This window comes from Pelecanus crispus, chromosome 17 (assembly GCF_030463565.1).
Source record: "Pelecanus crispus isolate bPelCri1 chromosome 17, bPelCri1.pri, whole genome shotgun sequence".
In the NCBI taxonomy this organism is placed as follows: Eukaryota; Metazoa; Chordata; class Aves; order Pelecaniformes; family Pelecanidae; genus Pelecanus; species Pelecanus crispus.
In genome coordinates this window covers 8,709,750-8,985,480 of record NC_134659.1, presented here as the reverse complement: position 1 = coordinate 8,985,480, position 275,731 = coordinate 8,709,750, and the positions used below count along the sequence as shown (strand labels likewise).

Below are 275,731 nucleotides of genomic sequence, written 5' to 3'. Positions count from 1 at the left end.
GACATCATATAACAGGGTCTCCCATGCTAAGACAGACTCCCAGCCAGAGCCTAGCTCTGCTTCCCTTCTGTTCACATGAGCCCTGTAGCCTTATCTCAAGAAGAAAAACTTGAGATATCAGCAGGAAATCAGAGCAATGAGATCCAAAGATTAGAGAAGAGGATGGGAACCCCAAATTTAGTTACAAAATCCAAAGCTCTGCTGTCCAGTCTGGTGGGAACTATGAAAAAGTAAGCCCTGTTATAATACCTGAATCCTGCTCCAGAATTCTGATATCCTACAGATGCTCAAAGTTAGTTCTCATGCTTGGCTTATTAAAAACACTGAGCCATTTTGTTCTGTTTCCTTAGGGCTGCTCATGTGCACATGACTGGGAAAGACTCATATCTAGTTTGATTTGCAGAAATAAAATGCTCCTTCAGAAGCTGGGTTATACATCTCCAGCATAAATTCAAATTCCCCAGCATGTAACCTAACTCCATAAGGAAATCCCTAATTTTAAGACACCCCAAAATAAGCGCCACTGACATTGACACAGTGAGCATCATTACAACTCACAGACCAACTGCAACACTCGCTTGCCTGAAATCCCCTGCACTGCACTGCTGCCAGGATTATTCATGCCATGCTAGCAGGCATTAAGGTACCCAGACAAATATTTGACAGACAGCTGTCCCCAATGGATGGTGCACATTAGCTCTCCATGGGCACTGGGCCATCAGGGGACAGTCACACAACATCATGGTAGCAGGAGCTGAGCAGTACTCAGGACAACAAAAGCAGGATGCTGCATGGTCAGTGTAGCAGAAATTGAGTCCCTAGTTTTCCCAGCTGGTAGATAGGGTTCCCAAAATATATGGATGTTAGTGTGCATAGCACACTTCCTACACACACATCAGTGTGCGTGGACAGGCTGCCATGGCTGGAGAGACTGTGGTGTAGAGCCAACAGCTTCCTCTTGGGATTACATGAATTACAGCCCTCATCCAACCTGCCTGTCCCCTATACAGTCTCAGCCTAGCTGATCACATCCTGCTGTGATGTTGTCATAGGTGTCTCTGGTGGCAGACCAACTAGCAAACAGCGTTACAGACATCCTTCTTGGTACTGAACACAGAGGAACAGGTGAGTCTGAGTTCAAGACTGGTAGGAGTCTGGCACACCCAGCTTTCCAGGGCTCATGCTCATCACCTGTGGAGCTGGCTGAAGAGGAGGAAGAGCATCTGAGAGTGCCCAGCCGAGGAAGAGCCTGAGATAATGACAGGGCTGATGCAGGCATAGGCATTGTCCCTCCCAAGAGCAATACATTTCCCTGGGAAGTGGTGGAAAACTTCGCTGCAGGGCTGGGTAAAAGCCCTCCAGAGCATGTGGGCCCCTAGTAGTCAGTGTGGGACTTCCCACCCCCTCCCTCACAGATGAAGCAATGGCCAGCAGCCCTGCTGGTCCTGTCTGTGCTAGAGCACAGCACAGCACAGCACAGCACAGTCCAGCTGAGCCCTACAGCACCTCGCTCCATCCCTCAGGGCATCCACAGTAGATGCTGTCCATATATGTCCTGATCATTGCTCTCTGCTCACCCATAATCCCTGCATGATGCGCCAGCCAGCACCCTCTTTTCTACCCTGCAGAGCCAGCTCTCATCAGGCTCAGAGCCCTTCCTCATGGTACTTCTGCAAAGGCCAGTCTCCCTGCTTAACTGAGTATAAGCTTGTCGTGAACCAGGGATGAGACCTGTTGCCTCTGCTTCCCCAGGGCCACAAGGAGACCCTCAGAGCCCATTTAGAGCAAATGCACCCTGAAGCCCTCTCTGAGCTGTGGTCCTGGCAAGATTACTAAGAGGGAAGGAGGGAGCATAAACACAGACCATGTTCTGTCCTGGCCCACAGAGGTGCCTGAGAAACAGTGAGAGCTTATGGATCTGCAGAGGTGCAGGAAACAGAAATCAGCATCCTCCCCTCTGCTATTGCAGGCCATAAATACAGAGTTTGAATGCTCTGGCAAATGCTCATTAAAGTGCCTTTCATCACATCTCTAACAGTGTACACATGGCTTTCGACCCTACCAAACGCTAAATTCAGTAAGTATCAAAACAAAAAGTAAAAGCAATCCTACACCACTCCATCTCCCTTCTTAGGAGCTGGTTTGGCCCTTACTCATGCCAGACTGACCATATTCAGGCAGCTCAGCCCTCTGCCAGTCATTAGGTAACTGAGGGTAACCCTGCTGCTTCACAGGCAACACAACCAGCCTGGATTACCCAGTCCCATGGGCAATCAGGAGTCAGCTTGGACTATGTAAACCACTGCTGGTCAGCAAACAGAGGTGTGAAATGACTTCAGCAAGCTCAGAACAAAGGGAAGTTCTTCCTCCCCATCCTCCACCAGCAAGAACTCATGAGGCTGCTCTTCTGCCTCCTGGACTAAGCTTTGGCAGTGAGATGCCACACTGTCTGGATACCTCCCTTCCAGATGATCTTCTTCAAGGCCACCAAATGTTAGCATAGGCCTCCCAAAAGCAACCAGAGGTCCTTGAGGCATCATGAGCTCTTTTCATTGGAGACAGGGCTCCCCTGAACTCCAGCCTTTGGAAGGGGATGTATGCAACTAAGAGAGCGAGAGAGAAGTTGGTCTGCCTCCCCTCCCTGTACCATGACTGCTCCTGGTTGGAAGAGGTCTGGCTGCCAAACAGCCCCAGACCAGCAGCCAGTGAGTTGCACCTCATGGTTGGATAAATGGAGCTGGGCTGTGAGTCCCAATGCAATAAGGCTACAGCTCTGTCAGTGTGATAGACTGGGTTGGCAATCCCCACTCAGCTGGTGGTCCTGGGTCCCCTCTGACACACCAGAGCTTTCCAGGAGCTGATGGTGGCACACTTTGCAGGCACTGCCTGCAACAGCCAGAGTGAGCAAGAGGGAAAAGAAGTGGTGGGACATGTTGAAAGTGAGGAGAACAAGGCCACACAGCCTTGTGGGCTGATGTGGCTGATGTGGCATATTCCAGGCAGAGGCCCTCAGGGTAGCTGGATGACATGAGGAGCTGCTCTGGAAGCCATTGTCAGGGCTGGGCACCTTTGAGGTTTCCCCTGCACGTCAGCAAGGCACTGTCAGGACACCCTGAAGGGGAGACAGCATGTTTCAGGGAGGATTTTGGCCCTGAGGGACCCGGAAGCATTGTCTAACAGGACAATGTAGAGACAGTTTGTAGGCACTCTCAGATGTCAATTTTTCACTTGTCCAGCCCTCACGGCTGTAGATGTGCAACTCCTCTGAAAAAAAGTCAGTGAAGCAAGCACCCTACGGTATTATTTTTTCAATCTTATTGTTTTTTCAACCAACATTGTGTTTTCTGGAACCCTGGGCCATGATTTGGAATGCTTGGGATGGCAGCACTGCCATGGCCATGGGAATGCAAATGATGAGAGGCAAGCTCTGCATGGGATTGCAATATCTGGTACTAGCCTCCTTGGAGGCCAAAGAAAAACAGAGATATTTTGGAGAATTCAAACCCATCCTCAGGACTGAGACAGACTGCATGTCAGGTCTGGCAGCTGACCTCAGCAGTTTCAGGTTATATGCTGAGCTACCAAAGGGTTAGTGCCTTTTCCCTACACAAAACCATATTCACATTTTCAGACAATCTCTTCCAAACATGCCCCAAGAACCATTACTCTTCAAGACCTGATTGGGAACTTCCAGGCTCTCTCATTCACACAAAGTTTGCTGGTTTGAGCTCCTGGAAGCAAAACTGAGGCATTTCATCTCAACTTTTTTCTGTAATATTTTTTAGCTGTAATTCCTGCTGGGATATTTCCCCTGCCATCCAGACCCAACATTTCTCCATATGACCACTGTGGTCCCAGTCCGGAATCCCCATGCACCTCTTCCTTCAATCACAGACCCCAGGAAGGGGGTGCTGGCTGGTGTAGGCACAGACAGTCCAGAGCAGGATCATCAAGAAGACCAAACATATTGGCTTTTGTTCTCAAAGTGAAAGACATTGTGTTCTTCCATCTCCACTGGCCATGGTGTAGGTTTCCCTTCTATCTGCTGCTTTCTATGGTCAGAGTTTTGGGATGGAACAGTCAAAGAAGATGGGCCAACTGGCACAGAAAAAGGTGAGATCTGATGGATAACCTCACAGAGGACTCTCAGCTACAAGATACGCTGGGTTTGACCCCAAATGGAGCATGGAGCCAGGGCAGAGCATGGAGCAACCGCCTTGTGGCATCCTGTGCTACCAAGGACATGGAATAGCACACTTCACTCCTTCTCTGCTGGGTAAAGGCCACACTGCTTTCACACAGCAGAGAGCTGGCTGTCCTACGCACTTAGAGCCTTCGGGCACGAGTCTGGTAACTGGGTGTTCCTACAAATGCAGTCAAAGCCACAGATGTGTCTGAAATCTACCTTGCTTCCAGCTGCATGCTTCCCACACCCAGAGGAGAGAGGCACCACTTTGAAAGGTGATAGGCAGGAACATGGAGCAGAGGAGGCACGCTTGCAAGGGGTTGAAGAGTTAACAGCTTGTTCTGATTCCTCTGGCCAGTACACTCTCCCACTACTACGCTGGGAAGTATTCTGCTGGGAAGCAGAAGTATTCTGGGAAGTATTCTGCTAGGAGATTTCTTAAACCTTGGATGAAAGTGAAGTACGTGCAAAATCTCTCCAGCTATGTTTCAAGGTATACCAGCAAACTCAAGATCATTGTCTTCTCTTCAGATGTATCTACAATGTCATTGTACAAGCAACTGTGAAGTTGACCCTTGGGAAAAATCACAGGAAAAGCTGAGTTCCCGATGTGAAAAGCCAACCTGGAAAAAAAAAGCTCCAGCTTCCTGAATGCCTCAAAACTGGAGTAACTTCCTCGCAATTAGTGAGGAAGAAGAATCCCACTCAAATACTGGCCAGTCATAAACTGGGTCAAACACCTTGACCTCTTCTTTGGCACCTCCACCGAGACCCACAGGGCTTAAAGAATTAAGGGTTGGCTGTGGCAGAGGGTCATTAAGTAATGGTCACTATCTCCAATCCTAAAGGGCTCCCAGGGGACAGATATTAACAATGCACAGGTGCTTAAAGATGCAGAAAGACATGTTTTCTGTAGCACTGTCACGAATGGAGGTTTGGTAATCCTGTTGATTATGTCAATTTATTGCAAATGAGTGACTTTACACAGGTTGATTTAGTAACAGTTAGAATTTACTTGTAGCAAATTGCAGAATTTGATTGTAATATTTTTAATAGCACTCAATCATCAATGATTAATAAAGTGATTAGACAAAATCGATCAAAACAGTGACTTAATTACAGATTCGAAGATGGCAAGGTTCACTCTATTACTACATGGAAGCACATAAAGGAAAACTGAATTACACTGAGTTGGAATGATTCACAGAGGGATTGCGTATGTAGGGGATAAGGAGGACCCTCCCGTTGAGTCACAAGGTTCAGAATGGACCCCCTTGCTTTCTAAACTCCTTCTCAGAGAGGAGTCTAGGTGCGGCTAGGCCCACTCTTAGTCTCAGACTTGGTCAACAGGTTATAAGAATAATGCTGTAAGAATAATGCAGCAGTATAAGATGCTCTTTGAAATTAAATCGTACATCTACAGACTACTTAAATTGATTCACGCATGCATACACACAAACATGAATGCATACATAAAAATGGTATACATGTTAAAAATTCCCCTCGAGTTCAGTGAAATACTCACGTCTAATGCCTTGGCATTTCTCAGAGGGTGAGGGTTTTGCCTCGAGGAGTGAAGGGTTTCAGCCCAGGCTCCACTGTCAGTCTTCGGCAATGGATTTCTGGTTGTAGCAAACTTTCAGAGTTTGCTAGCTCTGAGAGGCGTCTTGCTCAGAGGGAGATGCTGGTGCAGCCCGCAGCAGTCCAGGAGAGCTCAAAGGGTCTCACTTAGGACTGCTGTTTATAGGATTGTGAGATGATTGACTTTAATCACCAGTAAATTTCCACCCAAGCCACAGTTTGGATCGGTAGTTGCTGGAATTCCAGTAACGATGACACCACTCTGTTTCAAGGCTGTCAGGGGTAGCTGTTTGTTCTTGCCCCCCTCGTTAGCCATAATATGAAGATTTTGATAAGGACAGGGCTGCTCTCTGCTTCAGACATGTGGGAGTTTCTAGTACAATTAAGGGACGCTTAATTGACTAACTCGCTACACAAAAGCAGCGGCCTGGAATTCCTGAGATCGTAAAGCCATTGAAGAGAAAAAGGAATGGAGGGGGGAGGATGCAGCACCACAAGCACTTTGGTATTTACTTATGATTGGAAACAAACATCTAGGATTTGTAAGACTGCTAGTAAGGCCTCAATGTGGAGTGAATGATGGACGGAGTTGGGGAATGCTGCAACTGGCTCTTTTCTTTCCCTGATATTCACTGGGATATGCCATTTCTGCAGCTCCATCAGGCAGCTGTCCCCATTTGGGATTGAGGTTCCTTTTGTTCACTCAAGACAGTAGGTGTGTATGTAAGAATGTGGACAGCACCATAATACCAGAACTGCTCCAGCTAGGGCACTCTGCCCTTTAAATACTGGATGCAGGTGGATGCAGCTTGTGCTGCATCCACACTCGGGACACGGAGCGAGTAGTATGTCCCTGCACATGGGCTAGCCAGCTTCCCCATGCCAGAGTCACAGAGCTCTTGAAATGCTCTTGAAATGCTGGTCACTTGATGGTTGTTAGGATCAAGTGCATCCCTGAGAGTTCCCACCTCAGCCTTCATCTGTTTCTCAGGCACAAGGATGCAGAGAGTGCATTGCATTAGTTACCTGTGGCAAGTATTGCTCAGAAGCAGCAGATGATGTCTCGTTCCCTCCAGAGGTGATGAACAGCAGTTCAGGTGCTTCCTTGAACAGCCTGAAGGGAAGAGCAAAGCACTGATCTCCTGACTGACCCCAGCAAGAGCCAGGACTATACACTGTGCTGAACTGTAAGCTAGGGGAACATTTTTATCCTCCTTTCTCAGCTTCCAGTGCCATAAACTATTCATGAGAGTAAATCTATCTGAGTGAGATTAATTAGCATGTCTTACACTTCTCCATTGCATCTCATCACAAGAGGGTATCTGTATTCAAATGCACCCACAAACTTTTGTATGAATTTGCCTTTCTTGGCAAGTACTTCAAAATCATCATCGCCTCTCCCTCTTTATACACCAGATAAGCTTATTCTGCCTGTCAGATTTTTAACAACTCCTTGGATGGAGACTCAACAATCCCTCTGGACAATCTATTTGAGTGGTTGACCACCCTCACAGTTTACCCACTTCTTTTAAGAAGTGGGTTTTTCATGTTTGCATGGAATTTTCTGTGCTTCAAATTGTGCCCATCGCTTCTTGCCCTGACAGGAGTTACCACTGACAGGAGTCTGACTCTCTCTTCTTCATTCCTTCCCATCAGGTGTTTACACACATTGACAAGACCCCCCTTAGCCTGCTGTTCTCCAGGCTAAACATCCCACCTCTTTGAGCTTCTTTTCATATGAGAGACGCTCCAGGCCTTTAACCATTTTTGCGGCCCTTCACTGGACTCTCTCCAGTAAGTTCATGCCTTTCTTGTACTGGGGAGTCCAGAAATGGAGAAGATACACCAGATGTGGCCTCACCAGTGCTGAGTAGAGGGGAAGGATCAGCTCCCACCATCTGCTTGCAAGGCTCTTCCGAATGCAGCCCACGATGCTAGTGGCTTTCCTTGCCACAAGGGTGCATTGCTGGTTCATGGTCAGCTTGTTGTCCACGCAGACCCCCAGGTCCTTGTCTGCAGAACTGCTTCCCAGCCAGTCAGCCTCCAGCTTGTACTGATGTGTGGCATTATTTCTGTTCCTGTGTAAGCCTATGCATGGTCAAGAAAAGACTCTACATGGGCTGCTCTGTCTTTCTATACTCTGCAAATGTTATCGTATGTGTATTTGATTTCAGGCATGTGTACGCACACACACACACACAAATATCCAGTAACCATGAATATGTGCACATTATTCACTTATTTTTATATAAAATCACCTTGCCTCACCCCAAAGTTCTGCAACTGCCATCCTAAACTGCTTTGTGCATCATCCTGAGAAAGGAAGAAAATTATTCTCTGCTGCAGTGTGTAGCGCTGGTCTTATTCACAGCCTTAGAGCAGAGCAGTAAACAAGCCTTCTCAGCACAGAACGAGGGGATTAGGGATTTCTCTACAGCATCCAACACTGTCTGCTAGAGAGAGGACACAAAACTGGATTAGCATGGCAATCTTCTGTTCTTTCCAGAGCTGTGGTTCTCACCTCCCAGGTCAACCCATAACATGTGTCTTTCTTTTGCCAGAATGTTGGACTTTTTCTGGCATCCACAGCAGATCAACAGGCCCAGTTCCACTTGCCATAACTGATATCTCAGCACTGCTGCGAAGTATCAAAATACAATGATGGCAATCCCATTTACAAGTATGCTTTAGCTTGTAAAGGGAGCTATACTGGTGGAACTTCAATGTTAGGAAACCATAAAAAAACAAGAAATAGAACAGCTTACTTCAAATTACAGCACCCTGTCCTGATTCACCTGAAAGCATTTTGTCCATAGCCCTCACCCATTTTTTTTTATTTGAGACTCAAGAGAGCCATAGGTACTCTTGCATTCAGTGTTCAAAGTGAGATCTGATGTTTCTGGAGGAGCACATGATAAGCTGAGGAACATGTAAAGCTTAAGTTAACAGCTGAAAGGTGCCAGTTCTGCTGCAAGAACACTAAAAGGAATCAATTCTATGGCAAGAAGTCTCCTTCTGGGCTCTCCTGGGACTTAATAGCAAGCAATAAAGACATTTACTCAACATGCTGAAATAATCTTCTTTGGATTTACAACTTCATTATTGATTGAGCGGTGTGGCAATGGCTGGGTAAAGGCTGGGACACAGCAGTGCTCTTCCTGTATATCATGCAATGAATGTCACCTACTTGGAACTATTGCTAATATCATATAAGGTCATAACTCCAAGAAGGGAAACAAGGCATGCTCTAGACAGGCATATTGGTGTCCAAAACATGGAGAGTAATGGGACATCTTTTCCCCACAAAAAAATCAAACATGCTCTTTCATTACTCATTGCAGTTTCCATCACCCAAAAATAAAAGGGCAGAAATGCCAGGCTGCCAAAGTACTTCCTTTGACAGTATTAACCAACTGCTCATTCACTTATGAGTATCATCACAAATGGATGGCAACAATCAGGACAATCAGAATCCATTTTTTTATTTATTCCTTTTCAAAGTGTTCTAAAATAAAATAAAATATAAAATAAAATATAAAATAAAATAAAAAGCAAGACACACCAGGGGACATGGGGGACACATTCTTCATAAGGAATAAAGCACTGTGTTTGAAGGTAATGACTAACACCACATCAAAGATAACAACCTAAAGACAGAAGAGGTTGGCCAACCAGTCAACATCACACATAAACATTATAAGATCTATTTCTTTAAACCTATTAGCTGATTTTCCTGAAGTGTAAATCAAGTTGACAGCAAAGCCATCTACAAACTAAACATGCATTTTGCCCTCTTCCTGATGACAGCATTTTCTTTGCTTGGGGAGAGACTGGATTCTTTGTGGTATTGTCTCCCTTCCTTATCCAGCAGCCTGGGATGGCCTTAGAGACAAAGAAAACTTCTAGCCTGTAGGACACAACCCATGGTCCTGATTCTCCCATTGTCCAGCTCAGGGACCTCCTTATGCACCACAGCACGCTCCCAGCCTGCATGTCCAGGTTTTCCTATCACACTGCAGAGGGACAGGAGGGAAGCAGGGGGAGATGCACAGTTGGTCTCATCCTAACATAACACTTGACCAGAAACATTGGTGGGCCTGTTGTTTGCATGATACCAAACATATTTTTTAAAACGTATTACTATAGCTTTCCCAGCCAAGATGTAGGAGAGAGCAAAGGGCCAGGAACTTTGTGAGTAGAGGAAAAACTAGCTCCTCCTCTCAAAAACATCATCCTACATCCATGTTTACACCATGGTGTGTGGGAAGAAGTGATCCTGAATTGCTGCCAGTCTAGGGATAAAACCCAGCAGCTGCTCCGCACCACCTAGGAACTGTTCGAGGTTAATTCTGAACAACAACAACAACAAAAACAAAGGCTACTTTCATTATGGATAATTTCCTGGAGCGGGGGAAGAGAGGAGGATGGAGCCAGATGAGTTGTTTTGCTGGCAAAGCTAACTTTTCCTAGCATCATCTGTTCAGGAAACTACAGACTTCAGCAACATAGCTAAAGTGACCCTAATCCTCAAGGAAAAAGCAGGTGCAAAGTTGGGTCCAAATTTGCCATTGAGGTTAAAGGGATGCCCAAAAGGAGTCCTTGCTCCTACACAGTGCTTCACAGCTGGGCTCTTCCTCTCCTTTGCTTTGCTGCCCCACAATAACAGGGCCAGTTAACAAACAGAAAAATATTTGCACCAAAAATTCTGCACTTGTTTTGGCTCCAAGCCCTCAGGAAAAAAAGCCTTTTATGCTTTTAATTTTTTGGTTTTCTTCTGCATTTTTTGCCAATTGAATCAATCAATTAAAATAACTAGATTATTTTCCTCTCCCACCTCCTCTAAACCACCTCTTCTCTTCCTTCTCCCACTCTCACATTTAGATCTTTATTTTTCCTCTTTTTTTTTTTTTTTTAACTTCTGGTTTGGAAAGTTACATAGCCAGAGTTTCACATTTCCTTTTGCTACCACATTGAAGACATTTGAGGAACATAGTGAAGTGAATTTCACTCTGGACACACACATGTTCAGTTACTTTAGGAGCAAATGGGAAAAGGCCAAGAAGGCAAAGCAGTTTCCCATCCAGTTTCTATGGCTTGGCTGGCCTTTCTCTGCCTTGCTGTGACTGGCTGCTTGTTCCAATCCTTCACCCACCTCCATCTCTCTATCTCCACTTCACTGCACCACTTCTCTTCCTGTTTCATCTCAATCTTGTTTCTGTTAACCGATTCTTACTACATACACCTCTTCATCACCCCATGCAAAATAAAATAAGTTATAAGAAAACAGAAATAAAACTGTGCTGCAGATCTGAAGCTGCCAGGTGTAAGTCAAGTGAGCAAAGCTTTGAAGAGTCCAATACTCTCTTCTCACAAATGCTGGTGAATAAGGAACATCCCAGAGCCCCTGAGGCTTGCGGGGGACAAAGGTCTTGATCTGACTGTGAGGTCTGTCCTGCCAGAGCCTGTCTGAGACAGAAGCATTAGTGGAACAGGCTGAGGACATCCATGCTATAAGGGCAGACAGGCTGAGGCCCTGCATGCATTCCAGAAAGCACGAGCAATGGTGGGGAAATGCTGACAAGGCTGCATCTTGGCCAATGTGAAGAGAACCTGTGATTCCCAGGGGAGCACATGCCTGTCAAACAGAGGCTGAGACGGTCCCATCACTTGCAGTGCTGACTGTTCCTGCAGTGAAGCAGAGCAATGGTCCTTTGGCTTTTACTCCCATCACATAATGGACAGCAGGAGCCCTCATCTGTCCCCCCAGATCTCCGCTGAACCAGTGCATTGAGGCTGGGATTTCTGGAGAGCCCCTTCTCCCTCGGGTTTATCTGAAAATCCCAGTCTTCAAAGAACAGCAAAACACAAAGGCGAGAAGTCACAGTCAGATATTGGCACATGCTGCACCACCGCTTTCTTCATACTCCCACATGAGCAAGAAACAGTAGAAAGATTTTGCATCAGGGAAGTTGTACTGCGCAGACAGTTGGCAATTCAGTATCTCCTAATCTTCCTTATCTGCAGACAGCCTACAGATATCTTTAGCAGTCAGTTTCAGGAGAGGGGGGCAGAGAGCAAAGCCACGGAAGTCTGGAGAGGTACCTCGTAGGAAGGGGTGTTTGAGAAGCAGAACTCGTGGAGATCTGTGTTCCAGCACAAGTGACGGATACTAAATCCTGCCCCCAGGTCACTCACAGAATCTTACCTCCCTCTACACAGCAGCTCTGGCAGGAGGTATTTCCACCTCTAACTTAACTAAAGCCACTGACTTACCTCCCCCAAATGCCTGCAGTTAGCTTCTGAGATTTCACATCATCAGACATCTTTTTGCCAGTACTTAGCAGCAGCTTCCTCTGCCTGAAATATCTGGTATGCCATTGTCTCAGCTGTGATCAGGAGTAAAGATACATCCTCAAAGCTCCTTTTCCTCCTTTACAGCAGTCCTTAATGACTGCTGTTAACAAAGCCTTGGGGAGTTTATAGTGAAGTGAATTGTATCAACCAAGTGACAAAGAGGAAAAAAATCAGCATATAAAGTTCTTCATCCTAAACTGATGGTTTGTGTTCCAAACACTGTCCAGGGAACCAACCCTCACCTCTCAGTGCCTCCCACATGGTTAAAAGGAAGGCAGAAATTACAGCTGTCTCACCATGAGCATACCATAGGGTGAGATGTAATTGACCTTCCAGAAACAAATCCTTCCAAGCTGAAAATGCCCTTTTTCACATGACATTTTTGCTCCAGTGAAAATTTCTTAAAGGGGGGAAAAAAATATAGATCCTACTAGATGTTAGAGCTCAGTCAGAAACAGGGAAAGAAGAGGTTAAATAATGGCTGCTGAGCTGGATGAGATTCATCTTACCAGCCTTAGTTCATCTGGGCCTTTTCAGTGCAGGCTGGAGAGTTTCCAGATTTGAAAGGGAAAGAAAAAAAAAAAAATCGGACCTCAGCTAACTCAAAGCACCCAGGTAGCTCCTGCTGGGTGCACACACTCTTCCCAGCAAGTTTGGTGCATCTACTCTCTGTCCTCTCCAGTGTGGTTCTGCCTCTCCTCAACCAGAAAACCCTCAAATCGCACCACAGGTCCACTGCTAGTCAAGTCCTGTGCCCCAGATTGTCCAGCCTCCCAGCAGAAATATTTCTTGCATCCAGCACAGTTGATATGACTGCGAAGCATGTTGCATGACCCTTCCCAGATTACTCTGCCATCTTTTATGGATCACTTCGAAGTTTAGGGCCACAGTGACACCCACGAGCACAGGTAACTTTCAAGGTAACAATAACCTTTCTGGAAGGAGTCTGAGCCTCCTGCAGCTTTTCTTACTACCTTGCATCAGACAGGAGAGGTTCAGACCTGCAGGCCAACCCCACAAGCAAGACAGCCATTAAGGACAGGCATGTTCAACCTGTCTGGCAAAGCTTTGTGGGGCCTCTGGGTGCACACATACATGTGATGGACCTTAAGGACTAAAAAAAAACCAGAAAATAAATTCCATTACATTTCAGTCATATTGGGGAACTTTCATTTCCTCTTCAGCATGATCTCCTATTTACCAGAACTTCAGGAACATGATTATGGCTTATAGAAACACAGCTCCATAAAATTTTAAAGCACATGATGGCAGCAATCTTTCCTGCATGAAAGGCCTCCTATCCATTTCCCACCCCAACTACCACATCTCTCAAAGTACATCAACAGCCCCATTGCATTATTACAGTAAAAAGAAAAAGACTTATGGCTGTCATATTTAAACCTATACTAGAGATAGGTGGGTATTACCTTTTCATTCTAGAGGAAACAGGTGTCCAGAATGCAATATCAACAAAGAAGTCTTTACAGAAAAATGTTGCAGATATCTAGGCAAGATTCTCAAAGCATCAGCGTTTTCACCAGTGTATAGGCACGGAGACATCTGCCTTTTCAGTTTTCCTTCACTTTCATCTAGGCCTTTTGGTTAACAAATGAATAAAAGGTGAACTGACATAGTTCCATATGCCCTGGACCTTGTTATCTAACATCAAAACACAGACTGGTTTAGAAACAACATTGTAAAGCATTCCGAGTTGCAAAACACAGCTAAAGGAAGTTTCACCTTGGTCTGGTGAACTACATAAAGATTCTGGAGCACTAACCCTACACAAAAAAGCCTGTAAGCAAAACACGAAGACATGTTAGTAAACACAACACCACCAAGCAGAAAATCTCTTAATGTCAATTTATGATTTTGAAATAATTTATACTATTCCAGTTGCTGTTGTAACAGCAACCAACCTGTCCACAAGATCTTGGAGAGTTTCTAGACAAAGACTTAAATATAAAAAAACCCCTATAATATAACATACAAAAATTAAAAATAAATGCTGGAGCCTTTATGATCTTCAATAGGATGTTTAGATTAAACTGGAATACAGCCCTGTATGCAGACAGATGAAAGAAACCTGAAATAATTTTGGTCAGACCAGCCCTCTGGAAGGCTCCAGTCTAACTCCCTACACAAAGCAGGACTAACCCCAAAGCAAGATCAGGTTGCTCAGCACCTTGTCCAGTTAAGTTCTGAAACCCATCAAGGATGAGGATCCCACCAGCTCCCTGGTACCTGTCCCAGGGCTGCACCACTCAAACGGGGACAAATTTTGCAGCAGAATTTCCCTTGCTGAAATTTGTGTCCACGACCTCTTGCCTTTTCAATGTGCACATCTGACATGGCCACACATTAGGTAGTTGCAGACAGCAAGCTCTCCCCTTCACCTTCTCTCCTCCAAGCTGAAACCCAGCTCTATCAGCCCCTCCTCATGTGTCTTGTGCTTCAGTCCCTGACCACCTCATCTGGACTCTCCAATATGTCTATGTCTTTCTTATGCTGGGGGACCCCAAAATGGATACAGTACTTCAGGTGTGACCTCTTAAGTACCAAATAGAGATGAACAAACACTTCCCTCCACATGCTAGCTGCATTTTACTAATGCAGCCCAGTATGTGGTTGACCTTCATTGCAGCAGCGTCGCTACAAGTATGTATGGGAAACTGTGTCAGAAACCCTGCAAAAGCCAGGGGAAACAGCACACACTAATCCTCCACCCACACAGCCAGTCATCTCACTGTCGAAGTTAATTGGGAAGATTTACCTTTAGTAAAGCCACACCGACTGTTCCCAGTTACCTTCTTGTCCTTTGTGCTCTTTCATGTCCCTGGACATGGTTTCAAGGATGATCTGCTCCAGAACTTTCCCAGGGACTGAGATGAGACTGATCAGCCTGTCATTTCCTGGATCTTCTTTCTTGCCCTTTTTGAACATGGGTGTGACACTTGCTTTTATTATGGCAGTCATCAGGATCCTTCCCCAGTGGCCAAGAGTTTTCAAAGGTGATGTAGAATGGCCTTGCAATGACATCAGCCACCTCCCTCAGTGCCCTCAGGTATATCCTGTCTGGTCTCACAGGATCACGTATGTCCAGTTTCCTTAAATGACCTATAATTTTATCTTCTTCTCTCTCCCAAAATCTGCCACTAGGCATGGAGACCAGGGAGGCCATACTAGGAAAGCCTGGGGCCTTTTCTATGTCCTTTGTCAATAGGACACCCAACCCATTCAGCAGTGGGCCGTTTCCTAACTCCACCCCTGCACATTCAAGCAATGTTTCTATGTTCCTTCTGGGCAGCCCAACCCTGCTTTCACTTTCTGTGCACTTCATTTTTTTTTAATTTGAGCTTAGTCATGAGTTCACTGTTCATCCACGCTGGCCTCCTGCCATGCTTGCTTGACTTCGTGCAGATCACACTGGGCCTTTCTTCTATTTAGGGAGGTCATCCTTGAAAATTTAGCAGCTTTCCAGGGTGGCTTTGCCATCTGAGGGCAGTCTCCATTGCAATCTCACCTAACCCCTGAATATGCTCAAAGTCCAATTTCCTGGTGTCAGAGTTGTTACTCTGCTGCTTGCCTTTCTCACTTCTCTCAAATCCACCAAGTCATGATTCCAGCAGCCAAAGCTGCCATCAACCATCACATCCACAAACAGTTCTTCCTTATGCATAACTAGTAGATCCATCACCTCCCCTAGCTGGCCTGCCCAGCACTTTCATCAAAAATGAATTGACAACTAGACCTCATGGTGAGGCTCTTTCTGCTTTTTCCCCTCATCTTCTGGCCTATGAAATCCCTCTCTGAAGCCTCACAAAATCATGGGACCTCTGCATCACTGCACCAGGGCCCTCATCACACTGGCTAACCTTAATACCAGAAGAATGAAACTCAGTTGCAGGGGAAGGGGGACAAAAAGCTCACCACAACTGCAGGATCTAGTTCTTTTCTGTGTGTCATCCTATCTAGGGACAGAGAACTCCTGGGCAGCATGCACCAGACCCCTCTAAGGAGTGCTGGGCAAGCTGGGGATGTTCTGTGCACCACCTCCACTCTGGTCCTCTTGTTTTAGCCTTTTGGGTACACTGTTGTCCTTCTCATTTCATTACTTGTCCCATGTCACCACTTGAACTCCTGAGTCTTGCACTCCAGCCCTTCCCACCAGCAAGGGACATGCAAGGGAAAGAGTACAGGCTACACACGTCATGGTATTCTAGGGAAGAGGTAAAGACTGAAGGTTGTGTGTGAAACTGAAGGTCTTGATTTGGGTGAAAACCGACTCTATAAAGATGAAGGCAAGAGAGAGGCAGAGACATGTTGGGCCCCACAGTCACTTCCTCACAAGCCATCAAGGGCATGTTCTCCACTCAGTGTCCAGCCACCAGTAGTGCAGATGTGAGTAGATGTCCCTAATGTACAATTGCATGGCCATTGGGAACAAAGTCAGGTAAAATGGGTTATGAAACAGGAACAGGGGTTAAATGTGTGGCAGAAGGTGAAGAGAGACTGGTCCCAGTGGCAGCAACTCCAGCATATGCTATGACAGCCAGCAGGTGGGCTCCACAGTGAGCAGCAAGAGCACCACATCAAGCCCTAGGCACAGGAACAGTTTCCAGATCCTGTGTCCACAAGTACAGCTTGGTGCTGCTGGGGGATCGCCACTCCCTCATGATGTGCAGACTTTCTAGTGCTGATGCCTGGGAATTCATCCCTGTGGAACAGATCAGGGACACAGGACTCTCACAGCACACCCTGCTATACAGCAGAAAGGACATGCTTCCACAGCCATCCCACTCAGTGGATGGTAGAGCTTATGTGCCATACATGCTCCCGTGTACAGATGTCAAAACAGTGACACTTCCTTTGACGTTTCAGATCCAGACTGGATAAAGTGCTGAGTAACCTTGTATTGGACACAACATGACCATACTCCAGTATTGCCCTGCCTGGATGGCTGGTAAGCTAAGAGGGACCATTACCTCCTGCCTGGGTGCTTCAGAAGATATACCAGGGGTCTTTCCAGCCACTGTCACATACACACACACACATACACCGAATTTATATAGTTCTTAAAACACTGATGCTGGGAAAATCCTTTCTTTGTAGAGCTGCTAAAGCAGACTTGGAGCTACTCTGCCCTCACGTGGTGTGTGGACATTTCTGCAGTAATGCATCTCGCTGCATCTTTATGGCTATCACTATATCACGTCCTTATAACTTATCACTATAACATACTTATCAATGTCTGTAGAAGATGCCCTATTCCTTTGCACATGGGCTCACGGACCATTCTGAAAGTACGAACAACGCTACAGGCTTGGGGAAGAGTGGCTGGAAAGCTGCCTGGCTGAAAAGGACCTGGGGGTGCTGGTCGACAGCCAGCTGAACATGAGCCAGCAGTGTGCCCAGGCGGCCAAGGCGGCCAACAGCATCCTGACTTGTGTCAGGAATACTGTGGCCAGCAGGAGCAGGGAGGTGATTGTCCCCCTGGACTCAGCACTGGTGAGGCTGCACCTTGAATACTGTGTCCAGTTTTGGACCCCTCAATACAAGAAAGACATTGAGGTGCTGGAACGTGTTCAGAGAAGGGCAAGGAAGCTGGTGAAGGGTCTGGAGCACAGGGCTGATGGGGAGCGGCTGAGGGAACTGGGGTTGTTTAGTCTGCAGAAGAGGAGGCTGAGGGGAGACCTTATTGCTCTCTACAACTCCCTGAAAGGAGGTTGTAGTGAGGTGGGTGTTGGTCTCTTCTCCCAAATAGCTAGTGATAGGATGAGAGGAAATGGGCTCAAGCTGCACCAAGGGAGGTTTAGGTTGGATATTAGGAAAAATTTCTTCACGGAAGGAGCGGTCAAGCATTGGAACAGGGTGCCCAGAGAGGTGGTGGAGTCCCCATCCCTGGAGGTGTTCAAAAAACGGGTAGTCATGGCACTTTGGGACATGATTTAGTAGGTGTGGGGGTGTTGGGTTGATGGTTGGACTGATGATCTTCGAGATCCTTTCCAACCTTAATGATTCCTAGTTTTACTTTCATTAAAAAATAATCCAGCCACCAAGCCAGGAAACATGAAATTAATTATTATTCTACCCTTAATGGGATTAATGGTGGACTTGGTAGTGTTAGGTTAATGGTTGGACTGGATGATCTTAAGGGTCTTTTCCAATCTAAATGATTCTATGATTCTACTTGACAGATCATATCCAACAAACATCACACCCCAGAGACACATGCCATTTTGAAGATGAGCCTAAGATGTCATCAGATGCTTTTTAAAGCACTTCTCAGATTACACTTGTGAGACATTTGTTACAATATTCCTGAAGACACTCTCCAACGCTGGAACCTTGATATCCCAAAGTCCTTTTAAATTGTCCCAAAGACCTCAGCTAAGGGACAGAGCCAAGAAGAATTTGAAAAATCATCCAAAGTGCCAGCCCAGGAACTATTCTGTGACTCCTCTGAAAGCTGGAAAAAATTCTGAACTACAGATCCAGCACAACAGAAACCACAGCCAAAGGCAATTTTGAAAATATATAGACCTATGGCCCCACCAAAGCAATCTATCAAACATCTCAGTGATCCCGTCGAAGAGACACTTAAAAAATGCCCATAGGGCATTACTGATGAAACAATTGTGAAAACTGTCAAGGCATTACTGATGAAACAATTGTGAAAATTGTCAAGGCAGTGGTGAAGCTGCCCTAGAGTCAAACCATATGGATTCACTGTGAACATCCTGGTGATTCTAAAATTGCCCCAAATAACACCACATAGAAGCCATTTTGGAAGTGATCTGTAATGTCAAAGCAATAGCCATAAACACCCCATTAAAAGGACCATAAATAAAAAACAACCAAAAAAATCCCACAAAGTATCCAGTATTAAAAATCTTTTATGTGATTTTTGGAAGCATTTTCATGGGGGCCTTTTGAAGGGATTTATACAATGAGTCCTCAATTTTTTATGGTCCTATTTACAATGGCTCCTTTGTGGGGATTTAGGCTTGCTCTCGATAGCTCCTTGGCAGTATTTTGGTCTCTTCAGTGTGTTTTCACAATAGCTCCATGATGGAGGTGGGGTATTTTTACAAGAAGCATTTCATAGATTTTTTTGAGGCAGTTTACATAATGGTTATGTAATGGTGTTTTGGGGGAGGATCAGAGATTTGATTTAAACTCTCTGAGTGATGTTGGATTTGCAAGTATTTTCCCTGTTAAGTCTGCATTCATTGGACTACAGACCCATTTTATGCCATGAAGAGCAAAGAGAAGACAATCATAATCACCGGATTACCACTGCCGACTCCAGTTGCAGGGGAAGGGCTAGAACAGCCACACTGTAGACAGCTGAAGATAACACCACCCTGCAGTTCACAGAGGAAAAAAATTGAATCTGCTATGAATCTTTCCACATTTACAGACTGCAACAATCCAAAACTGATCATCTGTTATGGTCCATCACTGAGCCAGGCCAACAGTGACCCCCTGCCAGCTATCAGTCCCCTACAGAAAAAGTTGTCAGCAAAGGAAGATGTTTGGGTTAGCCCTAGAAGACAGACAGGCTTGATGGGTCAGCTGCAGCTTCTCCTGGAGGCACACCTGATCATGACCCAGCAAAGCAGCCAAGGCCCTGCATGTGATGCATCTTGTTGCTAAACTGAAACTCTAGCCAGTCTTGTGTGGTTGCTTCTTCTAAAAGGAGAAGTGTCCCTGACATAAGCCTTGCCCAGAATTGTTCTCTGACCAGAGAAGGCAAAGCTCTGAGATGACAGTGTGGGGATCTCTGCCCAGTCAGGGGACATGCATCCTTCTGACTCCTTCTGTGGGCTGCAGACAGTGACCACCACCTCCAACAGCATACCTGCCCTAGACTGAGTCATGTTTCCTTGCCCTCTGCCCTCCCTGTTCATGCTGTTAGTGCCCACACACACATGACCTCTCATCCCAGACATGAGCATGTCCTTATGGATGTTTGAAACATTCAGATCATGGAAATCATCCTAGCCTTGATAAAGGCCTTCTGTCTGGCTAGGAGGAGGGGCCCTGTTTGTCTCCCAAGTCTAAAGCACCAATGACTTTTAAGGCCTATGCCTGAGGTTCTTCCTTACCCCCTCTAAGGCTGTCCTGGATCTACATTTATGAAATATCACCAGAGGCTCATTGGAAGTCTCCCTTCTACAGATTTCACATAGCAGTCATGAAAAGACATGCTGCCCCAGAAGGACAGTTGCAGTCTTGTTACTAACCTTTCTGAGTTGGGATTATTATTATTATTATTATTATTATTATTATTATTATTATTATTATTATTATTATTATTATTATTATTATTTACATTGCCCTCAGGTGTATCCAGCCTGGCCAATAACCAGGGAAGTGACCTTGTGCTGCTGTACTGATATGTTACCAGCTGGATGGCTGCCAGCTCTCTTCACAGCTCCAGCAAGAGTCTTCCAGACATGAGAAACTGTCACAAAACTGCTTCCCTGCAAAGAAGAAAAGCAGAGGGGGCTTGTCCTGGTTTCAGCTGGGATAGAGTTAATTTTCTTCCTAGTAGCAGGCACAGTGCTGTGTTTTGGATTTAGTAGGAGAAGAATGTTGATAACACACTGATGGTTTAGTTGTTGCTCAGCACTGCTTATGCCAGTCAAGGACTTTTCAGCTTCCCATGCTCTGCCAGGTACACAAGAAGCTGGGAGGGGGCACAGCCAGAATAGTTGACCCAAACTGACCAAAGGGCTATTCCATACCATGTGACGTCATGCTCAGTATATAAACTGGGGGGAGTTGGCCAGGGAGCAGCGATCGCTGCTCGGGAACTGGCTGGGCATCGGCCAGTGGGTGGTGAGCAATTGCATTGTGCATCACTTGCTTTGTATATTATTAGAATTATCATTATTGTATTGTTATTATTATCCTTACTATTTTACTTTATTTCAATTATTAAACTGTTTTTATCTCAGCCCAGGAGTTTTTCTCACTCTTACTCCTCCGATTCTCTCCCCCATCCCACCGGGGTAGGGGGATTGAGCAAGTGGCTGCGTGGTGCTTAGTTGCTGGCTGGGGCTGAACCACGACAAGGGTTGTCATGTTTTCTTCACAGACTTTTGTAGACAGATATTGAAACAGAGAGAGCATAGAAGAGTGGAAGCTATTGGGGAATATTTTGGGAGTGCTATGGGTGAATACGGACTACAACAGTGACAGTCACAACCCTGCTACCTCTTGAGGACAGAGACCAGCCTGGTTCCCTTTTCCACCACTCCCCTGACAGTGACCGTGGGTTTCCCACCCAGGGATCCAGTTGGCTTGCTCCACAGTAAAGCAAGATTGTAAATGAACATGTAAGAAGTGAAGGATCAAAGAGCCTGGGTTCTTCCATGATCACAGCCACAATAATCTTGCCCATCCCAAACTGGTAAACCATTGCTGAAGAAGAATCTGGAGTGGCCTGCTTCTGCTCCAGACTTGAAGGAGAGCTTGAGTGCCCAAACACTTGCCTGTTTTTCCAGGAATGTCAGTTGCTCTGATATAAGAAATCACCTCTTCCTGCAAACCTTGCCCGGTTTTCAGCTGAAGAAATCCATCAGGCAGCTGGACTGGAAAAGAATAAAGACATTTCTTAACCCAGGGCTTGTAACAAGTGCTGAAGTGCAGTAACTGACTTTTTCTCCTAGAAACTGCAGCACAAGAACTGAAAACAGACTCATATCTCCTCAGATGAGCAGCTCAGTGCAATGCCTAGCTGAAGCCAGCAGGCATTTCGAGTGCCTCTAGCTGGTAGAGGATTATCCTCTAGAGCATAAACATCTACAGGATAAGCATCCTCTAGAGGATGTTCCCAAATCTGGTGGTGACTTTTGTCAGTTTTGACCTAAGTGACTCACAGTCAACCCAGTTCCAATCTTTCTTGCTTTGCTTCCCCAAACCATTCCTCCTCCCATAACAACAAAACAATTCTGTGTGCCCAGCAAGCACAACGAATTTGCCCAGTGCAGGACCAAAGGTACGAGAGCCCAGAAAAAAAATGAAGCTCTTAAGAACAAAAATGTTGCATTTGGGGGATTGTTTCTTTTTTTAAGATCTGGTATGCAAAACTGGAGAGGGTGTGGGGAATCAAAAGAACATTTAACATAAAATATTTCTCTCAGAATAAACAATGAAAGACATCAGTCTAATGTTTAACAGTGCATTAGCTCTGTTGTGTTTAAGCCTCCAAAAGACTTTTATAACTTAAGCATTTCAAATAAGATCAGTTTGCTCACAAATCAAAATTGATTTGTAATGTTTTTGCCTGTACTTAGGCTAAAGCTCTTATTGTCCTGGGCACATCTATTTGGTCTCTAGAGTGCTTGCACATCTTTGATCCTCTGGCACCACAGACGAGGGCCTGCAACTCACGCTGACACTGAGAGCTCTTGGGGTATATGAAGGCAGACAAGTCTGGCCTGGCTCTGTCCTATCAGTCTTTGATGCACTCTCAGCTCTTCCAAAATCCATTTATCAGTTCCCTGAAATCCTAGTGCCTCCCTATGATAGAGTGATGCTCATCTCAGCCACATCAGTCATTTTCCAATGTGGAAGTATCGCATTTCTCAGATTACTCCGATGGCCAATGACAGCTCTGAAAACTTTTATTGCTGTGGTGTACATGACAGTAAGGAAAGGACAGGAGAGATTTCAACCATGATCCACAAGAAACACTAAATGCAAACTGTCTCAGGCTGGGAATTTGTGCTCTGCACTGTTGGACCCAAGTGAAATGGCCTGACTTGCCTTTCTAAGGAGAAAGGCTGAGTACGTTTGAGAGAAGAAGGGCTGGAGTACGGCTGGAGATGTTGGGCTTCATGGCAATCTCATCTCAGCGTACTTAGCCTACGTGACCTGGAGACACAGTCTCTGTATATAAATTCTGGTGCAAACTAGATTTGATTTGCAGCACGAGTGGCAGTGTAACAGCATCTTTCCCAGCATGGCTGCTGCAGGAGATACTGAGCTAGGACATATTGCAGCACTGGTGAGCCAAGTCTGTGCACCTGCAGGGTAACTGCTTCCCTGACACCCTAGCACAGGGGTGGGAGAACACCCCAGTCACCATGAGTGCTGTGTGTCAGGCCATTCTGCAGGGTAGTCCTGGGGACAGAAGGAGCCAGGCCCTGGCTGGCCTGAACAGATCTGCCGCACGTGGGATTCAGTACCACCTACCCCAAAAGTCATGCCACGCAGACCACCAACACTACTTCAGTGTCAGGCCCCCTCCCAGCACATCCCAACTGCCTCTTCGATGCCACAACACAGGCATCTCCTCCTACCTACTGGGCTGGCACTGTCCCAGTGGCAAGAGATCTCTAAGTTTGAGCCAGCCTGAGGGAGCAACCCAAAAGGAAGCCTATGGATAAGGTTCTCCCAAGTTTCTTCCCCATACTGTACTAGCTGGGACCTTATTATGCAATCCCAGAGGACACTCCAAGGATAGGACAACAAGTCGTATCAAGTCAAGGAATTTAGCTCTGTGCACACTGACATAGACTCAAAGCACAATTTAGATTGAGGTCGAGACCTCCAGAGGTCCCTAGTCCCACCCCACTCAAAGCAGAGGCAACACCAGCATTACATTCGGTTGCTCAGAGCCTTGTCCAGGTACACTGTGGGTGTCTGTGACAGCACGGTGCATTCTTACAGCGTGTTCTAGATAGCATCACCACGGTGGGATGGAACCACATTCTCACACACAGGGATGACATGTTTGTTTTCCAAGCCTCTGCTCTACAGATATTAGCTTATTCTGAAACAGTGTTACTGTGAAGTTTATTTGTACGTTATTTGTGAGCCCTATGATGTGCCTTGCTCTTGTTTACACACTTACAAAGTTGATGGTTTTTATTTTCTCTGTTTTAATTCCTTTTTCCTATTTTAAAATACTTATTTAAAAGGGAAAAATATATGAAGAACATTAATGTGGAAAGCAACTCAATATATCTGTCAACATTCAAAAACTAAGAATGTGTATGTAATTCATAAACATACAGTATAACAGTACTTTCTGTGCAATATTTTTCATCCTTTGTGATATAAAGTTTAATTTCAATGTGCAGTTTTTACTATGGCTACCTTAGTTTTCCAGGATGTTAAAGAACATCTTGAAAAAAATAAAGGGAGTCATGGATTTTTTTTAAACAGGTCTTCAATACTGCAGAGATTTCATATATATCCTTGGAAAATCAACACAAGGTGGATGCAGACACTGATTTGATGTGTCTGTTGGGAAATGACGAGTGTGTAGCATGAAGGTAAGCACTGTGCAGGCATATGCTGACTTTTTATCTCCATTACTCCAGGCTGCATCTCTCATGGACTGACAATCTGTTCTGACACGCTGGTCAAACATCCCTCCTGATTTTAAGCTCCGAGAGGACCGTATGATGATGCATTTCACTTACTGGTACCTGCCTCCAGCACAGTAATTTCTGCTTGAACTGGATCTAGAGAAAGAGACGCTGCATGCTGATTTAAAGATCTTATGTGGCAGAGCATCTGCAAGCTCTAAAGGTAGTGGTTAACCGCCCTCCTGGCTAAACACTGATTTCTCATCTCTAGCTGCTGGATCTTGCCAATCCTTTGCTTGCAATATTAGTACAACCAAGGTCTAACAAATCCTCCAAACTCCTGTTCCACACGCAGCCTCAAAACAGACTGATCCTAGCTCTCTGAGGAGGAAGTTTATGAATTAATAATCAGCCTCCAGGCCAGGATAATACTTAACCTCCATGTACAGCCTTCTTAATTCATAATTTGTTCTACATTTAGCTGAGAATTCATCTCGGGTCACTAACAATGACTCTATACCGATTACCTGACTATATGTATAGCTTCAGGTTTTAAAATGCATCCCCAGCCACCTGGCAGGATGGCAACGAGCTTGAGGGCAAGGGGAGAGTGGAGGCGGCAGCCACCGTGAGCTCAGGGTTGTCAGCTGGAGGCGATCTGCTGGAGACGTTGAGTTGTGTGTGTGGGAAGAGCTCAAAAATAGCAATCCTTTAAAAATCCTGGGATTCTAAAGCAGTCTTCTGGGGCCTCACTCCTGGTTCGGCTCCGGCAGTCCCGGCAGGGCCAGTTCCAGGGTGTTCGCCCTCGAGGAGTGACAAAATGGGGAGGCAGAGCGTGACCCGTGTCCGGCACTTTGCGGGGGATCTGCCCACGCCTCCAGGCCCATCCCCACCAAGACACGGGCAATTAAGCTGTGGTACTTCACTCCAACCTCCCCAGACCTGAGCAAGCCCAAGCCACTCCCGCCGCTGCGGGCCCGGGCACCGGCCCCGCCGGGCTCACGCTCGGCACCGCTTCCTCCCGCTTCTGTGCGGGAGGCTCCGGGCCCCGGGCCCCGGGCCCCGGTCGAGCGGCGGTGCCGCGGTGTCGGGGGCCGGGCCGAGTCGGGCCGGGCCGGGCGGCGGCAGGAGCCCGTTGCCTGGCAACCGCGAGGCACCCGGGGCGGGGTGCCGCAGCACCTCGGCGCGGCGCAATGACGCCATCAGAGCGCGCCGCGCGGGGAGAGGGAAGGGCGGGGGGGAGGCGAGGTGTGCGGACCGGGACCTCTCCCCGCGGCGGTGAGTGCGGCCGGGCCGCCCCGGGCAGGCGGGCACCGCGTTTCGGCGGGGAAGCCGCGGGGCTGCGGGCGGCCTGGGGCCTGTGGCCGCCGGCGCGGCGCAGGGCGGGGGCGACCCGGGCGGGGCAGGGAGGGATAGAGGGAGGGAGGGGCGGGGCGGGGCGGCGCGGCGCGGCGGGAGGGCGCCCCCTGGCGGCGCGGCGGGCGGGCCGTGACATGTGGCCGTGCTGGCTGTGCCCGCAGGTGCCGGGCGCCATGGCCCCCCCCAAGGACATCATGACCAACTCGCACGCCAAGTCCATCCTCAACGCCATGAACGCCCTGCGGAAGAGCAACACGCTCTGCGACGTCACCCTCCGTGTGGAGCACAAGGACTTCCCAGCCCACCGCATCGTCCTGGCCGCCTGCAGCGACTACTTCTGCGCCATGTTCACCAGCGAGGTCGGTGCGCCGCGGGAGCGTGGGCTGCCGCCGGCCCTGGGTGCTCTGTGGGTGGAGGAGGCAGGGCTGCCCAGTGCTTGGGCTGCTCTCTGTCAAGCTGCTCAGCAGTGGGGCCTGGAGCCCCTCACGGTGATCCTGGAGCCTTCTGGATCCCCCGTGGTGGCCCTGGATCCCCCCCGTGGTGGCCCTGGGTCTCTCTGGAGCCCCTCATGGTGGCCCAGGATACCCTCATGGTGGGCATGGAGCCCTCTGGATCCTACCGTGGTGGCCCAGGATCCCCTCGCGGTGATTCTAGGTCTCCTCGTGGTAGCCCCAGAGCCCTTTATCGTGGCATGGTGGGAGTCAGAGGCTGCAGTTGGGACTGTGGTCGTGAATCATTGTCTACTGCGTGACCAACCTGTGCACCAGAGAGCTGCCAGGCTGTGTTGGCAAACTGGAAGGCTCTCATACATTTACTGATTTTTTTAGTGGTGGTTTATGGTCTTGATGCTTCTGGGCATCTTTATTGCCAAGGGTACCAGCCCTAGTGCAAAGCTGTGCGAGCCGTGGTATGTGCCTTGGACCGGGTGGTGAATTCAGGCAGCCCTTTAAAACTGAAATGGAGGGCGTTTAACTCATGTTCTGGTCCCTGTGTCACACTGGCTGATCGTTGGGTACAGTTGGGTTGCGCTGTTGCTCTTGTGAACAGGATGTAACCTCTAGCTCTGGGGTTGAGGAGGGAGGCTGTAGGTCCCAGTTGCTGTACTCAGCAATCTCACTTGTGAGGACATTTGCTCTCACAGTACTTACTGTATTGACTTGCACTACCTGCGTGCTGTTTTTTCAAAATCACCGAAAGGTAATTGAGCTAAAGCTAGCACTCATTCATATTGTTAAATATACGATGCTTTGCCTGGCTTTGTCTTTTATAAGTTTGAATCAATCTTCGTGGCTTTTTCTTACAGAAGATCCTTTCCTTATCCTAGCAACTCCCCCATTAGCAGGGAGAAAAATTACTAAGTAGCTCAAAGGTCCTAAAGACCTCCCTGCTAGCCCAGTAGTCTTTGCAGGAGAGAATCATTTTGTTCTTTGTTTTATCCAGCAATGAACACTGTTGGCAGAGCTGTCTGTGTGCCTGCTTCTCTTTCTTTCAGTGCTGTGTCGGGTGAGCAGGTGCCTTAGTTTTTGTAGTCCTGTGCAAACAACCAAAAAAAAGATGTAGGTGGACTGACCACATACCAATATATTTTCTGTCCATGTCTTCATGAAATTTGTAAATTTGTCAGGTTCATGCTCTTTCTCTGTATAAAGGAAATGTAATTTTAAAAAAAATGCACAAAGCAAATTCAGTCCCTGGAGACTGAAGTTCTCTGTTTACCGATAGCTTCAACGTACACAGCCGTATAGCAGACTGTCTCTGCTTCTTTGTGTTTGCCTCTATGTTCCTGTCAATGCTTTTGACTTCCTGGACTTTATCTAGGCAGTCTGTAGCGATCCAATCACTCTGTGTGCTACAGAACGTTCTTTGTGGCTGGTAACAAAGGCTGAGGATTGGTATACTTTGGATCTAAGCTGAGATCGTCTCTCCTTCCTTCTTTATACTCTCATTTTAACTGTAACATTGTAGTGACCTTAATTCATAGATGTAATTCTTCTTAGAAAAATAAGTGCACCCAGTGCCCAGTGGGCATGATTGCTCAACCTCTCACGCTCCCAAATTGCTGCTGCCTTAAGGGTTTTACTTCTTTTGCATAGTTTGTATTTCTTCCAAATTTGCTTTTTCGTATGGAAACCCCAAAATGACAAACCTGCCGAGTTGCACATGCAGTTACTGAGTGTTTGTGGGAGAGCGTTCTTTCCAGGAAATGACAGCTTGGTAAGCCTCAAAGTGGACCCGCTTCCCATGTGTGTCAATGACAAGTACGTTGGTGAGCGTAAGGGGACAGTGTTTGGTTGCTCTCCAAACACTTGTGGGTACAGAGTGTTTTCGCCATGGCTGTAACTTGAGGAAACTCAAAATGCTGGATTGCATAATGGACTAGCAGTCTCTGCAAGGGTTTCCTTTGCGTTTCATCACTCGCCTCCTGCGAATTTGGGGACTGCTTGACTGGCTGTAATGTGTGGCTTTTCTCAGACTTGGGCTACACAAGGCTTTGTTCAGAACTGATTCCTGGGTTATGCATGCCCAGTCATTCATGTTACATCTGTGCATGGCCAGTGTAGCACCAAGACTGTCATCGGAGATTATCATCATAAAGAACTGCGTTTGCCAATCCCTGTGTCTCTAGTTTCCTTCCTTCTCTCACTTCTGACTTTCACATTTACTTTAAAAAGTTCTCAGTCTTACTTAGCATTAATTTCTTGCCATTTTCTGCTCCCATTTTCCAGAATGAGGAGAAGCCACTGATCACCTGTTGAATCCCTGTCTGAGTAGTGTGGGAAAACTGGAACACCTGTCAGTTCTACCGACAGGGTTCTTCCTTGTAGTGAAAACTGAAGAGCAGTTTTAGCAAATGCTCCCCTGGATCCTAGTTTTGCACTGGCATTTCTGTCTTTCTTTGGACAAGTTAGCCTAACTCAGGATGTGTTAAGAGCTGATCGTTGGCTTCACCTCGGAAAGAAATTAGTCTGTTTTCTCTTGGAGGGTATGTTCTAGAAATTGAAGGTTTTTTCCCCTAGAACATGGAGAAATATTCTTCTATTCTGAAAATAAACAACTTCTATTTCCAGGTTCTTACATGGTTACCTGTACTGTGAACACCTTCCAGAATGCAGTAAGCCACGTATTAGCACTGTCATGCCACCATTTCTTTTCCCCTATATGTGAGAAGAAATTGGAGGCCTTTATTACAATATGGTTTTGTGTATCTGCATTAGCAAAAGCAAAACCAAGAAGTGGCCTTGGATAAGAAAGTGTTTCCAAAATTTTAGGCCCATTCTCCTGCAGAGTGAGTTGCATGATTTATGGATGGAATAGGAGACAGCAACATTATGTTTCACAACAGAGCTATGACCTGCAACCCCTGTCTTAAGGCTTTCAGCAGCTTGGGCATCCTGGGGTAAAATTGATGTCTCCAAGTGACTCTCTTTAACTATGGGAATGTGTTTTCTTGGATGCTCCAGTTGATTTCTGGATCTGTACTGCTGCATACTTTTTATGATGCGTTAGAAACGTGCTTCTATCAGGGAGCATCAATCCCCTATTGCTTTACTTCCTGCTGGCTAGTACAACAACAACAACAAAGGGGAAAAATAACCTGAAATTCTAACAGCAGAGCTGCAGAGATCTGTCTCATACTACTAAACAGCTGTGAAAGGAAAGCTGCTTGTACTGTGATTTGATTAGCATTGTATGACCATCATCTTGCATTGCTTCTGAGTCCAAGTATGTTGCTGTATTGATAAAAGAGGGACTCTCTCTGTCCCAACAGCGCAGCGCTAAGCACTGTGTACGGTTCTCTAACACGGCATATTCAGTCTGGAACTACAGCTCAGTCTTCATGGGATGTTAAGCATCAAGTTGTCTCCACTCTGAGATCCTTCTTTAAGGTATGATGCTAGGATCCCAAGTTATTCTGCATCATGTACATTGTGTGAAATTATCTGAAATGTTTTCTTCCTTCCAAGCAATCTTAGCACTTGAGTAAACTGTGAGCCAAATAACAACCAAGTAGTGGAGTGCAGCAGAAGTGCAAGGGAAGCAGAAGGTGATCGTCTTTATAGTATTAGTTTTGTCCCCATGGTTTGCGTTTTGGTCAACAGTATAAAGAGAGTATGTTCATGGCTGATTATTGAATATTGGTTGTGGGGACAGGAGCTTCTTTAGCAGCTCCAGCCCACTCTGTGAAGAACAGATGTCTACAGCTTCTACCTGATGCAGTGTAACACATTACCAGGAGGTCTGGTGCCCTTGTAACCTCCTGTCAGTAGGTGTTTGTAACATCTTATCCTCTTTCTTCTAAGTGTGTATGGTGTGCATCTCCATTTGCTTGTTGGAATCATATGAACATCTTGCCTGATCAGTTCTGACCTTCGGTGACATCTGTGTCCTTTATCTGTTGTTCCAGACAGCTTAGTCTTGTTCTGGGAATGTTTTGTCTAGCCCAAGTTAGGAACTCATTTTAGCTTCTAAATGCAATGCATGGCCCGTCATACAGCAGGTCAGACAAGGTAATTTGCTGTTCCTTTCTGACTCTGGATGCCATAAAGTTTGTTCACTGTGTCAACAGACTTGAAAGGCCTCTTCCCTTAAATTACTTCAGGTATCACCATTACCTCCCGTGTTTCTCTTCTCTACTGTGAAGTGTATCTCTCTGCATCACAGAAATGGCTCAGTCTCAGCAGAGACGTTTCTTCCCTTCTGCTGCTGTGTCATTGAATGCCTCTGCAGGAGTATCCTTGACTGCTCTTGTTTTCTCTGCTTCTGTGTTACCTCCTTTTTCCCCAACTGTGGCAGATTCTAAGCCAAGTGATCGTGCTTTGATCATGCTTTCTGTTCACTGAGTCCCTGCTCAATCTATCTGTAACCAACTTCAGGCTCACACTTGGCAAGAAAAGTCATGGGCTTTCATCTGAATTGTGCTTGCACTGATACTGACTACTTCTTCAAAAGTCATGGAAAAAAGGTTGGTTTTGCAGCGTGCTGCATGGAGGCATCCTTCTATTGAGGTCCATTCATGCTGATGAGCTTGCAGCTATGTGCAGGATGTGATTAGTGAGCCCACCTGCTAGCCCATTGCTCATGAATCATCAGATGCTGTGCCAGCAGCTTCATGATGGATGATGCATTGAACCACAAAGCTGATGCTTTGTGAAATCTGTTTTGTACCTACAGAGGTGCAAATTTGGTGGATTCGCAGAATCTGCTGTTTCCAGAGATTGACTGATAAGACGGTAACATTCCTTGGAAAAAATAATTTTTCCGAAGTTATGTATCTTAGAGGTGATAAAATGGTCAGGGGACAAAGGATTGTGTAAGTATTGTCACTGTATGTACTATCGTTTTACTTTCAAATGTTTAAGTTAAACCTACATTTAACCTGTAACTCTGAACTTTCTGGCCATTCTTTTTAGGAACCTTCACCATAAGTTTGCAGAATGGATCAGGAATTGAACAGTTAGGAAATATTTTTATTTGGTTTGATTTTAGAGCAGAGTGGTGAGGTGGCTACTCCATGTAAACTGCAGCATGTCATATACATCCAGCCCAGGGAGGAATCCCCCTGGACTGTTCCTTGTAGTAAAGCTTGGAGTTGCTGCATGGAGGAGAGATTTTAGTTGTCTCGCACAAATGACACACATAATTTCTGCTATCTCTAATCTCAGCTTGCTCATTTTACAATGCAGTTTGATTGTCCTCCCGATCCATAATGAACTTGTCTTTTACTCACTCTGTAAGTGAATTCTGTAGGGAAACTCCCTACTTCCACTTATTCTTTCAGTGAGCACAAGAAGAGAAAGGACAAATCTCTGTTGAAACCTCTCTGACAGATCACATTTTAAAAAACTGCTGAGCGTTGTTGGCTTTTTGATCACATTACTGAAAAATAAACCTTTGTCTCCCTTCTAATTTACAGCTCTCAGAGAAAGATAAACCCTATGTAGATATCCAGGGACTGACAGCCTCCACCATGGAAATCCTGCTAGACTTTGTATATACAGAAACTGTTCATGTGACAGTAGAAAACGTCCAAGAATTGCTCCCAGCGGCATGTCTGCTTCAGCTGAAAGGTAATTGCTGAGTATCAGCACAAACTGCTGTTCAGAGATTTGGTTTGTCTGACCTTCTGCAAATGGAAGACAGATTGTGGGAGGCATGATATTTATAAGTACTTATGTCAAACTTCCTCTGTTGTCTTGTGCGCTGTGGTGTCATTGGTAGAGGAACTGCCTTGGGTTGAAAAAAAGATGATAAACCAGGTTATTGTTCCATGCTTTGGGCTACTGTATTTCTGCGTGAGAATTCCCAGGAGGAATTGTGGGCTGTATAGCACATAAATGTTATAGCTCAACTTATAATACTAAGCAAATCCGTGATGTCATTTGACCTGCCATCATAGTATGTCTGGGTCATAACAAATGTTGATGTCATTGCATGTGCACCTATGGAGCTATCACAGGCAATTATCCCAAATCCCAGGCAACTATCAAAAAGACATTGGAAAAAACCTAGAAATCTGGTAGCCATATCCACTACCATATATGTTTTTTGTTTATAATCCATCAAGCTGAGTACAAATCATATTTGAGTCTTACCAGATTTATTTTTGCATTAAATAGAATAGCCAGAGATCAAACCAGCCCAAACACATGGCCTACTGCTTAGTGTTTTCACATCCCTCCAAAGAAATATTTGCATGTGTGTGTTTCTGTAGTATTTTTAAGCTTGTTATTTGAGTTGGATTTTCATTACTCTTTAGAACTTTCTTTTCTGAAGCCCTTTCCAAAGCAGTGGATTCATAGTAAGCATGCAGTGCTCATTCACCCCTCCAATTTTCCATAGGTGTGAAACAAGCTTGCTGTGAGTTTCTAGAAAGCCAGCTGGATCCATCAAATTGTTTGGGCATTCGGGATTTTGCTGAGACACACAATTGTGTTGATCTAATGCAAGCTGCAGAGGTCTTCAGCCAGAAACATTTTCCAGAGGTGGTTCAGCATGAAGAGTTTATCCTCTTAAATCAAGAAGAGGTTGAAAAGCTCATCAAGTGTGATGAAATTCAGGTAAAACCTGAAAAGTACCATTAATGTGCAAAGCATTGAAGTAAAACGTTGAAACCAGTCAGAAGTTAGTCCATAGTCCTAGGGTGGACTTCTCACATAGTTCCTGAATTTGGAGTTTAATTTTCAAGAAGCTTCTTCTAATTTTCTAGCCACATAATCTGAAATTGATCAGTAACGTGTAGCTTCTATGTAAGAATTTGTTGTCACACAAGTGTTTCTTGCAAGAAAGGCAATCACAGTTAGTTACCTCTGCAGAGTTCTTGTTCTCTTGTCTCCTCCTTTCCCTGGAGGAGTTTTCAGAGGTTACAAAGACAAGTTGTCTCAATGCCTACGTTTCAGAAATACCCCCGAGACTTTAATTTCTATTTGTAGACCTTCGCATGCTACTCAGCAGCACAAGAATGCATGTGTCATCCCAGCCATTTGGGTGTCCTCTACTTCTACAAGCAGCAGAATGCATGATGGTGCAGGCTAGTCTGACTTTTCAGGGAGTTATATGCAGATTTTGTTCCCTTAAGGTTGCTTTCTGGAGGATTTACTATTTGGCTGCAACCTGTCAAATACTTTTTTCCAAATTTTCTATGAATATGTATGTTCTTGAGAACTGAAATAAGTTGAATATTCCTTGATAATGGGGGGAGACGTGTTTTTTTTTATTGAGATGGACTTCATTGAGAGTTGATGTTTGCTTCTGTTCTAAAAGAAGTGATTGAAGCAATCACTATTCAGAGTTCACAGTAACATGAACTCTTAGAAGCAAACTAATGTAAGTGATATCTGTGGTGGAATTCCTGAAAAGCCAATATAGGGGTAGCCAGAGGAGAATTCTTGATGTATGCCTTGAAAGTCTGCCATGAAAGTGGCCTTCAGCCAAGCTGACCTCCTCTTGTTAATAAGTCTGCTTGACAAAGAGCATGCAAGACAGCAGTGAAAGACCCTGGCACAGGCTGAGATCAGCAGTGGAGAAAGGCTGAGCTGGTTTAGTGTTTAACAAGCTGCAGCTTTAATGCTGTGAGGGTTTGATCTTATGCGGGTTGTGGCAAGTACTGACATAACTCTTCTGGACAGTGAAGAGGAAATAATGAGGAACTTGAGAACGACCCAGCCAAACTAATCAGATGATCCACACAGGCGAAGTAAAATTCATTGTGGATTGGGAGGGCTGATTCAGGCCTTGCAGACACACAGTGGGGTGTGCATTCGTTGTAATACCTTAAGAAGGTGGAATGAAGCAAATCCAGCTGTTGCTGTGCCAGTGCAGACGTGATGTGCTGTATCAGAGGGTACTGAGGGAGCACCCTTGGAAAATCCCCTGGCTGTTGGAGAAGTATAACGGCAGGTTCTCACTGTGGTGCTGTGTTTAGCGTTACTCATCGTTTATCAGAAAACAGAAGTGATTTCACGAACAACAAAACTGTTAAATATGTCAGAGGACACTCAGTTCAGGAGGGGATAAAATTATGTGGGATTATTGCATTTGAGGAAGAGGTGGGGAAAATTGGAGACAATAAAGTACTCTGCTCTCCTTTTGTGAGCTCTAATTGTCCTTTCCCTGTAATTCACATAGAAAGAGGCCATTTCAAATTACACTGTAACAAATATAAATCAATGGCTTGGAAGAATTACCTCACATAATTAACCTCTGTGGCTCCCTGCTTCAGAACATTCTGCAATAGACAGCTTCAAACTGAACTTCAAAGTGTACCGGTCATATATTGGTGGGAAGGCTCAATCCTCTTATTATAGTATCTCCTTTTATCTTCATATTTAATAGCAGTTAACAGATCTCATGACAATAAATTCATGTCTGATTTGCTTTTACGTTGGATGATCTGAACACATACAAAAAGAAAACCAAGCCTAAATAATACATTATAGGGCTTTCTACAATTATTTTGCTTTTGGTAGTCATAGATGTCCAAAGTACGTGAGGTTCTCTAAAAGTATCAAATTTAGACGGTTTAGTCAGTATAATCTCTGGAAGTGGTGTAAGCACAAGCATGTGCTGGTCCTCCATGGAGAGAGAAATAAACTAGTCAGAACGTTCATGCCCTGGGGTTCTCCGCTCTGAAATCCAGTTGTTTATAGTTTCTTAAATACGGATTGAAATAAAAAACCCCTTAAACGTACCTGGTATGACTCGCGTGTTAAAGGGACAGTACGTGGGCACAGGGCTGCAGGAGGTTAAGTGAGTCACTGCTCTGTAAAAAGGAAACATGATTCTGATCATCTTTATGGTGGTACTTTGCATTTTGCAGGACTGTAACTCCTGCTCCGCTGAGAAGTCAGGGGAGCTGCCCTGCGAGTTACAGCCTGTCTCCGGGCTCTCTCAAAAGTGGTGGCTCCCAGCTTCTGGCTCTGCTGTGTACCATAAAGCTTACTTTTCTGGTGCTCATACTGCCAATTGTTGATCTCAGCTGTAAGGAAAAAACAAATGCAGTTTTAAGAAAAAGAAAATGAGGGCATTTCTTAGTGCTTGTAAATACAGCTCATGGGAATTTCCATAACAAACTCTTGCTTGAAATGTCCTGCTCTCTCGCTAGCTGTGAAGTAGTGTCAACAGCCTGGAAGTTGCCTGTTCCACAGCGACTGCTGAAATGTTATCCTGCAGTCTGATCAGTGTGTGTCTCCTCTTTCCAGGTGGACTCTGAAGAGCCCGTGTTTGAGGCAGTTATAAACTGGGTGAAGCACTCAAAAAAAGAACGGGAAGCATCACTGCCAGAACTGCTGCAGTACGTGCGCATGCCGCTTCTCACCCCCCGCTACATCACCGACGTCATTGACACCGAGGTATCAGCAGCCCGGGGCCATGGACACAGAACAGCTGGGAGCCAGTATCTGTGTGTGATGCCATGTTCTCTGGTTAGGCTCCTGCTGTCCTAACAGAACATGTGAAAAGCTGCTTTCTCTGCTGATGCTTTTTGATGCTGACACTACGGAGTTGTCCCCGTTGAGCTGGAGTGCCCACTGTTTTACTCAGAAGCAGTTTGCTGTGCCAGCAGTTACAGCATCCTACTTTTCAGCTGGAAGGGCACCCCATCCAGAGCAATTAGTCAGTTGTCTCCTGATATATGTAGCACCATTCTGATGTCATCTGTTACAGTTTTCTAACAAGTACCTTTCATTCATAAGTGCTAGCAGGTCTCTCTTTAGGCTGAAGGCTGCTGGCATGCGATCCTAGGGAGGAAATGGCTCCTCAGAAATTGTTTCAGGTGCAGATGGCAAGCAGGTACCTTTTGAGTGAGAAGGACAGCAGCTGTGTAGGTCCAGGGTGAACACACAAGTTGGAGCCATATCTAATGCTGCTGCTTTGTGTGGCTGGGGTATTGCAGAGGCAAACCAAAATGTGGACGATGATAAGAGATAATTAAGCTTTTGCAATAGAACTTCAGTTCCAAACAAGAAGTGATGCTGACCCCATGCAAGGTTTGACAGGAAGGCACAGAGAAGTTCAAACCAGAATTCTGGTTTGATGGCGATGTAAGGTAATGAGTAGTGACTAGCCCTTGTCACCTGACAGGTGCTGAATGTTGAATGACAGACTTCTCTCCATAGAGAAATGGCTGATTTAGCAACATTCATCTCTAATGTGATATAGCTGCCTTTAATGGATGTTCTTAAATAAGGGCAGCTAACAGACAGTTAAGTTGTGCCAGAGCTAAAATGTGTTTAGTCAGATTGTTATAGTCCGCTTTAAATTGAAATTGAAGCTAACATGAAAGGGACTGGTACCAAAATAATTAGATCTGTTCCAAAACCAGCCTAAGATAGTGTGTATACAGGGCCTCAGCTTTCTTACTGCACAGGGTGGCCTCTCCAGACTGGAGGTGACACACTCTGGTGGGATGTCGTTATCTTGGGACAGCATGGAGAGTAGAGTGTTGGCCCTGTGTGGCATCATCTGCTCTGAACACCCTGGTCTTCTTGTGCAAGCACCAAGAACTTGTAAAAATAAATCTTAACTTATTGCAGCAGCATATAGCACCAAACACCCAAAGGGAACTGAACACTGAGCATTCGCAGGGGTTGGCTCAGGGCCTCAGCCAGTGAGGGTAATTACACGGCATTATGCAAGGAGGAGATGAGACTGTCCTTGGGCTGCAGTGTCCCCCGCTTCTTTTAAAGAAGACCTTGCTACTTGTGTAGTCTTTTCATAGCTCCATGTCCCATGTGCACAGGGATCAAGCTGACAGATCTGACAAAACTGCTTCGTTGTGCTGTGCTCCTTGTTTCTTCTTTGATGGCAGGTGCATGCTGAGAGTTGATTACGTGGGGCAGATCCAGCCAAACTGATTTCAAGTGTAGTTTCACTGCCAGTCCCCCTTCTCAGACATACCTCTGCTGGCTTAAATATAGCAGAAGTGGCTTTTCCTTAGTTTTCCAATATAGTTATTTTCATTACGGAACCTGCAGTGCCAGACTTGGTGTGAGAGCTGAGCCATATCTTTTCAGATGCAGTCCAGTCTTAAGTTGTCTTTGCATTTCCTTGTGTGCAGTATTTCCACCATGACACTACTAGCCACAGCCTGCACACAAGTCATTTTAATGCTGTCTGAACCAATGGGAGTTGGCTTTAGGACAGTACTTATAAGGGATCTTAAAATACATTGCATGTACCAGTGACTCATGTTTTCCCTCAGCCTTTTATACGATGCAGTCTGCAGTGCAGAGACCTCGTAGATGAAGCAAAGAAATTTCATCTTCGGCCCGAGCTCCGGAGTCAGATGCAAGGACCCAGGACAAGAGCACGTCTAGGTGAGCAGCAAAGGAAAGGACACTGAGAAGGTCTGGGGCATTGGCAGGTATTGTATTATACACCATGTCTAGTGCCTTGTAATTGCACTGACGTGCTTCACAGCAGTAACTTGTCCATCCACAGTCCCCAGTGGTACAGAAAGGGGACTGGAGCAAAGGACAGAGGTACATTTTTTTCAGAGCACAATTGCTTAGTGGCAATGTGGGGACTAAGTGGTTGCCTTTAATCCCAGGCCTCTGCTGTAACCATAAAACCAGTTTCCTGAGTTGTTGGTGCCTCCAGATATGTTTGTCTCAGCATGCAGCTCTCCAAGCAGTGTGGGAAGAGTTTCTTCCTGTCTCAAAGGGCAGGTATCAGTGTCAGAAACAAAAAGAGCTGTGGGGTGAGAGACAGCTGTGTTACAGTGAAGATAAGTTTTCAGCAGGGAATCTCAGAGGGGAGGGCACAAGGAGGGAGACAGAGAGGTCCCTCTTTCCTTTCAGAGGTACTTCCCCCCCCCCCAGTCTTGTTAAGGCAAAGAAATTATAATTTCTTTCTCTATTTCAGTAACTCCTACCAGGCACAGTCACTGAATTGTTGGGGAAATGCTTGGCTTAGGGCTGTAAGCACTTGAGAGCAACATAAACAGTAGGAATGACCTGCAGAAGAAGGAAAAGTATTTTACTGGCTTCTTCATGACTGTGGCCATTCCTCACCTGATGCTCCTTCTCTTATCTTCAGACTCACTCTCTGGACTGTCTCTGCCATGCCTTTAACCCCAGGCACACTCACAGGGCACTGCCATCGGTGCCAGCACTGACTGCTCTTCCTGCAAGCAAACCTCGCTGCATGTTCTCCAGTGCTGCTGCTTGTGTAGCGGAGAGGGACCCTGAAAAACCCTTCATGGCCATTTCCTGTTATTAACACTGTTTTAAGGGACTGAATGCAGTTTATGCAGTAAAGGAGGAGGGCAAATTAGGTTTGTCAGAGACACACATTGATTAGATTTTTTGGCCTGAAGGGAATGTTGTTATGATGTGGTTTGACCTCCAGCATAGTCGAGGCCACAGCATGTCTCCTGTTTTTCTTGGAACATCCTACATCAGTTCAATGACATGCAGTTCAGCTCAACCTGTCATTTTAGAAAGACAGATTTCATTTTGTTCTTAGTTGAAATGCTTCACCCAATAAAGGAGACATCACAAAACGGTTTCATTGTTTAATTATACAGGGAAAAACTGCACCTTACTGCTGAGGTTCATCTTCTGGATTCAGCCCCACCTTTTTTAGCTGATTTGATATCATCTGCTATCAGCAATGCTCTTATCATGTGTCACTATAAACTGTGATCAAGTTGTGTATTAACTTTCTATGGGATAAACTGAAATGATTGCACTTTTAGCTGTCACACTGTACAGCAGGCTTTCAAAGTTGTTGTTGGAGCTTTTTTGTGAATCCTTCCCAGTTATATTTTGTATTATTCTCCTTCATCTGAGGTGGCAGCTGTTTCGCTTTGTGATAGACAAGGTCTTGTTAAATCTTTGTTGCTCAGTGTTCAGTCCTTCTGCAATGAAAAGCTGGAGAGTTCTAAACTCTAGTAAAACTCCCTGTTGCAGAAAGGGCCCAAGGGATTCTGGGGATGCTCATCGATTTTTAAAACTATGATAAAAACCTACCACTAACACAATCATTACAAGGGAATTTAAAACTCTCCAGGACACGAGTCTTATTTAACTCTCAGGGAGAAAATAAGAAAAATTCATGGACAATCTCAGTCAAAAGAAAGTAGAGGGAACGCAACTTTGAAATAAAATACATAAGACTTAAGAGGCAATTCCTCTGAAAATATTTCATTAATTTTTCAGGCTTCAGTCAGCCTGACTTGTTTCTCAGTGAAATGGTGAACAAAGGTGCCGTCTGGATGTCATTTGCAGACAAGGGGAGAAGGCCCTGTTTTGTGAGGAGGCTCCAGGGAAACAGCCATCCTCCTTCAGCTTTCATAGGGTTTGAAAAAAAAATCATGGAAAGAATACAAAAGAAGATATTATCGAGCAACTTCAGCACCTAACTTAGCCAGCTTGTCTTCTCAGAGTCCCTCTGACATGAGGAGGAACAGCCCTCCAGCAGACAGCTCCTACACCTGAGTTAGTCTTACTGCCACGCACCCTGGAAGAGTTTGTCTTTCTTCCTCCCCACTGGGGATAGAGGGAGTCCAGGTGACTGTACCCAGGTTAGGTGCCAGCGTCAGAGTACTGATGAAAACAGGGATTTAGAGGTGACTAAGGAAGCACCAAGGAGGGCTCAGAGATTCTTCTGGTGATTGCCTTGAGCTGACCCTTTGGTTGTGAAGGGATTAACTTGACTTTGCTCTCCCTCTTTGCTCTAGGAGCTAATGAAGTCCTGCTTGTGATTGGCGGCTTTGGCAGTCAGCAGTCGCCTATTGATGTTGTGGAGAAATACGACCCGAAGACTCAGGAGTGGAGTTTCTTGCCAGTAAGGGATCGTTTTTGACCACCACTGGGTTGAACAGGCTGTGATCAAACACTGATCCTGTAGCGTCAGCTATATAACATTCCTTTTCAGGCTATCCTTTGCATTCTGCTTAGAATTTCTGCCATAAATTCTTTAGAGTTGCTGAGGTTTACATAGCAAATGCTGAAACTGCTTCACATTTGCAGATTTGCTAAGTAAGCTTTGTATAAGAGGTGGTTGTCATATTTCTAATCAGATGAGCCTACAGAGACCCACATCTTTGTTGTGGGAGTGAGAGCTATCATGTTTCTCATTGAAGGGGTGTTAAACTTTAAGGTTAGTGATGATAATTGAAATGTCAATAGGAATAGTATAGTCAGTCCTGCTTTCAGGCAGGCTGCATGATCTCTCTGGTTTCATTGTTTCTGAGCACAACAGGAGATAGTAAAGAAGAGAGAATTCCTGCACTGAGGACTATTTCTACCCAAATTTAAAATCACCTTTATTTGTGTGAAATGGTGGAGATCTGCCTCCTCTTTAATATCGCTAATCACAGAAGACCCTGTATCACGTGGTGTCCCAAAATTCTGTTCTTTTTTGGAGGCTAAAAGCTTCAGGTATTTTCATCAAATATTCCAAGTCTCCACATTTTCCCATTAACAGTCTCTGCAGGGAGCCAGTGGGAGGCACACAAACCCCCGAGATGCATCAGAGATTCAGTAGCAGCATAAGATAAATGACATTTAATGCAAAATATTTTACTGCAAAGAGGCCTGGCCATGAGAAGAGAGCATGGCAGAGACAGAGTACAGGCAGAGGAAGGCAGACACAGTCATTAGAGCATTTTAGCCAGGGCTGTATCCTTTAAACCCACAGTGCTGTTTGCCTCTGTGGTAGTGGGCCATTTTCCAAAAGAGCAGCAAAAGAGGATGGAAGAACAGTGGTTGGTCTCCATGCATCAGTGTTATTTCCTCTCCTTGACCTTTTTATTCTTTTACTGTTTTAGAGCATCACCCGTAAGAGACGCTATGTTGCTACAGTGTCCCTGCATGATCGGATCTATGTGATTGGGGGGTATGATGGTCGCTCTCGTCTCAGTTCAGTGGAGTGCTTGGATTATACATCGGATGAGGATGGTATCTGGTACTCCGTGGCTCCGATGAACGTTCGGCGAGGCCTGGCAGGAGCCACGACCCTTGGAGGTATGTCCTGGTCACTGTACTGACAGGGCAGTACAGCCTGTTCAGTTCTCGTCCTGAAATGCCCTGAGCTGGTATGTGCAGAGTGGGATGGCTCCGAGGGAGTTGGTGAGTCTGAAATTGTGGCTTCTCATCATTTGGATGTAGAAATGGAAAACTTGCCCACATATCCTGAGAGGAGCTCTGCCTCCGCTTCATTCTTATGGCATGTGTCTGTGCATCAAGGGAGAGGAACTCTGTGAGGGATTATGGAGTGGGAAGCTCTCGGGGTGGTGACGGTGTCGCATATTACTGAGTACAGGACAGCAAGTACAGCAATAACCATCCAGCACTGGAGAGAGGCTGAAACCAGAGCATGTGCAGAGGAGGATCCTTACGACAGACTTGGAAGAAGAAAACTACTTTACTGAGCAAACCAGAACACTTCAGCTTGCTTATGCTGGCAAAGCAAAGGCCAAGAGGGGATATGAATTGCTCTCTATGAGTATAACTTGGCATAAGAAGGAAATGGGCACTATAAGAATTGAATAAGAACAAATGGTTATAAACAGGCCAGGGAAACGTTGGTGTGGAAATGAGAGGAAGTTTTTTAGCCATTAAAATAGCAGTTACTCTAATGAATATTCTGTGCTTTAATGCTTATATTAGAATATCTCATAATAATTATTATTGATTAAATATTATTTATTTAGATTGTTAAGAATCTATTCTAATGAAAATTCTCTTAAAAATGCAGCTGCTTTGAAGATGACAGATTTATGGAAGTGTTGCATGAATTGGGTTATCCAGTATAAGGGACTGACCTTGATGATCCAGATACGTCTTTTGGATCTTTTTTCCTTTTGCTACCTGTGTGTTTACTACCTTGTAAGCATTTACTTTGGGGAGGTGCTGGCAGGATGCTAGTGACAGGCAGGGTTTGGGCATGGCAGTTTTTCAGTAGGTTCTGCGGCATGAAAAAAATAACTGGAGTGTGCATGTTCTCTTTCATCCATCGGCAAGAAGCAGATTTAAAGGCCAGATGGGTTTTATGTTTGTTTAGTTTGTTGGGTCTGTGAGCAGGCTGATGCAGTGAGCTAGGGTGAGGAGGCCGGGTTTGTCTTAGCTTCAAATGTGTCAAGGTCTGTAGTTGTTCCTGTATTTTGCAGTCCATGCTGTAGGCTTGCTCCATCGGCGAGGGCCTTCTTGCTCCATGTGCATGCTTGATACTTGACTTGCTGAGTCCAGCCTCTGTCTGACGTTGCAGATATGATCTATGTTTCCGGCGGGTTTGATGGAAGCCGACGTCACACCAGTATGGAACGATACGACCCGAACATCGATCAGTGGAGTATGCTGGGAGACATGCAGACAGCACGGGAAGGAGCAGGGCTTGTTGTAGCTAATGGAGTTATCTACTGCCTCGGTAGGTACCCTGAGGACCTGTAGGCATTCTGCAAATACTTGCTTTTTACAGAAATGACAGTGCAGATGCTGTCTGTGGGAGCACCAATTATGTCATGTCCAGGTTAGAAGAGAAGATTTAACTTCACTGCACTGAGAACTGCACAGCTCTGTCAGCAAACATAGCCCGTTCTCTCCACTACCATCGCAATGGCTTAGACTGGAGCTGCCATATAATGACAGTTAATGCTGTCAGAAGCAAATGGGACACAATCAGCCTACATTTGAGGGACGGCTGAAGTGTGGGGGATGAGCAGTGCCAGCTGAGGTTTGCAGGGCTAGGCAGTGGCTAAGATGCCCTAGAGATGAAGCAGATAGCCACAGGACAGAGGGTACATCTGCTCCACACAAAGCAATGTTGGCTGTAGTGCTCCAGAAATGCATCCTGAGCTGTATGTGTTCCAGCTCCTTTCTGTAGTACTCGTTTCATTTTCAGAGACCCATGGCAGCTGTGAATACGGTGAGAGTGCTAGAGGGCAAATCACTCTGAAGACTTTAGTAGGCTTGTTCTGTAGATACACCTTCTGGGCCGCAGAAAAGGCAGGCCCAGCACTGTACCCACATTGGTTGCATTCCTGTTCCTGGGGAGTCACAGATATTGGACACTGGTTTATGGGTTTCACTTCCCTCTCCCAAATCCCTCTTCCTCACGCTGATCCCCCAAGGCAGATGCCAGCACGCCGCTCCTTTGCTGAAGCTGCACAATGAGATTTCTTGGTATCCTCTTGTGATAAGCAGCTCTTTGAGACATCCCAGCCTCCACCATGTAGCCTCATAGTGTCAGCTGCCGGCTGCAGCACGCAGACCCTGAGCCAGCACCAGGTCTGGAAGCTGTACATCTGCTTTAGCAGGATGGCGTCAACATTGGCATCAGCATGCTCAGAGGCAGCTTTGGGCAGTGTGGTGCTAACCTGGTTGTACTGGTTTGGAGAGGTGCTGCTGTCTCCCAGCACGGCCCTGTGCAGTGCAGGGGCAGAGCTTGCTCTGAGCTGGCCCCAGTCTGGCATTGCAAGCTGCAGAGATCCTCTTTGTTCTGCCAGCCTGGTGTGCTGTGGGTTGTGCTGATTGCAGTGCAACACTGTACTAAGGATGAACCAAGCATGTTACTGCTCTCTACACAGAAAACATTTTCCAGAAGTCTATGGTTTGCCCCTGTATTTTGTTTCAGGTGGCTATGATGGGCTGAACATACTGAATTCTGTAGAGAGGTATGATCCCCACACTGGACACTGGACAAATGTCACCCCGATGGCCACTAAGCGCTCAGGTAAGAGCCCACAGCGCCTTGAGGTCAAAATGTTTTGTGCTGCGCTGAGTAAGCAGTCACTGCTGGCTTGTCCTGCTGCCCTGGCAGATGTTGACTGGCCCCAGTGGGTGGTTTGGCTTTGAGAAGGGATGATTTTAGGACACGCTGACCTAATTCCCCAAGAGAAAGATTAATTTTCACATGCCTGATGTCTCCATCCCATGCTAAGGTGTGTATAGAGGAATGGCCAGGGGTGGGGGTTATAGGTTACAGGGAGGGAGGGGAAGTCTTGTGTGGCTTCCATAACTAGGAACAGTGCATGGCTTGGTGAAAAGCTAGCAATGAACAAACTACAGACCGTAGTGCAAGATAATGGGACAGTTTGCTAAGTCAGTGCTCGTCAGCTTCACAGGACACAGTGAAGGCAGGAGTGCTCTGGCAGGCCCTCCTTCACCTGCAGCACTGCGCTTTGTGAAATGCTGGGCCTCAGCTCCTGGGGCAGCAGTAACGCACAGAGCAGCACTGCCAGAGCAGTGTCATGCTGCAACAGTCTTACGCTAATGACTTGAAATGTGGTGCAGTCACACATCGATTATCCCCCACCAATTCTTAGTTTGTCTTTCCTGCTTGGCGCCCTATCTGAACTTTTGACAGCTGTATCTAGGAGGAAAATACAGTTTAAATCCTACTTTTGGAGTAACTTTCTGTCTCAGCTTTCCTTCATTTCTCAGAGGAGTTCCTGTGAGGCTCATGCAGCTCCTCTGTGCTCAAGTGTTGGCCCTCTGCTATTGCACTGCGCCTCAGGCCACCGGCCCCAGACCTTCATGGCCATGCTCACAAGCAGCCGTGGCCTCACTCAGCCGTGTGTGGATGGGCAGGATGCTCAGTGCCTCCACAGCTTTGCAGTTCTCAATGGAGTAGTTCTGCTGTGCTTACAGGCCCTCTTTCAAAACCCTTTTGAAGTTGCTTTTTCTCTAGTTCTTTCAATAAATGTCCTTTACAGTTAGCCTAGGTAGCATTGTTTCTGTTTGTTCTCTGCTGCAGTGTTCTTGTTTAGGGACAAGTGCTGGTTGCTCAATTAAAACTGGTCTCTCTTCTAAAAACATTTAAGCTTTCTTGTGCCTGCAGTGGAATTCACCAAAACACCGAGCTTTAAATATTTATTCCTGTGACAGGGCTATTCCTGTTAAGTGTGGGTTGGAAAGTATTTCCCATAGGCCAAGAATGGATTTGATTTAGAAGTTGGTCACTTTCCACATCTGGGAAGACCCCACATACAAACACGTGATAAAATCTGTGGGGTTTCCTACGTCAGAGGCAACATGCGAGACCTATCCACAGATCTCTAGAAAGCTTAAGGATGAGATGGCTCACCCCAGGGGGTCTGTTGTGTGCACCAGAGAAGATGGCTTCTGGCAAGACCAAAACCAAAGACTTCAAAGGAAAGCCTCTTAGAAGAAGTGTTTCCCAGGTCCATGCTAGCTTCCCACAAGACTCAGGCTTTTGGTAGCTGTGCCTCGGCCCACAGAGCAGGCTCCTCAGTGTCACAAGCGAGCAGGAATGTTGTGAGGCTCTTGACCCCAGCACTGACTCAGCCAAGTTCCTTCCTCAGTGCCGTGACCTGGACCACTGAGGTCTGCAATGGGGGTGAGCCCAAGAATATTTTTTGGCCCAGGTTTTTGTGCTGCTGTTCTGTGGTACTAACACCCTGAACTGCTAGTAGCTTAGATACCAGTTGCACTTGCAATCTCCATCCTGGTGTCAGTTCCAGTCCATCCATCCTGGTGACCTTGGACCCTGTAGGACTTCTTTTGCCCCAAGGCTTTGACGCTCTTTCTAGAGCTGTCTGCTTGCGGGTCTTTGAATTCCAAGAAAGACCAGGACTAAAAGTAATCTTGCCTTTATTCGCAGAGAGTGTCTCCTCCTTGTTTCTCTTCATCTCAGGACAGATTCTGGAGGCAGGACACCCCTCAGAAACCATGGCCATATCGCATTGCTAGACCCAGCCTCCCTGATTAGGCCTCGGTCTGGCCTCTCTTCTCAGCCGAAGTCTTCCTCACTGAAGCTATCAGAGAGGCCATTGGGGCAGCCTGGCCATTCCCAGCTGTTTTGGTGCTCTCAGCAAGGACAGACAGTGAAAGTGAGGTTGCATTTAGTGGAACAGAAAGTCTCTTATACCCTGTTTGTAGAAGAAACAGATCAGTGCCCAAGAGCTGCAGGGTAGCTGGCTTCTTTGGCTTGTTTCCTTCGGGATATTCATCAGTGCAACATGTTGATGGTAACAGCCTGACAGGGTTTACTCTGCTCTCAAGATGCAGCTTGAAACAGCAGTGGCTGTTGGCAAGAACACCTAAGGCCACTAAGCGTGTTGTTATCGTACTGCATTCTTTGGTGCTTTACCTGAAGGGGGCTGCAGATGAGGAACAGAGGCTGGCAGAGGTTTATTTTCTGCTGTTGTCATAAATTCCCAGTTGGGCCAACTGTATTATTGACTGCTTTTACTGGGGCAGGTGAGAACAGCTGTTCAGACAGACGCTTCAGCCATTTACATCTCTGTGACTGTGCAGTGGACACCAGTTTTCATCTCCCTGCCTCCCAGAAGAGCAATGTCAAAGAAATCCCTCCTCCAGCTTCACATGGAGCAGCATCATTCTCCTTGTAACAGCCAGGGGCTGGGACACCAGGGAGCCAGGGACACCAAAGAAACCTGTCTGTGGTGACAGAGTCCCAGCTGGCTACCTGCCAGCAGAGCGAGCTTGTGCTGGTCTGTTCAGGGGGTCGGGGTGTCTTTCAGCCAAGGTGAACATGTCATGTTGCTGCTGCTGCCCCGGCTGCAGTGTTGCTCAGTCCCCCTTGTGCCAGAGATTCAGCAGAATTTGGTAGAGTTACAGGTTTTCACATATTGTATTGGAGACAGCAATAACAGAAGACACTGGGTTGTGACAGCTCTTTTGTGGGAGATATAAGCATAAGAAAATGTCCTCTGAAGAGGGAGGAACTGACCTAGTTCAGCCTTGTAACAGCGAGCCCCGGGCACGGTGCTGTCAGTGTCGCTCATGGGTGTAACTGTGCTGCCTTCTCTCTCTCCAGGGGCTGGAGTGGCTTTGCTGAATGACCACATTTATGTAGTCGGGGGGTTCGACGGGACGGCACATCTCTCCTCTGTGGAAGCCTATAATATTCGCACTGATTCCTGGACAACTGTAACAAGCATGACAACCCCCCGCTGCTATGTGGGGGCCACCGTGCTGCGGGGAAGGCTGTATGCAATCGCTGGGTAAGTGGCTGCCCTGGGCTGGAGAGGGAGATGCCCTGCGTGTCTGTTTGCTGGAACAAGTGAGTTTAGGTGATGCAGCCTGCTGCTCTGTTTCAGGTGGCCTCTCCTTGCATTTACATTTCAAGCTGTATGAGAGGAGACAGCCCACAGAGTCACCGTGCCCAGCCGATATAGGCAGTGTGATGGTCTGGGGCCAAGACAGGCAGGAGAGCAGCAGCAGCAGACAGCAAAAGGGAGCATAATGCAGTGGTTTTGTCTCCGGCCATTCCTGCTGTATGCAGCTGTCCAGCCCTCCCAGGAAGGGCTCTGAATGCCTCAACCTCTTCCTTCAGCAGCATCCCTCACCTGTAACTTTCCTTGCAGATATGATGGCAACTCACTGCTGAGCAGCATTGAGTGCTATGATCCCATCATTGACAACTGGGAAGTGGTAACCTCCCTGGGGATGCAGCGCTGTGACGCTGGAGTCTGCGTCCTTCGGGAGAAGTGATCTGGAGGGAACTTACAAAGAAGAACATCCTAAAAAGTCTCGGCTGGAGGAAGAGTCCCAAGTGATTTGCAGTGACTGTTCTTGAGAGTTGTGGATGCTGTGGAAATAGGCACCAGAACAGCAGCTTTCTGTGCTGCGTTTGACTAGAGCATGTGCATAAATGTGTTATCTCAGCAGTCATTTGAAATTGGGGGCTCTGTGTGAAGCTGGAGAAGGGTGGTGAAGTAGATCAGGAGAATCTGCATTCTCTGCTGTTCCTCTGGCTAAGTCTGTCGGCAGAGCAGAGATGCCCCCAGCCTTGGCGTCAGCCAGCCTGGTGAATGTTTCCAAGGACATGTACATACAACTGGGTGGTCTCTTCAGCCACTGCAGGACCACACAGGTCCTCTGGTTGCTCTCAGCCACGTGGATGTGTGAGAGTGAATCCAGCTGCTCTTATGTTCCAGCTTCAAATCATCTTGTACATACTGAATGTTTAAACATGCTCCTCAAGCGCACATCAGTGCAGAGCCAATTTGAGTGAGTGTGTGTAAGGGAGTCCTGCACTGTAGCTGCGTCTGCAGGTTCCTCACAGGTCTGCACACAAAAGGAGTCGCAGATTAAAGCTGTCAACTACTGAGACCCAAAAGCCTGAGGCTGCAGGGGACAGAGGGTAGGGGGAAAGGTTCATTGCCTGGTGTAGAAGCAGGTCTGCAGCATTTGTGCTCTGATCAGGGGGCTTGGCAAGGTTCATCACATCGTATTTCCCTCAAAAAGCTTGACAGACCCAGCTGCAAAGCGCTGCATTTTCTGGCAACAGGAGCCTTGCTGTGATGTGGCAGTGCCTTTGCTCCCACCCCTGTGGGGAGGTCACCTTGCAGAGGCTGAGGCCCTGAAAGCAGGGACACAATTGCTACTATCCACATAGATCTTGCTGGTGAGTGACTGGGGTTTGTCCCTGGACAGACCTCTGTCCAGCGCGCCCACGTCAGCCTTTCAGTCAAGTTCGTTGTGTTGATTTTTTCCTTTTATCTAAGACTTTTCTGCTTCCAGGGCTGTTTTGGAGTGACATCCAGGATTCCGTTTCGCCCTTTGTTCTCAGCTGTTTATTCCCCTGCCTCGTAACTCCACATCCTCTTACACTAGCTATCCTTCGCCTGCCTCACGAACCCCAAGTGAGAGCTTCATCACTGGCTCACTAGAGCACTCTCTCCTCAGCATGTCTCCTGCCTTGCTGTGTTTCTGGGAGCACAGGCTCTCCTCCGCTGTCAGCTTGGCCCCCGCAGTGCCTGGGCTCTGTGTAGTGCTGCTCGTTGAGCTTGCTGCTGACTCCTTGCTTGGGGGACAGGGTGGGATCAGGGATGTGGTAGCATGACTTAATTATGCACTTTCAGCCAACGCTCTGACCTTCTGCGTTTGTTTCTATCACACAAGTGTTCTGTGGTTTTGTTTCCTATGTTTATTTTTTAATGAAAATATAAAGAATAAAATATTTCCTGAGCCAGTGGGAATTTAGCTTCTGTTCTCTACCTTCAAGGCATTTGTCTAACTACTGTATGGAGGGGATGTACAAACCCCATGTTAGACCAGGCAGCCACCTTCAGCTGTGCCTCTGCCCTGCCCACTAGCAGTGCGGTAGTGAAACACAACTGCTCCATCTGTTGAGATCCACGGCACAAAAACGTGTCAGGCCTGGAGGACTTGCTAACTGGGGGTGAATTTGTTGCAAGATCTGCTTGAGAAGAGTATGGCAGCAGAGATGAGGAAAAGACTGTGACAATACTGTTATAATAGAGCCCGCAGCTGCAAAAAAATAACAGCTCCTTTGTCCACCATGGAAATGTGGGATGAATGGAGCCCAGTATTCATTCGTCTGTCGATGGTGTAGCTACAAAATACCTCTCCAAAACCTTCTGCTGATTTCAAGGCAAACTGCAGCGTCCTGCCCCCGCAGCCTTCTATGGCTCTGAATGCTCTCCCCACTGCCTGGTCCCCCAGTAAACACCTCACCTGTTATTCTAGATTTTAAATAGCCTCTCCTGACACATCTCCCTCAGGATTAACTTCTCTGTCACTCTTTAGCCAGCGAGAAGTATGTGAGGAACCAAAAGGGTAAAAGGCCCCATTTGGGAGAGTGCAGTATTCACAAGGAAGCACTCACTGATTTCGTACCTGGATCTGTCTTGCCCTGTGCACCTCTGACACCTGCAGGGAGATGGGCACGTGGAGGGGGAGTTTCCAGGTTCCGGTACCAAACCTGGAGCTGTCAGTAGCTCCTCTTTCCCTTCCCTGACCAGCCCTGCTCTCCTGCAAAGGCCTCGGGGGGATTCAGCTCCAGAAGTGACTAGCACTGAAAAAAAAGGTGTCCGGTGCGTGGTTCTGCTGAAGCTCAGCAGAGTGAAGTGCCAGCGTCAGAACCGGGTCACAGCAGGACATTACCCCATGAGAATGGCCAGCAGACCCATCACTGCCTTTCCAGGACAAGATGTACTGAAGGGTTTGAAGAGGAACTGCAATTTCCAGCTAGATAATGAACAATATAAATCTTCAAAATGGTTTGCACTTGTGCATAGCTGGAAATGAGAAAACTTACAGGCTATTGTTGAAGGTGAAACAAAGCATCAAAATGTTCTGCTTGGAAAGAAGCTGGTATTGATTCTCACAGACCAGTAAGAGTGAAGCTCTGCTCTATGAATAATCTAGGAGAAAATGCTAAAATGCAGAATTTTTGACACCAGACAGCTCCCACCCAAGAATGTTAAGAATTGGCTGAAGATCCCTTTGGGTTGGTAGGTTTTTCTTTCTTTCTTGAGAAGTTCCAGAGGACTGGAACAAAGACAAGCCCCACACCAGAAACTGGCCCTGAACAAACTGCCCAGCTCAGCACAGCCTTGCCCAGCAGCAGTCGCAGGCTGGGGGGCGGCAGCGTAGTGTTGTGGCACTCAGCAGGGTTCTATGGGTAACAGATCTTGCCAAGAAAGCTTCATCTCAAGTTCATTTGGCTAGCAGGTGGTGTCAAGGAAGGTGTTGATGCAACCCTGTTAACTTTTGACTTGCAACCTGAAAGGACTTCACCTGGGCTAGGCAGAGGGCTTACTTTCCCCGCATCTGGCCAGGGTCTCGCTCCCTCCTTACTGTGTCATTACCATCTAAATTAGTATGTGCAGACTTAATACAATCAAGCTGAAGCCCTACAAATGTGTTACTTCATGGCATGCTACAATCAGATCAGGGAGGCAAGGGCCTTTGTTTCATGCCCTCTCCACTGGAACCTCCTGCACGCAGCAAATGTGTGGGTAGGAGCAGCGCTTCCTTCAGCTGGTCATGGAAGGCAGAATTGACCCATCCGGAGGCTCTGAAGTTCTAGAGGGGGTAACTGAAACTGAACTCTCACTGCACAGGTGCACAGCGCACTGCCTGAGCAGGAATGGAGCCAGGGCTCCCAGGCACATTCACTCTGGGTCATTTTTGTAAAAGTGAGGTTTGCAGTTACAAAGAAGAAATCACAGAAACAAAGAAGAATTGCAGTTGGGAGAGGCAATCTGGTGGGCTGTAATCCTGCCTGGAGGAGATCCAGTTTGGATCGGGTTTCTCAGGACCTTGTTTCATTGAGTCCAGAGTATCTCCAAGCATGGGGTCCTGTGACTTCTCTGAGCCCCTGAGTTGCTCTGGCTGCAGAGCAGATCTGAGTGCCTGCCACCAGCTGCTGTTGGGCACCGTCTGGTTCTGCAGGAAACTCCTGCACTGTGGTAGCAGGGAACTGCTGAGCTGCAGGAAACCCTCCCTCTGGTGCCACAGGCACCAAACCCTGTGGGAGGAGAACACATCTCGGGCGAGGGAGGATGCAGAAACTTGACAGCACAACCTCCTCTACGGACAGACCTGCTGCCTGTGCCTCATGTTCCACAGTGGCAGAGGAAAGCTGAACAAAGTTGCTCAGGGTGGGAATTGGAGGTGGCAGAACTTCCACACAGAAATGTCCTCTTCGCTCCCTGCAGTGTTCCAGCACAGCCCAGCCAAGCCCCCTCTGTCGCCGCTCTTTAGCGGAAGTCACTGTACCGTAGTGAGGACAGGACCAAGTCTCAGCCCTTTCAGCTCACCGGAGCTGTCGCCGAGTTGCATGACTGTGCCAGTCAGTGCTGAACTGCTGCGGGTGCAGAGTCCCCACCTCAGCGCAGTCCCTCAGCAAATGGAGACACCCTGGCTCCCACTCAGCCACCAGCCAAATTTGTTGCCTCTTTCAGGCAAATCAAGACCCTTCTGTGTTTGGTTTGCATGACTGGCTTTTGAGCCACAGGCACCCCAGGGCTGCTTGTGGTGGGTGTTGCTGAGCTTCACACCACCCTTTTTGCATCTGCTCCCCTCTCAGCTCTGCAAGCCCCGCTCTGGCTCCCTAGCATGCACCCAGAGATGGCTCAGGAGTTCCCATGCCCCGGATGCTGTTCCTGCCTTACAGACACTGACCTGCTTCACAGGACTGTGGGGTTTGTGCCCAGCAGCCATGCTGCAAGGCAGCTTGTGGCAGGGAGCATTGCTGAGGCTGGCAATGCCGCATTCAAGACTGTGATTGCCCAGGCTAGAGCCTGAGGTGAGCAGCTGGATTGCTGATGAAATCCTGTACCTCTATTTAGTACCTTGAACATCAGCTCCCATTTCTGGCTTTTCCTGAGAGTTTTCAGGTGCAGCCAGTCAGGGCACAGCAAGGTAGCAGGAGGATGGTGTATATTTGCAGTAAAGGGTCTGGAAAAAGCAGGGCTCTTCTGGGATCTGTTTTACCCCCTAAAGAAGCAGTGGCTACACTCAACAGGCCTGCTTGAATCTTTCCAACAGTGCTAACAGTGGGCCACTAGCAGCAGGTCCTGAGATCAGCACAAAGCCACAGTGCCTCAAGGACGCTCAGTGCAGAGCAAGCCCAGGACTCACTTGGGCCCCAGGAGCTCATCTCCAGCGCTGCTGCCTGTAAGCACTGACACAGCCTCCTGCTTCTCCCAGGCTCTTCAGGGTCTGGCTGAACTCTGGTTTCCTCTCCTGGAAAACATTTTGTTCTGAATGTCAGCACCTTGCCCCTTTCAGTGCGCTCTTGCCCTCTTCTTCCCCATTTCTGAGGGCGCTCTCTCTGTACCAAGCAGCCAAGTGAGCTGCTGTGTGCAGCAGGAAAAAAAGCATAGCCCAGGCCCTCTGAAACGCTGATGCAAATCACTGCCTGCAAAATATGTGCAGGAGCTTCGCAGGGGGACAATTTCCTTTTGTCCGGATCAGGTGAGCTCTGCTTTGTCTGACCACTGTAACAGAAGTCAAGCGTCTCTAGGTTCCCATGCCCGGGAAGCGACTGTCCCTGACGGGCCCAACGGGCGGGCAAGCAGGCTTCTGCTGCCGGCTGCTCGCCACCCGCTTGCGGAACAGCCGCGTTTCACACAGGGACGCTCCGCTCCGCCCGCGCTGCCCTCCCGCCCGCACAGCGGGGCCGGGACGCTCTGTCAGGCCGCCTCGCTTCACCCGGCCCGCAGCAGAGGAGCCTCCACAGCGGCCCACGGGGGAGGCTGCGGCGCGCCCGAGCCGCGGGGCACCCCCACAGCCGCGGGACTCAGCTCAGGCGCCGCGGGCCTGGCAGGAGCCCCGGGGCCGCTTCAAACCCCGCTGCCTCACACGGCGGCCGAGGCCGGCGGCCCCCTGCGGGCCCGGCCCGCGGCGACGAAGGGAGGCGGGGCCGCCCCTCGGCACGGCGCATGCGCCCGGCGCCGCCGGCCGCCCCTGCCCTGGCCCCGCCCCTCGGGCACTGGCGGCCCCCAGCGCGCCTGCGCGGCCATGGCGTCGGCCTGCGCCGAGATGGAGCCGGCGGCGCCTCCTCCTTCTCCTCCCGCCGCCGCCGCCGCACCGGGCTCGGCCGAGCTGGTGTGCGCGCAGGGCCGGAACCTGAAGGCGGTGCTGTGCCAGCGCTGCGGGTCCCGGGTGCTGCTGCCCGGCGCCGCCACCTTCGCCCGCCGGGAGGTACCGGGCTGCGGGGGGCAGGGCGGGCGCTGCGGGGGGCAGGGCGGGCGCTGCGGGGGGCAGGGCGGGCGCTGCGGGAGGCGGGCGGGCGGGGCGCCCCCTGCGGGCGGGGCGGTGACGCTGTGTCTCCCGCAGCTCCTCCTGCCCGCCATGAGGAAGAAGGCGGCGGCGGCGGCGGGCGGCGGCGGGGACGTGGTGCGGGAGCACTGGCTGGTGCGCGACATGTTCTCCTTCGAGAACGTGGGCTTCACCCGCGACGTGGGCAACGTCAAGTTCCTGGTGTGCGCCGACTGCGAGGCGGGGCCCATCGGCTGGCACTGCCTCGACGACAAGGACAGCTTCTACGTGGCGCTGGAGCGCGTGGCCCACGAGTGACGCCTGGGCGGGGGACGGGGGCGACGGGCGCGGGCAGGCGCCTGGGGGGCTGGGCTCGGCCGGCGGGAACCCGCCCGCCCCGCGGCCCGGCAGCCACGGACGGAGCCAAGGCCAGCGGGCTGCCCCGGCCCGGCCGCCCCGCAGGCCCGTGATGGCTGCCCCGGCCCGGCCGCCCCGCACCCGACCGACCGCGGCCTGGCCGCCCCGCACCCGACCGACCACAGCCCGGCTGCTCGCCCCACAGCCCAGACCCACGGACTGACCAGCACCAAGAAGCGCGGCACCGGCACAGCCGGCTCCTCACCCGAGCCCGCACGGGAAGGGCGGCGTTGGTGGGAGGGTCCCCCGTGAGCTGCAGGGACAGCTCACCCTGACAATTTTGCCAAATAGCTTGATCTGCCGCTGCTGCTAGAAGCAGCCCCAGCCATCCTGGCTGCTCTGTGTCACATCTTCTTTGTGTGGCTGCAGTGTTTCAGACATGCTAAGATGTCTTTCAGGCTGATCAGTTTGTGACACAGCCATGTAAATGTGGGCACTGGCACGAGGGCAAGGGGAGGACGGGACTGCTGCGTTGAGTCATCGTGGCAGCTTAAATTGTCTGAACTACAGCCAAAGCAGTTATAGGGTTTAAGGCTGTATCTTCTGTTGATTTTCAGAAGAAATGTTCCCTGCCCCATACCCTAACATTTAGGTTCTCTAAAAGCTCACCCTACTTGACAACTGTAACCTGTAAGAGTATATGGCACCTCAAGTGCGTGTAAGGCATTTTAACTAACATTGTATGCAGTTTTATCCACTGAGTACTTGGAAATAAAATAAGATACAGGTAGAGTTTGCAGACATCATAGGGTGATAGAATGGCAAATAAAGAAAATGTGCAAGGTCATAGTATTTCCAGGCAGCAAGAATGAAGAGATTCCAACCTGCAAAGAATTTGAATCACTGGACAAGCAGTGTCCACTGACTGCGTGTCTCAGTGCTGAAGAATGTCGAAACAGCCGTGTGTGTATTAAACGGAGAGGTCGGGAAGGAATTTCTGTAAAAGCAGCAGGTAGGAGCAGTGCTGCGATATTATGCCCGGTTTTGGTCTCTGCCTTTATAAGATGGACACAAAACTGATTGAAACTTGAAGGAGGCTGCGGCAGCCATGGTTCTCACTGTATTTATCTTTTGGTAATTGTGGTCCAGTTTGCATTCCCTGTTTGCAGACCCCTGTATGAATAACACAGCAGCTTTACAGTGATCGTCTTGGGTCACAGAGGACATGCCTTACTGCAGGAGGTGTATCGGTATGCTATGCTAATAAAACACTTTTGGTACCAATCCAGCTGGAAGGATTGCGCTGTCATTGCGCTGGGATGATGAATTTGTATTTGCCACCAAAGTCAAGATCAGTTGTACTTAAAGATTAGCAATGTTGCTGCCACAAGGCTGTGGGAGAGACCTTTTCCTCGCTCCTCTACTAAAACAGTTTTGCTGGCAGGAGTCTGTAAGGCAGGCACAGCCTCAGGTAGATTTTCCAGAAAGGCATCCTGACAGCGGTGGGGGAGAAACAAGCCCTTTCTTCTTCCAGTGCTTGAGCACCTGCACTTTTAAGGTTGGCTGTTCTGGGGCTGCTCTACCAGAAGCCTCTGCTGCAGGCAGTCAAGATGTGTTAATGGGAGGGAGGGAGGCATAACTCCATAGCCTGGTGATTAAGGCTCTCGCTTGGGCGGGAGGTGAGTCTTGTGCTATGTCCTTGCTGAACGCGTCAGATGCGCGCTTGACATGAGAGAGCTGTGTTCTCCTCCTGCCCTTCTTGTCTTTTAGCCCTAAGCCCAGTAACTGCACAGATTCATCAAGGAAGCATACCTAGAAGGGCGGGAGAGCTTCATTTGGGTTCTGCGCAGGCACAGTAAAATAGTGGGATCGCGTCACTTTAATTTCATACTTTCACTTCGATTGTTGTCTATTAGGGAATGTGTTCTGACGCATAATACCTAGATTATAGTTCATGTTGCTAAAATATAAAATGTGCTGTACAATAGTTTCATTTTGAACTGTGCAGAACAGGCTTGTGGATATTGGCTTGATTAATGCTGAGTAAATTACACTTCTCCAAAAAAAGGGTACATATGGATTCCTGATATTGGGGAGTAGTTGGTGGGTGGCACAGGGATGGAGTTGAGGTGGCAGCGGCAGCTTTTCCCAGTCAGTAGAACACTTCCTGGAGAGATGGGAGACCTCGCATCAAAGGCCGCCTTCACATCAGCACTGCAGCGATTTGAATCTGCTTCAGTGTGGTATTGCTCCGTGATGGTGAGTAATGAAAGCTCCTCCTGCCCTTCAGTGTGAGAGATGTGCTGAATGGATATATCCTCCACGGGCTCCAGGTTTGGTTCCTGCTGACTTTTAAATATGAAGTAGGATCACACAGATTGTGGAAATGCTAAGAAGAAATATACAGTCTGTTAGGAATTCACAGGAGGAAGCTTTTGTACCATGAGATCTTGCAAAAGAAAAGAAGGATAGACAAGACACAGCCTTCAGGTACAGGTAGCACTTACACAAGACCTGTTAACGCTCACCTTGCAGCCTGTCTTTCTTTATCGTCATCAACAAGACAGAGCACGAACCCGTACTTCCACATGCAGGTCACTTTTAAATTAATTTAAAAATAGATTCTTCTACATAAATAGCTGCATAGACTTTACTTGTAAGACCCATTCTGCGTTAAGCTGTAGCACTGCCAAGAGAGGGAATACTAACAAACCTGCTCCCTTGCACCGGCCAATCCCACCAGGGAGGTGGGCGAGGGTTGTGCATGGCAGGACACAAAACCTCCAGCACTTGGGGCCTTGCTTCAGTGCTGCTTTTGGGTGGGGGCAAATAATTGCTTCCTAATCTGAATTTAAAGCGTGCCTGTTTGTACTGGTTAGGTGTTCATATACCATAAATATGAATGTTTTTACAATGGATAAAAACAAATCTTGCTCCACTCTGACTCAGGTATTGGTCTGGGCTTTGGCTGACACACCGTGTGTAACTTCACCTCTCTGCTCCCTTTCCCACCCAAACCTCTCCCTCAAGCCAGCTGCTGAACCCTTTGCTGAGACTGATCAATTTGCTAAATTAGTGTAAAGCTACCGCTTCTTTTCCTGGGCTGCTGGGTTGAAGCATGGGAGTTGGAGCTCTGCAGCCTGCATGAGAGAATCAGGAGGCAATGGCAGGGTGCAGGTCTTCCCATTTTTGGCAGCAGGAGACTGTGAGATCAGCTGAGCTGTCTTGGGTAACTGCCACAAGTCATCCCTTGATAAGAGGTCGCATTCACATTCTTCCTTCCCTAAATTAAGTACATTTCACTGAAATAGCTAAGTGGTGCTTGGAGCAGGGACTCCTGGGTCCCTCTTTCCCCAGCTCTGCAAGTCAGCAAAAAGTTCTTGGTTTCTGGGCCTGACAACACCCAAGGTCTCTCAGTGATTGCTCATCTCTTAACAGAAGAAATCTTTGGCAGAGCAGTTATGACAATATGGACTTCGAAATAATAGCTTGCAGGACTTTGCTGTTTGCCTCCCTGCTGTGTCGTGGAGCTCTGCCATTCCTGCTGGTCCTCACCGGGGCAGCCAGGAGGGCTTAAGGCAGGATCTTTGCAATATTTGCAGCTCAGTGTGTCTGCGGAACTTGCTGCCACCATATATGCAGACGAGGAGCTCAGCAGAGTTCAGAAAAGAGCTGTGGATTGACAAAAACCAGGCCAGTTTTGCTAGGAGAGGTATTCTGGGCATTACATCTCTTACATACCTTGCCTTGCTTGTTTCCCCTAAACCACCAGCACTACAGAGCAGAACTGTTACACTGTGTGAAGAGACACTGCCGTATCAGCACGGGCAGTTTCTACAATGCGTGGGTGTTTGGGAGAAGAGAGGTATCTGAAATGTATTATGAATATTCTCTGAAGGTCATTTTACATGCCTGACATTACACTCCCTGGCAGGAACAAGAAAAGTAGGAGGAAAGGAAACAATAGGGAGGAAACAGCTTCGGGGTCCTTCAGCAAATGGTGCAGGGAAATGCTTCCCTGCCTCCCGCAAAGCCAGGTTAATAAAGGCCAAACCCTAGAATCAAAGGAACACTAAACCACCAAGTATTTTGCCTAAAACCACCAAGTATTTTGCAGCTGCTGGGAGACATGGAAAGAAACCACAGCAGATGAGTGGAATTTGCCATAGAAGTGCAAAGAGAAAATGAGGGCTTTGATAAAAGCCAGCGTTATGCTCCTTTTAACCAATAATTTCTGTTATGCATTTCAGCATAAATACTTTTGTGCGGAGCTGTGAATCAGCCAGGTTCTTAAAGTGCAGCTTTCTTACACACGCAGCTGGACCTTTTTGTGTTGCTGAGGGCAGAGAAGAGGGAGATGGTAGCCTCCCTGCTGGATGGTATCCAGATGAGAGTTACTGACCTGTGGGGCTGCTCCCCCCGGATGAGTGAGAGAAGCTGTGCTGGTTTTAGCTGGGATAGAGTTAATTTTCTTCATAGTAGCTAGTATGGGGCTATGATTTGTGCTGAAAACGGTGTTGATAACACAGGGATGTTTGACTATCTTCGCAGGAGTGTGCTTCAGAGGAAGTGCACTGGCGTCTGAAAATTATCTGACCATGCAGAGTAAAAACCAAGTGCTTTGCTCCCTAAATGCAATCACTGAGGAAGAATGAGCACGTTCCTGGGTCACTGAGATAACGCTTCCACCTCCTTGAGAGGGGGAAGCAGGCTCTGGAAAAATTGTTTATTGCATCTTTCCTAAAACGTAATCCAGAATGGCACAGCCCAACCTAGGGGTTGCTGCAGTTCAGCTTTTTATGTACTGCATGTCTGAATCTGAGCGCGCTACACGGGTGGAAACAGCTTGTGGCACACGATATATCCCTTGATCATCACTTGGCCGCTTCCTAGGGGCTTCAGTTTTATCTTTGGTTAAAATATGAACTGTTCAGATACAGCTTCTGCACGGAGAAATACCGAGTTAGCCTTCCCTCCTTGGCACAATTATATCAGACGTGTAGGCTGGGGGTGGAGGGGAACAGCCCCAGGCAGGCTGTAATCTCCTAAATGCACTTGGGCCTGAAAGTGGGGCATGTCCTGACCAAAGCAGCTACCGTTCAGCCACCAGAGGAGGCCAAAGTAGTAAGAGCCAGAGCTGTTTTTTGCAGCAGCCTGCCTTCCTGGCGGGTGTTAGCCTGGCAGGACAGGTCAGAACTGCAGGCAAAGTCTGTCCTTGAAAAGTCTTTCAGGGCAATTTGTGGCGTCGATAGGAGCCACATGACCCTGGGGTGAGAAGCTGCGCTAGGGGAGTTCCCTCCATGGCCTTGTTTATCCATGCTCCTCCTCGCTGGGGAAGCAGCAGGGAGTGTGTGTATACTCAGCTGTGCTTCTGCTCCCTCTTTCATGTTCCTTATCTTCCAAGAGTCTCTGAATTCCCCTGGAGGAAGGGAGACAGTTGCTAGCCTTAATCGCTGTGCCTGCAGAGGCAGAGTGCTCTTGTGTGAGTGCTGCCAGGAGTCACCCTCTGCCATTGTTCAAACCCAGCTGGAAGAGATGCCCTGAGAGCAAGGGAAAATAAGCAAAGCCATGTCAGCACAGGTATCCTTCCCCTCCTCGAGCAGCTGGCTCTGCACGCTGCCTGGAACACTATTAACAGCGTGCTCTTTCCATGGCGAACGTCCAGACCGCAACTCATTGCAGAATCCCTGGTTAATCTGGAATCTCTGGCAATGGAGCATGAGGACGTGGCTCCAAGAACTTGCTGCCTCGTGCTTTCCTGGGAAGGGAGCAGTCTGTGACTCCTGTGCTCTAAAACAGGCAAAAGGACTCAGTTCTCTGTCAAACTGTGGCAGGTCCAAGGGGCTAGCACCAAAAAAGGGTAGGAGGAAAGAATTGCTGGGACTCAGCAAACATGGGACCCAACTCCGGAGGAGAAAAAATACTTGGGAGAAAGGTGCAGCTTCAGACTCTGGTGGGAGGAACCTCCCTTGACAAGGAATAACCAGGAGTGAGAGATGTAGCTGCGGGTGTCAGCAGCTCGATCCCTGCTGCAGCCACAGGCCCCCCCCTGTTTGGCTCTGGTACCGATGCTCCGCAAGGCCCCCACGATGCCAGCACCGCTCACAGGGATCTGGTTCCATCCCTTCCCTCCAGGGCCTTGCTGGGATTTGGGGATTTCCGTTGGAAACCCAGTATGCTAGCACCGAAAGGCAATGTTTGTGTGCAGCTGGCCTGTACCTGAGACCCAGTTCCTGATTTTGGGAGAGGTGAAGCCACAGTGCCCAGTGCTGCACGTACTCAGAGCAGCACAGCATAAGGTGCAGCTTCTGTCTACTGGGACCCTCCCACTCTAATTCTTGGCATCCCCTGCCTTCCAGGCCAGATTTATAGTGCTGCTGATCCAGCTAAACTGATGTTTAATTGGTGTTGACACAGATGTCAGTGAAGAGAGGTTGTTGCCTTGTGCAGCTGCACCAGAAGGCCAGTGCAGTGCTGAACTGGGTGCACCGGTTGCAGTGGGGGTCCTGCTGTGCACCTGCAAAGCCGTTCTGCCGTGTATACGCACCCCTCTGCAGGTTACTGTACTGCCTGGAACTCTTTGGCTGAGTCCGTATGCACTGTGCATTTAGCTCTTCAAGGCTAATGGGGAAATAAATGCTCAGCTCTTTTCCAATGTTCCTCTGCAATCGGTCAGTGTCACCACAGGTTCACTGGGGATCTCAAATCTGAGACGGTCCACAGAGCAGTTTATGTTCCTACCTGCTTTATTGGTCAACGAGCCATTGTATTCTCTTTAAAACCAGCCTGTATGCACTTAAGATAGCAAGAACTGACTGAGATCTGTGACACTTCACCCAATCCCTGCTGCCACAAGATCCTGTTTTTAATGGCCTTAAATACATTCCCTGTTTTTACATCTTACCTTATTTGTTCTTCCAACTGTTTTAATCCTGCTCCTGCAAGCATGGACTTGACTACCTGCCCTATCACAGATGGATACAGCCCTGCCAGTGGCATCTCTGCACTATGGCCATGTTGTGGTTTAACCCAGGCCAGCAACTAAGCACCACACAGCCACTTGCTCGCTCCCCTGCAGTGGGATGGGGGGGAGAATCAGAAGGGTAAAAGTGAGAAAAACTTGTCGGTTGAGATAAACACAGTTTAATAATTAAAAAGAAATTTAAAAAAAAGTAAGGGAAAAAACACAACAAAGAGAGAGGAAAAATAAAACCCAAGGAAAAAAGTGGCGCAGAAGAAAGCAATTGCTCACCACCAACTGACTGATGATGCCCAGCCAGTCCCCGAGGAACAGCAGCCCCTCCACCCTCCACCCCCTAGCTTTACATGCTGAGTGTGACATCATATGGTATGGAATATCCCTTTGGTCATCCCTGTGTTATCAACACCGTTTTCAGCACAGATCCAAAACACAGCCCCATACTAGCTGCTATGAAGAAATTTAACTCTATCCCAGCCAAAACCAGTACAGGATGCAAACTGTTTGCCACATTTGCTAACTGCACCATCAGCTGACCGGTTTCTTGGTCAAAAGAACCACGCAGTAAAGAATCAGTACAGATAGGAATGTCTAAACGCTGGAAATACAAGTTGGTAGATGGTGCTGCTGCTTGCCCAGGGGAAGAAGGTTAACTTCACAGTGAGAGAGATCTGGTTTAATGGGTCATTTTAGTTACCCACACACAAAGAGTTCAATTATTGTAGCAGAACAGGACAACGTGCATTTTCAGTATCTAAACCAAAAGTCAGTGGTGGAGAACGTAACAAAATTTGTAGGCTGGGGTCCATTTACTCCCAGGTAACAAATAGAACCCAGGCCAAGAAGTTTAACCAATACAGGCAATACAGTTAACCAAAGCCTGACATAATTTGAGATGGAGGGTACCAACCAGCACAGCAGCACGAACCTCACAATACGGAGATGGCACTGTGAATAGGTAATTCAGAAGGCTTTTTAACTGTAAAGAAAAAAGAAGCGGACTTGATGGAGAAGCTGTTTCAGCTTCGACAAATGTCAGATAGGAGGTTTGTTACTGCAGACCAGCAGCAAAGCAGGCAGGGAAGAAGTACTGTCTGCAAGTCAGGGCTGAAATAGCATTCAAAATAAGCAGGGAATGGCAGCAGCCCCTGCAATGTGGACTTGCAAAGAACAAAAAAATAGGGCAGGTAGTCAAGTCCATGCTTGCAGGAGCGGGATTAAAACAGTTGGAAGAACAAATAAGGTAAGATGTAAAAACAGGGAATGTATTTAAGGCCATTAAAAACAGGATCTTATTTAAGGATTACCGACAAGAAGCCATGCTAATAGCACATTAAGGTTACAAAGTCAAATGATCAAGGTAGAGAATGCTGATATTAAACTTGCTCATGAAATGTTAATCTCCAGTGTACGTACATTCTGCTGCAGTGCTGCTGACGATCAGGTAGGAAATCTCACAAACTGAAAGGAGAGCCCAGCCCTCAACTGGCAACTCAAGCACATCCTTCCACTTATTTTGACACTCCCTGCAGGGAGAGGGCCAGGTATAAACAGGGTGTAATCATATAATTACAGATATGCCCATTGCACATGTTCAGTGTTCAGGAGAGGAATGATTCCTTCCCTAGTACGAACTACTCTAGCTATGTCTTCTGCACTCATCATTCCCGTATCTAACAATTTCCAGCCCATCTGGAACGAGGAGTGTTTAGGTCAGAAATTAATTCAGCCCTGGCTTGTTGGATAGCTTTCAGCTCTAAGTGAAAGATATTTCTTGGCACCCAGCAAACATTCCCCAAACCCTCATGGAGAATCCATGTCCTCCCATGGAGGTTTGGCCTGAGATCAGTGGATTAAGCATTTCCAATCGTTGTACATTGTCCCACAATTGTTCTCCGTTTGCTGCGGGCAGCACTTGAGATAAAATGCATAGGTATGCATGATGGGATAAACATCTTGCAATGCAATCAAAGCCCAGCAATATGAACTGGTTTGTCACAAGGATTTGCAGTGTCCCACTCAGACCTGTGCATGCCAGGTAGCCGGGCGCACCCGCACTTGCACAGCCAGTTCCCTTGCAGGGCCCTACCCCCACAGCCCCGAGGGCAGGGCAGCGGTTGCCTCCCGTTCCGGGCAGGGCTTGTTGATACTCAACTTGCCAAGGAAATGGAAATCTGCTGTGTACAGACCTTCTGCTACAGGGTGACCCTTCTGAACCCTGGACAGGGGGGCAGGGAGAGGTCTGCAGAGGGAGCTGCAATGTTTTCCAATTTTAAACTGATCTAGCAAAACAGAGCGTTCCATTCTCGTTGTCTTCTATTGATTTGTACGATTCATTTAGTTCACATCAATACATTCAGGCAGAAAAGGACACAGTGCTGTCTGCTCATGCAGCTGTGGACTACTGACATGCGGTCCATAAGTGACATCCAGACCTGAATGGCCAGATGAGCTAGGCTAGGCAGTACCCAACCACAGCCAGTGCTAAACCAACTAAAAAAAATCTCATCACACAGCACAGGAAAGTACTGGTTTTCCTCATTCTTGCTAGCTAGGCTTTATACAACAGTTTTCCTTATCTGCCATCCCCTTCCCAGTCTACAGAGGAAAAAAAGAACAAAATCCCTGTTTCTCTTCCCCTTCCACCTCTCCAGGCTAACAAAGGTGCTGCTTTACTTCATGTCGGGAACCTTGTCTCTCTGCAGAGCTGAGAGTGTGTTTTGCGACAGCCAAAGGTTGGGGCTGTGCAACAGGAAGCCCCGTAAAAGTCTGTAGCAAGCGCCCTAGGCAGGGCATCAGGCCTGTCTTCTAGAGGAGAAGGATTAGACCAGATCAGATGATCCCAAGTGAACTGCACCCCATGTTGTAAAGGAAGATTAAACTGAAACCAAAATACATGAAGATCTCTGTCAAGACAATTTGGAAGGAATTCCTTGCCAACACTAAAAAATACCTGTTCCTGTAGCCATACAGGACCCCAAATCCAGGAGGAGACTCTGTGTTACCTTCACCGACCCTGGCAAGGCATTCAGCTACCTGTGGGGAATGGGGCAGGATAAAGCAGACAAGCAAAGCCAGGTGATAGTTTGGGATGGGAAAATACAGGTTAGTGGTTCTAGTGGAATAGTGGAATTCTCTGAGACGGGAATCTCTGAAGGTGGGGAGCCCACCCTGGGGTAGTGATGCTGTTACCCTGGCTCTCTTCTACATGCTTCCCGAGGGATTTTCTATGGGCCACTACAAACGAAGTAACACTGAGCTCAGCAGGCATATATGTCTGATCCAGTGTGACTCTTCTTACATTTACATCCTTAGCAATTTCCTCATGTGTATAATCACCCCAGGATTAAAACATATATATCTAAACCCAACCTCTCGTTCTCTGCCACACCACCAAAACAGCCAGGAGGCATTAACAATGCAAAGAGCGACCCCACACCAGCACAACGGCACAAACGTTCAGCCCAGCACTAATTGCTCCTGTGTCAGCCTGTGACAGATGCACCCAGGATCAGCAAGAACGCGGGCCCTCGCTTGCAACAACCCCCTTGTTGTGCGCATATAGAGGCGATCAATCCCTGCTTTGGAAGGCACCACCCCATCTCGGCCCCAGCAGAGAGCCCTGCAGCCTGCTGACAAATCAATAACATCCCGGCTGGCCCTGCACCAGGAAGGGAAGGGGCTGCGTTTGTGAATTATTAACTACGTTACACCTTCCCTCCCTCTGAAAGTCAGTCCTGCCCCTGACCCCAGGCATGTTGTTTTCCTGGTGCTGTTTAATCTGACCTGACCAAGAGAAAACCTGGGTGCTCATTTTGGGAAAAGCTATGAGGAAAGAATGGGAGCAAAGAATGAACATACATGGGGTAACACTGGAGTCTGGGAGCTAAGAAAGAAGGAAGAGTTTAGATGGCAAATGACACAGGGAGTCATGAGCAGGTGGCCATCAAGGCTGCAGCCGACCACAGCCGTGCCCCGCTGCAATGGGAGAGAGGTGAGAGGAGTGACCAGATCCATCCCCGCTCACCTGGGTTATGTGATTCACTGTATCAGAAGGTGAAATCCATCTTAAGGAACTGGCTACTTCCTGCTGTAAGCACGCTCCATCCCTTCACCAGCTCCCAGCCAACGTCCAGGGTCAGCTCCAGATCTTGCATCTAGAATTTAAAGTAATTACTAAAATCAATTATATTAAAGACTGGAAGAGTCATTCAGAGCCACAGCATAAAACCTGTCCCTGAGGAGCAAGGCCCTCACGCTGATTAGGTACCCACCCGACCCTGGCCTGAAATAGGCTGAAACATCTCACAGTGCAAGACTGGTGGCCATGGGGTACGACTTAAATTACAGCAGGAAAAACTGCACTGCCCAGGGGCATGCAGAGTCCCTGTCTAGTCTCACCCTGTGTCTGCCCTGTTGCTATGTAGGAATTTTGCAAACAGGCATCTGGGTTTGGTTTTCTGGGCTTCATAAAGGAGCCATTTGGGAGGGAGAGTCTCCCTACCATGAAACAGTCAGAGGGGCTGTATGCTTCTGGAAGGAGCCAGATATAAAGCTAGGGTGAAGTACACAGGATTGAGGATCGGTATTTCAAATGGAACTAATTTGCATTCAGAGGGGAGGAGGTGAACCTGAGTACTGAAAAAATGAAGTCTTGGTAAAGCATTGTCCCCGTAGCAATGAAATCTGAATATTTTATGCTAGCTATACAGATGCAGTCATCAATTCTCACACCCAGACGAGTTTCCTGTGACCTGGGAGGAGTTAAGACCTACTGAAATCTATGCAGCACATTGCTGTTGTCAATCTGAGTGCTGGAAAATGGTGCATGGAAATCCCAGGTCATCTCAAATCCAGCACAGACAGGTAGCAGGTAGACACAGGCTATCACATTTTTAGGTATTCACTGACAGAAGTGCATGTGCATGCATTATTTGTCTGACACTTCTAAAAAAGAACAGAAAGCAAGAGCTGCATAGTTGTACATTCAAAGGTTCATCCAAAACCCTTGAGAATCCCCAGACCCGCTATGCAGCTACAGAGACTTTATCACAAATACACGGCAAGTCCAGCATTTTCTGAAAGTATCATATTCACTGAGTACATGGTACGCAGCCAAAGTCTGTGCTCTGTGGGCCTTGATAGCATTACCAAACAGAGAAATCCTGGACAAATGTAAAAAATTCTCATACTGCACACAGAAATGATCTCCAGCAGGAAAAGAGAATGTGTTCAAGAAAACCTGGATACATGATAGCCCCTTGGACTTGACATTATTGTTTAGTCAGACTAAATCAAATGCATTTCAGTCCACAATAAACATTTTGCTGGGTATCCAGCAACACAAGCTTCTGTAAGACTGGGTTATTTCTTGTCAGTGCAGCTACAAAAAGGCATACTGAGGCAAATTCAGCTTGAAGTGCCAACCGTGTGGTCCCGCTGTATCGATATCCCCTTTTATGCCACGTGAGAAGCACACTGAAGCCCAGTAAATGAAGCTTTATTGCAGCTGATGCAGTACGACAGAACAGATTTCAGCTGCCCAAGTGGCTGTATGAAATCTGACAAGGTAGCATCAAAACCTGATTTTCTCACCAAAGTCTAACAAATACTTCATGCAGCTGGAGCAGTCCTGGTGAACCCAGATTAGCGGGGATAACACTGCTTTTCAGAGCATTTTAAAAGCATGAATCAAATCTTTCAAGCTCCTAAGGGTCCATCTCAATAAAACAAACAAGTGCCCTTGAGGCAGTGGTTTAAAAATCATGAGATTTAGAAAAAAATAATTGTGGGCACTTATTTTCCATACATTTTAGAGCTTAGGTCAAACTTTGCTCATAGGTTGAAGATCTCCTTAGTAATTTGGAAGGGCAGAACCAAATATATTTTTTTGAACAAATGCATGAAATTCTCACAGATTCACCTGATGCCTAAAAAAAAAGAACACTGAAATATTTGTAATACAGTCACAACATGTGGAAGAATGAAATCCAATTTGGCCTCTTTTCTCCTTTATTGCTGCAGGGAAAGGATTCCCAAAGCTGGGTTTGCAAAGGTCTGGTCAGTCATGTGGTGCTGATATTTTTGTTTCCAACTGAGAAAAGCACAACAGATGATAAGAAGAGAAAAAAAGAACATTTAACTGCGTTTTTTTCCCTCCAAAAAGGACAAAAGAAACTAAACTCTTGTAGCTATTTTCCTCCTTCATCTCCCATTAGTAATTCCTATGGTAGCTCATGATCACTTCAGGTGTGATCCCTCCCATCTGAGTATGAACACCTACAACTGCAGATTTCAGTTCTGCCTGTCGCAGACAACTAGAACTGGCCTGGTCGTCTTTACCAAACAGCTTCGCCAAGGAGACTGTCTGAGCTGAAGGCTCTTTGCAGCCAAGGTCATACCCCAGCTAAGTTAGGCTAAGCACTTAGCATAAAACAAAGATGATGAAAAAACAGACAGACAAGTTCTTTCAGGTCTCAGAGCTGACTGGCGCATATTACAAAAGGTTAGCTGGAACGGGGCTGGAGGTTATTAGAAGTCTAATGTTGATTGGACTCTTCAAATATATACCAGCTTGATAGCACTATGCAAATAGTTTGTGGTTGTTGAGGTTTAGATTACATAAAAGCAGAGAAGACTTATTTTTAGAAAACTAATTGCAAAGCTGTATGTACTCCCCTGATGTCAACTGGCCTAGCCACCCAGCTCATGGTTCAAAAAAAGGTTTCCGTTTTCATGCTCACAGTATGCTTATTGAACAGGAGCAGGAGGAGATGATAGCTCCTGCCGAATCTTGCTTCTTGATATAGGTACTTACGTGTGATCCCTCCCAACCATCCCTCAAGCCCTCGTCAACCTGCCTCTGGTGTGGAGACAGCCAAATTCTCAAATACAGCCAGCTTAGTACTCTCTTACATCTTACCTGTTTTTCAGCCACACATTACACTTGGCATCATTCTTTGGAAAAACAAGTATATCAATAATATTTCTGGTTTCTTCCCCTTCCTCCATCTCTGTCCTTCTCTCTCAATCCTCTGATCCTTGCTTTCCGGAGGACTTTTGCCTTTCTTTTCTTTCAGTCATTCTGAGCGTGCACCCACACAGGTTTCATTTCCACACCTGTGTTGAAACGATCACAATGAAATTGATAATAGCAATAGTAGCATCCTTAGCAGGCTTTAGTTACTGTGCCCTTGAGATCAGTAGGAGTGTCGGGGTTCATACTTCCCACCACTCTTTCCAGGTGACTGGAGACTCAGCCTGACTCGACTCCACCACGCTCCCTTCAGAAGTATCACTTTTGTTCGGGCTGCTCACACGAATGGAGGTCTGCACAGGAAGAGGAAAACATGATTTACTTTGTTATTTTTTAAAATTGTTTCACTACCTATCCTGCCGGCATAAGCTTAGCTCAGCGGGGGGAGAAGCAGTTTCCTGAAACGGATGCCTGTGCTTCCCTTGCGAGGACAGTGCTCCAGTTATCAAACTGTACACCACCAGCAGCCGCTTTCCACCCAAGAAGTGAGTGTGGCAATCTCATTAATATTTCTGTTAATATAACCCTTAGGACACACCACAGGGCTTTTACACTTCCCATCTAAACTCCCAACTGAAAGCGGGGCATTTAAACACTAAAGGTGCTGATTTCAGTAGGATTGACATGGCTTTCCAGATCCGGTCCTTTCCATTGTGTGGCTCTATTCCAGTAATAGTTTGTACAAGCACTGCTTTGCCTGGTGACTGCGCAATGGAGCTGTCTCCTCCCTTCTCAGAGGGAAAATACAGATTTGCCCACATCTCACTCTGCCGCCCTCAGGGATGAGCACTCCCCCAGAGCCTGCCTGCAGGACCGGGGCTCTTTGGGTGTCCACGCTGGGATCCAAGCCTTTGCCTCGCACGGCCTGGCCCTTTAACGGGACTCGGTGTGCACCGCCGGGCCCGGACCCCCTGGGGCGGAGGGCTGAGAGCAGCCCGCGGCGCAGCCTGGCTCTGGGGGCGGCTGCCGCCCGGCCAGGGCCCCCCGGTGCTGAGCCCCTCTGCCTGCCTCAGGCCTGTCCCGCCAGGGCGAGCGCTGACCACGCGGCCTGCCCGCAGCCAACAGCAGGCCCGGGCCCCTCGGGTGGGCAAAGCTGCTCTCCCCTCTCCTCCGCGCACGGCCCTGGCTCCGGGGACAGCGATCGCCCCCCCCCGGGCCGCGCCGCCCGCCCGAGGGACCAGCGAGACCCGCGGCGGAGCCGGCGAGCGCTGTCTGAGGAGGGAGGCGCTGGCCTCCGTTGGCGGGAAGACTAAGCCCCGCCTCTTCCCCGCCCCTGGTTACGAATTAACCAATAGCTAGCGCAGGAAGGTAAAATTCATACCTGCCATCCAATGGCGCACAGCCAGTCGCATTCTATGCGGCCGCCGCCCGGCTCCGATTGGGAGAGCGTACGGTCTCGACGCACAGGCACCCAATAGCGCCGCGCGGGGGTTACGCCTCCGAGTGAGGCATAGCCAATGAACAAGGCGCGGGGAGCCAAGCGCACCGCCCCTCTCCCTATATAAGGTGGCCCCGGGAAGGGCGGCCGCTCCCGAGGTGCTGCCCAGACCCGTTGCGCGTCTGCTGCTCCCAGCGCTGCTCGCTGCCGGCCCGAGCCATGGTGAGCGGGGCTCCCGGAGTGGAGGGGCTCCCGGAGTGGAGGGGCTCCCGGAGTGGAGGGGCTCCCGGAGTGGAGGGGCTCCCGGCGCCGCTCCGCACGCTGAGGCGGTGCAGGGGGGGCGGGGCGGCCCCGCCCGTGCGCGGCGGGAGGCACGGGTCCACCCCGGCCCGCGGAGGCGGCGGCGGCGGCGGAGGAGGAGGAGGAAGGGCGGGCTGCAGGGAGGGAGGGGCGGGCGGGCCCTGCGCCGGACCGTGGTCGCCGGCGGGCCTCGGGCCGCCCTGATGGGCCTTGGCGGTGCCGTGGCCCGCTGCGCGGCCTCGTCTCAAAATGGTGGCGGCTCCTCCGAGAACATGGCGGCCCGCGGCGGGGCGGCTCTCTCCGGTAGCGGCGGGACCCTCAGTCCCCGGCCGGCTCTGAGGTGACGGTTCCCTCAGAGGGGACTCCGGGCCCTCCGCAGCAGTGGGGAGCCGTGGCCCGGCCTGGGGCCGCCTCTCCGCCCCCGGGCGCGGTCAGCCCCCGGGGCCCGCCTCTCCCTGGGCACCGGAGCGGGACGTGGCGGGGCGTCCAGCCCGCACACGGCGGTGAGGGGGGCTGAGCTCTGGGGTGCTCTCACGGGTACCTGTTGAATATGAAAATGGGGGGTGGGGAAACGTCCTTGGGGTGTGCGTGGCCTGGAGGGCAGAGGCGGCCCTGGCACTGGGTGTTTCTGGAGGCGCAGCTTGCTGCTTCTCGCCGGTCCTTGCCGCGCTGGAGTCGGGTGCCAGCTGTGGTGTGAGGTGGTTTGGGGAGGCCAGGGACAGGCTGAGGGGGAGATCTCCTGAAGGGCTTTGTGAGACTGGCTGGGTAATAAAGCTGAGGTGGAATGACCTTATAAGTTAGGAGTCAGCCTTGAAGGGCTATCCGAAAGGTATGATAAAAGGGCTGGGACAACATAAAGAGGACAGAGTTCAGCTGCTGAGCTGTGCAGCACAAGTGGGAGCTGTCAGTTGGAGTCTCTGGGACAAGCATGAGGGTCCTTCTCCATGTGGGCGTTTGCCCTGTAGATCTCTTTGGAAAGAGATTGTTGATGTCAGAAGGTTACATGGATTTAAACAATGTAGCAGACTGCTTCTGTAGGGTTGTGAATGCATCAGAAATACTTGTTGAACTGAAAATGGCTAGGAGTTAGGAGAATATTGGAGGGGTGTGTTGATGTCCTTATCTTTTGCTTACCCTTCCATGGGGGGCTGTTTATGGTCACATTTTTTTAAATTAAGCCAAATCAAGAATGTGAATGCAGTCCCTCACCTCTGCAAAGGGTGTGGCTTCCCTTGAGCTTCATTCTTGGGAAGCCATGTTCCTTATTATGGTACCTTGTTGAGCTTGGTCTGAGCTGATACAGCCATTCACATTAAACTCTGCTTTCCATCAACTTCACACAGAAGGTACTACCTGAAATACTGGGGGTGGGGCTAGAGCATGATCCACAAGTCCAGATGGACAGAGCTGGGCTTCTTCAGCCTGGCAAAGAGTACAGCAAGGGGGCTATCTAGTAGCAGTCTACAACTACTGAAAGGGCAGTTACAGAAGACAAGCTAGTGCTCTTAACCTGGAGTGCATCATATGCAAAAGGAGATGGGGGTAATAGAGGCTGGAGAGGTTCAGGCTGGGCTGGGAAAATTCTCTGGGATTTTTCACTGAAACTGGTTCTGTGCTTGCAAATAGTGTATGTAAGTGTAGGAGAGCTTTTAGTGTTAATTGCTTAAGGATTCTGTGTCCTGACTTGTGGCTTGAATACAGCACTTTAACAGTATTGTCTGTAGTACATATTTAACCTTATCAACTATGAAATGTCCATCAGTGATGTGTCAAGGCCCAGAATTGTAATGAGTGTGACAGTTCTCTGCCTGTCTTTACAACTTGGAGATTATACTTTCAAAGCTCAGATTTTGTTCTGTTCTTCAGTATTCTTGGTACTGTCAGACTTCTGCTGTGAAAAGGCTATGGAGAGCAAAATGGGCAGAGTCTCTTAGTGTCTGACAAAGATTTGTGTTTCATTAAATAGCCACATACTACTTAACAGTACTTGGTAGAGTTGTAGGAAAGCAGCTGAAAGAGACCTCTCAAAGCTGGGCTAACAGTAGCACCAGGCCAGGTTTTTGTGACTGACTTTGTCTTGCCAAGTTTTGCAAACCTCTAAGGATGGAGATCCCTTCCCACCTCTCTGACCAGTTCCAGGGTTGCACCACTCTGTTGGTGAGGCTTTTCCTAACACCCAGTGCAAGTCTCCCAGCATCCTCCTAATATCTGACCTGAATCCTCTGGCAGAGCAGAGGGAAGGCTTCTTGGGGCCATGTGTCTCCTTTTGTAGCCTGGCACATTGTTTGCCTTATTGAGGATGAGAATGCCCTGTTGAGCATTCAGGATGGTTTCTGTGGTAACTCCCAGGATCTTTTCAGCAGGGCTGCTTCTCAGTGAATTGCTTCTTTGTACTGATGCAGAGAGTTACTTTTGCCTCAAGTGCTGAACTTTGTGCTTTGTCAAACTAAACATGCCAGGCTTTTAATGTGGCACCTGTAGGACCTGGTCTGTGGCTGTGTTGCCTGAGTTGTTCTTTCAAAGACTTAAATTTTCTCTTTGGAACATGAATGGTTGTTGTTGCTTTGTGTAGTTTGAAGTAGTGGTGCTAGTTCATTTGATGCTGGAAAGCTCAAATATGGTCTGATGTTTTCCATGCATTTACCTTGCTTGGGCATGCAGGTCCCTAGACACTTCCTTTCAGTGACCTTCCCCAGCTGCTTAGGACCTTCACTAACAAAGCTTGGATCACTGGTAGGATCTCAATACAGGTGAGGATCCAGACTGAAGTGGTGGTATATTTCTACTTTTTCTCTTCTCACTGTAGAAGAGCGTTGCAGGCTGTCCTCCTGCTTTCCTGAAAGGATGGTGTGGATTCATTACCATGGCCTGGCTTCTCAGCCACAATGCAGCCTTGTTGGGCTGTATTCTGAAGCTGCTTTTCCTGCTGCTCTGTATAGGTTAGCTGTCCTCTACCATTGCAGTACCTTGCCAAGCCCAGTGCTTTGGCCTGGAGAGTGATGGAGTAGTGTGGCAGCAGCTTTGAGTAAGGGTGGTTGCAGAGAGGATGTGGATTGCTATTCTGGAAGCTGTGTGTGTGTATATATATACACACATGCACAGCTTGAATGGGGAGCTGAAGAAATCAATTCTCAGCTGTTCAGTGCTGTGGTTGAGAACAGGTGATGGGTTTTTTGGCAAATATAGATGTTAATTTCTTGGGATTCCCAAGGAAATTGAAAGGACTGTGCTCCTGCTTTCCTGCATTGACTATTGATGTGGACTAGGCAGTTCCAGGTCCTGCTTATCCTGGAATTTCGGGGGACAGATTAATTGTACTGTCCAGTCATAGGGTCTGAACATAGTTAAATGTGACTGTTATTCAAAACTGTACTATATGTAGGCTCTTCTAGAATGTGTTTAACTCTGTCACTTAAAACTAGAAGTGAAATATAAAATGCCACAGATGAGCCAGGAGTTTGGAGGTGGTTCCATTGTGGTTTGGCTTTTAATATTCAAAACCCTGTGCTGAAATATTAAGGAAGCTGGGTTTTTGCTCTGGACATCAAAGGCAACTTGGGAATCCATAAATCGGTATGAATAGATCCTTTTGCTGACATGAACTGTTTTGTACATAGCTGAAATGAGGTAGGGTTTTGTCTAGAGTTAAGGAGTTTAGTATTTTGCGTACAGCAGTGTGATGTGAGGCCTGGTGTTCCATATTTATGAAGTGATACTAAGGGTTTTGTTAAGCAAAGACTTTCTTACAGAATGGCAAAGTTTCCTGAAGTGATCAGGAGAGTATTTTTTTATGATTTTATGCATATTAAACAAAATGGCCCTGGATCTTGCAGAAGGCTTTGCTCCCTCTGGTGGCTGTGCTTATGTGGCTCCTGGGGCTGGAGTTCTGGGGTGAAGTTTTTCTGGACATTTAGGCCAGTGACAGATGTAGTCATCACTTTTTCTAAATATTCTGTGTGTGTTATGAAGAGGGGAGTTGGCTGAAGGATTTGGAAGAGTTGATCAAACTCTTCCTATCTGGTTGAGGATAGGAACAACAAGGAGGAATGAGTTTGTAAAAATGACAATGCCCAAAAGGGTCTTTCTAGGTGGAGGTAGATGATGACTGAAAGAGGCTTTTGTGTTCTGCTGTATTTTGTGCCAAATGCCCCTAACACCAAGACAATAAGGCCAATGTTTTAATAGCTTTGCAGTGTGGAAGTTCAAGCTGTGTGTGCTAAATGTTTTCTAAACAAAGAAACTGTTGTTTCTGCTGAGTGATCCAATTTTTTTCTCCACACAGCGTGAGTGCATCTCAGTCCATGTTGGTCAAGCTGGTGTGCAGATCGGCAATGCATGCTGGGAGCTCTACTGCCTGGAGCATGGCATCCAGCCCAATGGTACCATGCCAAGCGATAAAACCATCGGTGGAGGTGATGATTCCTTTAACACATTCTTCAGTGAGACCAGTGCAGGAAAACATGTACCTCGAGCTGTGTTTGTGGACCTTGAACCAGCAGTAATAGGTAAATACAGTGAGCTGTGCAAGGGACTGTAGAACAGGCTGTAGGATTTGATTTAACTTGCATGTGTTTTGACTAAGGGATCCATTTCTCTAGTCCTGCAAAATGGTTTGGGGCTTTAAATTTTTACTGCATAAAGCTTGCCTACACCTTCCTAGTGATGGAAAGTACTTGGCTTTACGTTCACTTAGACTGGCAAATGCGCACTCCGGAGCTCTAAAGAATTTAAATACTACATTCTGCCAGCTTCTGGAATAAATGGGTCTTCTGAACATGCCTCATGCTTTTGCTATGCAAGGAACTAGTTATAACCTCTTGAAACAATATGGCATAATGTGTACAGCAGTCAATAGGAACCTTTTAAAAAGATGTGAAATGTATCATTAAGCAGATTTCTTTTTGTACATTGGAATGATTCCTGTGCTTTCCCCAAACAATCTTCTACTCTCTGTAGCTTGAATAGTGCTTGCAGAAATTAGTATCAATTGCTAGCCTAAATTCAGGGACTTTGAAACATGCACTTCAACTTCCTGCTGCCTTATCTTTGAATAACAATCCATTCTTATCCTGAAAATCAGTTGTATCCCAAGCTCTGGCAACACTGGCTCTTAGTGTTCAGGTGTGATCCCATGTATCAGCCACTGACCAATCCCACATTCTGTGGCATTGGCTACACTGCCAGCCTGGTGTGAGCTCCCTGGTTTTACAAGACCCTTGTTCCTTGTGTCATGAATCTGTTTTGCTCTCACCAATGTGTGTGCCTTAAGTAATTCTGCTGGAGCTGGTTTTGTGGCTGTCTTGCCTTAAGTAGTGATTTGGGGTGCTCATAGAAGAGGAGGTCTGTGTTGCCTGTGGTTGTGCAGTGACTGTGTTTATCTTTCTGCAATATATTGGAGTTGGGAAGGGGAGGTGAGTGGATAGGCTTAGGCTACTCTTGTATACCCAAACAGTGAGTCTCTTGTAACTTGTTTTCATTGTAACACCCCAAACCACCTTCTGTTGCTAATACAGTAGAATGAACTTCTGCAAGAGAGTGGAAGGCTGTTGGGCAGGTCAAGGGTTAGGAATGCTGGACTGATAACTTTAAAATGAACCAAAGCACCCTTGGCCATACACTAATCTCTCCAGGAGCTGCTGCAAGTCTGGCTTTCTGTTTTCTTGAGCCCCATGGCTCTTGCTGTTGCTTCCTCTGCTGCTGGCCAGGTGGTGGCTCTCAGCAACCAGAAAAGGCTGAGAAATGAGGTGAGGGGAGAGCAGGTGGCAAAGCTCTCACCTTGCCTCTGGGAGTGAGTGGCTGGTGAGTCTTGGGACAAATGGTGAAAGGTAGTGTTCCAGCACTTGTTAATGATGCAGATGTGGTATGGGAGATGGGCAAAAGGCTGTCTTATGAAATACCTTGTAATACTAAAAAAAGACAGGGTTTTGTCAAAGGTTATATCACGTGCCTTGCTGGGGGCTAGCCACCTTTCTTTATTCCTGCCCTGCTTATTTGAAAATTATTGATCTGGTTTCCTGGGCAGGGTGAGCATGACTCTTCCCATTCATGCAGCATGTCCCTCTGCCCTGTGTTTATGAAAAAAAAAAAATCTATTGTGCATACAGCAGCTCTGTAGCTGCCATGTGTACACACCAGGGATTTCTGGAGCTTCCAGAGCAGTGCTGGTCTTGGTGAAAGCAGCAGGACTGCTGTACATGTACACCAGCTCTGTGGATGTGGTAAAATACCATCAAACTTTCCACCAAGAAATAGGGCAGTAAAATGTCTGGGAATTCAACACAAGTATCTTTAAAAATCTAACCCAGTTAGACTTAAAAACATGAAGGATAGCATGTCCAGGGGAAAGCTTGATTTAGCTGTCCCCTAAACTCAGTTCTTTATTCCAACACACTTTCGTAGCCAATGACTGATCCTCTTAACTCTTCAAGTTTTGTTATTTCACCAGGACCATCTTGACTCATGTTGCCTCTACCAGCTATATTTTTCTTTAGGTTCTATATTTTTCCTTTTTACCCATATTTTTCCTTTATAACTTGGAGTGGTAGTGCAGAAAGTCTTAGAAACATACATATTTTGAATTGTAGCCTTCTCCAAATTGTTTTTATTTTGGTGCAGCTTGGAAATACTTTATAGAGTATTGGATTGCAAACTGCAGTGCTAGCTGCTCAGTCTAAATTGGTTCAAATAGTAACTGTATTTTTAAATCTTGGAATTCTACTTATCTTGCTCACTCTTTGGCAGATTAAAAAGAATATATGCAAACAGGCAACTTCATCTGCAGTTGATAAAGCTTTTTGCTTTCCACCTGATTTTAATTAAAGGATGCAGTACTGCATTAGCATACAACTTGAGAACGGTTTGAGCTAAACCAGAGACAAAGCTGTGATGAGCGTCTTTGTACCTTTGTGGTAGGACAGAGCTTTAGCCTGCTAGATGTAAGTGCATATTTCTGATAACTAGTGGAGGTAACTCTAAATCATTCTCCAAATCTGTAGCTGGTGGGGGATGCCGTCTGTTCACTTGCATGGTTTCTTTATAACAGCCATTCGTGCTGGAGCATACAGCTCAGTATTTGAATAACTGAACATCTCTACAAGAGCATCTCCTGTTCTTTTTGAACATTACTTTCTGCCAAGGGTAGAGAGTACAAAAAGGGGACGAGCAAGCAGTGTAAGCTCTGACTGCCTACAGCTGCAGAAGCAATAAGGCAACATCTTGGAGGGCTTGGAAAATAAGGGGGGAAAGCAGTATTTCAGATGCTGATCTGCAAAGTGGGCCTTAAGTTATCTTAAACTGTGGAAGAATGATTCTGCTGCTACAGTCCACTTTTAAATGGCTCTGTCAGGTCAAAAATTTAACCTTAGGTGAAAAATGGGCAGTTTCTTAAGCAATAACTTCATTTCTCTTAGATATTCAACATTTAGACTGTACTAAGTATTGTGTCACTTTCTGATGGGTAGAAATCAAGCTGCTTTTTATCTGTAAGGGTTTAGGTACCTTACTCTGGACACCCTTAGAAGTTTGAAAAACCTGGTCTACATGGAAAGCTAATGTCTTACAAATAATATTCATCTTGTCTCCCCAGATGAAGTTAGGAATGGGACATACAAGCAACTCTTTCATCCTGAACAACTGATATCTGGTAAAGAAGATGCTGCAAATAACTATGCTCGAGGTCATTACACAGTTGGGAAGGAGATAATTGATCTAGTTCTAGAGCGTATCAGGAAACTGGTAAGACTTTTCTTTGCTGAAGGCTCTTAAACATCTTTCCTTATCCTGTTTTACAGGGTTTGGAAATTAGGTTATCAAAAATACATGGGCCTATAAATTGTGCTTTAATTTATTCCATAGTAGGAGAATCTGTGGGCTTAGTCTGCATTTGTTCTTATTCTTAGCCAGCTGAGAATAGTTGGATTATTCCTGTCAGATAAGACTTTCAAGTGGCCTAAAATGCTGATGAGGTGCCCAAAACTTTGTAGCTTTATGTTCAACTTCAGAAAGCCAGGACTAAACTTTGATTTGCATAGCTCTGCTGGAACAGGATTGGTCTCTGGCTGGGGCTCTTGCAAGGGAGTTTAAATAGGACTGTTTGCTTCTGTGGTTTAGACTTTTGTTTGCATTTCCTGCTGTTATAATTTCTGAATTAATTTTATGATAATAACAGTAGAAGGAATAAATATCAGTAAGTTGGGATGTTTCAGGGTCCTCAGTACTTAGACATCTTCATAAATTTGCCACATGATCGGCTTAGAAGGTTTGAGTTCCCCTTTTAGGGCTGCTAAGCATGTACTTTACCAAATCTGTGTCACAAATGTAAGGAATTCTTATTACACAAAAAATCCACGTTATACCTCTGGATATATTCCATTTAATACGGAATGCTAAATGAGTCTTACTGAAATGTACACCTTTTGCAGATCAAAACTGGTACTATTCTCAACACTAGGCTGCCACTGTCTCCAAAGCTAAGATAAGTAAGTTTGCAGCAGGCTGTAGTTTGACCTGAAAAATACGGTCATAATTTCTTTTTACAAGCTGTTGGAAGTCCCTGTCAGTCCTGGGAATCAAGCTAAGCATCATGGGGCACTTTCTGAGAACAAAGCAGTCTAATTTCTTCATCTGAGAAGACTAAACTGGAGTGGCAGTGTAATACATGCTGACAGATCACTTCCCTGAACTGAGTTACCTGCTTGCAACTCTTGGAGGATTATAGCAATAGTTCTGGGACAGGGGATTGCTCCATTTTTGTGCAGGTAGAGAATGTCAAATCAGTATAAGGGATGGATGGATGGTCTCTAGTTCTTTGATTGCTTTTCTTGGTCATTGTTAATGGCCTTGGCCTGAGAGTTGGGGATAGGGGAAGTTTTGAGGTAGTAATGTGGAGAGGTTGCCCCCCCCCCCGTATGCAGGGGGCTTAAAATGGCCAAGAATACAATGCTTTTTATGGGGCAGTTCCTTGATTATCAGTGGATGAATGAAATTCAGTATTAGTTTCCTGAAGCTTGGATAGCTGGTATGTATCAGAATTCAGAGTTGCCTGACTTGAGCTTGTTTTGGGATTCTTAATGCTTACACAATTGCTTTAACACATGTATTTTCTCTTTCAGTCGGATCAATGCACTGGCTTGCAGGGTTTCCTGATTTTCCACAGCTTTGGGGGAGGCACTGGCTCAGGTTTTACTTCTCTGCTGATGGAGCGCCTGTCAGTTGACTATGGGAAAAAATCAAAATTGGAATTTGCCATCTACCCTGCACCACAGGTCTCAACAGCTGTTGTTGAGCCATACAACTCCATCCTGACTACCCACACCACTCTGGAGCATTCCGACTGTGCCTTTATGGTGGACAATGAGGCCATCTATGACATTTGCCGTAGGAATCTGGACATTGAACGCCCAACCTACACCAATCTCAATCGCCTTATTGGTCAGATAGTCTCTTCTATTACTGCTTCCCTCAGATTTGATGGTGCCTTAAATGTGGATCTTACTGAATTTCAAACTAACTTGGTGCCTTACCCACGTATCCACTTCCCGTTGGTAACATATTCCCCAATTATTTCAGCAGAGAAAGCCTATCATGAGCAACTCTCTGTGTCTGAGATAACCAATGCTTGCTTTGAGCCATCCAATCAGATGGTGAAGTGTGACCCTCGCCATGGCAAGTACATGGCCTGTTGTATGCTGTATCGTGGGGATGTTGTCCCCAAGGATGTCAATGCTGCTATTGCTGCTATCAAAACTAAGCGCACAATCCAGTTTGTGGACTGGTGCCCTACTGGTTTTAAGGCAAGTATCAGTTATATCATGATTTTTTTAATGGATGTTAAGATGTTCTGTAGGTACCTGATTTGTATTTTGAGAAACGGAGGCTTAAGTTCTTCTACAGAGCTGTTTTCTCAGGAGTGAAGCATTTTATTCAACTACTTTCTGACTTCTTTGATTATAGTCGCTCAAATGCTACAAAGAAGCTCATGGTCTCTTCTGCTTTTCATGTAGGTTGGCATCAATTACCAGCCACCGACAGTGGTTCCTGGTGGTGACCTAGCCAAAGTCCAGCGGGCGGTGTGCATGCTGAGCAACACTACAGCCATTGCTGAGGCATGGGCTCGTCTAGACCACAAGTTTGATCTGATGTATGCCAAACGTGCCTTTGTTCACTGGTATGTTGGAGAAGGGATGGAGGAGGGGGAGTTCTCAGAGGCTCGGGAAGATTTGGCTGCACTTGAGAAAGATTATGAAGAAGTGGGCACAGACTCGATGGATGGAGAAGATGAAGGTGAAGAATATTAAAGACAACAAAAGTGAATTGCAAGTCTTTGCCATTTTACTGCCTCTTCAGTAACGGTGTAAATCATGTTAAATAATCGGAATAAACTTCTTTGAGACATTTGGTAGTGTCCAAACACTATGTACATTCGTTAACTATATATGCAAGTAGTCAGTAGTCCAGGAGACAGAATTTCTTTCTGAGAAAGATAGCTGAATAAAATAATTATGCTACAATTAGATGAGTTCTTGTCCTTAAGGCATTGCTATTTGAAGAGCTAATGGTGCGTATTTTCCCCAGAATACAAGAAGACTAGAATGTGCTTGAGCTTTTGCTGGAAGATTAGTTAGCTACATTTTTTCAGGGCTCTAAAGTTGGTGTTACAAGAGGCAACATGAACTAACCTTGTATTATCCTTAAGAAAAGATGCAACACCTTTAAAACCAAAGGCTATTTGAGTTACTTTTCTCCTATAGTTAGACTTAGCATGGCCCATTAACGTAGAGATGCTGTAACCTGGAAGAGGAAGAGATGCCCAAAAAGGGTGTGCCATAGCATGAGGAACCTGCCACTTCTCTGTCAGAACCTGTGTGGTTGTTGCCCTGGTGTTGCTTTGTCCTCCCACAAAGAGAGCTGCAGTCCCTGTCTTGCAGCTTTCTGTGGAGTCAGCCTTTTGCCTGAAGCTGTCTGGAGCAAAATCTCTGGGTTAGCTGGCCAAGGTTAAACACCAGTTTTCCCTAAAACTAATTCTTTTGCAGAAGTCATTAGTCCATGGGTTCAGATATGCAGGCTACTGTCCTGCCTTCCATGTAAGCTGATGTAACAGGAGAGGATTTGGCTAATCAGGTTATCTTCAGATGTGGACAGCCTCTGTCTGAAATCTTCTACATGGTCCAAGTGGGGGCTTGGTGACACAGGGTAGTGATCCACAAACCATATAACCTGACTATTTAACTCTGTCTTGGAGCTGGGTGACTGAGGAATCTCTCCCACAGAAGTAGCAAAGGTGTGGAATAGGCAAATATGTTAAGATGACAATTGAAAACTGAATGTGATTATAGGATACCAAAGTCTGACTCCAAGACTACATTTGAGCTGGAGAATTCCTCCCTGTCCTGTTTCAACCTTATTTATATTCCTTCTGATGTAATAGTGGAACATGATTCAGGCCAAGCTGTGAAGCCTGTGTTAGTTGAAGATGTACATACCTGCTTAGCAGGAGTTTTAGCTGTGGTATGAAAAGTGCCTTAACTTCCTTCTGTATGGGAAACCTACAGTACTCAGGTAATGCTGCAGTATTTGACATCAACTCATAAAGTGGGAATCTTTCCCTAACCTCAGTTTTAACTGTGACTTGGGTGTGCTTATTCTACTAGATGGGGGTATCACTTTTAATTCATATTAACAAGCTGCTGTTGTTGATTGAAGGTCTAACAGAATAGCCTGGTCTGCAAGGGCTGGCCAGTAATTTGCTTAGGCTGAAAACCTGTTGTCCTGAATTAATGTTTGTGTTCTTGCAGCCACTGGGTTGAGTCAATCTGATCTGAAATTAATCAAGCTTGTTGGAGATGGAAGTTACCAGTTTTATATAGATGGGAAGAAAAATCCTGAGGCTTTATAACCTCAATGAGCATTTCAGACTGTCTTGTCAGCCATAGTCTTGTGCAGAATATACAGATGCTGTGTAAATCATATCTCCTGCTGTTCAGCATAGCTGAGCATGTCTGAAGTTTCAGTGAGTTTCTCATTTGCTTTGGCTTGTGTTTTTATGTTCCAGGGTAGACCTAAGTGTAGAGAATTTCAAGTCCTGTTGACTAACTTATTTTCCTACTTACTGGATGATTAAGCAAATGTGCTAGGCATAACCCAAGAGGCAGTCACATTCATTGCAAGTCAGATGGACTTCATTTCAGTGCATGCATTCAGATTTTTAATGTAGTGGCGGTGCACACAAGAGAAATATGCAAAGGCCTGTTTCATGCCTTGCAGATGTCTAGATCTTCAGTGTGAAATCTTGTACTACCAGCAGATCATGAAGAATGCTGTGTGGCCACAACTGCCAGCACCATAATTTCCTTCAAAAGTTATGTGTATTGGAGGTTGTGTAGTAGTGGATTTCTGAACTGGCCTTCCGTGTGATCTTTTAGCAATGATTTGGCTTGTCTATCTGGGATTCTTCATTTCATTATTGGAGGCTAGTATGCTCTGTTTCCAGCTGATACTGTCTTTTTTGCTGTACATGTGGATTACCCTTATTTAGAACACTGCTGCTTATGTGATGGGAATTGGTTTGCAGTGTGTCAAAATGTTTTATCCAGGCATGTACAATGATGAGTCTGTGCAGGACACAGCACTCTAGCATTCTTGTAAAAGGCTTGTGCATATTGAATGCTGAGCTCTTTGAAAAACCTGGTCTGACTAGGGAATCTCATTCAATGTAGGCATTAGATTTGAGATGCATTATACTTTTAATTTTTAAAAATAATATGTAATGCTGCTTTGAAAAGATGGTAAGCTGAAACATGGCAAGCATCCACTGGTGGAAGGTTTAAGACACTATGTTGCTTGTTAGCCATTGGACTGGTGCTGAAAATACATTATACATTCTCGGCCTACATAGTCAAATTTTCTTTGTTAGTATTAAGAAACACTGTTGCATTAGCTAGTGGGCAGTTAGCTCTCAGTGTAGGCATCTGCATAGTGAGCTACGATAAGATAGTGTTTTTCTCAGATGATGCCATGATAATTATAGCAGGAAAATCCTGCTAAAACTGCTCTTGCTTCAGCTAGTTGCAGAAATCCTTAAACATGTTACAATTACTAGCTGTATGGTTCAGTTAGCAAATAGGTGGCTCATCTGTTTCCTGAAACATAGAGGAGATCCTATACTGAATTAAAATTTGAGTGTAAAAGTGAATACCTGAAACTTGCAGAGTTTAAGATTAGCTGTCACTTAAAATAAAATGCTTTCTTTGCACTCCGAAAACCTTTCTTTAATTCTAAACTTCAAATGCATGTTTTCTTTGGTAAGAAATCCCCATACTTCTGCTTTGAAAAGTCATGTGCCTATTTGCACTGGCAGAAGTGAAGGCATTATCTGGTGGTAACTAAATATATCTTTACCTGTCTGGTGATACAGCTTTCTCCGGTATTGAGATTGGCAATTAATAGCTATCACCTGATACAGAATAACTTCTATGACTCATTAAGTGGAGGAGGAGGAAGTGAGCTGGAGCCCATGGCGGATTGTTGCGAACTTTAAATTGTTGGTCTTATCTGTAAGATCTGTTCTAAGATGGTTCTGGTGCCATTCCAGGGGAATGCAGTGCAGCAGAATCTGATTTCCACCCACTCTGCCTTCTGAATAAGCAATATGAATACCTTTTAATGTGCTAATGTCTATATTATAGATATAATTATGTACATTTCTAACTTCTATAGTAAGCATGCCACAGTGTAATTGTGTGATAAAAATCTATTGTCTATTTTAGCTTTATGGACAGTATAGGTAACATAAGCATACAACTGTGCATGCTGCTACCTTCTTCCTACAGAGCAAATTTTTCTCAAATAAAATTCAGAAAGGGCTTTTATGGCTCAGATACTTTGAACCCTGTGAGATAACATTTACCCTAGCAGCTTGTTGCTGAAAAGCATGAACTTGCTTAGGAGAGCATAGCTCTTTGGAGTTAGAAATGGCAAGTGAGATTTTTAATTGAAAGTGAGTAAGTAAAGAAACAGTAGAGTGACTCCATTATTTAGGTGGAAAAAGTAGAGGTAAGATTGCAAACTCTACTGCTCTTGACCGTTTTAGGAAAATACAAAGCATTATCTGAAAAAATGGATAATATGACTTGTTATTAAATTAAAAAAATTATCTGGCTTTACCCTTCTGCCTTTCTCCACAGTGTAATAGTGAGGAGTCAGAATGATGTCTCATGGGCAGTTTAGAGCAATTTTGTGTGAAAATTTCAAGGCCCTAGTAAAAAAGCTAAGGTAATAGTGTCAGTTCATTACTTTGTCAATATGCTGCTGTAAACATGCATGTAGGATTGCCTGGTCCCAAGCCTTCAGTCTTGTTAGGCCTTCTGTTACCATACTGCTTCCCCTCTGGCAAATTCTCTAAGACAGGAAGATGTCGTTCCATGCCTGACTGTGCTTTTCAGTCAAATCTGCATGAACATTGTAACAGTGGAGATCTTGACATCTGAAATACAATGCTGCTAATGTGCTACCCCATGCCATTCTCTTCTAATGTTTTTAAATGTCTGTATTTCTGCCAAATAAAACTTTGTTTGCCTTTGCTCAAGGTCATGTTTTCCTTTATGTAGGAGATGCTTCACAGAAGCAAAACTGCAGTTGTCACTATTAATAATGCAGAGCTATTTTAGTGCAATGGGATGGCTTTTTCTCTTTCCTTGCTGAAGTATTGTAACAACTTAAGATTCAAATTATTTTGCAGTTTTTTCAGTCAACGCGTTTGTAACTTTGAATTAATTTCATTTACAAACCTTAAAAGTCTGGGAAGAAAAATCAGCTAGGGTACTAAATGTAGAGATACCATATCTTGTGTAGGAACTGCGAATTACCAGAGGCTGGGAAAGTAGAGAGGCAGTGTAATTGAGGCTCCTGTCAGGAATAAGATACTGGATTAGGTGACTCCTGATCTCACCAGTTCTTACATTGTGTTTATAAGGAATTACTTCAAAAGAAAAGGTGTTTTTTATTTGAACTCTGAAAACAGGGACTGGGCTTATAAACAAATTTGGCAGTAAAGAACTGAAGAGCAATTTTCCATCATATTGCAGAACTCCACTAGAAGTGCTGTAGGGATTTCTGTGTGTATTGGCAAGGCGATAATGATTAATCCTGCCCTTCTATCTTGGTCTCAACTAGAGGGAGGACTAGCTATGTAACTTCCAGACTGTGCAAAGACTTTGATCTAGACTTTTCTAAAAGTTGGGCAAGAGGATTAAAGGCTTGTAGTCTCAACTGGCTGTTAATGGAGAGAAGGAATGAGAGCATGATGAAGTGGGAGAAATTAAATTGCTCTCAAGGTATTGTAGGTGCTGGCTGACAAGAGGCTGAGAAATACCAGGAGACTAAATAAAAAACAAAAAAAGGGTAAGAGACACATAAGGAGTGGTGCCTTCTGTGGAGCTTTTCAGTGAATTGAGTCAAGTTAAAACCCTGTCTCTTCCATCTTTCTGATGCCATGTGCCTGTCCATTGGCTTTCTGAAGACCCTACTTTCCATGGCCAGCTTCATGTGACATAAAACATGTTGACTTGTTTAAAGATATTCTTAGTTCTTGTGATGCTGTCCTGTTTCCTTGTTGATTTGTAAAACTTCCAGTCATTTTGCAGGAGCATGTTTCACAGTTTGTCTGCAGCATTGTTTTGGTTTCCCTGGTCTTCAAGAGCTTGGAGTACTTGGGCACAAAAAGTTAAATTCTTCTTTTCAAATGCTTAGTAGAAAACAACAGCTGTAAGTACTGTGAGGGTCTAGAAAACATTCCAGAAACATTTATGAAACACTTCTTCCTAATATTTAACATAGATCATTATCTTAAGTGAATTACTCTTCTGAGAAAGAAAGGAAGTGCATCTTAGTCCCTTTAAAATGAAGTACTCCATCCTGCTAGATGAGCTCAGTTCTGCTTTAAGGTCTACCCCAGGCTTCCTATGTGGCACCAGTAAGTGTTCTTGAGTGGTGTCCCAATTTTGGCCCAATATGTGCAACACTAATTGTGTTACATCAGCTGCATAATTGAGCAGTTTTTGAGGCTGAGGGATGAACAAGGGTTTAAGCCTTTCTTTGTGGGTTTCAAAAAGTGGGAAGGAAATTCTGATCATAGGCAGGAATATTTAAATTCACTTTATAAGACTGGGACTGGAGATCAGATGGTCATGGAGAAGCTGAAAAAATTTTCAAGACAACTTTACAGGCTTGAGTTTCTGTCCATATGGATACAATCAGAGCTCCAGAAATGCTGTCCCAAATGTGTTGCATTAATACTGGTTAGGCTTTTCTCCCACTTCAGCCTCGTTACCTTTTGGGGGTGATGGGTGATGTTTAGCTGCTATTACACTGTGTTGAGGGCCTGTTTACAACTCTTCCTAAAGAGCTGCAGCTCTTTTATCTCTAAATATTTTAGGATTGAAATGGTGAGATGCTACTGCTGGTGTGTCTGCTGTTTGCATACTGCTACTTAAACATCAGTCAGCTTTGCTACTCAGGCAGTTCATTGAACAGAGATCAGTGAAGGAGATACTTAGGCAGTTCATAACTCTCCCAAACTCTGTGCCTTATGTTTGGTGGGTAAGATTCATTGTTCCAAATGTCGTACCTGAAAATGAGTTACCTATGGGCTAAGCTAGGTGCACTAGGATTCTTTTGCAATATCAAGGGGATTAGGGGCAAGAAGATAACAGGAACAGGGGGCTTTTTCTGTCCATTGTAGGTGGCAGAGTTAGACTTAAGTGAATTTCCCAAGTGCCTGTTGAAGGCCTGAAGTGTCAAGTCCAGAACTATGCATTTAACTTCTAGAGACTTGAACAGGGACAAATTCCTCTGTCCAAAATGGCTCAAACTTTCTGAGAATCTGTTCTTGCCGTGCACTTTTAATCTGTCATTTCTGTGAATTTCTCTAAGACAATAACCTCTATGAGGTTACTGGCTGTCAGTGTTCAAGTTCCTTTTTCAGAGACGGCTGCTGTGAGTGGCTTGGTGCAGTGCTTCAAATTAGGGATGAATTCCAAGCAGCCTTCTCCAAGAAGGCTGCCAAAACCTTCAGCATCTTCATGTTACTTTTTCTTTTGTTAGAGCTCTATGGCTACAACTGTCAAATGCATTTCATAGTCTTACATCATTACCACTTGCAAAAGCTACTTTTCAGTTCGTTATACTGAGAGTAGAGATCTCTGTGGCTTTTCAGTTATTTCAAAATCCAGTTTGTAGAACCTGCCTTGGGTGAATGCTGCTGGTATGCATTGTTTCAAAGAGATGCTAATGTACCATTTTGAGCCTGGCATTGTTTTCCAGCAGTTCTGGAGTTGATCTTGTGCAATTCTGCACAAGTTCTCAAAGCTGTCCTGTGCAGAGTTACTTTCAGTTTTATGTCTGTAGCTGCAGTTAAACCAGCTTAACTGCTGGCTATTGCTATCCCAGTCCTCCCTCTTTTCTCACCCATGCAATTATGTTTTCACTCTTGCACTGCCTTTGGCATGCAGTTTTGTGTTAAATAGGCAAACTTATCCCTTTTTGGGGGAAGAAGGGCATAGTTTTCTTTTGCTGTCATGAGCTAAGGTGGCTCAGTGTGGGATCAGCTGGGTGCTGGAGTGGGGATCAGGGATGCGTGGGGTACCATGGGTCAGCTGCAGCTGAACCACATGGTTTCTGCCTTTGTTCTTCACAGCTTATATGGAGTATTTATGTGGAAGGCAAAAACATGTGCATGTATGTATGGAAGTGTCCCAGTCACGTCTCAGAGTACATTATAGAACAGTTTCTGCCATTGTCCACAAATGCTTTTGAAAATGGTGTTAATGTCTTGCAGTAAGCCCATATGGCACCCAGAAATGGAGGGTTTCCTTTTCTCTGACTTCCCTCATAATTCAGGCAATAGTTACTGGCAGTTCTATGCAAAGTACGCTTCTGTTTCTTGTTTTACTTTTTGCTGTGTGTTTAGTGTTTATCTTCCTCTCTCTGTTTTCAAATTCTGTGTGTGTTTCTTTACTTGTTCACTGCTGTTGCAGATATCAACAGTGTGTTTAAGTTCCAGCTTTGTCTATTACAGCATATGTGCACTGGCTTCATTATCTTCACTGCCTACAAGTATTTTAATGTCTAGTAAGTGTCTGCATGTGTTAGATTAGCCTGATGAGGCTGAGTGGGGCAGCTTGACTGCATATTGATTTAGACCTTGTTTACTTTTGATTAGATGTATTAAATACTCATACATGGTTATTGCAGACACTTCTCTAAAGCACCTATGTGCTGATACACCCATTTTCTTGCTAATTATAGGTGCTGGCAGATCAAGAGCAATCCTTACTGTTGTACTTGCCACTAGAAAGCTTTTCTTGTTCAGTCTTGTACTTCCTTGTGAAAGATGCTCTAAATGCTGTTGGGGATTTTGAAATTTTTACATCATCTTCATCAGATGTGTGTGGTTCCAGATATAAACACAATAAGCCAGGCTGCCTTTGCAAAAATCCCTCAGAACTTGGTGTGTTCTGAGGGCCTGATTTCTGTTTATTTGGGGAGTTTATTGACTGTAGAGCTCCTAAGTTCTTTCCATTGCCAGGTTGTTTAATCACAAGGGGAAACCTTTGAATGCCTTCTGGCTCCCCAGCTGGTTTTAAACCTGTGTGCCATCTACCAGATTCTGTATCGGTCTGCCTTGTATGACTCATGCAGTTTCTTACCACTTTTGCTTTGCTAACGCTGTCACCTTTGTCATCAGTATTGTCTGAAATATTTTCTCTGCCTCAATTCATGTAGCTCTTGCACATTCTCCAATGTACCTGAGCAATCTGCAACTATTTCTGCATGTGTAAATCCCTTCAAGAAGCAGTTTTTCCATGGCTCTTCATCAGTGAATGATAGTGGTTTAAAAAACAAACTTTGTGTTCTGACTCCTCGTATGTTCAGTCTTGGACTGTAAATTTCTAGTGTATTTTAAGTGACACAAGGACTTAGATGATTTTGTGCATGCTTGCTGTCTGATACCTGGATAGTAGCCGGAGGGGGGTGGTGGGTGGTTGGGTAGTGTCTGTGTATTTTAACTAGGCATGTAAATCCATTCTGAATGCAGCTGCAGGTTACCCAAGCACAAGGACCCCCCAAATCCTATGCTATTGCACAAGCTAATGAAGTCTCCTTATTGCCTCTTAATGTTACCCTTTATGTGTCTAAAAGCAAGTGAATCTTGCAGCATATGTCTGGGTAATCATGGGGGATTTCAGCTGTAGCAGAGGCAGGAAGCTTGACTAGGAATGAGATTTGTTAATTAAACACTTTCTGCCAAACCAGCTTCCCTGCTTGCCTGAGCCTGTGTAGTGTCACTGGGTTGTGGAGAGGAGGGCAGTGGGTTTATCTGTGGCAGTGCAGTGCGTCACCACTTAGTGATAGTGGGCTTTGCAAGGCTGGCAGAAAGTACAGTCTTCTCTGAGTGTTTTTTTTTTCAGTGCTGCTTCTACTTGCCCTGTACAGAAGCACTGAGTTCAGATACTTTTGGGGGAGCAGTTGTGATGGTAGTTTCTGTTTCCCTGCAGGCAAGGGGCTAGGGGTGGAGAAGCTGCATCTTCATTTCTGAAATAGTTTTTTTTTCCTAAGAAAAAAGATATGAGATATGCTTTGTGGTTTTATGCATCATGGCAAGTTGTATTTCCCAAGTTGCTCTGTTGTGCTGCCAGAGCTTTGTAGTGGGGTTCACCTTCCCAAGCATCGAGGTCTGGAGCTGAACTAGTCACCCAAGGCTCCCTATACAGTCAATGCAGAGAAGTAAGGGGATTTTACAGTGAGGTTACTCTGACCTATTTTAGACACCTGCCTTAAGATAATGAACCTTAAAGCCTCACCCTCAGTGACTGTCTGAGTACTCCATTGGTGACTGGTCCCTTGTCAGCCTCCACACTTTACCGGAAGAATCCTCCCACTCTCTGCACATCCTGCCTGGAAGCAGATTGTGTCCCACGCTGCTGCCATTTGCTATTAGCATGCTGAAGAGCAAGAAGGTACAACCCTAATTTGTTGAGCATGAGTCAGCAGCTGCCTGAGAGCAAAGTGAGGCGTGTGAAGCAGCACCTTAGCTCTGCCTTTCCAGCACTTCCTGCGGTTGTGGTTTTCTTATCCTTGTTCTTATGGCAGTCTGGCCAAGGATTTGGAGTAAGACTTTATTCAGCCTTTAATAGAAGCTAATGATAGGGTATAGGACTTAAAGAATTTTGTTAATAAGTAATGCTGAAGGCAGTTGCAGAACTGCAGAGGACTTTCCATATTTGAGCAGAGGTATTTTAGTCCTCCACATGCTTACCAGCTGTTTTTACCTGTCTATTGACATAGTCCCTGCTAGGAGCTGTGTGCAGCTGTGGGACTTCCGTCCTTGGCCAGCTCAGTTCTAGCCCACAAACAAGGCTCAGATTTCCTGCCTACCCCTTCAGCGTGGCCCCTCTGCATGGTTTCCTGTAGCTGACATCTTCAGCCTGCAGTCTGAAGAGTTAGGAGCTGGTGGTGCTTGTTAGGCTTCCCCAGAGCGTAGAAGGCATCACAGAGACCCGGAGCAGGCGTGTCAGCCAGCACCGAGCAGGGCAGTGGCACGGAGTGCAGCTTTGGAAGAAAGGTGAAAAAGTACTGGGGCATCTACATATTGAAACCAATGTTTCTTTTGTAGCAAAAGTTGCCAGCAAAGTACCTGATTCTCCCTCTAAGAATGCTTCTGCTGAGACTCAGTCAGACAGAACACAATGTGAGACCAACAGTCTGGGCACCTAGCATGAAAGCAAGAGTCGGTACGATGTCTATGAGCTGGAAAGCTATGCTTATAAAAATGTCTGTAGCCTGTTATATCCAGAATGCTCCATGTTTCTAACAGGGATCCTGAGATTGCAGCAGCTCTACACTAATAGTCCTTTTTCTCAAGGACTGATGTGCATCAGCATCTCTGGGAGCAGATGGTTTTCTGCAAAATGTAAAACTCTTTTCTAGCCTTGATGATGAAGCGTGGACTGCTTTGCAGGTTTGTACAGGCTTCTGGTTTGCCCAGGAAAACTGGTTTGGTTTGATCTGTCATAGATTCTGCTTACTAAATCTGTTTGTTCCCAGGAACCTATTTCCTTAAAGAGCTGAGAGGCTCAGCGTATTTCCTTCACTGCCCTGTATTGTGATCATCTAAACACATAGTATTTTAATTAGGCCAAACTCTCTGCTGATGAAATGAGTGCTTTGACTTCAATGGAGTTTCACTTATCTATGACTTATAAAAAACCTGGCTGTAAACTCCATATGTGGTGCTGATTGTCTCTGGACATGGTAGTCTAAAACTTGGACTCTCATGGGCAGGATCTCCTCCAGCTTGCTTCTAGGTAATTCTGGAGTGAAGGTTGTGTAATGTTAGCATCTTTTCTTAAGTTATAGCTAACTGCAGAGCCTCTGGGAGCAGTTTGGTTAGCTTTTTCAGTGTCCAAAGTGCAGATATCTTCTGCCTGCTTGGAGGCCAAAGGTATGATCTTTCCTAAAGCTCATCTCAGTGTTCCTGTTGTCCCAGGCCAATGCAACCAGCACTTGGTAGGTGCCAGAGGAGCTGGCTGTAGTTAGAGCTCTTGCTGTGTTACCAGATTAAACCAAACAGACTCCAGGCTGCTGGGATGAAAGGTGCCCTCTCCTGACTGAGGCCCGGCTTCTGGCTAGCAGCTCCCCTTCGCGACTGCCCGTTCTTAGCACTGGAACCAACAGCTCTGTAGCCTGTGCCTGGAAACAGATGGGATGTGATTCAAAGTTACCAAGTATCAATCTGAATCAGTGCTGACTTAACTGGAATTACTCTGTTTGAACTGGTACCCAGCCTTTGTCTGAAAAGGAAAGGTGGTCTAGGATAGCATGGGCATGTACATAAAAGGGGGGGAAGATTAACCTTTTTTTTTTTTTAGTGTCTGAGTCAGATATATCTGAACCCAAGCAAGTCAGTATAGGCTTTATGAACAAGGTGCTCAAGACAGATGATGACTAGTGCAGAAGAGTGAGGAGGAGGCTTGAGCTAGTGGGAAAGTTCACAGTATGGTTCCCAGCCAAGCAAACACAAAATAGGATTAGCTAAATATCTTTACAGGTTGATGGGACTTTGTGCAAACAAATGGTGTGTGAAGAAAGCTGTGCTGAAGCAGTATGTAAAGGGATACTGGGATGTGAAGGATTCTGTGTGGATCCTCTATACAGAGCTCACAACTAGGCACAACTGAGTGGGGATGGAGGAATTGCCAAGGAAAAATCCCTGACCCAGTGAAGAGTACTCAGCTTCCCTCAGTCAGAAGCCTTGACAGGCCTCACCTGGGCCAACCTGATCCCTCATTTCTTGATGTCTCTGCTAGGTCACTGCCAGGACAGCAGCTGCTGTGTCTCTTGTGTATAATGCTGAACTGCAGCAAATGGAGAAATTCTGCTCACTGGGAACAAATATAACAGGCTTGAAGAAAGCCTATCTAATAAAAGGTTTTAATTAATGACAGTCAACTGAACCATGAAGAAGGAATGTCTGCATTCTCATTCCAACTAAGTGAAATCTGCTTTCCTTTCTGCAGTTTGTGCTTCTGTAATACTTGGGGAATTCATCACAGAATCCAGAGCCATTGATTTCTAATCCAGACAGTACTGTGCCATGTTAATCCCCTGAATACAACAAACACTCTGCAGATGTCACAGCAGAAGGAGGATACAAGAGAAGGCAGTGTGCAAAAGTACACGTTTGTGTTGATGATGTGTTTACATTAGCAGGTAGCAAGGTGGAAGGACAAGTAGGATGCCCGATGGGGTATACAGACCCTCCAGGGCTTACTACTTACCTTAAATCTCCATCTTATCCAGACCTGAGCCACCTCACCCTCCCTTCAAGGCTCACCTCCCTGGTCTGCTCACCTTTAGGTCTTTGTAGCACGTGCTTTTCTCCTCTCTTATAACTTCCAAGGTAAAGCACCTGTGTCTCTAGTGTTTTTCCATCAGAGCCCCATAGGAGGCCTTTGTTATGTGATAGTATCAGCAGAAATGGTCCTGCTAAACATGATCCTTCCAGCTCTGATGGAACAAGTCCTCAGGGAGTCATTACCAAAAAGGCTTTATTGTACACCAGAAACCACTGCTGTTTATGCATCCTTGAAACTCTTGGGGAAACTCTCAGACCCAAAGTCACAAAAGTAGTGTGGCTTGAAGTCTTCTCTGCTGTGCCGGAGGCCCTTGAGTTTTGCATGTGATGCAGAGCATCAGGTGATTAGGCAGCTTAGTTTTCTCTCCAGAGTCTGGTATTAGATAGGTGATTTGTACTGGAGGTTCCCTTGGTGTAAAATGAAAGTATAAAACAAGTATGGTGTATTTTACGTATATGGTTTAAGATTTCTGGTATTTCTGAACTTGACACTGCTTTTGTACAAGAAGGTGGGTTCATTGACTTCTGTTGGCTGTAGATAAAACTGAGCAGAGGAAATGGCAGGAGCCCCTTCCCAGAGCTTGTGGAAATAGGAGATGCTCCCAATGGCTGCGGTCTCTCCAGGGCTCCAAGAACCTGAGTGTGGCTGTCGCCCTAAAGCCTGACGAGGGTGCAACTCCTGGGACCTGTGTGTCCCTGCAAGGGCGAGACTTTGACAAGAGCTCAGCTGTCCACGCTGACACCCGCTGCTGCTCCTTCTTGAGACGTGAGCTGAGCCAGAGCCTGGCTTGGGCCTCGCTCCTTCCCTGGCCACGCATGGCTTCTGAACCCTTGGTGCCTTGGACAGGGGCCCGTGCTTTGAGTGGGTTCCTCGTCCTCTGTGCCTTCTGCAGCACGGTGTGGCCGGGCTGGGAGGTGGCCGGTGGTCCTCCGTGTTTCAGTCCTGCTCAGCTCTGCATCGCCCACGGGTTTGTGGCCAGGAAGGCTCCAGTGACGATGGCGTGGAGTGGAGGAACCCTCCCTTTGCCTTTCTCTGCACAAATGCACTTTACAAAAGCTGCTTCCATTCCTTCCCCCCCCCCCCTATTTTTAAGTGAAGAGTAAGGCCCATAATTGCAAACTAGCAGTGACTGCTCTGTACATAATTTTTAATTTAATGACAAACAAGTTCTGGTAGTTGAGAACTTCCTCCTGCCTCTAAACATTTCATGTGGAAAGTGTTCACCTGTGGTAGGGGAACAACCGAATGATAGGGAATTGATGCAATGGAAGCCGCTTTGCGAACGCCACCAGTTTTCATTGCATTACGCTGCCTCGGCGCTTCGGGCTCCTCAGGCATCAGCTGGTTCTGGCCTTAGAAGTCTTGCGGGCGTTTGATGTTTCAGCTGCTTTATTAATAAAGTAGTGAACGCTGCTTTAAGTTTTTTTTCAAAATTTTAAGTCGGTGTGTGAAGTTTTATTAAAAATTACAACATGAGCATTGTGTGCTCGTTTTAAAAGTTGGGGAGTCCTGACGGGGCTGTAACCGCGCAGGGGTTGCTGCCGCCCAGAACCACCCCTAAGGCTGCCGAAGGCCCGTGCCAGCGGCCGCGCCGGGGCCCCGCCGCGGGAAATGGCGGCGCGGGGGGCGGGGCCGCCCGGCCACGCACGTGCGCTACGTGCGGCGCCTGCTGCTGCGGCGGGGCCGCCCCTCCCCCCCGCCCCGGGTACCGCGGGGGGATGGGGGCCCCGCCCCCCTCGGCCCGGCCCGGTGAACGGGGGAGGGGCGCTTCGTCGCGCGAGGAGGGGGGGAGCCCCGTCAACCGCCGGGGCGGGGGGGGCAGCCCCCGTACCCCAGCTAGCGGCGGGGGGAGCTCCCCGGTGCCCCCCGGGCGGCGGGAGGACAATGGGGCCGGGCCCCGCGGCGCGCGGAACAAAGGCCCGGCCCGGGCCGGCGGGGGCTCGGCGGCCGCCCGGGGCCGGCCCAGACAATGCGGCCGCGCGGAGCCGCGCGGCCCCGCCCCGCCAGTGACGCGGTCGCGGGGCGGCCAATGGCGGCGAGCGGAGAGGCTCTTTAAAAAAAGAAGCGCCGGCCGGCGGTGGCTGTCAGCTGTGGCGGATCCCTCCGCGCATGTAAACAGAGCCCGGCGGGGCCGCCGGCCCATGTGCTGCCGGCCGGGGCAGGCGCGGGGGCGGCCCCGGCTGCGCGGCGGCCGCTGGGGTCCCGCCGGCCCGTGAGGAGAGGCCGCGGGTCGGGGGCGGCCGCGCTGGGGAGCGGTGCTGCCCGGGGTGGCGGGCGCGGAGCCCGAGAGCGCGGCGCGGGGCCGAGGGGCCTCCCCGAACCAGCGGTGCTGGGGGGAGCGGCCCGAGCGGGGCCGGGCGGGTCCGGGGCTGCGCACAAAGGCGGCCTTGTGCGAGGCCGGGAGCGGGGCCGAGGCCTGGCCGGGCGGCGGTGCGCCGGGAGGGCTCCCGAGGCCCCGGTCCCTGCCGGCCCCCCAGTGCCGAGCCCGGGCAACGGCCCGCGGGGGGGGGGGGGGGCGGGGCGCTGACCAGGCCGGGCTCCGGCCCTCGGTGCGGGGAACCGCGGCCGGCTCTCCACGCCCCCTTCCCCAGCGGCCGCCGGGCAGGCCGGAGAGCGCTGCCCACCCCGGTAGCCCCGGCCCGGCCTCGCCGCCCCCTCACAAAGGCGCGTGACGGGGCGGGGCGGCCGCCGCCCCCGCCCCCCGCCCAGGCCGGGGCGGACTCTTTTTCTCTCGCGCTCTAGCTCCTTGCCCCCCCCGCCCCCCTCCCGGCGGAGGCGCACGTCCCGTTCCAGCGGAGCTCGGCGGCCCAGCGGCTGTTGCAGGATTGTTCGGAGCGGCGGCGGCGGCGAGCGGCCCCCGCCCGGGCCATGGCCGAGTTCCTGCCCCCGCCCGAGTGCCCCGTCTTCGAGCCCAGCTGGGAGGAGTTCGCCGACCCCTTCGCCTTCATCCACAAGATCCGGCCCATCGCCGAGCAGACCGGCATCTGCAAGGTGCGGCCGCCGCCGGTGAGTGCCCGCATGGCGCCGCCGGGGAACGGCCTTTGTGTGGCGGCCCGGCCCGGCCCGCACCGGCGGCCGCCCCTTTCCCCCCCCCGTGACGCCGGCGGCCGCTTCGCTCCCCTGGGGCGCGCAGGTGGCCCCGGGCAGGTGGGGCCGCCGCCGCCAAGTTTCAGCGGCTCCGGGCCGGGGGCGCGGGGCTGGAGCGCGGCCGCCCGCCCGTCCCCCCGTCCCCTCCCGCAAAGTCGCTCCCAAGTGCCGGAGTTGCCCGGCAGGGAAGCGGCCGGAGCGGGGGAGCGGCTGACCCGGCCGCGCCGCGCTCCCCGCCTGGTCGGGCTCGGCCGCCCCGCCCGCCCCCGCTGCCCGGGCCCCAAAAGTTCGGAGTTGGCCGGAGCCTCGCGGCCGGAGCGGCGGCCGGGGGCGAGCGGTCGCCGTGCCGAGCCCCGGAGGAGGCAGCTGCCTGGGTGCTGCCCTCCATGTTGGCATTGTGGTGGTGGAGGGCTGTGGAGACCGCTCCTCGCCCGCCCCGGGCTCCGCGGCGGCCTTCCCCGGCCCTGCCCCGGGCCTGGCTCGGTTTGAGCACAGGTAACTGCTTCCTCAAGTTGCACGCCGCCAAACTCCGCAGCTGTGAGTTTGGCTGGTGCCTCTGCGAGCTGAATCCTAGACAGACATGGCCACCATTTTAGAATGCAATACACAGTGGGAAGAGTAATAAGCCTTCATCTTCATCATCATCATCTCGACCGATGGGGTAGTAAGCTCAAAACTGGGGTGGAAATTCTGATTTCCTTTTGTTGGTCGACTCGATTTGCTGAGAAATAGTGTGAAGATCTCGGAACCATAGTTTGTGTAGTCACAATCGTTAGTTCGTTTAAAGGGCTAAACGACTGCACTGGTGAGGATGAAGGGCTTCTTAGAGTAAAAATCTAATTAACAGGCGTGCAAGAATCATCTTTATTTTGAGTGAATTGCTCTTTCTCTAAGTGGAGGGTGGTGCAAGTCCGGGGTGGTGCAGCTGGCTTGAGGTAGTTAACATGACGGCAACATCTAGAATGCTAAACAGCAACCGAGAGCCTTAAGTCTCATCCAGCAAGAGGCAAAGCTGGCAAAACATTTCTGCAGACTTAAGTTTTGTGAGTGAGACTTTGAGTTCAAAGAAATAATGTTCAGAAACGCATGCTCCTCAGTTTCATGTTTTGATCGTTGCCAGGACTCCTGTTGGTAACCATCCTTTTCCTTCCGAATTAAAATAGAAGTAACTCGCTGCGTTAATGTCCGAGATGACAGAAATGTTTGTAGCAGATTGGATAACGTGAATCTCATCGGAGAGGAAGATGTTTCTGTTCTCTGGAGGAAGAGTCGTGGTTTGCAGTGCTACGAACGTGCGCAAGAACGCTCTTGAATTTATATCTAGGTAGAATGTGCCAGTGCCCCTTTTCATGCAGTGTAGCCAAATGCTGACATAGTTAAGGGGGTAAGATGGTTTTCATTATACAGCCAGTGTTGAACTTGTGTAATATTTTTGAGTAGAATAATCTTCTTGGGTTGTGTATTGTCACCACTATTTCAGCAGCTGTGAGCAGAACAGAATTTTTCTGAAGGTTTTTTCCTTTTGTGATTTGTTTTAAAAAATCTCACCTATGTTTCTTGGCTGCTTGTGTAAAAAGCCAAAACCCTGTAATAAAGGCTTCTTGTAAGCTGTATTCTCTGTTAGAGAGTCATAAATGAATAGCTCTCCTAAGGAATGAATCCCTTATTACAACTGCATTTTTGGCATACTCTCATCCTCACTTACTGAAGAGCTCCTATCTGTCTGTATTTATGCTCATATGTTTTCACTGAACGTATTCAGAAGTAGGATGAAAACAGTAGGAGCTGCTGAGGGGTGAACACCTAGCAGTTGCATGGGGCCTGGCTTTCATGAGAGCTTAGCTACCATGGCTCTTATCTACCCTAGATAATTACTTGGATGACTTGTGCAAGTGCAGTTGTTCATTCACTGGCCTCGCGCATAGAGGGAGCCCTTCCAAATCTACCAGAAAAAGCCTTGAAGTTGACGTAGTTCCTGGCCTTCCTCCTGAAAATGGGAGATGCAAGGCATATTCAGTTATTGGGGTTTTTTTATGTGTAATCAAGTGGTTTATAATACCGTGAGCTACAGATTATACCAACCTTTTCAGAAAACTGAATACGTTCCAACTGCATTGTTTAGTGACGGCTGAGCTTTGAAATCTTCATGTATCCAACTGAATCTTTTGCCTGTGTTCTTTGTCCAGTTATGTGCCAGTAAGCAGGTAGGCAGCACCATGAGTTGTCAGGATCTGTGCTGGAAAAGGAGTTAAAAATTTGGTTGCTGGGCTTGCATTATTTTAGCTTAAACTCTGCTGGATCTTTATCAGCAGATGACTTTGTGCTTCAGTGTCTGAACTGCAGTATAGAATAATGTTGTGTGAGACTTGTGGTGCCCGACTGTAGCTTCATGATATGATTCATGAAGAAGTCCTTGCCCCTAAGCTAGCTTTAATGTTTCAGCACCAGACCATGAAGAGGAGAGCTCCCTGTTCTCTGAAGGACCAGGGTCACCTTTATCTCTGGTACCTTTCTGCTAGCATTAGCTGGGCACCAGGTAGGCTTGGAGAAAACTGCATCTTTGGTGGCTTCTCTTGTGTGGCAGGTTTGGAGGGCAGTGGACCGTTTTGTGAGGGGGGTATCAAGGCGTCTGATGTACTGTAGGCATCTGGGTGGAAGAGAGTCGATACTGCGTATTCGTTGCATGTTCACGGGATGAAAGAATGTCCAGGAATATAACAGGAGGTATAATTTCTGCACAGCGGTTTCCAGTTGAGCGCTGAAAAGAAGCTTTCTTCTCTTCATTCCAGTTCAGTTTGTTCCAGTCATCACTGATGACTTGGTTTTGCTCTTGCGTGGTTCTGCGATGCTGCAATGACTGTCTTACAGAGGGTGCAACAATAACCATATTCACTGATACTGTGTTGTATGACATGGGAAAGCAAAGTGAAGGCTTTTTGTCAACAGTCTTGAGCGTAAGCAGGCAGTCCATGGGCCGCAAAGTGTTCAGATGAGATACGGGGCTTTACCAGTGGTGGCTGCTTCTGGTAATTAACGCGCTGTGTAAATTGGAGATGCTTTGACTCTGCTGCTGAACTGGAGGTGGGGAGCTACATGCAGAAACGCAGATGGTGTACAACTTGTTTGCAGTCCATCGCGTGCTGTGTTGTAGTTATGAAGTGAAAACATCCTTTATTATGATTTCTTTATTTAAATCTTAATCGGGAACAGTGGTTTATTCTGAAACTTGGCACGTCAAGTGGTGGCCTTACATTCTGGAAGATTTTATGATAGCTCTGCAAATTATTGGGGGCGTTTAGAGGAATGAAATTAAGTATTGCTTGAGAATGGTAAAATTGTTATTTGAAGTTGGTAGTTAATAGTAATTAATGAAAGCAAACAGTCTTAACAAATTTGAAGTCTAGCTTCAAGAATAAAAAGTAGAACGCAGAGCATATGATACCGTTCCTGCTCCAAGTTGTTCTTGAGAATGGACTCTTCCTTCCGCTTCATTGTGTAGTTGCTTTACTGCCATGAAGAAATAGCTAATGGCAATTACTTAAGCCTTGCTAACCATGTTAGGCTGTTTCAAAATGTAGAATATTGAAACATTGCCATTTTCCCATGGCCAAACATGAAAACAGAGAAAATTCAGGCTATATTTCGTTGCTTTAAATAATGTGAGTAGGAGAAGTATGGTTAAGGCCTCCAAGTAACCTTAAGTCTGCCCTGATAAAACTAAGCATTTTAAGATTAGAACATCTGTATTAATATAGCTGAGATCTTGAAGGAACTGACACTGGCATTCTCTAAATTACTGACTTGCATTTTTCAGTAAATCCTGGAATACCAGGAAACTGTCAAGAGGACAGGAGGAATTAACTTCATTATGGGTTTAAATTCTTTATGGGTGCAGGAGTGGTTGACCGCATCTTGCTCCAGGGTAGAAGAACGGCTGATACAGTCCTGAATAGGAACTGGAAAGGTGATAGCATGAAATGTGATTGCATGAAAACTGGCGTTGCCAAATTAGTTGTATTGTTTTCTGTGAGACTATGTATTTGGTTAAGGCAGTTGTGTTGTTGTGATCTGAGATCTATAAATTAATTGAGTATGCTTCAGTATTCCAATTATAATAATTGTTATTGTCCAAAATTTATATCATGCTGAAGGAATCACAAATTATTTCAACTATTAATGAGAATTTGTAATGAAGGCTACGTTTCTAACCGTCTTTCAGAACCTCAAGCCAAGGATATCTAATTTTCATTAAAAGTCTAGAAGAACAAAAGAAATTATTCCATATAGATCTCAGGTTTACGGTGGGTAGGTCATTGTTATAGAGGGATCCCGATTGCCTAATAAACAGTGGATGTTACGAAACAGTAATCGCTTAAGTAGGACTCAATGTAAGGGTTTACATTTAGGAACAAAGGAGCGTAGGTCAGTCTTGGAGGAGGGAGGATGACAGAAAAATAACTGTGGAGCCTTGTGGAAACCAGCTTAATGCTAGAATGGGTGCTTTGGCTAAACTGGTGAATGCAGCTCTTGAGGTTCTCGGTGAAAAACAGGATGATTTTACCTCTGTGGTAGCAGGAGAGTAGAAAATACTGCATTCAGAATACTGCACTCATTTGAGAACTGTAAAAAAGATTTGACAACTAGAGAGGGTATGGAGAAGTGTTGAGAAAGTTCTGTACATGAAACAATGAATTTTGAAAAAATTAACCTTGACAAAGCTCGAGTGGTGAAACCTAAAGGCACAGGGCTTCTGAGAACTGAAGCTGGTGCTCCAGGGACATGTTTTCAGGAGCAACGTTGATTTAAACAGGGTCTGTTCAGGCTGCCCATTCAGCTGCTTGCTTGATTTATTTTCATTTTTATGGAGAAAAAGAAAACACAAAGCAAACCAAAACCCCTTCATTAAACTATGGACTAAAACCAATTCACTTTTGGAGCAACTTCGAGGGTTCTGGTGGTCTCCCGGTGCTGGGCTTGTAAACCAGACCACTGCTAAAGCAGGAATTAATGCAGAGAGTTGTTATACTGTGTCCTAACCAGGAAGTTGATCGTGATGGTCCCTCTGATTTGATAACGTACGGAGGCTCAGTCAGTTGATTTTTATCAAAAAGAAAACAGAGAGATAACTCAATTACCATAGGTAAGTGAGCTTCATAGGGAGAAAATCATAGGTACTGCGTCATTTGTCAGTCATGATGAGAAGCGCTCAGGCCGCTGGTTCCTGTTCAGCGTAAGCCAGGTTCACTTGAATTAGATAAGAGGGCATGCATTTTCAGCTGTGAGGGCCATCAGCTGTTCGGAAAAGAACGAAGGGTGGCCATGGATTTGCCCCTTTCCAGCACTTTGGGATCAAGAATGGGTGTTTTTTTGGGAAGAGGTGTTTTCGTGCTGAGGTTCCTGTTCACGTGCTGTCAAATTCTTGTGAGAAGAAAAATAGATCAGTCACTGAAGCTTATTTAGGAAATGTTTCCTTTAAATGAAGAATTTGCTGCTTTCAGTGCAGGGGTCGTACGGTGAAATTAGGTAAATTCAGAGTAGGTTATTTACTGGTCTCCTCTGACCTTTAATGATCAGGAAAATACGAAAAAGGAATATTATTTTACCAATGGCAGCTGCCACGTGCAGCACTGCTGCGGTCACCAGTGGTACGGCTTCTGCACTTCAGAAACACTGAAACATTGGAGTGTGCTTAGGGATGATGAGAATATCCTCTCCTTGACTCAGTCTCTTCCAGTGCGGGGTTTTAAACACTCACTCTGTTCAGCTCATTGAAAATTTAAGATGAAACAGTTTAGCCTGGAACTCTCTGTGTGGGGCAATGGTAGCGGCAGGTTTGGGGAGTTTTTGTAGTTTTTTGTTCATTTGTTTAACTTGAGATAAACAGTGTCAATTAGCTAAAAGCTGAAATTAGAGTTTCAAGCTAAATGCAACTCCCTTCCCTAGCATTCAAACTAAAGCTGCTAGTGAATGGAACTAATTTATGCCTGCATATCCATTAGGATGTGCTTTCGCTCAAGCCCAAATTACCGGGTTATATCTGGGAGCTGCTGGGGGGGAGCGCTGTGCGCGTATTCAGACCAGGCTGAGTGTTTTTAAAAGCCAGGGAGAACTTCTGGGGTCATACTACCTGCCACCTGTATATGCGTCTGAGTCAGTGCTCCCCCCTGGAAGTCGGTGCTTCACAAGTGCAAATGAATCTCAGCAGCTTGAGCGGAGAGCGTTGCGGAGAGCCGGAGAGCGTTGCGGAGAGCCGGGCCTGGGGCTGCCCAGGCTGTTGCTGTTGCAGCGGCGGAAGCCGCAGGGGAGTCCCCTGGGCAGGGGCAGAGCCCTGGTCCGCTGAGGCTCAGCGGCTGCTGACGGATGGAGCCAGCGGCATTGTCTGTAGCTGCTCTGCTTCTGTCCTGGGATGGCTGTTAAATTCAGATCTTTTCTTAAACTGAGTTACGTTGGGATTAAAATCCAGGTTTGCAAGCTGTGTGATGGGAGAGCTCCAGAAGCAGTCTGTGCCGCTCGCCAGTTGGACATCCTCTGGGAACGTTCTGCAGGATCAGACCAAAGGTCTGTCGTGCCGTGTCGTGAGCGACGGTGGCAGTAGCTCTGGGGCCTGGTGCTCCTGGATGCTGACAGCTGAGTCTGGCCCCAGTGCTGATGGATGCTCTGCCTCAAGGTCCAGGTCAGCGCCTCTGAAGTGAACGGGCGGTCTTGGATCCGCTGCCCCCAGTGCCCCAAGCGTCTCCAGCTGTTCGTGCGGTGCTGCTGGCACACTGCTTATTCTTGCCCAGTGCTGCCAGAGCCTCTGTATCTGTTCCTCACATGTCTCCATGGAGAGAAAACTGCTCTCTCCTGTATGTAAACCCCACTACCTATTTTGTGTTGATGTTCAAACCCTACGTTTAGTTTCCGTCCTCTGCCTTTGGGTCCCAAGGAGCAGCTGGCTCTGATGCTTGAGAATCATCTCCAGTTTACCTGAGCTTTTATTTCTCTCCAAGGTTGGAACTGGCATAGAAATGCTGGGATCTAGAGAGGTGATTCCCATTGCAAGCTCATCTTTGTAGTTCTCAGATGGGAAGGATTTCTGGTTGTGTTTGTTCTCCTTTGCTAGTCTGCAATACAGAACAGAGCCCAATTTTGTCTCCAATGAGGAATATTCCACCAAGTTTACCTTATTGAAGAGTTCTGTGTGTAAGGTATGTAACTGCACCTGGGGTCCCTTCTTAGCAAGGAGGAATTCGGTGTTAAATCACCTACACTCAAAATGACCACGCAAGGGCTGTGTCATCACAGACCAGGTTAGCTGATGATTGGAGTTACCAACTAATGCTAGCTGTTTAACAGGGTCAGAGGGGGATTAGTTCCTGTTCAAAAGGAAGCTTTGTGGATGACCCGCTGACACTGCTGGGGTGATAAATGGTGGTGCACATCAGTTTTGCATAGATTCTGCCACCTGAGTTTCTTTTGAGTGTGTTTTTAATGTAGTCATAAAACCATGAGACTAAAGGGGACCTCCTGAGTCACCGAGTCTGCTCCCTCCCTCTCAGAGGCAGCAATCATGCAGCACCTTTGCAACTGCAAGATCATAGGTCTGGGAACAAAGAATGTAGGTCACGCTCGCAGGGTGGGCATCCTGGGAAGCAGTGAATTGCTATAGTTAACTGAACGAGTGTGTGTTTCTCTGGCAAGAATTGCTAAGGTATTCTTTTGGATCTTACTATGAGATGCTGTCTAGCAAAATAATGAAGGTGACGTCTTTTTTTTGTGTCTGACAGTGGAGAGATTGCAACTAAAATGCTGCTTAAAGTTTTCAAAAGATGTTGGAAAAAAATAGGAGAGGTTTCAGAAAAAAGCCTGAGGAAAATCTTTATTTGCAGGGCTAGAAAGCTGGTCCTGTAAAGAGAAGAAAAAAGGTATTTGTTTATTGAAAAATGTCTTGAAACATTGCTTCCAGGAAGTATTCACGAGTAGGGACAGTAAGCAAACAAGATATTTGGTTAAACATGAGATGGGCATAAGGGAAAAAAGGAAAGTTGAAGCAAACTAACTTGTAGAACAGCTTACCAGTGACAGTGGTAATTTCTTCACTTGAATTCAAGGGGGTGGTGGTGGTTAAATTTTAATTAGAGAGTGAGTTTGGATGAGGTGCAAGTTTGCCAGCTGAAATTATATGAAGCCTGCCATTCCTGTAACAACAAATCCGAAAGGAGGAGCACAGAAATAGTTCTCCTGACCATTTGTAGTTTGTGTTACTACTTGAAATATTGGTGTGATTCTTAGACTATGCCTTCTGCACAGCTAGATTTGTCTATATAGTTTATAGAAAAGTTTGAAATTCTGATGTCAGTTTCTTTTTTTTTTTTCCCCATGGATTTGTATTCAGGTTTATTCTCTGTTAGGTCTGGTTAACAAATGCGTGCTAACATAGGCAAATGATTTTGTGTCTCTTGCAGGCTTCTAATGGTCATGTGTGGACAATAGAAATCAACCAAGTCATTTCAGGTGAAGAGTCCAGGCAGTGTAAAAACTCCTGATTTTTTAGGAAATTCAGGTTTTCTTGCTTTTTGTGTATCCTTAATCTTACTGTTTAGCATGGTGTTAAATTGATCTTTTAACTTTTTTTTTTTAAAAAAGGGGAAATCCAGACCAGTTGCTTTTGAGGACCTTGCAAGTGCACGTTGGATGGAAATGGCTAGTCTCACAGACTTCCCAGACACAAACTTAAGGGAAGTGGGCCTGTAGAGTTGGTTTGTGTGTGCTCTTCTCTTCCACAGCACAGCTCATCATGCGGATCAGCACATTTGCAGAATTAGCCTTGCCACATAAAAGCTCCCTCTTGTGGTGCTGCTGCATTTCCAAGGTGCATAAAGGCATTTCTTTCAAAACGCATATGTCTCTTAATACTCCTTTTAATGAACATCACATTTATCTTAGTAAATTGTGCTTCAAAATGTATGCAAGCATTTTGTTGAGTAAATAATATGCTTATTAAAGAAGGGTTGAAAGCATCTTGTTTAGGAATTGAGGAATGTGCCATACCCTGGAATATCAGACGATAAATATTATTCTCATTGGTTATATCAACTTTGAGTAGTTCAGATGCTCCCAAATGAATGTTCGTGACTTTAAAATGAATCAGTGATAGTCAGGATGGGCTGTTTACTACACCTGCTGTAATTTCTCCAAATAGTGAATGGCTCTGTATCTGTAACTGTGACTAAAGTCATATGAAACAGTCTGTGATAAATGGTATGTGCAGTAGTGTGTTCCTAAAGTCAGAAGTCTTTTTATAGTGATCTAATATGACATATAATCCATAGCATGCATTTCCCTCAGCTCTACCTGCTTAAAAATGGCAAAAGCCAGAGTAAATCCGGTGTTACCTTTCATTAAGCCAATTTACCGTATCTCAACAGAAGTTCTTGCAATGACTTTCTTGTTGCTGAAAGTTAAACACTTTTAAGGCTGTTAAATTTCTGTTTCTAGTTGATGGACCCATCTGCCTGATAGACTGAATAGCTGTCTACTGAAAGGCCTGTATTGAATGGATGGAGTTTCCAAAGCTGCTCTTTGTAAAACAGCTGACGTACCGTCAAAGTGTTCTGGTGTGCGTATTGTTCATTCGGTATCATTAAACTTAAACTGCAAGGTGTAGAAAATACCTGTTGTGGAAGCTTGTGTTGTCTGGAGTTGTGTTACTTTTTCCAATGAGCTAGATAACTAGTGCTTTGCTAGAGCAAGCGTCTTTGGCCAAAAAGGAAAGAATGTCCCAAAATGTACGCCGGTCAGTCATAAATAGGAGATGTATGGAGCTAATCAGCTAATTCTGGGGTAATATGTTTCAGTATGCCATGTTGTGAATGAGGTATTTCTGTAAGATAATGCGCATAAACTTCTTGATTTGCTTTCATCAGTGGAGGGGACAAGCTTGCTTCTTTCCTGTCTGAAGACAGGCTGCTTTCTAGCAGCGGGTTCTAAGTCTGTATCTGTCCTGGGGACCCTTGTATCTTTATTTCTTTGAGATTGAGCATGAGCTGGAACCTGTAGGAATCCTGTTCCTCCTGTTGCGCCCCAGTGGCACGCAGGCTTTCCTCGGGGCTTCTCCCCGGGGCAGCAGACGCTGTGGCAGGGGAACACTGGGCCTAACCAGAAGAGTCTCCTGCGCTCTCTTCTCCCTTCTTTGGCTTTACTGACGGTTTGCCAGTACTTCATCTGCAAGCAGTAGCCCTGAAGCACAGCGTCAGGCTCAGTAACAGCGTTAGAGGTAGTGTCCTTGCCTGTGTGAGCTGAATTCTTGCTCCTGTTCTTCTTACTCGGCAGATCCTTGTTACAGGATCCTGTTGTGGGGCAATGCATGGCCTACCTGGAGACAGCCTTGGCTTGTTACTCAGCTAAGCAGTCAGTCAGCACAGGGCTCTTTGTTTTCATTCACTCTCTCAGCCTAAGCAAAGCGCTCAGGATCTTACAGCTTTCCCTTCGGCAATTTAATTTAGTCCCCAGAATGTCCCACGGGTGTTCTGCATGCCGTTATGACTGTGTGTCCTCTCCTGGTTTGGTTGCCTGTCTTCTGTCTTCACGTACAGAGCAAACTCCAGACTTGTGTCTAATGACGTAACCGGTTGGTTCAGCTTGAAAGTCAGGTTTGCTATGTTGAAGTACAACGCTTCAAATCTTGCCCTCAATGTGCCCACTCATGTTTCTCATCTTACGCTTTGGGGACCATCAGATATCAGGTTGTTACAAAGCATGTCAAACGTTTTCTTTGTGAGACTTGCAATTTTCACGGTATTTTGGCAAACAAAAATGTGGGGTTAATTTTATCTAGTTGTTTGAGAACATCATGCCATTGGACACCAGTCTTAGTCTTGTGGTTAAAAGAACAAAAATGATTGAGAAGCATGTCCCACTGGTTGAGGTTTGACCATCCTCTTGATTTGTCATCCTGACCCCCCCCATTGTCATCTAATTTCCAGTTGAAATTTTAATTTCAACCTGGCCTTGCCTAGTTTTGATGTGCTGAAAATGCCTTGTAGGATCAGAAAACTTCTCTCTTATAACTAATTTAGAGGTCTGGATTAGTCAACGTATGTTTGATAAAGCGTGTAGATTGGCGTCCCTCTTTGCTCTTCAGGTTTTCCACGCTCTAAGTGACTCTTGCATCCCTCATTTCGTTGTGAAAATACCAGGTTCTGCCATGGGCTTGCTCTAGTGACAGGATGGGGTTGTTGTAATACAGAATTGAGCCTGGGTGTTTGTATGTAAGGTAATTGCTTTGCAAAATCTTTATGGTTGTTTTTGGCACTAGTGAGTTTAGCATGTCTGCTAAAATAACAAATATTCTGCTCCTGATGCTGATCTTATTTAAGTTGTCTTAGTCCACAGGTGTTGAGGAAAAGTTGTTTTTTCTGGTAGAAAGCTCTTGTCTTACTCCACTATCAATAGCTCTCATGCACGTTATCTTCATTCTGTAATTAGTGATAATAAGATAGCTTTATATGTAATAAATTACTGTCAAGTTTAAATAAAATCTAATTTGGTTTAGTGAAGCTGTGTATTGCCAAACCAACTACATCTGATAGATGTCAGAGATCTAAAAGATAAAGTTGCTTTATGGTTGTATTTATAAATAACACTACCAGTTGCAGGTATTTTGTCAAAGTAATAATAATCTTTTTTTAATTGGTCATATTCCAGCTGTTCCTGAATGTTTGCATACAAGGAATTAAGAAAAGAAGCTTTTTTCTGTTTTTTAGTGCAGCTGCTGTTTGCTTTGGTGACCCGCATTTATGAATGCGAACTGCTGCATTTGTCCTTCATGAGCATTTAAAGTCTCTGCTATCAAATGTTGGTCTTCCTGATCGAGGCAGGCGTTACAGTTTGGATCATGGTTTAAGAAACTTGACTTTGTTCTGTGTGTTGCATGGTAACGATACTGAATTTGCTAATAGAAGTGACATCCTATCTCAGGAGTTGTAACTGAGTTTGTTACTTCCGTTTAAAGTGCTGGGTGGGTTTGACTTGCACAGCGGCAGCACTTCCCAGGGCGTTCTGCTCTCGCTGTCCGGCAGACGCAGCCCTCGGATGTTGTACGGTTCTCCTTTGGGAATGGGCTTGGGCAGGTGGTGGTTGTCGTGAGACCGGGGCGAATGGCCTGCACCACACCTTTAGCTACCCCGCGTGGGTAGGGAGAAGGTGGACTGGCTCAGCGTGCACCTGAAGGCTTCTCTTTGAGAACAGGACCTTAGTCCCCAAATGCCATCGATTTCGTTGTTTCTGTATCTCTCTATTTTGAAGGCACAATAAAATATTTAAGGGGTGGACGATGAGATTGGCAGGAGTTAACTTGGCATATTTATTTTTTTCCTGCTTTCTAGGCTTGTTCAACATGAAGTAATTTGGAAACAGAAGTAGACCTCACCACAGCTGGAAGCGTGGTGGGGTGCGATAGCTGACAGGTTGGGGAGGTGCTGCACAGCCGCGTTGGGATCCTGCCGTGTGCTGGGGGGCACGTGCTGTGCTGCTTAGGGCTGGGGAGGGTTTGGAAACCATGGAGACCTCCTTTGGGCTTACCTGGCTTTTGACTGGCAGATAGGGAAGTTTCCTGCATTTTCCTGGTCTTTTGATGAAGCTCTTCTGTTTTTCCAGGACTGGCAGCCTCCATTTGCATGTGATGTTGATAAGCTTCACTTTACACCGAGGATCCAGAGGCTCAATGAATTAGAGGTAAGCTGTTGTCGTGGTTTAGCCCCAGCCAGCAACTCAGCACCACGCAGCCGCTCGCTCACTCCCCCTACCCCGATGGGATGGGGGAGAGAATCGGAGGAGTAAGAGTGAGAAACACTCCTGGGGTGAGATAAGAACAGTTTAATAATTGAAATAAAGTAAAATAGTAATGCTAATAGTAACAGTATAATAATGATAATAATAATAATGATATACAAAGCAAGTGATGACCAATGCAATTGCTCACCACCCGCCGACCGATGCCCAGCCAGTTCCCGAGCAGCGATCGCTGCTCCCCGGCCAACCCCCCCCAGTTTCTATACTGCCCATGACGCCGTATGGTATGGAATGGCCCTTTGGTCAGTTTGGATCAACTATGCTGGCTGTGCCCCCTCCCAGTTTCTTGTGCGCCTGGCAGAGCATGGGAAGCTGAAAAGTCCTTGACTGGCATAAGCAGTACTCAGCAACAACCAAACCATCAGTGTGTTATCAGCATTCTTGTCCCAGCCGAAACCAGGACAGCTGTGAAGCTAAATGTTGCTTCTGCTCCAAAATGTTGAAGTATTTTTTTGAGAGGTGGTGTTTTCCAGTGATTGACCATGAGCTGTGTTTGACTTGAGCTGACAGCAGTGAGGACCTCTGAATGTCAGTTTTTAATTAGCACAGAAATTCATCTGTTTGAGAACCTAGTTAAAAACATACCAAGCATAAAAAGTAAAGTTAATGCTCATTAAAGGAACATAATTCGGGCCTTTTCCACACAGAGATGCTTGTAAGTGGTTAAACTCAAATTCTCAAGTGCCGTAGATTTGTGTCTGCATTTTGCACGCATACAGCATATTTTAAAAGTAGAAGAGATGAACCATTTACAGAGTGCTTTAAAAATAACAAGCCACTTGGAAGAAACAGTTACAAAATCTGGATTCAGTTGGGGCGAAATTTGCTGTTGGCAAGCACTTTCATTCACTGCTTCCCTGAATTCAGACTGAAGGGAGCGGTGAGGGGTCCTGTTAGCTCACTGCTGGCACGGATTGGAATGACGGTGACCCTTTGCCTGATCTTTCTCATGATGCTTGCTTTCTGCAGTCCTGATGTGGTTATGCGAAGTGCCAGGGTAAGGGCTCGAACGCTGGCTTGGGATGCTAAAAAAGAAAGATTTGTGTGGATTCAACCTGGTTCAGAGTTCACTCTGGAGTTTAAGAGCAAGTTAGTCTGAATAGACACGGTCATTTTTTTACCTTAAGAATAGAAAATGTGATAACAATGAAATGTGGCAAAATTAAAGTATAAGCTACTACTGTTTTAACACAGCAACAGTCCAATTACCTTACTGTGGGAATAGCTGTGCAAACAGACTTGCTGGCTTTCCCTGCCCTGGCCAGTTTGTATCCATAAAAATGAAACAAATGCAGTTGGGAGTGAAAAGGGCTAACAAAACCCCCTCTTTTTGGTGTGGTTTGAGGGGGGGGTGTGTTGTTTGTTTGTGGCTTTTTTTTTTTAAACCAAATTGTAATAAACAATTCCATTTATTAATGTAACAAATGTAATAAATCCTAGCAATGCAGCTAGTTTAGGTAGTTTTTAGCAGTAATAACTCATTGCTTGTCTGTTCTCAGAAAGTACTTTTCTAAATGCAGTAAAAGTTAATGAAAAATTACTTGAGGAAAGACTGGTGGTATCGGTATGGAATCTTTTTGTCTGCATATGATGAGAGGGAAAAATGCAAAACAACTTGCAGAGGGAAGAGCCAGGCAGGCAACTGAGGCTGCAACATTATAAACACTGGGACACAAAAGCTTAATCTGCATTTAGTATGCAGTTCATTGGGTTTTGTTTTTTTTTTTCAGGCCCAAACTCGTGTAAAGCTGAATTTTCTGGACCAGATTGCAAAGTTTTGGGAGCTTCAAGGATGTACGCTGAAAATTCCACATGTGGAGAGGAAGATCTTGGATTTATTTCAGCTTAACAGAGTAAGACTCTGACAAGGGAGAAGCTCTTCCTAAAAAGATGCTGTGTTACCTCAGTTTCTGGGATGGTATCACAGTTGTTCAAGGGAGATTATGGGGTATATCTGAGCTGGAAAAAGTATTACTTTGTTTAACCTGCCATAGCTAATGTGACAAAATAGTAGGAAATACAGTATTGTGGGAGTTTTCATGTGAGCTAGGAGATCAAATTAAATTTCCAGCTCTTCTTTAAAGTTGAACTGAGATACAAACTGGTCAAGAATAAATTTAGGCTTAACTGAAGGAAGCTTCTGAACAATGACAGCAGTGAGAAAAACATTTTTCCATTAGAAATATGGGAGAAAAATCCAATTACTTTTAGGATGAAGCTTGTTAAACTTCTGGAGAAGTTTATTTATTCTCATAGCAAGAGATGGGATTCACTGACCCCTGAGTGTTTCTTTATGTTTAGGTAAGTTTTTATTTGGTTGATTTTGAGCCTATTTCATAGTACTTCTTCCAGTGAGACGAACTGATTGTACTGTGCTAGAAAGTAGTGTTGGAATACAAAGTAGAGGCGTGACAAATTGTAGCCAGACAAATTCTCAAAAGTAGGCTGAATTACTGTTTGGTCGCTTAATAGAGATGCTGACTTTTTTTTGTAAAGTAATTCAACAAGTTTACACTTCCTGAATAGGTTATATGTTACATGTTCCAGTTACAGCTTTTACACAACTTTCAGGTTTTGGTTTGGTTTTTTGGGGGGTTGGGTTTTTTTTAATCTATGTTTTTCTGGTTTAAAATAGCAATTGTGGTGTTGTCTTGTCTTTTCAACTAGCAGTGCTTTCCTTAAATGCTGATAATTTTAGTATTAAGTATCTGACTATTTTGTTTTCACTTTTTAGCTAGTTGCAGAAGAAGGAGGATTTGATGTAGTTTGCAAGGAAAGAAAATGGACCAAAATAGCCACTAGGATGGGATTCGCTCCTGGCAAAGCCGTGGGTTCACACATCCGTGCACATTATGAGCGCATTCTGTATCCCTACAACTTATTCCAGTCTGGAGCGAGCCTATTGGTAAGCTATATTGAAGCTAACTGAAGTCCAATTAATTTAGCGGCCAGTCTGTTATTTTTTATTTATTGATGGAACATTTCCAAAGACTGCATTTTATGCTTTATGGCATGCAAACGACAAGGTGCAATCTGTGGTGTTGATGCAAGCAATTCAGAAAGCCATAGGCAAACTTTTAATCAAAAGTAAAGTTTTTAGAATTACTTTTCAAGGTAACCTCTTGCTGACTGCTTTGAGTAGTACCTTTTTGTATTTTCTCTCTACAGTTTACAGAAGCATCATGATAATGGACATTCAGACTTCCTATAATGATTTCTTTAATACTGTTTTGTCAAATGCAAAATACTGCTTTATTCACAGATCATTACAGGTCCATCTCTCTGAAACAGGAAGAGTGCTATGGGTCTGTATCACTTGTGCATAGAGTGACTGAGGGACTATATCAAACCACGGCAGTTTTGTGGCAGTAACTCATCTCGCTTTCATTAAGGGAGTCAAGTTCAAGAATGCTTCATAGATATTGCAGTGTAGTTAACAGTATGGCTTTGGAATTCTTTCAAGCTTAAATCTTCATCCTTCCTGCTTAGATTTGGCCATTAAAACAAAATTCATGGTTGGTTGAGAGTGGAAGCAATGTAATCTATAATGAAGAACAGGGCTTTTCTTATAGTCAGTCATTTATTTGGAAAACCAAAACAGGTTGCAGTTGCCAACACTCTTACCATGATGATCTTTTAAAGAGAGGAAAATTGACCTTTTTTAAGCAGTAAAAGCCCAAATCCTGTTACAAGCATGTCTTAATCTACAGAGATCAACACTAGCCTTTCACATGAAGCTACCAAAATGAGGGAGGGATTTGACATAAGTCAAGAAAGGTTGGAAGTGAAGGCTTTTTACTTAGCTAGTGATGATCACTTTCCAGTGAAGAACAGCTAGATTCTGCAAACCCTTCAGAAAAAATAATTTAACTTGTGTAGGCTTGAGTGTTTTACAAATGGAGGATAAGAACAAAATATAGTTGAAGATAAAAATCTTCGTGCTAGGGAAACAAGTCTATCAAAAATATTTTGCCTTGCCCCAGACACATTCATGTTAAGCAGTGGAAAGCAACACCATTTTCTGAAGGCATTTCACTGAAAACTTTGCATTTTTATTAGTTCTGAAAACTCTGGATTCTCTTTTTTTTTTAAGCTAGTGTGTTTTGTGACACCTCACTTTGCTTTCATATTTTTGAGGTGCAATTGCACAGGCGAAGATCTAATTAAAAGTTGTGAAACAGTTAACATGGTACCACACTCCCCATGTGAGTGTCTGTCACGCAGTTGATGTTTACATTCATGGTTTTCTCAGTAGCAGATGCTCTTAGAAGAGAAAAGCCTTCTCAAATGAGGTCACGCTTCTTTTTAGATGTAACTTTCCAAGCTCTCTTGCAATGGGCACCTGACATTTGTTCCAAACTGATGTATTTACTGGATGCAGTTCTGGAAAAGCTATGTAGGTATGGTTAACTTAATTTTTTAACTCCTCTCCCTTCCTCCCCCCCACCTCCCCAAGCTGTTAAAATATTCCCCTCCCATATGTGGCAGAGATGGGTATTTTCAATGAACTGGGAGAATTCACAGAAATATGTTGGGTTTAGCTCACTTTTCATTCAAAAAGATTTGACTTCTTTTTTTCTTCCTGACAATGTTGTCTTCCAACTGAGTTTGTTTTGCAATACATTTTTTGAGGAAGAATCTCAGATGAGATTCTTTTTGGCTTTCTTCCATGTGTTCTCAGTAAGTGGTGCTTTCCCAGATGCTTCTTGTGTAGGTGTCCGTTTTATTGTACGTCTATTCAGTGCTTTACTGGGAGTGTAAGCATCTGTGATTTTTGTTTTTGGAGAAGATGTAGCTATTAGATTTGACAGCTGTCAGTTTGAGATGTGTGGTTCCTTCTTGCGATATTTCAACAAGCCTTTTGAGAGAAACTCTTCATGCAGCCAAGATGATCATCCATAAAAGATTAGTGCTTGCATTCACTGATTTTTTTAAATTTTTTTTTTAATTGGTAGTACTTGCAATATTCATTGACTTTTTTTCTGCAAAAGCCGAAAATACAGAATGATGTAGTTTCCACTGATGACTGTGCCATAACTTAAATCTCATCCAGATCTGTGTATAGCATTAATTGTTTATGTGTGGCTTAAATGTATGTTAAACTGGCTTCAGGAGTTATTTTGACAAATATCCCAGCTGGAGGTATTTCTATATACATAGTGAAATAGTGAAACTATCTGGAGCTGTTCAGAGATGAACAGATAGCATGTTATTATTAAAGCTTTTGTTCAGTCAAACAGCAAAAATTTCTTAAATCAGCCAGTTCCTAATAACTCAAAGCAGCTCTCCACAGGGGTGTATTTATTTTATTCTTATCTTGAAACATGGGACTAGACAGGTGTTGGGTGTTTGGCTCCAGAGTAGCTGCAGTAAATCTGTTGGTGTACTGGTTCTTACTGCCTGTGCCTCGCTTATATCCTTAGCTATAGTAACCATCAGGATGACACTGCAAGATCACACTGTATGCCCAGAGGGATATATGTCTCCCTACGTGAACTGAGGTGTCCAGAGTCTTCTGTCAATGCATCTTTGGTGATGCACTGCCCAGATGTTTGCGTGATTTAAAATGCAGTTGTAGTTTGTGGGGGCTAGAGGTGGTCTTGTGGTGGTCTGTTTTTCAGTGAATACAACGCATTCAGTAATCCTGGGTCTGGAATCTTTTCCAAACTAAGGCATTAATGTCCTAGTTGGATTCATATGTCCAAAGATTTATATGTGTATGCCTCTGATAAAGATGTTTCTGTGTGAGAGAGTTCTCTAGGACCCTTGGTTGTTACTGGAGAAAAATAAGCACCTCTGGCGTGTGATGGTTCTTACCCTCGAGCGGATACGTGACAGGGGTAGACCTGTGCAGGGAGCCTGGGTGATGACCATATGTATAAATTACTACTTTATAAAGGTCTAAACCTTTGACTCGTATCCCTGTACTTTTTTCTATCTTTTGACACCCTGGAGGCCTCGTCGACATTCCTGCTGTGTCCTTCGACTGCCTGGCGAAGGAGCCGCTGCTTAGCGGTTCCAGCTGATGGGCTTGTAACTTGCCCTCTGCTGCCATTTGGAGTTCAAGGATTACGTGTGCAACCATCTTCTCAGAATATGGGGTCATGATCACAGTGTGTAGGAAATGCTTATGGCAAATTATTGATAAAGCTTAACCTTACCAGAAAGGCTCTGCTAGTTGGGAGAGGAAAGGACTGAAGAAATAGCAGCTAGTGTCCTTGGTGAAAGACCTGTGCTTGCAGTTGATCAGGTCAGCCTGGGAGTAAAGTGGGTCCAGAGGAATTCCCATCCTTAGGACAGGACTTCTAGTTCTTCTAGGTACAACTGAAAATGTTAATGAAACAGCTATTTCATACTACTGCTTTGCCTTCAGATTACTGATGCACCAGGAAATGTTTCTGCTTAAACGGTTGTTGAAACCTCAATATTCAGGAAGTGTGTTCTGGTCGTCTTTTCAATGAACTGTCCATTGAAATAAGTGAGCGAAAGGACTGTTGGGGTCTAACCCGGCAGGCAGCTGAGCACCACACAGCCGTTTGACTCCCCCTGCCCCGCAGTGGGATGGGAGGGAGAACTGGGGGGGAAAAAGGTAGGATTTGTTGCTTGAGATAAAGACAGTTTAATAGGACAGAAAAGAAAGGGAAAATAATAATAATAAAAGAATATACAAAATAAGTGATACCCAATGCAATTGGTCACCACCCACTGACCAATGCCCAGCCCGTCCCCGAGCAGCGATCGCAGCCCCCAGCCAACCCCCCCAGTTTCTGTACTGAGCACGACACCCTATGGTACGGAGCAGCCCCTGGGGCCAGCGGGCCTGGCTCTGCCCCCTCCCAGCTTCTCGCTGGCAGGACAGGAGAAGCTGAAAAGTCCTTGACTAGTGTAAGCACAACTTGGCAACAGCTCAAACATCAGTGCGTTATCAGCGTTATTCTCATACTAAATCCAAAACCCAGCACTCTGCCTGCTACTAGGAAGAAGATTAACTCTATTCCAGCCAAAACCAGGACAACAGCGCATTTTTCTTTTGTTTTTTTTTTTTCTTTTTTCTTTTTTACTTGGACGTGCCACTGAAGTGAGGCAAGTTACACTTTTTGTTGTTTTTCTTTCCAGGTTTCATTGCCCTATTGTTTCAGAAAAGCTGTTTGCCTTCTAGGTACTTGCTTTCACGGATCATATGTCCTCTGTTACTAGAAAGAGTGGAAACCTTTTTTTTTGTGAAAGGTTTGGATTTCACACGAGGATATGATTCAAGGAACCAGGATTTACAAAAGTCATTAAATTTGGCAATGTTCTATATAGCATTAGTCTCCTTTGCTTTTCTGTTCTCTCATTTCTCATTTTCATATTTTTCCTACTCGCTCACCTTTTCTGCTTGTCCATTCTTTTGTCCTGAGAAATTGTTACTTGTGACTTTCTCCCACTGATGTTAATGTGAAGTAGTTTTCACATCATCATCTTTCAGCATGAGCTTTAAGGGAGCCTCGTCTTCTGAAGAGCTAGCTGCCGTGCTCTGTGGGCACCAAGCGTGCAGCACGGGAGCATGCCCAATTTGAGCATCGGCCAGGGCTTACTGCTGCTGCGCATGAACTGCAAAGTTGGGTGGATTTGTGTATCTATTTAATGCTGAAATTGTTAGACATTTGCTTTCAAAGAACAAGTCTAGAGCTTACAAGGTCTGAGATTGAAAGCAGTCCTAAATAAAACAAATTCTGGAGTTGTCTGTGAGCAGTGTTGTGGACTGTCTGTAGGGGATAGGTAATGATATCCTGCTACCCGTGACTGATATTTCTCTTTTGTTAAATACACATTTCTTTCAGTGTGGACTTTGCTTCTAAAATACCACTTTTTCCTCCTTTTTCCCCCCTTCTGACTATCATTTGTTTCTGAAAGTCTGGTTTCTGTGCTGCCTACAGAGCATCAGTCCTTATGCCGCTGCAGTGGTTCTCTTGCAGTTCTTGTCCTGTTTCTCTCTTGCGGAGAAAATGTTTGTGATGGGAACAGATGTTAACTGGGGAACCGGGGAAATGTGGATCCAGCAATTTGTGTGAAATGCTTTCTGACAACATAAGACTTTTCTTTCTTCAGGATTCGTTGTTTACTCATTAAGAACTGTTATATTTTGTCTGCTGTTACTGAATGTTGTGTGGCTTGACAAACTTGGAATTGTCATTAATTATTATTTTTCTTGCCAGTGGTATGCACAGTTTTCAAATGTGCATACAATGCGTGTTTCACAGTTTAAATGTGTTTATTCAGTGACTTGAAAGAACTAAAACTGTTCTTGCATCATCTTCCCTTTTGCCCTTTATTCATGCAACAGTGTTGTCCTCTCCAAAATATAGAAGGAATGTAACTTCTGCAATGTTCTTCAGACAAAAATTGTATTTCATTTAAGACAGGGATGTACGATAGGCTGTAATTTACTTCTATATTGCTTTGTACATTAGCATTACAGTAATGCAACCTGAGGACACTAAAGCAGTTTCCAGTATGCTGATGATACAGTCTCCAAAAACGCCATCTACTAGAAGAGTTGGTATTGGTATTCCCGTAGAGGAATGTTTGGTGCTCATGAAATTTAGAAGATTACTTCAGCTTTATTTAAGATCCTTTATTATGGTTATTGCATTCAGTAAAAGGGCAGGAAAAAGTGATTTTGGGACTTGTTCAAATAGGTAATGTTAAAATTGTCATAAATACTAACTTTTTATTAACTCACCACAGTAATTATTAAAGCCCTATCTACATTCCTTCACATTAGCCAGGAAATTGTTCTACACAAAGATTGTATTAGAAGGTGGAAATTAAGTAATTGAATTGTGTCTCTTCAGTGCTTGCAGAAACCAGATCTCACCAGTGACACAAAGGACAAGGAATACAAGCCCCACGATATTCCACAGAGACAGTCTGTTCAGCCATCTGAAACTTGTCCACCTGCTCGTCGAGCAAAACGCCTAAGAGCAGAGGTGAGATAATCTGTCTTTATGCAAGTAAATGCTCTGTGGCGACCGAGCTTGAAATCGTAACGCTGTGATAGTTTGCCTAGCAACATGGCACAACAGGTTTTAGTTAAGTTACAGGACAAATTTTATTTCAATTAGATCGCTAAATGTATATGCATAGTAAAAACCTGTTTTTCTTTGTCATTGCTAAATATACATAAATACTTACAAATGCATAAATTATAAATAACATGGTAAGGATTGTGTGATACTTTAAAAAGTGTGTTACTGTGGTTGGGAGTTCCAAGAGGCTGGCTATTCTACTACCTGAAAGGAGGTTGTAGTGAGGTGGCTGTTGGTCTCTTCTCCCATGTAGTTAGCGATAGGACGAGAGGAAATGGGCTCAAGCTGCACCAGGGGAGGTTTAGGTTGGATATTAGGAAAAATTTCTTCACGGAAAGGGTTGTCAGGCATTGGAACAGGGTGCCCAGAGAGGTGGTGGAGTCCCCATCCCTGGAAGTGTTCAAAAAAAGGGCAGAGGTGGCACTTGGGGACATGGTTTAGTCTAGTCTACCCTTGACTGGTTTAGTGTGGACTTGGTAGTGTAGGTTAATGGTTGGACTGGATGATCTTAAAGGGCTTTTCCAACCAAAGCGATTCTGTGATTCTACTGAAGCTGTTGCACTTACACGGTAGTTATGAGTGTGTACACTATAATAACATTTTTACCATTATTATAAATAACATGGGGCTCATAGATTAAAATATGGGTGACAGATTTTCTAGAAATGAAGCTTGTCTTCTGCAGCTGTGCTCTCTGTCATTTCCTCAGAGGACAGCCAGTGAACAGTAGTTATGCTTTAAATGTGTTGGGAGGTTTCTGTAAATCTTTCATGAGTTGAAGCCAGATGTTAGAGCAGAGAAGGTTTTTGTTATAACAGTAGCGCTGCTGTATTTCATTTTTTTACTCTGAGTTCTATCAATTTGCTATACTTTCACCATGAAATGTAAGAAAGTTGCATAACATTGTTAGTATGGTTTTGTACAGTCAAACAGGATTAATCTTACATGTGCTTAAGAAATAATATTTATTTGGATAAGCGTAAAATTTATTGATTATATCTGCATGGAGTTCTCCGGTGAACATATTTTAAGAGATCACTGTGTCTCTCTTGCTAGAAAACTGTTCTACTGTGACTTCAGTCCTTCCAGACTGATGTTCCTGCCTTCAGAGAGTTTACTATTTCTTTTGTTTGAGCAGATGAAGAGTAAGGGAGGCTTATTCCCAGGAGACAGTCTTATTAGTGGTGACATCATGAGTTAGGAAGGTCATGACTGCCTCTGTTTATAATACAGATTTCTATTTAAGCTCCTTTCAGACTCTTTATTAAACTCCCATTGTTCTAGTCTTGGTCTTTGTTACTACCAAGTAGTACAAATTAGTTGTTGCAAATTTTGCCTAAGAACTAATTATTCTTAGTTAATAAGTTACAATTAAGGTTTTCTAAAGCTTTTCCACTCAATACTTGCTAGCCAAATACTTGGTTACAAGTAGGTTTATAATTCTGAGAAAACCTCAGTAGTTTGATCTGAAACTTTCCATTTGAAGTATCTGCCTGTGGTTGAAAGATGCTAGTTCTCACGTATCCTCTAAAGATTAACAGCAGGGCAAATATATACTAAAATTTTATCTGTTTCTCTGACAGTGGTGTTGGGTGACGCTGACTAACAAAGAGTGCATGTTTTTGTCATGTCTGTGAAGGCTAACTGCTCATACTTGGCCAAAATGCAAGGCTACCCTGTCAGCTCTTTCCCTGAGCGCTACAGATGTCATGCACCTAATTTTTGTGGAAAAAATACTTGATTAAGAACAGAATTGAAACATACAGAGCTAAGGCTGAATTAAGCAGCATGGATTGACTCGCTTAGGAAGGAGCTGTAGTGCTTTACAACAATAATTTCCAAAAGTTAAGATTTGTTAATGTGAGTGTTCTGTTCCATTTTAGTGCAAAGTCAGCTAAGTTGATGAAATCTGTTTCATTCTTCATTAAAGCTATACACAGTTGATTTTTGCACTGACCTGGTTGCAAAGTAGTGATGTTTGGTTAATGTGTCTCTACTTTTTGCTCTAACAAGATATACAAAGATTCATCAGTGTCTTAAATTGTAAAACGTAAGTTCATTCTCATGTTTACCAGTTTGTTGTTTCTTGTTTTTCAAAGGCTGTGTACTATAAACCTTTAAAATAAGTGAACTACAGGAGAGTACTGTAAATTATTCTTACTAGCAATAAACACAGCCAGTGGGATAAGTGTTAGTTTTGCAATTGTAAGATGCATGTGGTTTCTACCTGCCCTTTCCTACCTGCTTAGTAAACACGACAAAATGCTCGTAATTGGAAAGGAAAAGGGCAATGACAGTCGTAGGCTGGTTTTGAAATGCAAAGGATTTAGATGCTTGATATAGAAAAGATAAGTGTAAAAGACCAGAACAATGCTGCGGAAGTGAAAGTGAGATGAATCGATATGATAGACGGCTCAGGCCAGGGGAAAAAAAAGCTACTCCTGTGAAGCTAAATACAGGCTTAAGCACAGAAAACGGGTGTAACTTCTAGAAGTTAAAGATGTAGAAGATGGGACATCTGTTACTGCATTGCTTGAGGATCAGTGCAAACCGATCCTGATTCAGTATTACTAAATACAATGGACAGCATTTTTTTGCATATCTTAAGCAATAGGATCTCTGCCTGGTCTCACGGAGACAGTAATTTGGACGAAGAGAATACCAGAAGTGAAGGGGGCGTCATGTCAAAACCACTTCTGTAAAAATCCAAAACAAACAAGCCTACAAAAACCCCCAAACAGAACAACAACGAACTCCTGCCCTGTTGAATACCTGATGACGCGTTCAGGCTGGAAGTCACGCTTGCAGAGCTAGGCCAGCAAGTCCTGTTGTTGGGCGTCAGGGTGTGGTTGATAGTGGACTGGCTTGTGTGACAAGAGGGTGGTTGCGTGACCTCATTTCCTTAAGAAATTAGGCTTAAAAAATACAATGTTGGAGAAACCTGTCTTTATGCTGAGGGATCTGAGGATTGTTCTCCCATGGTCTCAAAACTTTGGGGAAGAAATAGAAGAATTAAATGGAAAAACATTACTCTGTGTTGAAAGCTCGACAACACACCAACTGTATGTTGGCCGGAGTATGTTCTGGTTCTCAAGAGTAAAAGAGTATTTGTGAAAGCCCAAAGTTCCTTGTTCCATTGCTTCTTATCAAGTTTCACTGAAATCAAACTAAAAACATGGTATCATTATTGGCACAGACTTTTTGTAGGATTTCCTTTCAGATCTCTCCACGTTGTTCCCTGTGTTATTTCTCTCTGAACTCTTTTAAATAACTGAATACAAGTATTTCAGAAATTCAGGTTGCCTTTTTAGATTTATTTGTTTGTAAGTATAAAATGGTTCTTTGAGTTTAAATGAAGTCCTTAAAGTCTTTATCTGACTTCCATCTGTCTGGCTTTTTCCTAGAACAAGTCAGGTTACAAGTTTTAAGACCTCCATTGTACCTCAATGAAGTGTTCGTGTCTCATATCAGCTTGTTCTCTGAACCTTTGCAGTCCTCTCTTGGCATTTATCAGAGTCAATTAAGAATTGTATGCAGATTTTTTTGTTTTAATTTGGAAGTCAAAATTACCACTTTTCCCCAGTTCTTTTCCCAGGTCTTGAATTGAAATGTATGTTTTAAAACCTTGCAGGGCTTGCCACCAAAGTTACTCAACTGTAGAGACTTGCAGAGAATTACTTAGATTTTAACAGGCACTCTTGTTAGGACTCCGAGCATTGGACATAGCCAGATTTTTCCCTTCTTCAGAGCCAAAGCAGCTCCGAGGGCAGAAGGAGTCGAGTGCAGGCAGGATCTCTTCAGGTGCGCAGCCTTTCCTGCAGCATTGCATGCAGTGGCCAGCTGTGTATTTCAAAATCGTTGGTCCATACTTGGGCAAGCAGCCGTGAGTTCAGATGGCAGTGAACATTTTCCCAAATACAAGTGTAAAACCAAAGTGTTCCATCTAAGGAGATACTGATTTTTTTCCCTTTTTTTTTTTTTCCTGTTTTAAGGCAACGAATATTAAAACCGAATCTGACCCTCCAGAAGCCAGAACTCATAATCTGAGACGTAGAATGGGATGTGCACCTCCGAAGTGTGAAAATGGTGAGTGGCAAGTGGGGAGTGGGGAAAAAAAAAAAAGTTACAAGTTCTTTTATGGCTTTGAAATCTTTTTGTTTGTTTTGTTAAGTGGTTGAGTTTTCTTGGAGAAGAAGATATTTTCAGTTAAAAAAAATTTCTACTTTTTTAAACTTCAGTGTCTCCATAGAGAATGAGCAATCAGAAATGAGATCTGAGCCACAGTTCTATTCTGTATTTTAACTAGCTAGCATCAATCCACTAGCTTTAAATAGAGGAAACTCTTTTAAAAATGTGTCAGATTTCAGACACTTTTAGGAAAGAATTTGAAATCAGGAAATGAAACTCATGAAGGCAAAAGAAAGTATGTTGTGAACTTAATGATAAAGTTCCCATAATACAATTTTTAAATTGCTTCTATCAGTAGTCCTGGGTCTATTGTTATCTGTCCTTAAGATATAATAATTTCAGACTGAGAAAAAATATTTAATGCTATCAGACAGAAGAATAAGCTTGTTGACAAATAGTTTGGCAAAGCAAATATAGGAACCATTTACAACTACTTAATAATTGAAATTCACTGAGCAGTTTGTCAGTCTCCTTTGTTCATTCAAAATCTCTTTTTTCCAAGAATTTGTGTAGATTGTGGTCTTTTTTTAATTTGATAATTTTTTTTTCTTTAAGGAGTGTCTCTAGGCATAAACCTTTTTTCTTTTTTCCCCCTGAAGAGTAGAAGGAGAAAGCTCTAGACAGTTTCTTAATGCTTAAATTTCTGATAGATGCAGACATTCTTCTCTTTAATATCTTTGTTAGCTCTCGGACTCCAAGAAATGCTTTGGCTTGTCTCATGTCCAGGTGTAAAGGTCTCCAGCTCACTTGTAACTTTAGCTAAGAACTTCATTGCCCCCTTATCTTCAGCACCAGAGCCCTGGGATTCTTCACACTCCTTTGTATGGATTTGGGGGTGTGGCTTTTTTATAATGTCAGGAATGAAGACTTGAGTAGAGACATGCCCAAATTAGGTAGGAGCGTAAGAATGTAGAGAAACTGCTTGTCAGGCCACTTCTGCTGCATGCTTCTCTTTGACAATATGTTTTCATGAAAGCTACCACTACAAGAAACTGAAGTGTGAGGATCATCATAGGAAGCTGTAGTGTTGTTTCATGTCTTCATGCTGCTGTAAAATTGATGGAGCAATTCAACCACATTTGTTAACACCACATGGCAACAAAATCTTAGCTTATGAAGATACTTGTAATTTAATTTAAATTAATTTAAACGGGATTTAAAATACCCACTCAGAAACTGTGGACTGTGATAGTCATTGCTAGCTCGTGATGGTGTGCTTGGTTTTTCTGATAATACCGGCTTCTGTAGGCATTGCAGGTGTTCAAATCATGCCTTAAGCTAACTGAAACAAGCGTGTGTATGGGATGACAAGTAATTCAACAAATAACTTGGAGTGATGCCGTCTAACAAGTAATAACAAATAAAATAAATAATAAGTAATGCTAAGCATTAAAACATTTTGCAATACCTTAATTTTTCTTTCTGTTGCACCAGAAAAGGAAACGCATAGCACGGTGAAACTTCCCGAGAAGAGAGAACATGCTGGGGACCCAGAGAAAGACAAGTCCAAAGTCCGATCGAAAAAACCCACTAATGCTGTGAGTACACCCTGCCTTCCTCCTGCTTCATATTGATTGCTGGTGTAGCTGGGTTTCTCTTGGGTATGTAGTGAAATCTCGGTCTCATGTCACTTAGATTGCTCTAAGGACTCTCCTGTGTTCTTCATGTAACCCTGTGGTTGAAACAAAGCAGTAGCTCTGCCTGCTGGAATATACGTACTTGTAAAGCTTCATGCTGTTCCAAAGCTGAAAATAACAGGATAGTTAAGTTTCTCTCTATATAACTAAAGTAACTTGTTTTCTGTCTCCAAGGTACAGTCTCAAAATAAGCATTTTGAAAGAAGAGTCCAAACAGAAGTGGTTCTTCTGTGATCTCTCTCCCCATTGCTCTTTAACCTCAAGGGAGTTTAATGCGAGCTTTGGCACCCGGCTTTCCAGCAGACCTGCCGCTTATTCTGCAATTTCTGCACTAACTCAAAAGCTTTGTTGTTCAAGTGTTTCTTAAAAAAACAACCCCGTTCCTTGTCCAGCTCTCCACACACCACCACCCTCCCTCCAAAAAAACCCCAAACTGAAAGCAATGGTAGTTTGCCTCGCTTTTGAGAAGATAATACTGAGATTCTTTCTGTCCATGCTACTACTTGGGTCCTTCCTAAAACCAAAAATCTCCTTCACTTAATTCACACCTATAGCTAGATACCTGAGAATGAACCATGCAAATACTAGAAACCTGACACCCCCACCCTCCAAACAAAAAAAAGCTTGCGGGGAGGAGCAGGAGATGCTCCTTTTTTTAGCAACATAAGACAGCAGGGTCCACTTGTCCTCCCAGCTCTATTCTGTATTTGAGAAGAACCTTCCAGTCTGTTGCTAATGAAGGTGTGGCGTAGGACAGGCAGCAGACAACCCTTCCCACCTTCAGAGGGCCTGCACCTTCTCCTTGGGGCTTGGTAGCTGCTGTGCGAAACCTCCGTCAGACTTCAGCAGCTGACCCTGCCCAAAAGCCGTAGCTCTGGTGGGAAGCTGGTGCCTTTCCAGTTCAAAGGAAGGTCTCGGCCAGTGTCTCTGGGGAAAAAGAGGAACACTCCCATCAAGAGGAACCCCCGTCTCTCTTCTGAGGCTCCGCACAGTTGGTCTCAGAGGAGGATGGAACATTTGTGCGCACATGCCGCACGTGAGAGCGAGAAGAAAAAGGATTTGTGAGCCGCCAAGAGGCGTTAGGTTATACCTGCTGAATCCACAGGACCGCTGAGCTAAACTGTCCTGGCCACTGACTCAAGTCTTCTGTCACTTGGAAAATAAATACGTGGAAGGGCTTGCAACTCTTGTGGTCCTTCCTTAAATTACAGAGGGGGGTTATTTAAACTTTTACATGAATATTTTGTGTTTGCTTGTCTCACTTCCATTTCGGAGAAAAAGTAAAAATAAGCTTTGGCAAATGTCACAGATGACTGAGTTACCAAACTGCTCTTTCACTATGAGTTACCTTAAGTGCTCAAATTCCCACTCTGGCAATTTTGTGTTACAGGTGGATTTGTATGTATGTCTCTTATGTGGCAGTGGTAACGATGAGGATCGTCTCCTGTTGTGTGATGGCTGTGATGACAGTTACCATACTTTTTGTTTAATTCCACCCCTTCATGATGTTCCCAAAGGGGACTGGAGGTGTCCCCAGTGTTTGGCTCAGGTAATTTGACAAACCATAAAAGTTAGGCTGAAGGTTATTTTCTATTTTGTGGGGGTTTTTGGTTTTTTTTTTTCTTTTTCTTAAACTTGATCCTAGGGATTGAAAGTACAATTTCTTATTACTTAATTTTGTGCAAACAAGGTGATACAGGGTAAAGTTAAAATGAAGACTGGACATGCTTCAAATTGCAAAGCTATTGCTTAATATTTTGGAGCCAAAAATTGATCTGCCTTAGCATTGCTAAAATTTTAAAGACTACATTGGATTTTAATTGGCATATTTCCTCTGTATTTAAAATTGGAGTCTCACTGGGTGCTTCAGTGTGGAGGTCTATGCGTCTTTTTTTTTTTGCTTAGCTCTACTAGAGGAAGGAGAAATTAGGCATGTTACTTCATTAATGTTTATGCAGATTTATCAATAAATAAATACTGTGGTTCGGTGAATTAAGCAGAGTAGTTTCTTCTTCTGACGGTGCAACTTGGGGCAATCATTTCATTTTGGTCGGGTGCCCTGCCTTCTTCTCTGTCACATGCTGTAATAGTAGCCCATTTGTGTAAAATCTCAGCCCAGATTGTCTTCTTAATACCGTATAGAAATAATTATCATTTCAATTGCAGGAGTGTAATAAGCCTCAAGAAGCATTTGGTTTTGAGCAAGCAGCAAGAGACTATACACTTCGCACATTTGGAGAAATGGCAGATGCGTTCAAGTCAGACTATTTTAACATGCCAGTACATGTACGTTCATGTATTTGTCCTGATGCCATAATGTAGATTTCATTTTTTGAGCTTAATTGAAATATATAACTTGGGGGGGGGGGGGGGGGGATGCCCTTTTTGAATGGCATGAAATCCCAAATCAGAGGTTCTCGTTGACATCAGTGAATCCTTGTTCTTGCTGGTGTCATGGTTTCTTGTTCCACCAGCTTCTTGGTTTTTTCACTTTTGAAGAGTGTCTGTAAGGAAGAGAATGCTCTCTAGCTATCGCCCATTCCTGAGAGAGCAAAGCAGTAGCATGTCCTCCATGGAACTGCATTGCTGCTGCATTTTGGTTTTGCTCTTGCTGAAGCGATTTTGAAATGGGGAAATGCTTCAAGCTAATGGAGATTCCTCCCTGAGATAGCCTTTATGCATGTGCTCTTTATATACTGATTCCTGAGTATGTACTCCTTGTTTTTCTTCTCCTCATACCTAGATGGTCCCCACCGAGCTGGTTGAAAAAGAATTCTGGAGACTCGTTAGTACCATTGAAGAGGATGTGACAGTAGAATACGGAGCTGATATTGCTTCAAAGGAATTTGGCAGTGGCTTCCCAGTTAGGGGTGGGAAATTTAAAGTTAGACCAGAAGAAGAGGTAGGTCTTTATTAGTTCACTGTGTGTGTTTGTGTCGCAGTTCTTTGTTAAATAAGTCTCTCTGGTTCAAAGCAAAATAATGGAACTGGCTTGCAAAGTGTGTGTTTTGTGTATCTGGCACAGTATTTGAAGAGGAGAATTACATCAGAGTTTTGAATAAATAAAATTTGCTGTGATCAGACGTTAAAAGACACAGATTTATCCTAGAAGTTATTTATTTATTTCTAGACTTAAAAAAAAAAAACAAAAAACCCAAAAACAAACCTCATTTTAACAAAGTGGGTCAGATAAGGTTTGTGAAAAGAGCAAAGGCAATGGAGGTTTTGTTCTTTGATTCATATCTTTTAACTGGGAAGGATGCTTTTCTTCTGTTGCTCTTTTGGCAGTTTTACCTTCTTGGGTTTTTTACTTCATGTTGTACAAACCTGTGACTGTTCTGTTCAATTTTCAGGAATACCTTGATAGTGGCTGGAATTTAAACAACATGCCTGTGATGGAGCAGTCTGTTCTTGCTCATATCACTGCAGACATATGTGGAATGAAATTACCCTGGCTATATGTAGGAATGTGCTTTTCTTCATTTTGCTGGCATATAGAAGACCACTGGAGCTATTCGATTAACTATCTGCATTGGTGAGTTTGAGGAATAAACTCAGCCTGAGGAGCAATGTCCCTTTCATTTCCCCTTCCCCTTTTTAATTAGTGGACTAAAAGCAGATTCATAGAGTTCAGGCCAGAATAACCCTAGCAATCCTGTAGCAGCGGGGTTAAATTTGACACAGTGTGATTCCTATATTGATTTGCTTTTGGACAAGAGGTCATATTTTGGAAAGAGACATCCATTCCCAGTTTTAAAAAATCCATGAGAGATGCAGCAGATACTCCATCAAATGTTTTATTATGCTCAATGTAAGACTAAAAACCATGCAAGTTTTTTTAAAAATCGTCTAGCTTCAACTAACAATCTTAGGATCCTGCATATTTTTTTGTCTGTTGGATAGATCATTCTATCATAAATCCTCTCATCAAGCGAACACTTGTCAACTGTAATCAGGACACATCTTTGCCATCTCTTTGATATTCTAAATAAATTGAACTTCTTAAACTTCTCACCTTACAGCATCTTTTCTAGAATTTGAATTATTATTGTCACTCTTCCTGAAACTTGTCAAGCTCTTTCCCTTTCCTTGTTCACATAACTGTTCCAGCAGAATGGTAAAACCATGTCCCAGCTACTATTCAGTAGGTCATCTTTTTGATCAGTTATTTAGTTTCTGCTCCTTGAAATAGCTGCTGCTGTAGCACAGTCCAGGTTGTCATTGACTTAATTCCCTTGCTTTCTTACTACTTGACATTATTAAAACAAATGTTGGAGTGAGGCTAAGTAAATGAGTGATCAAGATTACATTGTAAAAATGATCTTCCTTGTTATTTGTTGCCTTTTTTTTTTGTCTGGGTCTTCAATCAGACTGAAAACTCTGGGAAGGAGAGGAGGTTTTTTGTGTGCAGTAGAAACTTTGTTTCTTCTAGGAGAGCTTCCCTCGCTATTGTTGGAATGGCATTATGTGCTGCATAATTTGTCTCAAATTGCATTGGTGTTTGCAGTCAAGGCCAGAAAGATATGTAAGTGCATACATGTGTATGTGCACACACGTACATATGTTCACACACGTGTGAAAGTAGCCCTACCGACTTCTAATTTAGTTCTCCTCCAGCATGAATGTCCTTGATGTCTTTTGTTTTCATTTGCCGATGTTATTCTGTATTTCCATTGAAATTAAAGGTTTATATCTGGGGTTTTTAGCCTATTTGAGAGCAATGTGTATTTGAAGTTAATACTGTTCTTGGCCAGAAGAGTCAATCTTAATGACCTGCTGCTGAAGAGACAATGCTCTGCCCTGCAGAGGGACCTGGACAGGCTGGACCGATGGGCTGAGGCCAACTGTGTGAGGTTTAACAAGGCCAAGTGCCGGGTCCTACGCTTCGGTCACAACAACCCCATGCAGTGCTACAGGCTTGGGGAAGAGTGGCTGGAAAGCTGCCTGGCTGAAAAGGACCTGGGGGTGCTGGTCAACAGCGGCTGAACATGAGCCAGCAGTGTGCCCAGGTGGCCAAGAAGGCCAACAGCATCCTGGCTTGTGTCAGGAATAGTGTGGCCAGCAGGAGCAGGGAGGTGATTGTGCCCCTGTACTCGGCGCTGGTGAGGCCGCCCCTGGAATCCTGTGTCCAGTTTTGGGCCCCTCAATACAAGAAAGACATTGAGGTGCTGGAGCGTGTTCAGAGAAGGGCAAGGAAGCTGGTGAAGGGTCTGGAGTGCAGGCCTTATGAGGAGCAGCTGAGGGAGCTGGGGGTGTTCAGCCTGGAGAAGAGGAGGCTGAGGGGAGACCTTATCGCTCTCTACAACTCCCTGAAAGGAGGTTGTAGTGAGGTGGGTGTTGGTCTCTTCTCCCATGTAGTTAGCAACAGGACGAGAGGAAATGGGCTCAAGCTACACCAGGGGAGGTTTAGGTTGGAAATTAGGAAAAATTTCTTTACGGAAAGGGTGGTCAAGAATTGGAACAGGCTGCCCAGAGAGGTGGTGGAGTCACCATCCCTGGAAGTGTTCAAAAAACGGGTAGATGTGGCACTTTGGGACATGGTTTAGTCTAGTCTACCCTTGATTGGCTTAGAGTAGACTTGGTAGTGTAGGTTAATGGTTGGACTGGATGATCTTAAAGGTCTTTTCCAACCTAAACGATTCTATGATTCTATGGTTCTATGATTCTATGCTCCAAACTCTGAAAGGCCTTCAGAAGGCAGGACTCGTTCTTGTGAAGTACTAGGGATGGCACGTCCATCTTCAGTGTTCCAATGTGCTTGTATCCTGGTACAGTATTTTGAGCAGATAGTCCCAACTGAAACAGGCTACAGCAGTAGACCTTTCATAGGGTTGAAGGCAGTAGTTTCCCTGCATGACTCTGAATCCTGTGTTAATTCTTGAAATGGTAAAAAGAGAAAAAACAAATCTTTGCTTCTAAAGATGCTTGCAAATAAATAAATGTCAGTCCTGGTCAGAGGAAGAATTATCATCATTGATGCTACTATTTCTAAAGGCAGGAATGTGGAACTCTCAGGTAGCAGTGCAGAAAGAACTGTCACATTCATCAGTTCTACAGCTTGCTGCCTTCATAAGGCTGACACCTGAATACATCCGTTAAAATTGTATCTTTTTCTGTTCTCTGTTCTCCTGAAGTCCAGAGATCCCTGATACCAGTATCCTTGTCCAAGTTTAGCATAGTTACAACTGCTGTCATCCATTCCTTGGCACTGACACGTATCAAGGAGCAGAATTCTTGACTAACTCAGTACTGGGTCAGGACACAGTGTAGTTTTGAGTTGCATCTGTGACTGGTTTTCTTGAATTCATGGAATAATTTCAAGTTGGTGAACAGGTCCAGGGCTGCATAGTCATTTAACATTGCATAGTAATGACTTCACTTGTGCTACTCCTTGTGATATTGATGTAACTGCCCTTCCACAGTCCCTCCTGCTAGCTGTCCTCTTCACCATGACAGGAGTGCTGTTTGAGTACAGGAATAAATTCCTAGGTATGAGGGATATGCTTCTTGAGTCATATTTCACACTTTTTGTCTGGAATCCTCCCAATTGCTTCATGATTTATAGGAAAAAAAAAAGAACACCGTTGGGTCAGCTTTACTCTGCCAGCTCTTCAGGAGTCTTGGGAGAAGGTGATTTGTCCGCTATCTTCTTTTTTAAATACCTTTTCTAACATTGTTCTTTATAAAGGATTGGAAGGCATTTTCATCTTTGTGCTGCAGTGAGCCAGCTTCATTGTAAAGCTGAAACAATATCTACTGCAACACATCTGCATAACTTTAATTTTCTCAACTGGCTTGCATTGGGTTAAGCTGTTGCTAAAAGTTCTTTGTTCCTACTCTGGATATGGATTTTTTTTTTCCCCTTGATGTCTTTTGCATAATTTGGAAGTTTAATTTCTATTTACTATATGTTGCTTTTATGGCAATTGCACACAAGACAGAAAGAACTGGCTCTGGTTGTTAGATCCAAGAGGGAGTTTGTGTTCACGGTAAAAGACAAACAGCTTATGTCTTTAAGTTGTGCTGGAATCAGAACTTCACTGAGGACTTTCTCAGTCTTTTTTTTTCCCCAGAATATTTTAACTATGTGCTCAGAAATGTAGGCGATTAAAAACTGAGGTCTGGAGGAGGGACCTGCATAAAATATGAAGATTCAGGAAGGTATATAATCTTCGCATTCCTTCCTGGTGATATACCCTTCTTTTGACATGGTGTATTTTAAAACAGAAGACTGAAAATGTAACTTACAAGATTGCTTATATTTAACTTTTTTTAATAATCTTGCAGGGGGGAGCCTAAAACGTGGTATGGAGCCCCAGGGTATGCAGCTGAACAGCTGGAGGATGTAATGAAGAAGCTTGCTCCAGAGCTATTTGAATCTCAGCCAGATCTCTTGCACCAACTTGTCACCATAATGAACCCGAATACTTTGATGGCCCACGGAGTGCCTGTATGTTGTTGGACTCCTGTGCTACTTCCCCAAACCCAACCCTCTTTCATTTGCACCGAATTCTGCTTCAGAGCTGATAATTGAAGCCACTTTTATTACAAAGATGGTGTGGTAGTTTCCATGTGTGTTGTATCTTCCTTGTGTAGTATAATGTGCCAGTATGAACAGATGGGCAATGGAATCATTGCTTTTGGAATTGCTTGGCAAACTCTTCTCTGGAGATCCACCTTAGTATGTTTCTATTTCTGTATCTCAGCTGGAAAGTTTAGTCTTGACCTTTGAAACAATGGCAGGAGCTCTTCCTATGTCTGTCTTTTCAGACACAAATTTTTTGGCATAGAGTTTCTGGCAAGAGGCCAAAACCCGTTCTTCCTTTATTTGTCATCCACATCCTCTTATTTTTCCTGGATAAGTTGTTAAGTATTTAAAAACATTTTTCATCAGTTTCCATCATATTCCATACTAGATTATTCATGGGAATTATGTCCCTTTACAACTTAATTAGCTTTTGACTAGCTGACCTTAGGACTTAAAGGAAAATCTGGAAAAAGTGGCAAAATTTGTGGTGTCTACTATACTGTGAGAGACTCCAAAATTGAAAGATGCAGGATGACCTGCCTGCTCTGGTTGTCTGGCACCGAAAGTATTAGATTTACAGCAGTATGAACTTTTGAGTAGGTTCCAAATTTCTCTTCCCCTTCAGCTACACATTGAAGAGAGCCTTGCCTGTGCTTTACCTCTGTCACCAGAGCTGGCACAGGCAGCTGATGTAAAATGGCTTAGAGTGTGGGTATGGCTGAATGAAAGCCCTGGAAAGCAAAGGGGTTTATGTGGTAAGTTACCAAATGCCAGTTGTAATTCTTGGGCTTATGTTTTAAAACCATGCAAAGTCATCGTAGGAGTTACTAGGAATTGGAAATCCGTATTCTCTTCAGAGCCTTCAGTTCCATTCAGGTTTGACCTAATGCTTGTCTGTCTTTTCTCCTAGGTTTATCGAACCAATCAGTGTGCTGGAGAGTTTGTGATCACCTTTCCAAGAGCTTATCACAGTGGCTTCAATCAGGGTTTCAATTTTGCTGAAGCTGTGAACTTCTGCACAGTTGATTGGGTATGTTCTGAAACCGGTTTTTCATCAAGTATGCAGTTCCAAAGTTGCTCCTAGCTGATGTACAGTTCTAATTTACTGCTCATGCACAAATCTAGTCCGCAAATCACAAGAAGCCTGTTACTGGAAGCATAATGTTTTGCTGAAGGTATTTTTTTCATGTAGAGAACTGTGGGCTTTCTCTGGTTCCCAAGGTTTGGTTTAAAATTATACATTAGGGCTGATGTATCTGTTACAGAGACCTGTTACAGGAGGTAGGCAAGGTCCTGTGCATACCTAGAATATGAGAAGCACCGGTGCTGCTAGAATCTACTCCTTTTGTGTCCCCAAATTCCATTCAAATTGTCAAGAGCTGGAATGAAATTTTTCTGTTTATTGCACTGGGAATTGTCTTACGAGGTGCTTTCTACAGCTGAAAAGCAAAGACAACTTGGACTTCTTTTCTACTTTAACTTCTGTGATTAAATCAGATGATACATTTAACACATTGAGAGCAGTTACAGACTTTGATAGTCCTCCTGGGAAAAAATAATAAGAATTGCATCTGATGTGAGTACATCCTCTGGGATAGCAGAGGTGCTGTAGGTTTTTAAGGAAGAATACCTTAATGAGAAGGGAACAGAAAGTTCTAATGTTCAAACAGAAGGTTTACAGACCAATACTCTATTCCCAGTAAGCTTCACTCAGCTCACTGAAACAACAGAGATAGGCACATATTACAATTCTTAGGTCAGAGTAATTTATTAAGTTTTTTTGTCTTTTTTTTTTAAATGAAAACAAATGGAGGATAGTTGCTCCACAGTTGCAAATAATCATTTCTCCTTCCCAGCAGATTTCTTAGACACATGGTGTGGCTTGATCTCAGAAAGATCCTTTGAAGCTACTGATATTTCAAACTACTCCTCTTCTGATTTCTGCCCCCCTCCCCCCCCAAAAAAAATCTTAGCTATTTGTAAATGTAGCCCATCTAAAAATGTTGCTAGATTTAAAAAACATCACTTAGAAGTAGGAGATGACGACAATTGGAAGAAAACTTTGTGTTGTGACTGTGTGTGTATATTGGTTGGTTTCGCTTTGGTTTTCCTCTTGTCCTTCCATGAGTTTCACAGTGGACTCTAATGTGTAACCTCATTGTAGCCTGAGCATCACTATCTGCCTGGCCAGCAACAGCCTTAAAATAAAGCTATGAGTAATCTGCCCAGCTCGTAATGAATTGTTTACTCTGCCTGGGGTTAGTTAGGGACTTTAATGGTTCATGGAGTCAGCAGTTTCTCACGCTGCAGCACAGTTCGTGTCCTATGCAAAACAGCCGTATCATTTGAGGAAAAGGTCCGGCGTGGCCTGCAACCTGCCTTTGGGGCATCCCTACGCTTCCCTTTGATGCTTCCCCAGCCTCTGTGTATTTTTAGCTTGGGTCGTCTTGAGCCTGCTGTGGTTTAGTGATTCAGTTACCCCTAATTATGGTCTCTTCCAGACAGGGGATGCAAGTTTTTTAGCTGGGTTCATGGAGGAAACGCACTGTATCCACTGTAAAGGAGTTATAAGCAGTCCTGGCTTATCAGAACACAGGGTCTTGTTTTCTCTAGTTTTATGTTCTGAATTATGAATGTTGTTGCTAGAAGGATTTGTCTTGGCCTTTCATTTGGATAGTTTTTTGTTAGTAGCATAAAAAGTCAGTATCTTAATGTAATTTTCAAAATCAGCTCGTCATTTATTTAATGTTTTTCCATGCAGCTACCATTGGGTCGCCAATGTGTGGAACATTACCGCCTGCTAAACCGTTACTGCGTGTTTTCTCATGATGAGATGATCTGTAAAATGGCTTCCAAAGCAGATGTTCTTGATGTTGTGGTAGCATCTACAGTTCAGAAAGACATGGCTATTATGATTGAAGATGAGAAGAGGTTGCGTGAGAAGGTTGATAAACTGGTGAGTTGTAGGAAAAAATATTTTAATGAATGAAGGAACGGTTGAAACGGTGGTGTGAAGACATGCTGGGACTTGCACTGCATTGTCAACGGCTTAGAGCTACGTAGTACCTTCCTGAGTAGCATTGTTGATTTCAGAGGACTGCTTGGCTAAAGAATCATTTATTGTGCATCTTGTTTTAGCATCTACCCTTTAACGCTGTTCAAAATGTCTCTTTTAAAGTAATGTTTGTTCTTCTAGTACTTTAGTCAGAATAGCTGATTTTTCATTAACCGAGATTCCTGTCTGCCGGGTTTTAATGTCTTATTTCTAAACTTCGGTATTCCTTTGATAAATTTAGCTTCTGATGTTTTAGCTTGGGATAATCACCTCTTCATTAGACTTTGAAGTGATGTAACATACTCTTTTGCAGGGAGTGACTGACTCGGAGAGGGTGGCTTTTGAGCTGTTTCCTGATGATGAGCGACAGTGCTTAAAGTGTAAAACCACCTGTTTCATGTCTGCTGTTTATTGTCCATGTAAACCTGGGTTATTGGTATGCTTGTACCATGTCGAGGATCTCTGTTCCTGTCCCACCTACAAATATAAACTGGGGTAAGCTTTAGATAGCAAATAATACTCTGTTCTGGAGATATTTATTGTATGTGTAGACATTGCAGTTTGATAATCTAGTGCCTACTCTGTTTTGTCAGTGATGCTAGTCTTGGTATTCTGTTTCTCTCAGTCCTTTGCAAATACAGTGCCCCCAAAACAAAGTGCCTCTTTTGTGCTCGTATACAAAGACTCTCTCTTCTCAGCATTCAGCTCTACTTGCTCTATAATGGCAAAAATTGCTGGATAAGTTAGTTTGCTTCTTTATTTGTAGCAACAAGGTCATCATCCCTTACATCCAGTCCTTGCCAAGTAATAATTTTTTGCTTTTGTTAGCTTTCCTTCCTGTTGTCATCTTTCCTCTCCTGTTGTTTGTTACATCTTTGTCCTACATGAATGTAGCTTGTCCTGAGACAATTTCACAATTGCTTCAATTGCAATGTTGAAACTGCTTTTTGAAGCAATTGCAATGTTGAAATTGTCTTAGGAGGAACCTGATGTGGTCTTAATTACCCTGGGTGCATAGTAGATCATTTCTGTGTTTTATAGACCAACATGTGGATGCCCCTCCCTTCTGCCCTCCTGCTCCCCCCTAGTTTTTGCTGAAGAGTTTCAATTCTGTGCTTTTCATAGGTACCGCTATACCCTGGAGGAACTCTATCCAATGATGAACGCGCTAAAGATGCGTGCGGAATCATACAACGAATGGGCCTCCAATGTTAACGAAGCTCTGGAGGCAAAAATTAACAACAAAAGGAGTAAGTATCTTACCTTTTGTCTACAACACATAATTTTAAATGGCTAATTTTTCAGTTTTTAGTTTCTGAAACTTAGCAGCTTTTTTCTTATGTGATAACCAAAGGAAATCATATATAATTCCATGTTTTAAAGTAAATATTTTAGCTGTTATAGTCCCAGAAATTATGCTAAACTGTCTCTGTGCGAGGAGATTGTAACTTTGACACAAAATATAACTGAAGTTGAAATAGAAATATATTTAATGTGTTGTGTTATTCAGCCATACCATTTAAATATCCATCACAAAGGGTGACTTTTGTTAACTTAGTATCTTTCCCAAAAGGTCTCATCAGTTTTAAGGCTTTGATAGAAGAATCAGAAATGAAAAAGTTTCCAGACAATGATCTACTGCGACACCTCAGACTGGTTACCCAGGATGCAGACAAATGTGCCTCCGTTGCACAGCAGCTTCTTAATGGCAAAAGGCAAACCAGGTAAACGTTACTACTACATGTTTCGCAACAAAATCGAGTCACTGAAGATAGATGCCAGTGTTCTGTAAGACTTAAAAATTAAAGCAATCTTTTTGTCCTCTCGAGAGCCATCTTTTACAGGGAGATTCACCGTTCTTGCATGTAATAAGTTAAACATCCTGTTTTCAATCTCTTCTTCCTCTCTGTTCGACAGTTGGGCAGTAAATTCATTCTAACGTTCCCCGAAAGGAAAAATTGGTGTGGTATTTCCAGACAAAGCAACGCCCAACAAGATACAGTCCACTTGTCTTTGTGCCATGGGGACTGAAAATCTGTCAGTGGTGCATATGTCATTATATTCATTACACTTTATGCTTTGTGGAAAAATAAAGTGTCTTAACTTCCTGAGCTGATGATGATGGGAATAGTGTATGAGATCTCTGAAAAATACTTGCTCTTTCTTTGGCAGCACTTAATGTTGAATCTTTTAGACAGGTTATTTGCTCGAGGAATCTGAAGATAGGGCAGTGTTTGGGTAATATATTCTTTGTGAACTGGATGTCTGGCTGCCTGGTCCTGCTAGCACTTTCTAGTCTGAAATGAGTTGAAAGGAGTCAGAAGATCCAGAAGGAGAAGGCCAGGCCTCCTCACTGCATCAGTTTGTGACTGTATCGAAGTACTAGCCTTTCTCTTTGGGGATCGAGAATCTTCTGTTGTAGATTCTTCACCCAGACTTACAATGGCTGTACCTAGTCACATGGGATGATAGGTTTCTAAGAAAATCTTGGGTTTATATTTGTGGAGGACAATATTGCTCAAGTTCAACAATCTTGACAGCATGAAATACTTCAGGAAAAATGATTTCTCTTTTCCAGTCTGGACAACTTCACCTGTCTCTGCTGCTTTGAACAACGTGGTGTTTGTCAGAGCAGTTGCTCTTTGTGCTGGTATAACTGCACATGTGTGGTTTCTGCATGTTGCCTGCCTCAGCAGGTATCTCCTAGCTTGTCACTCCCTGTGTCCTTGCAGTGCTTTAAAGGCTGACTTGGAAGGACTTTGGCAGCAAAATATTTGACTGCTATTTAGACATTATTTTTGTACCTGTGATTTCACTTCCTAGTCATCCTTGTGGAAGTCTTTGTAGCAAGGACTTGATAAAAATTCAACTTCGGTGTCTTGCACACACAAGAGGCTGAAGCCTGTGTCACAGCAAAGTAAAAATACTACAACAGGAATTGAAAAATTCAGCACTCCAACAGACATGTTTTCTTCCAGATAGGTAATTTCGAGCCCAGAGATTCATGGAGTTGTTATCGAAGGATTTATCTGTTCCTAATCTTTTCCTTTATTTAGTGTTGAGCCATCTCTTCTTGTTCTGGCATTCCCAGTCCGTGTGTTCTCCCATCCTTGGTATTTGCTCAGGTCTTCTGATGATGAACTTGGAGCAGCAGCCCGGCCCTTTCCAGCTGTTCTGTGCCAGATGAGCTCTTCCAAGAGTCTTTCCTGCTCTTAACATGTGCTTGACTTTCCTTGGCCTAGGAAGAGCAGGGAGCAATTTTTATCTTCGTCTCCTTGCCTAGGTCTGTTCTTTTGCCACCGTGACAGTGTATCAGCCTTTCTCACGGCTGTACTTGCCAGCTCCTTCAGCATTACAGACCGAGATGAATAATCCTCCCAGTGTTGCACTACACGGGATCAAGGCAGTGCTTGGATTACATTTCTCATCTGCTCTAAAGTGTTTTTAGCCCTTCTCTCACCACTTCTCCCTTGAGTTTTTTGTGGCATATTTCTGGGAAAAGTCCAGTTGCATGTCTTCATAATTAGAGTTTTAAAAACCCATGCTGTTTGATGGAGACTTTTTTTTCTTAAAAGGTTGAAGGGGAGGGTGCTCATAACCTATGTAGGAACATAAAAAGAAAGGAATAATCTGCTTAAAATCTTAACACGTGTTCCATCAAATGGAGTTTCATCTATGTGAAGTTCACATATCTGCAGGATGTTGGGCAGCCTTCATCACACCGACTGCCATGTATTGGTTATGAAGGATTGTGGATTCTGCCTAACGTTTGTTTCATACTTTTGACAAACTTCCCTTTATGGACTGAACATTTTGTTTGATCCTTCGTTTGGAGGAGTCATGCAGTAGACTTGACTCAACTGGAAAGGTTATCCCTGTTCATCATGGTAGTCAGCGATACTCGAGGATTTCCTCCTGTATAGCATACGCAACAGTTTGTGGAGAGAGAAGACCAAGGTAGATGATAAATATTCTCTGAGAGTAAATCCTGTGACTCGCTCACCATCTTCTCTGTAGTACCTTAAGAAACGTAGACGGGCTGTACTTCCCCGTTTCCTTTGGTTCTTACGGTGATGGGAGATTAAGTAGCCCTAACAGATGCTGTTTGGAAGATTGTTCTGTGAACAGCTGTCTGAATCGGGGCAAAGGATGGTGTAGCCCTCGTTTCGCTCAGGCACTAGCATGTAGATGATACTGGAAGGGAACAGTGTGGCAGCAGGGCAAGTACAAAGGCATGTTGTCACTAGCCATCCCGTTCCTTCTCCAGGCCTCATGGTACCTTTTCTGCTTCTTAGAGTCTCCAAGAGTTGAGAGACCTTGTGCTTGGAGATCTTTGTGCTTAATAGCTCTGCGTGGATGTGGGCTTTTCTGTGAATGCTTTTTTTTTTAAGGTTCATGTAATTTCTGGTTATCGAACACATCTCGTGACAGTCACTTTTGCAGTTTAGATATGTGTATATGTGTGTGTGCGTATGTATATATACATACTTATTTTTAGAACTTGTGCCTTTTCCTGGAAGATACTGCAGAATTTCCACAAAAAAATAGTAAAACATTGTAGATCATAAAACAGCCTGTGTTGTACCTGAGACTTTGAATTCATTTTATTGTTCAGCTTACTGTGGATTTTGAAACTCCCAATGTGATCTTGCATATCCTTTAAAAATACCTATTTTTAACATAGAATGGTAAATTAAAATTTATTTTATAGTGTTCACATTCCACTCATGCTGGCACGTCCTGCTGGGATGTTGTTTTCCTCTTTTGTTTAAATGGCATATTGTGGATTAAATTGGAGCCAGCATTGTAAGAGATTTCTTTCCTTTTCTGTTCAGGGTTCTCGGACCTAGTTAATATTGGCTTGAGTTTAGAGACGTTTTTAATATTAGCCAATTTGTTAACACTTATAAGCCACTCATTTGATACAAAGCTTTTAGATAAAAATGAAAATGATGATTTCAGCGTAAAGAGGACTTTTCAGAAGTGCCTACATGACCTGTGAATATAAAACCCATTCAAAATTGGGATTTGTTCTCTTTTGGTATGGACATGGGGAGAGCTTACTACAATAGCTATTGCAACATAACTGAATAGTTTATCCACAATTGCTTTGTGTTCTGGAAAAAAGCCTAATTTTATTCCATAATAATCAGTGCTCTTCCAAGGCTGAGTAGTTGTTCCAGAATACTATTTATATGAAAGACTATTTTCAACAATAGCTTAATCTGCTGTAGCTAACTGAAGTTTTTCAATGTAAGCAAGCCCTAGGCTGCTTTTGAATATTCTATTATTTGTGAGTAAAGTTTCACTTACAAGAAATCATAAGCAGATTTTTGAGAAGTTTAGAAATTTTTTTTAAGTGGCATCCAACAAAGTTGAATTGTGTGTAATTGCAGGTACCGCTCCGGAGGAGGAAAGTGTCAAAATCAGCTGACTGTGAATGAGCTCCGGTTGTTCGTGAGGCAGCTGTATGCTCTACCCTGTGTCCTCAGTCAGACACCATTACTAAAGGTAATTTGGAAAATTCTAGGGGAAGGAACATGAGCGTTTGTCATAGTGATGTATTTGCACTGCATTAATCTCCTATCGTACTATTTGCTCCAAGAATAAATACCTTTAAACTGGCAGGCCCGGGTAACTTGTGCGCATGAGTTGCTTAAGAATGGAGCTCTCTGACCTGCTGGTGTTCGTTGTCAGCAGATTTTTATACTACCTACGGGAATCAAAATGTTAATGTTGTATGAAGTAATGCAAAAGCAGCAGCAGGATGACCTGGGTAACTACAGATTAAAAGTTTGGGGTCAATTAACTAGTCTCCTCTTAAGAGGGAGGCCAGGTTTATCTGAGAATATTCAAAACTCTATAATGCTCTGAGTGACAGCTCTCCCATTTGCATCGCTTTCTTCTTTGTTAATCCAGAATCAGCTTTCTCATAGTCTTGTAATTAGATAGCTCCTCGTGCTATCCACCCATGTTCCAGGAAACAACACAGATAACCCTAGCCAAAGCTACCAGCCTAGGCTACTACCTAAATACTTGTTCTAGCAGAGTACCTGCTGCTGACAGTGAGTCAGATCTTTGTCTCCCACGACCATCAGCTAGTGCTGATTGTTTGCTCACCAGATGATCAGCCCTCAGACAAGTTGAAAGTAATTCAAGATTTGGTTTCAGAATTTGCCTAAATGTTGCATATCACACTGAAGGGTAACAACAAAAAAAAAAAGAACATAAAGTTCTGGGCAACTGCAATTCCTGCCTTAAAGAAGAATGGCTTTGCATATTTGTGACTCTTAGAACCAGGAGATGCAGTGGCCAGCTCCTGAACCATCTCTTAAGTGTCCACACAAAGCTGAGAGACCAGAGTGTATCATGGAACTTTGAATCAGAATAGACCAGTTCAACCCAGCTTTTATGAGTATTGCTTTTGAAGCTTTATCAGGTCTGGAATGTGTGAATCAGATTTTATGTAATCCTATTTACAGTTATTTGTTTATAGCATTGTAACTCTGTGAAGTTATCTAACTATTTAAAAAGCAGAAGTTTAGAAATGCCAGACATGAAAACAGTTCTTCTCCATCTGGCATTCTTGAACAGGGAAATATCAAACACATATGGTCAGGGTATTCTTTTATATCAATCTCAACAATACTAAATTATATTAGTCATGCAAATTAGGCTGTTGGTATAAATGACCAACAGTTAGTGGAGATTGGTTCACAATTTAACATACCTCTAAAAAGGCTTTATTCCATTATGGGTGAGATTGCCTACCCTGGCAAACAACCTCATTGGCAAAATACCAAGATGTCAGCTGCGAAGGAAGAACTTCCTGCTGGAATAGCATCTCAGCCAGTACTAGGAGCATTGGGCAGGATGGCTACATATAGAATAATTCCAGCCTTCGCAGTGAGATGACTCTGGCTAACTGTCCATTATCCTGGGTGAAGTGCAAACAGCCACAGATGTACCTTTTTGGGGTAATTAGCTGTTGAACATACAGAGAGAGAGAGAAGGTGTTCCACTGCATGAGAGAGTAAAATGCCTGTGGCTTACTGGGACTGTGTTCAGCTCAAAGACCTTAACAGTGCAGCAGAAATGAACCCTAGAAGCTCCATGCCCTTCCCACCTTTATTCAAAGCCTTCTTAATTGTTCCAGAACAAAACCAGAAAACAGCACTGATGGAACACTTAAAATTTCCCTTTAGATTCTTTGTACTCTTCTGAGATCTCTTTTTGACACCTGTCTCTTAGTTCGAAGGAGTTTGGGGTAGATTTCCTATGTTCTATGATCCTCAAGCTGGTGGACACGTTACGTATGAGGAGATGGGATATAAACACTACATGTTGAAGATAGACTATTTAAGTGTTCCAAATGTCACGACAGTTTGCCGTGCATGTTGTGTGCGTTGCAATGTGGCGTTTGCCAGGAGGCTTGCACTTAAACGTTTAAGCTTGCGCTTAAATGTTTAAGAGGTTTGGCAGTGGATTTTCTTCTGATTTGTTGTTGCATGTGTATATTTCAGGATCTTCTTGATCGTGTGGAAGCTTTTCAACAGCAAAGCCAAAAACTCCTTTCTGTAGAAATGCCTAGTGCTGCAGAACTTCAGGAGCTGTTGGATGTCAGCTTTGACTTCGACGTTGATCTACCCCAACTGGCTGAACTGCGGATACGTCTGGAACAGGCACACTGGCTCGAGGATGTGCAACTGGCTTCCTCAGACCAAAACTCCCTTACTCTAGATGATATGAGACGTCTTATAGACTCAGGTGTTGGACTCGCTCCCTACCCAGCGGTTGAGAAAGCAATGGCAAAGCTGCAAGAGCTCCTTACTGTATCTGAACACTGGGATGACAAAGCCAGAAATCTGATAAAGGCCAGGTAGAAGCTGAATCTTAGTGTTGCATTTTGTAGTTCCATGAGCTGTTTAAGATGGAAAAAGTTGGCCTTGCTTCTGAAGGGGCTCCCTTTTGTTCATCCAGTTCACAACACGAAGGCAAAACTTGTGCCATCCAGGCGGGAAAGGGATGGAGAAGGGTGATGAGTGACTGAGTGATTTTAAACGTTTGCAGTGTTTGTGGTGCTCTGCTATTGTTGCGCAAGTTTTCCTTTCACCCCGAGGAAGGGGGGTTTAAGATACCTTTTCCTTCCTTTCTACCTTCTTCTGTCCCCCAGTGTCGGGCTGGAGGATGCATATCCAGATGGAGCTTAGTATATACTACCAACTGGTAAAATTTTATTATCTGGACTATTTCTAACATTGAGGAGATTTTTCCAGATCAGTTGGCGTAGGGGAGAAGGAAATGAGCCAAATACACCCTTACTGAGAAAAAATTTTTTGCTCATTGCTTTGGCCTTCTGATTTATAAAGTCCAATGGGGGAGAGCACAGACTACTTTAAGTTTAGAAAGGTGGCACTAACTTGTATGCAAGGCTTCTTCCCTCAGGATTCCTGATTTTTTTAAACTTATTTTTTAAATTTTTCCCTCAGCCTCATAATAATGAAAGCATTTGAGTGTTTCTTACTCATTAGTAACCATAGTATTTTAAAATGATAACTTCGTAGAGCACAAAACTGTAATAAGTTTGGGTTTACCCAAAACAGAGGTGCAGTTGAGTTTGTACTTTTCTAAAGCATCAGAATCGAATTGTGAAATACAGAAAAGCCTTCTCTGCTTTTTTAACCGGCCAGTGTGGAATGTCTTAGTTGGTACTGTTTTGAGGTTCAGGGAGGATTCAAGAGTCTATCATTCAAAAGCTAACAAATGTTAAATATCCCTTAAGCCCAGAAGTGTGAATATTGAAAAAACAGACAACAGATTCCTTGATGCTTTTAGCATCTCTAGTAGGAGTCTATAGCAAGCAAATTTCTAAAAGCATGTCTGCATTACTAAAGCCCTGGTTGTACAGTAAGCGTCTCTAGTGCTAGACATAATGTCATTATTTGGTGTAACCCTTTGGTTTTACTAAGCCAAATGAGTAGAACTCCAACTGTATTGCAGTGTTTCACATTCTGAGGTGTTTTGTTTACATAGGCCACGGCAGTCACTGAGCAGTCTTGTAGCAGCAGTGAAAGAAATAGAGGAGATCCCAGCCTACCTCCCAAATGGTGTCGCGCTGAAAGACGCGGTCCAGAAGGCCAAAGACTGGCTGCAGGAAGTGGAAGCTCTGCAGGTGCGTAAACTGTGCTCCTGGCTTCTGGGCGAGTGATGGGACCTGCTGCCAGGGTAACAACCCACGCTCTGTGCTCTGTGTGCAGCTGGTGTGCTTCAGCATCCCCCTGAATTAAGAGTGCTTAATCTGTAACATCTGTTGCCTTAGACATGGTGCAGTTATGGGCTGATGAGTGCTTGTTTTTACCTCTGTTTCTGGACCTGATTTGTATTCCTTCACCTCTGCAATTCACTGGCTGCAATAAAATCTATAAAGAAGCTGTGAACAAAAATCTAAAGCTGGAAAGATACTATACTGTGGAGCTTTACCTTAAGGTATATTTTGCTCTGTCACTAATAACAACGATCATGTTACCTGGTAATCGTATTTTTGTGTACCATTCTGGAGATGAAAGAAAAATACTGTCTTTGTAGTACTCCTATGCAGATCACTTTCTTGTTAGGTAAGGTTAAACGTTTTGCACGCTAATGGAAGTCATTTTGCTGAGATGCTTCAACCACTGTCCTAACTTAAAGAAATGTGTCTTATTTTCAGAGAGTGCTTTCCTAACATCAGCAAGCCAAAGAACAGCTATACTGTAAAAGATGATCATCTTTCTGCACTCCTGTAACACATAGTATAGAGCAGGTGACACAAAGTTCTGCTTGCTGACTCTTGTACAGACAAATCTCGTGAAGTGTTTGTCACCAACAATATCATTTCACAGCCTTCATTTGCTTGGCTAAACAAATAATTTTCCTCTAGCATCTTCTAAAAAAAACCCCAAGATTTCCTGATCCAGGAATATTGCTGATCAGGCAAGTGTCCTGTCCTTGTATTTTCTGCAGTTTTGAATGTACCTTTCTGGAGCATGCCTCGTGTACTGTACCGCAGGTAACGACTCGCCAGATCTGACGATATAAGGATATTAATACTTACTGGTTGTGGAATCGCCTCTTCTGAGGCCCCATAGAATTCACTTGCTGTTTCCACAGCTGTGTCGTTAGCAGTATTTCAGACATCCTGTCATTGAGAGGTATTCCCTCATCTGTTAACCACTAAGCATGGCCAATCTCAAGGCTGTTTCTTGTTCTGTTCCTGTGTGGTTGGTCTTTGGTTTTGTAGATTAAAATACTCGTAATTTTGTAGCAGTTCTGTTGGAATTTTGAGGTAGAAGTTACTTGGTTTCTTCTTCTCCCTTTCCTGGTCTCTTGATGCTCTACCATTTTTTGAGGTTCCTTCCAGCTTTGTGTGATTTCTGTTTCCATGTTCACACTCTGAAATAAGTCTTCAACTGAGCAGAAAGCTGATGGCAGACATTGAAAACCATAGTCTTCTAAGCAAAACGATCTGTGCAGGTTTTCACCTTGGCTTCTAGCACTTCCCACTTGAATCTTTTTTAACCTTTCAGACTGTTTTATTTGTGGACCCAGTTTCCTTTCCTGTGTTTTTAGGTTCTTTGCTCCTTTTACAGTTCAATGGTGGCTTAATTCCCCCCCCTTGTCTCTTCCCGCTTCCCCTCTTCTGTTGGCATGATTGCTTGGACAGCCAGTCACTGTGCTGGTTCAAGCCCAAGTGAGTAACTGTGGCTGGGACCGACTCTTTGAAGTGGTTTGTGGCTCAGCCTCACAAGTACTGGTGCGAGGGGTCCGTGGGACTGCACAGATGAGGAAAGGGTGGGACTGGGACAGCCCTGATCTCACATTTTGATATAAGTTGCCAAATACTGCCTTAAATTTTCATGTGTCCTCATGTTTTTTCTATAAAGTGAACTCTGATCTGACTTACTAGTATTTTCAAGCTTATCTGAAGTAAACTGGGCTTTTAATCAAAATTTCTTTCCAGTCAAGAAGCTTTTATTTAAAAAATAAGTTGTCCTGGGCTTTAAAATTTTGAAGGAACAGACTTCGTGGAATACTTTTGTTTGAGGGCTGTCTTGGGAGGGCATAAGTGAATTGGTCTTGGCATTTGCTTACTTCTTGTTTTGGATTCTGAAATTCTGCCTACTGAATATGGAAAAATGTGTCTGTATGTGCCAAGAATTTTTGCTTCAGTTCTGCAAAGATTTTGGTAAATGCCTGCAGTCGTTGTGACTTGCAGGATGTTCTTGGTGTCGGTGCTTTGAGGTTTGCTGCTAGAGATGTTGGGGTCGTTCTGGATAAATAGTTCTCGAGTCCCACATCACTGCCTGTTTTAGAAATTACCTCGCAGTGCTGCTTTACTGCTGGGACTCTTGTAACTGGGTTGGCTTAGGCTGCTAAGTGAACGAACAGAGCTCGCTTTCAAATGGCACAATGGATACTTGAGATGGTTCCTTGCTCTTGGCGTGCCGGGGACTGGGTTAGACTTGCCTTCTGGGTCTATTTTAAAATTATTTTGATTTTCTGCTGTGAATGCAGATTGGTAGATGTGGGAGTCTGCTTATACTGTTGGCAGTCTCTTGTGGTGGGTTTTTTTTTTTTTTTTAAACTGTCATTTGGTAAGTGTATTCCCCCCCACCCCCAAGTGTTTTATTAGTTTTGTCTGTGTATTTAATGACTAGAGCATGAGAAGCACAAATGTTGGAATAACAGCTATGGAAGTGACTAAAGCGTCTAAGCAGTAAATTCTTTTTTACAAGCTCTACCTTCTAAATCTAAATGACTTGCTGTGATTTGTGGAAGTGGTGTGTCTTATATGCATCACGCATTTTTTTTAATTTATAATCTGATAGGTTGGAGGACGTGTGCCTGTACTGGACACACTAGTGGAACTTGTCACAAGAGGTCGATCTATTCCAGTGCATCTGGACTACCTGCCGAGGCTGGAGTCCTTGGTGTCAGAAGTTCAAGCGTGGAAGGAGTGTGCAGCTAACACATTTCTGTGCGAGAACTCCCCTTACTCACTTCTGGAGGTAAGAGATCTCGGCCCTGGAGACCATTCATACCACAGCAGAAGCACATCTGAGTTACTGTATTAACTCATGAAATAGCGGTGAATATTAACTATATTTGCAAAATTGGTTTAGGATTATCTTATTTATTTAAACATATTTTTTATTAGATAGACCTATGCTTTTAATGATAATTTAAAACTTTTAAAATGCTTAAGATTTAGCTCTACTTTCTCTATTTTTAATCAGTGGCTAACGAGAGCATGCTGTGCCACCGTCTGACATTTTCAATACGAATATGGGAGTACTGACACATATTTGTAGCACTGAATTTACTTCAGTGCATCGTGCTGCAGCCGCTGAAGCGCAGGTTCACACCCGCTTCGCCCACCTCAGGCCTTACAGTTGGGCGGCGTAAGGGGGAGGCTGTAGCTGCTTTAGCTCACCCGCTGAAGCTGTTGCTGCGTGTGTCGACACCGGCCGCTCTCGAGCAATCCACGCCCCGGGGCCTGCGCTGAGCCCCTCTTGCCCCCAGCCCTCCTCTCTCTGCTCGGGCAGATGGGAATGCAGGGCAGCCCCTGGAATCCTCTGCTGTTTTCCAGGGCTCTCGGCTTAAATCCCATGGAGGCTGTTTAGTGTATCAGCTGTGTCTGTACCAGCAGCCTAGATGAAATGTGGAGGTGTTTGCAGTCTGCCCATTTTATAGAATTGAATTTGTAACCTTCCAGCTCTCCCCGTTTTCCAGATAACCCCATTCTAGTCCCCCAAATCTTTGGAAAAATCTGCAGGAATCCCTATTCTAACCAGTCCTAGGTGGCTGCGTTAGGGCAGGATGAATGTGTTAAAATGTTGCAGACGATACTGCTGCTCTGCCCGCCAGGTGTTGTGTCCCCGGTGTGATATTGGAATGCTGAATCTGAAGAGAAAGCAGAAGAAGTTGAAGGAGCCGGTGCCAAGTGGAAAGAAGAAAAGCACTAAGCTAGAGACTCTAAGTGACTTAGAAAGAGCTCTCTCCGAGAGCAAAGATACTGCATCTGCGGTACGTGGCTTAAGATTTTTTTTCGAACTGGAGTTCCCTCTGAGTTCTTTGAGCCTGTGCTTATGTTTGCCTCTCGTGCGGGAGTGTTATCTTCTACTCTTTTCTGCTTGCTGTGCTGTTCTGCAGAAGGACTTCTAGGGCTGCGCTTTTCTGTGCTTGCTTCAGACTTCCCAAAATTGCTTTCAGTGGAGAAAACATGCGTTGTCATTGTGCATAAAGTAGCCTTAAAGTAGTCTGCCAGGCAATGCCCGTAGCCTGAGTAGAGGAAAATTGAGGCCTATTTTCCCCCACCATACCAAAACCTTATTAAAGATAGGATAGGGGTTTCCCAAGACTGATCCTTTCAAGCAACACAATAAGCCAACACCATTTATAATTAAAACAAACACTGTAAATAATTAAAGAAATCCTCATGCGTTATGAAGTCAAGTAAACACTAGTTCTGGGTGGAGCAGACTTAGTCACTGGTGGTGGTAAAGTGCTTCATCCTAAAGGACCTATTTCAGAGCCTCTACCGTGGTCAGCTTAAGCAATGTCCCGTGATTAATGAGGAGCAGTAGACTGATTTGGTAGGGTTTGAATACAATTGTCCCTTTAGGTATGGGACATTGAAGTTTTAACCTATGGCAACTACTTGAAACGTGTACATTCAGTGCTTCGGTTTTGGCCTCCCTTGTCTGGAAATCCAGGCTTGCCGGCTGCATCCCTAGGAGCAGGAAGGAGAAGAGGCTGAGCCCCGTGAAGGGCACACCCTTCTCTTTGACCTGGGAATCTCTCGTTCATGGCTGGGGTACTGAAAGAGAAGGCTACTCACATGGACGGGACCCAGGAAAATGCATTCATTTAGCGTGGCAGGTTTTGCTTCTGACGCACGAGGGGAACAAGAATCTTCTCAGAGTGGAGGTTTGGATACTTTCACAACCCAACGCTGTAGCTGCAGTGCTCAGCACCCGTGCGTGCATAATGTAGTGTGCTGCGCCCGAGTCCTGTATCTGCCCATGCTGGACACAGTTGTCTAATTTTTGCATAGCTGATTTCTCTCTAGTCATCACATTTCAAAGCCATGGTGTGGGAAATAGCTGTTTTCGTATATATTTATAAACACTCCTGTATATATTTATTTTTATATACATAATAAAATGCATAGAATTTATTAGTTGCAGCTGCTACTAATAGCATTTATGAAACTGAAACATACTGCTATCTTTAATAGCAGCTAATGCTAAAGATTCCTGAAAAAAAAGGATCATGAGCAGGTGTAGAAAGGGCAGACACCACGTTCAGGAGTACACCTGAATTTTACTTGGTGTTTACAAACCCCAGAGTGAAGCAGGTACGGCCCTGTGCACCTGACAGTGTGTGCCAGGTGGGTATCAGAGATGCATTTGTATTTCTGAAAACTGCCCGGATATATTTTAAGATTGTATTATAGAGAGTCAGACTACATATTTGAGAGACATCTTCATAGAGAAGTACCTGCAAGCTGAATCTGCACTTGTTTCAGAATTTAAGCTGCTTTAGTGAAGGTAATGTTTTTGTAGTACAAAACATGAAGGATTTGGAACAGAGAGGAAGGGAGTTAGGAGGGTTTTTTTGCAAAGGAATAAGCGTTGTGTCTCTGGGCCTGATGAGAAAATGGAAGGAAACTGAAGTCACATCGCTGCACACCCTCATAACTGCTTCGCTTCAAACATTCAAAGCCTTGAAGGTGTACAGGGCTGAGGAGCTGCTTAACAATCTGAAATACTCGCTGGCATGTCTGAAGAGTGTGATTGTGCAGAGGGCAGCCTGCTTCTGATGGGTCATGTTCCTTTTGAGTTTACATCCCTTTCTCTCAACTCCCTTTTAGATGGCTACACTCGGGGAAGCCCGATTAAAGGAGATGGAAGCATTGCGTTCTCTGCGAGCGGCAAATGAAGTGAAGGTGCTGTCTAGCGAAGAGGACGCAGAACTGAAAGTCTGTCTGTGCCAGAAGGAGCCGGCTGCTCCGATGATACAGTGTGAACTCTGCAGAGGGTTCTTCCATACCGGCTGCGTTTCGGTGCCCAACGTTTTGCAGGGACCTCGTGTGTGGCTCTGTCCACACTGTCGTCGGTCAGAAAAGCCACCTTTAGAAAAGATCTTACCGTTGCTGGCCTCGTTGCAGCGCATCCGTGTGAGGCTTCCCGAGGGGGACGCCCTACGGTATATGATCGAGAGAACTGTGAACTGGCAGCACAAAGCACAACAAATGTTATATTCAGGGAATCTAAAACTTATACAAGACAAAGTTGGCTCAGGATTATTGTACAACAGATGGCAAGCCACAGCAGGCCAATTGCCGGAGACAAACAAGGTGAGGCTGAGCTGCTTTTGGGTTTCCCAGTGGGTGGCATGTGGTCAGCAAGAACAGGCTGTAACACCTCTCTGGGTTCTGGGTTCGTTGTATCTGCATACAAATACTGGCAAGGCAGATTGTTTATGTGTTGCTTTACAGATGTAAGGAGTTTGGGTTCTGCCTTGACAGTCAGCCAGGATGTGCGTGTGCTCCAGCAACAGCTCCATGTTCTCCTTCTGCTGGAGCCCTGGAAACAATTACTCCGAAAGGGCCTGTTTTCCCTTCTCCTCCTCCCAGCCTCCGTGCTCTAACGTGACACTATTAATGACAGAGTTGCTGAAGCTATTGTTTCTAGAGTGCTTAGTATTCAATTAGTCTTTATATTCTGTTCTTACAAGTATTTCAATATAGTTTTAAGTGTTGAGAATTAGTAACAGAGGCACAAAATGTCCAGTGTGTTACCAGCTTAGCTCTCCGATGAGGTGGTTTTCAACAGGATATCTTCGTCCGTTACTGCTCCTTCTCCTTATCGCTTACACTAAAACTCCCAAGCTGAGTGTTCTGCTGATATTACTGAGTTAAGCTGCAGCAGCTGTTTCAGGTGTGGTCATGAGGGAGTTTCAAACTTCCTCCAGTAAATAAAGATCTTTCAGCAAAAAGTGCATGGCAAGTAGGGAAATGGGTTAAGCACTTCTAGTTTTCCTGAGATAATAAATGCAGAAAAAATCTGAAATACAAGGTCTGTGCAGCATAAAGAACATAAAACATTCCAAAATGAAATGCACGGCATAAAGAACATAAAACACCCCAAAATGAAACACACTCTGTTGCTTTTACTTTTTGATTGAAACACCTTAGTTTTGCTAGTCCAACCCTCTTACAGTTAGTCTGTGTGCCTGTGTTTTCTTGCTCGGTTATGTTAAAACATAAAATGTGCTGTGCGGAGGTGTTGTAGCTGCTTCTCTAGCTCAGCTATACATAGTTGCTTGTGTTGACCAAATTTTTCAAATAGGCAAGCTTTAGTTTTTAGGCATCTAAGAGAATTTTTCTGATAATTTAGGTTTGAAAGTATCTTTTTAGTAGACCAACTAGCGTAGTTGAAAAAGAGTGGGCAACATTTTGGGCATATAAGTTGATGTTCGGGCCAGAAATGGAAACAGTAAGCTAGTTTTATTAGAGCAGTTTTATTAGCTCAGCGTCATACTGTGAGGTTCCTCTGACCTGAAAGCAGTCTAACCATTTTTGTGTGGTCTGGAGCTCAAGTCAGTAAACCTCCTCAATCAAGGTAACTGTAGCAGAACTAGTTCAGGTCCTTGTGACCACGCTTCCCAGATCAGAAGTCCCTGGGGCACTCAGTGGCAGAGCATCTGACCGTGTGCGTCGGGTTGGGTCCCTCGCTGTGCCCGAGCTCAGGAGCCTTCCTGCAGCCAGCGGGACTGAGGGCAGGTCGGAGGTGGCCTCCGGAGCCATCTCGGCACAGGCGCTGAGCTAACACTTTGCTCTCGGTGGATTTCAGGTGGTTTTTTGGTGAATCCAGTGTCTCAGCATTGCTCTCCTGTCCTGTAACGATCTTGTTTTCCCTGATCTGGTGTAATGCAACATTCTCATTCCCCCAGAGGAGCTCGTAGCAGTAACCACTGGAGTTGGGCTGCTTTGGCAGCGGCCGAAATGAGGAATGTGGAGCGTTTAGATGAGTTTGAAAAGAATTGATGAGAGCCAGACTTTGAAAGGGGCCCAGACACTTGAATTAGTGAGGTAGATGCTATTTTGGAAGGCATCTGGTGAGATGCCTTTCTAACACTCATGAGTCCAAACCTGACACTTGCTGGCTTGCGTAAGTAAGCGCACGTTTTGCCGTCGGCATGTCTTCTGTGCGTGCTGAGGTAAGCAGAAGTGCTTCAAAATGGGTTGGTGTCTCCTCGGATCAAGGCAGTGAGAAATGACTTCTTTATTGTGCACGAAAGGAGGAGACTGTAGTATTTACCCAGAGTCAATTCTAGAGCTGAAGCCCTCGCTGCCACAGGTCAGGGTTATCCCCACGGTGACTCTGCTGTGTTCTCTGCTGCACAGGTTCATCCTCCTCTGGTAGAGCGTGCTGCCGCATGCGCTCGGGCTGCTTTCTGATCTCTGTGGAAATGATAATTCACAGCTAACAATTCAGGCAATAAAGTTGCTTTTGCCTGTTTCCAGGTGTGGGATGAAGGATTTGGGTGTATTAAATGTAACGGTTAGTAGGAATACAAGATTTAAGCAATTGTAAGAGAAACAAGTTTTGATTCTATTGCAGTTATTTGACACTTCAAAACTACATGTTCAGTGAAAATATCTATGCATTATGCTTTGTTTTCTAGGTTTCCCAGACAATTGGAGCTATGTCATTCTCCATGCCTCATGACTGGGATAACAGAACCATATATTTACATTCTCCATTTTCTACAGGACAGCACTGCATCCCACTCCATGGTTTGTAATCTTCACTTTGATTTTTTTTTTCCTTTTTTTTTCCCCCTTTGTTTGGCAAAGAGAGGGTGTCCTGGTCAACAGGAGATGGCTAAGGCAGGGAGGCATGTGACACTGCGGTGTGTCTGGTTGCTTCACTGTCCCCTCAGCAGCTTTGGAACTTCATGTCCAGCTTTGGCAGAGGGGTGAATTTTTCAATGATACAAATTTCCCACATGTAATGAAAAGATGTGGTGCAGTAGGAGAAGAGGTATCAGCAAGAGCTGGCCCCTTCCCCCGTGCACAGCACGCAGCAGGCTGTGGCCAGACCAAGGGGTTGTAGGAGGGGAAATGGATGGGGGGGGGAAAGGGGGGAGACCACTGAAACTGTGCGAGCTGATGGGAACAACGTAGGGAAGTAGTGCTGGAGACCACAGGGTGCTTAATCCATAGGACACGAGTCCATGTAAGTTTTGCTGCAGCACAGCTGTCACAGAGTCTCAGAGACCTGAGAGTTTTCTTAGGTGCTGCGGCTGCTGCTGTGCTCCAGGTCACTCAGCGCAGGTTCTGCATGCTTCCCAGCTCAGACTTTGTGTTCATTGGACTAACACGGACATGCTATGAATTGCATCATTTTACGACTGTAAAATAAGCTATTTATCGTTTCTTTCCTCCTGGTGCATAATGCTCCAGGGACACAGGTCTAGGCTTATCTTCATGTTTTCAAATCAGTGCAGCTTAGTCCATACTAATTTTACACAAGACACTTCAGTTTAATGTTAAGTTAAAATGAAACAAGGCAGTCCTTTGTACAGCCAGGTTTAGCTGTCAGGCCATATTTGAGTTGCCCTGAATACTGGATTAAAAAGCTGTTATTTACACAATGATTTTGACTTCCCTTAGCTGTGCCTATTTCAGAAGCCCAGCGCAAGCTTGGTAAGCTTGATAGCAGCAGTAGGTAGTGACTGTACAGCAGGACCCAGCTGCGCGAGGCTCGTCCTCTCAGCTTTTCTTCCTCTCCGCTCTTGGCTTCACTTCCGGATTTCACTCAGTTTGTTCATCTTACCCACTTGTTACGTAGTGAGGGGATCATCACGCTTCTTGCAGCTTTAGAAGCAGGAGAAATTGCCAACAATGATGGCAATTGCTTATCCTCGAACCAGCAAGAAATGCAAGCCTGGAAGGGTACTGAGCCACAGTGCAGTAACTTCTATGCAAAGCTCTATCTTTCTTTTTAACCCTGCTGTTAAAAAGGAGCAGTGAAGAGGGAACAGATAAGAGTTAATTCATACAGTTGCACATTTTTAAAAGTCTGTCACAGTTTGGGGTTTTTTTTATGTGCTACCAGAGAAGAATTTTCATTATCTGTGCAGTTCTCGTCAGTGCTGACACTGAAGAATTCCTTTTCTTCTCTCTCCCTGTCTTTCATAATAGTCATTAGCACAGAGCTGGATGAGCTGATGATGGAAGCCCAGCTGCTACAGGTTTCTCTGCCTGAAATACAGGAGCTGTACCAGATCCTATTCACAAAGCAAAGCCCTGTTTTGCAAACAGAGCAGAGGTCATCCGCTGGGCCGACAAATGAAAAGGCAAGTGTCTGACAACAGCAGTATGGCTGGGGTCGCCCTGGAGTGGAGGCTCTGCCTGGGCCCATAAGCTCTACAAAGAGGGGTGTGTGTCTGTCTGCCATGAAAATACATTTTCCTTGTTCAGATGGGGTGTCATGGTTTAACCCCAGCTGGCAACTAAGTACCACACAGCTGCTTGCTCACCCTCCCTCCTGGTGGGATGGGGTAAAAGAAAGAAAACTTGGTGGGTTGAGATAAGAACAGTTTAATAATTGAAATATTATAATAATTAAAAAAAATGATGAAAAGGAAAACAACAAGAGGAGGAACAAAGCCCAAGGGGTGGGGGGGGAACCAGCAAGTGATGCAGCTGCTCACCACTCACTGACTGGTGCCCAGCCTGTCCCTGAGCAGCGATCGCTGCCCCCGGCCAACTCCCCTCAGTTTCTATACTGAGCATGATGCCGTATGGTATGGAACAGCCCTTGGGGCAGTTTGGATCAGTGGGCCTGGCTGTGCCCCCTCCCAGCTTCTCATGTACCTGGCAGAGCACAGGAAGCTGAAAAGTCCTTTTACTGGTGTAAGCGGTACTTAGCAACAACACAGACGTCAGTGTGTTATCAGTGTTATTCTCATACTAAATCCAAAACACAGTGCTATGCCAGCTACTAGGAAGAAGATTAACTCAATCCCAGCTGAAACCAGGACAAGGGGTCAAGAAGTTGATAACTTCACAAGTTTGTTACAAGCTATTGAATATAATTTGTGGTCTAATGCGTTTTTGCAATTTGAATCTGGTTTTTATGGTCACTCTCTGTATTTTAGATACGCCTATCCTAATTTGACTGTTCTCCTCTGTTTAAGAGGCTTTCCAAGAGAGCTGCCTCTGAAGCAGTGGAGTCAGAGGCAGGAAATGAGAACTGTTTTTTCTATACATTCTGTCACTGGAGTGTGACCCTGTCCTTTGCTCCCCTTACACATCCTGCTTCTGCTGAAAAGGCAGCACTCGGTCAAACTCTGCACTCTTACTTAAGCCTATTCCTAAAAGCAGGGTATGTAATAACAGGATAATGAGTGTTAGTTGCATGCTTACGATTTTGCCAAAATATCTTTCCAACAGAATGAGTGTTGCCGAGGAAAAAAGGATGGAATTAGTTACATGGAGAGAAAACTAAAGCGGCGTTTTGAGAGAGAGAGCTTCTATGATGAGAAGAGAGCAAGAGTAAAAAAAATGAGAACACCCAAAAAGAAGAAACTGAAACTGAATCACTCAAAGGATCTCTGCACTAACAAACTGGAGAGAGAGCGGGAGCGTCTCTTTGAGATGCAGCGCTCCAGTGAAAGCCACTTGCTTCCCTCAGACATGTCATTCTCTGAGCAGGAGGACTCCGAGGATGAAGATGCCATCTGCCCTGCTGTGAATTGTCTCCAGCCTGAGGGAGATGAGGTCAGTAGAGGCGGACCCGCTGCAGTGTACTGAGTGCTGGGATCTAGGACGTTCAGCTGCCCTGAAACTGTTTGACTACAGAAGTACTGTGTACAAAGAGAGCGTGGGGCACTTAGTAACCCAGAGGCAGTGTCCGCCACTGCTGGGACATGTTTAGTGTCCTTCCCACCTTCTCCAAGAGCAGCCGTGCAGCTGGGACTGGGGAAGGCGGGTGGACATCAACACCTGCATGGGATCGGAAGGAGGAGGTGGGGCCGTGCAGGCACCATATCCATCTGTGCTCTTGAAACAGGCTTTGTGGGTTGCAGCCTTTCTTTGGATGGGGGCAGTGCATTGGAGCTCTGCATGGGTCCATCCATGCTGGAAAATGGAGAAGAGGGATGTCCCCGAGTGCCTGGGAGGGCCGTGGTGAAATTGCCATCCACAGTCTTGCCTATGGGTGGGAAAGCAACAGGAGGGATAAGGGAAGTGTGCCCTCCTCTTGGCTTCAGAGGAGCTGGACTGCAGGAGTCCAGAGAACAGTGAACATGAGTTGAATAGCCAGCACTCGCCAATTGTAGAATGGGACGTTTCACACTCATTTAAATAGATTAAGTGCCCCAGAGTGACTAATGCATGCTGTATTTGCTTGGTCCTTCTCTGAACACCAGTATGTCTGTTCTTCGTTAGGTGGATTGGGTCCAGTGCGACGGCAGCTGCAACCAGTGGTTCCACCAGGTGTGTGTGGGCATCTCGCCAGAAATGGCAGAGAAGGAGGACTACATCTGCATCAGCTGCACTGGGAAGGACTCTCAATATCGGAAGTAAAACTCCCCATAAACCATTCAGGACTTGAGTAAAGAAGGTTATCAGAGTTTTCCAATAAAGCCACAGGGGCTGGTTTAAGAACCAGATTGCAAATGGTGCTACTTCTATCCTTATGGGATCATTTTCCAGAACTCAAAACAATTTTTGACACTTTTGTATTTTCCCTTGATCTGTTTGTGGTTGTTGAGGTTTGAGATGCTGACTGTTTAGCAGGGGTTTCCACCAATTTGGAAGGCATTTGAAACATGCACCTTTTGTTGTACAGCATTAAATTACCTCTCTGGGATTTACCGGCATATTTAATTCAGCTTGGTTTAGGTGCAAAAAAATCCTGCACCATGAATTTTCCAATAAATCCTCTTTTGAGGAAATCCCTGTTTACTCTGTTAACTCTTTGGAGACTTTAGTTTTTTTCCACTTTGTTTTTCGTAGACTAGGTTTATTTATCTGAGCAATAACTTCTATGTCTGGTTTCAGTGACTGGAATGACGATTCTGAACAGCGTGTTGCTTCTAGCATTGGTTGATGTACAGAAAGCAAATGTTAGATCCTAGTGTCACTGATGGCCCAGTGATGTAGAAGACAGGAAGAAAAAAAAAAAAGGTCTGTAAAGTAATTGCCACAGCTGTATTTTGGCTTTCTCCTTTTTTGGGTAGCTTGTATCAAATGTTGCAGTTTATATTGTGGAATAAACCCCTGGTTATGTTATAAAATTAAATGTTGGTGTTTTTAGAGAGCTTGAAACGCAGTTTCATTTCCCTGTGGATTGATACCGATTGTATCAATGGGTTCTCTTATTCAAGAGAAATCCATCTTTAAAAAAAGAAATGCAAAAGCCATGATATTTTCTTACCTTACTCATATTCAGGTTTGGAAGGAGAAGGCAGATCAAAATCTTACTCAAAAAAACCCCAAACAAACCTTTTCCAAGTCTTTTGCAAAGCTTTTCCAAAACTGAAATTATTTACAGGTTGAGTGAATAAAGGGTCAAAACTACGATTTGTGACTTGGTGGGGCAGGAATGGGGAATTCGTGGAGGAGGCAAAGGTGTGGGGCTGCTCCTTGGCCTGGGGAGGAGAGACATTCCCCGCAGCGCATGTGCTGCCGGTCCGCAGGGTGCTCTGCCTGGCTGTAGGCAGACTGCCTTCAGCTGCTGCTGCTTGCATTCAGGCTGAAAACCTGAGGAGTGAGGAAATTTCTGGGCTGGTTGTGATTCTGTCAGAGACTTGAGGGACCTTAGCCTGGGGGGTGAGGAGGGGCAGCGCAGGTGACGGCACAGCGGTGCTCCTCAGAGGGGAGTAGACCTCTGCTGAGGAGAGGTTGTTTATTTAAGCCTGCCAGGCACTCCACGTGGGTCTACACCCAAAATCCTTTTGAGAGCGATTGCTAATGCAAAGTGTAGTTGTTGCCCCTTTGGAGATGGCCTGGTGGCAGCGATGTGGCTCTGTGGCCCGCCAAAGGTGGAACTCTGCAGCCCTGGAAGATGAGAGGTCTCCTTGCAGCATCCTACCGTCACCAGGAATGTGGCTGTGTTGGTATTCCCTCCATTCAGCATCAAGAAGAATTTGCTGGTAGATTTTCCCTGCTGGTTTTAGACCTTTTCCCATGGGCAGAAGTGCCCAGGGTCCCTGGGCATTGGGCAGAGCCTTCGAGCCATGTGTGGCTGATGGTGATGTGGTGGATCTCTGTGTGGAATCACAGCTGTGCAGGAATTGGACTTCCCGGGGGTTTGGTTTGGGGTTTTTTTGAATGTTGAGTGTGCTCTTCAGTCTCATGTTGATTTTTAACTGTTAGAGCATCTTCAGCCTGGTATAGGTGATTTGTCTTAAAATGGTGGCGTGGGGGGAAGACAACCTGACCACACATATTTTAGTTAAATGTGTATATGCTTCCATAGTATGACATGCCTTTTATTTGCTGTAATTACCCAAAGGATGTTTTGTGACTTTTTTTGGGGGGGAGGGGGGGTTGTTGTTGTTGGAAGGAGTTTTTGTGCAATGTTAAGATAACAGTCCAAGCTGTGGGGAAAAAACTGATCTGCAATAATTCCCTTTTAAAGGGGGCAGCGAACAAACTTGAAAGAGAAGGAGCTTGCACAGTATTTTGATGTAGCTAAAAACACTACAAAAGTTTCTCTCACAGTATCCCTTTTATTTTTTTTCCATTGAAGAAATGGCTGTTTACCAAAAAGTGCTAGAGGAAATATGATGCAATTAAGTTTAGCCTGATGATTCAGTATAGGACCAAGGGCAAGTTGTCATTTTGTGGACTGTAGGGGCCAGAGGAGACCTTTGTGGTGCTGACAACAAAATTTCTCATCAGGATTAACAAATGCAGTAGAATTAGAGCATGATGTTTTGGAAATTACCACACCTTTACTTGAAAACTTTCAAGAAATGGAAACCCCAGCTCCTGGGTGACCTGTGCCTACAGTACGGGATGTCTGCATAAGGATTTGCATTTTACTTCCTGCTGGAATTGTGACCTCGGGACGGGTGGCTGGAGGTTGCTGTGGAGGTGGTGGTGCCTGCTGCGCTGCAGGGCCATGCCTGTTAGATTTCATCCCCATGTGGACACTTCAAACTGGATTAGGTTGGGTTTTGACTTTGTCAAACTAAATAAGCAAGAGATTTGTTGTTTGCTTCAGGGTGGGCTCTTCTGTGAGCATCCCTTGCACCTTCCCCATCAGGGAAGATGATGAGGGCAGAACAGGCGCAGCAGCAGGGTCTGTTAGGATCAGCTGTCCCTTTCACCCCTCTTCTTGTCCATCCTAGATTTCCAGAGGATAAACCAAAACAAGCAAAAAAAGAAAGTCCTTCCCACCCCACTCTGCTGCTTTTTTTTAGCTTTTTTTTGAGTGAAGCAACCAAGTACACCAACCTCCCTAGATTGCTCAGATCCTAATTCTTTATTTTAATAAGAACAGTTTACGTCCTCTACATTAGTTTAATCATAAAATAGGACAAAAATCAAATTAGTTCCTTACCTGTGGATTTGAGGCTGAAAATTCTGATTTTATTTAAAGCCTGCATCCATCAGGTGTTGGGATTGTATCTGCTGTGCCACCTTTAATCTGCTTGATTCGTGCTTTCTCGTGCCTCATGAGGAGCACCAGAACAGACTAACACACGCCCAGCTGCATCGGTTGTGGTCACATACAGCACCGATAAGACAATGATTTGAAGGAGGGGCAAGGGTTTGGTTCCACATATTTCTGGTCTTAAACTGAAGCCCACAGTGCCGAGGCCATTGGTGTGCATTTCCAGGACCTATTTGCAAAATTCCTAAATTGTTTGAATTGGGCTTTCCAGCATTCTGATCGCCATCAGCCTCTGAGAGAAGAGCTGTCTGTGGGGCAGCCCTTTGGCACTGGCTCTCCGTTTCAGAAGCAAACGTAGGGTTAAAAGGCTTTGTGACTCCAGCACACGTTGGGGATGCCTTGAATCTGGAGTCGCTGAGAGCTGTGGAACCAAAGGCAAAAGGTAGGCAGCTCTGGAGGAAGGCTGGAAACAATGGTAACGGATCGGTCACGGTGCACCCTGATCCACAGCGGTGGGCGGGTATCCGTGTGGATCTGCAGAAAGCTGCTTCTGAAGGTGGCAAAAGAGATTTTAGGCAGTTGTGTCAGCGCTTGCTGAATTAAGGTGTCGGAAGTGGTGCTGGTTTTCTTCACAGCTTTACACCACCTAATGTGCCACCCGTTTTCTCTGCTCACACCCTGATAATGTATACACAGGATTTATTTTCCACAGGCAGAAACTGCTGCTGGAATTGCACTACTGATATGATCAGTGGTCAGCCTCACTGGCCACCGGCAAAGACAAAAACGTGTGGAACAAAGTACACTGGGGAAAAAAGAGCACGGCAAGGATTTGGTATAAACTTCTTGTCTCGAACAGTAAAATAATCCAGTCCTTCCCTTCCCCAGCACCTTCCAGGTGGTGGTCTATGCCGAGACCTCTTCTTTGCAGTGAGAAGACAAGAAAGGTATGCTATTCAGGGGTTAAAATGGATAGAGAAAAGGATGTAATTTCTTAGGGACATGTCGTGGTTCAGCCCCAGCCAGCAACTCAGCACCACGCAGCCGCTTGCTCACTCCCCCTACCCCGATGGGATGGGGGAGAGAATCGGAGGAGTAAGAGTGAGAAACACTCCTGGGGTGAGATAAGAACAGTTTAATAATTGAAATAAAGTAAAATAGTAATGCTAATAGTAACAGTATAATAATGATAATAATAATAATGATACACGAAGCACGTGATGCACAATGCAATTGCTCACCACCCGCTGACCGATACCCAGACAGTTCCTGAGCAGCGATCGCTGCTCCCTGTCCACCCCCCCCCTCCCAGTTTATATACTGCCTATGATGTCACATGGTATGGAATAGCCCTTTGGTCAGTTGGGATCAACTGTTCTGGCTGTGCCCCCTCCCAGTTTCTTGTGCGCCTGGCAGAGCATGGGAAGCTGAAAAAGTCCTTGACTAGCATAAGCAGTACTCAGCAACAACTAAAAGCATCAGCATGTTATCAACATTCTTCTCCTACTAAATCCAAAACACAGCACTATGCCTGCTACTATGAAGAAAATTAACTCTATCCCAGCCGAAACCAGGACAGGACAACACATCAGTCCCTAATATTTTGTATACAGTTGAAATTTGGGTATGCAAAGAGAATTGATTCAGGGAGAGGGAATGTTCCCTTTGCAGCTGTGGAGCTGTGTGTTTACATATTAAAAGGTACCGAGAGGGGAAGAACGGAGCTGAAGTGTCATCTGTGTGCTGTGGGACTTCAGCAGTCGTTCATTAGCCCGACACAAGGACGGGGATGGGGGGTGTCTAGTACTGACTAAATACATATATATTCAAGTAAACAATGCAATAGCAACCACCATTAATTTTACGGCTTGACACAAAGCTGTTTTGTGTTACAGCTGACTGTGGTGTGTGGGGGGTTGTTTAAGCATTAGCGCACTTCTGGGGGAACTTTGGGAGTTACAGCGAGGGACTTCAGCTGTGGGCCAGATCCCTACCAGGGCAGACAACAGATCAACAAAGAGAAGCGTAATGGTGAGTGTTCCGGCTGCTGTATCTGCAGTAGGAGATGTGTTTGTAGGACATGACCACACGTGTCACATGGGGTTTAGGAAGGGAAGGTCTCCAGAACACACATGCAGGCAGCAGCTACCTGGAAGCAACATTAAGGAGCTGAGATGACTCTTCTGTGAGTCTAGAAATGAATGCTTTTCCAAGAGAAGGAGTGAGGTGCAGCCTTGAGAAATAGCTTTATCCTTTCTTCAGAAGTGAACAAGTTGCATATTGAGAGTTCTTTAGGATGTAAACACGTCAGTCTCTGAAGGCAATGGCCCTGCACCAAGAAGAGCATCAATAAAAATAAAAGCCATGTCTGGAAGAGAAGGAGATAAAGCAGTCACACCAGATTAATAGTTCTGCAGGTTCAACACTCAGCTTCTATTTGAGACAGACAAAAATGGTATCGGTGGGTTCCAGTACAAAGATCTTGGGTAGAAGGAACAAATATTTTATGAAAAACATAAAAGCACGTGTGATGATGTGATACGCTGTTGGGTCCAAGATTGCAAGCTGCTGAGAGGAAGGTTTGCTGAAAGGCGGTTGAAAAGAAATTGTGACATACCCTAAATTAAAAGCGGTGCAGCTTCATGAAGGTATTGTATGTACCTCAGGTTTTCAAGTTCTCAAATGTTTGTTAGTCCTACTACTTACAGTAATGTTTTTAAAGGTACTTGGCTGTTTAATCACAATACTGGGCCAGATTGTGTGTGTGTGTGTGTGTGCTTGCCTCCTGAAACCTCTGTGAGCTGGGCATCTAGAAATGTATAAATACTTTATAAAAAGTAGTAAAAACAGTAGCTCCCTGTCTACAGAACACACAATTCACTCGAAGAGTATCTCCATCACCCAGGGTTTGTTGAGGACAAAACCCATGTTGGAGAGTATCTGTTGGGTGTTTGGTGTCTGTTGGGCTTTTGGGGTTTCATGTTCCTGTTGGTGCCTGGAGTTAAAGTTTAACCAAGTGGGGAACAGCCCAGGCACGTACCAGGTCAGGTCTCTGGCTAATGCCTTGTAATTCGGGCTGATGCTGCGCCTGTTCCTTGTGCCAGCCCTGATTTCTCTTGGAGGATTTTTGCAGGTACAGCAGTCCCATGTCAGCTGCACATCTTTCTGTGGGGTCTTCCTTGGCACAGGTCTGCAGGGGAGATCAAGGGCTTGTGTGCCTTGCCCGGGAGCTGAAACATCACAGGAGGAAACAAGGAGTTCATCATAAAATATCTTTTCAAGCTAAGAATACAGTCTTTTTGTGGTGACGGAACTTTCTTCCTTAAACCATGTCAAAAGAAAAGATGAATGTCAGAACCCATTCAGCTTTGAGGCAATATGTATGGCATTTGAAAGGCGAGCTCTAAGTTTGCTGGCTTTGCAGGAAGCATCTGTGCAGAAAACGTGTGAAGACACGATGCAATGTACAAAATGCATGGGAATTCAAAACCTGAAAAAGCCTGGAGGATTCAAATAAATGTAATTTCTACAACTACGGAATGATGAGTTGGAGCATTTGGAGCAGTTGTACGGTCACTTGAGCAAAAAGAAGGATTATGGGCTAGACAAGCATTGCTCTGGGATACCCCTCCTCTCCCTAAACTGCATCCTTGTTTTCTGCAGAATGTTAGTAAGCGCGGAGGAAGTAGTTCTGATTAATTGTTTAAGAAGGGACAAAAATCACAAATACTTGCACAGACATGCTGGTTCTGATGTTAGCCAGCCAGCACAGGGTGCCAGCGGGAGGTCTGGTGTGACAGTCCTGGGCCTGTCACAGTGATTTTGGTGCAGTAGGAATTCACTTACGTTTTCCACTAAGCCAAACTACTAGGACAGTGCAAAGATGAGCAGACGGCCCCAGGCTCTAGCAGAAGTTACACCCTGTATAACTATATATTTGTTCCTCCAGCAGAAGCAATATTTTTGGATTGGGAAGAACAAGAGAGAAAAATAATCTTTACTCACCTGGTAGAGAAATCTCTGGCGCTCAGAGGGGGGTGCGCACCCTGGCCATGCTGTCAAGCGCCAAGGCCCAGTCTCTGGGTGCGAGCAGCCTGGCTGAAGTCTGCTCTTCTCCCCTCTCCCCCCAAAAATACCAAATGAACTTGGTCGTGCCCGTGCCGCTGATTGGGAATGACCTCTGCTGTCCCCAGCCTGCCTGCCACTGCCAGGGAGAGCGTGGCTTGGCACGGGACGTGGGGAACGCTGGGCATTGCCTGAGCCCATGCCCTGGTACTGTTCAGTTTAGGGGGAAGGATGGGGTCTATCACGCCGACTTTTGCAGAAGAAAATATAACTTCATGGTGTGGGGGACATTTTGATAACTGTCATGGTGGATTGATTTCACCGAGCTGTAGCTGTCCAGACAGCATCTGGTGTAAGCACGGAGGAACTGGAGAGCAGTTCACGCTGCCTCCGCTGCCTGCCTGTTTTGGATGTGAAGTCACCCTCTGGAGACCTGTCGCTGCCGGGCAGGAGACCAGGCAGGGCTGGGGCGGTCACAGGAAGGGCCCCAGCCAGCATAAGGGCTCTGCTGAAGGAAGGAGCTCCTGCTCTCGCAGGGGGTATGGAGCAGTGCTCACTAAAACGGGGTTCCTGTCCGGTCAGCGGTTTGTATGTCCGGCCCTTGTGCTGGCGGAGGGGAAGGGCTGGAGCGAGGCAGGGACAGGGTGGCTGTGGAGCTGCAGGACGGGTGGCAGCGCTGGTGTGCAGCACGACGCTCGCCTCCCAACTGTGGCTGTAGGGAGCTGGACCCAGTCCTGTGTTTCTGTATTATCTTGAGTTTTGTTTTCTACTTGTAGAGAAAATCTTGAACTCGGGTTGCAAAAGCTACATGCATCATTTATAGGAGCATTTGCTTGCATTGCTCTTGACAAGAACATTTAAAAATATATTGGTGGGAGAGAATGTGATGGGACACGTTATCCCAGAGGAACGGACTCCAGCTCGCAAGAGGTTGGCAAAGCTGGCTCGGAATATAACAAAACACACAAAAACAGCAATGGGTGGATGGGGAAAGGATGTCTCTAGGAGGGGAACAAGACTTGTGCACAAGTGATGAGGCATGCTTAATTATTAAATAGCAGCAGGACAAGACTAAAAACTAAGTACTATTACCAGGTACTCACTTGATAACCCTCAAGTAGCTTTCAAGCAGAAAGTGGTGTGGGCAAGGAAAACAGTCCCTCATGGGGACCAGAACAACAACAGGCTTTCTCTGGAAAGAGAAGTTCCCCCAGGCTGGAGGGGGTCTAAGTCATGAGAGACCTGTAGGGAAGGAGTTAAAAGTGCGTAATGCAGCCAGAGGCAGCACCCGGATGAGTTAACAGGACTGCTGTCTCCGTCCTGCTTCCCAGGCTCACCCCTGGTCCTGGCCTGTGTTTACATCCAAATTGCTGTTGTACTCCTGGGGGTCTCGCTGCAGAGGAGGTAATGCCCGAACAGCCACACGGTTCAGAAAGATCCGCAGGAGCACCATGCTCCAAAGCATGTGGCACCTACTTACTCGGACCTGCTAGCACCGTGCCAAAACACAACTCCATCACCATCCCTCATGTAAGGAGCCCATTTTGTAATATTAATACTGCTTTTTGGTACTTGTAATGATTTGTAAAATTGCTTATACTTCCTAAATAAACAGTTGTAGAAAACAGAGATGGAGACAGAGCAGTACAGCTGCCTTGCTCCTGACTCACACGTCGAGTGACAGCAGCCCACTTTTGCCTCCCCTGAGCATCACGTACAGCGCTATTCAAACCTGAATCAAGAACTTGAGGCTTAATTTACCTTCCAGCTCTGCCCTGGAGCAGCACGCCCATGGCCTGAGCCGCCGCCTCCGCTGTCGCAGGCTGCCCGCCTCGGGGATGAGAGCAAAGCTGCGTGCGGGGTCTGCCTGTCCCTTGTGCTCAAGCTGCTCCGAGCCAGGGGACCGTCATGGTGCCCTGTAAAGGGACTGCCTTGAAGCTCTGCCACCACCCATCCCCTCATGGCTTCCGCATGGAAATCATGTGCAGTGGTGGGGCAGGAAGGAGTTAAACCTCTGTGCGTGCCACCATCTCGACACCTTTCCAGGGAAACCTCACACCCAAGGGTGGCTGTTGGTCTCTTCTCCCAAGTAGTTAGCGATAGGACGAGAGGAAATGGGCTCAAGCTGCACCAGGGGAGGTTTAGGTTGGAAATCAGGAAAAATTTCTTCACGGAAAGGGTTGTCAGGCATTGGAACAGGGTGCCCAGAGAGGTGGTGGAGTCACCATCCCTGGAAGTGTTCAAAAAACGGGCAGACGTGGCACTCTGGGACATGGTTCAGTCTAGTCTACCCTTGACTGGCTTAGTGTGGACTTGGTAGTGTAGGTTAATGGTTGGACTGGATGACCTTAAAGGTCGTTTCCAACCTAAACGACTCTAGGATTCTATGGCCTTCACGCCATTTAGCAGTAAACCGGCGCAGACACCCCCCCTCCAGGCCTCACCCAGCCCCTGAGGGCTCCTCAAGGCTCACGGCGGGAGCTCGCCGCTGACACGGGTGGGAAAATGCGGTCTGAGGGACTAAGCGCCTTTCCCGGGCTCCGACTGACCACCCCCCCCCCGCCCCACCATGACGGGAACTCCCCGGCTCTGAGGAGACGCTCGGCCCTGAAGCGCAAAGGGGCCTCTCAGGCTCCGGTTCCGGGGGCCGCCGGGTCCCCCCTAGCGCCGAGGCAGCCCCCGGGCTCCCCGCAGAGCGCCCGGGCGCTCTGCGGGGAGCCCGGGGGCTGCCTCGGCCCCGGTGGACGCCGCCGCCATTTCCCCCACCACCACCACCACAGCCACCGGTTCCGCCACGCCGCCGGGGGGCGCTGTCAGCGGCGCGCGGAGCCCCACCGTCCTGTCCACGGGGGCGGGGCGGGGGCGCTCGGCGTCGTTCGCTCCCTCGCTCGCTCGCGCGTGCGTGCGTGCGTGCCGTGCGTTTGGCGCGCGCGGCGGCCCGTAGCCCGCGCGCGGCGGCGGCGGAGCAGCGATGGCGGGAGCGGCAGCGGCGGGCGGAGGCGGCGGCGGAGGCGGAGGCGGCGGGCCGGGACCGGGGCCGGTGGCGCAGGGGCTGAAGGAGGCGCTGGTGGAGACGCTGACGGGGATCCTGTGCCCGGTGCAGGCGGTGCGCGCCGCCGCTGAGGAGCAGGTGAAGGTGCTGGAGGTGACGGAGGGTGAGTGAGGGCCGGGCCGCGCTGAGGGCACCGGAGGCGGGGGGTGGCGGTGTCCGGGTCGGGGGAAGGCCGCCGTCCTCCCCGAGCGGTTCCCGGTACCGGCGCCTCGTGGCCGCGCGTTGGCCTCGGCCAAAACTTCCCGCTCTGGCGCTGGGGCCGGCGGGGAGCGGGCGGCGGTGGCTGCTTTCCTCCCGGCTGCAGGCGTGTGCCCGGTTCCTCTTGAGCAGCCCCTGCCCCGCCTCGGGAGTCCGGCCGCCGGTTCGCCGGTGGGAGTTCCCTCGGGCTGTCTGCGGCCTGCAGCGGAGGTCACCGGGCAGAGCCGCAGCTGGCTTTCTTCGAGGCACCGCTCTCGTCGGCGGGGCAGGAGGGAGGCGGCCGTGGGGCAGCGCGGGGAAGGGCCGTGGGGCAGCGCGGGGGGCGGCCGTGGGGCTGTGTGGGGAGCGGCCGTGGCACCGCGCGTCGTTGTGTGGGAGCCGAGCGACTGAGGAGCGCTCAGAGCTCGCTGGCGGTGGGACGCGGAGGGGGCGGCGGGGTGGCGGAGCAGCAGGCCTCTTGCTTTGGGCACCTCTTTCCACCTGAGCCGGAGTCTCCAGGGTTTCTCACGCGATGCTCATGGAGACCTTTCCCGCTGTGCGCTCATCTGCAGGCCCTGTCCCGCTCCCGCAGTCATCCTCCCCACCTCTGGACGTGTGTGCCCTTGTGCGTGCCCGCATCCTGCAGGTCGTCGTCTCTACGTGGTGTGTTTTAGGTCGAGCGTGGTCAGGACATAGCTGTACCCTCGTCTGGCGTGAACCTCCTGCGACGGGGCTCCCGCTGCTCCAGCGTCTGTTGTGGAGAGCTGAGGACATGTGGGACACGAGCCGGATGGCAGCTGGCCTATGGCTTTGAAAAGGCAGAGCTTAAAAGAACAAGCACCCCAAACTCAAACAGTGTCTCTAACTATTCCATGACTCATCTGGCATTTTTATGGTGGCACTTGCTGCTTTTCCTGGGTGTAAGCTACACTTAAAAACTTATTCATGGTAACCTTTTATTTCACTTCGGCTTGGATTTTATAACCCATCCCAAAGAACTGGAATCTGTAGAAACCACTGGAAGATTTGCAGATGGTCTGCTGTTAGGGGAGATGGGCGCTGGAGAGCACTGCAGGCCTTGGTGCTAAGTTGTGCCTATGGCCTGGCAGCTTGATGGGCTGGTTGTTCGTGTGCCCTCCTGGAAATTTTGCCTTTTTTTGTCTGATTGTGCCATTCTGAAAGTGTTTGGTGAAGTGTTTTAAAGTCTTTCTGCTCCTGAACTTTAGCTCAGAAATGTTATCAAAGGAAGTTTATGGTAAAGAGAAGGAAGGTGAAAGGACGTGACTGGGTCAAGAATAGGGTTGTGATTACGTTACTCCGTGAATGAGATCTGGGTGAGGAAAGGAAGACAAATCGTTTGAGAAAATGTTTCTTTTTATGCAGTTCCTTAACATGTGCTTTTAACACTCTCAGGCTAAGTCTTCCTTGATCCATTACCAGGAAATCTGTGTGTTACCACCGCAGCTATTGGAGGTTTTAATGAGCCATTTGACGGCATTTGCAGTAGTATGAGTCTGGAAGTGCTGTGAGGTTCATTGACCCATAGAGCCTTTGCCTTGCAAAGCTGCTACAGTCAAAGTGCTCTTCAGTGGCGACTTTTTTTTTCCCCAAACAGTCTGAATCTTACCACAAGAAATGAAACCAAGTTTGTGTAATGGTTTGGGTAACAGATTTCCAGAAACAAATGTTTTTTGAGGGCTCTAGCTGATGGATGTCCCTAAGGTCCCTTTGAGAGCCCAGGAATGCGACAGAATTGCGTTTGGTGGATAACGTTAAGGGCAAGAGGAACAGAGCCATCTACACGTCTGTTTTTTCACTGTTTTGCAAATATCCTAAAGTCACCCAATACTTCTCTGCAGTTGCAGTCCCAGAACTGCACAGGTCTGTTGCAGGACCTGTACCCGTGACCTGGAGGAGGCTACAGGATACCCTCTCACGCGGTTTGCAGGTGACACCAAACCGGAGGTGGTTGATGTCCTTGAGGGCAGGGCTGCTGCTCAGAGAGCCCTGCGGGAATGGACCGAGAGGAACCTCCTGAAATTCGGCGAGGACAGATACCAAGTTCTGCACCTGGGATAGGAGAACAAGGATGGGGGTCAGGCACTGTCTGGCTGGGGAGCAGCTTTGCGGCAAAGGGCCTGGAGATCCTGGTGCCCGGTGAGCTGGACAGGCCAGCAGTGTGCCCTGGAGGCCACCTGCATCCCGGGCTGTATGAACAGGATCAGAGGCAGCGATCAGCCCTCTTTAGTCAGCACTTGTTGGACCACATCGAGAATACTTGTCTGGTTTTGCTCCCACCCCCCCAGCAGAAGAAAGACAGCGACGAATGGGAGTGGGTTCAGTAAAGGGCCATCAAGTCAGTTGGGAAACTGCAGCACTCGCCATGTGAGGAGATGCTGGGAGAGAGGGTTTTTCCAGTATGGAGATGAGGGTTTTGGGGTGGATCTGACAGCAGCTTCTGGTAACTATGAGGAGGTTGTCAAGACACTGGGGGGTGGGAGAGGATGAAGGAAAAAAGGCACAAACTGCAACAAGAGGTTCAGACTGGATTTAGGGAGAAATTTTTTCACTGTGAGGAGAGCCAAGCTTTAGAGCAGATTGTCCGGAGAAGCTGTGCCGTTTCCATCCTTGAGAATCTCCACGACCTGCCTAGAAAATGCTCTGAGCAACTTGATTTGATGCTGCTTTCATCATGGGGGTTGGACTGAAGACTTCCTGAGGTCTCTTTCAGCTGAATTATTCTGTGCTTCTGTGTTTCCTCCTCTCTTGTCCTAGTCAAGCAGCATGGGAGGAATAAGCTGTACTCTCCTTTCTGTGCTGTCTTTGGTATGGAGAAACTTGCAAAAACCAAGAGGAGGAGCTAAAGGAATACAGTGTTTGCCAACACTGTATCATTGAGGTAAAGAAATGTAGATAATATGTGTCAGAAGTACTTCAAAGAAACAAAAAATGTAGTATCATAAAGCAGTGTAAAGAAGATGCTGAAAGTAAAAGTGAGGCAATAGAAAAGAGCACAAGTATTGGCACTTTTAATGAAAAATAAATGAAGGTAGGCAAAAAAAAAACGAGGAAAAAATTGTTAAAGACATAAAAACTTACAATGCTTTCAAATGTTGCAGAAGCAGAAAGCATTTCAGAGTGCGTGGCCACCAGGTGACAAGTGTGCAAGGTACGTTCAAGGAGTATAGGGCTGCAGAAAAGCTGAATTCTTTGTGTTGACTTAGCTTGCCGCATTGAAGGGTCTCTACAAGAGACACATTGGAGAATCCACCTCAAGTTGAAGCATGAGCAGAAGCATTTGCACTTCTCAGTTTACTTTAAACAGCAAGTGCTACAGGATGGATTTCCAAGACTTTTAAAGGGACTCAAATATTAAATTACCATGCTATGAATTGTGCTGTAAAACTTGCCACTTAAGGTCAGTTAGGGACCAAGTAAATGTGAGTTGGTAAACACAGGACAGCTTCTAGTGAGGGCTTTAAGGTGATGAGCGGAGGGGTGAGTGCTGAGGCTGTTACAGGTGAGTCGGTGTGGCTTTTGCACTGCCTGCAATGGTTAAAATCATGTCAAGAGTTGGAATGAGGAGAGCTGGGTACATGTGATTGTTGTGGCAGAGTCAATATGTGTTTAATAGAAGAGCTGTTTGAAGGACTCCTGGGACTGCCAAAAAGCTTTTAGAAAATTCCCTTACTGAAACTTTTTTGAAGAAACTAAACTGCTGGGGACAGCTCTTGAATTAATAGCCGATTAAAAGCTTGAAGTCAAGAGGTAGAAGTGACTGATCATGTTTTGTGGTGCAGGAAGATAACCAAAAATCCCACATGAATCTGGACTGCTCAGCCCGTTCGTAAATGGTGTGGAAAAGAGTGAATAGTGGTGTGGCAAAGTTGCTGATAGTGCTGTGCTGTTCAGTCTGGCCGGAGTGAGAATCGGTGGCGAGAATTACAGAAAGATTTCACAAGAGTGCGTTGAGTGTGCAAATGGTAGGTGGAGGTCAGTGTTGGTCAGCAAAGTAATGCTCAGGGAGGAGAGGACAGCCCAGATGACACCTTAAAAAGTAACAGGCTGTCCTAACTATTGCCACTGGGAGAAGAGATCCCATTGTCCGTGTGGAGGGTTTCCTGAAAATACCCATTCACTGCTCTGCCGTGCTCTGAAAGCCAAATGGACCGTTAAGGAGGGAACAGAGAACAAAGCGCGACATAAATTCCTCATGCTTCTGCAGCCTGAGTGCCACATGCGTTACTGGCTTGCTGCTCTCTGGAGGGATAAAGCAGGGCAGTAAAAAAGCAGCACAGAGACATTCACAGAGGTGTGGAAAAGCTTCTGTTCTCAGGAGTGAATACATTGACTTTTCTGCCTGGGAAAGAGTTAGCAGAGATGGAGACTCTAAAATCAAAAGCGACAGAGAAGGTGAGTGAGGAGTGATTATTTGTGACTTCTCATAAAGCTAACATGAGATGAAAATTAATCTGAAGCAAGCAGAAGGAAGTAGGTTGTTTCCCCGAGTGTGCAAACTGTGGAACTCATCACTGTTGGATGTTAGAGGTAGAATGGTTTAAAAATGGTTTGACATTCCTGAAGGAAAAAACTCATTGAGAACCATTAAACATGCTGGTCGGATACAACGCCTGCTTCGGGAGGATCCCAATGCCAAGATTTCCGAGGGGGTGTGCTGGGGGAAGCGTTGTTGTGCCCTCACCTCTCTTCTTAAGCTGCTTGCAGGTTGGGTTGCGTAATGCGGTTAAGCCAATACAGCAGCTAGCTCTCCCCACGTGTTGTGTGCTGCTCCATGCTAGCGCCCACTCTCCACCATGCAGGGTGTAGCCAGGTTGGGATGGTTCAGGTTTTTTGTGAGGATGCAGTCGAGCTCCCTGAAGCAGCTCGATAGTGGATCTGGCCAGTGCTAGTACAAGGGGACGGGTAGAAATGCAGTCAGAGGTGAGCCTCTGGAACAGCCTGAACTGTCCAAGAGTCTCCTGTCCTGAACTGTCCAAGACAGTCTCCTGTCTCCATAAAAGCAACGTCTGGGAAGGCAGGAGAAATGAGCTCCAGGCTGTGGAGTGGTACTGCTGTGCATGCGTCTAACTTGGCTTGACTCTGCTGTCACCTTTTTCCTGGTGAAGTGGGGATGGTGTTTCCATTCCCCCTTTATCTGGTCCATCCAGGTAACATCGTACACCACCTCTGGTATATGCGTGTGCGCTACCGCTGACGTCATATGACTTGAGGGTGATTCTGTGATGTGTAAAAATAATCACTTTCTCCAGGTCTTACTATATCAGAGAACACGTGTGGAGGCCAGGCCATCTCCAGGAATGTCAGAGCAGGGACAGTGTCACTCTGAAGGAGGTGTACAGTGTGTGTCCACCAGGAGGGATCATTGCTCGACCCTATTAAGAGGAGCAGTGTCTGTAGCACATTCCTTAAATTATGCTGATGAGGAGTTTTAATGCCAGCTTCTTATGCAGTTGAAAAATACCACTACCCGCTTAGATAACAAGTTTGATGTTTTATGGTGGCGGTATTAAGTCTCTGAGATATTTGCTCTTGTGCTCTGGAAGTGTGGTGATGATAGATGAATGGCTCCAGGCTGGAGAATTGCCTTTCTTTTGCCTGTCTACATTATGCATTTCCGTTTGCCCTTTTTGCAGGTAGAAAAGGCATTTCTGTGGCTGTCTTCAGCCTGGCTTATGTTGTGACATCTTATGTGTGAAAAGGCATTTTCAGCTCGGTCCTTTGCAAGGTTGGTTGTTGCCAGAAGCTGAGATATGCAGGTGGCTGTGAAGATGGTGCTGACCTTGGCAAATTGACTCGTGTCAATCTGGGCATGCTGACCTTCAAAGTTTCTTGTCCATCTTGTTTGAGACTAGTCCTGCGCAGGAGACAACCGATGCTTTGATTTGAACGTGATCGCGGATTTGAATATTGGCTTTACGGGTCTTGTAAATATTCTTTTAGTGTCTTCTCTTCCAGAGTAGGTGGCTCAGCACATTTATTTGATGCTTTAAAACTCCATTGGTTCTCTAATGATATTTGCATGATTCGGTTTGCTGTCCATTTGTATCAGGAGAACAGCTGTAGGTACAATGATAGCACAAAACTTGTAGCACCACCTGTGCTTCACCAGTTCAGCATGGTTTTGCTTATGGTCCGCTCCTTCCTGACATAACTCTTCTGATGCATATGGTGTTGAGAGTAATTTTTGTGTTGCATTGGGTATCTCCTTGAATACATGATTTTATGGTATTGTGCAGAAGGAGGGGTTCTGGAGAATTTACAAACGTGACGACAATATAGGGTTGTATGGGTGGTCTCTTGGCTGTAACTTGAATTATAGTAGAGTGGCTGATGGGCAGAAATGGGTGGAAATCCTGTGAATGGATAAATTGCACTGAATTTTTAACAGGAGTTAGCATTTTAACATTAAACTGAATTTCTAATGGGGAAATTGGAAAAGAAATGGCCACGCTGGGACATGTGGTATCTGACTTTCAGGAAGAAAGGGTATTCACAGCAGCAAATGCTGTTATTTGCCCTGTGAAATGCTGCAGATGTGTTGTGTAGTGAAAAGTTGTGAAGAAGGGATTTCAAGTGAGATACATAAAGCCATCATGGATGGTGGAGAAGACTGGCCTTAATCTTTCTGTTCTTTGCTGAGAAATGAGGAAAATGTAGTTGTGGTTTTCAGAGGTGTGCTGAAAAAAAAGAGTGCTTCTGGAGTAGTCATTGAGTGTCATGATGGATGCTGAAGAAGTTCCTCAAAGAAGCAGGTTTGCGGTGTGTAAAAAAAATGATGGCTAAGCATTAGGTGCTTACTTGATATTTCTTCCTAGGCTGTCTGCACATGCCCTCCATGCTCTGCACTGGTCTGACCTCGTGGCTGACCCTGCTTTGAGCAGGAGGTTGGGCAGGATGACCTCCTGAAGTCCCCTTCAACCCAAATTACTTTATGATGATCTTAGTGAAAACCAGTCCTGTGGAACATTGTCTGCGCCTGTGTAGCTGAAGACTGTGATGCACAAGGGGTGGGCAGATATTGGGTAAAGGGAACTCAATTTCTGATGCTGCTGTGGTTGTGAGATCTGGTCCCTGCAAACTGTTGTTTTAATTTGGAGTGTTGGTGGCCATGGGGTACTGGATTCACCTGGGCTGGCTGCAGCAGTGGCCACGGCTTCTCCCTCTGCCAGTGCCCATCTCTGCCCCCAGCAGAGTCAACCAGAAGGGACCTGCAGCAGCTCCTGAACCAGCTCCGTATGGACGTACTGAGCGGGACTCAGTCAGCGCTGGCCCACTTCAGCAAGGCAGGATGTGACGTGCAGTGATTCAGTAGAAAGTGCTGCTTGTTTGGTCTTCCCTGCTTGCTTAATACTGTTTTTTGGTTTGGTCTGGCTTAATTTCTCCAAAAACATGGCAGGGAAGAGATAGTAGGTTATGTAAGCTGGTTATGTGGTAGATGGAACTCGGTTATGAAGGAGGAGAGCTGGCTTTCACTAATGTTGAGGTTAATGGAGAGGAGAAGCAGGGCTGGGAGGAAATGTGTTTGCTAAGTGTTCCCTATGCCAGGCCCTTTGTTAACAGTTTCTGATCTTTTGGTTTTACAGACTATATCTTGGGAAGAAGGCTTGATGCTTCTGATCTCTCAAATCCACAAAATATAAGTGGAGGAAGCCCTTTGAACTGCAGTTGGCCATGATAAAAATAGAAAATTTCCCCAACTGGGAAAAACCAATAATAAGCCAATTCTTTGAGAAAAGAGGAGCCAGTGAGCTATGCAACGACCAGTGTGATTTCAGTCCCTGGAATGATTCTTGGACCAGCTCATTAAACAGCTTGCCAGTGTCTCTAACATAATAGGATAAATAGATGCTACACAGCTAATACTGTTTTATATGATCTGTTCTCGATAAATCCATCTAATTTTTGTTTGATGGGAGAGCTGGCTTATTGCTTAAGCAAGCAAGCGCTGGGTATGAATGATCTCAGTTCAGCAGGGTGCCTGATAGGAATTTGCCACAATGGTAATTTATCAGTTAAGAACATACAGTTTTGTAATATTTCAAGATGCACAGTTGGCTGAAAACCTGTGCATAGAGTTGTTATCGGTGGCTTATTGTGAAACCCAAGGGGCTTTTAAGACAGAGCTCTCGGTCGCTGCAGTAGTTGAGTACACCTCTGGTTTACTAATGACAGTGCTGCAATCTGCTTGGAGAGCAGAATTAAAAAGATGTTGGAAAATTGGAGAGATGGCCTGAAATAATTGAAACAATTCTGTAAATCAAGTGCAGAGTACCATATGTAAAGGAAAAAATCCAATGCATATACACAGCCAGATTTAAAGATTGCAAAGTAGAGTCGTAGTATTGAGTTGCAACTATGTGAAGCCATTGCATTTATTCAGGCTCCTTAGTTCATTTATGCCCTTTAAAAATGTGGCCGAAACACAATGCCATGCTCAAGTCTGAAATATTGCAGACAGCTAGAAGAGTAATTACTGCTGCAGTTAAGAGGAGTATTATGTTAAGTGTATCTCAGAATGAGGCTCCCTGCTCTTGCAGCTAGGATAAAAGTCGTCCCCCCCTTTTTTTTAAATGCATGGTCTATGAAGAAGGGTTGGAGGAAACGAGTATGTTCAGTGTAAGCATGGGAAAGTGAGAGGCAATTATCTCCCAACCCAGAAAAGCCTCTTACAAGTGAGGTGGATATTAGGAGAAACTCAGATAACCACATTTGTGAAGCACTCAAATATGCTGCTAAGGAAAGTCGCAGAGCTCTTTTTCAGAAGAATTTTCAATATGTTTTTGTCAGGGATGCGTAAGCACGTTTATCCTGTCTCTGGGATTCAGGTTGTGCTAGCGGGACCTCAGGGCAACCTTCTACCCCATAGTTTCTAGAACTAAAACCTCACAAATGCATTTCTTAAGCTGACTAGCAAAATTAAATGAAGTATTTAGTACAGTTATCGGCTATATGGAACTTAAAGTTGCAATTTTAAGCAAATTTATTGAGGCATATGGATTTACCGTACCAGAACAGCTGCTCTTCCTGGTTTTTATTTCCTGTGCTCAGTCATCAGCTGAATTGGTACAAGTGTTTTAATTTTGCCTTTGTTACAAAACTTGCTTGGCAACTAAGAGAAGCTCTTGCTTTTTCTGGACGAATTTCTTACTGGAGAAGGTCCCGCAGCCTGAATGATTGTACAGGCAGTTTCTGGTGTCTGTGCTCAGGCAGGGCTTGCTGAGGAAGGCGCTTGGTGCATTCTGAGCTGTCTTAGGGTGTGTTTTGGGACAGCTGAAGTGATGTTTCCAAATCGCTTTCTGGATGAACCCGGCTTGTCTGAAATGGGACTGCTGGCTGACAGTCTTCTGTCTTACCCCATCCTGGATCTTATCCATGCATCCCTCATGTAGGGACTTGACTAATGATGTTACGTGGTAGATAAGATTTTTTAAAAAGTTGTAAATCATTTGCTTGTTATTAACCTGCATTGCAAAATTTTTTGCCCACGAGAAAAAGAAATAAGATGCTGAGAAAATAAATTAAGTTTGTGCAGAGAGCACAAGGGCAAATTAATGCTCGTGATTCATTTGAGTAGCTACACTTTTGAATTGTCTTCTCCTTCCCACATGTGAGTCATTGAATTGGTATGATGTCTTTCTCCAAAAATCTTGATGAGTTTTGCTGTGTGGGAATAAAAGTTATGATACCGACTTTTTTTTCTTTTTCCTTGCAGAATTTGGTGTTCATTTAGCAGAACTGACTGTAGATCCCCAGGGAGCTCTGGCCATCCGTCAGGTGAGTTTACCTGGAACTGCGAAAGAATTTTGGTGGTAGTTTCCTTTGGTTTTAAAACATTCTCTCACATTTCCAGGTGAAAAATTTGATGTAGCTTTCCATTACTGTTTCTCCACTTTCTTTTACATTTCTCTAGAGCCATCATTTTCTCTTTCAACATTATTCAGGTGTTATAAACTTACCTTTTTTGCAAATAGTGCTTTTTGGACTTAATAAACCTGGTGCTGAGACAGTACTGTAGCAGGAATGGGCACAACTTATTAGGTGGATGGTAGGCATCAGCAAGCAGAAGTGTGACTTGTTGTTGCAGCAGCTTTTTCTGTAGGTGTTTTCCTCCTTGAAAAGGAAGTTCAGGTTCTGTATTTCTTTAGTTACCATGTGGCCCATATCTAGTGCCTTTTCAGAGGTGGGTAAATAAAGTTGCTGCCTCGTGTCAGTGCCGTACAGGCCATCATTGCTCAGTGAATGACCATCAGTTCGTCTTTTTACTGTGGTAACTTTTTTTTCTCCGTTTCACAAAGATTTTGCATTTTTGGCAAGCCCTGTTGCCCCTCTAAAAGCAGTGTGATGGGATGGGAGACTGAGCAAACATGTCAGGGGTGACACCGTGGTTGCAAGTTTTGTTACTGATTCTTGACCTCTCTTCCAATACAGCTAGCGTCTGTCATTTTGAAACAGTATGTGGAAACTCACTGGTGTTCTCAGTCAGAAAAGTTTAGACCTCCAGAGACCACAGAAAGGGTAAGATTTCATTTCATGTTGTCTGCTTTGAGACACTTCATCCATCAAGAAAATTAATTTTGTAGGTGGTTTAAAAAGTGTCAGTGCCCTTGTGTATTAAGAGGATTAATGGCTTCAGTTAAGGTTTTGTGATGTTTTCCACTTTGAAAATCTGTTTTCAGTTGCTTAAAACAACATTAGATTTGAGAAGCTTGGGCTAATTTCTGTAGGAAAAGTTCAGCCATAATGTTTCTGCTGCTCTAAGAGCAAGACTAGAAGAAGGCTGGGTTGTAAGTTTTACAAATACTGATTCTGGTAGTCCTTTTTCAGAGATTTGCTAAATCTTGTGGTTTTCAGCTTGGGACTTAAAGGCTATTTTTCTGTGACCAATTTCAGTTTAAACGTCTGCTGCGTTTCATTAAAAATCTGTTCAGTAGGAGTATCTAACAGCTAAAATGGCCAGAGATTGCAGCCCTTTGCTACTTTGACTGTTGACTGGACCATCTTTCACATCTAGGGCATGATTCATCCCATCCAGGGAGACTTGCTTGAAATAGGTCTTGTGAATTATGCCCCAGAAGTGCTTCATTTTTTTCCCTGTCCCTTCAGGGTTGGGTGACTAGTTCTCGTTTACTAAAATCTTCCAAAGTAAGCAAACATAGTCCCTGACACTGGAGCTGGGATTTATCTTGGCTGACTCTGGATGTCTTCCATGTAGATATCTACATCCTATCTAATTGCAGCTGTGAGCTATTTATTGTATGCTTGGCCGAGTGCTCTGTGTGAGACGAGTGCTACATTACAACACACCGTGCAGTTTTCCATAAAAAAATTACGGGGTGTAGTGTGCGAGGTTTCGTTGTCTCATGAGCCTTCATTTTGTAAAACCAGTGTTGAATCAATATCAGCAATATCAGTAGGTATAATTTTTTTTTATTAAATTGTTTTATGACTAGGGATCTATTTTGCTAAATAATGTTATTCTCTACAGGCAAAAGTTGCTATTAGGGAGCTCCTACCCAATGGGCTGAGGGAATCGATCAGCAAAGTGCGCTCGAGTGTTGCTTATGCGGTTTCAGCAATAGCCCATTGGGACTGGCCTGAAGCCTGGCCCGAGCTTTTCAATCTCTTGATGGAGATGCTGGTTAGCGGAGATGTGAATGCAGTGCATGGAGCCATGAGAGTGCTTACAGGTATGTGTATGCGAGAGCTTTGGCGAGACTGCTGTAGGGAGTGGTTTAGGCTTTTCCTTACCTCAGTATCCTATCACTTTTCACTCCAAATTGAAGAAGTTGGAATTTGCTGCTTCTCTTCTGCTGGGTGTGATACCTGTCGGTCACTGTTGAATTGCATGCTCAGTAGATGTCATTAAAGCTGAGGAAGAAGGTTCTGTGCTACAGGTTATTGCTCAGAAGGAACTCTGATTGCAACACCCTGTTTTCCAGATACCTGCAATTTTTAGTGTGATATTTTTCTGTTTGCCTTCAGGGAGTGCCATGGGTAGGCCAGATGACACTGGTCTAGTCAAGTACGAATCAGTGTGTTTCCAGTATGTTGTTAGTGTTTCCCAAAGATTCTGTTGTTGCTGTTACCTACAATTTTGTTTTCTTATAAGAACTTCCTTTCTTTTTCCATTTTCTAGAGTTTACACGGGAAGTGACAGACACACAGATGCCACTTGTTGCTCCTGTTATTCTTCCAGAGATGTACAAAATTTTCACAATGGCAGAGGTATGATCTTCACTATTAAGTTGGTACTGAATGGCATTAGTGGGAATGTTTCTTGGAGCAGAGAAACCCCAGATTTAATGGTTAAGCTGTACTGTAGTATGAGTTAGACTTAAAGAATTTTCTTGATGATGTGATAGTTGATGGCAGCTAATGTTTCAACAGAAATGTTGAAGCCAATAATAAAAGAAGAGAATCAAGTTAAAGCAAAAAATAAATACAATTAAAAGAAAACTAAAGGAAATAAAAGTATCTTGTGTTCTTGATCTATTATTTAAACTTTTTTCTAGGTGTATGGTATTCGCACAAGGTCGCGTGCAGTGGAGATATTTACCACTTGTGCCCATATGATCTGTAACATGGAGGAACTGGAAAAGGCAAGAGTTTAACTTACCCCACAACATGCATTGAATTCAAACTGAGCGAGGTTCTAAATAATTGTTAATATGAAAATGAAATGTTGGAGAATTACGTACTGTCAGATCTAATTCTGGGGAAGAGGGTGTAATTTAATACATGTAAAGTGGCTAACTCCCTCCTTTACATGCATGCCTTGATACTGTGACTTGGTTTCCATAATGAAGTTTAACTTGTGACATATCAAGTTGTGCGCGTAACAGCTCCGAGGAAGGGGAGTCAGCATGGGGAGGAGGTAGTGTATCATGCCTTTGTTTGGAAACCCCTGTCACAGCTTCCAGTCTCCAGGTGAACTGTGTGTTCTGGCCCTTGGGTGAGGCTTTGGTTACAAGTCCTGGAACTTCATCAATTGCTTTAGCATGCATGTTAGCCTTTTGTTCCTAAAGGGGTGGTGGAAACCAAACCAAACAAAATTTTAGAAGAGTAGCTCTTAAGAAAAAAACCACTATGCAATTAAGCAGCTTTATACACGAGTCTCCTGTCTGTCTCTGAGCTCATCTCACATCTGCATTTTATATGGCCTTTGACAAGTGGGTTTCCCAGCACTCCCCAGACAATCAATTGTTCCTTTAAACTTTTTGGGGGTTGAGGGTAGGAAAGGCTGACTCTCAATCTAGTGGCTGGTTGTTGCTGAGTGGCTATATCTGCTGCTTCCTCCCTGTTTGCACAGGGAGCAATTCAGTGCAGACTTTTGGGAAGTTCTGATAATTACACCGTATCTCTACTGCACTGACAAGGTTACTTATGCAATAATATCATGCAGCTGGTACCAGCATCCAAAAGATAGTAGTAGCTCCCCACTGTCTTATTCTGGAGAAGGGCTGAAAGTGTCCTTTACATTGTAAACAAAACTTCTTCTATTGAAATTTGACTTAAAAAGATTGACTCTTCTTATTTTTTTTTTCCCCTATAAATTGCTAAGGTGGTATTTCATAGTTTATATAAGCATGCAACTTTGCTGTCTTAGCTATGGAGGTGTGAGGAATATTCTCAATGAAATTATTTTTGTCCAATATTACTTGCTCTGCCAAGCACTGCTTATGGAGTGCTTTGACATCTGGAAAAATATTTACTGCATTTTCCCAGGAAGAATCATCACTGTAATCTTCAGGCCAGCTGTTGATACTTAGCTCACAAAGAGCTTGTTTGGTTTGGGGGAGGGTGGCTCAGGAGGGAGATAAATGCTATCCGCGGGGCTCAGTGTAGTTGCTGGTGTGCGATGTAGTCACCCCAGGTTTCTTTTCTAGCCCGGGGGAGTCCAGGCGGTAGGGCGCAGGGCAAGATTCATCTAATCAAATGACAGTGCCTCTTTAGGAGGGCTCGTGCTGCTCCTGGGACTCTCTGGACTGGATTGTCTGGATCTCTATTTAGAGTCGGAAGCAATTAGCTTAGATGTACATGTGTGTTTTGTAGCAGTCTGTGCTATGTGATTTTGAAGGGTGGGATTCAGCTGAGCTTAGTTCCCAGCATGAGGAGAGCGCTGAAGTGATGTCTGAAACAAGTGTTTCATGTGACTTTGCAATGTTCTGCGGTTGCCAGGAGTCCCTTTTTGGTTTTGTGGCAGAAAAGTGCAATTTCTGTTGCTGCTAGTGCTTTACTTGTCAGATGGGGGGGTTCTGTATCTAGTGTTCACCTGTCCTTGCATTGATTGTAACCAGGGTGCGGCCAAAGTCCTGATTTTTCCTGTGGTGCAGCAGTTCACAGAGGCCTTTGTTCAGGCCCTGCAAATGCCTGACGGACCTACATCAGACAGTGGGTTTAAGATGGAAGTCTTAAAGGTAAGTCACTTAAGACTCTTAAGACTGATTAAGTAAAGAAAGAATTGAATATCAATACGCTGTCAGATGTGGTGGAGAACAGAGAAACTTGAGTGCATGTTACCTCTCCTGGTACTGCTTGTGTTACGAATAGTGAAGTTTTTTGGCTCCCGGCACCATACAACATTGAAATAAATTGTTCTGCCTGCACTGAAGATACCTATGATGAGATCCATAGGGATCGATCCATAGGACGATCTGTCCTTGTCATTCACTGATGTAAGACATCTTGGATGCATCTTGTTTGGATGCCATACTCAGTAGTTAGATATCTGTCTTTTCTAAAGATGCTGCAGAATTCTGCTGCAATGAAGTTTTAAAAGCCTATGTGCACGTGGTTTTCTAGAACTTGCCTGCTCTTTAATGCTAAATTATCTCTGTAAAAGAGAGATTCTGTCTTTGTATTCTCTTGGTTTCCTGGAGAAAGAAGATTGGATTGCAGAGTTCTGTGTGCGTGTAGCTCAGTACGTGGGGACAAGAGTGCCAGTGTAAGTATGGAGATCCCTTCAACAGCTGGAAAAGCACTGGAGTCACTGGAGTTCTAGGGTGCGCTGCTTGCAACATGGGAGAGAAAAGAAGAGCTCAAAAGCATAATTTGCAGAATCAAATCCAGGTCTTTCATTTACTTGCACGTGTGCTGGGTAAGCAAGACTTGGGTCATAGTGTACAGGTTTCTGAAGATGAACGGCTGAGGCCCATTCAGCCACGTTCCCTGAAGAAAACAATAAGGAAGAGTTATTGAAGACAAGCATCAAAAGTTTTTCATAATGACCAGCTTTGCGCTGGAGCCATGAAGATAAATGCTGGGAGGTGCAGGAGGATGCTATCGTATTAAACAAACTAGCAATTACTAAGTTCTGTGTCATGGAACTTGTTTTCTTAGCCCTGTTAAAGGCAGCAGCACCCTGGTTATGGCATCCTGTCACTTCTCAGTAAGGGGTTGCAGGTGTTGTATGCTGGAAACAGCAGGAGCTTATTTCTTCATGTGCAGCCCAAAATGGAAGGGAGTTTGGGGTAGGGTGTTGGCAAGTTTTGTTGGGAGATTCTCTCTTGCTTTTTTTTTTTTTTTTTTAAAACCCCCTTTCCATTGGTTGTGTGCTGGGATTCCTGGGACAGTAATATATAGGAATGCTAATGTGAAGGGATACTCTGGGTTACTCTGCAGGCTGTAATCTTGGATTTGAACAGGCTGCAGCTCAAGGATGTCTGAATCTCTGACTCAGATACATACATTCAGATGGTTAATAGTAGAAGTAGTTTCCAGCCTACACGGAAAGCAGTTGTAATTGACAGTTTCACTCTAACCATAGACCAGTTCTTCTGTTCTTGTTACATTCATACATTCTGCAGCCTTTTTTGTTATTTACGTAACAGTGCTTGCTGGAATTGGAGCTATTTGTACTTGTATGCCTGCACTGACATACCTCAGTACTCTCTTGAAAGATGTGACAGGCTGGGAAAGTATTTGAGGAAATGTCATCATGTTCTTGCTCTATTCCCTAATTTTGTGTGGGCATCTGCTTTTGGCCGCTGCTAGGTAGGTGTAATACAAGAGAGGATTTTGGTCTGAATACGCTACTGTATGTTGGGTGGCATTGATGGCAGCAGAAAATCAGTACGGATTTAAACAGTAAATTCAGATCTGCTGCTGACAAGTGGTTTGTAGGAGGCTTTTTGTGAAGACATGAGTATTCTGGCTGTTGACTTGGGACAATTCATGATTCTGTCACTTAGGGTTTCTAAGCTGATGATACCAATTTTCTAAGGGAAAAGGGATTCAGGTGAAAGACCCATAAATTCTCTTCTCTTCTAGAAAAGTGGATTTTATAGTCATTGTAATGCAGAAGTAAGAGACCTCAAGGGATTAGTTAAGCCAGCTCTACAGATGAGATCATTACAGGAACCCCTTGAAATGCTGATGCCATGGAGGAGGGAATTGAGACGATTTTTATAGTACATTCTCAACCAGATGCGAACTCAATCCTATCTTTTTTCCCTTAATGAAGTGCTATGCAGCAAATGACAGGAAGAAATTTTTTTTTTTTCTTCTTCCCTGTCTCTTGAGACCTTTGTACTCCAAGGTTTGTGGAGTTCTTGGTAGAAATCAGAGGCAGCCCTGACCCAAAATGTCTTGCTTTCCATATAAGAACATTATGCAGGACAGTGTCGAAAGCTTTAATGAATAATAGCGACTGTACGCATCTGCCTGATCCGCTAGGACAGTTGCCCTATTTAAGAAAGTAAGTGGGTTGGCTCACATCATGGCAAACCATTGATTGTTAATTTCTCCCAAATCTTTCCAGGTGTAGTTACAAGTTTAGAAGCAGTTATCAGCAGGAAGGTCGGTGCCTTTAACGCTTGGAGGAGATGGGAGGTTTGGCCACAACAAAAATATCTTCAGCTGCGAATGAAATACCAGTGGTGTAATTTATTGTTTTGTTGTTTGATAGTTCAGCATGAATTAAACTGGTATCTCTGAGAGTAAATGAGCAACAAAATGATTCTTGAATCCCAATTCCAATGTTGTTGAACAAGCCACTATTGATTGTTTTGAGAGAAACAGAGTGATTAAACATGACAGGTAACAGAGTTAAGGCAAATTTTATAGCAAGGGAGTACAAATATGATGTACTTAGTATGCAATAATTATATCAAGAGCACCAATTAACTAACAGTCTGAAGTATCTTACAGCCTTGCTGTAGTGCTGCTTTGCTTATGCTTAAAATCTGTTCTTTCAACACCTGTATGTTAAGTGGGTCAGAAAAGTTATTAATTTTTGTAACTAATTATATAAGCATCATACCCTCTTTGTTCTTGGATGGAAGACAAGGTGGTGGCCAGTGTATAGGGGGCAAATTTCCTAAGTTCATGAGCAAAGAAGACAAGAAAGACATTGAGTTGCTGGAGCGTGTCCAGAGAAGGGCAACGAAGCTGGTGAAGGGTCTGGAGCACAGGCCTTATGAGGAGCGGCTGAGGGTACTGGGGTTGTTTAGCCTAGAGAAGAGGAGGCTGAGGGGAGACCTTATCGCTGTCCACAACTACCTGAAAGGAGGTTGTAGTGAGGTGGGTGTTGGTCTCTTCTCCCAGGTAGTTAGTGATAGGATGAGAGGAAATGGCCTCAAGGTGCATCAGGGGAGGTTTAGTTTGGATATTAGGAAAAATTTCTTCATGGAAGGAATGGTCAGGCATTGGAACAGGGTGCCCAGAGAGGTGGTGGAGTCCCCATCCCTGGAGGAGTTCAAAAAACGGGTAGATGTGGCACTTTGGGACATGGTTTAGTGGGCATGGTGGTGTTGGGTTGATGGTTGGACTGATGCTCTTAGAGATCCTTTCCAACCTTAGTGATTCCTAGTTTTTACTTTCATTAAAAAATAATCCAGCCACCAAGCCAAGAAACATGAAATTATGACTCTCTCCTTAATTGGTTTAATGGTGGACTTGGTAATGTTAGGTTAATGGTTGGACTGGATGATCTTAAAGGTCTTTTCCAACCTAAACGATTCTATGATTCTATGAAAGTACATAACCTGCACCTGCTGCACTCTTACTGAATATTTAGCTTTAGCATGCTCTCCTGCTGCTGGCTAGTGTGTATTTTAAGCTATTTTTTTATCCACAAATTTGGGGATTCCTTCTCTGTCTAAAGACACAGGTGGGAAGCGAAGCAAGAAAAGGCTTTAATACAGAGTGACTTCAAGGAGATGCTGAGCAGTTAGTCAAGATGCGGCTGGATGCTTGCTTGCGGAATAGCTGGAAGGGGTTCAGGAGCTGTCGTGTTGCTCCCCCAGTGGTGGTTTCGGTGTGTCTGTGCAGTGGCTCAGGCTGCAGGTGTGGATGCAGTCGGTTATTGCCTGGCTTGGCCATTAAACGTGCTGCTTGGGGAGCAGCTTGACTTTGCTCTGAAGAGAGATGGGTAAGAATTTTCTTGGAGGATTTAATCCATGGTGGAGCAGTATGTGGGGGTAGGCAGAGGAGGAGATCTGTGAAGCAGTCCTTTTAGCTCAGACAAGCAGTGGGAATTGGCAGAATGAGAGGCCAGGGGTTGAAATACAACATTTGACAGGAGAGAGTGCTCTTTTTTTAATGACTTGTGCTGCGGGAAAGTGATGAACTTGCAAATGCAGCCTTCTATTGTTAGAACTGCAGAGCTATTGAATTGAAAAAACTCTCTTTTACCACTCAAGCAATGCTTCCTGCAAGATTGTCTTGGCATATAGCTTAGAAAAACTTGCATAGGGTTCATAAGCAGTGTATATGGAACAAGTCTCTTTAGGTGCTACTGTGGCCATAGTCAGGGTGTTGAGTTTGCAGCAGCCCCGCATATCAGGTTTAGATCCTCTGCTGGCACCTGCATAAACTTTTTTTTTTCATAGAAACTTCAATAGGTCTTTTCTGTAATGCTTCTAGCACCTACCAGACTCATCCTCAAACTTATTTATCTGGATTATCTCTGGCTGCGTGCTCATCTATAATACCAGTATTAGAATGCTGGGTTTTTTTCTGGAAAGTGAATTATTATTTTTTTTATTTCTATTAATATACCCAATGCTACAAACAAACGAACTGAACTAAGTGTTTCGTATTGCATAAGCAGAAACAAACTGATACCCGTACGTCTCATAGCAGCCGCCAGTCAGGCAGTTTGTGAGGGGCTCTTCTGTAAGCAATATAAAATAACTGGAGCTGTGCCCCAGCGGGAGGAGACGGTGTCTGATCGGTGGAGTGAGAGTTCTCTGACTCCTGGAGGATCCCAAAAGCTTTTTGGTGAGCATCAGTGAAAGGGCTCCCATAAATCAGGGTGATCAGCTTCATGAAACCCCAGGCACAATCTGCTGTAGAGCTGTTCCCAAAATAGCGCCTGTGCTGGGCTGGCACAGCCGCCTGTGTCTGCAGCTGAAATGGGTGAGAGAATTAATCTGGGTGGGTGTTTTCATCTGCAACTATTTCCTGGGTGTGCAAACGGATGTGTTGCTTGCATGTGTGGATGTGTGGGAAATAGGCTGTGATCTGGTTTTATTTGATATTAGAGTTCATTTTCTGGGACAAGATAGCTTCCAGGTGGTAATTGTATCCAGATGGCCTGTGCGGTGATGTACTTCTGATAGGAGCCTGTACCTTACCTTACCACCAAATTACTGCATTGTCTTAATTTCCAGAGTTGTGCATCTTACGTTATCCCTTTGCTGCCCCGCAAAAGAACAAATGCGGAGGGGCCCGTTTGGCAGAGTTCGTGCCAGTGAGGGGACTGCCTGGTCAGAAGTGAGAGGAGGAGACCTTGGTGGCTGGAAGATGTTGGATTATCTCAATTGTTAATGAAACAGCAGCCTGTGGTTTGAGTGTTTGTTGATGGTTTTCCCCGGTTTCCCTTCTTACTGATACTCATTTTTTGTTCCAGGCTGTGACAGCACTTGTGAAAAACTATCCGAAGCACATGGTTTCATCAATGCAGCAGATCCTGCCCATTGTCTGGAATACCCTTACAGAAAGTGCCGCCTTATATCCTTTGTAGTGAATGGTTTTAACCAGAATGGAACAAGACAAACTCTGTCTCATGCACAATAACGACCTGAACACAGCTGAAGAGCATGGTACATGGCGTAGTCCGCTGTGACAGACAGAATGTAGGCATTTGTGGTGTAGGTGTACCGGGTGTTTCTGTTATGTCAGTAAGCTCCATTAAGTTTCTTTCAGCTTAAAAGTCGTATATGATGAATGATGCGAGTGCCGCTGTTGAATTGTGGCTGATCTCTGCATTGTTTCTGGTACTCTTCGGTGAAAATTGTCGTCTTGAAAAGATGTCTAGTCACAATGTAAGGACTTCGGGTAAAGAAGAATCTACAATATCCCTTGCTACAGCAGTGCTAATGGCTGGTTACGCTTGCTGCTGATTTGCCTTTTAAATTTTATAGCAGTCATTATTTCACTGCACGATTGCCCGTGTTAGAGGTGTTCTGTTGGCAGTTTTTCCAGTACTTGCAAACTGACAAGTCAAATCTTTCCATATCGTTAATCCAAAAGTTGCTTTTTTAACCTTCTGTGATAAGACAGTAGTTGTAGAATACTGAGCTGCCTTGTAGCTTTTTCTGAATTTTTGGTATAAATACCAGAATTGGACACTGTGTTGCGATAACAGCATGAGGGTTGACTGAGCTTTTCCTCTGTAATTTAATAAGAATGACTGTTCTGGAGATCATAGATCTAGACCTTTTTACATCAAAGCTGCCTGCATAGTCTTGTGTTTCAGAGTCCTGCTGCATATTGGGCGATAGGCTCTTGTAGAGTGAAAATGGGCAGGGAGACCATAAAAGTAGCCTTAGTTCTGGAGCAAGTAGAGGCTGCCTAGTTTCAAGGTCAGCTGTTTTTTAGTGGGTTTTTTGTTTGTTTTTTTAGACACCTGTTAAAATACAAGGAGCTGTTTATTAAATTTTTGATGGTGTATTTCTCCCTCTCCTATCCTGACTCCCACTGCAGTCCTGCTGGCAGCTGAGCTGACACAGTAGGTTTTTGTTTGCAAAAGGGGAGAGTCTTGCCCTTCCTTCCCTTTGTGTTTGCTCTGGCATTTTTTGGACCTTCAATTTGCCATCCCCAAAGAAACTTCCTTCCTCTCCACCCCCAGGTTAGTTTCTGCCACTTCCCAGAGTTGGAGGCTCGTGGAGAGGCCTGACGAGGAGCAGACCCAACGTAAGGTAGCATGTGGGGTGGCTCCTCACCCTTCGGCAGCAGTGAAGTGTTGAATTGGCTTGTTGTCCCCTGGAGAGAGTTGAGTCTGGTTCTGTTCTTGAAAAGTTTTAACATAAATGAAGTTTTGGCTTAGCTTGGAGGATTTAAGTGAATCAAATGATCTAAAGGATGTACTAAAGTGATGTAGAAATGGTCTTTGAAGTTGGGCAGTGCAAAAAGCCAGGACCTCCTGGGGCTTGTCATCTCTCTGAAACACAGGACTGTGTGTTAAGCCAAAGATCTTTTCAAGAAGGAAAACTTCCCTAGTTAGCAGGAATTTTAAGATAGGAAGAGATTAATTCCTAAATAAGATGCAGTTCTTTAGAAACATGCATATTTGCTTAACTCCGTCCACTTATGTGAGAACAGAAGTAAATTACACAGAAGAGGTGGAGGACCCTGTGGATTCTGATGGTGAGAACTTGTTAAACTGTACTTTTGCCTTCCCTTTTGAAGAGGAATGGACTTACCTAATGTTGTTGTCAAAAGAGTGACTGAAACACTGTAGGAGATCGTGCTAAAGGTACATTTATGGTGTTAGAACAGTGCCCATCACTTCTTTGCAAGTTACATGTGATTGTGATCAATGAAGCTGCGTAATTTAAGTTTTCTAATGACTCAAGGAGTGAGTTCTTCAGCAATTTTGAGGTAAAAGTAATGGGACAAAAGAAAACAAAACAGGTTTTGGGTTGAGCTTGATCAGTTTTAATGAGGGGTGTGCGGTGAGGTGGGAAGAGATCAGAAGGTGATGAGGTCAGACATCCTGCTGGGGCTGCTGCTGCCCTTGCTAGTCCAGGAGTAAGAATAAACATTATCTCATCAGACAAGCTAACCGTTTGTAATTATATTTGGCACCCATTTATATCTTTCTGTACATTAGCATATTCAGTCATGGTTTTTGTTTTCACTTCTGCCTTTCTGTATGTTGGCATATTCAGTCATGTTCTTTTTTTCTTCCACTTACTACTTTGTTCAGGTGAAGTATTGGGCTTTGAAAATCTAGTGTTCAGCATATTTGAATTTGTTCATGCCTTGTTGGAAAACAACAAATTTAAGAGCACAGTGAAGAAGGCTTTGCCAGAGCTGATCTATTACATCCTCCTTTATATGCAGATCACAGAGGAGCAGGTGAGCATGTTTGTCTTGTGTAGGTAGCAAATGAGATGAGAGATTTAAAACAGCTAATGTCCTAGGAAGAGTTTCACTGCATGGAAACTGCTGTAATCTAATAGGCTGTTCTGTCACCTTGCTGTGCCAGGAGTTAGGGCAATAGCATCCAAATGTTCCTAAATGGTAGAACGTGCACAGCAAATCACAGAATCATAGAATGGGTTTGGGTTGGAGGGGACCTTCAAAGATCATCTTGTCCAACCCTCCTGTCATGGGCAGGGGCATCTTTCACTGGATCAGGTTGCTCAAAGCCTCGTCCAACCTGACCTTGAATACTTTCAATGATGGGCCATCCACAACTTCTCTGGGCAATGTATTCCAGTGTCTCAGCACCCTTGTAAAGAATTTCTTCCATATACCTCGTGTAAATCTACCCTCTTTCAGTTTAAAACCATTGCCCCATGTCCTGTCATGACAGGCCCTGGTAAAAAGTCTCCATCTTTCTTATAAGCCCCCTTTATTATTGGAAGGCTGCAATAAGGTCTCCCTGGAGCCTCTTCCTCTCCAGGCTGAACAACCCCAACTCTCTTAACTTTCTTTCTTCATTCCTAATGAAATATTATTCTGTGAAAATGGCGTTTATCATGCTGAAAGGGATAGCCAGGTTTCTGTGATAGTGAAAAAATTGTGCTAGTGGTGTGAAATAATTTGTACTGAAATTCTACATGGCTCCTGGCCTCCCGAGCCTGACAGCCATCGTCTCTTTGTTTAGGTCAGCATGCATAAATCAGGCACTCTGTTAAAGATTCATCTGCTTCTTCCATTCCTCATCTATAAATAAAACCTTGTGGCATTGATTCCAGGTCCATCATTAGTTCTGTCAAATTCTGATCTCAAATGAGGAGCAGAAGAGCAACATGAGCTCGGAACAGAGAGGATGCCTTCAAAGGTTTCCCCAATAGAATATAAGAAAAATCAGTTGGACTATGACTTCTTATGGCAGAGAAGAATTCTGAAAGTAGTTTTGCAAAACTGAGATTACCAGGAACAGAAAAGCTCCCTTTTACCCTTGGTGTTCTGTATTAGTCATCCACCCTATCCTTCTTGTCTCCTTTCTGTTTCAGATAAAAGTTTGGACTGCAAATCCACAACGATTTGTGGAGGATGAAGATGATGATACTTTTTCCTATACAGTGAGGATCGCTGCACAGGATCTGTTGCTGGTATGACATGTGTTCCACATTTAGATAGAACCAAAATAATAATAACAAATAATAAGCCTAGCTTCATGAAGGACATCTGGAGAAAAGGCCACGTTTTAAAAGTCTATACAAATAAGGGTTGTTACTTCCTTCTGCGCAGGCTGTGGCTGCTGATTTCCAGAACGAGAGTGCAACTGCTTTGGCTGCAGCAGCTACAAGACATTTACAAGAAGCTGAGCAGGCTAAAAACAACGGTGCTGAGCACTGGTAAGGAGATGGGGCAGCCAGGAACGACACTGATACAAATGGCAAGCTCTTTTGCAGCATTGAATGCAGCGCAATTTAATCACCTTTTTTTCGTTATGCTGCTACTGATGGACAAAGATGAAATTTGAGAACTCTGATTAGAAGAAGAAAAAGGAAGTACAGCAGTTCTTGAGCCGGATGACAAAATCTTCATGTGGAATACTTTGAGCAATTCCTAGCACAAGCTAGCTGTCCCCAGGCTCCCTCCCTCCAGACCCTGACAATTCCTTAAAACATATCATTGCAAACTATAATTAGTTATGTGCAATCTGAAGATAAATTGGCAATACTTTCACTTTCTGTTCAGTTAATTAGGCTCAAAATTTCAGTCATAACTTCTTTTACTTGATGTAAAGAAGACACATAGGTGCTGTATGCAGATGGATGTGTTCAATTTTAGAACTTCAAAGTTGCAATTTTTAATGTTACTTGGGGATAGGAAGAGAAAGCTCAGCTGCAAGAGTACCTGGCTGCTGTTCCATAACTCTTTTCTCTTGGTTTTACAGTGCATTAGTTCTGTGTGTGTGTTTATTTTGAATATTAGTGTCAGAGTAGCTGCTCTGTATAGTGAGCAGCAACTGAATGTCAGAGAAATTGGACATTCAGTCCCCGTCTGCCTTAATTGTGATAAGTTTTAAAGTAGGTTATTTGCTTCACAAATAAAACCAAGGAGAAGTGATATTTGCCCGTAACCTATTTCATCATAATTAACAAAACGTAATGCAAAAATAGACATTTTTAAACCTTTAATGCACTGGGTATCACAGTGCTTCTGTACATAGAATAATCAAGTAAGGCACAGCTGGAGATGTAAGCCTTCATAAAAAGTCTTATTTCTTTTTTTTATTATGGGAACAAAATTGGTACAAGAAGTAACAATTATTCAACCGGTATTTTAGAAAGCGATTGAGAATGCTGCCTGTTCTGGGTGAGTTTCCAAGCCCCCAACTTGCTGAGTTTTGCGAATGTTCATTTCTTTTGGGGCCTTCTTAAATTCTCTGCTTTGGGATCAAGAAAATAGTTGTGGTAGCTTAGATGAAAAAATACTTATGGTTTCACTTCAGAACTTTTATTTATTTATTGAAGTGATGTTGGGGGAAAAGCCTAAAGGCATGTGAATTCTTTTGCAGGTGGAAAATACATGAAGCTTGTATGCTGGCCCTGGGCTCTGTGAAGTCTATTATTACAGACAGTGTGAAGAATGGTAGAATACATTTTGATATGCATGGCTTCCTGACAAATGTTGTTCTTGCAGACCTCAACCTTTCAGGTATATCGGCACTTGCCATTACTCAGAGTAACTGCTGAGTGCCAGACCTTGGAAATCTCTTACAGACAAAAGTGTCTGATGAATCAGGTTGCTGTATGCGTGTGGTGTTGTGAAATGCAGTTGTGCACATTGTACTGGTGAAAGGGCATAAATCTTACCTTGTGAGTTCACACATGCTACCAGGTCTAGTATAAGTCATTTAAATGTAGGACACTATGCCTTTGGTTGCAACTCACTGTTGTCTGGATGCTTGAGCTTGTAGGGCTTGGAGGTGGAATGGCGATTGCTTGGGGAATTTGGTGGAAAATAGGTGTTCTGTTGTCTTGTACCAGTTTCTGGGAAAGACACCAGCAGTGTTTAACAGGCTTCAGAATTCCTGCAGCAACATACCATCCAGTTTTCTTTATGCTAGGGCTGACACTAGTCGTAGCACATGAATTCAAGTAACATTCTTAGCTGAGTGGGATCCTATTATTGGGATCGCTGCAGGCTTCTGTGTTATCTTACATCAGTGTGCAAGAAAGTCAAAAGAGTTGTTGAAAGTCAGACCTCAAGAGTCCTTGCAAATAATTAAAATTTGAGAAGTTTAAGCCAATATGAGCATTATTGGTGAGTCCACGTTAAGTTGTGTCAGTGCAGAAAAACAAATTGCTGGATGCTTTCATCAAAGAAACACTTGTTTAGCCTATTACAAAGAAGTTTTTTTCTTTTTTTGAGTTAATTTTGAATGAAGAAATAGTGTGTAAAGTGCGTGGTGTGCAATGCATGTAAAAAAACCAACCTCAGCTCTTTACATATACTTCCACACATTTACATATGTGGTATTGGGTTGTAAATGAGCTATTGTGCTCTAGAAGGAGCTCCTGGGTTCAGTATATAGATAGTTCTCAAGAGGATGTCCATTTAATGCTCAGTAATGGTAATAAGACAAAGAAATCTTGCTTTTTATAATACTTGCTTAGAAAACAAAGCTTTTTTCTTGCTATATATCTTGCATGGAGTTTTTTATGTCCTTAGCTTAAAGGTAATACTTGCAGGAGTATAAATAATGGCAGTAAAGATGCTGAGAAATAGAGAGCATCATCTATTTGAGGATAGCCTAAATAGATAAGGATATTCTTAGCCTGAAAAGGGAGAAGTGTTAAGTGCAATAACGATACCTCATACCTTGATAAGTGTAAACAGGTAACGAGTATTCACTGTTTCTCTGGTGCTGCTGAACATTATGTCCTGTAATTACAAGGTGATGGCTGGAAACTAGAAAAGTAATCTGTAAAAGATTCCTGTATACATGCCCTGTTTCTCTAATTGTTTCCCCTAAGCTTCTGCTATTTGCTGCTGTTGGGGACAGAATATTGAGCTAGATGAATAGGAATTACTGAAAAAGCCTTCATTCTCTTCCTTTTGTTCTGATGATCACTAAAGCGTGTATTGCTGTATCGATGAACAAATTCAAGTGTAACTAGGGAAGGGGGAAGAGGTTTGGGTTTTTTTTAAACAAACAAGAAATTATTTTTTGAAACAACTAAGAAAATAAACTGGATTCTGCCCATGAATAAAAATTCTTTGTATGCCTGCATACTGGTCTTCTGTGGCTTATCTTACCGTTTTCCTACTGGGTTGTCAAGATTTTGGATAACGGATGGAAGCAGCTGTAATTTTAAACTCATAAAACTGACTCTAAAACTCTAAACTTTTACTCTAAAACTAAACTTTTACTCTAAAACTTGTGTTTCAGTGTCTCCTTTTCTCCTGGGTCGTGCTCTGTGGGCCGCCAGCCGTTTTACAGTGGCTATGTCGCCAGAACTAATCCAGCAGTTCCTGCAAGCTACTGTCAGCGGTCTGCACGAAACCCAGCCTCCTTCTGTCCGCATCTCTGCAGTCAGAGCTATCTGGGGGTACGTAAACCCTAAGATATTCCAAAGTTCCAGGGATAGGTGGTATAAGTTACACTTATAAAACTGGTATGTTAAAATATTGATAATATTTCTGTACAGACTGTGGAAGTATTTGCTTTGAATGGAATAGATGTCAACTTAAAAAGTGTAAGCAAGCAGGTTCAAAATAGAGGAATTCTAATGAGGAGTATGAAATTGAGATTCAAGGTTGTCTGCAATAAAGTGTTATAATAGGTACAGTCCCAAAGAGAAGCAGAGCAAAATAGTGATGGAAAGCATAAAAATGAAACCAAGGTTATTCCTGTTCAGCCACAGAGGTGGCTGAATGACATAATATGGGCTTGCGGAGCAAATCACAACAGTAAGGAATGTTTGGGGAGGTGGTGGTGTTGGCATCCTGGTTTTGTAAACAAGCTGCAAGAAGAAAAGGGGAAGATCTGCTGTATTGATTCTAATGTGAAAATTGAACATTAGTTTAAAAACAAACACACACAAAAAGCATGCAAAAGAATTCCTCTTCCCCACCCCCCCAAAACCACCTTGTCTTCTATTTGCACTGAAATGATAATGAATAAAGGCAGAGACTTACAACTTAGTTATTCCTGAAATTGTTTTTTTCTTCCCTAGCTCACTTGCAGAACATGGTGATTAACGATGTTGTAAGCAGTGAGTCTCTCACTCAGACTATTTTTTTCCCTCAAGGTTTATTTTCTCCATCGGTGGGCAGTTCTTAAGGGGTGGTGGAAGCTTTTAACGTCACTTGGCTCAACTCTGCTTCTGCGAGCCATTGGGGCTGGAATGAGGAGGAAAGAGCTGAGCTCTTGAGAGATCAAGGAGTAGTAGACTGATGGGGAAAATTCCTAGAGGAGTGAGCTTAAGGAAGAAGAATGGGTGGAGTGAAATAACCCCTTATATATCATCTAGTGTTAAATGTATAAATCACTTTAATATATTTGATATGTATTTTTGTATCACAAATTTCTTGTCTAGCTACTGTGACCAGCTGAAGATCTCTGAGAGCACCCATGTGTTGCAGCCTTTCCTTCCTAGCATTCTTGATGGACTGATCCACTTGGCAACTCAGTTCAGTTCAGAGGTCCTAAACCTTGTGATGGAGACGCTGTGCATTGTCTGTACGGTAGACCCAGCATTTACAGCAAGTGTGGAGAACAAAATCTGCCCCTTCACGATTGCAATATTTCTGAAGTACAGTAATGGTAAGCATTCAAGTTACATTCTCAAAGTACAGTTGTTTTTGCTACTGAATCCTGCTGCTGAAAACTTAACAGATGATAATTGAATGAACATCGATTCATTCAGCAGTAAAGCTAGAAGGGAAACTTGCTGCTTTGCCTGTTTGAAATAGTGGCAGCAAAAATTGAGATGTGTTTGTTAGTATGTTTTAGTAAATGGTGCTTTCTCTCTCCAGATCCAGTTGTTGCCTCTCTTGCCCAAGATATCTTTAAGGAGCTAGCTCAGATAGAAGCCTGCCAGGGTCCAATGCAGATGAGGCTAATACCAACTCTTGTCAGCATCATGCAGGCCCCTGCTGACAAGATCCCAGCAGGGCTTTGTGCAGTAAGTGCTACAGTGGTACATGGTCTTAGCTGGACATGATTCCCTGTTCTTAAATGTATAGGATGGCTGGTCTGCAAAGAGTAGAAAGGTTGCTTTTAAACTTATTTGGAACAGTGACTTTGATCATTGGTAGAGGTTTCTTTGTGGAGAGAAGGTAAACTGCAGGTGGGGGGAGATGCTTCCAAAAGTTAACTGTAAACTGCTCCTCTGGCCTTCTTATGCTTCCACTTTCACTTCCTACACTGCACAGTCTGCAGTGTATCCCTTGTCATTTTGCTTTGACGTAGACATCTTTCACCAATAACAGTCTCCTCTTTTTGGTGGAATGTTCTCCAGCAGGGTACACGACTATTCCTTGCACTTCTTTCTAAGGCTTTTTCTGATTTATATGTATAAATTGCTGGAGATAAATTGTACAGGTTTGTCTTTCTGTAAAAAGTTAGCTTATAAAAGATTAAGCATTGACTATGTAGAATGACTGTATGGAATTAAACCCATAAACATCTTTACCAATATGCTTATAATTGATTGGTATGAATGTAACAATTGCTCATGCGTAATTAAAATAAATTTAAATCAATATAAACAAAATGGAACAAGTCAGCTAGGACAGTTCTCTGCCTGTACCGGATCAGCATGCATCAGGGTACCGTGAAACTGTTTGCCATATTTAAGTGGGTACACTGCTTTTAATGTTTGAACTGCCTTGGGAACTTTTACAGTGCACGCCATGTGTCCATGTCAAATATGGTGACACTGTGGGTGCATGACCCCAAGGTCCTCTGATTTAAAAAATACTCTAGACTGTAAAATCAGGATGTGATCGCAGTACTGGCTCACATCCCTCCAGTTTACACCTTTGATGCTTGCACCAGTGGTGGGAATGCTGACTTAGTGTACTATGGCTGCTGCCGTAACAGCGCTTTTGTTTGTGTTTTCCTTTCAGACTTCTATTGATATCTTGACCACAGTTGTGAGGAATACAAAACCTCCTCTGTCCCAGCTCCTGATCTGCCAAGCGTTCCCTGCAGTGGCTCAGTGCAGCTTGAACACAGATGACAATGCTACCATGCAGGTAACCCTGTGGGGAGTGGTAAGGATTGCAGGGCTATGCAAGTCCAAGAGAGGTGACCAAGAAAGACAGGTCGCATAGCCTTTAAGGGAGCCCAGGCTGTGCTTGCCAGTAGCTGTATCGACAGCTCCTCAGGAATCTCTGTCGTCTCCAGTTTATCATGAAAGTACGGCTGTTCAAGGGCCTGCAATGACTTTTACTGTTCATTCCTTAATTTGGAGGGCTGGAGTGTGTAAAGCAGCAATCTTGATCTTTGGTTTTTTTTCCTATTTTAGGGCTCTGGAGCACATTTAAAAAAAAACCCCAAACCCAAACAACAACAACAAAAAGACCCCCAAACCCAAAACCTTATTGCTTTTCTTCCCTCATAACTTTTGTCACACCTGGGAATGGCAGAGGCTGTCTTCAGGAACGTGCTCAGGCATAGGGAAGCAAAAGACCTCCTGCGTAGGTGACCTCCTAGACCTCCTCCTCCTAGCAGTTTTCTCCTGTACTCATTTAGGTGGGAAGGGGAGGGTAAACTTATTTTTGACTGACCCAGGTATGGGACGGAGGGAGAGCAAGGATTCATCTCAAACAGCAGTAGCGCCTGAGCTGTGCTTGTTGGCAGGCTCTGCTATTACCTGATGATGTCTTTATAGAGTATTTAAGCAAGAAAGAAAAAGCGTCAGAGGCTAAAAGTGCAGCGTGCTTTTTTGTTCCAGCTACTAGCTGGCATGTAAAATAATAAAGCTGGTTTCATTCCTTATGAATAGATAAGGAGTTTTATAGTGCCAGCTACCCTTTGCCATGTGATTGCAGACCACAGAAATGGCCTTCCCTAAACAACATACCAGTAAAAATAGGTTGGAGACCAGCATGCTGGTTGCTCTGCTGGACCTTTGTTTTAAGAAGAATTCAAAAAGATTGCAGCTTGGCTGCTGGGTTGTGTTTCGTTCATACTACACTTTGCCGTCTTCATCTCTCATTTAATTAGAATCTCTTAGAATTTCTCTGGGTAACAAGACTGGCACAAAACTGCAGCTACTTTAGGTTGTATTTGTATTTACTAGATGATCTTGAGAGCTGCCTGGGCAGTGAAGAGTTTTATACTTGATAATGAACTGAAGTCTGTAGAAATTCTTTTTTAATTTAGGCACTCATTTTACTGCACATTAGAGAGCTTGGATCTTTACAGGTGCCACCAGTTTGCCCATTGTTTTCATTTTGGTTAAGGGTCTTTTTGGGGTGATGAAAGGAGATGTCTTCACACACTTCCCTGCTCCCTTACCTAGAAAGGGAAATTCTAACATGGTAATTTTCTTGTTTAGAATGGTGGTGAGTGTCTGCGTGCATACGTCTCGGTGGCGCTGGAGCAAATTGCACAATGGCATGATGAGCAAGGCCACAATGGACTGTGGTATGTGATGCAGGTGGTGAGCCAGCTTCTAGATCCAAGGACCTCAGAATTCACTGCTGCCTTTGTGGGCAGGCTGGTCTCCACTTTAATTTCGAAAGCAGGAAGTGAGCTGGGAGAGAATCTGGACCAGATCCTGAGAGCTATCCTGAGCAAAATGCAACAAGCGGAGACACTCAGTGTAATGCAGGTGAGCCGGCTGGGCACCTGGGAGAATAAGTAGAAGTGTCAGGAAAAGAAATTGTTGTATTTTTCTTTTTTTTAATTGTGTGCCTGATTATTTATGGCTACTGCAATTGGAGGTTCTACATGTCTTGAAGTAGTAGGGAAAATGCCTGCTCTGCTCATACAGAGTTGTCCAGATTACAGGGTAAGCCAGGTTCTAGTCCCTCATGACCTTGTGCTTGCAAGCAGTGAACCTTTAGAGGGGACAAGAGTTGCCCAAGTATGGATGTTGTGGCAAAGGCAGCACATGCTTTCAAGTGGTTTTGTGCTGTATTCGAAGGATAAATGCTTGGGAGTTGAGACAAGGTGAACTTTTGGTGGACAGGAGGTGTAATTGGCCTGTGAGAGGCCAGACAAGAGCATCACCATCTTTTCTAGCCTTGACCTACTTCCAGTGGCACGCTTTTATGGAATGATTTTATCCCAGTGGTCTTCATTCTCTCTCCTATGTTTCTTGTCTGTGTCCTGAATGTAAAACATCTAGTGATGGCTGCCCTGGTTCCTCAGCAGCAGCTGACGGAAGGTGTTTAGCTGGCACTGTTGAGGAGTTCTGCCTTCTGGCAAGATCCCACCTTTGCCCGCACTGTGGCACTTGGCTGAGGCTCACTCTGCCCTAACCCTTTTATCTTGTGTATTTCTCTGATTTTTGTATGGGCATTGTTCAAGCCAGCACATGGTGAATCAAGAAGGCCATTCAGATGTCAGCACAGATGTCATCTTAAAGCCTTCATTTCTCCCCCCCGGGCCCCGCTTGGAAACACTGTTGATTCAAAACCATTCAGAATGGCTCTGACTTTGCCTGTTCTTGGATTTAAAAGATCTGGAAGCTTAAATCTGATGCAGTCACATGAAGCCCCTGTAGCCAGGGGAAGAGAAATGAGCGTTTCACAATGCTGAATGAATCTTTTCCCTGTGTTAGTCTGAAAGAGGGACCTCTGGAGGTGGGCAGCTTTTCCCCAAGGAAGCCTGCAGGGATGCCCTCAGACTTGGAGACTGACATCTAGACATACGCAGCGTATGAATTCTACTCGTGGTCTTTAAGACTCAGACTGTTAAAGTGCATCTTGTAAAAAAAAACAAACAAACAAACAAACAAAAAAAACCCACCAAAAACCAAAAAAAAACCCACCTTTCTAAAATGTGTAGTTCTTTCCCTAAAACTTGTGTTCAAAGTTCACTCAGAATTGGAAAAGTGCTGCTGAATTCTGATGTGATGATGTGGGAGGAGGGTGGTCCTGTGGTGGAGGTGATGATGGGAAGTCCCTGGGGTGAAAGGGGAAGAGAATATCGGTTCTGGCTTTGGACCAATAACTTGTGTTCCTTAGCTTGATAGTGAGACACATTTCTGCTAGATACGTGTAGATTTAGAGCTCTGTATAGAACCATGTGTACAGCTTCTGGTCTGCTGAGCAAACTAGGGCAGTTGCAGTGTCTGAGTGTTGCCATATGATATTTTTGCTAGTCAAGTCAACTGCAACCTCTGATATTTTTTTAAACAGCTTTTTAATCATTGCTTTAGGAAGGTTTGTTAGTTGGGGGCATGAGTGTGAGTAAACTTATTCCTGCTGTGGGTTTTGGTGGGGGATAAATACTGCTGTCGACTGTAGTAGTTTATTGCCTGCTTTTGTGGCACAGTGTCTTGCAGAGGGTTATACTTTCTCTTCCTCTTGGGGTTGATAAGCACAGTCTCTGCTCTTGCAGAAAACTCAGTTACTTGAATATTTGATAAAACATTTTCAGCTATTAAATTATGTACAGCTAATGTTTCCTTTCTCCTCCTGTAGTCCTTGATTATGGTGTTTGCTCACTTGGTTCACTCACAACTGGAACCACTCCTGGAGTTCTTGTGTAGTCTCCCTGGACCAACTGGCAAGCCTGCCTTGGAGTTTGTAATGGCCGAGTGGATGAGCCGGCAGCACTTGTTCTATGGGCAATATGAAGGCAAAGTCAGGTAGGATGTTTTCATAAGCAGGATCCATACATTAACGTTAGCTGATTGCAATTAAATGCACTGAGTGTGAGGGAGAAGGGGAGCTGGTTCACACTTGGACAGAATTAATTTTCTCCTGCACTGTCAGTTCGGCTCAGGAGAGCCGTGGTAATTGGAGCAATCTCTGATCTTAGCTCAGTTGGTTAGAGCGTGGTGCTAACAACGCCAAGTTCACAGGTTCAATCCCTGCTTACTGCAGGGGGGTTGGGCTCGATGATCTCTCAAGGTCCCTTCCAACCCAAAGCATTCTATGATTCTATCTTCCTCTAAGTGCTCCTCTTGCTGCCTGGTGTTTCTGTGCTGGAACAGGGTGACCCAAGGGGGAAGGGGGTGTCTCTTCCAAGCACAGGAGTGCTTTTGAGGTTGAACTTCTGTGAATGGGATGAGAATAGCTTCCAGATATGAAATTGCCATTACAGATGACTGTAGAATTTCAGCGCATTGTAGAGGGTTTCCTAAAAGAATCTGGTGATTTCTTGTTGATTTAATGATCTCTTAAAAGTCAATAAAGAAATCAGCTGAAACAGTTTTCTCTCCCTTTTGCTGTAGGGAGCACATTTGTGTTCTGGTGGAGGCTGAGTACTATATTCCAAAGCATGAAATGCTCTGTATTAATTTAAATTTTGCCACAGCTGCTGTCTTTGATTTTTCTGGAAATGTGAAGCCTAACAGACCACTGTTAGGGGTCTCACCAGCTGTTAACTCACTGCTTAGTACATGTTGGTGTGTTATTGTTATAAGGCAGTCAGATAGCCTGTGAAATAAATAATAAGAAAAAACATGTTTAAAATGGAAGTTTGTGCATGATCATGCAGAACAAGAGGCAGTCTGATTTGGGGATCTGGTGGTGTTTCCGGTCACACTTGGTCTGTGGTTTAACCCTAAGAGCAGTGGTTTATCCCCATTTTGACAGAGCAGGGTTGTCAGCAGGATCCCCTGAGACTGCCTGTGGCCACAGGGAAAAGTCAAGGCTGACGCTGACAGGGAGAACAAGGTTACACTTTGTTGTTCAGTGCTGTCTCTGTGTTGTCCAAAATTAGAGCTATTTGTGTACAGATGACTTGGTAGGGCTCCACACTATATTAAAAACTTTGGGTTATTTACGGTGATGCTTATCGTGTATTAGAAAATGCTAGGTGTTTTTCTGCGTACTGAAGAAAAGCAATGCCTGCTCAGAGGACCCTCTTGTTGGAGTTAGTAAAAGGAACATGAAGATAGCTGACACCTTCTGTGTGCACCAGTCCCCATCCCTGTGAGCGGCAGATCGAAGAAGTGGCTGTTTGCTCTTAACTTGCATGCATGATGAAAGGATGGGAAAACTTTGGGCAGCTCAGGGGTGGCATGTAAGATCTGGGTCCAAACCGGCAGTGTGGGAACTCAGAGCCATAGTGTGGGAGAGAAAGAGGGTGTGAAGTGAAAACACGAAAAGAGCAAGTTCCACGGAGCTCTGAAACTTTAGCTTGAGACTTGTGGAGCCAGGAGAGAGGTTTAAGAGTGCCAAGCGTTAAGTTGGTGGCCTTAACCTGTAGGCAAAGTCATCCTCAGTATGGCTTGAAAACAGCCTGGAACTGGAGAAGATTTGAAAGTGTGGCGTAGAAATCTGAGCAGCAGAGACAGAAAGAACACGTCAAGATACCGAGGGAGCAAGCTAGAAGGTCTGAGCGCAGCTCAGCTGTGAAGGACCAGAAATGAAAAAGAGCTTTGAGACTGGAGAAGAGTAGAAGAGATGTTCATGACTGCAGATCAACCAAATGACTACTTTCTTGCCACTGCTTTCCTCTTAATTCCATCTTCGTCTGCACGCGATGCTTCAGGAGTGTGTTTAACCTCATGGCCCTTCTGAACTGGAAAAACCTTTAATGTACGTATGCGCTGTTTGGTAGTGTTTAATCCAAAGCTTTGTCAGTTTTTGGCTTGCTGTGCAGGTCCAGTTTTGGATGCTGACATAAAGCAGGAGAAATAGGAAAATTCTGTAATGCTTGTTCTTGGCAAAAGCATAGAAAAAAGGGCATCTGGATGTCTGCTCTGGAGATGTGTTCCCTGTTAACAGCTCACTGTGAAAGCGAGGCAGTTCAGAGACGCTCTCATCTGTAATTTTCCTATCCCTGCTCCCCAGCTCTGTAGCGCTGTGTAAACTCCTTCAGTATGGCATCAACACAGATGACAAGCGACTTCAGGACATTAGGGTAAAGGGAGAAGAAATATTTAATATGGATGAAGGAATACGGACTCGATCAAAGTCGGCCAAAAGTAAGTAATTATTTTGCTGTTTTTAACAGGTTTTTTTTCCGTCTTAGTGGATGGTATGAAAGGCTGTAAAACAGATCTTGCAGATCACACAAAGCTGTGGGAGATATTTCCTACGGAAGGTGTATGTTGTTTTTTAGAGCTAATCCATACATTATATTCTTAACATATCCATTATTTGCTTTAATTCTGTCAAAGACTGATTTGGAAGACTGATAGCTGTAATTTAGTGTAAGTGGATGAGGTGATTATGGGACAGGGAGTTATCTACTGCTATTTTGCATCATCCTGTTCCATCTAATGAGATAGAATTGATAATTTCATGATGCCTAGTAGCTTCTCTGAGAGGAAAGTGTGTTCAGTGAATGCAGAGATTTAAAAAAAAAAAAGTGGGTTGTTTTTTTTTTTTTTTGATGAGACAGACTTTCACAAATATCAGCAATGATTTCAACAAGTTAGAGATCACTTTTAAGGGAAGCTTGGCCAATTTCCTGCATAAGACTTGTCTTATTTTTAATTGGCTGAACCCAAAATCCTTGATTGGAAATTGCTGTATAGAGATTCATATATTAAATCGGAGAGAGCACTGGGCAGTGTTTTTTTTTTCTGGGGACTGAGCCCCAGAGGGGAAGACACTGGGGAGACGCTGTCTTCAGCAGTCAGTCAAAACCTTGGTTCTGCAACTTGCTGTGCTAGAGCTTGTGCACACCCAGTTGCAGGACAGGACATAATGGCTGTACTGGTCCAAACTGGAGGCCCATCGAGGCAGTTGGTGTTCCTCGAGCCTTCGGCTGTTGTAGGCTCGGGGGATTTGGGGTGATGCAGTAACACTTACTAAAGGAAATAAATAGGGGAAAGCACTAGGAGTGTAAGAGGTAAGTAGTAGTCACAAAACACCTGCTACCTTATTATTCTTTGCTTAAAAAACCCTACCAAACAGCACAAACCAAACAAACTCAGATGTTGTCTGGTCAGATAGAAGAACAGTAATTGCTAGCATTTGAGCACCTAAAGAGTTAGAACTAGTGCTTCCAGTTTCTTTATTTGATAGGAACTTACTTTTGCAGTTAAGGACAAAAACACCATCTAGCTATCCCTGTGGAATAATTAGGCCTTGCAGGAGCCCTGGTGAAGAAAAGTTGAAGCTTGCAGTGTGTCTGAAAGGGTAGAGCCACGCACGGGAGTGCTGCGCTGCTCTTTTACTTGAAAGCACTGCTAGATGTGCAACAATAACTTCAGAGAAGAATGCTTAATGAGGTCATCTCTAACTATGATTTCATTGAGTAGACTCACAAATTAATTAAGCTGTGAAGATTTTAACTATGTCTTTTCTTCATTCAAAGTGTGCAAGATTTGATACTGCTGTTAAGATCTGTGGAAATCTAGCTGTGAAGGTATATGGAAGGAACATTAGGGGGTTTTTTTGTCAGTACCTTTTTCCTCCCAACCTGGAAGTTTTTGCTTGTCTGTGAGCATTTTTTAATGTATGGTAAAATTTAAAAAAGCAACCACCACAAAAAAAGGCCTGTTTTTAACAACTTTTTATTAAAAGCAGTATGAATATATATTTTTATTCTCTTACAGATCCTGAACGCTGGACAAACATTCCTTTGTTAGTAAAAATCTTAAAATTAATAATAAATGAACTCTCTAATGTGATGGAAGCAAATGCATCTAGACAGACAACTGCAGATTGGAGCCAAGGTAAAACACTGGGTTTGCTTTTCCTCTTTACATGGCTTAAATCTACTTTGTAATCTCTTCAGAAGCATTTATAGTAATAAGAAACTCACAATAGTAAATAGTATACCTGTAATTACAAAGGCTTATATAGTGATCCAAATGATAAAATCAGTCAGTGTTGTGTGTTCTTAAACCTGAAGATTATTTTGGGCCAGTTTGGAAGATGGGATCTGACCATATGCCAATGAAATTATCCTTTCTTGGTGTATCTGGTTTGCCTTTCTTCCTCCCTACTTCAGGCACCCATTCTTGCAGCTGCTTTGTGCTTAGCTCCAGTTCTTAAGTTACTCGTTCCAAAGGGGGATGGTAAAGGTTGCAGGTGTTGCCCTTCTCCACCTACATGAGCAGGGATGTTTGCCTAAAAACAATACAGTCCCCTGCATAGTGATCAAACAGACTTGGACCTCTTAGATTTTGTTTATTTCTAGAAATCTTTGTTTTCTAAACAGATGATTCAAATGATATGTGGGAGGATCAGGAAGAGGATGAGGATGAAGATGAAGGCTTAGCAGGACAGTTCTTATCAGATATTCTTTCCACAAACAAGTATGGTAAGTAACAGCTTTAAAGTGCTTAGTCAAAGTGAAAACAGAGTAGATGACATCCTAGTCAAAGTTTTCTTTGCTTGACAGCAGCTCAACAGAGACTGCAGGCAAGGGGAAGGAAATATTACACTGGGATTTTGAATAAGGACTTTTTACTGTAAGACAGGGACATGTCTGAATAACATGATGATTAAATAGCTGCATTTTTCACCTGAGAGTTCAGATGCTGTGTAGGCTTCATGTTGCTCTGAGGTTCATGCAGGTGTTGCTTCTAAAGAGAAAATCAGTGCTTAAAGATGTAGACATGACTTTGGAATGACAATGTCGTAGCAGTGGATGAGCTTGTTTGTGGAGTGACCTTGAGAAGTAATAGCAGCATAAAGATGGAGTGGGTATAGTATCTCCTTTCCTCTTCCTCTGCTCTCCAGTTTGCATGTAGTCTTAGAAGAGAGAACCTTACAGGCAAATACGATAAGGAAGGCTACTTACGGTAGCGCAGAATTGGAAATGTGTCACCCTGACATAAGGTTAAGGCGTAAGATAATAGTGCACATAGCAAGCCAACCTGCTTGTCTAGTATCCCGCGTATGCTCGTCTCACCTGCGCGTTCCTTGAGACTCCCACCATGACCCTTCTTGTTCTGGGGTGTCGTGTTTTCTAATCATCTGAACTTAAGGAGCGAATATTCTGGATACAGTTTGTTGTTTTTTTTTTTTTACCTAGCAGTGCTGAAATGGTTTCTTTTTGGATCCTTGGATTTCAACAGTAGTCTAATAGAATACTTCCTGAGCTATTTTGTTCTGTTTGATGTTAAAAACTGCTGATTTGCCTCTCACAGATGAGGATTACTATGAAGATGATGAAGAGGATGATCCAGATGCATTAAAGGACCCTCTTTACCAAATAGATCTCCAGGTGATGCTCTAGAATGAGTTTCTTAAATCAGATTCCTATCATTCTTTATAAACTTATTTTTTCTATGTTGTACTTTAACAAAACTGTAAACCCCAGTTACTGATTGTTGTCCTGAATGTACTCAGTTCATTGGAATTACTTTGGAAAGTGCTGAGTATCCCAAGAATGCCTGGAGCTATAATTCCGTATTGGATTGTATCTGTAACTTGGAAATGTGAATGAACAAAGCTTTTTGAACTGAGGGAGATGAGACTTTTCTACCCATGAGCTTCACAGCTAATTTGCTGAAGTCAGAAGTAGATTGGAGACTGAACATGACAGAATTTCGTACTCCACTGGGAGATGCTCCCATCCAGTCACAGCCCCCGTATGATCCTTTGCTCCTGCTTTTTACCACCACCTGGCAGCCGTTTATCAGCCTTTCCCCTCTGCTGCTGCCCTTCCTTCTGCATGGCTTTTCTGTTCCCTGCAATCCCTTGTCTGTCTTGGTGCATGTTGAGGTTTATCTTTTGATACATGAAAGAAACAGAATTTCCAAAGTGATGTGATGCTAACTGGGTCTTTCTGTCTTCCTTTCAGGCCTATCTCACTGACTTCCTCTGTCAGTTTGCACAGCAGCCCTGCTATGCAATGTTTTCAGACCATCTAAATGAGAATGAAAAGCGAGTGTTGCAGGCCATTGGTATATAAACCCACTCGAGAGACCATCCCGATCATATCTGAACAATATTTTTTTGGCTTATTCCACGTTTTATGATTAAACATAAAACATTTTCCAGTGTCTGCCTGCTAACAAGCAGGCAACAGGTGGATGATGGCCTTGTTGCGATGTATTGAGCCTCATCTTAACATGAATCTGCTAAGGGAAGGAATACTAAGAAAGCAGCAAGGACAGAAGTCTGTAGAGCTTTGCACATTGGTCTCACCATGGGAGCACTTTCATTTTCCACAGTAACTTTCCAGAAGTTCTTAAAGATAAAAAAAAATGTGTCCTTAATATTTTTGAAAGCAAACTGTCTCTACCCGTGAAGAGGCACCTAACTGAGTTTCCCACAGCACAGTTGGACAGAGGAAGGAATTGGGTCACTTACAGATTGCTTGGATGTATCTTGAGAAATTGGAAGGTCGTTCCTCTTCGTGCTCGCATAACACATACAGGGTAAATATCTTGATCTTACAGTGTGACTTCTTTTTATAGAACTATAGACTGTTTTATCAGAGATGCCTGAATGGTATGGAACCTGTTTACAGGAGTTTGGATGGCAAGCTGAGACAATAAAACTGAATGCATATCTTCTTTCCTGTTGTGGATGGGGCTTTGTTGCTCACATCTGCTATCTAGTCCCATGGGAGCAGTTCTTTACTAATGCTGTTGCGTGCACATGCTCAAAGGAAGCTACCACTTAAATTTCTGTTCCTGTGGCATGTGGCTACTAAAGACTTTGGTTTTATGGAACACAAGGAGCCACAATTTTTAGGGGAAAAAAAACCCCGATTGTATTTAACATATCTGCTCCATGACAGCCACTCTGAACTACTTTGCTTCCTTCACACTCCTGTGTGTATTTTTATAGAGTGGTAAAATAACATTTGCAAATTGATTTACCCATAAGAACAGTGTGATGTATCTCACAACACCTCTCTGCCTTTGGTTCCCCCTTGGGGAAAATGAAAATAAAACTATTAAAATGTACATTGGTATCCTTCTTATAAAAACAAATTTAAAAGGAACTTGCACTTGTTTCCTGAAGTCACTTTTTAAAGATATATTTCTCCTTAGGAAACTTTCTGTATGTGCTGCCCAGAGGATGTTAGGGTATTTTGCAGGAGTCATCTGGACAGAAAGGGAGTCCTGTAATGGATACATCTTCTTCTACTTAAGAGAAAAAGGCTGACCCATTATAGAGTTTCCTTTCTTAAGAAAGGTACTTGCTGTTCCTTTGTGGAATAATATGCTTCGAAGTTGTATCTAAAAGCCTCCAAAGAGCTGGAGTAATTCTGTATCTTACTGGTCTAACAGAGTATAGCTTTTCACTTTTTTAACAGGAGGGGATAATAAATTAACTTTTTAACAGACAAAGATGGCACAATTTGTTTAGCATGTGTGGGGAAAATGGTAAAATAACCCTGACTTCTAAAGCAGACCTTGCTCCCCTCTCCCGCCCCAACCCTGCCTGAGATTGGGCAGAACGAGGGGGAATCCCCACCTTTTGCTGCAGGCTTATCTGACCTGTCCTTGAGTTCTCAGTGGTTTTGTATGAATAGCTCTATGAGAAGCAGAATTTGAAGCCTGATTTTTTTTTTTTTTTTGTGTGTGTGTGTGTGTGCGCCTAATAAGGCATAAGCTCTGATCAAAAGTTTCCATGAAGCTGTGTCATGGTATCTTTCTTCCCTGTGGATTCTCTGGTGTATTAAGAATATATAATTAAACTTTGTGCCATGGTCTTCTCTTCAGTGGGAATGCTGTGGTTCTGTCTTCTACCTAGACTTTTTTTTTTTTAAAGTCTATTAGGAATTTTGTTTTGAGGCATTTGTCTGTCTCAGCTTTCACTGAAAAGGGCCAACGAGTTAAACTAAACAGTGCAGTCTCTTGAGGAAACCAAACTAGAACTAGATGGCTGCAGTGGTGTATCCTGATAGCTGTACAGGAAGGATCATGTGAGTGTCCTCAGAGCGACTGCTCCCAGCCCTGGGAAGAGGTGCGAGCATCTTTTTTTGCCCCATACATTGGCGGCAAGGCTCAAAACCAGTCATCCATTCTTGGAGGTAAGTGAATACCAAACATCTAGAAGTATCTAGGTGCGTTTTAGGGTGTCAGCTGTAAATGGAGCACGTTCAGGTCTGGTTAGCCAGGGCTCCTGGAGAGGTGCTGGTGAGGTTCGTGTGCTTTCTGGCGGGAGCTGGCTGGCGCGTGCCTTAGTGGTGCTTGCTTTACTGAAGTTGGATGGTGGGTTTAAACAAGACCATGAAAAATGAGAGCAACCTAGTACTACTGATACCGTTCCTCATCATGAACTGAGAAATCAAAGGATTTCAAAGGATTGTGAGGTCCCAGAAGTAGATGGGCCAGTGTCTTGTAGAGTTCCTGTTGGAGCCCTTCAGTGTGTTCGTTAGAAACCGCTCTTTGATTTGCAGGTATCGATGGCTTTTCCAGGAGTGTAGCTGGTGAGATGGGAAAGATTGGGGGATGAGTGGCTTTTGGGGACTAGTGCTCTGCATTCTCCCTCCTGCAGCATCAGCTCACGTGCAGCCTGAGCTGGCCGGGCACGGTGCCGCTGCATAGGAGCTGGGATAAGGTGCGGAGCTTGGGACCAGCACTGGAGATGGTAGGCACGGGAGCAGCGTCGCTGTGCAGCACGCTCTGTTGCAAGCTAAGTCGTGGCGTGCAGGGTGGTTTTTGGCAAGAGGTAGTGTGACTCCTCGAGCTTCCCTAGAAGGAGGCCAAATGGGATGGGAGGGCGACTGCGCGAGGGAGATGGTTTGAAGGAGCTCTGCCTGGTCCGACGGGTGCTTGTGCTGATGTAACTCCTTTGCCCTTATGCTTTCTCATAGTTCTTCCTCCTAACAAAATTCTGAATGCTTCATGATGTATCTTTAAACAAGATTTTTTTTTCTGGAGGTGTGTCAGCTTTGCTGAAACAACCGACCCGTGACAAGGTGATTGCTCAGGATGGAGAATGCTGGACTCTACGGGGCTGCGTCTGCGGTCTGGTGGCGAGGCGCAGAGCATGCCTCTTGGTGTCTGCTGCTGAGAAGAAACTGAACTAATAGTCATAAAGGCTACCAACACCATGCCAGGCAACGGAGGCGCTCTGTTCGTTAAAAAAGGGTGGGCCGCGGGGAGGGCCCCCTCGCTCCGGTAGCCCCGACTGTCGCTTAACTGGGCAGCAGCCCAGCTGTGGCTCTGGAACGAGGCTTTACGCGTACTCACGAGTATTGTTCCCGGTTTGGTTTTCTGTATTAACAAATAAACTCGCCGTGCGCACCTGCCCGCCTTCCGCCTCTCTCCGCGGCCGCCCCGCTGCGGCCTCGAACCCGGGGCCTGGCGGCGCCCGCCCTGGGCGCGGTGCATGCTGGGGCCGTGGCGCGGGGCGCGCCGGGAGCCGCGGGGCGGGGGGTGGCGGGGCCATGGCGGCGGCCGCAGCCCCAGCGGGCAGCGCCGGGCGCTCCAAGGTGGCGCCGAGCGTGGACTTCGACCACAGCTGCTCGGACAGCGTCGAGTACCTCACCCTCAACTTCGGGCCCTTCGAGACGGTGCACCGCTGGCGCCGCCTCCCGCCCTGCGACGAGTTCGTGGGGGCCCGGTGAGCGGCGGGCGGCGGGGGGGGGGCGGGGGGTGTCCCGGCGGCTGCTGACCGCCGTTCTCTGCCGCCCGCAGGCGCAGCAAGCACACCGTGGTGGCCTACCGGGACGCCATCTACGTCTTCGGCGGGGACAACGGGTAAGGCCCCGGCGGGCCCGGGGCGGCGGGGAGCGGGGCTGCCCCTCGCCGGCTCCGCGGCCCGGCTCAGCCGCCTCTCTCCTTCCTCCCCGCAGGAAGACGATGCTGAACGACCTGCTGCGCTTCGACGTGAAGGACTGCTCGTGGTGCAGGTGGGCTGCGCTGGGCGCCGCGGGCTCGGCCCCTCCCTGCCCGCAGGGCCGCCGCGGGGCCGGCAGGTGCCTCATCTTTCCTCGGTGCCTCGGTCCCGGGTGCTGGGGGCTCTGCCAGAACATCCCAGGGGAAGCATCGCCCCCGACGCAAGCGCTGCCGTAGCCACCTCTGCCAGCCGGCTGCGTGGCCCAGCTGTCAGGGAGGCGTCCCCGCGCAGCTCCTGCCAGCGAGGGGATGCTGGCAGCGCAGCGGTGGGCAGAGCGCCGTGGGTTGCCGCTGTTTCGCGCGCCCTGCGAGAGTGCCGAAAGGGCGCGCGGGCAGGGGGACTGGGCTGCTGCAGCCCCTCGGAGCAGGAAGGGTGCCAAGGGGGGTCACGGATGTCTTTGCTTTGCTCCTTTGCTCTGGACTGCATAGTCTGTGTTGTCTTACCTGTGCCTCGCTTGCCAGCTCTGCCACAGATTTCAGCAGCATCGTCTTTCTAAGCATTTATGCTTATAGCGCAAAGTCTGTCATAAAATCTCAGACTTAAGAAACCAAAACTAGCGAAAACACTCAGAAATAGTATGGTAACTTTTAACAGTTGTTTCTTTTTTGAATCTGCACAATAGCATTGAGTGCCTGAAGCATGACAGGGGTGTTTGATTGCTGCTGTTCTAAATGTTGTGCAGGGCTTTTACCACGGGGACCCCGCCAGCACCGCGGTATCACCACTCAGCTGTGGTCTATGGGAGCAGCATGTTTGTGTTTGGTAAGACAGTGGCAGATTACAGTTGTGCGTGCTTGGAATGATAAATGTGCTGGTATTGTTTTGAAAAAAGAATGAGATATTTTTAGGAAGTGTTCAAAGATCTTATTCAGTAGCAAGTCCAGTATTTTTCATGGCTGACTGTGATTTCACCCTTAGTTTGGAAATACTTTTGCTGTTTTCTCTAAAGTGAAGAAGACTTGAAACTCATTACCATAGTGTTTCTTTAGGGGTAGGAGTGGAGGAGAAGTCTCCCACCTGTAGTAGTCCATTGGCCAAATACCTTCTCTTTGTGTGATCTAAACTTAAGTTTTCTTCTGATAAAAAAACCGGAAGCATGTATGCTCTATGGCATTTGAGTCTAATGGAATTGTTGTTGCCCAGGTGGCTATACTGGAGACATTTACTCCAATTCCAATCTGAAGAATAAAAACGATCTCTTTGAATATAAGTTTGCAACTGGACAGTGGACAGAGTGGAAGACTGAAGGAAGGTAAGGAGCTGGCATCGTTACCCTGCTCTTGAAGAGGACTTGAGCATACCTCAGCAAATATTTAAAACGCCCAGTTAGAATGGGTTACAATGCTAATATTAAGGCTGCAGGATGATTTCTGCTCTACGTTCTTGATAAAGGTTTTCTGAAAACTGTCTTTTATTCTGAAGGAGTTTTCTGTAAGGCCTCCATTCTAGAGTGTACTATGTTGGACATTTCACCAAAATCCATTCTTCATGTTTCATTTCTGTGACAGAAGGGATGGGAGCAAAGGAAATTTTTTTCTTTTGAATTGTTTCTTTTTCAAGGATAGCATGAAATTTGTTGATCCCTCATAGTTTCGATTTAGTTTTATCTCAAACCAGTTTGAAGCTTATTTGTAGTTAAATCTACACATTCTTTTCTGAATAAAGTTTGACTTTCTTGGAGTGCTCTGAAATGCACACACTTGCTTGAAGCGCCTTAAGGTGGTGTGTGTTCACACAAATAAATTCAGGAGCAGATGAATGAGTTGGTGATGCATATTTGGATCTGTTGAACACAGGTTCCTGAGATTCAGCTTTCCAAGGCAAAATCATAACCAGTAATGCATTACTTCTTAAAGTTGACTTTGTGCATATTTCAGCGTATTATCCATGGCACTGATTTTGACCCAACTGCTTAATGTTCCCCACACCCACATATGGGATGTACTATGTCTTTACATGCAGTTCATTACATATTTGAAGTTTCTGAAATGCTGATTTTTTGGGGGGGTGGAGGTGGGGGAAGGGAACATCTATTATTGTGATTTGTAGAAGGGGGTGAGGAATGCACAATCCATTCTTAAGTTACTGTTGCTCGCTTCTGATGAACATATGTTATGTTTTAGAACATAGACCACATTAGTAATTTCTCTTTCTGGTTATTCTAGCAGCTTCAGACATTTTGGAGAGTAATTCTTACTCATATTTTACAAACTCAAATGTTCTTGTCTTTCCCCACAATTGCAAGTGTGCATACTGCACAAATGCCCTCAAATGAGCTAACGTTACATCTGCTGGCCTTGTAGCTTTGTTCAGCCCTTCTTGGCTGATTTAGTAAAAACAACAAGGATTGGGGAAGAGAAGTCATAGGTTTGATCTTTTATTGTGGGCACTGCATCTCAGGAATGCCCCACTAAACAATCCCAAATAAGCATTGTGAGCTCTGTCCCAGGTCTAATTTTTGTGTTCCCATCATCTTAGTGCGTGAAAATATGCATGGGATTTTTATAGCATGAGTGGATTGCCACTTTGCTGTAATGATAGTGCTATTAATTGTCCCACTATTTAGCTACTTTCCCTAAAATCCTTTAAGAGTATTTGAGGCCTGGCAAGGCATTAATTGGGATTTTTTTTTTCTTTTTTTTTTTCTGTATGCATTAAGGTAATTTTTCTCTAATGAAGGAAGCAGAGTGTAAAATTCTAAAATGTACCTTTCAAAGGCTTGCTTTGTGTTTTGAGGGTGTATGACAGAAGCAATTTCTTGGCTTGAAGCCATTTTGTGTAGGGGACTTTATTCTTCTTACATGTGCATTTTAGCTGTCGTGCAGATCCTTCTTACAGCACCTCTGCGGATGATATAAGATTTTTTTTTTTCCTTAATTTTCTCAATTGCAGATTGCCAGTTGCGAGGTCAGCTCATGGCGCAACAGTGTATAGTGATAAGCTGTGGATCTTTGCAGGATATGATGGCAATGCACGGTATGTGGTGGGATTGCTCTCTCCTTGGGTGCTTTTGTAAAATTCCAGTCCCTTGCTTTTCACCTCTGTAGAGACATTTTCATATACCAAGCGATTTAAACACGTAACTGGAGCTTTGCAAAACCCAGCCTGTTGTCAAGCATTACATTTTTGCAATTCACCTGTTCATGTTCAAATAAGTGTGTGTTTAAAACCGAAAAACCTGGTGACTCAGAATGGCTATGGATGTACAGTTTGACAGCCTTCCTGGCTGTAAAGGTGCTAAATGATCTTTGAAATTTGGCAAATGAGCATTTCTCAAAAGATACCTGCCACAGGCCTTCTGATGTCGCTGAAGACATATAGAACAAAGCATGGATTTTCCCTGAAGTCATGTGACAGAACTAAGAACAACATGTCAGCTTTTTGTCTGAAAATATGTGATACTCTTGGTGGGATACTGCACCGAGATACCAAGACTATTTAGGTTGAAGGGAGATGAGCTTTTGGATGGGAGAAGACTGGAAATGAGCGGTACTGAGAAGTTAGGGAGAGTCTGGTGCTTTGCCCCAGGTGGCAGCTCTTCACGTTTGCTCTTAGTCTATCAGGGAAGGATCAATTCTGAACACATAATTTTTCTCTGTCTTTATGACCTTGAGAAGTATTTTATGTTGATGCACAATATTTGCATCATGAGGGCATATAGAGATTGTCCCAAACTAGGAGCTGCCTCAGCATGCTGGGCTGCCTCCTCTTCTGACGAGAATCTGCAGAAAAGCTCTGCAAAGCTCCAGGAGAACGGCTGCTAATTGGAAAAACAGATGGAATCTTTTCTTTATTTCTGGAGGAGGAATTGGCAAAAGATGCATGACTCTGTGGAATTGCTCAGTTCCAGCTTAGGGAGTTCCCCGGGGACCTTGGGTAGCTGGAAGGAGGGATTGGGTGAGAGAAGCTGTCTAATTTATGTTAAATATGTCTGATCATGTTAAAAAATGTCTTTTTATGGAACATGAGCCTCCAGGCAGATTTGAACAAAGGAAGCATCTGTAGTTTTCTCTGAGTAATTTTACTGGGAAAAGCATAGTCAGATACGTAGTAGTCAGTGATATGTCAGGTTATCCGCTTCGTCCTCCTTTATGTATTTGAGGTAGGATTCAGCCACATAAATAATGACTGTGGTCAGTCTCAGGGGTTAGCAGGGATGGGTAGAAGAAGGCAGGGTAATAAGGGGTTTTTTTTTTTAAAAATCCCGAAGATTAAATAGCTCAAATCCTTAAGCTCCAGGCAGAGTTGCTGTGTGTGACTGTTAACTGTAGTATACTTGTAACCAGAAAGATGCTAAAGCAAGCTTATATGGTGGTATAAAATTTATGCATAGGACAAAAAGATTATAGTAGTTTTTTCTGTCAGCAGGAGTAGGAGATTCTTCCTGTGCAGGAGGAGGAACGCTGATATAATAGGATCTCCGTCCTTTCAACTCTGAGCTAAAAATTACCAGAAATAAACTCTTTAAAAGCAAATGTTTTTTGTACTATCACACAGGTTAAATGATATGTGGACAATTGGCCTGCAGGATAGAGAGCTAACATGCTGGGAAGAGGTAAGAAGCTTTAATTTGAACTAACTCATAGAATTTTCTTTTTTGGTTTTCATATACAATTATTTAAAATTTCCTATGCTGGATTATACTGCTCTCTCTTCAGAATGTATTTGTCACACAGCTGAAAAGAAACAGTTCAAATTTGATTTTGTTTATGTATTTGGAAAATGAAGTGTATATGAAAGTGGTTTTTTGCTTATGAACCTGTGAACTGGACCTAGACTGCCCATGGTGGCTTTGCTATGGCCCCTACAAAAAGGGGCTGCATTTCCCCCTTTAACCACTGCCGCAGACTAGGAGCTTTGCCGGCTGCTGTCAGGATCAGAGTCCTGATCCTTACAGTATGAGGGGCTTTGGAAATGTGGTCTCTCATCCTTTTTATCCATGGTAAAATTAGTTTGTGCAGACGTGTAAGCATGGGTTTAGTTGATTACCTGTAGCCAGATTTATAGGGACTCGGTTGTCTGCGCGCATTGCTGCCATGTGGTCTGTCTGTCTCCTGACGTATCGCCTGGTCCTGCAGCACACTCAACACGTGTAGCTGTGCGCTGCAATAATACATTTCAAATTCAAACTTTTGTTATCTTTCAGATTGAACAAAGTGGTGAAATTCCTCCTTCGTGCTGTAATTTTCCTGTGGCTGTTTGCAAAGACAAGATGTTTGTTTTCTCTGGCCAGAGTGGAGCAAAGATTACCAATAATCTCTTTCAGTTTGAATTCAAGGAAAAGATGTAAGTGTAGAAAGTTAGGCTGCGCAAAATCTGCATAGTCCTTGACTGCTTCTGTTGAGGAATGCACATACTTAAGGGTATTGAGGAAGAATGCTGCATCTCATGATGAGGAAGGGTAGATAAGATAAAATACGGACTGTTTTAATAAGACTTTGTCGTTTGCCATGTGCATCAGATTGGTCTTTTTCAGCAGATGAACAGGAAGTTTAGTAGATTCACTTTAAAAAATAAGCATGAACGTTAGTGTATTCAGAATGGGATGCCAAATATTACCTTCCTGAAAGCTGTTATATGAATACCTGAATAAAACCAGGCAGAGGTCCTGTGAAATACCAGTTCATAGTGAAATCACTGGGAAGTGTAAAACGCATAGTATCTTTTAAAATCTTGAGTATTCAGTTTGAGACATTTGGTGTGACTTTGCTGAATGTGTCGACCATTGCCCTGAAAATGTGGCCCCTCTGATGGGGGAAAAATGCCAAAACATGGGAATACAGACACACGGGGCTGTTCTGACAACCGGGTCTCTCTGGTTACTGGCTGAAGTGGAACCGTAACCGCAACAACAGCTAACGGGCTCCAAACCTTGGCTGAAATTGTGCTATCGTAGGGAATAAGCAATGCCTTACCAGAATGGTGGGTGCCCTTTACTTAGAAGGGTTAGCTGTTAAAATGTGTGATAATAGATCACCGATTCCTTCCCAAGTTGTGGTCTTTGAGCTGCTGGGGTTAACACAAATACAACTGGGTTATGGAACCATGTTGCCTTTATCACATTTTCAGTTAGTTTAGCAACACGCAGCTGACATAGGTCTCTCAGAAATCTGCAGGATTAGTCATCGTCTGTGCTCATGCAGGTTTGACAGCTACTGTAATAGAGCTCCTCTTCTTTGTTCTTACAGTCTGAGAGTTAGAAAATTTACTTTGCAGAAAAGAATTGTAAAAAAACCCGTTGTTTCATTTCTGATGTCTCAGTTGGACACGAATTCCTACCGAGCACTTACTTCGAGGCTCCCCTCCTCCTCCACAGCGAAGATACGGCCACACGATGGTTGCATTTGACCGGCATCTCTACGTGTTTGGTGGTGCTGCAGATAACACGCTGCCCAACGAGCTTCACTGCTACGACGTGGACTCTCAGACCTGGGAGGTTATCCAGCCCAGCCCAGACAGTGAGGTGAAACATTTGGCTCTTGTTTTTTCCTTTTATGCTCCATCTTTTTTTGACCCATTTTTGCTGTCAGGCTGTGGACATGTTTTTGACAAGGACGCTGAGTTTTTGTTAAATAGTAGTAGCTCCTTCCCACCAATGGTTAAGCAGCTGAAATATTGGGGGCAGCAGTCTTTAAAAATTAGTCAGTGTTGACACGTTTAAAACTTCGCTTAGTACTGTTTAAAGAAATACTTGTAATTCAAATTTTGAGTCAGTCATTATCTGACAAAGATTAGGAATTAATTCACTGTGTGGACCAGTTGTTGTGTGGTTGGCTGTGTGATGCTCTTGAAGCAGAATTCAAAACTAGATAAGCTTTTCATTGTTTCACTGTAACAATGCCTGTGTGCATAAAATCTTATAAATGCTGTAATTATACAGAATAGCATTTCGCTTTTAGGTCAAGTGTAAAGTTGCTTTTAAAGGTATGACTGTAAAATAGTAATAGAGATCATAGGGAGGCTCAGAAGTGGCTTTTTTGAACATATTTGTGTTAATAGGATATATAAACTAAAAAACGTAGGTTCTTTACATGAACATAAAAAGGCAGTAGACCAGCAAGAGCCAAGTAAACACCCCAAATGAGAAAATATTTTTAAAAAAAAAAGATGATGAACATGTTAATATGTTTCTTTTGGACTACTTATTACAGTGCAGTGATTGTGTGATAAAATGCCAATTTTTTTGCATAGTGCACTCATAGATACCATCTCTGGGGTAACCTGGTGTTTCAAGTTGAAGTGCTGAGGGTTTGCATGGTTCCAGTACACGTCAGTTCACGTTTCAGTAAATGTAGTTTCAGTGGTCTCTGATCATTTCATTCCCAGAATGCACAAAAAAAGTAGGTTTCTTGAAGCCTGTACTAATATGTGTATTTCCTGGATTTAGAATGGTTATGTTGACTGTGTTTGTTAATCTTAATAGATTTTACCTTAAGCCATGTTAAAATACTTCAACTGATTTAATAGTAGGTTTAGAGTGTGTTAGCTGGTCTGCGGGGAAGAAATACTTGATGTTTGTGTGCTGTATAGAGAACTGCAGAGATGAAGGTTGTACCTTAGAGATGAATATTACATGAATTAGGATCAAATGCAGATTTACCAGTTTTGCCAGAATTGGTATGACAGAGGTGCTCACATCCTTGACTGTTGCACCGTATTCTAGTTTGTTTGCAAAGAGACAGCTCAGCATTTGATGAATGGGAAAATACCATTTACACACTGCCCTTAATAATGCAAGTGGACCTCATTTTGAAAAATCATTTGACCAAAGTATTTCATGGTAGCCTATTTTATGCTTTGCAAAGCTGATTTATTTTCACATGAAATTAATAAAACTGCATCCAGCTTTTTACAGTTGCCTTCAGATGCTGTTCTGTTCCTACTAATGTTATTGTTTGTCACTTAAGGCTTCCTCAGTCATTGGCTCTTTGTGATATGATTGCTTATTGCTTTCAGGAGCAAAATTGCTCCTGACAGTGTTGTAAAACAGTGTTATTGCCTGATTTATCCCCTGCTAAATTTCACTTCATAATTCAGAGCTCTTTTCTTGGGCTGTCTGTAATCCCAGGCAGGTGTCCGTCTGTTAGTTGCGTGTGTTGTATTTTGAAGTTTCTTCCACCGTTACGGCATCTAGAGACTAATTCCATAGAAATGGCAAGTGAGATTGAAGCACTGTTAAAACACAGGATAGTAAATTTTCTTAAAGGACTGATTAACTGCAAGATCTGAGAGACTTTTGATGTTTTAAGTAAGTTTTAAATGATTTTCTTTGTTCTGTAGTGATAACTAGATCATTTCTCAGAATTGTTTTCCTGAAGTTTCTATGACCTTGTGGCAAAGACTTTTTAACAGTGGCAGTGAATCTCTAATGCCATACTATTCCCAGGACACTCTGAACTTGAAATTTCATTTCTTACCCATATCTGTGAATAAAATTATTCACATTAAGTTGAAACAAAGTAGAAGACGAGTGCAATGCTATCTCAGCACTTGAAGAATTCTGCTTGTGTGTGAAGTGATGGTGACCTCTGCTACCATGCAGCAGAATAAGTTGAGATTTTTTTCTTTTTCTAATGGATGGATTATATAGCATATGTTCTTCTTGTATTTTTCTGTATTATGTTATATGATCTTAGAAATGCTGCATTACAACTTCACTTAACAGCACTGTAGCTAGGTTAACTTTCATAGTTATCATCATGTTACGAATTTCCTTAATTCTTTCTTCTTTTGGACTTTTAGCATTGGGTGGGTAAAGCCTCTGAGTCCAAAATAAGAAGGAAGGTGTGGTGCTGATTTAGCTATTAATGCAGTAGTAATTTTTACGGTGCTTTGCAAAAGAGATTTCTTATGCTCATGCCGAAGGAGAGTGACTGCTGCCATTCCAGTCTTTCTCATTCTCTGAACTAAGACTAAGCCAGCCCTGAGAAGCTTTTCAGAGTGATCCACGTGGTGGTTTGGGCTTTTCAGACCCTGCGCATGCCAGTAATAGACATAGGCTGTCAGGCGGAAACAGTATTTCCCCCTGCTACCCTGTTATGGGCAACATGGAAGGTGGCAAGTCGCATGAGACTGAGGAATCTCGAGGTTTTTACCCAGAGAAGGTAGCACAATTTGAGCATTAATAACAGTGGTGCAGGGCAAGTTCCAGGAAGGTCGTAGCAGCAGTTATTGAGGACAAGCAGCAATCAACTATCAGGTGCCATAGGTGCACAGAAAACAGTCTTGCGTTTTCCGCATTTTGGGTAAACAGGTAGAGCAAAAACTGGAAACAAGTCTGGCGCTGGACCTGTTCTAGTTCTCTGCCCAGGCCTCTCGATATTGTTGATGGTGCTTCGCTGTGGCGTGGAGGATGGGAAAATAGCTGAATAAGTAGAAGAGGGGAAACTAAAGTGGAGCAGGTCGGTACTTCAAAAATAAACCAGGAACTCCTATTTTATGCTTTTAGGATGTCTCCAAAGTGAAGATCAAGACATGCTTTCTGAACTGCACAATTGCAATCCATAGCTCCTTGTACCTTCATCTTGATGCTATAATATATGTACATACATATTTTACAGAGCATACAGGGCTATTCTCCATCTTTACTATCAGATGATCTTCACAGTTGGGGATTCCACTTTTCTAAGGCAGCTGGAGGAATATCATGTCTGAGTCTGTGTCTGCCTGCATAACACTGCCAAAGCTTCCTGCAGTGATGGGTTTCCTTTGTACAGGGCTATCAAAAGATTTTAAAATAATTTAAATATATTTTCCTATTTCTTTATTGGCCTTGAGTTTTTCTATTGAATTCAAAATACCCTTGGCTTTCTGAAGAAGGTTGGAGCAGCATAAAAAATCAGCAGGCAATAAGAGGAGAAATGCCCCATGCAAGCACTGTTGCTTCCCAGCAGACAGACGACAGACACGCAGGCATTCAGCAGTCACGGTTTGTGCCACGGCAGAGGAGTGTATTGCAGGGAACGGCGGAGCAGCCCGGGGTCTGGGAGGGGTGCACAGCCATTTGCAGGCGCAGTCACGCAGAACCAAAAGCGATGTCTGGAAACAGCCACTGCCTCATGGAGGACAAAGTGTTGTAGGAAGAAAATTCTCCTTCCTTGCATTGCTTAAAGAAAGTCAGTGTGTGGGATAGTTAAAATGTCTGTGGATCGCTCCCCTGTTACCAGGTGAATTACCGTCACCTCCCCAGTGACTGCAGGTACTAGCGAGCAGTCTGTCTTTCCTGAAGTTACAAGAGAAATCTTTAAAACATGGCCTGTGAAACATTTTAGTCTCACAATTAGGCCTTTCAAAGCCAAGAGCAATAAACATTTCTGACTTTCAAAGCTCTTAATTTTTCTTTTAATAAGCAAAAAGGGAGGTTAATGTGTTGGTAACCTTCTCTGGCTTACTTTGAAGCCCAGTTCTGGAGTTCTTCAGATGGATGACAGTGACGTGGTTTGTGGGCAGCTAAGAAGGATTAAAAGGACTTACTCATCCTGCTGTGGATGAGTCTGCCACGGTCTCCCTGTGCAGAGATCAGTTACGCCCGTTGAGGTATCTTCAGGCAAAAGAAACATGTTGTTATGTGAACAAAACCCTGAATTCCTGCAATGAGGCCCCTAACAACATCTGCCTTCAGATGTGGTGAGTGTAGTTGTCAGGGTATCATGTTCTGCTAGGAGAGATAAAATTTAGTATTTCACAGTCCAAAGAGAAGACTGATACTTTTTATGTTTATAAATAATATGTAGTGTTCAGACTTGCATCCTCTTTAGAAAATATTTTTAAAAAAATTAGGATCTTCATACCAGTGACATTTGAAGTCTGGGCTCAGTAAGCTGGAGAGAGACATCTTGAAAATGTTAGTATTTATAAGAACTTGGTTATCAGAGTAAGTGTAACTAAGATTGCTGCACAGCTCGATTTCTGTTTGTCAAGTCTACTTTCATATCCTTTCTCAGGAGTGTTGTTTACATGCTTTTACAGAATTCTCCCACAGAAAGCAAAATGCAGGCGTATGTGGATGATAGGCAGAAGAAATATATTTCTGTAGCTCACTTACTGGTAAGAAGTTAGAACAATGCAGCATTAACATGACTCACATTACATGGGTGTAAAGTTGGATAACTGAAAGATACGAAATATGGTTTTGAATAAGGAGTAGTTACTCTGCTTAAGTCCTTTAGAGACTGGTTCTTGTTGCATTGCTATAAACTTTTTTCAATGACCTTGAAAGAAAACAGAAAATCACAGTTTTCTCCTAATACTTACTATTGTCCAGAGTTTTGCCAATTAATGATTAAAATAACAGTCCAGTCAGAGTGATTTGGATTTCTTCTTAAGGTGGGCACAAACAGTCCGTATTTCAGTATGTATGTGGAATAATACATCTAAGAACAGGGTGTGTGGTCTATGTTAATAGTTTCCCTTACAGTATCCCTGGAAACAATGACCTAAAAACTTCAGTCATTGTGGGTAGCTGAGGCAAGCTCTCTGTAATGTAAAATGGCTGGAAGTGCTGATGATATTCTTGGCTCCAGAAGCTGACATAGGGTGGTATCGTTTAGTAACATAAATACATTACCCCTGTGTTTATTAGATAGATCTTCCAGTATAATATCTCACCATCTTGTGTTCACAAATCAGGGAGGTTATTCACAGAAGAAATCTGAAAATTATTAAAGATTGTGAAACACAGTGACCAGCTGTGAAGCATAGTCTCTCCTACAGAAGGTTTAAGAAATTAATTCTTCACTGGCCTAGCTGGGGAACAGAGGCTTTTTAATCTGGTAAAATTGGTAAAAGATAAAGTAAGATCCAGTGGCTTAAAGTTGAAACTAGAAATACTCAGACGGAAAAAGAAAAGGAAATAAAAGTTTACAAATTGTAAAGAATGAGGGTAGTGATTCATCAGAGCTTTTTGGTAGGTCATTCACTACTTTTAAACCACAATTTGGTATTTTCTGAAAAGAAAGTTTTCCTAAAAGAAAGGTTCCATTTCAGTACTACTTCAAGGAAGTCTTGTAGGTGGTTTTATGCAGCAAGTCAGATAAAGATCCCCAAAGTACTGTTATGGTAATTTGATTTTTGAATACACACCACAGTGCCAAAAAGAAGCAAATGGTTGGTCACTTGATTTTTGTCATCTGTTGTTAGATTTCACTATATGATCCTTTGAGACACACTCATTGGATTTGGCAATACTTGCTCTTTAAACTGTGCCAAATCCTCTCTGATGAATTATACATTAACACTACTTTTAAAATTTGCAACTGATATATTAAAATTACTTTAAAAGAAAGAGTTTACTATTAATACAGTAATCTGTAAATAAGTTACGGATTGTCTTACATTCTGACTTTTGCAGTGATAACAGCACGTGTTTGAATGTCACTGTTAAAGAATTAACCTCCCTGTTTCTATGCTGTATTCTCTAGTGAATGTCAAATGGAAAAAATCTCATCTTCAGTGTAGAGCGGAACATCAAATGATGTCCACTGTCCCATCCCCTATTACTTACCACAACCAGAACTGCAAAATCTCTAGAAGAGCTGATATCACAACAAGCTTACTCATATTTATGACTTTGCTTTTGTATCTAGTGATTTATCCTGTGTTGTAGGTTTTTCATCATGGTCTTCAACTTTCTATGCTCCACCACAGTCCATGACAGTCCCTCTTCTGTATTTACTGCCTCGTGTGAGGAAGTGGTACTTACTGAGGTGATCCTCTGCTTTACACCATTGTTAAGCTATAATAGATGAATTTGTGTTGGCAACGCAGTTACGATGGTCTCAATAAATATGTTGCAGACAAAATGTTTTCGACTTGCTGACAGTAGTGCGGTGTTGAAGATTTCATGAGAAGTCTTGAGAAGTCTCTACCACTGGAAGTCTTTAAGAACAGGCTAGATGAACCTCTCTCAGGAATGAAATAGATATTGTTGATGCTGCTTGGGGCAGAGGAATGGAAATAGCCTTTAATGAGGTCCCTTCTAGGTATCTCTGATAGATTTTTAATTCCCTCTCTTCTTGTCGGTACAATCAGGAAAATAAGAGGGGAAGCGGAAAGGCTAAATTTCCATCTTAGACATAAATTAAATTTCTGTCATAGAAGAAGCTAAGCTGGGCTTCCAGACCTGGAGTATGGTAAAGAATAGGAGGAAGTCTTAGAGTCACAAAAGCAGGTGGGTTGGAAAGGACCTCCAGAGGTCTCGAGTCTAACCTAGGGTCAGAGCGGGTCTGGTTAGGGCAGGTTGCTCGGGGTGTTGTCCAGTCCATTCCTGTGTATCTCTAAGGATAGAGATCCAGCAGCCTCTCCTTGCTCCTCTTCCAGTGTGTGTCCACTATCATGGCAAAGGATATCTTCCCTTCATACTGAATCAGAATTTCCCATACTCTAACTTGTGTCTGTTGCCTCCTGTCTTTCCAGTGGGCACCTCTCGGAAGAGTGGCTCTGTCTTCTCTGCACTCCTCCTGGGGGCACTTGCAGGCTGTAAGATACCTCCTTTGCCTTTTCTTCTCTCATGCATCATGTGCTCCAGGTCCTGATCATCTTGGTAGCCCTCCACTGGAATTGTTCCAGCAGGTCAATGCCTTTCTTGTACTGGGGAGCCCAAAATTGGGCAGAATACTTTAGATGTGGTCTTACAAGTGCTGAATAGAGGAGGAAAAATCCCTTCCCTCAACCTGCTGGCAACACACTTGCTGGTACAGCTGCGGATGCTGTTGGCCTTACTGTGGGATAATGATGCTGCCTCCTGTTCAGCTTTGTTTGGATTTCCGGGTTTTTATCTTAAGAGCTGCTTTCTAGACAGCCAGTCCCCAGCCTGTATCGTTACAGGAATTGCTCTGTCCTGGGGGCAGGACTTTGCACTTGCCATGGCTGAACTTCATGAGGTGCCCATGAGGCCATTTTTCCAGCCGAGGTAAGTCCTTTTGAATAGCAGCCTCCAGCATTTCAGCCGCTCCAGACAATTTGGTATCAACCACAGACTTGCTGAGAATGCAGTGCCCTGCTCTAACCTGTGAAGCCATTCAGCATTTTGTAGGAGATGATCAGGTTAGTCAGGAAAAATTTGCCCTTGCTAAATCCTTGCTGACTGTTCCCAGTCATCTCCTTTATGTGGTGGAAGTAGCTTCCAGAGGATTTGGTCCATAACATTCTTGGGATGGAGGTGCGGTTGAACGGCCTAGCTGGATGCTGCTCCTTAGAGGTGAAGGAAGCCTTCGCCCAAGCTGTGTTCCTAGGTTCGTATCATGCCAGATTTTTAAAAGTAGTAGGTGCTTTGTGGATTATAAACAGCACTTTGTTTACTCTCACGTACCTACAGCTAGGATAGATGAGTCCATTGCCATAATCTGAAAGGAATCACTGTCTAAGGAAAGGCATAATAAAGCCCTTCAGCATTTGCCTTCTCCTTCTTTGTTCATTTGTACAGAGCTCTGTGTCTTGAAGTTCACTCTAAAATGAGTCTGTTCCAATTTTGTCTGAAAAGCATATAGATTTTCTGCACCCAGCATGTGAAAACATTTTAAATCCTTAAACCTCCTTGAACCTAACAAATATCCAAAGCTCTGTCTGCCCATCTGTTTGAGAGTTTTATGCTGTTGCCTGGTATGATAGTGTAATAGCATCTCTTGAGTATAAACAGCTACCAGTAGTGACATCTCATTTGGACCTGTTGGAGCTTATGATTTTCTTCCAGTTAGAGGAAAAATAGATATTTTTTACCTTTCAGTTTGTGTCGGTTCACCAGGTTTGTTTGTTGGTGGCGCTAGGTCTTTTTATTTCATTTTGTCTTAGAGTTCTTGGTGGTATTGGAGGATAGAGGCTCCTCAGTGTTCCTAGATTGTGAAAGAGATCTGAGCACATCTTCTGAGCACCTTGGAGTTCAGTGCAACGATCAGCTTCCTTCATACCTGCTCATTCATATATATGAGGGTGAGGAGGGTTAAAATTTACACAATTATAAATTCTGTATATGAAAGAAAGATTCTGAGAAGCTGCGAGAATGAGAAGAAGAGCCTTGAAACAACTGCAGTGGATTTGATTTTAGCTATTTCCTAATGCTGCACATAGTGTTGAAATTTCAGTCTGAAAAAGCACCGAAAACATGTTAGAAATGCTTTGAGAAATGAAGAGAGAAAAGATAAACACTGAAAACAACACAAGTAGTCACAGCCTGCGATAATAGTATAGCTTATGTGTTCTTCACAGCCAAGAGAATATATCTCACTGCAAGAAAGTCACATTGTTGTAACTGGCCCAGATCTCTTGACAGAGGTACGGAAGAGTTGCATCTGGACTATGATGAGGGCCAGCTGAAGCTTGGCCCTCAAGGAGCACATGGTGCTCTGGCGGGGCAGCAGCGGCTGCGTTAGCTCCGTGCATGCTGCCCGTCGTGCCGTGGTGTAACCTATCAGCTGTAGAAAACGTTTTACTTCATCGTCTTCCAAACGTGTTAGTCAGCTTTGACACAAAGTACAGGTGGTTTCTTTGTGGTGATCCATCTGCCCTGTTTTTTCGTCAAGCCAAAATGTGGGAAGTGTGTGTCAGACTGTGCGAGCAGCTGACAGATACTGCCTCTTTGCCATCGACGTTCATGATCTGCATTCTTCCTACTTGCAGTAAACAAAACCCTCAGCTTCTCATGAAGAACCGTGGAAGGAAGGGGGCAGACAAAAAGCGATTAATGCCTAAGATTTTAATTGCAGTGTACCTCTGTCATTGCAAAAAACATAAGAAAACTACACGACTAATTTGTTAAATTGTTCAGTCACAGTGATGGCCCCAAACAAGACCATGGTGCTTTCTCTGGACTGATTCTGAATGTTTTGGCTACATGGGCACAATCTTGGAGCTTCAGCCACAGGGGCACTCCTGCTCCGTGTCCAGTCTCTCACGCCTTCCATCTATACTTTTACGTGCTATTGTTTTTAAATCTTGTAACCAGGTGTCCCATCCAGAAGTGGCTGAGAGAGTATCTGCCCCAGAAGAAGTTCTGTCCTTGCTCTCGGAAGAATGTGGTTTTAAAAAATCTTGGGATGTATTTGGTTTAGATTTCGGCATAACAACAGTTAAACCCACAGCATCCTGAAAGGTAAATAAATGAAACCCTTGGAAGTGAAAAGGACTTCAAAAATGAAAATGAAATTTATTCCAGGAGAGAGAAATAAATTCCAGCCCTGCGTATACTTTTTCTCCTCCACTCCTTTTTTCTCTCCTTGAAATTTATCTTGAGCCGTTTCAGCTTAAACTGTAATCTAAGAACCATTTAAGCCTTGACTCTGCACATGCGAGTTCTAAATTGCACATAGAAAACTAGTATTGAGCCCTGAGTAGAAACTATTAATTTGATTTAATTTTACTTTTACATTGATTCAACTTAATTTATTAAGGACTTCAAGTGAAGCTAAATGTATTCCTGGTGAGGTTAATATTTAAATCAATGAGTTAATGTAAGGGTTTTCACAGGTTTAACTAAGTTTATTTTAAAGTATGTGGAATCAGCCCCAGAGATGATGCTCAGGGCTGTAATCTCAACTATTTGAATGATTGCTAGGTGCTCTAGCACAGGGAGAAGCAACACTAATGCACAGGTTTGTAAGTCAAATCAGAACCCTGATGAGCATCTCAGGACAAACTCAATTTGTGCTGTCTAGACAGGATAAGGAGTGAGTTTTGAGCACAAGAAATGCAAAAAAAACCACCCCTGACTTCTGAAATACTTTGAATTTTGAAAATGATGTCTCAAATCGTGCCAGCAGTGTGGAAGGGTGTACTGAAAGAGAAGCAAAGGCAACTGATGAGATCTGCTTTCGAAAGCAAAGATTCCAGCTTGAAAAGAGCCTCAGATTGCAAATCTCATTAAGTTAAATAGGGAACACACTTTAACAGATGAAACAGGGCAGTGTATCTCGGAGGGAGGTGCCAGCCCGGATCACCAGAGGTGTCAGGATTGAATCTAAAATTCTTTTTGTCAGGCACTGCTAATAAAGTAAGGAGATCATGTTGCTTGAGAGGTAAGTATAGGATCTAGAGCTGACAAATACATGCAGACTGGCAGTGCATTTTAGTCTGTGATTTTTAGCATTCTTGTATGCACCAGGAGAGAGAAGGACGATAGCCCTTGGGATTCGTATGCGACCATCTGGAGTTGTGCCAGCAGAAACCCTTACTGAAATTGCGGTTATTGCAAATCAGAAGTATGGTTTTGCACAGATTATCTCACCTGCCAGATTCAAGTTATGTTTGCACAGTGCTGGTTTAGGTAGCAGTTGTTATTAGGCCAGGAGGACTTTACCGGTAGGTATGCTGGTGTGCCTTTATCGTTAAGCATACCTAACACAGGCCTGGCTCTACGGTGCAATGGCTCTGTTTATCACTATAATCCTGAGTGCAGTTCTCACCTTGTTACCTGGAATATTTACCCTAAGGTACATCAGGGAGAGGTTAGCATCATCTGAAGAGAAGTGAAGGCATGGGAGGAAGCGTCTGGTGGACAACAGGATTGGGAAAGCTCTTGCTCTCCCCTTGTGCAAACAGCCCATCTCAGCTACCTCTACACAAACACAAGTCGCTTAGGAGACAGCAGAAATTAGAAGGTCATGCACAGTTACAGAGCTATGACCCTGTTGGACATCGTGAGATAGCTCACACGACCAGAAAGACAGGCTGGGAAGGTGAGGAGAAGGGGTTGTGCTCCATGTGAAGGAGTGCCTGGAGCTTTGTCTTGGGATGGGTGGTGAGCTGGTTGGGAGCTACTGGGTAAGGAGCAAAAGATAAACCAACATGGATGACACTGGAAAGATTTCAGCTTCAAGTGAAACAATAAGCAGCAGGAAAAGAGTGCAGACTTCTAGCAATGTAGAACATGGCCAAGTCTAAATGGAGTTTCATGGGACTGCAAAGGGACAGCGGCCTTACCACCAGCAGGACTTTGGAACTTGACAAGGTGAAACAGTGGGAGAAAAGAGGGTGAAAGGACATCAGAGGAAAACTGTCCAAAGAAACCACTGACAGATTCGTAGCATAAAGTGTGTGTTCATTACCTGGCAGCTCTTAAGCAGAAATCTGCACTTCTCCATATCAGATTCAGAGCCCTAGCAGCCAGACTTAGAATGCAGAAAGTACCAGAATAACCTTAAAATTTTAGGCAGCTGAAAGATATCCTGCAGGCTGTGCACATGCTGTTAGTCTACTGTAGTCTTTCTTTATGATCTCAGAAGATTAATACAATGTCTTTGAATCTCTTTGCCAACTGTAAATGAGGATGACCAACACATTCCTATGTCACAAGCAGGATGTGGCACAGTTGGTTGGACTGTGCTTGTAAAAGACAGAAATTGGGATGAATGTGTTATATTGCAAAACAAAGGCTTAGTTTCACATTCACCCTACACTGACTTTGTTCCTCTGAACACAGGAGTTCCTAACTGTAACCCTGGCTGATAGTGTTGTGAGCAGGGAGTCACTCACAAGTGATAGACTTGTCTAAGTCAGTTCTAATAAACTGCAACTAGTAATAATCCTTTACATGTGCAGATGGATGGAGTACAAATATGCAGACCGTCGGGGGAATTCATAGGAAAGCTGTAAGAGCAATCAGCAAGTATGTCTCCATTGAAAAGCTGAAAGAGCTGGAGATCCTAGTTTCTGGTGGGTAGGACAAGAGCTAATGTGATTAATGCTTAAATTGCAGCAGGGAAGATTCAGCCCAAGTACTAGGAATAGCTTGAACAGGAAGAAACATGGTGCACTTTTTTCTACCTGCACAATTATTTGTAGTAGAGTGATTGTGTGTTGAAAATCAGGTTTTCTGTACTCTTTCAGTCTTTTACTGGTGCGTGTGGGCCAGTGGCTGCAACCCCGTAGTGCCTGATGCTGGCCTTTCAGGTTTTAGACAGGTTTGCTCTGTTACTGACTGTTATTCTTGTCCCACCTTTGCGTGATCTGACCTTCAGACTTTTATCAAATCAGATTTGACTGTGTGCGCTACTACAAGGGATATTATTTCATATCTGTTCCATATAAACTATACCTGGGTTGAGCATATTCAGCAGCTGGATTTGGCATCTTGGGAGGTCTCCCAACAAAAAATTCAAGACAGGGCAGGGTTTTGGCATCTGGCATTGGTGGGTGAGGAACATGATGCCCAGCATGTCTCTCTCTCCACCTGTTTATGCTCCTGAGCTCTATTAACCTTCTATTTTTTTTGCCCTGTATATTTTCTTCTTGAGGACTGAGCTCCCTTGGTTTGCACTGGGCCAGATTTTTTCTCTGGCCAAGGCCTTGGTCGTGGGAGGGCAGAGTGGTGTTCTCCTTGAAGGTGGCATTGGTATCTCACCGCTTGGCAGGGTTGCTGTCACCATCTGCGGGTTTGTGCTGGCTTGAATTCTGCTATTCTGATTCAGTAAAACAAATACCCTGAAACCCTCAGCTGCACAATGTTTTGCTGAACTGTATATGGCCTTCCTTTTTCTGGGCTATTCTTTCATATTTTACATTTCTTTACATGTATTTAAAAAGTTAGGGTGGTTTGATTGCTTAAGTTACTAGTAAGTGGCAAAGCTCTGGTTCCTTGACCACTCTGGTACCAACCAGTACAAATTAAAAATCATCATTGTAACGTTCCTTATAGATTATTTGAGTTAAATATAATGTGACTAGCAAGTGTGGTGTTACTTGGTTAAATATTCAGATGATTCATGTTTCCTTTCTGGCACCAATTGTGAAAATGCTGTAAGTTTTTTTGGTTGAAAAAAAGGTGGTTGTTAAATACAACGGCTGCTTTTTAAAAGCAACTACTAGAGAATATTGAGAATTATTTCAATTAAAAACAAAGCTAAAGTATTATTTACTTAAAAAAAAAAAAAAAAAAGGCAGGGAAGGTGACCTGAATAAGTATAAACCAGGAGGCCTGTATTTGATCTCTGACAGAATATTTCTTTTTTTTTTTGGTTGGAGAGTCAGTTGTAAGAAAGATATTATGATACAGTTAATATCAGCCCCTCTAGTAGTGTGGAAATAGGTCTTGGCAAGCAAACTTCATACTTTGGGATGAGGTTGGAGGTCCAGTTGATAAAGGTCACTGATGTATTTTTAGACTACTATAATATGTTTGATTTTTCAGTCAGTACATCTTATTTAATTAATGAGATTACTACTAAGAATTAATAGAGGCCATATAAAATAGACTATATTTGACAGTAATCTCATCTTCTTTTGGAAGGGTATTGAACAGGGGCCCAGAAGGAATGTACTAATAGATTAATATTATTCCGTAACGTTCCCATCACAGTATTTATTAGCACCAAGTTTAAAGTTTCTTTGATAAAGTATCCTTGAAGTATGCCAGAGACAGAAGGTATCTTGTTTATCCAAAGGAATCTGGCTTGCTTGTTAAACTGGTGCAGATGAACTTGCATTTTAAGGTGACCAAATCTTTGGTTTGTACAGCTGAGAAAAAATCCCCCAGGTCCTAGTTACTGCATGGGGGATTGTATCCTTAAAACCTGTAGTCTGAAGAAAAGAAAAAGTCATGGAAAGTCTGGTGAGTAACAAGCTAAATGAGACCATTGTGTGGTGCGGTGGTAAAAGGGATAATTCGGTGGTAATGAAAAATGCCAGTCAGCATGGTTTCCTGGAAAATATGTCTCTCCAGATAAACATAAGCTTGTTTCATGTCTGAGTTTACTTGAGTGGTGTCTATAAATATGTACGAGAAGAGAAGATTTCTTATACCAGAGGGCTTTTTATTTTGTAGGTAAAGATTTAATGAGATTTGCTGCCTGGAAGACACAAAACAAGCCTGATCAAACTAGAAAAAAATTGAAGTTACTATTACCACTTGAAGACTTTATATGAGAAATCTCAGTGAGATGTACTAATTTGATCAGATACCTTTTGTGTAACTGCAGAAGAAATGGGTAGAAATGCCAATGTGACGCCCATCTACAAGAAGGGCCGGAAAGAGGATCCAGGGAACTACAGGCCTGTCAGCCTGACCTCGGTGCCGGGAAAGATTATGGAGCGGTTCATATTGAGTGAACTCAACAGGCAAGCGCAGGTCAACCAGGGGATCAGGCCCAGCCAGCATGGGTTTATGAAAGGCAGGTGCTGCTTGACCAACCTGATCTCCTTCTATCACCTGGTGACCCGCCTGGTGGATGAAGGAAAGGCTGTGGATGTCATCTACCTGGACTTTGGCACAGTCTCCCACAGCATTCTCCTAAGGAAGCTGGCGGCTCGTGGCCTGGGCAGCTGTACTCTTCACTGGGTAGAAAACTGTTTGGGTGGCCGAGCCCAGAGAGTAGTGGTGAATGGAGTTAAATCCAGTTGGCGGCCGGTCACGAGCGGTGTTCCCCAGGGCTCTGTTTTGGGGCCAGCCTTGTTTAATATCTTTATTAATGATCTGGATGAGGGGATTGAGAGCAGCCTCAGTAAGTTTGCAGGTGACACCAAACTGGGTGGGAGTGTCGATCTGCTGGAGGGTAGGATGGCCCTGCAGAGGGACCTGGACAGGCTGGACCGATGGGCCGAGGCCAACTGTGTGAGGTTTAACAAGGCCAAGTGCCGGGTCCTGCACTTGGGTCACAACAACCCCACGCAACGCTACAGGCTTGGGGAGGAGTGGCTGGAAAGCTGCCTGGCTGAAAAGGACCTGGGGGTGCTGGTTGACAGCGGCTGAACATGAGCCAGCAGTGTGCCCAGGTGGCCAAGAAGGCCAACAGCATCCTGACTTGTATGAGGAATGGTGTGGCCAGCAGGAGCAGGGAGGTGATTGTGCCCCTGTACTCGGCGCTGGTGAGGCCGCACCTGGAATGCTGTGTCCAGTTTTGGGCCCCTCAGTACAAGAAGGACACTGAGGTGCTGGAGCGTGTCCAGGGAAGGGCAGCGGAGCTGGGGAAGGGTCTGGAGCACAGGGCTGGTGGGGAGCGGCTGAGGGAGCTGGGGGTGTTCAGCCTGGAGAAGAGGAGGCTGAGGGGAGACCTGATCGCTCTCTACAACTATCTGACAGGAGGTTGTAGTGAGGTGGGTGTCAGTCTCTTCTCCCAAGTAACTAGCAATTGGATGAGAGGAAATGGGCTCCAGCTGCATCAGGGGAGGTTTAGATTGGATATTAGGAAAAATTTCTTCACATCAAGCATTGGAACAGGCTGCCCAGAGAGGTGGTGGAGTCCCCATCCCTGGAAGTGTTCGAAAAATGGGTAGATGTGGCACTTTGGGCCATGGCTTAGTAGGCATGGGGGTGTTGGGTTGATGGTTGGACTGATGATCTTAGAGGTCCTTTCCAACCTTAGTGATTCCTAGTTTTTACTTTTCATTAAAAAATAATCCAGCCACCAAGCCAAGAAACATGAAATTATGACTCTCCCCTTAATTGGTTTAATGGTGGACTTGGTAGTGTAGGTTAATGGTTGGACTGGCTGATCTTAAAGGTCTTTTCCAACCTAAACGATTCTATGATTCTGTGATTCTCTGATGTGGTCTGTCCTGTGCAGGAGGGTCACTGCTGCTTTGATTTGCAGTGACTCCTTCCCACTTCAAAAATTGTCCGATATTGCAGTTCCAAGCTTCAGTGTGTGTTGCGTGGGATGGTGCGATCCCTCGGTCCTGTAAATAGCTGGGGCTTCATGCAGTGTGGGGTGGCTTTATTTTCTGTGGACCTGGCATGATGGTGAAAGGAGACTTGACTCCGTGGTGCCAGCTCTGTAAACATCTCCAGCTTTGGGTTTCTGTGCAGAATGTGGCGTTGCTGAAGGGCTCGTTAGCCAGATGGTTCAGCCCCAGCAAGCGGGGGGGAAGGCTTGCATTTACAAGCCTGGAGTTCAATATCCTGCTGGGACAGATGATAATTTACCTTTCAAGTTCCCAACAATGGTCAGAATAAGCTCTGAGTTTGTATAGTGATCACATTTGCAGAATCTTTATTTCTAGAAGTGTGTTTTATTTTTCTAAGTAAAACTTAGCTTTGAGTCTGAGTTTGGTAAACGATACATTTTGTAACTCTCCTGATGTGTAGAGCCCTGTGTACATACCATTCTGATTAGAAAGTGCAATGAATAGGTGTTTTTAAATGTGACTGGAAAGTATGATCTAGATACACTAGGAAACAATTCTAAAATATAATAAATGTCAGTCTTAGGATGCAAGCATTTGTGTCGCTTCAGACAGCATTGATTTTTCCCTTCTCACTGTTGATCTGTTGCAGGCCCATTTTCTTGGGAGAAAAAAAACCCAGATGCTTTTATTTATTCCCTCACCTATTTTGTCCTCTTCTTTCCCTAGTTACCCAGTGGGAGACTCTTCCACGCTGCAGCTGTTATCTCAGACGCTATGTACATCTTTGGTGGCACAGTGGACAATAACATTAGAAGTGGAGAAATGTACAGGTTCCAGGTAATTCACTGATAAATGTACTCAAACATCCACACCAATTCTGCGTGAATCCTTCTGGCTGTCTCTGGGCGTGGTGGAGTTTCTGGTTTGGCTCGCTATGAGCTTGATGACTTTCGTTTCGCATTCTTCCTGCAGGAAGCCTTTGCGTTTCAGATTCAGCTGCCAAAGGTTAATGTATATCTTTAAAATCTTTTGAGATATGTTATCTGGACAGACATTTTGGTAAGGCCAAGCTCTCCAGTGTCTTCTAGAGTCCTAACAGAGATCTTCACAACTTACTTTGACAAATTATTGAAAAGTGTATCAGACAGGATTTGTCAGGATGTTTAACTGAAAACAGTGTGTGCTTGCAGCCCAGAAAGCCAACCGAATCCTGGGCTGCATCCCCAGCAGCGTGGCCAGCAGGTCAAGGGAGGGGATTCTGCCCCTCTGCTCCGCTCTGGTGAGACCCCACCTACAGCCCTGCGTCCAGCTCTGGAGCCCTCAGCACAAGGAGGACACGGACCTGTTGGAGCGGGTCCAGAGGAGGCCACAAAAATGATCCTACGATCATTTCTGGAGCGCCTCTCCTATGAGGCCAGGCTGAGAGAGTTGGGGTTGTTCAGCCCGGAGAAGAGAAGGCTGCGGGGAGACCTTATTGTGGCCTTCCAGTACTTGAGGGGGGCCTATAGGAAGGATGGGGACAATCTTTTTAGCAAGGCCTGTTGTGACAGGACAAGGAGTAATGGATTTAAACTAAAGAAGAATAGATTTAGATTGGATATAAGGAAGAAATGTTTTACATTGAGGGTGGTGAAGCACTGGAAGGGGTTGCCCAGAGAGGCGGTGGAGGCCTCATCCCTGGAAACATCCCAGGCCAGGCTGGACGGGGCTGTGAGCCCCCTGGTCTGGTTAAAGCTGTCCCTGTCACTGCAGGGGTTGGGCTGGATGGCCTCTAAAGGTCCCTTCCAACCCAAAGTGTTCTGTGATTTTATGAAAATTGGCTGTTCCTCTTCATGTACTGTCAGGTTCAGTGTTCTTGGAGCAGAGCGTTTTGTACGGAATTTTTATTTGCATGCAGCACTCCCACCCCTGCCCCCAGTAACTATGGAAATTTTAAATTTCAAGATACCCACACCAGGTCAAATCCCCCCTATGCTCGAGTTTATTTCTGTTGTGTGGGACCCTCAGACAAGTCCTGAGAGTCGGTGAGACTCTGAGCCACCAAATCCTAAAATCTGCAAGTAGTGATGAGAGACGTTTCTTGCGTGTTGATCTGTGTTACCTTCATTGCCTTCACCATAGAGGAAGCCCTTGCATGTGTTTGGTTTGATGTTATTTTCTACTTCATGCACTGCACTGAGGTCAAGTTAATAAGAAAATCTAGTGATAGCATGTGTAACTACAGTGCTTTTGGATATAGCCATAATTAATTCTGTCTTCTGTTGGTGTTTCTTTGGGTTTTGGATTTTTTTTTAGTTTTCTTGTTACCCTAAATGCACTCTACATGAAGATTATGGAAGGCTGTGGGAAAACAGGCAGTTCAGTGACTTGGAGTTTGTTTTGGGAGAGGTGAGTAGCATTTATTGAAAATGTGCCAATGGTGGTGTTACTGCGTGTGTAGCGTGTTTGCTGGGAAAAAGCAAACTGTACGATGATTGTGCCAGAAAACCTGGGAATGAAGCTTTAAGAGCAGTGTCACTGGTGAAAATGATGTCTGTCTGGTTTAGTTAAGTTCCGCTAATCCAGATAAATTTATAAAGCTGCAAAGGAGAAGAAACTTTTAAACTGAGATCTGTGGATCACTGAGACATAACCCGAATCTATCAGAGCACCTTCTATATAGTTGCAATATGAAAATGATAATAATGACCTCTGCACTCCAAGGTCCCAGCTGTCTCCTGGAAAAGGCAGGTCAGTGGTTTGCAGATCCATGTACCAAGAGCCAGTTTTAATTAGTGAAATAAAAAAGAATAAGAAAAAGCAGCACAGGGGAATGATTCTCTAATAATGAAAACGATTATAAAATTTTAAAAAGAACATGCTTTCTGAAGAAAAAACTGAGAAATTTGAACTTACCTGCATTCCTTTTGGGGGGGGGGGGGGGGGGGGGGGGGGAGTTAGAAAAGACTTTGCAGAGATCAGATAACAGATCCTCAACAACAGCTGAAGTAGATTATGAAGAACAAACACACTGTTGTTTTGAAAAGAGAAAATTAAACTGAAAATCAGATGCAACAATAAGAAGCAATATCTGTGACACTGAACCTACACAACAGCTTCTAGTCAGTGAACGTAACGAAGGCTCTTTCCAAATGGTGTTTGCCATTAGGCTTTAGGGAAAATAGGTGTTGAATTTCACATGGATGTGCAGAGCAGATGCAAGGTTGCCTTTGATTCTAACTTAAACTAAATGTATAGTAACCTGGAGTTCAGCCCAGGTTTCTATGACTTCTGCCATCTGCCACCACCATGTGATTTGGGAATAAAAGTTTAATACATGTTATTCCTTTGCTTTGACAGAAGGAAGAACGAGTCCGAGGGCACACCGCAATTGTTACAGCTCGCTGCAAGTGGCTGAAAAAGAAAATCATACAGGCAAGGGAGAGGTTGAAACAAGTGAGTATTTTAGAAAAGTAATCTTGTGGCAAGGTAATGCTTATTCTACCCAATTTTGGAAATAAGGTTGTTAGGAAAAAGATAATATCTGCTGTGACATATGTAGAACCAGAGCAGTATCTGATGCTAAGGTGCTCTTGGGCAAGTAAAATGAGGAGGATAATTAGTATTAACATAGGCTACTGGATGTATATCAGGCCAGGCGAGGAGTGTAACACAGAAGAGCCACAGTTAATCCAGTTATCTGGATTTGGTGGTACGGTTCCTGGGAGCTCTCGTAGCTGTCTAAGTTCTAATCTTGTGGAATACCCCTGGGGAGGTGTGTATACCCCTCCCTCTGGGGAGGGTAAAAGCTGTCTGTCATGGGGGATGGCCTGCAAGATAAGACAGACTAGAGGGAAGGCAGCGTTAAGGTTTTGAGGCTGGCTCTGTTCCCTTTACCTTAGTATTTCCTGATTTTTTTCCAGAGTTGAAGGTCTGGTGCCTATGGTTCGTTATCTGTTAATTTTAACTACTTACAGGTTTTCAGCAGCAAACACTTTATTGCTCTTGAGGAAGTGGTAGCACACAACCTGCAGTAAGACATACGGATGCCTCATTACCCCTTAGTTAATTGCTTTGCCACCCCACAGCCCTCCATCTTTACTGGAAAAGGCTGTAGGGAAAGGCTGTCAAGTGTGAAACTTGAAAGTAACAGAGTGGCTTAAAATACTTTTGTGCAGCACTTTGAGCTCTGACTTTGCAAAGCAGGGGTCTGTGGAATCTGCTCCTACACCTTCCTTCTCCAAGGAGAGGTGCTGTTTCTGCTGAGGGCAGAAATGTCAGCTCAGTGGAATTAATTCATCCCTTTTTCTGAGGTCCTGCTTTTGAGCTTCATGCAGGAGCTCACGTTTGTTCTGATCCATGTTTATCACAGGATGTGGAACAATAAGTCTGAGACATATGAATTCCTTATTATGTTGAAGATAATGAGATCTTGGGTCTTGGAAGATTGTGCAGTAAATGAAAAGGATCTTTCCTTTGGTTTGATAGTAATGTGTGTGAGCTGACACAGCCTTGTTGCCATGTTTGAGTGTTTTTTCTGTCTCAGAAATCAAAGCAAGATCTTGAAGATGAGGGACATGCGACAGGTCAGAAGGATGGGATTGGTGGGAATGTCAAGTTGTGCCGCCTGCAGCCGCTGCTGGAAGTGCCCATCCGAGAGGCTGAGGCGCAACCCTTCGAGGTGCTCATGCAGTTTCTGTATACGGATAAAATAAAATACCCTCGAAAAGGTAGGACAGCAGGATTAAAAAAAATACTAGCAACTGGGAGCAAACATTTATTTTGGTACAGAGCAGGACTGAGCATTTGGAGATGATGATGGCAGTGGAGGGAAGAGCCGTGTGCGCTGTGACCAGGTGGACTATCTACTCGGCCTGGTGGCAGAGCTGAGGGAGGAAGTAGACAGGCTACGGAGCATTGGGGAGTCTGAGCAGGAGATAGACAGGTGGAGGAACCACGCTCTGAGCTCCCAGAAACCTGACCAGGGACAGCCTCCAGAGAAAGCCTGTGACCAAAGGGTTCCAGTATCCTCCCCCCACCGGGACATAGGCAGGGTCTTAGAGGGAAGCAGCAAGTGGAAACAAGTCCACAATCGGGGCGGCAAGCGAACCCTTTCCTTGCCCACCATGACTCCCCAGATGCCTCTGCACAATAGGTATGAAGCTCTAGACGTGGAGGACCCATCAGTGGATGATGTGGGCGTCAATCCATCTACACCAGAGGAGTCGCCAGGACCACAAAGACCTACCCCCCATATTACTGCCACCTCCACAAGGAAGAAAAGAAGGGTCATAGTTGTAGGAGACTCCCTTCTGAGGGGAACAGAGGGTCCAATATGCCAGACGGACCTTCCTCATAGGGATGTCTGTTGCCTCCCAGGAGCCTGGGTCAGAGATATCACCAGGAGACTTCCCTGTTATGGCCCTCAGACTACTACTCATTACTGCTCTTCCACATGGGTGGTGACGAAGTTGCAGTGCGTAGCCCAAGGGTGATTAAAAGAGACTTCAGGGCCTTGGGATGGTTAGTGAGGGAATCTGGGGCACAGGTTATCTTTTCCTCACTCCTTCCAGTTGTGGGAGGTGACCTTGGAAGGAACAGGCGGACCCAATCTCTTAATACATGGCTCCGTGGCTGGTGCCACCGCCACAACTTTGGGTTTCTTGACAGTGGGACGGCCTACATGGCACCAGGCTTGCTGGCATCAAATGGGAGCCACCTTTCTCAAAGGGGAAAGAGGGTCTTTGCTCAGGAGCTTGCGGGACTCATTGACAGGGCTTTAAACTAGATGTGAAGGGGGAGGGGGAACATACCAGGAGGAGTCAAAGCTGCTGTGCTGCTAGAAAGCTATGGCTTGATTGCCATAACTGAAACTTGGTGGGACAAATCCCACAACTGGAATGTGGCTATCAATGGCTACAGGCTGTTCAGAAGGGACAGGCGAGGAAGAAGGGGCAGAGGTGTTGCCCTCTATGTAAAGAAATCGATACACTGTGAAGAGCTGTCCCTGAAGAACAGCCACGAGCAGGTCGAAAGTTTATGGGTGAGAATCAGAGACAGAGGCAACGAAGGGAACCTTGTGCTTGGTGCCTACTACGGGCCGCCTGATCACGGGGAGCCTGCTGACGAAGCCTTCTTCCTCCAGCTCCGGGAGGCCTCGCGCTTGCAGACTCTCATGCTGCTGGGGGACTTCAACCGCTCCAACGTTTGCTGGAAAAGCAACACAGTGAGCTGTAGGCAATCCTAGAGATTCCTGGAATGCATTGAGGATAACTTCCTAAGCCAGGTAATAGACAGCCCTACCCGAGGGGACGCGATACTGGACCTGATGGTCACCAATGCAAGTGAGCTCATCGGTGATGTCAAGACTGGAGGCAGCCTGGGCTGCAGTGATCACGCGTTGGTGGAGTTCACGCTCCTGAGGGACATGGGAAAAGCAAGGAGTACAGTCAGGACCCTAAATTTTAGGAAAGCAAACTTCCAGCTCTTCAAGGAGTTAGTCAGAAGGACCCCCTGGGAGACGGTCCTCAGGGACAGGGGAACGGAACAGAGCTGGCAGATCTTTAAGGACACCTTCCATAGAGCGCAAGAGCTCTCAGTCCCCAGGTGTAAGAAACCAGGCAAGGAAGGGAAGAGACCAGCATGGCTGAGTCGAGACCTGCTGGTCAAACTAAAGAGCAAGAGGGAGCTGCACAGGCAGTGGAAGCAGGGACGGGTGTCCTGGGAAGAGTACAGGGAAGCTGCCAGGTTGTGTAGGGAGGGGGTCAGGAAGGCCAAGGCGCAGCTGGAGCTGAATTTGGCAAGGGATGTAAAGAATAACAAGAAGGGCTTCTACAGGTATGTCAACCAGAAAAGGAAGGTTAAAGAAAGTGTACCCCCCCGATGAACAAGAATGGTGACCTAGTATCAACAGACAAGGGGAAAGTGGAGGTACTCAACAACTTCTTTGCCTCAGTCTTCACCAGCAACCTCTCTCCTCACCCCTCCCGAGTCAATGGACCGCAAGATGGGGACCGGGGGGTAAAGCCCCTCCCACTGTAAGGGAAGATCAGGTTTGAGACCACCTGAGGAACCTGAATGTACACAAGTCTATGGGACCTGATGAGATGCATCCCAGAGTCCTGAGGGAATTGGCTGATGCAGTTGCCAAGCCACTCTCCATGATATTGAAAAGTCATGGCAGTCAGGTGAAGTCCCTGGTGACTGGAAGAAGGGAAACATTGTGCCCATTTTTAAAAAGGGAAGAAAGGAGGACCCTGGGAACTACCGACCTGTCAGCCTCACCTCTGTGCCTGGGAAGATCATGGAGCAGATCCTCCTAGAAGCTGTGCTCAAGCACATGGAGGACAGGGAGGTGACTCGAGACAGCCAGCACGGCTTCACCAAGGGCAAGTCCTGCCTGAGCAACCTAGTGGCTTTCTATGAAGGAGTAACTGCATCAGTGGACAAGGGAAAAGCAACAGATGTCATCTATCTGGGCTGCTGTAAAGCGTTCGACACAGTCCCCCACAACATCCTTCTCTCTAAATTGGGGAGATATGGGTTTGATGGGTGGACTGTTCGGTGGATAAGGAATTGGCTGGATGGTGGCATCCAGAGGGTCGTGGTCAATGGGTCGATGTCCACATGGAGACTGGTGACAAGTGGAGTCCCTCAGGGGTCCATACTGGGACCAGTGCTGTTTAACATCTTCATCAATGACATAGACAGTGGGATCGAGTGCACCCTCAGCAAGCTTGCAGACAACACCAAGCTGAGGGGTGCGGTTGACACACCAGGAGGATGAGATGTCATCCAAAAGGACCTGGACAAGCTGGAGAGGTGGGCCTCTGTGAACCTCATGAGGTTCAACAAGGCCAAATGCAAGGTCCTGCACCTGGGACGGGGCAACCCCTGACATCAGTACAGGTTGGGGGATGAAGGGATGGAGAGCAGCCCTGCGGAGAAGGACTTGGGGGTACTGGGGGATGAAAAGCTGGACATGAGCCGGCAATGTGTGCTTGCAGCCCAGAAAGCCAACCGAATCCTGGGCTGCATCCCCAGCAGCGTGGCCAGCAGGTCAAGGGAGATGATTCTGCCCCTCTGCTCCGCTCTGGTGAGACCTCACCTGCAGCCCTGCGCCCAGCTCTGGAGCCCTCAGCACAAGAAGGACATGGAGCTGTTGGAGTGGGTCCAGAGGAGGCCACAAAAATGATCCAAGGGCTGGAGCACCTCTCCTACGAGGCCAGGCTGAGAGAGTTGGGGTTGTTCAGCCTGGAGAAGAGAAGGCTCTGGGGAGACCTCATTGTGGCCTTTCAGTACTTGAAGGGGACCTACAGGAAGGATGGGGACAATCTTTTTAGCAAGGCCTGTTGTGACAGGACAAGGAGTAATGGATTTAAACTAAAGAAGCATAGACTTAGACTGGATATAAGGAAGAAATTTTTTACCATGAGGGTGGTGAAGCACTGGCACAGGTTGCCCAGAGAGGCAGTGGAGGCCCCATCCCTGGAAACATCCCAGGCCAGGTTGGACGGGGCTGTGAGCCCCCTGGTCTGGTTAAAGCTGTCCCTGCTCACTGCAGGGGTTGGGCTGGATGGCCTCTAAAGGTCCCTTCTAACCCAAAGCATTCCATGATTTTATGATCAGTCCTGCTCTAAGCACTTAATTACTTTCCTGAGAGTAAAAAAAAAAAGCAGATTTCTATCAAAGCATGCTAACAGTGCTAACAGTGCTTTGGTTTTTCCTAATTCTTTTCAAACATCAAGGAAAAGCAGGTTATTATCTTTCCAAAAGGTGTTAAAAAAAAAAACCCAACCAACCAAACAAAAATCTTGTGGTATTTTGAACATTACAGCAGCCTGCCTGGAAGGACCATATATCCTGGGTTGGCTTATTTCCTTTTTCTGGTATTGTTTTGATCTGTTGCAAATGGAACCCACACAGAAAGGCAGAGCAAGCCAGTATTTATCATCTCTTCAAAATGCCAGTCTAAAGGAATGCCTCATGAAAGGAAAAATCCATTCGATGCACTCGTTGAAGATCCCCAAGTTAAAAACAGTTGGAGGCTGAGAGGTGACAGCCAGAGATCTCTCAGCTCCCACACAGCGAATCCAGCTCATGGCCTTGTTTGAGCGATGAGCGCTGTTGGGCTGTGGGAGTCGGGCTGGATCCCCAGGGCGAACTCCAGCTGGCGGGGCTGGGGAAGCTGCAGCCACGTGGCACAGTCATTTAAAGTGAGGTTTGTCTGTCCTAATGCTGGAAGCTTTGCTTCAGTTCAGTCCAGGATCTTTCCTTTCTATAAAAGGTAATTCTTAGGAAAATAATAATTTGTATGCAGTTGTCTCAAGGCTTTCCCTGTGAGGTGGCAGGTCTGAGAGCAAGCCTAATCAATGGGGATGAGGGAACCTTCTCCTTGGTGTCTACCAGCATTGCCAGATCCTGCTCTCAGCAGGCTCACTGATCCTCGGCATGCTCATTGCAGGACAGGATCAGACCACAGAAGGGATTATCACACGGAACTCTCCCCTTTGTTACAGGCTTTCCAGGCAGCCTGCTACCCTTCTCCCCCAGCCCATCAAATGTTCTCCCGGGTGCTTACCTGCCTGCTGGGATCCGCCAATGGCCCTGTCCTGACCATTTGTATTCCTAGTTGCTCCTCTCAGTTCAGAGGGCAGCACCCTGGGGATCCATCCAGAGGCTGAGCTAGTAGAACTGGGCATGCTTATCAAATGGGATTTTCCCAATTAGACACAGGGAAAGCACGTGACACGCAAGGAGGCTTTTCTCTATCAAAAAGTAGTTACAGCAGATGGCCAGAGATCTCCTGTGAGGAAAGCAAAGGCTGTGGAGGATTATTCCTTGAGTTGGTGTCCCAGGAGCCCCGCTGCAGTGGCCTACAAGAGTCCCCACTGCCCCTCTTACTTCAGCCCTCTCTTCCAGACCAGCCTCAGATCCGTACACGCACCAGCACAGAGTGCCTTCATAAAGGTCTGTCAAAATCAGGGAGCTGGTTGCTAGCACTGCATAAAACCCAAGGACTTCAGCAGAGCTGGTAGCAGCCGAGCACTTTGGAAAATCGGGCTGCTAGCTTCGGAACTTGTCAGTGTTTTTAGAGACTTCACTTTCTGAGGGTTTTAAAAAGTTGTGATCCAGATTGTCACAAAATCTTTGTCCAAAAAGTCTTTTGGGGTAGCTCTTTCAGGCCTCAGTTTCGAAACTCCTTTTCTAGTATCAGTTCAGATTTTGTCTAACCAGCAATGGATTTTTTTTTCTCCATAAAAATACTCCAGTCACTGCCCATTCTACCATTCCGAATGCTCAATAGTCTCAATACTTTGAGAAAAGTTTCTCTCTTTATTCTGTGAGCTCTCCAGCATTTTTATCTCTTACAATTTCAGGTCACGTGCAGGATGTGCTACTTATTATGGATGTATACAAACTGGCCTTAAACTTCAAGCTCTCTCGACTGGAACAGCTCTGCCTTCAATATATTGAAGCATCCGTAGATCTGCAGAATGTGCTCATTGTGTGTGAAAATGCTAACAAGCTTCAGCTGGATCAGCTAAAGGTAATCACATTTTGCATACAAAGTAACTGATAAGAAATTTTAAAAAATAAAATCGATGTAATTAATGCTTTGCAAAAGCTATCAGCTTTTGCAAATTCAGTTCTTTCCTGTAATTATAGTTGCTTGAGTTATGTTAGAGTGGATTGTCCTGCAGTTGTTTGTGAATATTATGTAGGGTTTTTTCAATAAGTGTTTGATATTTTTGCATATCTGCCCTGTAGGATGTAAAGGGCGGAGTAACTTTGGCTCTTCCTCAGTTCACTCTCACTGCAGCAAGATGGAACCCGTGCATTTTCTGGTCCCACTGTTTTATACAGAGACTGCAAACAGGTTCTTTCACCTTGTCTGATGAAAAACTAAATTCTGTTCTCATGCCTTTGATCTGAAAAACACTCTGCTGAAAAACAAAATGTGTCTGCGATTCTTCGTCTCTGTGTAGTGGAACAAAGGCTTTTAGGCATTTGCTGAAAGGCATGACAGAGTCGATACCCCCAGGCTTCAGACCGTGATTTGCTGTGATGGTCTGGTTCCCACCAGCAGTGGCCAGAGCCGATTCTGCTTAAAGCTGCAGAGAAGCAGCTCCTCCACCCAAGTCCAAGAGTCCAAGATCATGCAATACCTATTTGAGTAGCCTGTGCACATCAGTTGGCCATATAGCTGACGGTTGGAAGCAGAGTGGGGCAAGACAAACCAGTATGCACCAGCACACCTTAGGCACTCTTTATGCACTGGATTTGGGGAAAGGAGAGGCATCCAGGAGGACAGCAGCCGAGTCAGCAGCAAGTACGTAAATGCTGGCACAGTCGTTGGTGCATAGGACCGTGATGCCATTAGCTGGCCAGAAGCTCAAGCAAGTATCTCAGCATTGGTGGATCTAGTGCCAGTAATTTCAGATCAGCCAGCTACCTCCACCTGCCTTCGCTACCAGCAGGGTGACGGGGGCTCTTCCACACAACTCCATTTGGTCGGGACCACCTTGAGTTGGCATCCTGTCTTCTCAAGTGCGCATTAGTCCTTGTGGGTAGGTACCATCTGCAGAAGGCTGCTATTTCTGGCATCCTAGTCAGTGTTCAAAACATTTTACAGATGGGTCCTGGACAGATCTCTGTGAATCCCAGGTGAAATAACTTGGCAGAAAAAAGGACAGTATTATTCTTTGGGTGAATTTTGTACTCACCTTATGGTGAGCTGGTATAGATTATATTTTTTGCTTATGAAAGTGTTCTGAGGGAAAGCCTTGGTTCGCACTGGCAAATGAAGTGCCATTTTTTGTCCCTTTAACTGTTTAATATTAGGTCTGGTTCATTTGTCACCTTTCCACCACGCTGATTTTTCTAGCAAGTTTGTTGTACAAGAACCTGCAAGAGCTCTGTGCAACCTTTACAGGAAAGGTTAAGCAAAATCCACACAAAGAAATCCTGCAAACTATATGTACCCTTAATATATAGTGTTAGGAGTTAAGATCTCTTTCCCCTTCTAGTTAACTTTTGGTATCTAATTGTATAAAGAACTTTTATGAGATAGCAACCAATCTTAGTTAGTTCCATGAGGTTTTCGGTGTCCCCTGAGATTCCTATTTTAGAAATCTTCAGTGCAGCTAGATGGAAGACAGTTAATCTTTTCCTTGTTATTATTTCTTAGTCAGGTTTTTCGAGATGCTTAGAATTGTCCTGAATTTCCTGTTCAAGTAGGAGCCTAAATGGTCACTTAGTAAGGAGATCATTGTTTGATACTTCCAGCTGCAGGATCCATGTGGAGGGTCGTAAGAAAAGGGTGGCTGTTTACCCTGCAACATGGTAACATTTATGTGATGCTGTAGGATGACTTAATACAGTAAACTGTAATTTTTTTTATTAATATTGGGTTTTTTTTAAGGAACATTGCCTGAACTTCGTGGTGAAGGAATCACATTTTAATCAGGTAATAATGATGAAGGAATTTGAGCATCTGTCCTCATCCCTCATTGTGGAGATTGTACGGAGAAAACAGCAGCCGCCTGTTCGAACACATTCTGATCAGCCGCTTGACATAGGTAACTTTATGCTTTATAAAGTTATTAGTTGTGCTGGTTTTGCATCGCTAATGGTTTGTTTGGTCTAGGAAACAGAATAGGAAGTAGACCACTGCAGACAAGCAATTCTCCAGTTGGTATAACTGTGCTTAGGCTGTTTCCCAGACTAAGACGGGGCACGCCAGTTCTTTTTCCAATGAGCTTCAGTCAGAACATTATCGCCATCAAAATACATGAAAGGTCATGTTAAATATAGTCATTGTTCTTCTTGCAATAAAATATCCTGATTGTGTTCAGGGAGAGAAGAGGCAGAAGGAAGGGTATAAAGGATGATTCAAAGAAAAGGCAGTGGGCCTTCAGTGGACTAGAAGGTAACAAAGCTGAGTGGGAGGGTTGGCCTGCTCATAGGTTTTCATGGAAGAAGGAGCAGGAGTAAGGGAGAAGATCTTGTGAATAATCTTGTCAGTGCTGACAAGGTAGACCTTATTGTGTGAGAGAGAGGGAGAGAGAGAAGAGCATGGAAAAATTAACTAAGACAAAGAAAAGTTAATGGAAGAAAGAAGAGAAGATAGGGAGAAGAAGACTTTGAGAAGATAAATAACCTGTACTAATTGTCATGTCTTGAGTTTTCATTCTGTGATTGTGCTGGAAGGAGAAGATTTGATTTACAATCCTATTACAGAACTCATCAAGGACTGATTTGGGACTAGCCTTATTCAAGACTTTATCATCCCAACACAAACAGAAAAAGGAATGTAATAATGAAATTTGCTGAGGCCACAAAATTCCGAGGCACTGCCAGTATTGATTTGGAATACTGCACAAAAAAGAATTGGGGACTGGAGAAAAAGATGGGGAAGCCAGTCCTGGAAGGTCCTAGAAAGCCTTTGGCTGGCATTTGTCCCAGGGAGAAGAGAGGTGCACTGTCCGGGAAGATGGCATAGCCAGCTTCTGTATCCAGAGCTGGAACGGTGGGAGAGACCCAAACATCAAAAAATTGAAAGATGAACTTTGAAAATATGAGTGAATTTGGATCAGACTTGAATGTGCTCTGTTTCTCAGTTATTGTGTATTTTCAAAGGTTAATTAAAATGTTGGATAAAAGAAGCCTTTATTGAGGATTTGGGAAAGCTTTTCCATTAAGAGACAAAATTTTCTATTTCTGGTGGTTGAAAATAATGAGAAGAAAAGGATGGGGAAAAGTCAGATTTCTTTATCTATAGAGAACACCTTTCAGTGTCGCCACTGCCAGTGTTTGCTGTCAGCAGTTTGAAAGCAGAGCTGTCAGGTTTGTTTCTGGGATGGGCAGTAGGTAACGGATTGCGATGGGGAAGCAAGAAGCTCATTTTGCTCCAAGATGATGAGGAAGGGCTTGCCTCCCACTCACCCCAGGGGTCCCAAAGGAAAGAGGGGCTGGAGCTATGGCTTGGCCATGTATTAGTTTGATAGTAGCTGGTCACCTGGAACTGTCATGTCTTCAACTATTTCATTACGTTAACTTTCAGGAACATCGCTAATTCAGGACATGAAGGCTTACCTAGAAGGAGCTGGGACTGAATTCTGTGATATCATCCTTCTCTTAGATGGCCACCCACGGCCAGCCCATAAAGCAATCCTAGCAGCCCGCTCCAGGTGAGTCGCTGTTTACTATAACAAATACTGTATGTGTAAAATTCAGTGCTGTGCAATCTGTGGGTCAGCTTGGTTTTGTTAGAAGACAGGGCAGAACTTTGTATCCGCATAAAGTATAAGATACAGCTTTGCTCAATGAGTGTAATAAGCCTTTAAGCAATAGTGATTAAATATTTTTTTCAATTTGATACCCAGCAGGGAGAGAGAGGAGAAAATTAAACGGTAGAGATTCTCTAGAGGATGTGTAAGAAGCTGCACTGCAAGACAAAGAATCTGTAAAATCACAGGAAGGGAAAAAAGGTGTAAAGCATAAGGCAGTTTCAGTGAAGTGGAAAGCAACAGATGTCCACTGAGGTCAGAAAGAGTCTTCTGATGGTGAACATCCATTTTGAATCATGTGAAACTTGAATCTCTCTCTCGCTTGCTGATATTTAAGAATGGGTATGAATAAGCGTAACAGAAAGTGGTGCATAACAGAGACGAGATTGTTCCCGTACTTTGTTGCAGAGGCAAGTTCACCCTTCTGAAGATGGGTGCTATTCTCCCTCCTCAGTATGTGGGTGAAGTGGGTTTGTTCCTCGCTTGTCTGTTCTGTGTACCTGCACCTTTATGTTCTGCAAGTCGTTGTGTTCACATAAAATTTCTATTTCAAATACTGTCACAATTTTTTTTCCAGTGCCAGTAATAATATTCAGTATTAGTTACTGTCGTATTTTACCAGAAGCATTTCACAGCTCTTAAAACAGCCCTGCATGATTGGCAGCCTGTAGATACCAAGGAAATTCATAATGCTTTAAGCTCTCCACTGGGTCTTATGCAAATTAGACAAAAATCAAAGCACCGTGTGTCCTAATTTTCAAGAAACAGAGACAAATTTCAGGTAATGCTGATGGAAATTAGGGGGATTATATTTAGAGTTCTCTCACAGGCAGACGTATATGAAACTACAATTTAGCAGTGGTTTTGCCCAGGTTGTCACCTGAATTTGCTTCTTTGGAAGCCGCAGTGCTTAATAGCAGCCTTTGAACAATACTGGGTTAAACCATCTGTCTGCAGAATGTGTTACATCAGTTGTATTTCCTTTTCCAGTTACTTTGAAGCCATGTTCCGTTCCTTCATGCCAGAAGATGGGCAAGTGAATATTTCTATAGGCGAAATGGTTCCCAGCAAGCAAGCGTTTGAATCTATGCTTAGATACATTTATTATGGAGAAGTTAACATGCCTCCTGAAGACTCCCTGTATCCTTAAATCTAAAGTAACTGAAGTATCTGTCTAAAGTGCATGTGCAGCAGCTCACCTTCCTTTTGCTCTAGATTGCCAGGCACAACCTGGGAGGATTATTTGTCAGGGTTGCATTAACAGGCACTGCATTTTAACTTCTGTCATTGATTTGTATTTACAATCAGTGCTGTTACCTTTGCTTTACAGTTTTTTCCTTAATGAGATTTAACAGCTACCTCTTTGCTGCACCTTACTATTACGGCTTCTCCAACAACAGACTGCAAGCCTATTGTAAGCAGAACCTAGAAATGAATGTCACAGTGGAGAACGTACTCCAGGTAACTGTCCCCAAGCAGCTTTAGTCAGTCGCTTGACTAGACCAAAGGGTCGAGTCAAGTGGGTACCCCCAGTGCCACGTTCACTGAGTCACTTCCAAACCAACATCCGCTGAGACTGCGCAAACCCTTCCAATGACAGGGCCCTGAGTGATTAACACGTATGCAGGAGCGCAGCCTTCAGCGGCTTTGTTTCCTTATCTGCTTTTTGTGTCACTAGCGCTCCTGTGCTGAAGTGTTTAGCAGATATAGCTCAACTGGCCAACAGGATGTTCCTCTTGAGCTCCTCGTCCCCCATTGTAGACCAGTGTTTCTGAAGGGCTTTTTAAGATGTACCACGTGCTCAGCACTCAACTCCAAGCGCTTTTTTGGTAGACATTTGTACCAGGGCAAGCAGTGATGTGCAGGTGACATTAGTCTTGTTTTATCAGTAACACTGACAGGATCTGGCAATGAAGTTTAAGCTAACAAAAAACATTCTGTGATAAGAAAGCCTACAAAGCCATCTATAGGTAAGCAGACCAAACCCACTGCAACACGAGCGGAATCAATTCCAGCGTTAACTGCTTTTGGCTCTTGCCTGTGCCAGTCTCACTGGGGCACTTCAGGGAACCTGGCCCTGAAACAGATCTGCAGTTTCCTACTGATTATCTCCTGCGGACTCCACATGTTTTAAATCCAAGGCTTATTTTTGAATAGTTCAGAAGAGATTCAGGTTTGTAATGAAAAATGGAGATGTTTCCCTAGCTCAGAGGAATTACCTCCTCTGAGTCAGAACAGTGTTTGTGCCCTGTACATCTGAGCCATGCAGAAAGAAACTCACATCGTTGCTTTTGCTCTAGATTTTAGAGGCAGCTGACAAGACCCAGGCCCTGGACATGAAGAGGCACTGCCTGCACATCATCGTTCACCAGTTCACCAAGGTTGGTTGCATCTTTTCTGGGGCTTTTGAGAGCTGCTGTCCTGTGTCACTGCGTTGGTTAAAGACACATTAATATAGGAATCCATTTCATTCTTTCTCATGTGAGACAGTTGAGAGCTGGCTGCGTGTCACTGACACTCACTGACAAGTCTGCGAGGCATACTTTTCACACTAAAAATAAAGGAAAGACTAGAACAGCCTGGTCTGGAAATGGGAAGACCTTCCAAAACAGAAGTTACAGAGATTTGCTTCTATTTCCACTTGTTCCAGCTGTTAATTTTGTGCCATGCCATTGTTGGGTTCTCACATGTATAGCAAGATAAGTTTGTTATGTATTGAGGGCACAAATCTCTCTTTCACTAGCGGTTACAAGTGTGCAGTTCATATTTCTCTTGAAGTATTCTCTGTCATAGATGTTATATTGTCATGTGCTCAAAAGGCAATTTACCATGTCCTGGCTGGGCTTTCTGTACTTCCAATGTTTGATACGTGGGATGATGCATTAGTGATAGGAAAGGTCAAGAGCCTGATGTGCTGATATTCCTGTCCTCACTCGAGAGAAGAAGGGTATTGTCATTTAGTTGTTCCTATGAGATGCGATCCCTCCACGAGAGTTTCCCAGTGTGTCACCAGTTTGTTGCACAACTGTTAGCATTGTTGAAATTGATAGATAAATCATAGGAATTGGGATTTCTGGATGCTACACACTTACTGATAATAATACCCTAGTTACTATTCAAGTAGCTCTCTGTCTTCTGTATATTTAATCTCACGATCCTCCCGCTGCTGCCCATGGGGAAGGAAAGCACCGCTCAGTCCAGTTTGTATCTAGAGATGAGACAGAGGGAGGTGTTCAGGCTCTTTATTAAGTGCCTAAGTTGCCCAAGTGTAATGCATTTTACATTCAGAAATAACTGAAAATGCATGCAAAGCTTTGAGAGCGGAGCCAGCCTCCAGGAGTCACACTCTCAGTGGAGAGTCCCCAGCATGAGGTGACAGCCATGTTAAAGCATTTTCTTCTGGCCTCGTGAATCCTGCAGAGCGGCCCACCTTCAGCCGGGGACGGAGAATGGTCCGGCCGTGGGTTACAGGATAGCCTGGGGGCTGGGACATCTCCTGGGGTTTGGGGTCCATGCGTTGCAGTCCCAGAGAGCTGAAATCTCACGGTCTCAACTTCCCAGGGGAGCCCACGGGAAGACAAACAGGTTGGCGCGATTCTCACCAGAATGTACTGGGGGGAAATGAACATTGCGACATTTCAGAGAAAGAGATTTGAGCTGAAGGGCATTACTCAATTGTACTCCGCTAACCAGAATATGTGGAAATGTTTTATATTTAAACTGTTGACTGTTAGAACAGTTTTCATCAAAATGTGGCTGGAAGACTGTCAAGCAGATGTGCACGAAGAAATCTTAATTATGCAATGTTTTTCTTTGGCCTGAGAGGCTTCAGTGTGTGATTTTTGGCCTGGTGCTGCGTGACTCTATGTGTGGCTGGGCACAAATGCTTGCCGCTCTCTCCCTGGCAAGCCACAGGCTCTGAAGGGTGATTTGTTCTGGCTGCGCAAGCCCAGTGGGTCACCGAGGCTTAGGCAGGCCGGGTGCGTGGCTGTTGCGATCTCCTGCTCTTCCAGCTTGATTAACGCTGTTCTCGGTTCAGACGGTTAAGGAGTTCTCCCCACAGTAAGAACACTAATTGAAGAGCTGTTCCAAGAGGTTTGCTGGTTTGGGCAACGTATTTTTAGGCTCTTGTGTGTCAGTATTGTGCAAAAGCCCTAATAAAACTGCTGTTCTGAAGTGTTTGTACTGACACCCTGATCTGTTCCTCCGCAGTGCGTGCCTCGGTGCAGGGGCAGGATTCCCACCAGTGTTAAGGGGGTCTCTCTCCCTCCCAGTCCTCGCGGACCCTTATTTTGGGAATATTACTTCAAGCACATGCACCGAGCTCTTTCTGAAAACATACTCAGCTGTTTTCCTCCTGGGTTTCAAAAGATGCTTGGGACATCTTTATTCTTTATCACAGTCGAGCGTCTTAGAGTGAGGTGGTATCTTTTATTAGATCAGTTAATACAGGTTGGGTGAGTGGACAGGCTTTTAGGCAGAGTCTGCCTTCAAGGCTGGACATGTATGTTAATAACTCTAGAAAGAGGGATTACTGGCTCCTTACTGTGAGGTTGGGGAGAAGGAAGGAATGCGTAGAGCTCCTTTTTGATAACAGTTGAGCTTCTGAACAGCCTAAAAGCACAGAGTTTGTTGTAGATTCTCATATATGTGATGTGGCGGAGGTTTTGTTGGCTAGTGCTCCACTGACCTGCTTGGGCTGCGGGAGGCATGCCAGCAAAACCAGCACGGGCGCTAAGCACGAGCTCTCCTTAGGAGCACACAGGAGCGAAGAGGTCAGGTCCTAAGACACGTTCTCAGCAGAAGCACACAGACTTCAAAGTTCAGGGCTGTGCTGGTGCCCAACTTTGCTTTTAGGAGCGTGCTTAGTTGGCATGCATTAGCAGGAGAGTTGTCAATATAACCAGTAATTACACTCCTTTCTGAGAGAGGCAGTGCTGGGGTCAGCATTTCTGCTGCTCCCCATTCCCCTCCCCTCCATGCAGCAGTCCGAAATCGGGTTGTAAGCGCAGGAGGTCGTGACTGGAGCCCCTGTGGGCTGTCCTCTGCAGCCCAGCTCCACGACTGCGATTTCATGCTGTACGTGCCCAGCCTTTGGCTTGCCCGACCTGCCTGTTTCACGTGGGGTGGCAGGGGTAAAAGGGTGGTGATACATCAGCTATGATTTGGGGAGGGTTTTAATTTCTTTCTGTTTTTTCTGTTCTGTTTTTCTTTTCCTTGAAGGTCTCCAAGTTGCCAAATCTCCGCTCCCTAAGTCAGCTACTCCTTCTTGACATCATAGAGTCATTAGCTAACCACATATCAGACAAGCAGTGCGCAGAGCTGGGCTCAGACATATGACATGCTTTGGTAATCGAACTTTTCATTTGTTCCTCAAAAAAACTAGCACTTTACGGCTGACTCTCTTTCTTTTTTACCATTCCATACTGAGCTGCTCAGAGTGTCTACACAATATAGCAGGCGGCCAAGAGGAGCGTGGACGGCTGACTTGCTCTCCCGTGGATTTGCTTGGTTTGTACCTTTGTGGAGAAGGGTTTGGTTTCTGTTACGCAAATGTAAAATTGAAACCATTACAGGAATTAATTTATTCCATGTGGTTTTGGGAGTAACTAAGTTCAGAATCAAGCCCATTATTACTTTTATACTGTAAAACAAAGCAGTCATGAGTAAGAGAGTCATTAATACTTTGAAACACAATATTTAAAGAATACTATTTAAAGAACTTCAGCTGACACAGCCAGGGGCTGTAAGTGGAAGTCAGTCATAGCAAAACTGGAAACGTTTTGTTAAACGTAAAAAGAGCGCGTGGTGTTCACAGTGAGGCTGACCGTCGGACCAGAACGTAGTGACTTTTCGGAGGCTCTCCATGGTGTGGATTAAGAGATAAGCCCTTTTGCCACTGCCTCGGCCGGTGGGCTGCAGGAAGTCCAGACCTGTGCTCAGCAGCAGGTCAGACTAGAAGATTACAGCGGTCCTTTCTGACCATCAAATCCATTAATCCTGCCTCCCTAAGCCTTTCTAAAGCAATTCATTAATAAAGAGTTAACATCTTCTCCTAGCATTTCATGATTGACTGGGCTTTCATTTTGGAAAAAATTAAGCAAAAAGAGCTCCAAGCTTGATGAAGGTCACTTTGTTAAAAATAAGTGTGCTACATCTTGTTACTAATTTTATGCTGAAGTGTCTTCGTTAGTCGTTGCCTTTGCAGGAAGGTGAATGAAGGCAGAGAGCCCTTCCCAGCCAGTTCAGAAGTGGCTGCCGTTCCCTCCCGGTTGCAGCTCCGCAGCTCCCCAGCTCCCCGCTGTGCTGGATGCTTCCCACGCTGCAGAGGGGCGAGGAACTTCGCCTCTCCCCGGCTGCTGATTTAGGCATCTTGGTTGGTGAGCATCAGAGATCAGCTGGTGTTGGTGAAACATCTGCAGACAGAACTGCTCCCCAGCCCCAGAGCCCCCAAGAAAGCCCAGAGGAGGGAGTGACACAGAAGCTGAGAATCAAAATCTTGTCCTGCCTTAAGCTGCACCAGTTCGCAGAGGTGAAGCAGAAGGCAGCGCTGACATGGTCCTGCTCTCTGCTTGGCTTTTTGGAGTGGCAAGAGTTGGCTCGAGCCGGAGCAGTGGCAGATCCCTCCTGGGAAGCGCAGCTGCCCAGCCCCTGTGTTTCCACCCTTGTGGCCGTAATTTTTAATTCAGGCCGTTAAAGTGTTCCCGGTGCAGTACGAGATGTGAGCTCCTGTTCGGCGTTGTGTAGCATGACATGCACGTGTGTGCTTTGGTATGCTGAGGGCATTGCAGTCTCTGTGCAGTGGAGAATGCATCATTTCATTTAGTCCAAGGGAGATGCTTTAGAGACCACTCGATCTGTCTCCCAGCCGATGGTTTGCTGAGGTGAGTCAGACCAGAGGTGGCAGATGCATCTGAGAGCAAAGGGCTCATTTTCAACCAGAGGGATTATTTCCAGATGCCTCATAGGTAATGGAGTCTCTTGTCAGAGGTCATGTTAATTGTACCGACAGTCTGCATGTTCCCTGGGAAACCAGAATATCTGCAAATGTAGAAAGGTTATACGCTGCAACTTGTAAGAATACTGCAAGTTATATTCAGCAGTGCTGAATCCACTAGAGGACACCCATTTCCCAAACATGCGCAGCCTGGTTCCCTCAGTACGGAAGAACGGGCTGATTTCAACCATGCCATAACCAGCCCCTTTGACTCCATTTTCTCAGACTATTTGGGGTTTGGAGCTCATTCCTGAACCCATCAGCGAGGAAATGCACCATCTCTGCACCCTCTGAGCCAGGGCGCTGCGGGCGTCTCTGCCTTGGCGGTGGTTTTGGCTTAGTCCTGGCTCTAGTGACCGTAGTGCTCGGTCAGAGTTGCATTACATCAGTGGGATTTATTGTCTGAAAAATGCGGTCAGCAACATCGTTGTGGTGATTTGCCTCTGGTCTGCTGTTGTGCAGGGGGCCGGGACCGTGTACCCCTCCGAGAGAGGACCTGCCCCGGGGGCAAGGCTGACCCCTCCGGCCTGCGCTGTCCCCCCACGCCTGGGAGCGCAGCGGGGGCTGCAGCTGGGGCCCCCGCGGTTTGGCCCTGCCGGGGCTGGGTCTCGGGAGAAGGAGGCAGGGGAAGAGCCAGGGCTGTCGAGGAGGAATGGGCCAACCTTCCCGTAGGATCAGGCAGATGCATGGCCCAAAAAGAAAAGCAGGGCCAGCGCATGCGATGGGGTTGGTCTGTGCTTTCTGAGGCAATTGGGTGTTCTCGTTATCGCCACCTCAGAGCAGCCTTTTGAGTTGGTGGCCTCAGGGGCCTTTATAGCCAGCAGTTTCCCGGCGTTACTGGTGTTAGTGCAGCCTTGGGGCAGTTTTGTCCTTTTGGGGAGTGTGCTCATATTCCTGCATTTGATAAGGAATAAGTTACAGCATGGCAGTCGAGCTTTGTCCTAGTCCTGCAGTGTCCACCGTATGTAGGCCACACTGGCTCTTTAAAGCCCTCGAGTCCTGCTTTACTGGCATCGTTGTCCGTGCTCTGGGATTTATCCCAGCAAACTGCAAAGAGCTGGTCCCTGCTCAGCACATGGCACCACCTCCGGGCCCGTTTGGGCTTGTGGCGTTTGCTGCAGCATGTGGCTGCTCACCGGAGCAGGGGCTCGTTATCCTGATTGAACACGCCTGGCTAAAAGCCTGTCAGACTGCATGGCAGGCAGAGACCCCCCCCCCACCCATGATGCTGCTGTTCAGAAATCTGCTGCAGTCACTCCCTGGGTGCTGGGTTCCAGGTTTATGAGATGGTCTTGGCCCCCAACCCGGCATGGGCTCCCCCAGAGCCATGCAGCGAGGCCGGGCGCCTTCAGGTCCTCCTGCCTGCACGCAGGCGGGGGCCCACGCGATGCTGCCGGTTTGCCAGCAGCTCTCCCGGGGGGCTTGGCACGCTGCCTGCCCCCCTGCAGAGCACTGCCCCCCCGCTGGTGGGGGAGCAGGGATGCACCCCTATCCCCAACCCCGAAGCGAGCCCCAGTGTGATGGGGGGTGGACACCTTGGGGCGTGAAGAGGGAGGAGGAGAAGCAATCCCCAGCTCATCCTCTGCCTTCGGCAGCACCCGGGGGCTCTGAAGCCAAGGGGTCCCGCTCTGTGCCCACCACAGAGCCTGTGGGGCCCCCAGGGGTCAGCGCCCCATGGTGCGCCCCAGGCAGAGGAGCAGCTCCCTCCATCCCCGCTGGTGTGGGACTTGTCACAGCTTGGCAGGAGCCCAGCGAGGACCAGACCCGGGTGTGGATCAGCACCTCCCTCAGCTGCTCCAGGCCCATCGCTCCTGTGCCAACACCAGGAGAAACCACCAGCCTCCTGGCGAGCCCTGCACATCCCACGCCGGGGCTGGCCGGGTCCCCTCCTGGGGCACCAGTCTGGTGGTGAGTCACGCTAAGGCTGCCCGTGGGGCGGTGGGAACAGGAAAAGCAGAAAAAAAGAAAAATTACAAATTTTAAAATGGAAACATGTGCAATGAGGGAAAGCATGCTGAGGTTGTGCCAGGGGGAAAGCCCGTGGAGGGAGCGGAGCCCAGGCTGCTCTAGTCCTCCGCCACCTCCAAGCCCAGGATCTCCTTGACGTAGTTCTGGACGTTGACATGGAGCTGGGGGGCTGTGGCTGAGAAGGTCTCCATGGCCAGGGCCCGGGCTGACTCCGACCCGCCCCACATGGCACGGTAGAGGGGCAGGGTGTACTTCTGCTTCCCCTGCAGAGACAGAGCGGGGGTTACACCCCAGCCCCAGCAGCCCCACGTTCCCCTCCCCAAGGCACAGCACCTCCAGCAGCACCCTGCTGCTGGCCAGAGAGAGTGTGGAGGAATGGGACAGGGTGGAAAACACTGCCCCTGGCACTGCCTGGAGACGGGGGAAGACCTTGGAGAAGGAGCAGGCCCATGCAATGCTCGTCCAGTTCAACAAGGGCAAGTGCAAGGTCCTGCACCTGGGTCGGGGCACCCCCCTCCTCAGTACAGACTGGGGATGGAGGGGTGGAGAGCAGCGCTGCAGAGGAGGACCTGGGGGTACTGGTGGGTGACAAACGGGACGTGAGCCAGCAGCATGTGCTTGCAGCCCAGAAAGCCAACCGTACCCTGGGCTGCGTCACAAGAAGCGTGGCGAGCAGGCCGAGGGAGGTGACCCCCCCCCCCACCAAGAGCATTGTGTCCAGCTCTGGGGTCCCCAGTGCAAGAAAGACATGGACCTGTTGGAGCAGGTCCAGAGGTCATGGAAATGGTCAGAGGGCTGGACCGCCTCTCCTACGAGGACAGGCTGAGTGAGTTGGGAGTGTTCAGCCTGGAGAAGAGAGGGCTCCAGGGAGACCTGACTGCGGCCTTTCTGTATATAAAGGGAGCTTGTAAGAAAGGCAGAGAGAAACTTTTTACCAAGGCCTGTAGTAACAAGAGAGGGGGCAGCAGTTTTAAACTGAAAGAGGTCAGGTTAGGTTGGCCATAAGGCAGGAATGTTTTACGATGAGGGTGGTGAGATGCTGAACAGGTTGCCCAGAGGTGGTAGATGCCCCACCCCTGGAAACGTTCAAGGTCAGGCGGGCTGGGGCTTTGAGCACCCTGATCGAGTGGAAGCTGTCCCTGCTCACTGCAGGGGGGGGTGGGCTGGATGACCTTTGAAGGTGCCCCCCAACCCAAACCCTTCTGTGGGGCTACCAAGAGCAAGAGCCAGCCCCCGGCCCTCTGGTGCAGGAGGCCCTGGGCCCTGTGCCGCTCTCCCCCCCGATGGCACGCTGCCGGCTGCGGCCGCTGCTGCCCAGGGACAAACCTGGCTGTGGAGGAAGTCCTTGACCTTGCTGTACTCGGCCTCAAGGTTGTTCTTGAGGACAATCTGGCACCAGCGGAGTCGCAGCTCGGCATTCTGGGCCTGGGAGATCTTCGGGTACATCTCGCTCAGCCTCTCCACGTTGCCTGTGAGAGGGGGATCATCATCACCACCCCTGCAGGGGCTCTGCCTCCAGCTCCCAGTCCCTGCTCCGAGGGGATCCTGCGAGCCTACACCGCTGTGCTGCAAATCCTCCGGGATCATCCCAGCCACAGGCCAGCCCTGGACCCCGCTGAGCCTCCCGGCACCCCCAGCTCTGGGAGCATCCCAGGCAGTCACTGGCTCTGGGTGGGAGGGTGCCCGTGTTGGGCCTCCTGGGGCCAGGTAGCCCCACACAGCTTGGGAGGCCAGCACGAAGGGGAGGGAGGTCTCTCAGCAAAGAACGTGGGAGAGGTGAACACGGGGAGGTGACAGCCCAGCGGAGCCAGCCTGGGGACAGTGGGGCTCCTCCCTGCCACTGCATGTGTCCCCATATGTCGAGGGACACGCTTCCCCTGGCTCTCTGCTCCCCACCGCACAGATCGAGGCTTCCCAGACACCAGGAACTGCACCGCTGGACCGCAGCAGGGATGGGCTGATGGCCACACACCCACGCGTCCTGCTGACGTGGCCACAGCCCCGGCCAACTGGCTGGACTGGGGCACGTCCCCCCCGTCTCCCCCAGGCACCGGAGCCCCGGGAGGTGACCTGGCCCTCACCTTCTGGCAGGGGGGATTTCTGCAGGACCTGATCCAGGAAGTAGACCAGCTGGTATGTCCTCCAGGCCGTGATGTCCACGGCTTTGATCGCCTCCATGTTCAAGCCATCGGCTGCCCAGAGCTCTGCCAGCTCCTCTGCCGGCTTCATCAGCTGCTCCCCTGGCGAGAGGTCGGGCAGGTAGGGGGGCCAGCCAGGCGTGTTCAGCCAGCGATCGAACTCAAAGCCTGCCGCGGGGAAGGGAGGGAGAGCTGGAACCAGTGTTGAACCCCGCGCCAGGCACTGCTGCCCAGACATCCCGCTGCCTCCTCCGAGGGCATCCCCAGCACCAGCAAACCTGCCCAGGGATGGCGACAAGCAGAGGCTAACAGGGGGAGGCTGTTAAGCCACCCTGGGCTCGGTGTGTGCTTGTGCAGTAACAGCCCCACCGCTGCCAGGGACATGAGCGGGCTCTGGCACGGAGAGCTCCTGCCAAGCCCGGCTCTCCGCAGCAAGGCTGAGCTGAGTCTGGGGCACCAGCTGAGCCCGAGCCCAGTGCTCGCCAGCAGCTCCCCCAGCAAACGCTCATATCATGGTGCTAGAGGCTTGGCCAGGCTCAGCTGTCCATGGGGAAACCTGAGTGCAGAGCACGGACTGGATGGAAAAAAAAAATCAGGCTGAGCAGGCGCACACCCGAGCCCAGGTTAGTGCCTGATCCCCGGCCGGCCAGCGCTGCGCTGCTTCCTGGCCGAGGCCAGTAGCGTCAGGAGCATCTCCAGTAAAACCCACAAACGAACACGCACAGGGTCTACACGGGACATGGGACGGCTCCGACGCCCACGGGCACTGGTTTGCAAAGCGGCGCTCCAGTCCCCTGGCCAGGAAGGCGCCGTGCTGACCTGGGATGGAGTCCACGCCTTTCTCCTTCAGCTCCGGGAAGTACTCCAGGAAGAAACTGAGGGCGTCATCCGCTGTGATGCTCTGGAACTTGAACCGGTTCACGTAGGCCTGCCGGGACGGCTGGGGCGTGATGCCACACGTGCTCACCCCCAGCAGTGCTGCCCATCCCCCGCATGGTCCATCTCACGGGGATTAGCGTTGCCGAGCCCACGCTGGCCCCCGTTACCCCCCCAGCTGCCCAGCCCCCCACATGCCCCAGGACACCTCTGAGCATTGACTCACCTGCTGCCAGCACAGGGCCAAGCTCTGCCCTCATTCCCCTGTGAACATCCCCATTTCCCACTCAGCCACCCTGTTCAGCCTGTCCTTCCCGGGGTCCCGCTGCGCCCTGGCTGCCCACTGCGGGGTTTTGTCTGACTTGGCACCTCCATCCGGTACCCCCTCATACTGACCTGGAGGAAGGCATCGAACTTGCTCTGGTCCCCCACGAGATGGGCCAAGTAGCTCACGAAGCAGTACCCCTTCTCGTAGGGCGTTTCGTTGTACGTGTCTTCCGGATTGACACCTAGAAAAAAGGAAAACCCTCAGGAATCATCTGCCCATCTGCAAAACAAAACAGCCCTCACACGCACCCAAATTTCTGCTTTCTGTGCTGGGTGCAAGCCTGTCACATCCCTCCTGGAGCCATCGCCTCACTCAGGTCCCACCACCAGTGCTGATTTTATTGCAAGCCATTGAACACCCCAGCAGCAGGGCTTCCCGCCCTGACACCACAACTCGCTTGCCCCTGCACCCCGGCCGGCTGCGGGAGGACGGGGACGCCCCACAGACCTGGCTCGATGACCACCCGCAGCTTGTTGAGCGGATGGTCCTCCCCTGTGTTGTCCATGTGCTGGCGCAGGAGGGCCCTTCCCGTCGCAGCCTCCAGGCAGGTGTACGCCAAACCTGGGCAGAGACAAGCAGGAGGCGTTGGGAGACCCTGACCAGACCCCTGTACACTTCGAGCGCAAGGGGTGCTGCTAGCAGGGGGAAACAGCGTTAGCTTATGAGCTGGGAGAGGAGAAAACCGATAAAAAGGCACTGAGATGGTAGAGCTGCAGAGAAGTACGGCAAGCCAGCCCTCGGTTAGCAGGAGGTTTTTCAGAGCCATTTCAATTTGTCTGGGTGCAGCAAATGTTGCTGGGAGCGCCTGAGCTGCTGGATGTGACGCTTGTGTCCAGGGGGGAGCTCAGGGCAGCTGGTATCAGCTCCCTGAGGGAGCTGCGGGAGCAAGAGGAAGGTGAGGCTGGGCAAGATCGCAGCACCCACGTCCCTGGCACGGGGCTGTGGGCGCTCCGTCCCTCTCTCAGAGCAAAGGCGGTTCTGTTGCTAATGCGAAAGCCCCGGGGCGTTGCAGGCTGCTGCTCTTCACCTCTTCCGAGATGCAGTGCAGGCTCTGGCCCCGCGCACAGCACTCGGAGAGACGCGCTGAGCCACAGGACCCTGGACCCGCACAGGTCCTGCCTGCGGTGGCACGGCCGCACATGGGGACTCCGCACTCCGCGGCCGGGCAAGGCCACGCACCATAGACCTCGGTGGAAATGCGCCTCTGGGCGTACATGGTGAAGCCCTCGTTCAGCCAAAACTCGCCCCATGTAGCGTTGGTGACCAGGTTGCCAAACCAGCTGTGGGAGATCTCGTGGATGATGACGTCTACCAGGGAGCGGTCCCCGGCCAGCAGGCAGGGCGTCACGAAGGTGAGGCAGGGATTCTCCATCCCGCCGAAGGGGAAGGAGGGCGGCATGAACAGGATGTCGTACCTGCCGGGAAGAGCAGACGGCTTGGGTCAGACCCACCTCCTCCTGCGGATGCAGCTGGGGACAGCGGGATGCTCCCTCCCCGGCCATGGGGAGCAAAGCCCTTTGGGAACAGGAGGCTGTACCTGCCCCAAACATAAGGTCCAAAGAGCTTCTCTCCAACCGTCAGGAACTCCTCAATCACCCCGTCATACTCCTTCTTTGCAGCCTCGATCAGGCAGGGCTCAGCCCAGACACGGCTCCTGGCCAAGTGTGTAGAAGAGGAAGTTTTAACCATTAGCGGACTTCTACCCTATTGCTTCATCAGACAAGAACTGCACATGTTTATTCCACAGCAAAATAAAAGCCTGCTGATAAAGGAAGCTAATGATAGTGCAAACTGCTGTAATTTCTTTCCTTGTCTGAATGTCAAAGGGCTTTTATATGGCTACTGTGACAGCCAGGAGCCTGAACAAACCCAAACCCTGAACCAGCCTTGGGCACAGACGTGGCACCCTCCGTGAACGGGGACCCGCTGCTCTCATTCATGTGCACGGAGGAGAAACGAGCAGAGCCAGGGACGCCCTCGAAGGCGAGGGGACCCAGCACTGAGGCTCCTCCTCACTCTCGAGAGCAAGGAACACCCTCACCCGGCAGAGCCTGCGGTCTGATGACGCAGCTCACGTGCACAGCAGACGGAGGACTGACCGGGTCACGCTTGCAGTCAGTGTCTCTGTGCCTGCCGGCTCTCCAGAGCCCAGCGGGGCAGGGAGAGGCAGCAGGCAGCTGCCACGGGACAGCATGGCATGGGAGCTTCACCATGCGGCTCCCACAGCCAGGGCTTAACGCTCGGGTCCCCTCCAGAGCCACTTACCTTGGGCCAACGTCAGCAGACACAATGTCCCCAACAGCCAGAGCAATCAGGTATGATGGGATCGGCTGGGACATCTCAAAGACAAAGGTGTTATCGTCCCGCTTCTCCCAGCTCGTGGCGCTCATCACAGCCATGAAACCCTCAGGAACCTGGACACCGATAAAAACGTTAGATCTGTAGCGTACAGAGTGGGATGTCAGCCAACCCAGCCAGGGACACCACGATGCCTAATGGCGAACACATCCCAGCACGCTGGAAGTGGCCGGGTCCACGGGCACTGCAGGTTTTGGGGTGCAGAGCAGTAACACCCCGAGCTCCAACTTGGGATCACAGCTGCATCCCTGCGACAGCATCACTGGGCACTTGCGCTCAAACACCAGCTGGGTGCAACACCGGCACACCTGGAGCTGCCGTGTGAGGTGCCAGCGAGATAAAGAAATGCTGGAGCTGCAGGTGCTGAAAGGGCAAAGGATGCAGACCCTTCAGACGCCGGCTCTCCTCCCATTTCTTACACAACAACTTGTTTTTCCCGTTCTCAAGCCAAAGTAGAACCCGTGGCCAATCCACCGGCCTGGGCTGAGCCCTGGGAGACTGATCTGGTCTCTCCTCTTCCGAATGCGGGGCGAGCCCCCGCGGTGCTGCAGGGAATATGGTTTTCTTGGTACAGAGCATCACGCTGGGGCTCTATGACAGCCGAGCCCCACACTCACCCGTTGGCAGGGGGGAGACACTGCTGAAGCTTTAAAGGCAGAAATTAGAGCAAGAGGCAAAATAAATAATTCTGGCATCACCAGCTGATGCCACCACGTGCTGTCAGCGTTGGCTTGGTGTCACACCGATAAGCGGCTTCCCTCGCCCACAGCAGGCCAGCATTCTGGGGCGGCCCAGTGCCACTGCGTGACTGCCTGCACGCAAGGAGGGTATTTGGATTATTTGGTCCTGTTTTTGTACTAAATCTGGGGACCAGCGGCTGCTCCTTCCGTCTCAGAAGCCCGGCAGCCCTGGCACCACCACCAGGACTTGGTGCAGCCCAGCATCACCCCCCGCCTCCAGCTGTGTCCCCCGAAACTTGGCTCATCCCAGTCGCCCTCCTGCTGCTACACACGCCAGGAGCAGGCATCCCACTGCCCTCGGACTGCTACGGGGCAAAACCGGGGTTTTCTGTGATAATTAGAGGAATTAGTTAGACAAGTGCAGCAGCATGAGGAGAGCAGAGAGGTTTAAACGCCGAGTTGATCCCAACAGCTAGCTGATGTTTTGGTCTCAAGCACCGAATATTTTGGCCACCTCCCACTGGGAAAGAAGAGCGTGAGGCGGGGGTGGGCCTGCGCCCCGGCGTGCTCCCGGGAGCACCGCTTACCTTCACGGAGGCTGAATACGTGCACTTGACTGACGGGGTGTCGAAGCCGGGGAAGAAGGACCTGTTGAGGACGGCCTGGCCTTGCGTGTACATGAAGGGCTTCTGCTTCCCCGCTGTCTGCTCGGGAGTGAGCCAGCACACCTGGGGCAGGGAGGGAAGGGAGAGACCCCGGGTGAGGGGGGGTCCCGGGGAGAGGGGGGGTCCCGGGGAGAGGGGGGTTTTCCCCCCAGGCGAGGGGGGGTCCCCCAGGTGAGGGGGGGGTTCCCTGGGCAAGGGGGGTCACAGGGTGAGGGGGGGTCCCGGGGGTGAGGAGGTTGCAGGGTGAGGGGGGGTCCCCCCGGCCAAGGGTCCCCGGGTGAGGGGGTTCCCCCCAGGCGAGGGGGGGTCACGGGGTGAGGGGGTCATCCTGGGGTGAGGGGGATCCCAGGGTGAGGGGGTTCCCTCCGGGGTGAGGGAGGGTCCCCCGGGCAAGGGGAGTCCCAGGGTGAGGGGGATCCCCCGGGTGAGGGGGGGGTCCCGGGGGTGAGGGGGTCATCTCAGGGTAAGGAGGGTCACCTGGGCGAGGGGGGGGTCGCAGCGTGAGGGGGGTCCCCCCTGCCTGGGTGAGGGGGGGTCCCGGGGTGAGGGGTCCCCCCGGGCAAGGGGGTTCCCGGGGTGAGGGGGGGGTCCCAGGGTGAGGGGGAACCCACGGGGTGAGGGGGAACCCGGGGTGAGGGGGGTCGCAGGGTGAGGGGGGTCGTCCTGGGGTGAGGGGGGGGGTCCCGGGGTGAGGGGGTCCCGGGGTGAGGGGGTCGTCTCGAGGTGAGGGGGTCCCCCCGGGGTGAGGGGGGGTCCCGGGGTGAGGGGTCCCCGGCTGTCGCCCACGGGAGCTCCCCGCTGACGGAGCCGGGAAGCGGCTTCCCCGCGGGGGCTCCCCGGGGGCTGCCGGCGCGCCCCGCGCCCCCCCGCCTCACCCCGGGCCCCTCGCCCGCCTCGTAGTCGATCTCGACGCTGAGGCGCTGCCCGGGGCGCAGGGGCCGCGGCAGGCCGAGGTGCAGGGCGCTGCCGTACCCGGCGAAGCGCCGGCCGCTCAGGGGCAGCCGCACCGGTTCCCCGCCGCCGGGCGGCCGGAGCGTGGCGCGGCGCGCGACCAGCGTGGGGTGCGCGTCCAGCCGCAGCGGCCCCGCGCCCTCGCGCGCGCAGAGCAGCTCGAGCTCCAGCCGCGCCGTCCCGTGCAGCCGCCCCGCGCCCGCCGGCGCGAAGGCCACGCGCAGCTCCAGGTGCAGGTGCCGCAGCGCCCACGCGCCCGCGCTGCTGGCCGAGGCCGGGTCCCGAACCGCCGCCATCGCCGCTGCCGGGAGCGGGGCCGCGGGGCGGGGCGGGGCCTGGCGGGGGCGGGGCGCTCCGGGAAGGGGGCGGGGCCACGGGGCGGGGCGGAGCCACGGGGCGGGGCCTGGCGGGGGCGGGGCGCGCCGGGAAGGGGGCGGGGGCACGGGGCGGGGGCACGGGGGCGGGGCCTGGCGGGGGCGGGGCCTGTCGGGGGCGGGGCGGGGCGAGGGGCAGCGGCGGGGGGGGGGATCCGAGGGGGGTACGGGGGGGGGGATCCGAGGGGGGTACGGGGGGGGGGATCCGAGGGGGGTACGGGGGAGGGATCCGGGGGGATCAGTGCAGGGGCATCCGAGGGGGAGGGTCCGGGGGGATCCATGGCGGGGGAGGGATCTGTGGGGAGCGGGGGGGGTGTCCATGGGGGGAGGGGTCGGGGGGTCAAGGGGGGATCCACGGGGGGGAGGGATCTGGGGGCATCAATGGGAGGGGGACCCAAGGGGGGGAACCATGGGGGGGGATGCAGGGGGAGGGGGGGATCTGGGGGGATCTGTGCGGGAGGTCCATGGGGGGGAGGAATCTGGGAGGATCAAGGGGGGTCCATGGGGGGGGGGGGGGGATCTGGGAGGATCAAGGGGGGTCCATGGGGCAGCTCTGGGAGCATCTATGGAGGGGACTCGTGGGATCGGGAGGGGGGCTCGGGGGGGGGCGAAATCCATGGGTCAAGGGAATGCATGGGGGGGGCATCCGTGGGTCGGGGGGGGGCCATGGGGAATCCGAGAGGGGTCCACGGGAGGGGACCATGTCGGGATCCGGGGAGGGGGGGGATCCATGGGGAGAGCCGGGGGGGGCGGGAGGGGATATAGGGGGGGGATCCACGGCGGGGTATCCATGGGGGGAGTCGGGGAGGGACATAGGGAGGGTCCATGGGGGGGTCCATGGGGGGTCCATGGGGGAGCCCCTGGGTCGGGGGGCCCGGGGGGGGTCCCTGCCTCGGCTCCGCCGCCGGCTCCAGGCGGCACCGGGGGCACCGGGGGCGCGGGCGGGCGGGGCCCGCCCCGCAGCCGCCTCTGGGGGCCGGGGGCCGGGGCCGGGGGCGGGGGCGGGCACCCCCGGGCGGCCGGAGCGGGCGGGGGCCGGGCAGGGGCCTGCGCGGCTCCTCCCCGGCCCGGCCCGGCCCGGCGCGGGGTCCCGGCCGCTCCCCGGCGGCACCGGGCGCAGCGATCGGTGAGTGCCGCGCCCGGCCCTGCCCCGCGGGGGAGCGGGAGCGGGGCGGGGGGGGGCAACCGGGGGGGGCCGGGGCCGTGGGGGCACCCCCGGGGGGTGCTGGGGGGCGCCCTGCGGGGACCGGCGGTGACACGGGGGACACCCCGAGGGGGTCGGTGGCGCTCGGGGCCGCCCCGTCGGGGACCGGAGAGGCGCGGGGGGCACGGCGGGCGGTGGGGGGCACGGCGGGCGGTGGGGGGGCACGGCGGTGGGGGCGAGGTGAGGGGGTCGAGCTGCGGGGGCAGCGGCGGCACGGGGGGGCATCCGGGCGGGGACTGGGGGTGACGGGCAGCGGCTGTGGGGGCTGGCACCACCTGACGCTCGGGGCAGCCCCCCCGTGTCCCCTCCCCTGTGCCCCCCCGATGTCCCCGGCTCTCCGCGGGGACCCCGCTTCGGCAGCGGGAGCCGCAGCGTGGGGCGGCCCCGGGAGCAGCGTGGTCAGGCCGGCAAACTCCCGTGTCCCCGGCATCCTCCGGACACCCCCCAGTCCCCGACACGGCGGAGGGGGGCTGCGGGAAGCCGCCGCAGTGCTGGAGGCAGGTGCCGGTGCTGCCCGCTCCTGCCTTGCCTCCCCAACCCAGCCCCGGGGAGGAGAGCGGTGCCAGCTAAGGGTGACGGAGGGAAACTGAGGCACGGGGGCTGCCAAAACGGGTGACGGTTCTCCAGAGAGCTGGCCTGGGGGTGGGAAAACGCATGTCGTGCTGCCCCACATCTCTCTGCAGGCAGAGCAGCTCGGTGCCGGCAGCTCGCGGTGCCTGCCCTCATTTTGGGCACGGGAAGGTGCTGCGGGGCCGCAGGCACCCATGGGTGGGCCCTGGGACGGGTGCCCAGGGCCGTGCGGCTCCAGACGCTTCACGTCCCCCATCCTGGCGTGGGGACAGCGGGTAAGGGCAGTGAGGACTTTGGCTTTGTTTTAAAATGCTGTTTCCACCCGTAGCGAAAGAGCCGGGGGCATGATGGCCTCTCTCTGCTGAGTGCTCGGCCACCCTGGGGATGCTCCATCACCCCGGGGACGCTCGGCCACTCTGTGGCCGAGCGTCCCCGGGGTGATGGAGCATCCCCGAGCCCCATGTGGGATGGCTCTTGAGGAGCCGGCAGCGTTGCAGCCCGGCTTTGCTTGTTGCTGCGGCCAAACCGGGATGGGACGGCACAAGGGGTAATCTTAGACGTGACTTCAGCATGGGCCGCATCCCCCACGGGACATCAGCGTGCCATCACCCAGCGGGAGGGAAGCGGTGAAGACCCGCAGCGTGCGTGCGCCGGGGCGCCCTGTTTTCCTGGATTTCACCTAGGAAAAAACCAACTGGGAGGAGAGCCAGGGAGCCGGGGTGTGCCGGGATGCTGGTCCCGCAGCCATCCCTTGCCGGATGCCCCCGGCCGGCCCAAAGCGGGCAAGCGCGTGCCCCCCACGCTGGCAGGGTTTGCCCACGGTTGCTGGGATGCTGCCCGCGCTCCCCAGGGCTTTGCCGTAGCTGCTCGCGCCGCCATCCCTGGTGCCAGAGAGCATCTGGGTGCTCCCGGGGGGGTCAGAGGGACGGGGCGAGCCCCCTGCACCCCTCGGCAGGGTGTGTTGGTGTCCATGTTGTTGCAAGGTGGGGTTGGACACTCACTCCCCCCCCCCCCCCCCCCCCCCCCAAGTTTTGCAGCCAGGGAAGCTGAGTCAGGAAATCCCAGCTGGCCCGGCCGGATCCTGGCTGAGTCATTTTGCAGGCGCTGAGTAACTGCCCATGCCCTGCCGGGGGGGTGCGGGGCTGCCCGCCACCTCTATGGGTGGGCAAGAGCTGCCTGCTCTGCCTGCTCTGCCCGCACACGTCCCCCAGCCGCTCCCCGTGGCCCTGCCCTCAGCCAGCTCGCAGCCCTGCGCCCTCCTCACCCCGCCAGCCCCGTGCCTCAGTTTCCCCCCGTGTTTTCCTGTGGGTTTCCCTCCTGCCAGGGACTGGATGGGGCAAAAAGCTCCTGGGGCGCGGGCATGGGCCGGATCCGGCCCTGCAGCACATCCCTGGACAGGGAACCGGCTCCCAAGGGGCCAGGGTGGCTCTGAACCGGGGAAGACGGGGTGGGACGGGAGCGTGGGGCTGGGTGGGCGCTGGTGTTGGTTGGCTCGTCCCTGAGGCAAGATTTGGGCCGCCTCCTTCCGCTAAGGGGGTTTCCAGGCTGAATCTTGGTGTGCGGGGAGGGGGACGGGGTCGGGGGGAGGGATGGGGATGGGATGGGGACGAGGACTGGGATGGGATGGGAATGAGGATGGGGATAGGGACAGGGATGGGGACGGAGATGGGGATGGGGTCAGGGATGGGGCTGCTGGGGGCTGGAGCAGGGCTCGGGGTGCAAGTGGGGATGCTGCGGGGTGATCCGGCCGGCCTCGCTGGCCTCGCTGGCAGCAGGTTATAAATAACCCGCCGAGACACGAGGGTTTTTTCCTGCTGCCCCCCCCACGCCCGCAGCGCCATGGACAGGAAAAAGATGTTTCCGGCTGTGGACGGGAGTGGGGCCCCGGCACCGGGGGGGACGTGGGGCCTGGGCCACAGGCAGATGGGGGCGGGGGGGGCAGGTGACCCCCCCTGGGCTGGTTCTTGGGGTGCAGCCACTGAGCCGGGGGCTGGCCGGACCCCTGACCCCGTCGGGGCCACTGCAGCCCCCGGGGCCCCCGGCCCTGCGGGAGCCCCAGGCTGCGCCACCGACCCGCTGCTGGGCCTGGCTGGAGCCGTCGTGGGGACGGGACGTGGTGACACCAGGCTCGGGCACCCTGTCCTGTCCCCGGTGCCCCCCAGGCTCCGGCACCGGACAGACGCGTGCCCTGGGGCCATGTTCCTCCTTCCCGTGACCGGATCAGGATCCGTGTGGAGCCAGAGCCAGTGCTGCGGGGAGGAGGGTGCCTGGCCGTGCCCATCACCCTTGCAGAGCTGCTTTCACTCACTGATCGGCAGGACGTCCCCTCGCCTGTGCTTGCTCCTGGGGGGTCTGACAAGCCCAGCAAAGTGACAGGGGGGGTGACAACCTGGGATGGGGATGTCACCCTGGGATGGGGACGCCAGCCTGGGATGGGGACACCAGCGTGGGATGAGGAAACCAGCGTGGGATGAGGAAACCAGCATGGGCTGGGGCTCTTCAGCACCCATTCCCGCCGCCGTGGTGACCCCCCCCACACTCTGCTGGCAAGTGGGTGACAGCCCCCGTCACCTGCTGGGTGGCAGCTGGGGATGCCCCGCGCTGTCCTCCTGCAGCCCTTTGCACCCTGGGCAGGGAGGAACCAAGCAGTGGCAAGGATGAGTCGCCAGGGACGGGGCAGCTGGGACCCACGCTGGCACTGCCTGCTGCCCCGTGTGTCCCCAGGGAAACCCCAGCTCATGTCACCAGCCTGGCCCCAAGGGGCAGGGTCGGTCCCCGAGCCCTAACCAAGCCCAGAGGAGTGCCAGCCCCCAAAAACACACCCTGGGGAGCAGGGACCCACTGGGGCAATTGGTGGCCACAGGCGCTGATGAGGCTGATGGCAGCACGTGGGGAAACTGAGGCACGGGCTGCAGGCAGGTGGCAAATTGCCAGCACCCGTGGGTCCTCCTCAAACGCTCCCAGGTGACAGATAAGCCACCAACCCCTTCCCAGCAGGCTCCAACAGCTTCCCTGGTATATTTGCCGGCAGAGCCCGAGCCCTGCTCGTTAGCAAGTGACCTCTAACGAGCTTTGCCCGGCCATGCTGTGGAGTCTGGGCGGTGTTAGGGACATCGGGCACTGCTGCCGGATCACCTGCCCGGGTTAGTGGATGCTCGGGGGGAGAGGGGCTGGAGGAGCCCCTGGCGCTCGGCACCCACCGCCACCATCACAGCAAGCGGCAATAACTGGAGAAGGCAGGATTTTCCTTAACTGGGGAGAGAGGCACAGGGGGGTTTGGAGCTTTGCTCTGTCCCAGGGGGTTGGTGGGGATGTGGGGGGCAGGAGCTGGGGTGAAGATGCCTCTGGCTGCGGGACTTGGTCCCCCACTCTGCTCCGAGCTTGCCTGGTCAATGCCCCATGCTAGTGCGTCCCCGAACCTCCTGCAGCATCAGCGCTGTCCCCTGGGACCTTCATGGGGGGGCTCTGTGTCAACGCATCTCAGTGTGGGGTCCCCATGAGCACCCGCAATGGCTGCCTGTTGCTTCATGGCAGGGTCGCATCCTGTAAATCCCCTTCCCCAAAAGGCTTGGCAGCACGACCTGGTGCCACCCTGGCTCCTGCCCTGCTGCCCCTTGCAGTCACCGTGTGTCCCCATGGAAGCGCGGTGACACCGTCCTCTGGCACCTGATTTACACCATGGCTCCTTGCGTTCGGGGCTGGACTCAGCCAAGCCCCTGCTGCGGGAGCTGCCTTTTGCACCTGCTGGTGCCGGGGCAGGATTTGGCCACAGAGGGGATGAAGCTGGGAGCCCGGGTGCTGCCCTGCAGGCATCAGGGGTCGGGGTGCCCCAAGGCATCGCATGGGGAGGGGACAGGTGGGGACAAGCCACCCATCCCCAGGGCGCGCTGGGGCAGTGGGACTGGTGTCCTGGCATCCTCCCACCGTTGGGATGTGGGGATCGGGCTCCGAAGGTCTCGGCTGTGCTGCGGGGAGCGGGTTTGGGGTGGGGGCCAGCGCTTGAGTTAACGCCTCCCAGTATTTGCCTGGATTCCCTGGGTTCCCTGACTCCCACGGAGGAGCGGAGGTGGGAGCTGGAGGAGCTGGCTTTGTGCTCGTCCCCCCCATCGTCATCCTCGGCTCCCACTGGACATGGCCGCGGGGCCCGTGCGGATGTGGCCGGGCGGCGGTCACCTCCGGCAGCGGAAACTACCCCTGCTCATGGCCGGATGATAAGTCACAGCTTTGCCTCCACCCCTTCCCCCTCTCTTCCCTGCCCCTCACCCCGCTGGGCTCTGCACCCTCCCTCGCTGCTGGCACCTGGGGACTCGGCTCCACGCCGGGGTGTCCATCCCAGGGGATATGCACCGCGGGGTGGGCGAGGGGGAAGGCAGGAGTGCTGCCGTCCTCGCATGGGCTGCTGGCTGCGGGCAGGTGGGATGCTCAAGGGATGCTCGGGCTCCCCTCTGGGAAAGCTGCGCATCTTCTGGGTGTGAGGGAGCCATGGTGGTTCCATTAGCCGCATCCCTTTGAGGCGGGAGGTTTAATTTCACGTGCAAGAGGGTGGTGGGACGAGAGCTGCCACCTGCTCTGGGGCTGCCGGGGGGAGCGCCGGGGTCGGGGGGGCATTGCCAGCCCCTGCCCGCCTCTTCCAGCCACGCACGTAAGTGGCAGTCCCCGGCTCTTTGGGGACATCGGGATCAAGGACATGCTTAGGGTCCTGCTGACCAGGTCATGACCATGCTGACATGCTTAGGGTCCAGGGACGTGGCTCCCTCCGGGCCACGTGTCACTTGAGTCTGGCAGCAGTGGTGGGCAGGCAGCCTGCCTGCTCACGCTCGGAGCGGGGACCGCCGCAACCCACCCAAGACCCAAGCAGGGAGGTATTTGCCAGTAGCCACTGCGGATTTAGAGCTCACTGGAAAATCCACTCATCCCATTAAGGGCTCCCCGTGGCTTTTGCTTTCCATTGCAAACACCTGGTTGTCCCAAGGGAAACCCCCTTGGGGTGCCACCGTGGCTCTCGGGGTGAACGCTGCAGGGAGGAGTCCTGGCTGCAAGAGCAGCGGATTTATTTGTTGTATGAGGGATTGTCGGGCGGAGGGGAGATCTCATCCCACTTGCCCAGGTAAGACCAGACAGGGAAGTTTTGCTCATGGTGGGAATGGTCCGTACCAGGGTGGGACTGGGGGGTTCAGTTGGGATTCAGAGCCATGAGTTGGCTTTCCTTCACCCGGTTCATCGCCCCAAGCAGATTCGGGATCTAAAAATGCCCCAGCTTGGAGCTCAGCTGCTTCGCAGGGAGGGATGCAGGGGTGGCGCATGCCCACCCCAGGCTCCGGGTCTCTGCTCTTGGGGTTAAAGCTCCTGCTTTGGGCCACGCTGTGCCCAACCTTTGCTGTGTCCCCAGCGTTACCCACCCCACACCCCCTGCAGCGTTTTTTTTAAATCCTTAACCCACTTTCGGGGGGAAAAATTACTTTTCTGGGTAGCCCGAAGACCCCGCTCTGCCTGCTGTGGGCTTGGAGAGCTGAGTGTCGGCAGGAGTGGGCAGGCAGTGAGGGTCTCATCAGCGAGCGCTGGGGATGCACCGCCCGTGCCGGGATGGGGGAAGACAAGCGCAGCTGCCCCCCGACCATCACACCGCACGTGTACGCGTGCGAACGCGACAGCATCTGCTGAGTTAATGCATCTCGCAGCCCCGCCGTGCAGCTGCCTCTCCCCGCCACTCCGCTCAGCAAAGCCAAGATGCGTCGGGGGCTTCCAGGTTTCAAGGGTTGAGGACCGGGGGGGCCGTTTCCGCACGGCGGCGGAGGCGAACGCAGACGCTGCGACATCTGCTCTTGCTCAAAAATCCCGGGAGCAAAGGGCCAGGTCCACGATGCGGCGGGAACAGGGGGCTAAATAAATGATGCAATCGGCTTCGGCGTGTTTTGGCCCAGACAGGAGTTTATCCAAATGTCACCCGTCCCAGCGCCTGCGCCTGGGCTGCGGGATGGCTCCTGGCCAAAGGCTTGAGCTGGCCAGGACACAGCGCTGGGGGATGCTGGGCCCCACGGCAGCACTGAGGCTTCGGGGGGGCTTTGGGGAGGTTTTGGGGAGGTGGTGAAGCCCTCAGGAGGTGCAATAGGAGGTGTTGCTTTTTGGCCACGGTGCTGGGTGCCGAAGCGACCCTGGGCTCTGCGGTGCCCGGCAGCTCAGATGCCGCTGCGGGGCCGCCGGCGGCTTCACCGCCCTTCGCCGGGCAGCACGGGGGGAGCGGGAGCCCCCCCAAGCACAACCCCCCCCGGGCAGATCCTTGCCGCAGGGGCACGGGGGGGGGGGGGTGTTCATCGGGGCGTCACCCCGGGGCGGGGCAGCCCCACCGCGGTCCCGAGGGTGCGGGGGACACCGGGGGGTGACAGACAGCAGCGGGGGGACAGATGGCTCCGGCTCTGGACAGATGGCACCGGCCCCAGACAGGTGGGGCCGGCGGGGCCCGGTGAGCCCGGAGGGGCCGGGCGGGTCCCCGGGGAGCGGCACCGCAGCTCGGGGGCAGGGGGCGACACCGGGGGGGGAGGGGCGGGGCCGGGAGGGGCGGGGCCCGGGGCGGAGCTGTCCAGCACCGGCGCCTCCTGAACGTCCCCAGCCCGGGGCCGGGGCTGCCCCCGCCGCCCCCGCTGCCCCCCGGCCCTGCCGGCTGCCCCGAGCCGGCCCCGGGCTCCCCGCTGTCCCCCCGGGGGGCCGCAGCCCCCAGTGTGCCCGGCTGCCCCGGCTCAGGGGCTGTGTCCCCCCCGCCGCGCAGGCACGGCCTCCGCCAAAGACCCGCGGGGGGGGGGGGGGGGGGGGGCATGGAAGGGCCGCGGGGAAACCCGGCAAGTGGCCAGTGCCGGGACGTGCCCAGGTGCCGCGGCCAGGGAGGGGCCTCCGGCATCGGGGCTCCTTGCACAGGCCCTTGCGCAGACCCTTGCACAAGCCCTTGTACAGGCCCTTGCACAGACCCTCACACAGACCCTCGCGCAGGCCCTTGCTTGCACAGACCCTTGCACAGACCCTCGCACAGAACCTCGCACAGACCTTCATGCAGACCCTCGTGCAGGCCCTTGCACAGACCCTCGCACAGACCCTCGCACAGACCCTTGCACAGACCCTTGCGCAGACCCTCGCACAGACCCTCGCACAGACCCTTGCGCAGACCCTTGCGCAGACCCTTGCACAGACCCTTGCGCAGACCCTCGCGCAGACCCTCGCACAGACCCTTGCGCAGACCCTCGCACAAGCCCTTGCACAGACCCTCGCACAGACCCTCGCACAGACCCTCGCACAGACCCTTGCGCAGACCTTCGCACAGACCTTCGCACAGACCCTCGCACAGGCCCTCGCGCAGGCCCTCGCGCAGACCCTTGCGCAGACCCTTACGCAGACCCTTGCGCAGACCCTCGCACAAGCCCTTGCACAGACCCTCGCACAGACCCTCGCGCAGACCCTTGCGCAGACCTTCGCACAGACCTTCGCACAGACCCTTGCACAGGCCCTTACGCAGACCCTTACGCAGACCCTTACGCAGACCCTTGCACAGGCCCTTGCACAGACCCCTTGCGCAGACCCTCGCGCAGACCCTCGCACAGGCCCCTCGCACAGACCCTCGCGCAGACCCTCGCGCAGACCCTTGAACAGACCCTCGCGCAGACCCTCGCGCAGACCCTCGCGCAGGCCCTTGCACAGACCCTCGCGCAGACCCTTGAACAGACCCTTGCGCAGACCCTCGCACAGGCCCTCGCACAGACCCTCGCGCAGACCCTCCGCAGACCCCTCGCGCAGACCCTCACGCAGACCCTTGCACAGGCTCTTGCACAGACCCTTGCACAGGCCCTCGCACAGACCCTTGCACAGACCCTCGCACAGACCCTCGCACAGGCCCTCGCACAGACCCTCGCGCAGACCCTCACGCAGACCCTCACGCAGACCTTGCACAGGGCTCTTGCACAGACCCTTGCACAGACCCTTGCACTGACCCTTGCACAGGCCCTTGCACAGACCCTTGCACAGACCCTCGCACAGACCCTCGCACAGACCCTCGCGCAGACCCTCACGCAGACCCTTGCACAGACCCTTGCACAGACCCTTGCACAGACCCTCGCGCAGACCCTCACGCAGACCCTTGCACAGACCCTTGCACAGGCCCTTGCACAGACCCTTGCACAGGCCCTTGCAAAGACCGTTGCGCAGACCCTTGCACAGATCCTGGGGCCTTCCGCATCCATCACCCCCCGCAGCAGGATTTGTGCCAGGCAAAGCCAGCCTGGGCAGAGCTCGGGTTTGCTGCCACATACGGGCTTCTGGTGGCAGAGGCTGCTGCGGTCAGTCCAACTGAGAGCTAAACTTTGCTCAGAGCAAGATTTTATTAAAGTGGGTTAAATGCCTAATGGGATTGCCATGGAGTGGCTAAAGCAGAGATTAGTGCTGTGGCTACAGGGCTGGGCATCTGCACTCTGACGACAGGCGGTTCCTGTCCTTCTCCCGCCCCAGCCCGCAGCTCATCTCTCATCTCAGCAGCTCCCAGAGCCCCCGGCACCGAGCCGGGGGGAACAGCCGGCCAGGGCAGGCAGAGCTGGGGCTGCCCCGGGCCTCCCCTCCCACCCGCTTGCCCGTCTGCTGCCTGCACCCAGCCTGGGCCATTGAGCCGGGCACCCCTGGCATCGCCCTGCGGAGGGGCAGGGAGAGGGGAGCAGCGAGAGCTCCGTGGGGAGGGACGCAGCCCGGGGGCCCGCGGTGCGGGAGGGTGGCAACGTCCCAGGCGGTGACACCAGCCGGCGGGCAGGCCAGGGCCGGCCAGGGCCGCGGGGGCCGGAGGGACGGGGCTGGCGGCTGAATCGGCAGCTTGTTCTCCTCTGAAGGCTCCTTTCTGCCCCTGCTCCCTCTGTTGCTCTTAGGCAAGTTTTATGTCCCTTGTGTCACAAGGAGCCTTTTCTTTGTCATCCTCCCTGAGCGTGCCGGGGAGGAGGCCGCGCTGGAGCGCAGCCATCCCCGAAGGCAGCTCGGGGCTGGATCCTGCGCGGGGCTGCGAGGTGCGCACGGCAGCTTTGAGGGGCGGCTGTGACTCCTCGGGCCGCTCACACCCTGGGGTTCACCCCCTGGGCTGCCCCCTCCATCCTCACCCTTAAAAATGGAGGGTGCTTTGCAGCCCCCGAGCACCTCCGCAGGGACATCCGGCACAGCCGGCTCTGCCGCAGCCCCCGGCGCTCCTGTGCTGCCAGTCCCACGGGCGTCTCAAGACGGCTCCCAATTTACAGAGCTGCTCTGCAGGCCGGCACACCCCAGGGAAGGATCCGTCCTCCTTTATTCCTATTTATCAGCCTGGTTTCAGCTCCCTCACCCCTAGAAGAGGCCATGTCAGGGTGGGGAAACCGAGGCACGGAGCGGCAGCAAGACGCCGGCAGAGGCTGAAGGGTTTAATACCTTTTTGCATCACTAAGTGTTTGTGCCCAGACTCCTGCTGCAATTATCCCAGGGGCGCAGGGCACAGTTTCATCCCGGCAGGGATCTCAGCTGCAAGAGATAAGAGAAAAGCTAATTTAATCTGGTCTATAAAAGTCACCCCAAAACACTTCAGGAACAGAGCAAAAAACTTGCAGAGCTGTTAGCTGTTCTCTTGAGACCATGGGAGAGCCGGAGGTTGGATCCCTCCGAGGCATCGCAGAGGAGCCGGGGGCTTCGGCCGCTCAGCGTAGCCCCAGCGCATGGTCGGGGCAGCGCAGCCCGCGGGGCCGGGAGGGCCAGCAGCCATGGGGAGCGGCTGTTTCCAGCTCTGCTCCAGCCATCACCACCTGATGGATGGCTCCAAAGTGGGTCTGCTTCGGTGCTGGGGATGCTCCAGTGACCCCTCACATGCGAAACAGGGACATGAAATGAGACTTGGGCTCCAGGTCCCTGTATTCATTTCTGGCTGCTAAAATCGCACGTGTGAGATGCATTTGGACACTGGGCCGAGGAAGTAGCTCGAGCTCCGAGCACAACAGATGCCTCTTTGAAGGAGATGCCTTCAGGATGTGCTGGGTTGTGTTTGTCCTGGGATGAAGGACGCAGCTCTGCCAAGGCTGTTTCGTTTTCCTTCAATGTGAACACCCGTGTCTCTGTGGATGGCATCATCTGAAGGGATCAGAACCACCTCGTCTCTGGGCTTAAAGGTCTTTAACTCAGGGAAAACTCGAGTTCAGTGCTGGAGCCAGTAGATACTGGGCCAGTGCTCCAGACCTGAGCTCTGGAGGCGGCTGGGATGAGCATCCCCCCCCGGCTGGCAGACGACCATCGCCGGCTGCCCAGGGAGGCTCAGCCCCGGTGCCCAGGCAGGGCTCTGCTGCCCGCAGCGCTGCTGCGGCTCTCCAAAATATCCCCTGGTGCTAAAATACCCTGTGTGTATTCTGCTGCTTTCCACCGCCACAAGACCCAGTGATCCCAAGCTGGTACCTGGGGAGGGGATGGGGCCA

The 275,731-nt window shown here is 46.7% G+C and overlaps 7 protein-coding genes across 7 annotated transcripts; 6 read left to right on the top strand and 1 right to left on the bottom strand.

Annotated features, from left to right (window-relative positions):
* Positions 1–25,643: 25,643 nt before the first annotated feature.
* On the top strand, positions 25,644–47,737 carry KLHL12 (kelch like family member 12). The gene is given in 13 exon segments (XM_075722392.1): positions 25,644–25,685; positions 25,687–25,728; positions 25,971–26,168; positions 31,724–31,877; positions 32,650–32,867; positions 35,508–35,657; positions 37,508–37,622; positions 39,989–40,095; positions 41,081–41,276; positions 42,520–42,678; positions 43,885–43,983; positions 47,053–47,239; positions 47,603–47,737. Coding segments are annotated over 13 exon segments (1,794 nt in total). The 3' UTR covers positions 47,730–47,737.
* A 5,776-nt stretch (positions 47,738–53,513) lies between these two features.
* On the top strand, positions 53,514–54,071 carry RABIF (RAB interacting factor). The gene is made up of 2 exons (XM_075722489.1): positions 53,514–53,696; positions 53,832–54,071. Exons 1-2 carry the CDS (start codon positions 53,514–53,516, stop codon positions 54,069–54,071), a joined length of 423 nt encoding a protein of 140 aa, XP_075578604.1.
* Positions 54,072–69,673: 15,602 nt separating this feature from the next.
* Positions 69,674–80,219, top strand: LOC104036022 (tubulin alpha-1C chain). Its single transcript, XM_075722280.1, has 5 exons — positions 69,674–69,725; positions 74,086–74,308; positions 77,389–77,537; positions 78,914–79,594; positions 79,805–80,219. Exons 1-5 carry the CDS (start codon positions 69,723–69,725, stop codon positions 80,096–80,098), a joined length of 1,350 nt encoding a protein of 449 aa, XP_075578395.1. The 5' UTR covers positions 69,674–69,722; the 3' UTR covers positions 80,099–80,219.
* A 15,362-nt stretch (positions 80,220–95,581) lies between these two features.
* Positions 95,582–156,467, top strand: KDM5B (lysine demethylase 5B). The gene is made up of 27 exons (XM_075722242.1): positions 95,582–95,719; positions 108,437–108,514; positions 110,362–110,484; positions 111,366–111,536; positions 117,469–117,603; positions 121,695–121,788; positions 123,325–123,428; positions 124,918–125,076; positions 125,694–125,813; positions 126,271–126,429; positions 126,881–127,062; positions 130,815–130,977; positions 131,966–132,085; positions 133,817–134,011; positions 134,424–134,605; positions 135,236–135,360; positions 135,684–135,834; positions 139,507–139,621; positions 141,634–141,989; positions 143,144–143,282; positions 145,975–146,154; positions 147,014–147,172; positions 149,022–149,507; positions 151,841–151,952; positions 153,363–153,517; positions 154,617–154,943; positions 155,613–156,467. Exons 1-27 carry the CDS (start codon positions 95,582–95,584, stop codon positions 155,748–155,750), a joined length of 4,566 nt encoding a protein of 1,521 aa, XP_075578357.1. The 3' UTR covers positions 155,751–156,467.
* A 9,359-nt stretch (positions 156,468–165,826) lies between these two features.
* On the top strand, positions 165,827–206,460 carry IPO9 (importin 9). Its single transcript, XM_075722218.1, has 24 exons — positions 165,827–166,010; positions 175,818–175,879; positions 176,534–176,620; positions 177,591–177,792; positions 178,242–178,330; positions 178,618–178,704; positions 180,403–180,522; positions 185,958–186,058; positions 187,638–187,696; positions 188,259–188,410; positions 189,517–189,615; positions 189,755–189,861; positions 191,031–191,170; positions 192,909–193,068; positions 194,059–194,285; positions 194,498–194,646; positions 195,593–195,721; positions 197,029–197,304; positions 199,124–199,290; positions 201,446–201,579; positions 203,161–203,280; positions 203,769–203,870; positions 204,703–204,779; positions 205,359–206,460. Exons 1-24 carry the CDS (start codon positions 165,827–165,829, stop codon positions 205,467–205,469), a joined length of 3,141 nt encoding a protein of 1,046 aa, XP_075578333.1. The 3' UTR covers positions 205,470–206,460.
* Positions 206,461–208,907: 2,447 nt separating this feature from the next.
* On the top strand, positions 208,908–251,937 carry LZTR1 (leucine zipper like post translational regulator 1). The gene is given in 21 exon segments (XM_075722262.1): positions 208,908–209,083; positions 209,158–209,220; positions 209,316–209,372; positions 210,042–210,121; positions 210,503–210,611; positions 212,252–212,335; positions 213,857–213,914; positions 214,506–214,645; positions 215,621–215,822; positions 225,297–225,443; positions 232,634–232,744; positions 234,203–234,295; positions 235,247–235,342; positions 236,433–236,616; positions 242,266–242,435; positions 244,311–244,467; positions 245,952–246,078; positions 247,168–247,317; positions 247,533–247,638; positions 248,478–248,558; positions 251,401–251,937. Coding segments are annotated over 21 exon segments (2,508 nt in total). The 3' UTR covers positions 251,518–251,937.
* Positions 251,938–255,240: 3,303 nt separating this feature from the next.
* Positions 255,241–263,434, bottom strand: RNPEP (arginyl aminopeptidase). Its single transcript, XM_075722391.1, has 11 exons — positions 263,063–263,434; positions 262,110–262,250; positions 260,750–260,898; positions 260,022–260,138; positions 259,664–259,899; positions 258,932–259,045; positions 258,553–258,665; positions 258,100–258,208; positions 257,224–257,448; positions 256,469–256,611; positions 255,241–255,405 (listed from the first exon to the last, which is right to left on the bottom strand). The coding sequence occupies exons 1-11, from the start codon at positions 263,432–263,434 to the stop codon at positions 255,241–255,243; spliced, it is 1,884 nt and encodes a 627-aa protein (XP_075578506.1).
* Between the last annotated feature and the right edge of the window lie 12,297 nt (positions 263,435–275,731).

Coding starts and splice junctions, on each gene's coding strand:
- RABIF (XM_075722489.1), top strand. CDS start 53,514: ATGGCGTCGGCCTGCGCCGAGATGGAGCCGGCGGCGCCTCCTCCTTCT. Junction 53,697..53,831: donor CCACCTTCGCCCGCCGGGAG/GTACCGGGCTGC, acceptor TGTCTCCCGCAG/CTCCTCCTGCCCGCCATGAG.
- LOC104036022 (XM_075722280.1), top strand. Junction 74,309..77,388: donor CCTTGAACCAGCAGTAATAG/GTAAATACAGTG, acceptor TTGTCTCCCCAG/ATGAAGTTAGGAATGGGACA. Junction 79,595..79,804: donor GGTGCCCTACTGGTTTTAAG/GCAAGTATCAGT, acceptor CTTTTCATGTAG/GTTGGCATCAATTACCAGCC.
- KDM5B (XM_075722242.1), top strand. CDS start 95,582: ATGGCCGAGTTCCTGCCCCCGCCCGAGTGCCCCGTCTTCGAGCCCAGC. Junction 130,978..131,965: donor TGATGGCCCACGGAGTGCCT/GTATGTTGTTGG, acceptor CTTTTCTCCTAG/GTTTATCGAACCAATCAGTG. Junction 134,012..134,423: donor GTGAGAAGGTTGATAAACTG/GTGAGTTGTAGG, acceptor ACTCTTTTGCAG/GGAGTGACTGACTCGGAGAG.
- IPO9 (XM_075722218.1), top strand. CDS start 165,827: ATGGCGGGAGCGGCAGCGGCGGGCGGAGGCGGCGGCGGAGGCGGAGGC. Junction 166,011..175,817: donor GGTGCTGGAGGTGACGGAGG/GTGAGTGAGGGC, acceptor TTTTCCTTGCAG/AATTTGGTGTTCATTTAGCA. Junction 176,621..177,590: donor CTCCAGAGACCACAGAAAGG/GTAAGATTTCAT, acceptor TATTCTCTACAG/GCAAAAGTTGCTATTAGGGA.
- RNPEP (XM_075722391.1), bottom strand. CDS start 263,434: ATGGCGGCGGTTCGGGACCCGGCCTCGGCCAGCAGCGCGGGCGCGTGG. Junction 259,900..260,021: donor GGACCTTATGTTTGGGGCAG/GTACAGCCTCCT, acceptor TCTTCCCGGCAG/GTACGACATCCTGTTCATGC. Junction 258,666..258,931: donor GCGGGTGGTCATCGAGCCAG/GTCTGTGGGGCG, acceptor CCTTTTTTCTAG/GTGTCAATCCGGAAGACACG.